The 288,358-nt window shown below is 35.5% G+C and overlaps 2 protein-coding genes and 15 long non-coding RNA genes across 37 annotated transcripts; 8 read left to right on the forward strand and 9 right to left on the reverse strand.

Annotated features, from left to right (window-relative positions):
* Window positions 1-2,357: 2,357 nt before the first annotated feature.
* Window positions 2,358-9,964, reverse strand: LOC126970932 (uncharacterized). Its single transcript, XM_050817069.1, has 2 exons — window positions 9,715-9,964; window positions 2,358-4,515 (listed from the first exon to the last, which is right to left on the reverse strand). Exon 2 carries the CDS (start codon window positions 4,386-4,388, stop codon window positions 3,153-3,155), a length of 1,236 nt encoding a protein of 411 aa, XP_050673026.1. The 5' UTR covers window positions 4,389-4,515; window positions 9,715-9,964; the 3' UTR covers window positions 2,358-3,152.
* Window positions 9,965-18,124: 8,160 nt separating this feature from the next.
* Window positions 18,125-37,989, forward strand: LOC126970931 (facilitated trehalose transporter Tret1-like). Of its 2 annotated transcripts, none has more exons than XM_050817067.1 (9): window positions 18,125-18,322; window positions 23,196-23,425; window positions 24,156-24,476; window positions 27,554-27,659; window positions 30,787-30,858; window positions 32,662-32,879; window positions 33,986-34,168; window positions 35,870-35,963; window positions 37,832-37,989. In XM_050817067.1, the coding sequence occupies exons 1-9, from the start codon at window positions 18,286-18,288 to the stop codon at window positions 37,978-37,980; spliced, it is 1,410 nt and encodes a 469-aa protein (XP_050673024.1). In that variant the 5' UTR covers window positions 18,125-18,285; the 3' UTR covers window positions 37,981-37,989. The 2 variants fall into 2 exon arrangements, with proteins under 2 accessions (XP_050673024.1, XP_050673025.1); XM_050817068.1 differs by having other exon boundaries at window positions 37,865-37,989.
* A 642-nt stretch (window positions 37,990-38,631) lies between these two features.
* On the reverse strand, window positions 38,632-43,069 carry LOC126970762 (uncharacterized). Its single transcript, XR_007730698.1, has 2 exons — window positions 42,863-43,069; window positions 38,632-38,663 (listed from the first exon to the last, which is right to left on the reverse strand). It is a non-coding gene; the product is annotated as an uncharacterized LOC126970762 (long non-coding RNA).
* A 5,522-nt stretch (window positions 43,070-48,591) lies between these two features.
* Window positions 48,592-56,316, reverse strand: LOC126971032 (uncharacterized). Of its 4 annotated transcripts, none has more exons than XR_007730779.1 (3): window positions 56,170-56,316; window positions 49,166-49,295; window positions 48,592-48,753 (listed from the first exon to the last, which is right to left on the reverse strand). It is a non-coding gene; the product is annotated as an uncharacterized LOC126971032 (long non-coding RNA). The 4 variants fall into 4 exon arrangements; XR_007730778.1 differs by lacking the exon at window positions 49,166-49,295 and adding an exon at window positions 55,192-55,321; XR_007730776.1 differs by lacking the exon at window positions 56,170-56,316 and adding an exon at window positions 50,036-50,182.
* A 3,245-nt stretch (window positions 56,317-59,561) lies between these two features.
* LOC126971031 (uncharacterized) lies at window positions 59,562-221,291 on the reverse strand. 7 transcript variants are annotated; one of them, XR_007730772.1, is made up of 4 exons: window positions 221,125-221,291; window positions 220,220-220,349; window positions 218,912-219,807; window positions 59,562-60,065 (listed from the first exon to the last, which is right to left on the reverse strand). It is a non-coding gene; the product is annotated as an uncharacterized LOC126971031 (long non-coding RNA). The 7 variants fall into 7 exon arrangements; XR_007730773.1 differs by lacking the exons at window positions 218,912-219,807; window positions 220,220-220,349; window positions 221,125-221,291 and adding exons at window positions 212,793-213,688; window positions 214,101-214,230; window positions 215,078-215,244; XR_007730774.1 differs by lacking the exons at window positions 218,912-219,807; window positions 220,220-220,349; window positions 221,125-221,291 and adding exons at window positions 136,402-137,297; window positions 137,710-137,839; window positions 138,687-138,853.
* On the reverse strand, window positions 60,800-62,420 carry LOC126971033 (uncharacterized). Its single transcript, XR_007730780.1, has 3 exons — window positions 62,267-62,420; window positions 61,374-61,503; window positions 60,800-60,961 (listed from the first exon to the last, which is right to left on the reverse strand). It is a non-coding gene; the product is annotated as an uncharacterized LOC126971033 (long non-coding RNA).
* Window positions 65,197-72,654, forward strand: LOC126971035 (uncharacterized). The gene is made up of 3 exons (XR_007730782.1): window positions 65,197-65,340; window positions 71,075-71,204; window positions 72,320-72,654. It is a non-coding gene; the product is annotated as an uncharacterized LOC126971035 (long non-coding RNA).
* LOC126971048 (uncharacterized) lies at window positions 78,842-88,103 on the forward strand. Of its 2 annotated transcripts, none has more exons than XR_007730800.1 (3): window positions 78,842-79,052; window positions 84,674-84,758; window positions 87,076-88,103. It is a non-coding gene; the product is annotated as an uncharacterized LOC126971048 (long non-coding RNA). The 2 variants fall into 2 exon arrangements; XR_007730799.1 differs by lacking the exon at window positions 87,076-88,103 and adding an exon at window positions 86,442-87,069.
* LOC126971041 (uncharacterized) lies at window positions 91,861-172,001 on the forward strand. 3 transcript variants are annotated; one of them, XR_007730790.1, is made up of 3 exons: window positions 91,861-91,981; window positions 92,754-92,883; window positions 171,748-172,001. It is a non-coding gene; the product is annotated as an uncharacterized LOC126971041 (long non-coding RNA). The 3 variants fall into 3 exon arrangements; XR_007730789.1 differs by lacking the exon at window positions 171,748-172,001 and adding an exon at window positions 95,361-95,614; XR_007730787.1 differs by lacking the exons at window positions 91,861-91,981; window positions 92,754-92,883 and adding exons at window positions 168,247-168,367; window positions 169,140-169,269.
* Window positions 122,401-130,165, forward strand: LOC126971029 (uncharacterized). 4 transcript variants are annotated; one of them, XR_007730767.1, is made up of 3 exons: window positions 122,401-122,567; window positions 123,343-123,472; window positions 130,004-130,165. It is a non-coding gene; the product is annotated as an uncharacterized LOC126971029 (long non-coding RNA). The 4 variants fall into 4 exon arrangements; XR_007730766.1 differs by lacking the exon at window positions 123,343-123,472 and adding an exon at window positions 129,462-129,591; XR_007730764.1 differs by lacking the exon at window positions 130,004-130,165 and adding an exon at window positions 123,885-124,046.
* On the forward strand, window positions 141,583-149,040 carry LOC126971037 (uncharacterized). The gene is made up of 3 exons (XR_007730783.1): window positions 141,583-141,726; window positions 147,461-147,590; window positions 148,706-149,040. It is a non-coding gene; the product is annotated as an uncharacterized LOC126971037 (long non-coding RNA).
* Window positions 155,228-164,489, forward strand: LOC126971047 (uncharacterized). Of its 2 annotated transcripts, none has more exons than XR_007730797.1 (3): window positions 155,228-155,438; window positions 161,060-161,144; window positions 163,462-164,489. It is a non-coding gene; the product is annotated as an uncharacterized LOC126971047 (long non-coding RNA). The 2 variants fall into 2 exon arrangements; XR_007730798.1 differs by lacking the exon at window positions 163,462-164,489 and adding an exon at window positions 162,828-163,455.
* Window positions 198,793-206,556, forward strand: LOC126971028 (uncharacterized). Of its 4 annotated transcripts, none has more exons than XR_007730762.1 (3): window positions 198,793-198,958; window positions 199,734-199,863; window positions 206,395-206,556. It is a non-coding gene; the product is annotated as an uncharacterized LOC126971028 (long non-coding RNA). The 4 variants fall into 4 exon arrangements; XR_007730763.1 differs by lacking the exon at window positions 199,734-199,863 and adding an exon at window positions 205,853-205,982; XR_007730761.1 differs by lacking the exon at window positions 206,395-206,556 and adding an exon at window positions 200,276-200,437.
* Window positions 221,292-248,053: 26,762 nt separating the features above from the next.
* LOC126971040 (uncharacterized) lies at window positions 248,054-251,825 on the reverse strand. Its single transcript, XR_007730786.1, has 3 exons — window positions 251,687-251,825; window positions 250,785-250,914; window positions 248,054-248,307 (listed from the first exon to the last, which is right to left on the reverse strand). It is a non-coding gene; the product is annotated as an uncharacterized LOC126971040 (long non-coding RNA).
* A 4,394-nt stretch (window positions 251,826-256,219) lies between these two features.
* LOC126971046 (uncharacterized) lies at window positions 256,220-264,826 on the reverse strand. The gene is made up of 3 exons (XR_007730796.1): window positions 264,616-264,826; window positions 258,910-258,994; window positions 256,220-257,226 (listed from the first exon to the last, which is right to left on the reverse strand). It is a non-coding gene; the product is annotated as an uncharacterized LOC126971046 (long non-coding RNA).
* Window positions 264,827-271,454: 6,628 nt separating this feature from the next.
* LOC126971038 (uncharacterized) lies at window positions 271,455-278,912 on the reverse strand. Its single transcript, XR_007730784.1, has 3 exons — window positions 278,769-278,912; window positions 272,905-273,034; window positions 271,455-271,789 (listed from the first exon to the last, which is right to left on the reverse strand). It is a non-coding gene; the product is annotated as an uncharacterized LOC126971038 (long non-coding RNA).
* Window positions 278,913-283,684: 4,772 nt separating this feature from the next.
* On the reverse strand, window positions 283,685-287,544 carry LOC126971039 (uncharacterized). The gene is made up of 3 exons (XR_007730785.1): window positions 287,424-287,544; window positions 284,199-284,328; window positions 283,685-283,919 (listed from the first exon to the last, which is right to left on the reverse strand). It is a non-coding gene; the product is annotated as an uncharacterized LOC126971039 (long non-coding RNA).
* Window positions 287,545-288,358: the final 814 nt, after the last annotated feature.

The following is a 288,358-nucleotide window of genomic DNA, read 5'->3' on the forward strand; positions in this document are numbered from 1 at the left end:
GCCCTGCCCATTACAATGCAGTGCCGCTTAGGATTCTTGAAAAACCCAAAACTGAGCGGCACTACATTTGCGCTCGTCACCTTGAGACAGGATGTCAAGTCTCATTTGCCCAGTAATTTTACTAGGTTCGGCGCCTTTCAACCGCAACACAGTAACTTAACACAGTGCTTACACATTACTACATCACGGCAGAAATAGGCGCCGTTGTGGTACCCATAATCTAGCCGGCATACTGTGCAAAGGAGCCTCCCACTGGTAAAGGCTACATAAAGGTAAGTAGTGAGTTAATAATTTTGAGTATTTCCAAGTTGTTATGCCTGCTGGATGTTAAGCGGTATTTCTCCTTGACAAATGCACTGAAACAGGACGCGGCCGCTGAAAAAATCCTTTTCGTCGCAGGGAGGAGTGTCTTTGCTGTCAACAATTGTCTACAATGTGTTGCGCCGGTCAGTAGACATGATGACTGTGTTATTAAACAAACAATAAATGGTTTACAGAACAATCATACATTATGAAGGATTCTAAAAGAATCCCAGATTTGCTACACATATTGAGTTAAAGAAGATACTCAATAAAATAAGTGGAGGTATTAATGACTACGACAGTCAGAAACAAATGTTAACAGAAACATTGTTATTATATTACGCAGTGCTATGCGCGAGATACTGAGTTAACATAGACAAAAAGCTATCGAAATTAAAAAAAAACATCTAAAATACTACTAAAGACTAGCGCAAACATGGAATCCCGTGGTCCCACTCTGCAGTACAAAATATGCAACAAAAATAACCGAAAGTATAGACGTCATCAGTAGCGTGTGTCGTGAATTAGGGAATCAAAGTCCAAAACGAATTAGACGCCACGTGGACAGATTGATGTACTTAGATTGATGATTAATGTCAATGTGAAAAGAGTTTCTCGCCGTCTTCGCATTCCGCCGTGACGACGATTCATGCAATTGGATCGAAATATCGGCATCAAATTAATAAAATATATTTGGTGAGTACCCGTCATAATAACTACTACGTGATAAGAAATTTAGATTGAGATTCAAATTCTAACATTCATTAGGTTGAATCTTACTGGTGTACATAATAGTGATAGCCACTTTAAGAGAAACTGACAAAATATACAATTTTTAGAGAAGTTTTATGATGAATTAATAAAAACACAATTGATTATTGTGTAGAGCAAATCATAGCCAATGAAGACAATATAAAAATTAAATCCGCAACAGACTTTCCGACGAACATCGCTGCTGTGCACAGTTTTTTTGTTTACTCTGCGTTTTCTACATAATTATAATTTTATCTTATAATATCCGGACGACCGAGCCTTGCTCGGATTTTTAAGAATGTACAAAACTTGAACAAAAAAGAAAAACTAATAGGACATCTGGATTCGAACCGGGGTCTTCTGCTTTCCGGATCACCCAATGTCCCATCTGAGCTATAATAGTCTTGTATATAGTGGCGAAATTTACCTTTGTATTCTAATGTTATTGTAGCTGTTTCTCATTCAAACATGGATAAAACCATTTTTTTTAATTGAAACCTAGCTAGATCGATTTATCACCCCTGAAATCCCCTGCATACTTAATTTTATGAAAATCGTTGGAGCCGTTTCCAAGATTCAGATTATATATATATATACTAGAATTGCTCGTTTAAAGATATTAGATTAAGGATTGGTCGCCGCTGTGCTCCAAGAAGATAGAGCACTACCTAAGAACAATAGCTTTTTTATTACGTCAACTATTAGAAGCTTGTGTACGTGGCATCTTGACACTCAATGGCATCTTTCAAATTTTGTAACATACGCTTCGTGTTATTTTACATTGAAATTAATAAAATACAAAATACTTACTGATGATATGATAAGATCCCAGTGGCTTTCTTATTTCTTGTAGTATTATTATTATAAAGTTTATCTACGTAATCCGGCATTTTAGTTTCAATTATTAGCAAAGTTTAACAGAAAATGTGGTTCGCCGATTGGGCGTAGTATTCGTTGCCGCACTTTGCGATTACGCCTGCGGTATTTAGTTGGAGCATAGCGGAGACCAATCCTTAATCTAAGAATGTTATCTTCAAATGTTTGCGTTTCACACTGATCTCATTATTATGTTTTGGTTTGAAGCGCAGCGTATCTAGTGAAATTACCGGGCTAATGAGACTTATCATCATATGTCTTCAAAGTGACGAGCGTAATTGCAATGCCGCTCAAAATTTTAGGTTTTTAGTATCAATTACCATCAGGTAATTAATTGTTTGTCTCATCACTGTCTCGCATAGTAAAAATATTGCAATACAGTGTAGTCTTAATGTAAAGGAGAAAAGTATAGAATAAAGCTAAAAAAAATTGAAAGTTTTATTTAGTTTTAGTTTTTGCTATAAATTTTACTTATTCTAACAGAAAACATCTGGTAGTATTGTTTTGAATCTTTGTACTGTTTTCTAAATGGATTATAATTTTAACTTACATTTCATAAATATTCTAGTTCTTACATCCATAGTCCATCATTTTTCATCTCAGATTTTATTTCATATCCAGGTTTCCTTTTAATATCTTTCAAATACCATTGACTTTTCACGATTATATACGAGATAGATCCATAAATTGCCAAGTCATCCGTTTTTCCATTCTCTAATGGTGTTTTGCATAGTATAAAGTTCCTATTATGAGTTCGCTTGAGATACTATATTCTCCAGACTCTTTATCTCTTTCTGGCAATTTAACTGCCCCGATAACTTCGACTTTCAATATGTGTGTTATTCTGTTTTCACCTTATTTTTTCGTTGTTTGTGGCTGTAGTGACTTTCCTACGTCCTTTCATTATGGGTACTTCGTGGAAGTCTTCAATTCTATTTAAATTAAATATTAAATTAAATTAATTGTAAGGAAAAAGTTTTTCTCTTTTCAAGTGGAAAGAAAAGAGGAAACTTATCGCTGATTACAAAGGCATCACAGACATCGGTGGCGATCGCAATGCTCAATATTCTATACATTGTGACTTTAAAACATTAAGCATATCACAATGCAGGACAATCGCTGTTCGATCTTCACGTGTCACTCTGAACCCTCCGCCATTCACAAGTTTAATTTGAATTTTTAAAAAACAAAGGGCTTATAATAAAAAATATCTTAATTTCCTAGTAGTAAACATCGGTCTGCTTTAGAGCGTTTTGTCGTAGTTTCGACCGTGTCCCTGATGTTAGACCAATTACTGTAGACGGCGACCTGTGAACTGAAGCCTTTCGGATTTGTAAAGCTGTATAGTCTGGCAATGGCACTGGAGGCAACTCTTCGTCCACATCTATTTGCTTCCTCATTGGGTGAACCTTCGACGGAAGGTACGTCCAGGGCAACTGACCTTGAATTTGCAGTGATTCATCACGGTTGTTCACCTGGTTTGGTAATTCTTCACTGAAAGCATTTGTTACTTGAGAAGTGTCTAATTCATTTGGTATAATAACAGGTACCTCATTAAAGCTTAATACGTGTTTTTCTTCGATTCGGCGCGTCTTACGCGGAGATTCAACTGTAGGCTGGAATTGAGATACTGTCTGTTCAATTTCGGTCGCTTCTATGTTGGCCTGTCTCCGAAGTTGTGGTCGTGGAATGGACGGAAGTGAGAGATCCATACCATCCATTGTCGGGGCACCGACAGAACTCAACGTAGCTTCAGATATAGCTGATTCTATGATAGAATTTCGAGGCGTCAGTTCTTTGTAAGGAGTTTCCACAGTAATAGCGCGATCGATATATTCATTTGGTTTCCATAATGATATTGCAATCACTAAGCCTATATTAAAAAAGATTAAAAACACGAATTTTGAAAAGAGAATAGCCATCAGCCATGCAGCCCAAACTGTTCTAATTTCAGTATTTCCAGCACCGCTTAATGTTGCACCTATGTAATCAATTATGTCTCGCAGCGTCCGGGTGTGAAAGGTGTCGTTCGTAAATAAGATAGAAACCACTATATCTGCGGAACAAACCGCGATCGTCATCATAGTCCAGGGCCATCGTATAGGCGTCCTATGTCGGGCACTCCACATAAGAATTGCACTAGAAATTGCCCACAACACGCCAAGTGTCACATAAATAATGTTAATATAAAATGTTCTCGTCACGGTCAGAGGTTCTCTGGATATAAAAACAATGGCCTGATTGTTCAATTCTTCGACAGACTGTCCTATATTTATTATTTCTCCACATCTTTCTGGATGATGATAATAAAGCATTCGCACGTATAGCAAAATCGGAATGCTTTTCATAAAGTTGATCAAGCAATAGTATTGCGCCAACGCTAGGGCTGCGAAAACAATTTGGAAAACGGCTTGAATCAATGTAAATACAGCACCAAACACTAAAAAGTTAACCATGTTGAATGTTATACGAGTACTGTTTGATTTGAACGTTAGAAATATCCGATACTATTTGGCCGAGATAAGATTCGCGATCTTTGAGATAATATTTGATACAGTTCTCCTCATGTTAACTCTTCGCGTCCTAAATAAAGATAACAAAAATCTATTACAAAATAATGATCGGTCGGTATGTTACACGAAATATGTTATCGGGAAAAGTATTTTTTATGATATGTAGGATTCGCTGCCCAACTACAATGCAGTTCCGCGCTGGACTCTTGAAAAACACAAACTTTTGAGCGACATCGCAATAATTGCGCTTGTTACTGTGCGACATATAAGATATTTATATTACCAATGGGAGGCTCCTTTGCACAGGCTTCCGGCTATATTATGGGTACCACAACGTACCTAGTGTAATTTCTTGGCTAATGATACTTAACATCTTATGTCTCAAGGTGACGAGCACAGTTGTAGTGCCTCTCAGAATGTTCCTCTCAGGTTTATCAATAATCCTGAAGCGGCACTGCATTGTAATGGGTAGGGCGTATGATTTCCCGTCAGCTGAACGTCCTGCTCGGCACGTCACTGATTTTCATAAAAAAATATTAAGATTGGGTTGCTCCAACTAACTTAAGCAAAAAAAAAACATGTTAAAGTACGGTTTACGCAAAAATTTTATGCACCATTTGACAATTTTTAGATATAATAATTACTGTTATCCGGAACCGTCCAATTTTCGCCGGTTAAAGCTATTGTTAATGTTAAATAGCTAAATAGCGACCTGTCAAAAGTTTCAAGATAATTTTCGATATTGCCATGATATTTCACTTTTTAACTTTAACTATGCCAAGGAATACGAAGGTACAACATTCCGAAGAAGGAACCTAATTCGCGCAGTAACTTTCTCTAGCCCTACAAACTGAAACACAATAATGTGCCCACGGCATTGCTTGACACCAAAATTTGGCGCCGCTGTGGTAGGTATTTGTCTAGCCGGAATCGGAAGCCTCCTAGTGGTATAAAAAATGGAATCGAGAAGTAGTACATTATGAAATATAAATGTAATGTAAATGAATCGGTTAAAGACCGCTTGATGCTGTTACCTTTACCCAGTTAACGCAGTGGGAGGCTCCTTTGCACAAGATGATTATGGGTACCACAACGGCGCCTATTTCTGCCGTGAAGCAAATGTGTAAGCATTGTTGTGTTTCGGTCTGAAGGGCGCTGTAGCTAGTGATTTTGACTGGGAAACGAGAAACAAGACAATTAACATCTCCAGGAGACGAGCGCAATTGTAGTGCCGATTAGATTTTTTGGGATTTTCAAGAATCCCGAGCGGCACTACATTGTAATGGGCAGGGCGTCTCAATTACCATCAGCTGAACGGCCTGCTCGTCTCGTCCCTTATTGTCATAAAAAAACCTATCTATAGATATATGGTATACCGTCTTGGGTATTGGATAAATTGGTCACTGCATACAAATTAAGCACTGGATATTTGCCAAAGTTTGTATAATAAAAATATACCTACAAAAATTCCTGCATATATGAAAACAGTGGAATATATTATGGAGTATATGATAAATTACAAGTTTAGATCATTTATATGTATAGACAGACAATGACAGTTGTGAAAACGTCGAAAAAAAATTAGTTTAGAACTAACATCTATTTTGAGCAATTCACGCACACTAACACAATGTGGCATACAAATGGTACGAGTGTCAGACGTAGCTTGTCACGCACACTAAATTAATATTCCTGGCCTGTTTTTATCGGTTGTCTTACAGCAAGAGACTCTATCTAGACGTATAAATTATCTAAGATCACAAGGAATCTACGTTGATATGACGTATTCAAGATAAGTATCTCGGAACATGTGCTCAGTAACTAAATAATTTTAACAGTTCATGTTATAAGACCGTAAGTTTTATAGTAAATATGTGTCTAAAAACGCTCATCAAAAATGGACTCGAAAAGAAAACTTAACCTTTTATTTTGTAATTGTTTTTCTATTTTGATCAAAAGGGAACAAATTATAGTGAGTGGACAGAATAGTAAGTACACTACGATACAAGTGCGCTAAGTAGGTCGTTCCTACGTGCGTATGCTATTTTTCCTATTGAGTTGCGCAAAGTTCGACCACTATAATTATTTTTAAACATTCTCGCACGCTCACCACATTCCCGCACGCTCAGCTACATTCTCGCACGCTCACCACATTCCCGCACGCTCAGCTACATTCTCGCACGCTCTTGTCAACGAGTGGGAAAGTGGTACTTTGCGAACGCAAACGCATGCGCAAAATCGAACTTTACGCACGATAATAAAAAAAATATTCTGAATAATTTTTACTAGATACGCTGTTCTACTATTGTATCGCACAGTGTATAACTGTATAAATCTAAGCAAGGGGGTACTAGACGGTGACATAGCCGCGTAAAACATGTCGCCTTACTGTCACTGATAGACCAACAGCTAGTAGGTAGTGATTTAGTATTACTCGAAACGGCGGACGTGAAACAATGTTTATTTTAGTATATCTGTCTGTCTGCAGAAACTTTTTCACAACCTGCAACTAATACCGATTAAAATATTTTATTAAAAAAATATACAGCGATCATTTTCACCATGGTACTCTTAATTTATTCGAGTTACCGTCATTTTGCATACCATTGCAAGATTCTCATGCCGCAACAATGCCGCATATTGTTTTTTTTTTTTGGAAAAGGAGGACAAACAAGTGTACGGGTCACCCCGCGTTAAGTGATCACCGCCGCCCACATTCTCTTGCAACACCAGAGGAATCACAGGAGCGATGCCCGCCTTTAACGAAATGTACGCGCATTTTTGGAAGGTACACATGTCGTATAGTCACGGAAACATCGCACAAGGAAGCTCATTCCACAGCTTTGTTGTACGTGGAAGAAAGTTCCTTGAAAAACGCACTGTGGAAAAATACCACACATCGACATGGTCAGGATGATAATTTTGTTTTGATTTGTGGCGTGTCGCGCGAATCTGGAATTCGGCGGCAGGAATCAGGTGAAACATCATCGGAACCTCCCCGTGATAAATGCGATTGAAGATACACAATAAAACGAACGTCTCTACGCAATATCAGATGATCGAGCCGTCCACTGGGTCCCCAACAATCAGAGCAGCTCTGCGTTGCACGTGGTCAATTGGATCGAGCTGATACCGGGGTACGCTAGACCAGAAATGACAGCACTACTCCATATGTGGCTAGACCTGCGCTTTGTAGAGCGCTAGAATTTCGTGCTTTTACAATAATAATCCTTTTACCCGAAATAAAAAAAATATAATCGCTACTAAAATGCTCCAGAAATACCTTTATTTATTTACGGTTTTACGGTGTGTGTGGATGATGCATCTGCTGTACTCAATAACTATTTGTATTTTTATTTTTATGAAAAAGGAGGACAAACGAGCGTACGGGTCAATTGGTGTTAAGTCATCACCGCCGCCCACATTCTCGTGCAACACCAGAGGAATCTACATATACTTTTTTGACTGACTATTTGACGTTTGAGTAATTTTGTTGCATCACTTCACAGATATTGTAATTGAAATGATTTGTAAAACGATGAAGGTGTAAATATACATTTAAAAGAGTGGCAATGTGTTTATTGCCACTTCTTCTCATTAAAGCTCAACCTTTTACGAAATGGCGGTAAATGTAAAAAGAAAAGTAAAAATTTCACATTCATAAGTGTCATTTCCGTGTTCTACGTGAATAAAGTGAATGTTGATTTTGGTATTTCAGGCAAATTAGGTACACATAAAATACGAACCTAGAACAATGATATTATAGTATTAAAGGAGGTAGATATGTCACTAGCGCGCCGAAAATCAATCTCCTAAATGGAGTCAATTTGTTCCTTTGGTCGTAGTCGCTCTCTCGATACGAAAACGGTACACACGCGTTTGTTGTTGACAGAATTGCTTACAATTTGATATAGGTACAGGATGGGAAGATGCACTAATTACGAAAGTAAAAAAATCCATAGAATTACATACCACTGTTAAGAAATCATGAATTATAACATTTATTTGATTTTATTATTTATCTAACAAAATAAATATGTCGCCATGACAACGCCGATCGCCGCCAAGCCGATCATAGATTAACGTACAGAAATGACGAAATATTGATGCTGTCTGTTGCGGGATGATCGAGGTAGAATATTTTAGGAAATGATGTAAAAAAGTCGTTGTTGCAGTGAATGTAATACGAAATGTAATAATTATTAATAAACAAGTGCGTATATAGGTAGCTGAACCATAAAACTACAAAAACAAGTTTTAGGGTAGGTAGCGGATGTAGACAGTGAGTGCTGTTTGTTTACGTAGGAGTTTTTTCAGTAACACTGTCCCTTTCAGTATATCCCTTGCTAACTGCAGAAGAATCAATGGATCATTTTCTTCTTCTCCCATTATCTTATTGTAATAAACTCTCAACAAAAAGACATTCATAAATAATATTAGATACAAAAAATAATAATTGTAATCTTAAAACTTTTTGGGAGCCGTCGTTAGAAAAATTGTAAAAATGAGACCCTTACTGTAGATACCTTTCGGTTTTGTTTTGGTGTCTGTATGTTTTGTATTATTTTATGTATAAATAATTGATATCATCAATGTGGCTATATATTATAATCAATATTAAATATTTTTTTTATAAAATCAATGACAAATTATCTAGCTAACTTCAATGCAGTTTTACTACTTTATAGCTTTTACTACATGAACTCATGAATGAATCGTAATTTAGGCATAAATCACGGTGTACGGTGAAAAATCATATCTGATGAATTAACTGTATTTTTTCTATACAAATACGAAGCAATTAGCAAATTAGATTTATCTCTGTTTCGCTTGCGATAATTACATTTACTATCCTTCTTTGACGTGTAATCGTAATGTAGTGTACTATTGCAATGTTAAATTATTCATGTGTGCTTTAGTGTATCATTTTCAAACACCCAATGTTGTCTACGTAACCTATCTATACCTTTAAATATCATTGACCTAGAAAGAATCTTTTGATTAAAATTTATTTAATACGATACATTTCACTTACTTTGATTCAATAATAATGCATATTTTATTAAATTTTACCCTTTTTTATGACTATGTATTGTCACCCTGGGTTATGCTGTCTTAATATACATAGGTAATATCACAGAACAGGTAAAAGACATTCTATGGGTAATATATTGTACATCTAAATTTGTCAGCGTTTCTTTGAAAAATGGGCTGAGGTGACGACGATATTTACTTAACTAGTTTATTTTTTAAGTAAGTATATAAGTACCTGATTTGTTGGTCCGTACATCTAGATTGACCTTCCTTGTCTTCTTTTATCCATATTTTATACATCGTTAAATTACCTTGGCTGGTAAATTCTTAAATAATTTGAATAATGATTGACTTAACCCCACATAAAATATTGATTTATTTGATTGATTTTATTTACACATTTATGTTTTTAAATTGCTTATTGAGGCAAGAAATTTCTCACGAAATCATTCCAAAACTGTTCGAGATAAGTACTTCAATTAAAAAGATCGCACTTCAATTAAAGACTAGACAAGAATTTCAACACTATTTCGATATGATGATGTAGTTTCCGCAAAGATAATATTTTTATGGCATTTTTATCTTTCCACGTACAATTAGGTAATATTCTTAATTATCCTGAATTGTAGTTGCATACAGCATGTTCGCCAGTGCTAGATGAGATATAGAAGCTATCAAAAATATCAACAGAAGTAAAATTCTTCCAACTACTTAAACCATCAATATATTATAATTGGTTGTATTAAAACTGTTTCGCCCACAATCTGTATAAGAAGGTTTCGAAAACAGGAGAAAGCGAAACTGTTGTCCAGAAAGGTAGTTATGAACATCGGCACAATCACTAATGACCCTTTTATACACAATAAAGATTATCAAAATATAACTTTAATAATTGCAATATTTTACAATTCACATAGTCGAGGAAGTCCTGTTCAGTTTTATGTAATATTTTTAGGGGATACCTGCGTTTATTCTTATTTATAATTCTAGCGAAACGCTTGTAAATTAAAGTGGACCTGACTGAAATTTTTTCATTGAAATTGTACACCATGCTAATTTCTACTGCAAATGAGTGGTGTATAGAGTAGAAATCACAGAGTTTTATAGAGTTGCTTATCATATGCACTCTGTTCTAAGCTGGGATATAAGTTAACACCACTACTTAAGTGGATATTAGTAACCACAATGATATCATAACAAATAATTAAATTAGAGTAGTGTATACATTGTGCTCACACGAGTTTAGTATTTGATAGCGTTTATTAAAATAATAAAAAAATTAAAGAGGTACAAATCTGTGGATAGAGATCTATTTATTATTATTATTAAAATATGCAGTACATTGATGAATTTTGATTAAATATAAATTTAATTACATATAAAATACGTAAGTAACCGTCCCTACTCTGTGATATATGTATTTATTTTATTGCGAGAAAAATATACTTTAATAAAAATTTTGATGTATTGACAATACTTGTGAGGCATTTTTCGTAATCTGAATATCATGTTGCTATTGAGTTAAGACGAAAATAGTTTTGGCCTATTATATATAGCCTAGTATGCAAGGCGGCCTTGCTTGTATTTAAATAAATATGCATTATGCAAAACGATCTAGTTTTTTTACTGTATTTCTAGTTTCCATTTGAGGAGGTCATTATCAAGTCATATTCAAATCTCAGAGTTATTTTACGTTTTACGAAAAAAAATTATAGCAGGAAATGAAGATTCCCGTTAGAATTCTTTCGCATAGTATTGACACGGGAGTGGGTCAGGGATTGGAAATAATACTCCGCTTTTAGGAACGAGTCTTTATTTGCGTTCACTTTTTTCTGAACTTGCATTTCGCCGGTCTGCCGCTGTTCCTCTCGTGGGCGGCGGTACCTTCAACGCGTCACACCGCACCGAACACTAAGTCTCTTCTATCTTCTTCCTCTTGGAACACTTCCACTTTTCACTACTTCTTTTCTTCTTCTTCTTCTTTACACTTTCGAGTCAGAACTAGAACTGCCGTAGGCCACGCTTAGTACGGCTTATATACCCCGGGATCCGTTCTATTTTCAAAATGATTCTCCCATTCCATCTTTAAATTTAAATTGTACTAGAAAATTCTTTTAACCATTTTTATCCTGCTTACACATTTTCCATCCCTTTTTTTCTGTTCGATTTGATCCTGAACTTACTAGAAATTTCCTTTAACTTTACAAAACCCAAAAAAATCCATACACTGGTAGGTGTATCGAACCCGGGTCTACAGCGTCTTAAGTAAACACTTTTCCGCTGAGCTACGAGTATTGCTGACGGAGCTGTTGAAATTAACAATGTCTTGAAGTTTGACAACTCTCGTCATATACTTCGAAGGGTTGCTACGTAACACTGCCCCCTCCCAAGACATGATCGTCCCGATCATCGTTGCTTCCGTAGTACTTAGCCACTCGATCGACATGTACGATTTTCGGGGGACTTCGAGGGGTACGCTGGATCCTGAGAGTCACATCATTTATCCTTGTGATTACTTTATATGACTTCCCCTTTCGCCTTACAGGATTGTGTAACCAAATCAGGGTTCCCTCTTCAAAACTAGGAATATTAGCTCTTCGATCGTAGCGGGTTTTCATCCGTTCACTTGCCTTAAGCCCAGTTGTTCTAATTTCCTCGTAGATGTCAACCATCTTTTTCCGTAACTCATCCACATATTCTGTTATACTTTTCGGAGTATCCGGTGGACAGCCTGAGAGTAAATCAGCTGGCAATTTTAATTCCCTTCCAAAATTGGCGTACGCAGGAGTCACCGTTGTTGTCTCGTGTATTGCGCTTCTATACGACATAAGAAACAGTGGAATGTACTCATCCCAGTTATCCTGATGACTGTCCACTACTTTTGCCAGATGTCGCTCCAATGTTTGGTTAAACCTCTCCACCATCCCGTCCGACTGTGGATGATATGGCGTAGTTCTGGTCTTATGGATTCCCAAGATCTTGCAAACTTCTTGAAATACTTGTGACTCGAAGTTCCGCCCTTGGTCACTGTGCAACTCCAAAGGCACACCGAATCTGCAGAAAACTTCATTCACCAGCTTCGTCGCAACGGTAACTGCTTCTTGATTTGGTAGAGCAAATGCTTCCGGCCATTTCGTGAAATAATCTATCACCACCATTATGTAACGGCTTCCAGCTTTGGTGACTGGAAACGGTCCGGCTATATCCAGAGCTACTCTCTCCCACGGAGCCCCAACATTATACAACTTCATAGCTCCTCTGCTCCGGGTTTGAGGTCCTTTGACAGCTGCACAACTCCTGCATTTACGGCACCAGTCTTCCACATCATCACGGCAATGGAACCAGTAAAATCGTTCTTTAATTTTTATGAGAGTTCTTCTTATTCCCAAATGTCCACCTGAAGAACCATCGTGATAAGCTCTCAGGATCTCGTTCACCTTCTCCCTGGGAACGATCAGTTGCAGATGGCAATCCTTTCCTTGCGGGGTCTCCCATTTCCGGCAAAGCAACCCGTCATGCATCACCAAACTATTCCATTGTGCCCAGAGACTCTTGGTAGCCATACTGTGTCTAGCCACTTCAGACTATTTTGGTTTAAGTGATCCACTTGCTAGCCAATGTAAAAGTGGTTGAAGATCCGTATCATTTTCCTGAGCTCTCCTCATTGCATCGTTGCTCCAGTTCCCATCGATTGAATCTGTTCTGATCAATCGGATTATTGGATTTTCTTTCTCCTCCTGACGAATGCAATGTTTGCATTCCGTCGGACAAGGTCTTCTAGATAAAGCATCTGCGTTTCCATGAGTTTTTCCTCCTCGATGTTCGATTTCAAAGTCATACTCTTGAAGTTGCTCAATTCATCTGGCCACTTGTCCTTCCGGATTCTTGAATTCTAGTAACCACTTCAAGGCGGCATGATCAGTCCTTACGAGGAATTTGCGACCCAACAAGTACTTTTTAAAATGTAATGTCTTCACCACGGCAAGTAACTCCCTACGAGTTACACAGTAGTTTCTCTCCGGCTTCGATAAAGATTTGCTAAAGTATGCAATTACAACTTCTTGATCTCCCCTCTTCTGAGATAACACTCCACCAATTCCAGAATTGCTAGCATCAGTATCTACTATGAATCTTCCCTCTGTGTCAGGATATCCGAGGATAGGCGATTCACATAGTCGTTTCTTCAACTCTAAGAAAGCTTGTTCGCAGTCTTCATCCCAGGAAAAGGCTCTTTTCTCCTCCGTTAGTCGAAGTAAGGGCTTAGCAACATCGGAAAACCCTTTCACAAAGCGTCGATAATAAGAGCTCTGAGAGTCCAAGGAATGCTCTCACATGTGTCTTTTCTGTCGGCGTCGGCCAGTCCTTGACAGCACTTATCTTGGCAGGATCCGTCGCAACGCCTTGCTCCGAGATAACGTGCCCCAAGTAATTCACCTGACGTTGAAAGAAGGAACATTTCTTTGGACTCAACTTCAAGTTGGCACCCTGCAGTTTTGCGAAGACTTTTTCGAGCTTCTTGAGATGATCTTCAAAACTTCGTCCCATAATGATTATGTCATCCAAGTAGACAAGGCAGGTTTCTCCCAACATACCTGCCAGCACATACTCCATCAACCTTTCGAAAGTAGCTGGGGCGTTGCATAATCCGAAGGGCATTGTTTTGAACTGCCATAATCCTTTTCCGGTTGAAAAAGCCGTTTTCTCCTTGTCTTTAGGGTCCAGATCAACTTGCCAGTAGCCACTTTTCAAATCCAGAGTAGAGAACCACGTCATGCCACAAAGTGAATCTAAGGTGTCATCGATTCTTGGCAATGGATAACTGTCCTTCTTAGTAACATCATTCAGACGCCGATAGTCCACACAAAATCTAGTTGATCCATCCTTCTTCTTCACCAGAACCACTGGAGAACACCATGGACTCGACGACGGTTCTATCACACCATTTTCTTTCATATCCCGAATCATGTCTTCCACTTCATGTTCGCGTGCAAACGGAATACGTCTTGGTCTTTGCCGTATCGGAACAGTGTCTCCTGTGTCGATCTTGTGTTTCACCAAACCAGTTCTTCCGATGTCCCCGTCGTTCTTTGAGAAAATCCCGGAGTAGCGTAGCAGGAAATTTCTCGCTTTTATTAACTGTAGCTTGGTAAGATTGTCCTTACAGCTATCCAGCAGTTTCTGTATGTTCACATCCTGGTTTGCAGCTACGGTCTTCCTCCCTTCTTCACACTTTCTTAACCAAGCTATCTCCTCACAAGCTCCGATCACTGTTCCCTTCCTAATGATTTGCTTGTCCTCATGAGGATTAAACACGGGAACCATCGCAATCTGGGAGTTACCCACAACAGTCCTGGCTGGGATCCATGTCGTGTCCGATGTCTCCCGTTCTATTATAGCGCATCTACAAGGTCTTCCTCTGTCAGCCCTTGGCAGGACTACCGGGACTAGGGTCTGCGATCTCGGATTTAAAGTAGTGTCTCTTAAACACAACACTTTCCCAACAGTTCCGCCTTTTATTGGAATTTCTTCACCTCCATGCTTCAATACACCATGTTTCATGTCAATGGTACACTGATGATTTCGAAGAAAATCCAACCCAATGATGCAGTCATCTGTGATATCTGCGATTACCACTTTTTGCCAGTACAACGTTTCCCCGATTTTCATGGCCACGATCTTCTCTCCCTGGACTGGTATGCGCTGGCCGGTAACTGTTGTGAGTGTTAAGTTTACATTTTCTCGCATGTGTCGCCTTCCGATGCTCTCTAGTCTTCTTTGGCTAACGACTGTACGTGAGGCTCCCGTATCCAAAGTGAAACGGCAAGATTTTCCATTTATCATTCCATCTATAACTAAAGTGTTGCCGTCACATGTCTGCTTAACGAAGATCCTTGGGGTTTTGCTTCTACCGACCAGCGCCCACCGCACTGCCCTGGCCCTTTCCTGCTGCTCCAGCGGTGATGTTGAGACCGTCGCATCCTTCCTACCTTGCGTTATGCTCTCACGCCTGGGGCAAGTGCTTCTAATGTGTCCTCGCTCCCCACAACCATAGCATGCTGGATTATATGCTTGCCTTCGGCTGGAATCTGCTGGTACAATTTTGCGGAGTCTCAACGCCCGAGAATCGTGGCGAACCGCTTCCACTTCCAACGCATGTGCCACCGCTTTCTTCAAGCTGGTATGATGACTCAATCGTACGGCTGCTCTAACTTCGGCGTCCCATATTCCATCGATGAACACTTGGAGCAACATTTCTTCTATAGCAGTTGGCGACGACTGATATGCTTTACGCACTAGTTTCTCGGCTTCCACGGACCACTGCTGAAGTTGACTGCGGTCCTTAAGTTGCGCCCGGTACACATGTTCGAGGTGTTTATCACCATAGAGTGCCTCCAACCGTAGTAGGTCCGTATAGGTTACTTCCTCCTTCCCAGCGCCGAGTGCTTCCAATACCGAAAGTGCTTCATCACGGAGCGCTAGTGTGAGGGCAGAGTGTGCTTCTAGGTCACTCCAACCACTTGCTCTTCTGACCGTCTCTAATTGTAGCTTGAAGGCGGCCCAGGAAGACTTGCCGTCGTAGGGGGGTACTTTCAAACTTCTGGTCGATGTGATTCCGCAGGTGACTCCTGGGTTGGCTGAAGGATCCCCACACACGACCTTCCTATTGAGCTGATGAATAGTTGCTTTCATCTCCCCCATCTTCCTTTCCACAGTGTCAATCCGGGCGATCTCCTTTTCTACAGTGTCAATCCTGGCGATCTCCTTTTCTACAGCGTCAATCCGGGCGGAGTTTTTCTGCACCACTGATAAAATTTCCTTGGAAAGGCCTTCATGCAGACCTCGCAGCTGCTCCTCCTGTCGACGTGCTTGCTCTTCCTGCAAGGCTCGCAGCTGCTCCTCCTGTCGACGCACTTGCTCCTCCTGTCGGAGCGCTTGTTCCTCTTGCAAGCCCCGCAGCTGCTCCTCCTGTCGGCGCGCTTGCTCCTCCTGTCGGCGCGCTTGCTCCTCCTGTCGGCGCGCTTGCTCCTCCTGTCGGCGCGCTTGCTCTTCCTGTCGGCGCACTTGCTCCTCCTGTCGGCGCGCTTGTTCCTCTTGCAAGCCCCGCAGCTGCTCCTCCTGTCGGCACGCTTGCTCTTCCTGTCGGCGCGCTTGCTCTTGCATCATGGCGGCCATCTGCTGCATGAGCGCGCTGATGTCTACGGCAGGAGCCTGCGGTGCTCACACGGTCGCACTTAGTCCAGAGCCGGATGCTTGTTGTGACTCGTCCTCTGCCGCTGCAGCTGCTCCCGCTCGCGTGGTCACTCCCTTCTCGTTCCTGGGCACTAACAGCATCTTTCCAATCCCACTTCTGACACCAATTGACACGGGAGTGGGTCAGGGATTGGAAATAATACTCCACTTTTAGGAACGAGTCTTTATTTGCGTTCACTTTTTTCTGAACTTGCACTTCGCCGGTCTGCCGCTGTTCCTCTCGTGGGCGGCGGTACCTTCAACGCGTCACACCGCACTGAACACTAAGTCTCTTCTATCTTCTTCCTCTTGGAACACTTTCACTTTTCACTACTTCTTCTTTTCTTCTTCTTCTTCTTTCCACTTTCGAGTCAGAACTAGAACTGCCGTAGGCCACGCTTAGTACGGCTTATATACCCCCGGATCCGTTCTATTTTCAAAATGATTCTCCCATTCCATCTTTAAATTTAAATTGTACTAGAAAATTCTTTTAACCATTTTTATCCTGCTTACACATTTTCCATCCCTTTTTTTCTGTTCGATTTGATCCTGAACTTACTAGAAATTTCCTTTAACTTTACAAAACCCAAAAAAATCCATACACTGGTAGGTGTATCGAACCCGGGTCTACAGCGTCTTAAGTAAACACTTTTCCGCTGAGCTACGAGTATTGCTGACGGAGCTGTTGAAATTAACAATGTCTTGAAGTTTGACAACTCTCGTCATATACTTCGAAGGGTTGCTACGTAACAGTATCATGACAGAAGACCTGAAGCTTTTTCCTTATCGTAGATATATATAGTATATGCAGGACATATCTTAAATCAATCCCTGCAGCTAAAGAGAGTAGCTCAATCAAAATGTTTGCTGCCCCGATATGCCGTTGAAAAGAACAGAATTGTCCATTTTTATAATGAAAAAAATTAGTTGATGAGCACTATATCAACAAAATGTCAAAATGGTCGCTTAAAGCTCTTCACGCAGACACTTCACCAGTGGTCAACATCGTACGTGATGGAGAACACCCGTGAAGTGCTTTGTTGGAGACCGCCTTATCAAGGACTCATAAAGATTTATTTTTGTGAACAAGCTGTGAAGACTTGTGTGCTAGAAGATTAATTACAGACTCAATAGTTAAGCGTGAAGCTACACAATTAGTGTCACAAGTTGACGTCAAGTTGCAGAAAAAGCTCATAAATACTATACTATACATACCGGTACCAGGGATAGTACCAGTAAATACGTAAGTATACATCCCTACTCCGTGGTACCAGATAACACCGCTTATTATCTTGAAGCGATAAATAGCATAGTATCGTATTCTCTGTACTCCCACGCCTTAAAATAATCCCTTTAATGTGTGTATAAGTATATCAAAATACGCAATCTTGAACAATTTTGTTTTATTCGCATTTTACATTGAATAAACGTAACTATTGAAGTGAATCAAAACAAGTTCAAAGTGATGTAAAGCTGAAGTATATATAAAAATAAAATAAAGTGAGCCTGTATTTATAGAGGACAAGAAATACTATTTGATAAATTAATTTCCATTAAAAAGGTTTAGTTAGTTAAAATGTCTGTTATAAATCAAGTCATAGCAACAGGCATCGGTAAGTCATTCTTAAATATGTTAGCATGTTTTTGTTTTTAGTTTTTCTAGCGATCCTAATGTTATTTAGAGATTTCTGTGCAATATTAGTAATAATGATCATTCGTTATTCACGCGTTACCTACCGGTGAGTTTTCACCACGGCCCATGCTGTCATGTAAGTCCAGATTATTCACAAGAATAAACAATCCAAAAACACATTGGTAAGTGGCGGCGAGGATCGTACAGGATGCATCGTGCTGAGACTCAGCGGTTCTACGTTACGCATACAACGGTTTGAAATAAACAAATAAAAAAAACTTAAAATGTCACCTAAAAGTGTATATAAAATTATTGTATTTGTATAATCAAGATAATTTATGAAACACCTATTCAAATGCTTGTTGTCCTACAAATGCCTCCATTTTATTTTACAATTATTTTCGATTAATTACACATGATGTTACTCACTTACAAAACAGAGTTTTCCTAAGAAATACTGGCTATTTATAAGTGTTCAATTTGATATTGACAGACACACACAGTTATGATACAGTCTGTTAATCAACTTAAAGCTTTCTGATAAACTATATTTTTTGTTTTGTTTTGTGGTGCGGTTCGGTTCAGAAATTTTACTTTTCGACAAAACTTAAGATTTATCAATCTACATATAGTTTGTTGTCAAATGTCAAATAATATTGTTTGCGTTCAGAAATTTTATTTGTGACAAAACTTAAGATTTATTAATCTACATATAATTAATCTGATAGATAGTTAACAACTGTAGTTAATCTAACAACAATAGTTACCTAATATTAAGTTTATTTTTTACCTCCTGAGAAAGTTAGAAACATAAAAATTGTAATTAGTTATTTTCATTTTAAACTATTATTTTAAATAGATTTCTGAACGACAGGGGACATCAGAGTAAAGTCAGTAATTGTTGTTTATATTAAATTCCGAGAATTTTCATATTTATTCAACCTTTTAAATCTTCTCTGGACCACAAATAATTCAAGACAAAAATAAGCAAAATCGGTCCAGCCGTTCTCGAGTTGTAGCGAGACTAACGAACTGCAATTCATTTTTATATACATAGATTTATGTGGTTTTTATGGGATTTAGATTTTTTTTAAATAATTGTACTTTTAATTTTACGTATTTTTTATATGAGAAAAAGTGACGAGCAAGCATTCATCTGATTTTAAAGGATACGACCTGCCAATTTCAATGCAGTGGCAATCAGGATTCCTTGATTGGGACTGAACCTAACATGCAACAACATACTTTACTGACTGTACGTCCCGATACTTACCAAGTCTCTGTCGACGCCTCTCTCGGATCGTCTGACCATTGCCTGGTCAGCATTGTAGTGCATATTAGCCAAGTCACAGAGGACCCCCGCGTTTGGCTCTATATACCTAAATCTGTAGTACCGGGGGCAGATCACAGCCCTGGTTCGATACGTCAGTTACAGCAGTTGACGGCAAAAAACAGTTGTGGTTGCGCCGCACGGCACAAATAATCCTAAGTTCTAAAGGGGAAATATAACCGTGCCTCCAGATTCTTTGATCGGCAAATCGGCCTTTCGAAATAAAGCACGTCGGCAAGATCGGCGGGCAGCTTTTTAGTTACCCGACTGGAACCAACTTCTGTAACTTCAACCAGCTGTTCCTGTCGCCGCTGCACATGAGGAATGACACCCTGGCCCATACTACAAAAGAGGAAGGCGATCTCCTGTGCGCTCTTTTTGCCTCTGGCGACAACTGAAAAACATCGCTAACCATCCCGCGGTGTCAGAACTCTATGCCTGAAGTTTAGTTCAGACAGAAAACTGTTCGGCGAAATCTGTTTTCGTTTTTTTTTTTTATATGAGAGGGGGCAAACGGGCAAGAGGTTCACGGGATGGGGAGAGGTGAGGCAACCGCCCATGGACATCCGCAACAACAGGTGTGTCAAGAAATGCGATGCCGGCCTTTAAAGTGGGAGTATGCTTTTTTCTTGAAGGTCCCTAAGTCATATCTGTTCGGAAAGACCGCTGCTGGTAGTTGATTCCACAAAGTGGCTGTGTGAGGCAAGAAATTTCGAACAAAACGCGCGGTTGTGGAATGCCAGACGTCTACGTGATGCGGATGGTACTAAAGTTGAGCGAGCCGGATGGCATTTTTCCAAATCTCCAAATCAGACATAGAGAGCATAATAATAATATCAATAATAAATAATCAGATATATACCTAGAGGTTTTTTCTGATATACGTAACTCATAGATGGGCGGCGGCTATTGGGCGAGTAAGGGAGAAGGTCAAGTAGTCAGCGTATAACGAAGACCTTTGATCATGTATGGCATAAGGCGCTTCTGTCAAAACAGGCATCACTTGGGTTACCCTACAGTTTATGCAAGTGGACCACCAGCTTCCTCGCTGGGTGCAGAATACAGGTCGTGAACGCTGGAGTTCCCCATGGCTGTGTTATCTCCTACACTGTTTCTTCTGCATATCAATGATATGTTGGAGGTCTTCAACATGCATTGCTATACATATATGTATATATATACATAAAAAAACCTTGTCCAACTTAACCCCCAGAATACTCAAGTTTTACCACAAAAAACAGTCCTAGTTGTCGTATCACCGCTCTTCGACAACACCTCCCTTACAGCTTCGCCTAGTATCGGTATACTGGATCTCAAATCTCAAGCGATTGCCTATTCTGCGTTCATCTGGAAAGCAAAGCCACAATGGCTTTGGCAGCCAAGCTGGGCATCAAAAAAAGAGCATGACAATAATACTTCAAGCCAATAATTCTAGCGCTCTACAAAGCGCAGGTTAAGCGAAATACGGAGTATTCCTGTCATCCCTAGTCTGGCGCATCCCAGTATCAGCTCCAACCATTTGACCGCTTGCAACGCAGAGCTGCTCGAATTGTCAGGGATAAAGTGCCCTGTGAACGCCTAGATCACCTGGCGTTTTGTAGAGATTCGCTTCATTATGTGTCTTTTACCGCATCTTTAACGGGGAGTGTTCCGAAGATCTGTTTGCCTGATTCCTGTCGCCGAAATCCACCTACGCACGAAACGCCACAGATTAGATTATCATCCCCACCAGAACTTTCTTCCACGTACAACAAAGCTGTATAATGCGTTTCCTCGTGCAGTGTTGCCGAGACGATATGAAGTTCACTCATCACTTAACATCCCGAGACCCGTACGCTGGTTTGACTTCTTTCGTAATATATCTTAGATTTGATTTGATTTAATAAATGCCGTACCAATCAGGATTATTGACTGCATCCAACATACTGGCACCCAACAAAATACTTTCTTTCCTAATTGTTGTTAGGTATTGTAGTAAAAAAATAAGCCGTTAACATACACAGATAAGCCTGATACGTTTACGTGTTTGTAATTGTATTGTAATGTATGTAATATCTCATATGATAAATAAAAGGAAAAAGTAGAACCATATAATTATTTCTAATAAATTTTTAGTAAAACCAGCTATAAAATTTAATCATTTGGTACATTCTAACTTCTCATTATTTGTATAACTTATCTAAAATCCTCATTATGTTGTGCTGTGTATCCCTAGCAATAAAGTTATTATGTGGCTTCATAACTCAGTTTATCATTTGTGTAATTATTTTTGTTGTAGGTTTATTTTTAAAAACAAACCCACGCCAAAATTATTATTTCCATGTTTCTATTGCATCTGACTTTCAAAAATATACAAAAGGATAGAGTTTTCTTTAAAATAATAGGAATAAATAATTTATTTCAGACGGTGAAAATCTTTAAAAAGTAAATCTGTAAAGAGTAATGAATGTAGAGGAAGCGCGTGAGGTTTGTAAGGATAGAAGCAAATGGCATTCTATTGTCTCTGCCTACCCCGACGGGAACAAGGCGTGAGTGTGTGTATGTATGTATGAAAATCTGTTAAAAACTTCTTTGAGAGAGAGAAATGTACTTCTTCAAAAACATTTCATTTTAACTAGTGTCCTATTTCGACGAAACATCGTATCCCGCTTTATTTGACCCTTTAAAACGAGTCAGACACTAAATTCTCCAATCCAGTCAATCTACAGATATTTCTATTTTCGATTTCTGAAATTCGCTCTGTTATACCGAAAGGAAAATCTCCCTTTTTAAAAAGAAATGTTTATTCACACAAATACAAGTATTAATAAAAACAATGGAAAAGATACAGAGAATATAGATTTGGTAGAATTAGTACTTCAAATATAAAACGTTTGTTCAGATAGAAGACCGGCGATTGACTGACTAGGTACTGCTCTTGCTCCCGTTAGTTCGTGGTGTATATATAGTAATCAAAATATTGACTAATCAATATTAAATGCTTAATCAGCCTTATGCCCTACATTCTAAGGGTATAACAGCTCCATAATATTTCGTATTCTAAGTTTATAATATCATTGCCTACATCGTCTAATACTATTTAAATAATAAAAATAATAAACATAATTCTATTACATAATATACTTCATAAGATTCATGGTCCTATGTACAAGTCACTCGTTCCGTATTACATACGGAACGAGTGACTTGTATTGAACGAAAAACAAAATATTTAATTCAGATAAATAGTTATTCATAATCACTTAGGCGACACAATAAAAACAATCACAAATAAAAGAGTTAACTAAATCACAAAAATAATACTTCTATATTAAAAATCACACCCTTACCCTTCACCCATGATATTTTCAGTAGCCACTTATCAATATTACTACTATAAATCAATCTTCGAATTGGACTCACATGGTTCATTATTTGATAGAGTAAGTAACGGTACAGATATATAAACATAATTTGTAACTAATTCGTTAGAACACATCCTTGCCAAAGTTATTTAAATAAATAAAATGATATCTATTTTCAGTGAGTTACCTGTGCATGATGATGGGAGTCATGTTCACGTGGCCAGCATCAGTCCTGGAACTTTTCGGCTCACAGAACACGACTCTCAATAGAGTAATGACAGAGACAGAGCTCTCACTCCTCAGCAGTTTGGCATCTGTTAGTGGATTGCTATCTGTGCCTTTTTCCGGGCCTGTGCTAGATAGGCTGGGCAGAAAATATACTTGTGTTTTATTTTCGCTACTTCAAGTGGTAAGTAAATATGCTTTTGCATAATAAAACAAAATGGTTATTCAATGCTTTAGAGGCCAGTTTGGCCATCTCTTCCAAGTAATCACGGAACTGAACGTCACTCAATATATCGACGCCGAGTAAGCCGATACAGGCTGTGGTAGTTAGGGGAGTGATCTCGAATCGAGGGGACAAAAGGAGACTTTTTAGGGGTGAACGCACAAACTTGTGTCTTCTTAGTGTTGAATTGGACTTAATTTTGTCGTCGCCATTCCGTGACTTTGTAAAGCATATTTATTGATTTTTGACTCGATTTTAGACTCCAGACGCTATCCCGCGAGATGTTGGCACGGCCGGTGTAGGAAGCATAACCTATGCTGTCATCTGAATAGCAATGAATATTGTTAATTTGCAGCATATCATTAAACATTATTAGCAAGAAACTTTAAAACATAACAAATTGCTTAGATTTGCAAGAGCGACATTTCACGTCAATTTCCTAATATGCAAATATTGGGGTTGATCAACAGTAAAGTAGATCCTATGGATGAAGTCACAACATGCCGATTAAACTGGTGATTACATGTCATTGCGGTGAAAACTGTCAACATTGAATGCATGTGTGTCAAAGTGTCGCTGCCAATAAGTTGCTCGCAATGATTTGTTCGGTATACGAAGATATACCTAGTACTTAGTACATTATTACGACAATATCAATGTTTAATTTATTTCTGTGTCTTTCTTTTTATAGATTGCATGGACCATCATAGCGTCATCCAACAACGTTTATGCAGTACTATCCTCAGTCTTCATCTGTGGGATTACCAGTTGCACACTGCTTGTACTACCATTGTACATCGGGGAGTTCTGCCAGGAGTCTATACGAGGAGCAATGGGTTCAGCTGTTATAATGTTCTTCGGGATTGGCATACTGGTATCATATATGTTGGGAGGGCTTGTGAAATATCAAATAATGAATTACATATGTCTTGCGATGAGTGTTTTGGGTACTGTTATGTTATCTTATTTAAAGGAGTCGCCATTGATTTTGATCAAATGGGGAATGGATGATGTAAGTATTGATTGGTAATTTTATTGTTGGGAAATTCACCTTGGGTGGGAAGCTCCTTTGCACAGGAAGCCGGCTACATTATGGGTACCACAACGGCGCCGATTTCTTCCGTGAAGCAGTAATGTGTAAACATTACAGTGTTTCGGTCTGAAGGGCGCCGTTGGTAGTGAAATTACCGGGCAAATGAGACTTAACATCTTATGTCTTAAGGTGACGAGCGCAATTGTAGTGCCGCTCAGAGTTTTTGGGATTTTCAAGAATCCTGAGCGGCACTTCATTATGATGGGTAGAGCGTATCAATTACCATCAGCTGAACTTCCTGCTCGTCTCGTCCCTTACTTTCATAAAAAAAATGTTAGTATATTCCGGCCCCGCACATGTTTATCTTCGTAGGATAACCAATAGAAACTCTATTACAAACAATCTGCTTCCGTCTATAGTCTGGCTGCCCCGTGATTGATTATCTATAATTACCAGTAGGAGGCTTCTATGCACAGGATGCCTAGGTAGGTACCAGAGCGCCGCCTTTATCTGCTACTGTCAAGCAGTGATTTCCAAGCATTACTGTATTATGGTTTGAAGGGATAATGTTTGTGAATTTACTGGGCTCTCATTAGCCCTTAACATTTTATGTGTCTGAGTAACAAATGCAATTGCAATGCCGTTCAAAATTGTATGGTGAAGGATTGAACGGTGTAAGATTTTATTTACTATAACGCCATCTCACTTACGACACAGTGTAGATATTATCTCCATGGGAAACCCCTTAAACAGGCAAAATTTTAAAGAATTCCATGGAGGCTGTGGTTTTATGAACCGTTATTTTCAATTTACCTGAAAACTGGTTTATTACTGAACATATTTTTGTAAAAGAAAATTTTACAAAATAAACCAAGGCAACCTGACCTCTCGTGCCCACCACATTATATTATTGTTATTTTTAGTGATTGTAAAGCTTCCACCTATGTTCATATCGTACAATCCTCATAAAATATATAATATCGTTACATAGGCTTGAAGCGCCCCGCATATTCAAGGACTAATACTTAATTGTGTGCAAGATGACGGTAATATATACATACATAAATGTCTAAAAATTTCAAAATTAATTATGACGGTCATAATATAATTATATTTAAATAAGCTGCGGTTGGTGGAAAACAGACTCACAGATCAAATGATACTTTTGATTTGTATAGGTGTGTAGGTTGTGATGGATTTTCCGCAGTTATGTATACGAGTACTACAACACTCATCATAATATTTACGTGTAGATTCACGTCCGCTTCTCCAATAATTTCTAAATCATTACTTTTTCGTTGGTGGTCTAAATAGACCACCACTAGAAAAAGTCGTCTATTTAGACGACTTACACTAATAAGACGAAACACAAAAAGGAAAAATCACAAACAAAAAAGGAATATTAATTGAATTAAGGCGACACTAAATACCAGCGACCTTGAGCGATATGAGTTCACACGGCTTCCGGCCCGCTACTATGTAACAAAGCCAATATTTTCAAAATTCTTGCGTGGTAAACAGTTTATATGCTTACAATCCTCGTTATTCACTACAAATCTGAATAAATGAGCCTAAACAAAAAGTACAAGCTATAAGAATAACTTTTCTGAGAGAAGTACCAAAAAAAATGCTTCACGCCATGCCAAAAAACTTGTTTAACTTCAAAGAAAAGTGGTAGTTCAAAAAGGCTCGGCAGTGTTAACTATAACCAACAGCAAGCATTAGCAACCTACAAATAAGACTTAAGGATATGTGTAACATGATTAAGTAGTGTTCATAGCTCGAAATGCTATACTTTCACCACAAAACTTGTCTAAAAACACCATGTTTGCGTGTTTTCTGCTTACTCTTCGCATGACTATACACCTGAGAAATGAAAAGAGTCGCATCTCTTTTCATTTCTCAGGTGTACTACATTAAACAACCAAGACTTTGCTGATCATAAATAGTACTAATAAGGTTTTTAATTGACATTCATTCAGTTTAATATTATATTTTAAGATTTCTGACAAACAATGAGTTCAATTGTCGTTTCTTCGAATAAAAAAATATTCTCATTATTTTTTAGTTGACGAAGAAGATTATTTTATTTGAACCCTTCCCTGAAAGTGCAGGCTATGTTATGTAAGTTTCCTGCATCTCGCCTCTTCTTCTTTTTGACAAGAGAAGAAGTTGCGCAAATAAATTTCATGGAACCAAAGGCAATTTGGCAATCTATTTTGAAACTCTTTACAGACTTTTTTATAATTCTATTGCAATATGCATATACTTTGTTCCACCTGGTCTTTTTACCACTTTAACTGGGTCATCGAAGTGAGACACGACCACATTAAAAGCGATTTACATTTACTTAGTATGATCAATCAGTTTCCTTGATTTACTTAATCCATAAACCAGTCAATATGCAAAACACTGTAGGAGAATTTGGTATAGCAAACATTTTACACAATTAAAGACGAGCTAATTTGACCGAAAAAACGAAAAATATGAACAATCAATTCGTTGAATGAACAAACAACAGTAATTAAGTGCATAATAGAACAGACCCCACAGCAAAACATGAGTCACAATTCTTCAAAAAACTATTATTTCTTCAGTCTATGGAAAGGCCTAAAATTCTATGAAACCTATGCTTTGTATTGCCACATAAAGTATTATATAAAAAAATCCATTGCCATCTCGCAACCCTATTGCGGATCTGTGAATGTAACAGAATAATATAAAAATCGCGATAGGAAAATAGGTGTTTATTGTAGACGGGTGAAAATTTGAAGTTGTATGTATTTTTTAAAGTTGTATCATAAAAAAATAAATAATTTATCTAAAAATTATAAATGAATTTGGGGTGGACTACCCTTAACATTTAGAGGGATGAAAAATAGATGTTGTCCGATTCTCAGACCTACCCAATATGCACACAAAAAATTATCAGACTCGCTCACGCTGTTTCGGAGGAGTTTAACTACAAACACCGTGACACGAGAATTTTATATATTAGATCTTCTCAACATGTTGCCTAAAAATGTTAGAACAAACTTAAACTGGTTATATTTCAGGAGGCGGCAAAGAACATTGCATTCTTTAGAGGAGTAAAGGTTAATTCCGTTGAAGTTCATACAGAAATGGAGAATATTCGACGTGCTCTTAACCCAGAATTAGATGGTAAGATTTTGCCGGGATGTGTGTTAATGTTTTCTAGAGTGGTTGATATTTTGAGGAACAATCGAGAAGATATCGGCCCCAGCTTCTTGGTGGTTTTGGATCTAGACTATATTAACCAGAGTAGTAGTGTAAATTAGCCAGAGTTACCCTTTAAATTTAATTTTAAATAAATTGTATTCTGAGGAGGGCACAGAACCGCGCATGACCAAGAACAAACGAGGCAGTAATACGACGGCACCCCACTCCACACTCCACGTGGACTTTTGCAATATCAGGGGAATTCACTCCAACTTAAACGCCGTCCACCACCACCTTGAGACGGCGCAGCCGGCCTTGTGTTTCCTTACGGAGACGCAGATATCTCGACCCAGCGATACGTCATATTTAACGTACCCCAGGTAGAAACTTGAGCACAATTTTTTGCCTCATGCCGGGGTATGTGTGTACGTTAGGGAGGATATCTGCTGCCATCTCGGCAATTTTGAGGGTAGGGACCAGTCCACTCTCTGGCTCCGCGTAGATTTAGAGGACCGTGTCCGCATCTATGCGTGTGTCTACAGGTCCCATAGTGGTAACGCAGAAACCGATCATCACATGGGCTACGTTCAAGCGGCAATTGACGACGTGCTTGCACAGATCCCCTCCGCTGAAATCGTAGTCTTGGGTGATTTCAACGGGCACAATACCGAATGGCTTGGATCACGTACCACAGACTACGAAGGGCGATCTGTGCATAATTTTGCATTGGTGTATGGTCTGTCCCAATTGGTTGAGTCGCCAACGCGGCTCCCGGATGTCGATAGCTACATGCCATCCTTATTTGATCTTCTGCTGACTACACATCCCGATGGTTACCAGGTCTTTGTCGACGCCCCTCTCGGAACGTCCGACCATTGCCTGGTCAGGAGTGTAGTGCCTATCCGACGCCCACGTCGCAGACCACCAGCGACACGCCGCGTTTGGCACTACAAGTCAACAGATTGGTATAGGATGCGTTCCTTTTTTGCATCCTACCCTTGGGGCAGGGTTTGTTTCCCTTCGGATGATCCTAGTGCCTGCGCCGTTGCAGTAGCCGATGTGATACTACAGGGCATGGATGTTTTTATACCAAGCTCTGTAGTACCGATCCTTGGCAGATCACAGCCTTGGTTCGATGCGTCAGTTAAAGCAGCATCTGACTGCAAAAAACAGGCGTATCGAACTTGGGTCGCGGCGCTGGGCACAAAGGATCCGAACTGCACTGCACTTAAGAGAAAATAAAACCGTGCCTCCAGATTTTTTAAGCGGCAAATCGCCCGTGCAAAGTCAAAACACGTCGTCAAAATCGGCGAGCAGCTATCCAGTTACCCGACCGGAACACGCAAGTTCTGGTCGTTGTCGAAAGCTGCTCTGGGTAACTTCAGCCAGCCGTCCATGTCGCCGTTGCACATGGGGAATGACACCCTGGCCCATACGGCAAAAGAGAAAGCCGATCTTCTGTGCGCTCTTTTCGTCTCCAACTCGACTCTTGACGACCACGGAAAAACACCGCCGACCATCCCGCGGTGTCAGAACTCTCTGCTTGAAGTACAGTTCAGACAGAAAACTGTTAGGCGAGCCCTGTTTTCGTTGGACGTCAGGAAGTCGAGCGGGCCGGATGGCATTTCTCCAATCGTGCTTAGAACGTGTGCCCCTGAGTTGACGCCGGTGCTAACGCGTTTATCCGGCACTCTTATTCCAAAGACGTAGTCCCTGACTCATGGAAGTCAGCCCTTGTCCATCCGATCCACAAAAAAAGGAGGCTCTACAAAGCGCAGGTCCGGCCACACATGTAGTATTGCTGTCATCTCTGGTCTGGCGCACCCCAGTATCAGCTCGATCCATTTGACGGCATGCAACGCAGAGCAGCTTGAATTGTCGGGGACCCAATGCTCTATGAACGGCTGGATCACTTGGCGTTGCGTAGAGACGTCGCTTCATTGTGTGTCTTCTACCGCATTTATCACGGTTTTTTTTTAAATTTGAATCCATAGCTTCTTTTCGGTCATAAGGTGGGGGCTTTGCCTCTTCCTATATGACTAGATCTGGACTATTATGTCACTGGGCGTGAAACAAATGTGCAGGTAATCATCTCGTCTTATCGTTACTATATAATTTTTTTTTAATTGAAAAGACCGAAGTTCCCGCCACATCCCTTATTATCTATATTTTTGGAATATCTGAATCGTTAAAAAAGTTTCTTAGTGTCATTCACTTATTACTAGGTATCTTCATCAATATAGAAGCATTTTATTTTTTGAATTCTTAATTTTTATTAAGTCAAGGCTAGTGTAAAGTAGCCAGGGCAAATAAAAAATTATATTTTTTCATAAATAACTTTTTATCACAGATTTTATAATTAAAAGTATGTAGATTAAAATCTGTACAGAGGTAATTATTAATTATTCTTATAATTAATAATTATAAAAACCCTACGCCATTCCTTCTCCTGTACTCATCCCTCCCCTCTACTCGCCTCACACTTCACACCGCTAAACTAGCGCCTCCTCTCCGACACCCGCTTCTTTTTCACTTTACTCGTTACACTATTATGTGGTTTTCATTTAATGCAAAGTGTATATTAATATATAGGGAAAAGAGAGACCTCTCTACGCATTATGAGTTGGCTATTTGCCATAAAACTAGCGCCACCTGGAGATTAGCCCCGAAAATAACTATATATAAGCTCGAAATTATAAAATTTATTTTTATTGTTGTGACGCAATTAAATAACTAACTCTACTTTTTAATTTAGGTATTGCAATTTTTTACCATGTTGAAATTGCGCGTAGATTATGTTATTTAATTTTGTTACAACATAGAACATAAAGGATATATTTAGTAGTGTAAATATGCAAAATGGAACACGAGAGCTACATACATGCGCAAACGCTAGAAGTAGCCGCCATTTTATGACCAGTGGGCAGTGACACAATTAAAGAAAAGTTGAAAGGTTTCAAAGCGAGTGACAGGTGACAAATATTTCATTATCAGGCCAACTAACAGATGGCACTAAAGTATTCTGAAAACGTCACTTTAAGGCGTCTGTTCCACCCCGATTCCACTGTGATTCCACTGTGATTAAATGATATGATTTTCTTTTAAACAGATGCAACACCTGAAGAAGAGAAATTAAAGCCGCAGTTGGACAGTCCAAAACTATCTATTTGGCAGTTTATGAGTAAGTATATAATGTTAATATACATTTTTATGGTAAAATCAAATCATTTAACATTCACATGACATTTAATATCCCAAATAAACTGTTATAACATATAACATCTTCACTATTTTTATTTTGCAATAACAATGTAACACGCTTTTATTAATAAAAAAATATCAAGACACATCAAACTCTATGCGGTTGTGTTGCTTAATTACTGAGTTCTTTAGGCCATCTTGGAAGATGGCCCTGTGATAAAAAGAACCTAGAATCATAATTATCAGGATTCTGGTTCCATCTAGCTCCAAAGTACTCGTCACCACGAATCAAACGATCCCAAACACGTTGGGGTTGTGTCGTTAAACTACGGAGTTCCTATGCCCACCTTCCAGTTCCATCATCAGATCAGCTCCATGTCATATGTCAGAAAAAATATCCTCTTCTTCTTCCTTACGCTCTTGGCAGAGTGGTCGTGATCATCACGAAGTGACATCTTTTGGGGCAGATGTAATTCACCCCACGAGTATTCGCCAACTTAATTTGGTTGGTCCATCGCATGGGTGCCCTCCACTTTGCCCTGCTCGAAAAGGCGCTCAATGGACTCACTCTGGCGCCGGGAGACGTGTCCAAAGAACTTAAGAATGTGACTCTGTACAAACACCGAAAGGCGTTGTTTTATGCCAAGTTCTTGGCGAATGGAAACATTGGTGCAAAACTCGGTCCATGAAACTATCAGAATTCTCCTCTAGCACCACATCTCCAGAGCATAGATTTTCTTATTCTCGACTTCTCGCAAAGTCCACGTCTCTGCTGCATACAATAAAAATATGCAAAAAACAAGTGTTTGGACAAGACGGATTTTCGTAGCTTTTGTTATGTTTTTGTTCTTCCATACTTTCTTGAATTTGTCTACCGCAGTTCTTGCTATCTCCATACGGTGGCTTACTTCATCTACGTATCTTCCATTGTTTGTGATTAAAGCACCAAGATCTGCGTGAGGTCTGGCGAGTTATTGTTAGTTCGATCTACAATCATCACCCTGGTTTTACTGCGGTTATTAATCTTTAATCGAAACTCTAGACTCACGTGCTACAATTTATTAAGTAGCTCTTCCATATGACTAACACTGGTCGCAAACAAAATAGTATCATTGGCGTAGCACAATTTTTTTTATTTTGTATCCACCAATAGTAACACCATCCAGTCTTCGAGAGTAATGCTTATTATGAGTTCTGTGTAAATATTGAACAGAAGCGGTGATATTATGCATCCCTGGCGAACGCCTGCGCTGGGATGGAAGTTTTTTGACAGAACAATATCCGTCTGCACTGATGCAGTTCCATCTTCATAAAGGCGTCTGAGAAGTTGAACTAAGTAATTTGTAGACGTGGTCTAGCAAAAAATTCCACAGCTTAAGCCATGTTACAGAGTCAAACGCCTTCGAAAATTCAACGAAGTATATGTTAGTTGGCTTGTTGAACTCTCGTGCCTTCTCAATGATCTGGTGAACACTAAGGATGTGCTCACGTGTAGCCTTCCCTTTAACAAAGACAAAATATAGGAACAGAAGAAACGCTAAATAAGTATATATAGGACATATAGACATGTTGGTGGCCCCCCCGCAAGATCTTGTCAAGATTGCCAGAACAAGAGGCATTAGGACAGCGCAGAACCGATCGTCATGGCGATCTTTGGGGGAGGCCTTTATCCAGTAGTGGACATATTTCGGTTGAAATGATGATGATGATGATGATAGATGTAGATATGATGTACTACAGGTACAAACTAAGTAAAAGCTTGTTAAAATCCTTAAATTTTCAGAGAAATCCCGGTCGACTCGGCGTGCTCTGCTTGTTTGCCTTGTTTTGTGTTCAGCCACCGCCTTCCAGGGTGTGATAGCGGTGCAGGTTTATGCAGTTCCGATATTCGCGCTTGCAATGCCAACCATATCACCTACACTGTGCAGCGTTATATTCGGTATTGTTACCGTTATATCAGGAGTCTTTGCTGTTTATCTCGTGGAGTCTCTCGGAAGAAAGGTAACGTAAAACAAGGAAGGGATGACCAGTGGGAGGCTCCTTTGAATAAGATGCCAGCCAGTTTATGGGTACCACAACGGAGCCTATTTCTGCCTTGAAGCACTAATATGTAAGCATTATTGTGTTTTGGTCTGAAGGGCGCCGTGGCTTGTGAAATTACTGGGCAATTGAGACTTAACATCTTATGTCTCAAGGGGATGAGCGCAATTGTATCGTGACTCAGATTTTTTGGGTTTATCAAGAATCCTGAGTGGTACTGCATTGTAATGGGTAGGGCCTATCAATTACCATCAGCTGAACGTCCTGCTCGTCTCGTCCCTTACTGACATAAAAAAAATATTTGACATTGAAAAACATTGTTTTCATTCTTGCAAATTATCGAAATCATTCCATTCTCCGCTAAGGGTCGCTTTACTATGATGCTAATTTAAATTTACATATTTGTTTCTCTAAGCAGGTCCCTACTTGACTATTGATTATTGGACTATGAAAAGACTATTACGCAATCTCGTCGTCTATAAGGTTTTTAACATTGACAAAATTGCTGGCCCATTTCCTGGAACACTAGTTTTCGAAACTAACGGAATGATTTTCGAAATATTCAAATTTCAATTCGTAAAAATTTATAAGTTCAACATAGGATTTTAAATCACATAAATCAAGAGTGGAAGCAAGACACACTGCTGTGTTGTTTTGTTTTGTCATTGTTAAAAAACGTTTGTGTGGTAAAGAACTAATAACATAAAGATTAGGAATAGAGTGACCGCCCTCAGGCTATTAAATAATAAGTTTAATTGTAAGATATTACTTTCTAACCCATCTATTACATATTTTATACTGTGTGTGTACTATGGATCAAGGGTCTGAAATAAAGTATTATTATTATGAAATAAAGAAACCCGCTGAGTTTTTGCGCCAATTCTCCTCAAATCTGAGGGATAATTTTTGGAATGTGTGGTACTTTTTGACTTTCAATAAGTGATATCACATCCTATTTGAAATAAAAAAATATTTGCATGAATTTTTTATGTGACGATGCCCCTTGTATAAATCAAATCAGCCCCACTTCTCAACAATTCTTCAAACTATTCTTCGATTTTTTTCAGTCACTGATGGTGTATATGTCGCTGGGGTCTGCTGTGTTCTGCGTTTTACTGGGGACACAGATTCAACTATCATGGGGGCCCCAGTGGATTTCTGCTGTGTTCATATACCTCTTCACCATAACGTACACCATCGGTGCGGGAACCGTGCCTTATGTATATGTTGCTGAAGTTTTTTTGCCTGAGGTAGGTATTTTAATTAAGTTATATACCTAAAGATTTTAACTCTAAGATAACTCAGTTTTTGATAGAATAATCTCAATAATGATCCGCGTGAGGGACGTCCTTTAACAGCGACTACTGAAGATAACATCAGTGCTGTGCGACGAATAATAGAGGAATATAAGAGAGTGACGGGCAAGCCTAGACATTGGTATGAGTCAAGTACAAGCAATATAACACGAACATTTAGGCGTCAGGAAGCTTTGTACCAGATGGATTCCCCATACTTTACCGATGACCAGAAACACCTTCGCATGGACTGGTGTCGCCAAATGTTAGAAAAGTTCCACGGCGGTGGCTCAAATGCTGTATTTGACATCGTCACAGGTGATGAAAGCTGGATATATTGCTAAGAACCCCAAAACCAAAATATAATCAGCTCAGTGGGTATTTCTTTTAGAGGATCGACGTAGTAAGGTAAAGAAAGGAAGAAGTCAAGCCAAAAAGATGATTGCCTCATTCTTTGGGCGGAAAGGTCATTTCGCAATAGTTGTGCTAGAAGATGGAAGGACAGTTACTGTAGACTGGTATGTCAATCGCTGTTTGCCTGTTGTCATGGAAAAAATTCGACAGCAGCGCCCTCGAAGCAGGATCCTCCTTCACCACGACAGTGCTTCAGCGCGACGGACTGTTGAATATTTGACAATGGCAAGTGTCGAGATAATGAGTCATCCGCCATACAGTCTTGACCTGGCGCTCTGCGACTTTTATTTATTTATTCCCAACAAACTAATTATAAAATTCGAGATATTCGCTTTACGAGCCCTGAAGATACGGTGAAAGCGTACGAAAATGCCATAGAAGAGACCCCTAAGGAAGAATGGGCCCACTGCTTTTCTCAGTGATTTCATCGAATGCCACGATGTGTAGAGAGGAACGGAGATTACTTCGAAAAATAATAAAAGTATTGGCATCTTTCTACGTTAAGCCGTTTTCCATTTTCTAAACATTTTCAGTGTTACCTAGGTATTGAATTTTATTTAGATGTTTAATTATACCGTTAATAACAGATCAAACTTTGACACATCACTTGCAACCTGAGTTTAACTTACTAGAGGTAAGCCAAATCTATCCTTTTAAGCGTAAAAGTAAGCGTACTTACATTTCAATAAACTATCGACATAAAGCATTGGACATAATTATGGATAGATAAGATCTTGTCATTAAATGGTGACAGCAATGTATCCGTAACTAGAGATACGTTATTGAAAACGGCCGTAAGACTGTGTTGCATCATATTAGTCGTTGTAGTTAAAGGTTTAATTTAAATATAACGTTAGCAGTAACGATGACTTTAACATAGACTGCGCAATGTGTTGCATCATAATTATCCAAATGTTTTTTCTTGAGTGTTAATCATTCCAATTTTTGTCTTCAAACAATTAGTCATGTGTTTCGCGTCTACACGAGGCATCCTCAGGAGATGTTGACTATTTTGGCGAGTCAAATCTTTTTTTAATTTCAGTGGATTTAGAAAAATTTATGATTGAAATAGTGGCCGTAGAGTATCTTGTATGTCCTTCTTACGAGCTCTACTTTTCTAAACATAATATAGTAGATTGAATAATTTAAAAGAAATATTGTTAGTGACGATTCCAAGCCTAAGTTTAAGCCTAATTGAATAAAGATCATTTCACTTTGACTTTTAATTTAACTTTGTTTCAGATTAAAGGTTTTACGTCAATGCTGGCCATGGAATGGATGTTTTTGGGAGCTTTCATCATTCTATACATCTACACTCCCTTGGTTAACAGTATAGGTAATTGCATCCTAATGATCTTTTTGTATAAGCGAGCATAGGAATGCTAGAGTATATTCTATTTAACACTTTGTCTTGACAAAAGAAACTTAGGAACATTAGATGATATTTTATTAGTCTAAAATGGCATACTCACCATTTGTCGGAGTTGGTACCGATTAGTTTCAGACTATTCGGAGATCCGTAACTAGTTACGGCTTGACCGCACTCCGCGTCCCCCGCCCTGTCAAGCCGCGCATTGCGAGCGCAAATCCTCAGTACGAGACGGGATATCACCGTGAACTTACTACTAACCCAAATGAAAGTCCTCCGAATGGTCTGAAATATAGCCGGTACCAACTCCGACAAATCGTGAGTAAAGCTGTTTTAGACTAATAAAATCTATAATGTCTCACAAAAGTTTTCATAATTTAAGTATTGCATTTTGTATTTCTTCTTGATACTGTAACAATATTCGTAACAGTAACGATTTATTTATTTAAAGGACAATCAGTAGTTGTTATATTCTAATACGCTTAAATATTTTGAATATTATCAACATATGAGTTGAATATACAACAAATGAAGGACCGTGCATGTTGTGACTACGGACGAGTAAAAAAAGAAGGACTCCGTGTCACCGTACATAACAGTGAGGCACCAAAACAAGCCGATAAACGTGTAAATACCATAGCCCCACGCACACACTTACACGAATACAAGCCGATCGGCCACCATTATGAGATTTGCCATCGTCTGTGACAAATCAGTTTGCGTCGCAGTAAAATATTTTAAAAATGCCGTCGCGCGTTGTCAAAAAGTGTAAAAACAATACCATAAAAGTATTTGTGGCCATATATCATTATTTAAGGGAATAAAAAATGTGTGACTGGTATCACCCGTAACCGCAAGCACACTAGCATAAAGGTGCTTCACTTGCTAATATCACGGCGCGGAATCCTTATTTTTTTACTCATCCGCGGTTGTGACATGCACAGTCTTTACTTTTGTGACACCAAGAACACAATAATAATATAAAATAAAACATAAATTACAAAATCAAGATATATGCGAATTTGATAAAAAAAAGAACATAAGTAATTTGTTGCCTAACAATCGCGTAACATCGTTAGAAATTTTTACAAGTTACGTCTGTATGTGAAAACGCTTCTTGGATTTCAATGACATTTGACACGACATAGATTATTAGCAAGATATATTGTATCAATGGGGACAGTAGCAGCTAGTAACTCAAATAAAACTGAAAACAAAATTTTATTAACGATGCGGGACTCGAACCCGCGACCTCTCGCGTTACGTGCTACCGCTCTTTCCAACTGAGCCAACCAACCGTTCGAGTGACGTATCGTCATAAAATCTTGTATCTTTTGTTCAACTCTCAGGTTCTGAAGAGCTGTTTAACCTTATTCCTGCCGCCGGATTCCACCTTCGCACGACACACCACAAGTTAGGATATCATCCCCACCATCTGGATGTGTGGCGGTCCTCCACAGTGCGGTTTTTGAGGAGCTTTCTTCCACGTACTACAAAGCTGTGGAATGAGCTTCCTTGTGCGGTATTTCCGGGATGATACAACAAGGGTACCTTCAAAAAAAGCGCGTACACCCTCCTTAAAGGCCGGCAACGCTTCTGTGATCCCTCTGGTATTGCAAGAGAATGTGGACGGCATTGATCACTTAACACCAGGTGACCCGTACGCTCGTTTGTCCACCTATTCCATAAAAAAAAGGTTGTAACTTTGTAGCAGCTAGTAAGTTTATATTTTTGAACCACGTAATTAATAGTGATGATCTTTCTCTCAATTTGCACAGATAATAACTATTAAAATCCTCAATCACCCATCAGTTTCTGTTTCATTTAATTTCTAGGGCTGGGTCCAATGTTCTACATTTTTGCTGCAGTGTGTCTAGCAACAACCGTGTTCTGCGCAATCTGGATGCCAGAGACCAAGGGTCTAACCGTTGATGTTATTCAACAGAAGTTCGCCACACCAAAATACATTTCTAGTAAACGATAGATATTATAACTGCTGTTTAATTTGATACTTGTATAGTATAATGCGGTCATATGTAGTATAAAGTGACCCATACACAATAGGTCGGGAAAATGTATTTTGCCATACATAAAGCACAAATTTGTATAGTAATCAAAAGAGTCTGTACAACGATGAAGCTGAAAATGTTAAAATAAAAGAGGTCCACTTCTTCTTATTAAAGCTCAACTTTTTCAAAAGTAGTGGTGAATAGTAAAAAAAACTTTTGACGAAATCGAAGACTGGAACTGCATAATTCCTACAAATATTTTAAATGTGAATGTAAGTTTGCTTGTTACGCTTTTACGCTGCAGCTACTCAAACGATTTTGATGAATTTTGGTACAGCGATAGACTACACCCTGGGAAAGGACATAGGCTACATTTATCTTGAAAAAAATCCATGGTTTCCGCGGGATCTGTGAAAATAGTTATACCAATAGTAGGTTTAGTTTGCAATAGCAATTTTTCTCGGAATAAGATTCATATAATATGTTGGGAATGGGAGCGAAAATGGAACCGAAACTGGAATAGGACTTATTAAGATAATCTGCAATTCCAAATATGCTTATTAATTTTAAAATCAAGATTAGAAAAAAAACTACGTTTAAACAACAGAATTTCAAAAACTGAAAAGTATCAAATAACTAAAAAATTTATTTAATAAACCTTTACCTTTAATATTAATAAAATGCTATCCGACTTATATTATAAATGTGAAAGTTTGTAAGTCTGGTTGTCTGGATGTATGGATGTATGTTTGAACTTCTTTAACGCAAAACTACTTAATAGATTTTGATGAAACACAATTATTTGGTGTGTGAGCTATATTACAATAATATAGCTTACACACCAGAATAACACATAGGCTATAATTTATAAAACTATAGTGTGAATTATACAAAATACAAAAGAAGTGTGAAGTGAGTAGAAAAGAAATCTGCAAGCTAATAATTCATGGTTGTGGAGCCTGTCGGGGTACCGGACCTGCCCGTCTGAACGGATAATGCCGGTTTTAACTTGTAATCTGTTCTAGTTGAGGTTCAACTTGCCTTATATTGCAAAATTTCTAGAAGTACTGGTAAGAGACCGATCAAGTTGCTAATTGGCTGTAATAGGAGTCCACCTACATAAAACTCTTCGCGATAATCATTATATCCAACATGAGCTTACAGTGATCCTACTCACAGCAACTTCGTAAAGATTTGTATCTAAAACTATACGGCGCCTCTATGGTCACCTGGAGAACTCATTTTGGTAGTATGAGTCATAACGTAAAAGACCTATAGAAATCTTATTGCAAGCGAATAATGTTCTGCACCGGTTTATATAGAAAATTGGTACCATGAGTAACTTATTTGTAAGATGCTCTCGAGAAATACTGTTTCAAAATAATATCGGGCCGAAGTTATTTAGCTTGGAATATGTTAACGGTGGAATCAAATGAAGACGAAAAGGAAGGTTCCAAGGTGCGTTTGAGCCTTGGAAATCCACTTGAACATATCAGTAAAAATAATTTTATAAAAGAATACAGAATTTACAATGAAGCTATTGAAGATTTATGCGAAGTATTAAGATGATACACGGGCTCAAATTTTTCACAAAGAGTATTACCTGAATCCAAGTAAGTGAACGCACGATTCGACTGCTAACTCATGGTAGAGTTAGAAGATTTAATAGAAATGAGACGAGAAGCAAAACATAGGATGGACGAGCTAGTAAAAAGAGATAAAGTACGATACGATGCCGATAAGGCCTCAATTCATCCGTTGCGGTAGGCAACTTAGTTTTAGTACAAAGTTATCCTCGCATCAATAATAAATACGGTTTTCTTTATTGATAATTTTGTAGCATTGGAGATTGAAAGCTTCTACGCTTTGTCATATTAGGATTGAAAGCTTCTACGCTTTGTCATATCAGGATTGAAAGCCTGTCGCTTTGTCCAAGTTTACTTCTAAGAGCACCACGCTTGTGGTGGGGTGTAGGATTGAAAGCCTGTCGCTTTGTCCAAGTTTACTTCTAAGAGCACCACGCTTGTGGTGGGGTGTGGGATTGAAAGCCTGTCGCTTTGTCCAAGTTTACTTCTAAGAACACCACGCTTGTGGTGAGGTGTAGGATTGAAAGCCTTATCACTTTGTCCTGATGTCCTGCTGAAAGCCATCACGCTTTGCAGTAAGGTTGGGCTCATCTGTCTTGACCTAAGGTTGATGCTGAAAGCTGCAACGCTTTGCAGCGTGTTTTAAGTGCTGCCTCTGAGCAATTCTGAAAGCCCAAACGCTTTGCTATACGCCAGGGCTGTGACGTGCTGAAAGCTTTAACGCTTTGCTTTGTGGGAGGTTGAAAGCTGTTTGTAAACGCTTTACTTGTGTGCTATGCGCTGTGGCGTCTAGGCTGGACTTGACGTCGATAAATCAACGCAAGAGCGCGTTGGATTGCAGAATGGCCGTGTCGGAGAATTAGAATATAAAAGTAATAAGGCCTGTATGATTATATTCTACTCTGTGTATTGGGCTGAACTGATGGCGAACGTCATCTTTCAAAGTGTGTTTGAAGTTGTCACTGTGTACGTCACTGTCGGTGACGTGATTGAAGTTTTCAGTAGACTGATGGACAATAATTACTAACTTCATTGAGAAGTCGCATTCGTCTTCAAGCTAGCACCCGCGCCGGTTGTGCGCACTGATCGACTTAAAACAACATGGAGGATACCAACACCGTGACACCCGATCATAAATCCAAATAAACCTCCGAGATATTTATTTGATTTCGAGTGTTCATTGAGATGTCGTGTCTTTATGTGTCTTCTACCATATTTAACACGAGTCCGAAAAGCTGTTTGATCAGAATTCTGCGAATTAGCATATTTTCCACATCATCTGGATGTGTGGCGTTGAAACTACATACATAAAGCTGTAGAGGACTACAGTGTGGTTTATAAATAACTTTCTACCAAGTTCAACCAAACTATGTGTACCTTATTGTGCGGTGTTTCCAGGACTAGTAAGACCAGTATCTTCAAAAAAGCGCGTATATCTTTCTAAAAGGCCAGCACAACTCCTGTGATGGACCGCAAGGGAATGTGGGCGGTGGTGCTCACTTAACATCAGGTACCCGTATGCTCCTGTGTCCTCTTCCATAGCAAAACGGCCCAAGATTTGACCCTTGTGGTACCCCTATCATATCGAGAGGAGCCCCAGAAGATCTCTTGCCATTCACATCAGCTTTTTGCATTATATTGTTGAAAATAATATGAAATAAGAACATCGAGCAAAGTTCCATTTTATACCATAGCTTCCTTACCAGCGTTGAATGTCACACACAATCAAAAGTCATAGATAAATCGCAGAAGTTATCAAGTTATCATTGTGTGAATCCTTCCATGCCTCAAAAATATTTCTGAATAGCTCACCACGTGTATCTGTAGTTGAATGTCCCCTAGTAAAACAAATCTGTTTCATATCATGAAGCAGTTTAATTCTATAAGTTCGAAAATCGGTGCTGTAGTTTTTGAGTTTATCGCGAACAGACAGACGCGGTGGAGGATTTTTTTATGATATGTAGTATAGAAAAGTGATAGGGAGTGACAATAACATTCTATATTGCAACAATGATTGATAATCGTCATGAAGCTACATCCGTTTGTAAAGGGGCTTTGATGTAGGGAGAAGAATTCTTTTAAGTCATACAACAACTATGCCTAATTATTATAATATTATACAACTTTAGGTGGCCTACGCAGAACCAGACAATGACCATGCATCATTGTCTTCTCAATAATCTAACACACAATAAGTACTTAGCCTTATGTATTTCATAAAGTCATATTCCGTTTTTTTATTTGAAAATTAATTTTGAGTTCAATAATTGCATCACATCAATTTATCGAATGTGTTGCCTGTAACAACAGGGCAACTCTGGTTAAGAGACACAGGAGTTCATTGGATAACGATCCAAGGGATGAACTTATAAGGTGGGCCTCAGTGATCCAGTTGGCTGGCCCAATGCCACTCTTGCCACTGCCCTTCCTCCAAATACGTGGATGGATACAAGTGTCTCGGTCAAACAGGGCAAGGCTGGCGTCGCTGTCTCCAGATGGAGGTGGACGGCATTTAAATTTGTTCTAAGCCCTCTGATATTTCTGATACTTGACAAAGGTTACAAGTATAAGGTAAAAATTTATTAGATATAAAAAAAGAGTGAAAAAAGTGGAATTTTAAACAATATAAAAGGTATTAACAATGATTTTAATGCTTGTACTATTTGATTTTTACCCGACTTCAAAAAAGGAGGAGGTTCTCAATTCTTTGGTATCTTTTTTATTTTATGTTTGGTTCCTCAAAACTTTCGACTGGGTGAGCCGATTTTGATAATTCTTTTTTTATTTGAAAGCTGGTGCTTCCCGTGTGGTCCCATCAAAAGTAGTGGTGAATAGTAAAAAAAAACTTTTGACGAAATCGAAGACTGGAACTGCATTATTCCTACAAATATTTTAAATGTGAATGTAAGTTTGCTTGTTACGCTTTTACGCCGCAGCTTCTCAAACGATTTTGATGAATTTTGGTACAGCAATAGACTACACCCTGGGAAAGGACATAGGCTACATTAATCCTGAAAAAAATCTGTGAAAATAGTTATACCAATAGTAGGTTTAGTTTGCAATAGCAATTTTTCTCGGAATAAGATTCATATAATATGTTGGGAATGGGAGCGAAAATGGAACCGAAACTGGAATAGGACTTATTAAGATAATCTGCAATTCCAAATATGCTTATTAATTTTAAAATCAAGATTAGAAAAAAACTACGTTTAAACAACAGAATTTCAAAAACTGAAAAGTATCAAATAACTAAAAAAATTATTTAATAAACCTTTACCTTTAATATTAATAAAATGCTATCCTACTTATATTATAAATGTGAAAGTTTATAAGTCTGGATGTCTGGATGTATGGATGTATGTTTGAACTTCTTTAACGCAAAACTACTTAACGACAAAGGTTACAAGTATAAGGTAAAAATTTATTAGATATAAAAAAAGAGTGAAAAAGTGGAATTTTAAACAATATAAAAGGTATCAACAATGATTTTAATGCTTGTACTATTTGATTTTTAGCCGACTTCAAAAAAGGAGGAGGTTCTCAATTCTTTGGTATCTTTTTTTATTTTATGTTTGGTTCCTCAAAACTTTCGACTGCGTGAGCCGATTTTGATAATTCTTTTTTATTTGAAAGCTGGTGCTTCCCGTGTGGTCCCTTTGTAATTTGGTGGTAAATCTGACAATGACATCCATGAGAAAACCATAAAAGTCTTAAATTTGCTATACACACGTATTTGCTATATATATACGTGGATGATAAATTTACGAATAACTCAATATCGCGCCAACCGATTTCGATGTATCTTTTTTTATTGGAAAGAATATACTTGAAAGATAGTTTGGTTAGGTTCTGATAACGGAATCCATGACAAAGTAACGGAAATCTTCAATTATTAGGAGCAAATTAACAATACCATTCCGAATTTTTATGCTATCCGGATATTTAAGTCATCTACCATAACATAGTTATGGTCAAGTAATTGTCGTAGTCGAATATAATGACCAATGAGCCTTAACGACATACAGTATGGGTGTGATCTGTGGCAGAATTTCTAACTGTCTGTAATCAAATTGCAAAGCGCTTACGTTCATTGCTGCATTGAATAATTTTGTATACACATATTTAGACAAACTGTTAGTATACTTCAAATTCACTAAAAATTATAAAATAAAAAGATTTTAACCAAAAAGCAACCGACTTGAAAACATTATTCCAAAACAATAGATATAATATGCACTAAAAATATTAAAAAAATAATTATAATATAAGGTTTAAAAAAAATGTAACAGCACAATAATTGTTCAGACATTCTTAGGTTTACTTTACGAAGATAATATTATTATAGCGACAATACAACACGTCAGAACTTTGCCAGAATGCTGGATACACCCCATAAGTACTAACTTAATTTTATTTCCTGTAATTATAAGTCTATTAATAATTATTATAAAAACGGATAAACAGGCTCTGACAATGTTTTGTTTGTAAGTGATCACCTCCGCCCACACTCTCATGAAACACAACGATATCAGGAGCGCTGCTGGCTGTGTAATTGATGGTATGATTTATATTATGTTACAAATATTTTCAAAATATTAAGCTATTCCTTGTCAGACATCTAATTACATACAAGCATCTGTTGGTATAAGTCTTTCCGTCAGTACCACAGACGGGAAGGTAGTCACTTGCGCATGATGCTTCACAGAAAATTTGTGATTTTGCGCTTGTCCAAGCAACGATTGAGAAAATCACTGCAATAACTAAAATAAAAAAAATGATTTTCTGTAAATATAAGTATGACATTTATGAAAAGACTGTAAGACCACACACTAGTAGTAAAAATTTTAAAATATAAATTTCAACACAGACACACCGATGTATGCATAAAGGACTTGTAAAACAATTGAATTACTAGGACCTGTTTTTCCAAATTTAAACGGTATACCGATGGATCCAAGTTGAGATCTGATGATAGCTATGAAATCTAAGGAGAGTGCCCTAAATTTTCCAAATCTGTCAACTTGGGGAACTTTGCCTTCGTTTTCCAGTTGAAGTTATAATTCATAAATATGGCATATACGCCATAACAGAAAGTGCGACAAGTGTAAATACATCCACACAGGCCGTCAGGCAGCTCTGTCCGCTATAGACTTAAACGGAATAGTAACAACCGTTGAAGATAAAGGCTCCTGAACTCTTTTGGGGTGTCCCAAGGAGTCTTGTTAAATCAACCCTTGATACATCATGTTCACATGAGTGTTATAAACTCTGGAGCTGTGCTCGGGGCTTAACCCATTTCACAACCCTAGCCTTTAACGAACAGGCTGCCCATGAGGCACAGGGGCTAAGACGGAAAACTTACGCAAGCTAACCAGGACACAAACAGGGCACTGCAGATTAAACGAACACCTCTCAATTCAAGGCGTCCGCAATTGCAGAGAGTGAAGAATCTCTAATAGTGCAGATAAAACCCCGTTCCACAATATGTCTGAATGTTGTCCTTTAATGCCTGAACGTAGCGCCTCTTTGGGAAGTCCAATTCTTTTATTATTTGAGAATCTTATTTTAAATTAAGCATAGTATATTTACCGCATGGACTAGCCACGACAATTATATTCTACAACAATTAAAATTGCTAATAAATAATAATAAAGCAATGATTTTAATAAGTTTGCTCAAGGAATAAAATTCAGCAATTCTTACAAAGTAACTGTTTCATGGCTGATGGTTTTATTTTCGCAAATAAAATTTGAAAAACAAAATTTTATGAACGATGCGGGACTTGAACCCACGACTTTCGGCGTTCCGTGCCGGTGCTCTAACCAACTGATCTAACTGTTCGAGTGACGTATCGTTATAAAATCTTGTATACTTTGTTCAACTCTCGGGTTGTGGCTTCATCTACAGGATCTACTTAACAGTTGATAACCTGCTCAACCCCAATATTTTGCATATTAGGAAATTGACTTGAGATGTCGCTCTTGTAAATCTAAACAATTTGTTATGTCTTTAAAGTGATAACCCTCCCTTCTAGGATTAATACACAAATAAAATTTTATGAACGATGCGAGACTCGAACCCACGACCTCCGGCGTTCCGTGCCGTTGCTCTAACCAAATGAGCTAACCGTTTGAGTGATGAATCGTTATAAAATCTTGTATGCTTTGTGCAACTCTCAGGTTGTGGCTTCATCTTCAGGACCTACTTTACAGTGTTACTCCACATAAAAGTATATGGGAACGTTTATTTAGCAAAGTAATCTTGATTTTGAATAAGAAATTTACAAAGGAGTCACTTCTTGACTTATGGTAACTGTTGGAGGACCTATAAGCCGTTACAGTCGAATTCTTACGAGCATATTCAACTTGGTCACGTTTAATGGAGCTGATGACGGAGGGTAGAACTAAAAATATTAGGTGTCATTCTAGTGCCTACTAAACAAACTATAAAATGAGTACAATTTCACATCAAGCTGAGGTAATGGTTCATATAATGGGGTGATTTATAATTCAGAAACACCAACTATAATTGTAAGCTGACGACAACGAAAGAAAGAGAACTTCATAAGGGCCTTAGAGATTCCAAATATAAGGTTATATTATCAACAGATAAGCCTTCTTATTGGATGACTTAATCGTAAAAAAATCCTGGAATTATAGATATATAAAATTAACTACGTATGACATGAAAATCTATATAAATAATAATAAATAAACTTTTGTTCCAATTGTTTTATATTGGAGATATAAAAGATCAAGATAGAAATGTTATCCCTTCCCACAAGCACACAGCCGGTCCGAGGTTCGAGTCTCCTTAGGAGACGCCCCGCGACTGTTGTTGCGTCGTCTTTGCGGCCTCCACGGCCCGCGTCCTATGTTGCTATAAAAGCCTTCTGGGCTAACAGCATAGAGGAGGTTATTAGTCGGAAGGGGGTGTCCGACATATTGGCCCCGTTTCGGGGCGTAAAATTATTTTCCTCCTCTTGAAAAAAAATAAGTTTTCCATCAGGATCCAGTACTCTGTGAACGACTAGAAAACTTGGCGTTGCGTAGGGATATCTTCTACCGTAATTAACATGGGCTGGTTCGAAAAACTATTATTCTTAATTATTTTATTAAAAATTTAAAGAAATAAACATTGTGACATGTATTGAGAACATTTTTGATAATGTTTTGTATGTATTCATAATGTTAACACGAGGAACAAACATAAACTTGTTGTGCCTACTACTCGGTTGGGTCGAGTTAGTAAGTCTTTTGTTGGGCGATGTATATGCTTCTACAATATGATCCCAGAAAATGTACAAAACAAATGTGTTACGAAATTTAAAAGAATTGTTAAAAAACGTTTGTGTGGGAAAGGTTATTATAGCATAAACGATTTTCTTAATGACACCACAGACTGGGAATAAAGCGAACACCCTCAGGCTCTTTAATGATAAATGTTTATTGTACGATATTACATTGTAATCCATATTTTATATTAAAAATAAAAAGCCCGCTGAGTTTCTTGCGCCCATTCTTCTCAGGTCTGAGGCAGTCTCTTTTGAATGGGTGGTAGATTTTGACGTTCAATAAGTGATTTTAAATCCTATTTTGAATAAAAATATTTGAATTTGAATTTGAATATTTGACCCAATTTCTGCGCCGAATTCCACCTGCGCACGACACGCTACAAATAAGGATATTATTCCCACCATCTTCATGTGTAGTTTTAAAACGTCACATATCTGTGGCTGTAGAGGAGTACAGTGTTGTTTTAAGAGACTTTCTACCACGTTCAACCAAGCTATGTGGTCCATTTTGTGCGGTGTTTCCAGGACGATATGTCATTACCTTACCTTAAAATAAGCGGGTACATTTTTTAAAAGGCCGGCAACGCTCCTGTGATGCCTCTGGAGTTGCAAGAGAATGTGGGCTGTGGTGATCACTTAACATCAGGTGACCCATAAGCTCCTGTGTTCTCCTCTTTCATAAAAAATGGCCGAAGACGTGACCCTTGTGGTACCCCCATATTGAGAGGAGTCCCAGAAGATCCGAGAGCTTTACCGCTCGGCCCGGCTCCAAGAGCACTTCCAAATGGCTAGAGATTCCGTGTTGGAACAGATCCCCACTGCGAAGATCGTGTTTCTTGGCGATTTTAACGCCCACCACACTGAATGGCGAGGCTCACGTACCACCGATCATGTAATGTCTGTTCACGACTTCGCCTTAGCACATGGTCAGACACAACTGGGTATTGCGATCATACATCTGCAGTGTTGAACCTTCTGTTGACCTCACTTCCGGGCGGCTACCTAGTTTCCCTGACCCTCCTCTGTGGTCATCTGATCACTCTCTGATCCGGAGCACTGTGCCTATCACGCGCCGGATCAGACAGCTCCATTGTTTAGCTTACTGCTGCGTGTGGCACTATAGGTTAGCAGTGTTTGATGAGATGCGGTTTTATTTGCGTCTTTCTCGTGGAGGCAAACCTGTTTTTCGCTGTATGATTCAGAAGCCGCTGTTTACGCTGTTGCTGATATGATACTGCAACGTATGGAACTCTTCATCCCATCCTCTTCGGTGCCTTTCGGTGACAGTTTGACGGTTAACCAGCAAGCGACAGCCATTTCGCAACGGTTAGTGAAAATCGAGCACAATAACTAATCAATCACTAGACCAATGTTACCAGGGCGCTAGGGTGGTGGGTATCGCTGCATACAGAACGCCTCAAAAAGCTTCTTTTGGATCTATAGGAATATGACGAATTGCTAGGTAAATATATCTGTGTCTGCCGTGTATGCAGTGGTATAACTGCCTCGTTTGTCCTCGGACACGTGTGATTCCGTGACTTCGCCAGAATACGACGGGCAGCTCGGGCGAAAATGCTCATGGGGGGATTCTCTGACTGTACCCTCCTGGAATAAAGTCTTTGAGTACCGATGTCATATTCTGGTGGAGGGTAGGGGATGAATTATTTCAATACCGCCAACAACAGCCCAATTAAATAAAACAAAAATTTAAAATGAATTATTGCTTTAATTTGTTTTGAATAACATTATAAAAATATTATGATCATATTATATTAAATTTGCTTCAAAGTTCTCAGTAGATGAATTATCCATGTTCAGGTTATTAACAAGCGCCATTGTGGGCAACCTTCGCACCGCGACACTCGCAGCTAAAATGTGAAAAGTAAGTATAATTAAAGAAGATTAAACGCTGAAACTAAAGATTAAGAATAGATTGTTGATAGAATAAATAATATTATTATATAGAACTAGGAATAAGTTGAAAATAAATCTACGAGCGCAATAATTCTTCAGACATTCGAAGGTTTACCTAACGAAGATATTATTATAGTGACAATATAACACGTTAAAACTTGTCCAGAATGCTAGAAATACCCCATAAGCAAACCCCCGCTCACACTCTCTTCTAATACAACAATATCAGGAGCGCTGCTAGCTGTGTAATTGGTGGTATGGTTTATAATATGATTCAATATGTTCCAAATAATTTTTGAAATTATTAACGTCTTTCTTGTCAGACATCTATTTACTCAACCATAATAGATTATTAGCAATACATACAAGCATTTGTTGGTATATGTCTTTCCGTCAGTACCACAGACGGGATGGTAGTCACTTGCGCACGCTGCTTGACAGAAGAGTTGTGATTTTGCACTTGCCCAAGCAACGATTGAGAGAATGGCTGAAAAAACTGAAATAAAAAAATTATTTTCTTTAAATGGTAAATAATTAAGATCGCCCACCAGTAGGTGATAAAAAATTTAAAATATAGATATTAACACAGACACACCGATGTATATACAGATATATATAGGACTGGTATGACAATTGAATTACTGGGAAATACGGTATACGGAATCTAGGGAGAGTGCCCGAAATTTGGCAAATCACAGATTAAAAACAAAAAGTGTAGAAGCCATTACGAAAAAAGGCTACGTTGGTAAGTGTATTTACATCCACACAGATAGTCAGTTGGCTCTGGCCGCAATAGACTCAAACGAAACAGGCTCAAGACTTGAAGCCAAAGGCTCCTTAACACATTTGCACCCGAGGAGTCTTGTTAAATCAACCCTTGATTTATCGTCTGCACATGAGTGTAATAATCTCTGGAGCAATGCTCGGGGCCTAATCCATTCCATAACAGTAATCTAAGCCTTTAACAAATAACTAGTGCCAAGTACGGAAAACTTACGCTGGTTAGAATACCAGAAAACCCCATTACACATTCTGTCTGTATGTGGTTCTTTAATGTGTGAACGTAGCGAAGTCCAATTTAAAATTTAAGAATAATATTTTAAATAAATTTACAAGCACGACGCATCGACTATCCTTGACCATTATATTCTAAAAAAATTAAAACTGTAAATAATATAATAATGAAGCAATGATTTTAACAAGTTTGCTCTCCGAATAAAATTAAAGAATACTTACACAGTAACAGTTTCATGGCTGATGGTTTTGTTTTCTTTATATACGTAACAAACAATAAAGAGACTTACAGGTGATTGTTATTGTGAACGTATTTCAATGGTCTTATATAGGTTTAACACCACATTTATAATTATAATAGTTATTAGTTTTTTTTAATGAGGAATGTTGTTTTGATATTTTATCATTTAAATTAATGATTTACATATTATAATTCAGCTTATGGAAAGTTTGATTCTTTTTAATCATGTAGATACTGTATGCACTATACTTAGTAAAGTAATTTAAACTCGGTCACTCAAATCCCTAAAGGGTTTTTCTGGGTAAGCGATTCGAGCGTTGGCGATTTCGTTACATTACTATAATAATTAAATAATGGTATATTTATATTAACATAAGTCTTCACATTAATATGGTTGTTATTTTCCATTAATTTTATATAAATTTTGTAGATTAACTTCAAATCATTAAAAACATTAGGTAATATAATTACTTAGCATTCTTGTGCCATAGATGTTTTTGGTCTTTAGAATGCAAAATCTCTTGGATTTTATTATGTTTCTTAATTGCTGGGCCTTAGAAGTAGGCCTGAGAAGTTAACCATCGTTTTTAATAGTAAGTTAAAAAAATTAAGTATTATTAAAAATGATGGTTCATTAACTTCTCTTAGAATTACATATTTAATTTGATCATATCTTGCAACGTGTAAACAACATACGTTTATCATGTTTATAGTTATTTATTTAATTTAATTATACATAATTTTAACATTTTCATTTGAATTTAATAAATTTCATTAATATGAGTTTTAGAAGTTCTCCCATAACTAATCAGGTCATAGTTAATAATTGAATCTGCTAGAGCTGTGTAAATTAATCTCATAGGAGTGTGTGGCAGCTTTGGTTTTAATATAAATAGTTACCTGAGTATAAGTCGTAGTTTTAAGCACACACATTCAATATTATGCGGTTTCCAGTTGAATCTGTTGTCAATTATAAGGTTGAGATACATATGCTGACTTACAAGATCTATTTTTGGACATCGACAGATCAGACTAATTATGACAGTATTCAAACATTGATGGGTATGAGCAATGATAGTTGGCTAAGTAGAGGATGAGATATGTGAAAATGAATATGTATAATTTTAGTTTTTTGAGTAGTAGAAATACTATGCCGACATCATGAGCCTATTTACACAATAGAGTAATGTTATTTGGCATAGTTATTTTCGCAGCTTCTAAGTCTTTATGAGCTACCATAAGGCATGTGCCATCAGTAAATTGGTAAACGAAGCCTGAAGTTATAATGTTACACATATCATTAACATAAAGTAAATACTCAGTAGGTCCTATGGTCGATCCCTGAGCTGTTCCTTTATTTGTTGTGATCATGTTGCTAAATTTATTGGCTACTTTGACTTTCACGCATCTATCTTCATTGTAACTCTATTAAAACTAGAAGTGGTCCTTGTATGCGATATTGTGCAATAGTATTTTATTATTTAGCATATCAAACGCCCTGCTAAAATCAATAAATAGAGCTAAAACGAGAAGTTTATTATGAAGCGATCTATTTACATCATCTGTTCGCAATAACTGGGTAGTGCTTTTCTTTTTCTGAAAACCGAACTGGTTTTTAATAATTATATCATGTGATATCAAAAATTTGTTAATTTGGTTACATAGAAATCCTTCAATTATTTTATCTAAGCAAATAGTACATTAAAGCAAGTAGTAGTAGGGGTCGGTTATTATTTTAATCATTACGGCTGCCTTTTTTACATATGGGTCTTTAGAATCCTATTTTAAGAGAATTTGGATAACGCGCTTTATAGCGCTTTATAGCCTTTTTAGTACTTATTTAATAATAGTATTATATAGTATTATATATAGATCTTTGAATAACAAATTGAAGGTTTGCTTAGGTGTTTTCGTAAAAATAAACTGATTAAAACAAGTTATGAACGCTCTTCCATTAAAGTCTGATTTGACAGGAGCACAGAGTAGGTACATTTTTGTTAATTCGTTCTTGCGCACATGCCAAGGGCCTTGTCTTTAGTAGTTTCATGTTGGGTATTTATTTTCAGTACTTTGATTTACAAAAAAGTCGAATAAAGTATTGTCATCATATCTTTCATCAATTAAATTTTCCTTTTCTGTATGGTTCACTATTTTTTTAAAGTTATTAAGAACACGATTCACTTTCCGCTAAGAAAGTAGCAACTTTTTAACCGACTTCAAAAAGGAGGAGGTTCTTAATTCGTCGGTATGTTCTTTTTTTATGTTTGTTACCTCAAAACTATCGACTGGGTGAACCGATTTTGATAATTTTTTTTATTTCAAGGCTGGTGCTTCCCGTGTGGTCTCATTGTAATTTTGTCCAGATCTGACAGTGGCATCAATGAGAAAACCATAAAAAGTCTTAAATTTCCTATGCGTACGTATAGAAGTGGATGATAAATTTACGAATAACTCAATATCGCGCTAACCGATTTTGATGATTCTTTTTTTATTGGAAAGGATATACCTAAAGGATAGTTTGGTGAGTTTGGTTAGGCTCTGATTACGGAATCCATGACAAAGTAACGGAACTATTCAATTCTTAGGAGCAAACTAACGATACTCGGCCGAATCTTTTTTATGATATCCGGATATTTAAGTCATCTACCATAATATAGTTATGGTCAAGTTATTATCGTAGTCGAATATGATGATCAATGGGACGCCTTAGCGACTTACGGTAAGGGTGCGATCTGTGGCAGAATTTCTGTCTGTTATCAAATTGCAAAGCACTTACGTTCATTGCTCACCTATAACTATGTATTGGATGACACTGACTCCAAAAATAACCATAATCGCAACAAGAATTAGATTAATCAATTAGATTCTATAAAAATACGCAATAATTTTTATACTTTTTAGTGCACATTATATTTTTTTTTGAAATGTTACTTACACTTTGTACTTCTCCTTTGTAAGTCAATTATATATTTAGGATACATAAAGTTTCTAAGGTGCTGTTCACGCATTTTTACCATATAGTTGCCTTTAAATATACATAAAAATGTAACATTTATAGAAAGTATTGTGTGTGTTAAGAAGTTTGAATGTATCTCGGGCAAAATAAGTATAGGTAATCGCTGTAAGATAGGTTTATGTGCGGAGTACAGACCGCCCGATACTCATAAAAACAGATTTGTATTAGAACTATGTAGTGTTATTGGTAAATATTTAGGTACAAATAGTTACGTGTTAATTTTAGACGTCAACATCGATTTCAAAATATATAGTAACACAGTAAGCAATTATTTAAATTCCTTAAGTAATTTGCGGAGCCGGCCTCTTAAGAGGCTTTCTTCCACGTTCAACCAAGCTATGTGGGCCATTTTGTGCGGTGTTTCCAGGACGATATGACATTACCTTACCTTAAAATAAGCGGGTACATTTTTAAAAAGGCCGGCAACGCTCCTGTTAGCCTCTGGAGTTGCAAGAGAATGTGGGCTGTGGTGATCACTTAACATCAGGTGACCCATAAGCTCCTGTGTTCTCCTCTTTCATAAAAAATGGCCGAAGACGTGACCCTTGTGGTACCCCCATATTGAGAGGAGTCCCAGAAGATCCGAGAGCTTTACCGCTCGGCCCGGCTCCAAGAGCACTTCCAAATGGCTAGAGATTCCGTGTTGGAACAGATCCCCACTGCGAAGATCGTGTTTCTTGGCGATTTTAACGCCCACCACACTGAATGGCGAGGCTCACGTACCACCGATCATGTAATGTCTGTTCACGACTTCGCCTTAGCACATGGTCAGACACAACTGGGTATTGCGATCATACATCTGCAGTGTTGAACCTTCTGTTGACCTCACTTCCGGGCGGCTACCTAGTTTCCCTGACCCTCCTCTGTGGTCATCTGATCACTCTCTGATCCGGAGCACTGTGCCTATCACGCGCCGGATCAGACAGCTCCATTGTTTAGCTTACTGCTGCGTGTGGCACTACAGGTTAGCAGTGTTTGATGAGATGCGGTTTTATTTGCGTCTTTCTCGTGGAGGCAAACCTGTTTTTCGCTGTATGATTCAGAAGCCGCTGTTTACGCTGTTGCTGATATGATACTGCAACGTATGGAACTCTTCATCCCATCCTCTTCGGTGCCTTTCGGTGACAGTTTGACGGTTAACCAGCAAGCGACAGCCATTTCGAAACGGTTAGTGAAAATCGAGCACAATAACTAATCAATCACTAGACCAATGTTACCAGGGCGCTAGGGTGGTGGGTATCGCTGCATACAGAACGCCTCAAAAAGCTTCTTTTGGATCTATAAGAATATGACGTATTGCTAGGTAAATATATCTGTGTCTGCCGTGTATGCAGTGGTATAACTGCCTCGTTTGTCCTCGGACACGTGTGATTCCGTGACTTCGCCAGAATACGACGGGCAGCTCGGGCGAAAATGCTCGTGGGGGGATTCTCTGACTGTACCCTCCTGGAATAAAGTCTTTGAGTACCGATGTCATATTCTGGTGGAGGGTAGGGGATGAATTATTTCAATACCGCCAACAACAGCCCAATTAAATAAAACAAAAATTTTAAATGAATTATTGCTTTAATTTGTTTTGAATAACATTATAAAAATATTATGATCATATTATATTAAATTTGCTTCAAAGTTCTCAGTAGATGAATTATCCATGTTCAGGTTATTAACAAGCGCCATTGTGGGCAACCTTCGCACCGCGACACTCGCAGCTAAAATGTGAAAAGTAAGTATAATTAAAGAAGATTAAACGCTGAAACTAAAGATTAAGAATAGATTGTTGATAGAATAAATAATATTATTATATAGAACTAGGAATAAGTTGAAAATAAATCTACGAGCGCAATAATTCTTCAGACATTCGAAGGTTTACCTAACGAAGATATTATTATAGTGACAATATAACACGTTAAAACTTGTCCAGAATGCTAGAAATACCCCATAAGCAAACCCCCGCTCACACTCTCTTCTAATACAACAATATCAGGAGCGCTGCTAGCTGTGTAATTGGTGGTATGGTTTATAATATGATTCAATATGTTCTAAATAATTTTTGAAATTATTAACGTCTTTCTTGTCAGACATCTATTTACTCCACCATAATAGATTATTAGCAATACATACAAGCATTTGTTGGTATATGTCTTTCCGTCAGTACCACAGACGGGATGGTAGTCACTTGCGCACGCTGCTTGACAGAAGAGTTGTGATTTTGCACTTGCCCAAGCAACGATTGAGAGAATGGCTGAAAAAACTGAAATAAAAAAATTATTTTCTTTAAATGGTAAATAATTAAGATCGCCCAACAGTAGGTGATAAAAAATTTAAAATATAGATATTAACACAGACACACCGATGTATATACAGATATATATAGGACTGGTATGACAATTGAATTACTGGGAAATACGGTATACGGAATCTAGGGAGAGTGCCCGAAATTTGGCAAATCACAGATTAAAAAAAAAAAGTGCAGAAGCCATTACGAAAAAAGGCTACGTTGGTAAGTGTATTTACATCCACACAGATAGTCAGTTGGCTCTGGCCGCAATAGACTCAAACGAAACAGGCTCAAGACTTGAAGACAAAGGCTCTGTAACACATTTGCACCCGGGGAGTCTTGTTAAATCAACCCTTGATTTATCGTGTGCACATGAGTATAATAATCTCTGGAGCAATGCTCGGGGCTTAACCCATTCCATAACCGTAATCTAAGCCTTTAACAAATAGGCCACCCATGAGGAACTAGTGCTAAGTACGGAAAACTTACGCTGGTTAGAATACCAGGACTCTAAACAAACACCTTTCAATCCTAGGCGTCCGTGATTGCAGAGAATGAAGATTCTCTTATAATGCAGATAAAACTCCATTACATATTCTGTCTGTATGTGGTCCTTTAATGTGTGAACTTAGCGTCTCTTTGGGAAGTCTAATTTAAAATTTAAGAATAATATTTTAAATAAATCAAAGTAAATTTACAAGCACGACACATGGACTAGCCTTGACCATTATATTCTAAAAAAATTAAAACTGTAAATAATATAATAATGAAGCAATGATTTTAACAAGTTTGCTCCCCGAATAAAATTAAAGAATACTTACACAGTAACAGTTTCATGGCTGATGGTTTTGTTTTCTTTATATACGTAACAAACAATAAAGAGACTTACAGGTGATTGTTATTGTGAACGTATTTCAATGGTCTTATATAGGTTTAACACCACATTTATAATTATAATATTTATTAGTTTTTTTTTAATGAGGTATGTTGTTTTGATATTTTATCATTTAAATTAATGATTTACATATTATAATTCAGCTTATGGAAAGTTTGATTCTTTTTAATCATGTAGATACTGTATGCACTATATTTAGTAAAGTAATTTAAACTCGGTCACTCAATTCCCTAAAGGGTTTTTCTGGGTAAGCGATTCGAGCGTTGGCGATTTCGTTACATTACTATAATAATTAAATAATGGTATATTTATATTAACATAAGTCTTCACATAAATATGGTTGTTATTTTCCATTCATTTTATATAAATTTTGTAGATTAACTTCAAATCATTAAAAACATCGTTAAAAACATTAGGTAATATAATTACTTAGCATTCTTGTGCCATAGATGTTTTTGGTCTTTAGAATGCAAAATCTCTTGGATTTTATTATGTTTCTTAATTGCTGGGCCTTAGAAGAAGGCCTGAGAAGTTAACCATCATTTTTAATAGTAAGATAAAAAAATTAAGTATTATTAAAAATGATGGTTAATTAACTTCTCTTAGAATTACATATTTAATTTGATCATATCTTGCAACGTGTAAACAACATACGTTTATCATGTTTATAGTTATTTATTTAATTTAATTATATATTATATATATTAATTTTAACATTTTCATTTAAATTTAATAAATTTCATTAATATGAGTTTTAAAAGTTCTCCCATAACTAATCAGGCCATAATTAATAATAGAATCTGCTAGAGCTGTGTAAATTAATCTCATAGTAGTGTGTGGCAGCTTTGGTTTTAATATAAATAGTTAATTGAGTATAGGTCGTAGTTTAAAGCATTCATATTCAATATTATGCAGTTTCCAGTTGAATCTGTTGTCAATTATAAGGCCTAGATACATATGCTGACTTACAAGATCTATTTTTTGGACAACGACAGATCAGACTAATTATTTCAGTATTCAAGCATTGATGGGTGTGAGCAATGATAGTTGGCGAAGTAGAGGTGAGATATGTGAAGATGAATATGTATAATTTTAGATTTTTGAGCATTTTCTACTAGGCCGACATCATGAGCCCATTTACACAATACAGTAAAGTTATTTTGCATAGTTATTTCTGCAGCTTCTAAGTCTTTATGAGCTACCATAAGGCATGTGCCATCAGAAAATTGTACAATGTTACACATGTTGTATAATGTTACACATATCATTAACATAAAGAAAATACTCAGTAGGTCCTATGGTCGATCACTGAGCTGTTCCTTTAATTGTTGTGATTATGTTGCTAAATTTATTGGCTACTTTGACTTTCACGCATCTATCTTCATTGTAACTCTATTAAAACTAGAAGTGTTCCTAGTATGCGATATTGTGCAATAGTATTTTATTATTTAGCATATCAAACGCCCTGCTAAAATCAATAAATAGAGCTAAAACGAGAAGTTTATTATGAAGCGATCTATTTACATCATCTGTTCGCAATAACTGGGTAGTGCTTTTCTTTTTCTGAAAACCGAACTGGTTTTTAATAATTATATCATGTGATATCAAAAATTTGTTAATTTGGTTACATAGAAATCCTTCAATTATTTTATCTAAGCAAATAGTACATTAAAGCAAGTAGTAGTATGGGTCGGTTATTATTTTAATCATTATGGCTGCCTTTTTTATATATGGGTCTTTAGAATCCTATTTTAAGAGAATTTGGATAACGCGCTTTATAGCGTCAAATAATTAAATCATAAAACCCTTTTTAGTACTTATTTAATAAAAGTATTATATATATAGATCTTTGAATAACAAATTGAAGGTTTGCTTAGGTGTTTTCGTAAAAATAAACTGATTGAAACAAGTTATGAACGCTCTTCCATTAAAGTCTGATTTGACAGGAGCACAGAGTAGGTACATTTTTGTTAATTCGTTCTTGCGCACATGCCAAGGGCCTTGTCTTTAGTAGTTTCATGTTGGGTATTTATTTTCAGTACTTTGATTTACAAAAAAGTCGAATAAAGTATTCTCATCATATCTTTCATCAATTAAATTTTCCTTTTCTGTATGGTTCACTATTTTTTTAAAGTTATTAAGAACACGATTCACTTTCCGCTATGAAAGTAGCAACTTTTTAACCGACTTCATTTTTGAAGGAGGAGAAGGAGGAGAAGGAGGAGGTTCTTAATTCGTCGGTATGTTCTTTTTTTATGTTTGTTACCTCAAAACTATCGACTGGGTGAACCAATTTTGATATTTTTTTTTTATTTGAAGGCTGGTGCTTCCCGTGTGATCTCATTGTAATTTTGTCCAGATCTGACAGTGGCATCAATAAGAAAACCATAAAAAGTCTTAAATTTCCTATGCGTACGTATAGAAGTAGATGATAAATTTACGAATAACTCAATATCGCGCTAACCGATTATGATGATACTTTTTTTATTGGAAAGGATACTTCAAAGATAGTTTGGTGAGTTTGGTTAGGCTCTGATTACGGAATCCATGACAAAGTAACGGAACTCTTGAATTCTTAGGAGCAAACTAACGATACTCGGCCGAATCATTTTTATGCTATCCGGATATTTAAGTCATCTACCATAACATAGTTATGGTCAAGTGATTATCGTAGTCGAATAAGATGATCAATGGGACGCCTTAACGACTTACAGTAAGGGTGCGATCTGTGGCAGAATTTCTGTCTGTTATCAAATTGCAAAGCACTTACGTTCATTGCTCACCTATAACTATGTATTGGATGATACCGACTCCAAAAATAACCATAATCACAACTAGAATTAGATTAATCAATTAGATTCTATTAAAATACGATATTATTTTTATACTTTTTAGTGCACATTATATTTTTTTTTGAAATGTTACTTACACTTTGTACTTCTCCTTTGTAAGTCAATTATATATTTTGGATACATAATGTTTCTAATGTGCTGTTCACGCATTTTTACCATATAGTTGCCTTTAAATGTACATAAAAATGTAAAATTTATAGAAAGTATTGTGTGTGTTAAGAAGTTTGAATGTATCTCGGGCAAAATAAGTATAGGTAATCGCTGTAAGATAGGTTTATGTGCGGAGTACAGACCGCCCGATACTCATAAAAACAGATTTGTATTAGAACTATGTAGTGTTATTGGTAAATATTTAGGTACAAATAGTTACGTGTTAATTTTAGACGTCAACATCGATTTCAAAAAATATAGTAACACAGTAAGCAATTATTTAAATTCTTTAAGTAATTTGCGGAGCCGGCCTCTAAAGAGGCTGGCTTCCACGTTCAACAAAGCTATGTGGGCTATTTTGTGCGGTGTTTCCAGGACGATATGACATGGGTACCTTAAAAAAAGCGGGTAAATTTTTAAAAAGGCCGGCAACGCTGCTGTGATGCCTCTGGAGTTGCAAGAGAATATGGGCTGTGGTGATCACTTAACATCAGGTGACCCATAGGCTCCTGTGTTCTCCTCTTTCATAAAAAATGGTCGAAGACTTGACCCTTGTGGTACCCCCATATTAAAAGGAGTCCCAGAAGATCCGAGAGCGTTACCGCTCGGCCCGGCACCAAGAGCACTTCCAAATGGCTGGAGATTCCGTGTAGGAATAGACCCCCAAAGCGGAGATCGTGTTTTTTGGCGATTTTAACGCCCACCACACTGAATGGCGAGGCTCACGTACCACCGATCATGTAATGTCTGTTCACGACTTCGCCTTAGCACATGGTCGGACACAACTGGGTATTGCGATCATACATCTGCAGTGTTGAACCTTCTGTTGACCTCACTTCCGGGCGGCTACCTAGTTTCCCTGACCCTCCTCTGTGGTCATCTGATCACTCTCTGATCCGGAGCACTGTGCCTATTACGCGCCGAATCAGACAGCTCCATTTTTTAGCTTACTGCTGCGTGTGGCACTATAGGTTAGCAGTGTTTGATGAGATGCGGTTTTATTTGCGTCTTTCTCGTGAAGGCAAACCTGTTTTTCGCTGTATGATTCAGAAGCCGCTGTTAACGCTGTTGCTGATATGGTACTGCAAGGTATGGAACTCTTCATCCCATCCTCTTCGGTGCCTATCGGTGACAGTTTGCCGGTTAACCAGCAAGAGACAGCCATTTCGCAACGGTTAGTGAAAATCGAGCACAATAACTAATCAATCACTAGACCAATATTACCAGGGCGCTAGGGTGGTGGGTATCGCTGCGTACAGAACGCCTTAAAAAGGTTCTTTTGGATCTATAGGAATATGACGTATTGCTAGGTAAATATATCTGTGTCTGCCGTGTATGCCGTGGTATAACTGCCTCGTTTGTCCTCGGACATGTGTGATTCCGTGACTTCGCCAGAATACGACAGGCAGCTCGGGCGAGAATGCTCGTGGAGGGATTCTCTGACTGTACCCTCCTGGAATAAAGTCTTTGAGTACCGATATCATATTCTGGTGGAGGGTAGGGGATGAATTATTTCAATACCGACAACAACAGCCCAATTAAATAAAACAAAAATTTTAAATGAATTATTGCTTTAATTTGTTTTGAATAACATTATAAAAATATTATGATCATATTATATTAAATTTGCTTCAAAGTTCTCAGTAGATGAATTATCCATGTTCAGGTTATTAACAAGCGCCATTGTGGGCAACCTTCGCACCGCGACACTGGCAGCTAAAATGTGAAAAGTAAGTATAATTAAAGAAGATTAAACGCTGAAACTAAAGATTAAGAATAGATTGTCGATAGAATAAATAATACTATTATATAGAACTAGGAAAAAGTTGAAAATAAATCTACGAGCGCAATAATTCTTCAGACATTCTAAGGTTTACCTAACGAAGATATTATTATGGTGACAATATAACACGTTAAAACTTGTCCAGAATGCTAGAAATACCCCATAAGTAAACCCCCGCTGACACTCTCTTGTAATACAACAATATCAGGAGCGCTCCTAGCTGTGTAATTGGTGGTATGGTTTATAATATGATTCATTATGTTCCAAATAATTTTTGAAATTATTAACGTCTTTCTTGTCAGACATCTATTTACTCCACCGTAACAGATTATTAGCAATACATACAAGCATTTGTTGGTATATGTCTTTCTGTCAGTACCACAGACGGGATGGTAGTCACTTGCGCACGCTGCTTGACAGAAGAGTTGTGATTTTGCACTTGCCCAAGCAACGATTGAGAGAATGGCTGAAATAACTGAAATAAAAAAAAAAATCTTGAAATGATAAATAATTAAGATCGCCCAACAGTAGTTGATAAAAAATTTAAAATATAGATATTAACACAGACACACCGATGTATATACAGATATATATAGGACTGGTATGACAATTGAATTACTGGGAAATACGGTATACGGAATCTAGGGAGAGTGCCCGAAATTTGGCAAATCACAGATCAAAAACAAAAAGTGCAGAAGCCATTACGAAAAAAGGCTATGTTGGTAAGTGTATTTACATCCACACAGAAAGTCAGTTGGCTCTGGCCGCAATAGACTCAAACGAAACAGGCTCAAGACTTGAAGCCAAAGGCTCCTTAACACATTTGCACCCGAGGAGTCTTGTTAAATCAACCCTTGATTTATCGTGTGCACATGAGTGTAATAATCTCTGGAGCAATGCTCGGGGCCTAATCCATTCCATAACAGTAATCTAAGCCTTTAACAAGTAGGCTACCCATGAGGAACTAGTGCCAAGTACGGAAAACTTACGCTGGTTAGAATACCAGAAAACCCCATTACACATTCTGTCTGTATGTGGTTCTTTAATGTGTGAACGTAGCGTCTCTTTGGGAAGTCCAATTTAAAATTTAAGAATAATATTTTAAATAAATTTACAAGCACGACGCATGGACTATCCTTGACCATTATATTCTAAAAAAATTAAAACTGTAAATAATATAATAATGAAGCAATGATTTTAACAAGTTTGCTCTCCGAATAAAATTGAAGAATACTTACACAGTAACAGTTTCATGGCTGATGGTTTTGTTTTCTTTATATACGTAACAAACAATAAAGAGACTTACAGGTGATTGTTATTGTGAACGTATTTCAATGGTCTTATATAGGTTTAACACCACATTTATAATTATAATAGTTATTAGTTTTTTTCAATGAGGAATGTTGTTTTGATATTTTATCATTTAAATTAATGATTTACATATTATAATTCAGCTTATGGAAAGTTTGATTCTTTTTAATCATGTAGATACTGTATGCACTATACTTAGTAAAGTAATTTAAACTCGGTCACTCAAATCCCTAAAGGGTTTTTCTGGGTAAGCGATTCGAGCGTTGGCGATTTCGTTACATTACTATAATAATTAAATAATGGTATATTTATATTAACATAAGTCTTCACATAAATATGGTTGTTATTTTCCATTCATTTTATATAAATTTTGTAGATTAACTTCAAATCATTAAAAACATCGTTAAAAACATTAGGTAATATAATTACTTAGCATTCTTGTGCCATAGATGTTTTTGGTCTTTAGAATGCAAAATCTCTTGGATTTTATTATGTTTCTTAATTGCTGGGCCTTAGAAGAAGGCCTGAGAAGTTAACCATCATTTTTAATAGTAAGATAAAAAAATTAAGTATTATTAAAAATGATGGTTAATTAACTTCTCTTAGAATTACATATTTAATTTGATCATATCTTGCAACGTGTAAACAACATACGTTTATCATGTTTATAGTTATTTATTTAATTTAATTATATATTATATATATTAATTTTAACATTTTCATTTAAATTTAATAAATTTCATTAATATGAGTTTTAAAAGTTCTCCCATAACTAATCAGGCCATAATTAATAATAGAATCTGCTAGAGCTGTGTAAATTAATCTCATAGTAGTGTGTGGCAGCTTTGGTTTTAATATAAATAGTTAATTGAGTATAGGTCGTAGTTTAAAGCATTCATATTCAATATTATGCAGTTTCCAGTTGAATCTGTTGTCAATTATAAGGCCTAGATACATATGCTGACTTACAAGATCTATTTTTTGGACAACGACAGATCAGACTAATTATTTCAGTATTCAAGCATTGATGGGTGTGAGCAATGATAGTTGGCGAAGTAGAGGTGAGATATGTGAAGATGAATATTATATATTATATAATTTTAGATTTTTGAGCATTTTCTACTAGGCCGACATCATGAGCCCATTTACACAATACAGTAAAGTTATTTTGCATAGTTATTTCTGCAGCTTCTAAGTCTTTATGAGCTACCATAAGGCATGTGCCATCAGAAAATTGTACAATGTTACACATGTTGTATAATGTTACACATATCATTAACATAAAGTAAATACTCAGTAGGTCCTATGGTCGATCACTGAGCTGTTCCTTTAATTGTTGTGATTATGTTGCTAAATTTATTGGCTACTTTGACTTTCACGCATCTATCTTCATTGTAACTCTATTAAAACTAGAAGTGGTCCTAGTATGCGATATTGTGCAATAGTATTTTATTATTTAGCATATCAAACGCCCTGCTAAAATCAATAAATAGAGCTAAAACGAGAAGTTTATTATGAAGCGATCTATTTACATCATCTGTTCGCAATAACTGGGTAGTGCTTTTCTTTTTCTGAAAACCGAACTGGTTTTTAATAATTATATCATGTGATATCAAAAATTTGTTAATTTGGTTACATAGAAATCCTTCAATTATTTTATCTAAGCAAATAGTACATTAAAGCAAGTAGTAGTAGGGGTCGGTTATTATTTTAATCATTACGGCTGCCTTTTTTACATATGGGTCTTAAGAATCCTATTTTAAGAGAATTTGGATAACGCGCTTTATAGCCTTTTTAGTACTTATTTAATAATAGTATTATATAGTATTATATTTAGATCTTTGAATAACAAATTGAAGGTTTGCTTAGGTGTTTTCGTAAAAATAAACTGATTAAAACAAGTTATGAACGCTCTTCCATTAAAGTCTGATTTGACAGGAGCACAGAGTAGGTACATTTTTGTTAATTCGTTCTTGCGCACATGCCAAGGGCCTTGTCTTTAGTAGTTTCATGTTGGGTATTTATTTTCAGTACTTTGATTTACAAAAAAGTCGAATAAAGTATTCTCATCATATCTTTCATCAATTAAATTTTCCTTTTCTGTATGGTTCACTATTTTTTTAAAGTTATTAAGAACACGATTCACTTTCCGCTAAGAAAGTAGCAACTTTTTAACCGACTTCAAAAAGGAGGAGGTTCTTAATTCGTCGGTATGTTCTTTTTTTATGTTTGTTACCTCAAAACTATCGACTGGGTGAACCGATTTTGATAATTTTTTTTACTTGAAGGCTGGTGCTTCCCGTGTGGTCTCATTGTAATTTTGTCCAGATCTGACAGTGGCATCAATGAGAAAACCATAAAAAGTCTTAAATTTCCTATGCGTACGTATAGAAGTGGATGATAAATTTACGAATAACTCAATATCGCGCTAACCGATTTTGATGATCCTTTTTTTATTGGAAAGGATATACCTAAAGGATAGTTTGGTGAGTTTGGTTAGGCTCTGATTACGGAATCCATGACAAAGTAACGGAACTATTCAATTCTTAGGAGCAAACTAACGATACTCGGCCGAATCTTTTTTATGATATCCGGATATTTAAGTCATCTACCATAACATAGTTATGGTCAAGTTATTATCGTAGTCGAATATGATGATCAATGGGACGCCTTAGCGACTTACGGTAAGGGTGCGATCTGTGGCAGAATTTCTGTCTGTTATCAAATTGCAAAGCACTTACGTTCATTGCTCACCTATAACTATGTATTGGATGACACTGACTCCAAAAATAACCATAATCGCAACAAGAATTAGATTAACTAGATGAAAAAATATAATGACTTTCGAAAAACCAATTAAAGATATACTAACTTACTAATGCGGTATCTATATAAGGCAAGCGAAGTAGTTTTCCAAGTCTAATACTCTTCTAGATATTTCTTCATTGTATTTCAAGTCAATAGGAGAAGTTATAACCATTAGCCATGAGGGTATTATTATGTAAGTACCAGTAATTTCTTTTCCGCTGTTGGAGCAATATCTTCAAATTCATTTTCATTCTTTTATTTATACAATTTCCACAATAATTAATGTTATAAATATCGTCGAAGTAAGTGCTGTCTGGTCCAACCGTCATGCTTGTGCCAGTCGAGAACTGTTTTTCGTATCAATAGTTCAAATATTTAGTAAGTGTTGGCATCATAATATCTTTATTAGCTGACCCGACAGACAGAGTTGTTCTGTTCATAATTAAAAAAAACTTTTGCGGGTGGAATTTTCAGCTGACCTCTATCGGCGAAAGGAATATACCAACCAAATTTCAAGTGTTTAGTTAGTGTTATAATATCGTTATTAGCAGACCCGACAGACTATTTTGTATAAAAATATTTGAATTTGAAAAATTGATGTGCATTTACATTTACTTTTATAACTTTTATAATAAATAATTAAAAATTGTTACAATATGTTAGTAGTTTGACGGATCCAACCTTATGCCTGTTTAAGACCAGGTGATGTTAAACTGTTTCCCGTATAGAAGTCTATAAGGTTGAGTAGGAGGGCCGTAAAAAGCGGGTAAGGTCGGACATAAGCTCTGAAGCACTAGTTCTTAGCACGGATGGGCGGTATACCGTCGGTCCAGCTTGATTTATAGATGACCAAGGTGAAAAGCGAATTATTGACATTGGTATGCCTTTCCTTAACATTCAGGTACTACAGGAGATAAAGCGAGCTTGTTTTATGACGGAATTGCAATTAAACGAAGTTTTCTTGGACAGACTTAGTTACATACTAAAACACACGGGTCAAAGGAAGGCGTGCCCGTAGCAAATTCTGCCAATGTGGTTTTCTTTGCCTCAGCCAATGGCGTTCTAAACATATAGACAATGCACCTCATACAAAATGAAAGCCGAAATATGGCACATGCTACCATAATAACATTCGACTGCTATGGCTATACATTTCTGCGTTTACTCCAGTTGTTTAAAATATAATTGGTCAATAGGCCGCAATGTAAACACTATTTCAGTATCAGCTGCATATTTTTTATATAATTTAGAACCCGATTTGGACAGTGATATCAGTGGAGTAGCAGTTTTTAAATTCAGACAAAAACGTGGGTTGCTATAACTTTAACGTTCGTCAGCCTGTCCCATTTTCCGATCAAGATCTGTTCAGTCGGAGGCTTTTTACGTTTTTAATCAAAAATAACACTCATATTGTAAAGGGGAAAGTTTGTATGTTAATTTATTGGCTTGAGTTTATATTTGTTACTTCATTACGTTCTAAAGTGATTTGGATTTAATTAGTTAAGGTAAGGTTTAATGAGATAAACTAATACTCAAATATAATATTTTTATTTACATAAAATAATTAGTTAAAGTGGTTATTTAAATGTTGAGTTCCTTGAATTAAATTTAATTTGTCTTTTAGACTTAGATATCTTTTCCAGGGTATCTTTTTGGTATATGTAGAGTAAGCGGACATCAACATCTGTTTGTATCACAGCTTTTGTCAAATTTGAAATGTAGTTAAATCCAAAAAACTTAAATCGTTTAGTGGTGATATACATATAAATATGCTCATATTGTTTGTAAATTTCTTCAAATCTCTCTTTTGCTACCAAATGGCGCCAATTTTTTTTCATTATCTCGTGTACGGGAAAGCTGAAAAATATTAACTTATACATATTTGCGATGTAAATAAGTATCAATTATCACTAGGTAACGATACTTCCGTGATAACGTGTAAATAGCACTTATATGTAAGCGTTCACATTCTAGTAAGCCGTTCACATTACACAAAATACAATATTGCTAATCATTGTTCACTAGGCCTTTAAAAAAAATTGACAAATAAACAACCGACTTTAAAACACTATTCCAAACCTATAGATATAATAAACACTAAAAAGTATAACAATAATTGCATATTTTTATACAATCTAATTTATAGATCTAATTCTAGTAACATAAAACGTCGAAGCACCAGCTTTCAAATAAAAAATCGAATTGAGAACCTACAACTTTTTTGAAATCGGTTAAAAAGAGCGACTATATTGTTTTCATTTCTGACTGTGTCCTTTCATCTGTCTCATTCTGACAAACGGGTCTTGTCTTGGGACTTGTCAATAATTAATACCATATTAAATGAAAAAATATTCGATTTATTAAATTACTTATGCTTTTTGCATATCAATCTTATATAAATAAAATAACCTTACCGATGATAAGTCACACCATCTTTTTTTGAGTCGTTAATGTATTATTTAAGCAATTTTTATAGCACACTTTGGCTTGTTGATTGACACACAGTTAACACACGACTAAATAGAAAAGTGTGCTTATATTGTCCTTAAGCACAATTTTGCCGTTCCACTGTCAGACTGCGAATGATATGTCTATATGTAAAGAACGTCATTGGCCTCAGCTATTAAAGATTTGCGGCACCTGCCTAAATTTTTATGTTATTAATTTCGCTGGAGTTGATCATGATCCCATTGACCCATGCTTGATGCCTCTCCTGTTTTCGCCTAGATGCCATTTAGCAATCGAAACAAGGTCAAAACTTGCCAACAATTGGCCCCGAAGAGAGAAGAGAGAAAAAGTTTTAATAAAATAATTACCAGGAACAGTTTAAATCTTTTTTATATTATATTTAAGCAAGGAGTTTATCTAGTCATTGCGTCTGTGTGTTAAACTCGTATTGTTAAAATTTCACAATATTTTGATATTTTATTCTAATATATTAGCAATGTATGTATATTCATTTATCTAACCATATATGTCAATTTAAGATAAAGTATCTTCTAAATAAGGGAACTGTATAAGTTTGATGAAAACTAGTTTAGTTATTATTATTATTAATAAATAAAAAAAAAATCCAGATTCTATTCGTTCCCGTAACGCCGTCACATATTGAACTATTGTGTTCGCCACTCAGTGCTGGCTAGCTCAACAGTATTTTTATTTATTCGCTTAATATTAGGGGTTAAAGTATGTAATTGCCGATTTGTACAGAAAAATTGAAAGAAGTTTTTTTTTAATTTAACATATTTATTTAATCAAAATAGTTAACATTAGGTATTATCTATACATTCCTGCCATCTAATAGGAAGCTCATTTATGCCTTTGCGATAGAAATTTGGTGATCTAGATTCGACAAACTGTGTGAAAGCATTTTGTACGGCATCCTGAGAAGAAAACGTTTTATCACGTAGAAAATCGTCCAAATCACGAAAAAATGGTAGTGCGTTGCAGTAAGGTCTGGCGAATACGGAGCTGATGAATGGTTTCTAATTACAGCTCCTGTAGAGTTAAAACGGTTACTCTTGCTGTATGCGGTTTCGCGTTATCATGGAGCAATAATGGTGAAAATCCATTTATGAGTCGGAGCTCTTTCACTGGTAGTTTTGCTATCATTGTTCGGGCTTCGGCACAGTACACATCTGCCGTTATTGCCTGACCACGTCGTAGAATGCTATAATGAATAACACCATATGGAGACCACCAAACAGTTTCCATTACATTTTTATTGGTACGTTTTGCTTTAGTACATTGTTGTGGGATCTGACTTGGGGACAGCCATTGCGTTTTTCACTTACGGTTATCATAAAAAATCAACTTTTCATCACATGTAACATTTCTTTCATTTCTGAATCGATTCAACAAGGCAATACAACCTTTAGAACGTGATTTTTTCTGCATATCAGTAAAATCATGGAGCACCCATTTCTCATATTTCTTATTTCATTGATTTTATGCAAATGAATCAATATTGTTGGTGAGGTAATGTTAAACCATTCTGCTAATTCCTGGTTAGTTTGGCTCGGATCGGATTTCAACATCTCTTTCAATTCATTGTTATTCAACTTGGTCCATCCGTCTTCCATGGGGTTCATTCTTCAAAGTTTCCATTACGAAAGTGTTCAAACCAAAATCGCACGGTGCGTTCACTAGCAGTCACCTCTCCAAACACAACATTGATGTTGGGGGAGCTGTTTCTGCCGCGTTAGTTCTGCGTCGGAACTCGTATTCAAAAATCACTCGAATTTTCGAAGTATCCATCTTTCTTGTCCAAGCTGAAAAAAATAACAAATGAAACTTGATAATCGAATGTTGCACATTTTTTAAACGAAGAACTACACTACATAGATACCATGTGAAAAAAGTTTCATCAAAAAAAAGGTTCTATGTCAATTCGAAGTACCTATTATAATAAAACGGCAATTTCATACTCAAACCCCACGGACGAGTAAAATAATAAGGACTCCATATCACCTACATAACAGTGAAACATCAAAACAATCCAGTCAACGTGAAAATACATAGCCCCACGGACACACTTACACTATTACAAGCCGATCAGCTGCCATTTTGACATTTGCCATCTTCTCTGACGGAGCAGTTTGCGTCGCTTAAAATATTTTTAAAGTACTGCTGTGTATTGAGAAATCGTGTAAAAACAATGCCAGTATACAATAAAAGTATCAATGAATTACCTTTCACAAGAGAGAAAGGTTTTTATTACTCTTTTTTTTGGTCTATATCACTATAAAGCACATAGTTATTTGTTCTCCAAAATGTACTTATAACAAACGAATTGAAGAACGAATTTTGTGTAGGTATTCTTAAAAAAAAGAAATGTAAGTACGTCATTCTTATATCAGTTAAAACAAAGATACTGCAAACAAGGGCACAGGAATCAAACCCCCAATCTTTACTTTCAAGGTGTTACAGTTTTTTTATGTAATTAATGTATGTACTCATACTATGCCTGCGATATTTTTTTAGGAAATAATCTCTATCAGAAATTAAAAAATCGGAATTAAAAGTAATGTGCTTATATATAATACTATGACTAATAACGGGACATAATTTATGTTATCTGGTATCCCCCGTAACTACACACACATTAGTTAAAGGAGCTTCACTTGTTAATATCACAGCGCGGAGTCCTTCTTTTTTTACTAGTCCGTGTTTAGCCCCTTATCTTATCGTGGTGATTGATTACATAACTTGGAACTAAGGTGCATTTTTCAAAGGTGTATAATTTTGTATAAGTGTTAGTTGATGTAGAGGCGATTTATCTGTCTCGAGGCAAAATCTGCCTTAATCAGTGCATTGAAATGGTTGAATGTCAAGTGTGCTTTCAACCCATATTTCTCTCGTTTCACGACATGACCGAGGAAACCTTCAAATCCAATCAGTTATAAATTTTGATTACTTAAAGTCTTAGTATCTTGATATAGGTACTTATTTATTTATTACATCAAGAAAAAATAAATCCCTATTAATATTATGAATGCGTATGTAAGTTTGGTTGTTACGCTTTTACGCCGGAGCTACTGAACCGATTTGAGCTTGATATGAACATAGGCATATATTTTATCCCGGAAAAATAAATTTCCCGTGGGATTTGCGAAAAAACTGAAATTCACGTCGATGATCTATAACTATTGCAATATTACGTTTAGATTGCCATAGCAATCTTCCTTGAAATAAGATTCATTTAATATGTTGAGAACGGGATCGAATACGCGAACCGGAACTGAAATAGGACATGAGATAATCTTCAATACCAAACGTACTTATTTTTTTTAAGAACCCATTTACTACGCGGACGAAGTCGTGGGCATCATCTAGTTAAAAATAAATGAGTTGAGTTATACATAATATATAAATGATTATATATGGCATATAATAAAATATATAATATATAAATATCTTTATTTCAGTTATTGCATCGATTTTAGCAATTGTTGCTTGTGCAAATACACTATCACTGAGGCTGTGTAAATTTCTGTGCCCACCTATAAACCGGCCTGTTTGCAGCAGAGATGGAAGTACTTATCGTAACATATGTGTGTAAGTATTCTTATAAACCTTTCCGTTCCCGGAAATTTTGGCGCGCGCGATGCGTTCTGTCAATGCGTATTATTTTTCGTGAATTAATAGGCTACTTATAAATAAGATAATTAAAGCTATAAGACCATGCGAAATAAATCATCTTGTAAACAAAATAAGAGTCATAACTTATTGAGAGAATAGTGTACCATACGGCATTCGGTTTTGGTGTATCTGAAAAACCTAGTGCCCTGAAATCCTATTACCAAAGAATAGTGCGGACGGATTTCGTATCGGAACCATAGACAACAATATAAAGCGAAGTTGTAGTTACGATAATAATGTCAAGCTAATTCGGAAATAATGTAAACGAAAGACAATATGTCTAATCGCGAATTTCTTATCGATATTCGGTTCTGAAACACTTTCGTAATAGGAAAATGTAAGATCTGTCAACCGAAACTTCGTATTTCGATTTTGATAATAGCGCTCCTGGGGCACTGCCGATTTCGGAATATTAATCTTAATTATGGTAAAGATAATACATATTATCTACATATTTATGTAGAACTTTTAATTTATAACAATTAAATGTAGTTTCTGTATTAGCGTCCGACGTTCTTTGTTGTTTAGAGTCCAGCGTGTGTCTCTATAACCCTCTCTTAAGATTACCACTCCAAGGAAGCCTGAGTTGCCAACCTGAATTACTGTGGATGCAATCGCCAGTCTCAAAGTAGCGTGCACTATTGCGATGCCACCAACACTCCTGACATTGCAGTAGTTGTAACAACTGACTACTTATTATAAGGAGACTCTTAGTATATACACATTTATATATTTAAATCGATCTTTTTACATATGCATTGTTTCAAGTTTATTAAGTTTGGATATGCTGTTATCAGGACAGTTTTTCACTAATACTTTATCATTCCGTGGCGTTGTAACCATTGGTATAAAATACAAATAGACATTTTGCATATTATTGATTTATTCGGAGGTATAACTTCATACCAAGTTAATTTGAAAGGCCGTATTTATTTATTGTACGCCAAAGACCACATACTATTACTTCGTTAACTAAAACTTGGCAGGGCGAAATATTATTTCATGAATAATAATTATTTATAACGTTTTAGCATGAAATGTCGCGGTCGACCACTTTGTCACACAGGACCCTGCGATCTTCGTCGTCCATTTTGTAGTTCGTCTGATGGTAATCAAAGTTCTACCACTACTGTGAAGCAGTAAAAAGCAAGCAGAATCCACCAAGAAGCAATTTGTTTGAAGTATTGAAACGGATCACCTAGTTATTTTATAATGAAATTCAAAACTATTTAAAGCAATAAAGAAATGAAGCATTAATACAATTATTTGTATGTTTAATAAACTTTAATAAAAAAGCTTCGTCGTCCAAATAATCTATAACCATGAAAAAAAATGTATACATGTGAATAAACTACTTAATATGGAACGTTAATTATATTTCTTCATAAGCCCAACATAAACCAAGCTCAAGATCTCGAATCGGTTCAAAAGCTATCAAAACTGTTTCATAAATCTACTCTCTTTCTCCGAAACGAAACTTCGTAAACGAACGAAATTTAAACGATGCTTCGGGAGTGACCCTACTCTATTTTGCTTTCGGACACATCGACGAAGTTCGGGACAAGAGACAATATTCGTGAACGAATGGTGAACGATTGAAATGAACATTATATTAATCCAACTAATTTGAAGAGTTCTATTTCATTCCAACGTTGGGTAGAAACGTATGACAACCAAAAATGACTGTATTACAGACGCAATGTAAACATGTCAAATTAGTACTTCAGTAGGTCTACTCTAATTCATTCGTTTCGAAGTTTCGTCCCGAACGTCATTGCTTGACATTTCGAATTTCTAAACCTACTCTAAATCATTTACGCTCCGAACGAAAATATGAAGATGACGGCTATTTGTTCGGAATTTTAACGTCAATTTGACGAAACCAAAGATGTTACCTTTTGATTTTCGTTTGTGTGTATTTTGTTGCAAAATGGCTTGCTCTACGTGAAAAACATTGAAGAAACCAACGCCGCTTATGCAATCAATTTAATATTATTGAAATTGCCGACTTAGAGTAGGTACAAACTCTAGAGTACAAATTTTGTAATTTCCTACAAAGGAAATGAATCCTCGGTGAACTCGGGAATATTAATACCACCCCTGATACATAACTTATGTAACATTCATTTTTAACCGACTTCAAAAAAGGAGGAGGTTCTCAATTCGTCGGTATGTTTTTTTATTGTTTGTTACCTCAAAACTTTCGACTGGGTGAACCGAATTTGATAATTCTTTTTTTATTTGAAAGCTGGTGCTCCCCGTGTGGTGCCATTATAATTAGGTCCAGATCTGACAATGGCATCCATGAGAAAACCATAAAAGTCTTAAATTTCGTATACATACGTATAGAAAAGTGGATGATAAATTTACGAATAACTCAATATCGCGCCAACCGATTTCGATGATTCTTTTTTTATTGGAAAGGATATACTTCAGATTTCAATGTTTCTTTTTTTTATTGGAAAGGATATACTTCAAACTGGTGAGAGTTAGGTTCTGATTACGGAATCCATGATAAAGTAACGGCCGAATCTTTTTTATGGTATCCGGTTATTTAAGTCATGTACCATAACATAGTTATGGCCAAGTAATTTTCGTAGTCGAATATCAATGGACTCCTTAACGACTTACAGTAAGGGTGCAATCTGTGGCAGAATTTATTACTGTCTGTAATCAAATTACGAAGCGCTTACGTTCATTGCTGCATTGAAAAATTTAGTATATTTAGCCAAATTGTTAGTTAGTGTACTTCGAATTCACTAAAAATCACAAAATAAAAAAATGACACCGACTCCAAAAATGACAACAATCGTAACTAGAATTATATTAATTAATTAGATTTTAAAAAATACGCAATTATTTTATACTTTTTAGTGCATATTATATTGTTTTGATTTCGGTTGTTTTTTGTTAAAAATATTAAAATTGCTGTAAATATCACTTCCACTTACATTCTGTAATTTCCTACAAACTCTTAAGTAGGGAATTTCACTAATATTAAATTAATTGCTTCTTGATGTTCTTCACGTAGAGCAGCCTCGATTATTTGCAACCAAATACACACAAACGAATATCATTCTTGAAAAACATCTTTGGTCTCGTCAAATTGACGTTAAAATTCCGAACAAACAGCTGTCATCTTCATATTCATTCGGAATGTAAATGAATTAGAGTAGGTTTATAAATTCGAAATGTCAAGCAATGACGTTCGGAACGAAACTCCGAAACGAATGGAACCGTAGTAGGAAACATCCGAAACTTCAATCGAAACTTCATTTTTCGTTGAATTAGAGTAGACCTCCTGATTATCTGTCACTACGTCATTACTACATATACTATCTGTATTACATGCATTATTAAAACAATAGAATTCAGAGAGTGGACTTGAATGGACGGAGATCCTTTGGGACTCCTCACAATATGGGGGTACTACCAGGGTCTATTCTTGGACCGTTCTCTCTTGCTTATCTACATAGGAAGCATAAGGAAGTATTGTTTGCGAATAACTCTTCACTGATATTTAAAGTGAACAGATGTACCAGATGATCTAATGTTAAATAGCAAGAAAAAGAAATTTATTAATTGTGGATGCGAGTTTTTTTTTTATACGGAAAGGTGATAAAACCTCTGTAATATTTCTCCGCATTACTATGGATTAGAAATTACAATGGGGCTCCCATGTTGAAGGAATGGCCCACGTTGTTTACCAAATTCTTATGATGTTAAAAATGCTTTAATTAAAGTAGTTCATTGGATTGAAGATAATTACTTATTGCTTAATGGTAATAAAACTAAGTGCATGAAATTTACTTTACCTGATGTTTAACAAGTGTCAATCAATGTACAGAAAACTAAAAATGAGAAATTGAACATTATAGTTGATACCATATATGATCGTTGTTTTTCTTCGAATAACGCTAGATACCAAACACCAATGGGGCCCTCATAAAGACAGCTTATCGAGCAGACTAAGTTCTGCTGCATACGCAGCAAAATATATTTATTCCATAACAGACATTGAAACTACAAGATTATTATTATTTGGAGAAGGTGGCTATTTGTGTAGTCCTAATAAGTCCTAGAAACTCAACTGCAAGATTGGCTTATTTTAGTTAATTTCACCACATTATATTTTTTTTTAAATAAGGGACGTCACGAGGATGACGTTCAGCCGAAACACAGTAATGCTTACACATAACCGCAGAAATAGGCGCCGTTGTGGTACCCATAATCTAGCCGGCATCCAGTGCTAAGAAGCCTCCACGAAATATTGTAACAAGTTCCAAAACTAATATTATTATGGTTATGCTGGTGATATTGCTTCACTTTTTGTGTAGCAGAAAAGAGCTGTTCGGGCAATTTGTAGGAGGGGACCAACAAAGTAGCTTAGATTTAAATTTAAAGATTTTAAAATTATTACTGTTACTTAAAAATATAAATATATAGGTATATCAAAAATTTGTATAAATAGATATAAAATGTTTCTAGTCCACTTTCTACCACCCACTATAATAATTATATAAGTTAGCTTAAAGTGACTGGTGTCATTGATTAATATGACTTTCGAACCAGAGCTTCCTTGGTATCAATTTTAATGGCTTTGTCGCGACGATACTTGCGAGTGGCGTGCTCTATGAACTCTCCCATTCATTCCGAATTCCACCACCCGTATCATATTGATATCTGGCATTCGACAATAAAGGCATAAAAGCATTTATTTTTTCGAAATTGATTCATTTAGAATTCTTTTAGATGTAATTTCTAATAAACTAGACACTACTGCCGCTTCGGAAACAAATGGCGCTCTGAGAGAGAAGAAGTGGCGCAAAAAACTCTCCCAGCATTTTTTTTGCGCGCTTTTCGAGAAAATTCAACAAGCTAAGCGTGCGAGAGAGGAGACTTTCTCTAACAGAGATGCAGCAAGGTAGAAATGTTAAGCGAATCTATTGTCACTGTAACCGATCTTAATTTACAAGTTGTTAACAATCAGCCACGCTTAGCATTAGCGCCTTAGTATTTTGCATATTAAACCACTAACGCACACATTGCCAACTATAAGTGGTCACATTATCAGGCTGTCAGGTCATCTTCACTCTAGTATATTCTGACTCTATGTTGTAAACGAACTTTATCTACAACCTATTGCTTTAAATCCTCTTTTAAAGATTCTAAAACTAAAGCTTATTGCTAACATTAAAACAGCCAATGTCCTAATAACCAAACGAGTGTAGTGATAATGAAATTCAGTACAAAATTATAATACTCGTTTGGATGACGTAGTGGTTAATAGGACTGGCTTTTTTACTGTTAGCAGTGAGCTAACTGTTTCAGAATCTTTTATAGAGGATTCATATTATGGGTGTGGATAAAGTCTTGTATGCAACTGTTGATGATTAGGTATTAAAATACTCATGTAACACTATTATCACCCACATTCGTGTTTTAATACCCCTTATTACACAACAGTTGCATAAATAACTATTACTGATCGCCATAGTCTTTTTAACGTTCGTTCGTCTGTCTATTGCTTTCCCCGACTGCGAGGATGTGTGTATCAATTTATGTATGTATGTTTGCTTTATTGAGGCGCTCTAGAGACACGTGTGGGTTGATTTGAAAATTCTACTTCAATCGAATTGTCTTTAATAATAATCATAATAAAATTTGGCGACATAAAATTTGTAAAAACAGACGAAACTTTGTTAAGTAGGGATTTTTTGTTGAATGATCATAAAGCATTCTCGTGTTTTCAATTTTTTATTGTAAATTAATATTATTATGGTATAAGAGAGTCCGATCTCTTTGTCCAAGAGCGAAAAGAAACTATAGTAGACCTAGTTTGTGTTCTTTGTCTGTGGTTTGTTACAAATCCGACACACGGGTTCTTCTGTAAGGATCATATCATCTTTACGTATATAACAGTGTAAATCGTATGATGCTATAAATGATTCCACGTATTTCAATAATATCCTCTTCGTAACAATTCCTGGTCGAATTGTAATCCTCAGCGGAACATTTGTACTGTGTATTTAAATGCGAATTGTTTCATTGAATTTGTATTCGAGTAAATTGTATTAAAATAAAATAGGAAATATTTTCCTTCTATTTATTTATATATCTCTAAATATGGATAATATTAGACTAAATGAAGCAAAATGGTTCGACGGAATAGCGTCAATACTAATTGCCTGCTCCGTCTAATTACAGTTACTTTTTTATAATTGAGGTAATTACTTTATTATGTTTTAATTTAAAAATGTAACAGAACCTTAACATTGATATGATTATCAAGAGAGTTATATTACAAAATTCTCGTTGAAATCATTAATAATAGAAAAAAATTGGATATAGTAATAAATATAAATAATACTAGATTAATGGCTGGATCACTTGGCGTTGCGTAGAGACGTCGCTTCATTGTGTGTCTTCTACCGCATTTATCACGGGGAGTGTTCCGAAGAGCTCGTTCAACCTGATTCCTGCCGCCGAATTTCACCTTCGCACGACACGCCACAAATTACGATATCATCCCCACCATCTGGATGTGTGGCGGTCCTCCACAGTGCGGTTTTCAAGGAGCTTTCTTCCTCGTACCACGAAGCTGTGGAATGAGCTTCCTTGTGCGGTGTTTCCGGGACGATACGACATGGGTACCTTCAAGAAAAGCGCGTACACCTTCCTTAAAGGCCGGCAACGCTCTTGTGATTCCTCTGGTGTTGCAGGAGAGTGTGGGCGGCGGTGATCACTTAACACCAGGTGACCCGTACGCTCGTTTGTCCTCCTATTCCATAAAAAAAAAAAAAGAATATTTTCCAAGGACAGGTTAATTTTATCTTCATACTGTGAATGCCTATCAATATGATAAACTAAAGAGTAGAGACCGGATTATATGCAAATGTATATTGCATATGATTTTGCATATTTAGTACCTTTTCAGAGGTAGTTGCATATTTCAGAAAAAAAAATTATGCATATTTACGCTTGATCTCGCTCATCGTTCCATGCTTTTCATAGTAAGCCCAAACATTGCACTCAAATTTAAATTCTGCCCAGTAACCTCAGTAGACGTAGAACGCTCCTTAAAAAATTAATTAAGATCTACAGAACATTTAGAACATTACATAGTAGTACATATTTTTAAAGGTAAATCTTAAATTTCATTGTTACCTAAGTAGGTACATCTTGTAAAAGTTTTTTTCACAAATACGATTGTCAGTATAAGCCTTTATAAAATAAAATAAAATATTTAAAAATATCACTTTTATTTTTTCCTGTTTAATTGTATGCATATTTTGGACCTTTTTATGGAATTTCGTGCATATTTGGCATACAGGTCATACAGGCATGACCCTTAATCAAGATATAACTTTCTTTACTAAATATATTGATTTAACGCTTTACGACTACATTTTTTGCTTAAAAAACATATTTTTGAAGCCCGATAAGTTGAATAATAATGTGTTACTGATAAAATATAACAAAATTATAATGACTTTTGAAAAACCAACTGTAGTTATAATTATTTACTAATGCGGTACCTATTTAAGGCTAGTGAAGTTGGTTTACAAGTCTAATACTCATCTGGAAGTTTCGAAGCAAGACCTGATGGGTCGGGGTGAGGATAGGGTGCCCTCTTCTCGATATTGGAAGGAGCTATAAGTAGGCTCGTATGGTGCGCACGAGCCTGTGCCATACCTTGTCGAAGGCCTTCGCGACACGGCTGATGTGGTAGCATGGAATTGACGCCGTATGAGGATGTACTCGGTGAGTCGGTAAGCCTGCTGGGGACACGAGTTAGCGGTTCTGAACCCAAACTGTATGTCAGGTATCAGGTTAAGCTCCGCGATGTAGTGATTAAGACGCGCGAGAATTAGTCTTTCGTACCTGATTGAATTTATTAAGCTTATAGGCCTATAGCTACTCGGATTACCTTTTGGTTTATTGGGTTTTGGGATACCGATAACAATGGACTCCTTCCATTGTTCGGGGAACGCGCTATTAGACAAAATAATATTAATAATGGTAACCAATAAAGTAATAAGAGTCAAGGGCAGGATTTTAAGAACCCTATTGTTTATTGTTATATCTTGAAATAATACCACATAATTTCGTAGATATTATTTATTTATTTCTTAACACACGCGTAACTCGCAAGCCGTCTCAGGCCAAAAGGAACACAGATTATACATTACATAAATCATAGACATGACACTCTCCCACACTATAATAGTGAAACACACAAGATTTATCAAGCTAAACCTTACTTTAAAATTAAACTAAGTATACAAGTTTTAAGCCATCCACATAGTATAACATCATATGACCCTTATAACTAGTAATAATGCAGTTATATAACGCAAACTAAAAATTGTAACAACCAATCCTATCATATTATAAATAACTTAAATACTACCTACTTACTACCACTCGAGCCATCAAAACTAACACAAGTTCTATTGACCAGTTAACAATAATTCATTACAGCATGTCTTGGTATCGTTTAATAATAAACACAAGGAATACTTGTGTTTATTATTACAACATAACTATAAAATATATTATTTAATAATACACCTATTCCCCTAAATTTTCACTACATGCCATTATTTGGTCTATATGTCTTTTCCATGACAGACCCTCCACATCAATAATGTAAGTTAAACCTGGGATAGATTCTGCTAAGATCACTCCGGATATCCAAGGTTTCTTTCCTTTTCTGTAATCCCTAACCATTACTTTTTTGTTTTTCTACTTCAATCTCAACCATTTGTGGTGGTATTCTACTTACTCTAAATGAAAATGTATCATAGTCTACATACAAATCCTTTACAGAGGTTACAATATCATTATCCTCTGAATTGCTTTCTTCCTGCACATCCAGAACTTTAATTTGCTTAATTCCTCGCCGTTTGGAACACATTTTGTAAATATGACCTTGAAGTCCACATTCTGAGCAGTATTTTGTATTCAATGTACAGTCTGCTCTGAAATGATTTATTTTTCCACAGCAATAACACCTTTTGTTGTTGCTAATGTTCCTTGTTTTCTGGCTCAGTTTCTTATTTGTATTTCCTCTGTAGTTCGTTTGTAGTTTTACCAAATATGTGTTTGTAGAAGATTCTTCTTTGTTTGCATGTAAATAAGCTGCTTCCACTGTTTTCGCCACTTCTATTACTTGTATCAAACTTAATATTGCTCCATTTTTTAACAGTTCAAATTTAATTAGTTTTGATGACACTCCTTCTATAAATTTTTCCTTTATCTGATCATCTTCATCTTGAAATTTACATTTCTTTGCTAATTTTCTTAAAACCATCACATAATCTTCAACATTTTCTGACGAAAATTCGTTTCTCCCCGAAATTCCGCTCTCTCTAATATTGTTGATCTTGTACTGTCATAGTGCTTCTTCAACTTCTCACATAGGTCATCATATGATAATTGTGTTGGTTTCTTCAGTGAACATAACAAGGTTAACTTTTCAAAAACCTTTGGCTCACGCCAAAGGTTTAGGATATGAGGAGCGCCATTTTTTTTTTCTGAGGAACATCGTTGAATGTAAGGATGCATTCCAATTGTTGCTCAAATACGAGCCAGCCTTCTCCATCAAAAGATTTTATATCGTAATTCGACGTCAATTTTGGTTTTTTATTTTGGTAAAATTCACTTAGTTTCTTTCTTAATTGGGCAACGGTGTCGTTCTCATCGCATGATATCTTTTCTTCTTTTAATATTTTAATTAAAGTTTCTCTTTTTGTGGTATAAATATACGTTCTTTTCCCTGTTTTTATTTTTTCAGTGATCTTAAGGAACACAGATTATACATTACATAAATCATAGACATGACATTTATAGTATCGGGCCCCGGGGCCTTCTTGGAGTGAAGCTCTTTAAATTCAAATACACTTTATTCATGTAGGTCACGGAAATGACACTTATGAAAGTCAAAATATAAAAATATTTTTTCGTATTGAATTTACCGCTACTTCGTTAAGGGTTGAGCTAATGAGAAGAAGTAGCAAGAAACTCATTGCCACTCTGTCAAGATTTACATTTTAATTGTTTTACAAATCGTTTCAATTACAATATATGCAAAGTGACGCAACAAAAATACTCAAATGTAAAAACTGAAAGGCTTACACGAGTAAGTCAAAAAAGAAAAAAAAAGTAAATTAATACTTATAAACACAAGAGTTATTGAGTATAGTAGATGCATCAATCCACACATACCGTAAACAAATAGAGGCATTATGTGAGCATTTCATAAAATAAAATATATAATAACTTTAACTTTAAAGGAAATAATGATAAAAAAAAACACATCAAGCAGACCTCCCGGTAACAAGATCATCCAGCCACCACGAGTAGCACCCGTACACGAGCATGACGCATGAACCAGCCATCGCCTCACTCGACCATATTTTAGGGAAGGGAACGACCCGCTCCACGTCACCGCCACAAGTAGAGGCATTTAAGCAAGCATGACGATGCCTGTCACGAGAAATCTACCGAATAACAAAACAATGTTCATCTACATATTATGCAATACTTACTAAGTGCCTCTACTTACAATTTTGTTTCAATTTACATATCTCCTAATTATTATTCTTATTAAAATTGATTAAAAAACAGAAAAAATATTAATATTTAAATTATATAATTATAATGACATTTATCAAACTGAGACAGACATGTAACAGCCCAGCAGCTCAGTCCCAAGGGGTCTATCCAATGGAGGCATGACTGTGGGAACAGGAACCCTGTTTGAACGCGCGAGGCAGTTTCCGGAAGGCCACATGTTGCCGAGCAAGCGGTGATTTGTTCCTGTTTCGCGCCACACAAAAAATTCTTTTTTCGACCCAGATTTTATTCCTGTTTCTATTTTATTAAATATTTTAAAAATCTTATTTTTGACGATAAATATTATTAATGAGCTCAACAAGTTAGTACTCAATACAAGCATATGCTTATTTACTTATGTTTAAAATCCTAACTTTTATCTACCGCTTTCTCCACCTTCATCTTGATGCATGGACTTCGGAATCAAGATAAATTTACAATGTACTTGGTCCGTTATATTTTTGTGCCAAGTTTTATCGTTCTACTTTTGAGACAACCTAAGATTGCTGTGCCGCAATCTGCAAGAACATAATATCCTGTAATAGGTTTATGAACTCCTTTTATGCCATCGTTTGTTCTCGTGTAAACTATTGCTCTTATATATATCTCTATATCTATCTAAATAATTGTTGTAATTCATATTTTTTTTGGCTGTACTAAAATAACATTTTTAAAAGTGAGACGAAACAGGAATAAAATTCAACGTGGGACGAAGCAGGAATATGGGACGAAAACCCGCGACGAAACAGGAACAAATCCACGCGGTCTCAACGTTCGCCGCGGAGTTCCGCGATACGTGTCCGTACCTCCCGCTGTAGGTAGCGGAGGTGGCGCCTATTCTCGTCCGATGGATACCTATCGTAAGCTCTAGTGGCTCTGTTTTTCTGTGTACGTAAGGCCCTGACCTCTGGTGGCAGGTTTAGGCGATGCGGTTGCATCTTCGGGGCCGATTTGGTGATCACTTTCCTCTCTTTGACCGAGGCCACGGAACTATTGTCGGAAATTTTTACTATATCCATTCCGGGTTCCGACGAGGAATCCGATGACGAACCGTTATATTTTTTGGATTTCGCTTTAAAAGCGGCATCCACTGCCCTCTCTATCATTTCGGTTATTAACGGAGTCATATCCGTGACTAACCTATCTATGAGTGCGCTGAAAAAACCCTCGTCGAGAACCATTGGAGAATCCATGGTTGACATGACTTAAATAAAATTGAGTGGGCCCTGCCCGAGTCAGGCAGAGGGGGAATATAGTAATAAAGTGGACAACTATAGTTTAGTTGTACACTTGTACATTAATAGTAATATGAAAAATAATAAGAATTGTGGAAATATTAAAATAAATTAATAATAATCATTAAACCTTAAACTTAGCTTTACTGTATGTAGACTGGCTGGGCCGGAACCCCGATGCACGCTGTGCAGACCCCCGAGGAGAAGATACACACGGCACGAACTGGAACACACAACACACGATTAGCGTGCAGAATTACGAATCACAGACACTAATGCTAAATATCTCGATCGCGAAATCGGGTAGCTAACACTGATAATAACAAGCTACGTTCTACGAAGGAACGGAGCAGGTGCGAAATTCTAGGAATCCCGAACAATAGCGCGCGATAACAGTAACTGGCCCAACTACAGGTAGCCTGAGTAGATAGTGCGAAACGCAGGTATTAAAATATTCGAAAAAGGACTGATAACGCGGCACGTGTGCTCGCGTTGCCTGCCTGGATCGAACTGTGCCAACTGTGAACTGTGTCGACGCTAGGGAGACATCGCCTTTTAGAGTCGTTTTCACCCTGTCCACCTATCACTGTCAACAATATATAGTACATTTTCTGGCCTACCCTGGGCACGTGATAAGAGGTGCCTTGTACATCCAGGTACTATAGAATAAAGCGAGCTCGACAGACTTGGTGACAGAGCAAAATACACGAATTTTAAAGGAACGCGTGTCAATATGTAGCTAAATTCTGCTAACGTGCTTTTATTTGCCGCAGCAATTACACTTTTACGGCACCTGCCTAAATTTTTTTGTTATTAAGTTCACTGGATTTTCCATAGATGGGTACCAAACTTTGACCCATGATCGATACCACTCCTCTTTTCGCCTAGATGCCATTTCGCAAGACTTGTGAACGATTGAACTTGTGATTGATTGATTGATAGAGTAGACTGAGAGTTAATAAAATAATAATCAAGAAATTTTAAATCATTTATAAATTACATATAAGTAATAACAATAATAAAATCTAAACGATACGTCTGTATGTTATATTGTTAAAAATACACAATATTCGAATATTTTATTCTAATATATTATATATGTATGTATTTTCATTTATCTAACCATGTATGTCAAAGTAGGATAAAGTATCTTCAAAATAAGGGAACTTTATAAGTTTGATCAAAACTGGTTCAGTTTGGTTAGTATTCCAGTTCCTATTGGTTCTCCTAACACCGCATAACATATTGAACTGTTGTGTTCGCCACTCATTGCTGGCTAGAACAGTATTTTCATTAATTCGCTTAATATCCTGTCATGGTGATTGAAAACATCACTTGGAAGTAAGGTGCATATTTCAAAGGTGCTGCAAACTTTTGCATTAGTGTTAGTTGATGTAAAAGCGTTTTATCTGTCTCGAGGCAAAAATTAATATAAAGCAATAGAGTTATCCTTTTATAATATATAATATTACATAAATGATTTTATAATATGGCCTTTTTATATAATATGGCATTAAATCTTCTTTTCAGTTATTACATCAATTTTAGTAATTGTTGCTTGGGCAAATACACTACCACTGAAATTGTGTAACTTTCTGTGTACACAATAAGTAATGTAAGTACTTATCGCAACTTATGTGTGTAAGTATTCTAATTAATCTTATTTATGGTAAAGTTAATACATATCCTACATATTAATGAAGAGCTTTGAAGTTATGAAAATATTATGAACTATATAAAGAACATAACATTACTTAAAACGCCACCAACACTCCTGATATTGCAGTAGTTATTTCAAATGATTATGGGCGACGGTGACCACTATCATTATCACCACCAATATTATCAGAAGACTCCTTCATAAACAAAAAAAGGTTAAAATAAAATTATTTATATAAATCAATCTTTTACAAGCTTATATGTATTGTGACTACATTGTGATTGTCATTGAATCGCCTCACTAGTCGAAACCTGTATCGTCAAATCAAATTAAGCTTTGATTAAGAATAAACCATTTAACATTTAACCAGTGGGAGGCTCCTTTGCACAGGATGCCGGCTAGATTATGGGTACCACAACGTTGCCTATTCCTGCCATGAAGCGGTAATGTGTAAGCAATGTTGTGTTTCGGTCTGAAGGGCGCCGTAGCTAGTGAAATTACTGTGCAAATGAGACTTGTCATCTTATGTCTCAAGGTTACGAGCGCAGATGTACTGCCACTCAGAATTTTTGTGTTTTTTAATAATCTTGAGCGGCACTGCACTGTAAAAGGCAGGGCGTGTCAATTACCATCAGCTGAATGTCCTGCTCGTCTCGTCACTTATTTTCATAAAAAAAACTTGGCAGTCATCGTTTGACATCTCAATGACAAATTTTGAGGATACTCTAAAAATAACAATTTAATGAAATAACTACATTAATTAAATAAATACTACATTTAAAAGAAAGTAAAAAAAGTAAAACATGTAAGAACTGTATGTTTGAGTGTGTGTGAATGTGTGTGTTGTTTGTAGTACATGTAGGTAGAACAAATTAAATACGAGAAAACAAAATATTTTCAGTTTATTCCTAATCTGTTATTTTCATTTTTAAGTTCATTTCCTTTATATTAGCTCATTTTATTTAGGTCTAATATATCGATATGTTTATTTATAAAATTATATGACTATTTAGATACGTAATATTGCGCCAGTTGTTCCGAAAATTTGTCCCCAAACTTTTATGCAATAAATAATGACTGACTCACATAGCGGAAAGTAAATTGATTTAAGCACTTAGTAATAGATTACAACAACATAATGTTAATACATTTTTATAATCGTTCTTTGAGTAATCATACCACGGATAGTAGTTTTAATGAGAATGAAAGCCTTTATAACCGACTTCAAAATGGAGGAGGTTCTCAATTCGATTGGTAAGTTCTTATGTGTGTACATTGTGATGTAGTATAATTCTACTTTAGTTTAATGGTTATAGGAATAATTAATAGGTGGAGTAGTTACTATTTGGTCCCATAAAAATTCCTCATAATTTTGCCCAGTAGTTTTCATTTTATGAACATTCATGTTTACGTGGATGATGTAATTTTGTCTTGTGTATGGCTTTTTATGTGTATTCTTTTAGGTTGATTATATATTAATATTATTTATAATTAGTAGCCCGTGTCCCGATAAGTGGGTCGTGAGATAAACGTAAAATAGAGTTTTGTAACGTATTACTTATTTTTATTGTATGCTAATGACCACTTACTATTAATTAAATATTATTTAATTAATAATAATTATTTATAACGTTTTAGCATGAAGTGTTCCCGTAGAACACTTTGTCACCTAGGACCCTGCCGCCCTCGTCATCCACCTTCTTGTTCGTCTGATAACAATCAAAGTCTGTGAAACAGCTGTTAATAGAAAGGAGAATCCATCATGAATAAAATAAAAAGACAATCAATTTTTGTATGAAGTATTGAAAGGGATCACCTAGTTATATTATTATTATGAAATTCAAAACTGTTTGTAGCAATAAATAAATGAAGAAGTAATACAATTATTTGTATATTTAAAAAACGCTTTAATAAAATAACTTCGTCGTTCCAATTTCCAATTTATAACCATGAAAAAAATGTAAACTATATTTCTTCATAAGCCCAACATAAACCAAGCTCAAGATCTCGAATCGGTTCAAAAGCTATCAAAACTATTTCATAAATTAAATACTGATTATCTGTCACTATGCCGTCACTGTGACATTAAAGAATCTGCGCTCGATCTTCATATTAAAACAATAGCATTCAGAGAGTGGACTTGAATGGTCGGAGATCTCTTGGGACTCCTTGCAATATGGGGTACCACAAGGGTCTATTCTTGGACCGTTCAACATAATGTTAACAATAATTTTTTGTACCGATAGAATAACCTTAAACCCATTTTTCTTAGGTTCGATTCGCCCCGGGATCTGCCAAACAGGAAATGAGAAGTAAACCAGGGAAAGCGGCAGCCGATATCAACCTGAACCGCACCTGAAAGTATTTTTGGTAGTGCTGAGACAATCAAAAATAAGAGATTACTACAGAGGCAGACAGAGCGGGATTTTATAGCGGGAAAATAATTACAGATCATAGCGTAGTGACACTTGAGTTTTTGACAGCTGCGTGACACAGTGACGTGTTCTTTATTTCAATTAATTCATTCAACACTGCTTACTATATAACTTTAACCTTATAATAATTTGTATAAGGGGTTATGCATTTTGCAAAAGTGAACAATTTTTGAATTAAAATAATTTAAAAATGCAACGGCAAAAAATTATTTAAAAAAGTATCAATTTAAGTCTTTTTTGAGTCGTATAACCGATTAAAACAATAATTACCGATCTAGATTATAAAACGCGAGACGAGAAACTAATTCATTTAAATATTTTCTTGAGATTTTTTTCCACTAAAATGCCTTTTAAACAAAAAAGACGTTATGACACAATTATCATATTTGCAAATCAATAATTGCAGATTATATAAAAAACACAAACGCTTTCCTAACTCTTCAGCAATGCATAGCAACTACGAACATATTTCGGCGGACTTACGTATTCAAACTAAAATTAAAGGGCGTTCTTTAAAATTTCCATGAAATTAATTATAAATAAAACGCAATTTAAATTAAACAAAAAATACAAATTTCAAATAAAATTTAGAACCAGTTACAGTTTTGTAATCATATTAATTAAAAACAAATAATTAGTGACAATAGGGTATATGCATGATTTTTGACAATACTTAAATTTGAGTTTTGACATCCTAAGAGTTACCATGCACATTAAATTATGGATAAGAACTTTCTTATTGGCAAAATATTTCGGCTATTTAAATGCACCAACCCTGAGAAGAGATGAAGTATCCCATTAACTTGTTTATATTGTTGTGGAGACCATTTTCAAGTGAGTTTAATAAATATGTTATTTTATATAATTTGGTTTATTATTTTGTTGTTTTCCACTTTAAAAATGTAACAGAACCTTGATATGATTACAAATGAGAGTTATATTATATAATTCTCGTTGTAATCATTAATAATATAAATTTGATATAATAATTTCCTTTAAATTCAGCATTCAGCAAACTACACTGGCCTTCAAAAGTAAGTATCACACTTTTAAAATTGGGATAACGTTTTAAGTTCACAAGATATACTTTCGAAATAAAAAGGACTCCAAAGAGAATTTAATTTTGTACATAAAAACTTTATAGTCGGTAACCTTCTTTTAAGAATTAGCTGAAAAAAAACTTCAAAAACAAAACCATTCCTTTTTCAAAGTGGACGTTTCCGAATTACAATTTTACCATTCACATTTTTCTTTCTGTTTTAATTTTTTTTCAAGATCGATGGGTCTTGTTTTAAAAATTTATGCTAAAAAGCAATAACGTTTATTTATCATGCCTCTTTCAGTTGAAGAATGTGCTAGGATCATGGCTTCTCTCGAACTAGGCATCAGTATGGGTCGCACTGCAAGAATGGTGGGTGTGACGATACGAACGGTCCAGAAGGTAAAGCGAAGGTACGAAGAAACTGGACACCATCTGAGGAGACCTTGTAATGGCAGACCCAGGTGTACCAGTGCCCGAGAAGATCGTTATATTATTTCCACTGTGTTAAGAAATCGCCACCAAAATGCAGTTGAAGTCCAGCAACAGCTACTTCAGACTCGGAGGGACTACATTAGTGACAGTACAGTGAGAAGAAGACTTTCTGAAGCAAATTTGAAACCCTGAAGACCAGCGAGTGGCCTAAAACTAGAGAGACAGCATAGAGTAGCGAGACTGCGATACGCCCGTGAACACATGCAGTGGGATGAACAAGATTGGTCAAGAATTTTGTTTGCAGATGGGTCTCGATTCTCCCTTTACACTTCTGACGGAAAGCGAAGTGTTTACAGGCGACCTGGTGAGCGATACCTTCAAGCCGGCATCTCAGAAAGAGTCCAATACGGTGGAGGCAGTGTACATGTATGGGCTGGCATATCTTCAGAAGGTGGCACAGAGCTAGTAGTCATAGAAAATGGCACCCTCACTGGGCAAAGATATGCTCAAGAGATTCTCAATGAGTATGCAGGGCCGTATTTAGCAAATATGGGTGATGGATCGATGCTGATGCATGATAATGCCCGGCCACACACGGCTCATATCGTACAAGAGTATATTCAGGAGGTCGGTATCAGCGTGATGGCTTGGCCATCAAGAAGTCCTGATCTCAACCCGATTGAACACGCCTGGGTTGAGCTTGGGAGGCTAGTCAGAAATCGCAAACCACCACCTACTACCCTCAGGGCACTAAAGCAGGCCCTGGTAGAAGAATGGGAGAATATTCCCCAACATCGGCTCCGAAACCTAGTGTTCAGTATGCCAAACTGGCTCGAAGCTGTAATCAGAGCTCGAGGAGGCAATACCAGTTATTAAAAATTAAATAACATGTAATACATTTTAGTTGAATTTTTTTACACTAAACTAAAAATGTCTATTTTCATTGTTTTATCTTTTTTAAGTTAAAAATATTACCAATGTATAATTTTAGTTTCTAAGAATTAAAGCCTATAAAATTTGCAACAAAACGTTTTTAATCTTAGATCTCTACCTTCTATAGTTATAAAAAAAAAATGAAAAGTGTGATACTTACTTTTGCAGGCCAGTGTATATCTATTATAGATATTTTAGGGTTTTTTTGTATACTCTTTACAATACAGATTTATCTGCAAAATTGCAATGGTATAGTTGTATAGCTCTAAAATTTTACAGCTGTATAATACAAAGAGAAACAGACCTAAGATTATTCCCTGTGTTACTCCAGCTTGTACTTCTTTCACTTCTCAGATGTCATTATCATTTCTAATTCAAAATATTCTATGTGTAGGATATGATTCGAGAATTATTATACAAACTAATAGGAAAAGTGATAGTTTCTTTGATATGATACTTCGTTCGCGTCTCACTTTATCAAAAGCTTACGCCTGTTCCATTATGTTTAATGGTGTGCCGATTCGATTAATTTATCTAATCGATTAATCAATAAGCGATCAATAATTAATTGATTAATAATTGATTATTAATCAAAAAAATTAAAAAAAAAATCAAACTCATGAATCAATTTCCAATCAGTGTCCAGTTAGCATTTAAAAAAATTATGTAATCAAGATGCTTTGGCAGCAGGCTGTTCCTCGTTAAATTTGTCAACTGACCAGCTTTAGAGAAAATTCTCTCCGAGGGAACGGAGGCGGCTGGGATGCACGAATATTTCTGATGTAATTTGTACAGATGCGGGTTATTTGTTTTCATGCTCTTCCAATACAATAGAGGATTGCTTGTCCTTCCAAGTAGTGGCAATTCTAAGTATTGTCGTAATGTTATTATATTTTCAGTTGAAGATGCAGTTGTTGCGATAAAATTTGACTTCTTCTGCTCAAAATGATCCCAGATCGATGGTTTTGTAGTAACTTGCTCGAGTTGCTGTGGCTGCGTAATTATTAGCTCACTAGTCCCTGGAGTGCTGTTTCTCAGATAAGTAAGTTCTTCAAGACAACGTTGTTGGGCATACGCTGCATTACTGTCCGTACCGAATGCAAGTTTTTTAAAACGTGGATCCAGCAGACAAGCTATTGCCACATGTTTGTTGCTTTCTAGTGAGCCAAGTCGTCTTTGTAGGACTTCTAATAATGTTCCTTTCACTCGACCTCCAGTTAGTGTTTCGGTATTGGTTGCATTTAAGTTATACTGCAGTCCTCGAATTAATGGAATTACCATTCCCATGGTAGGATATTTTTCTCCGGATAGTTGTTCTGTAATTTCTTCAATATTTTTTAGAAGTGCCACACAGTCGACTAATACTTTCCACTCATTATTATCAAGGGATTCCAGTGTAAGATCAATTACTGCTAAAGCAATCGTAAGTGGGATTTTAACTAAAACATCTGTTTTTTCTCAATCCCTTTATTTACAACCTTTTGAAAACAATACTTATTGCTAAGTACAAAGGTGCAATAAAACAATAAAATAGAAAATTTAAATCTAAAAATGACCATTCCACACTAATACTAAGCAACTACTTAGGAATTAGAAAAAATAGAGAATTAATTTAATAACCAAAATTTAACTAAAAGTCTTTTAGAGTATTTATTAATAACATTGTTATTGTAATTTTCTGGTTAACAGTTAATATTAATTGTTATAACTTTTAGCACCCACCACTACAGCTTACCCCCAATAATCGATTGTAAACGATTATCTGACTGATAATCGATTGCAAACAATCATCTTGATAATCGATTCCGCACACCATTAATTATGTTCAATATCCTACTGACTTGATCGTCGGCTGATTGTATTTCTCTAAAATGAAACTCCACTGCTCCTGCAACTCTCTACGATATCTCTAGTTTGAATACATCTGGCAAGAGCTATGCCCGAGCTGAATACACTCATGTGAATTCGGCTGCTACTGATCATAGATCCAAAATTTGGCATCAACAAAAATAGATCACTTTTGTAAAAGTTGAACTTAATCAACGAATTCTTTACTATACTAAATTTAGTATCAGTACCATTTTAACTTAAAAAATATTGTATTTTCAAGGCCCGATAAGGTGAATGAATAATAATAAGTTACTGATAAATATAAAATTATAATAATGACTTTCGAAAAACCAATTAAAGATATAATTACCTACTAAAGCGGTATCTATATAAGGCTAGTGAAGTAGGTTTATAAGTCTTATACTCATCTAGAAGTTTCTTCATTGTATTTCAAGTCAGGAGGAGAAGTTATATCTATGGCTCATAAGCCATGAGGGTATTATTATGTAAGTATCATTAAATTTTTTTCCGCCGTTGGAGCAATATCTTTAAAACCATTTTCGTTTTTTTATTTCCACAAAAATTAATGTTATAAATATCGTCGAGCATGTGCTGTCTGGTCCAAGCGTCATGCTCGTGCCAGTCGAGAACTGTTTTTTTCGTATTAATTATTCAAATGCTTATAAAATGGTCGCATCATATCTTTATTATCTGACCCGACAGACGTTGTTGTGTTCATAATAATGTGTGTTTTCAGTCCATATTCTCTCATTTCACAATACGGCCGATGAAACTTTGAAATTCAAATAATTATAAATTTTGATGAATTTATCATGATTTTGGTACTTTTTTATATATTACATAATGAAAAAAAAGAAGTAAATGTCTTTGGCTGCGTAAGACAGCAAGTGTCGCAAATATGTCGTTCTCAATGAGTCTCAAGAGTCAGAAACTCTTGGCCCGTGGGGCTCAGAGACGCGAAGAATGTACAAAGTACAATCTTCACGCCTCAATAGAGCTACTGGCAAGCCAAGCGCTGGCAGCTATTTCGGTCAACGGATCAGCCTAGCTATCCAACGCGAAAATGCTGCCAGTATTCCTGTTACGCTTCCCCGTAATAATAATTTTAATTTTATGTAATCATAGTATTGTAAATATAATTATAAGATTTGTTTTATAAAGATATTGAATATGGTAATAATATTAATATGAAGGAATATAAGTATAATAGATAAATGATTACTCATATAATATAACATATAAAAATCTTTATTTCAGTTATTACATCGATTTTAGTAATTGTTCCTTGGGCAAATACACTACCACTGAGGCTCTGTAAATTTATATGCCCACGTGCATACCAGCCTGTTTGCAGCAGAGATGGAAGTACTTATCGCAACTTATGTGTGTAAGTATTCTAATTAATCTTATTTATGGTAAAGATAAAGTTAATACGTATCTATATATTGATAAATATGTAGCACATACAAATAATAGTATAAGTAGTTTTTTACTTTTTAGTGTCAGTTAATAATAATAATGTATAATCAATCTGAATGAAATCTCCTAAAAAAATCGTACACAGAAAACAATTACATCATCCAGATGAACAAAAATTTTCATAAAAGATGTTCATTAAATGAAAACTAATGGGCCAGTCTATATCTTAAATTTTTATGGGACCAAATGGCATCGAACCCTCATCGAACTAAAGAAGAATTACGAAAATCGGAATCGTGTACAAACATAAAAAAAATACCGATCGAATCGAGAACCTCCTCGTTTTTGAAGTCGGTTAATAATACGTATCTACATACTGATGAAGAGCTGTAAACTTATGAAAATATTATGAACATAATACCACTTAAAACCAACCCTCCTGAGATTGCAATAGTTGTTACAAATGATTGTAGGCGGTGGTGACCACTTATAATCAGGAGACCCCTTTATACACAAAAATAGTACATCTTGATACAATTTTATAATCTTTATTTGAATAATCATACTAAGGTTAGTATTTTTAATGAGAATAACAGCCTTTTAGGTATTTCCTTCGTAAAAGGTCCTGGAAGCGTGGGTGTATCACCAATCATGTAGTCAAATTAAAATTCAAATATTTTTATTCAAAATAGGATTAAAATTCACTAATAACACAAAAAACTACAACCCATTCAAAATTGACTACTTATGTTCAAAATAGGTTTCAAAATCACTTATTACACAAAAAGCTACAACCCATTCAAAATAGACCACTTCTGCAGCATTAAGACGGTATTAATATTGGCTGCACTGCCCCCCAATAATATAACTACCATAGGACATAATTCTATGAAAATTACTTAAGTATGCTAGTCATGCCGTATCTATGTCAGTAAACTGTCTACTTTTTTTACTGCATATAGTGCAGAACTGAGCCTATTAATAAAATATAATCATTCAATATCGGCACCCCATTGCAATTTGGTATCAAGAGCAATGCCAAGAAGTATAGCAGATTCCACCAGATTTACCACCTCTCTCTCCGTTTAATAAAATATTCGCATCTACATTTTTGACATCTTGGCAATAAGTTATTGGCATTAAACCAGTGCACGATGTCAGATAGAGCATTAATTGTACATTTGGCTCTTTTTCACTTTGAATATGAGTGAAGAGTCATCCGCCTGTCTTCTTCTACAGCAATCTTGATTGAAACCTTGTGTTTTTTGGTGCACGTCTTCCTCAAATTCAAATTCTTTTTTTTTTTTTTCAAAATAGGATATGATATTACTTATTGAAAATCAAACAAATACCACCCTTTCGATAAAGTTGGTATGCCTCAATGCGCAAGAAAATTACGCTCGTGAACGGGTGCTACTTGTGGTGGCTGGATGATCCTGTCACCGGGAAGTCTGCTTCATGATTTTTTTATTACTTATATTTTTTAATTAAAGTTCTTATATTTTTTTATAAAATAGCTAATAAAATGCTCGCATAATTATTTTTTACGGTATGTGTGGATTTATGCAGCTTACTGTATTGTACTATAATATACACATAAAAAAAGTCTAAGCAACATGCATGATATTACAAATATATGTAAACCGCACGAGAGATAAGATTGAGGCAACAAAATTCAAATGGTGTTGATGTAAGTACCCAAATAGTGCGAAATTGACTGCATGAGTACGGCCTACGAGCTCGACGTCCAATTAGGTGCCCACTGATACGTCACGGAAATCGCGCTCGTCGAAATGTATGGTGTAGAGAACGCAGAACATAGAACTCATCCTGGGGATGAGTCGCAATTCGGGTTTAGGCCTGGTTTGAAGGGTGCGAGTGTACCGTCGGCACGGAAATACTGAAAGGCTCAGGTGTATTCAGGAAGTTCATCCATACAGCGGCTCAACAGTTATGGTATGGGTGGGTATTATGAAGAACAGGCGAACTGAGCTCGTTTTTGTTAATGGAAACATGAGCGCTGAAAATTATCTTGAGAATATTTTGTCCATCTCCATCATCATTCAGTCCATCCATTTGCACAAACCTTTGGCTCCGTTTATTTATTTTTTTACGTTTTATTTTACGTTAATGCATGTCAATGCGCGTTCACATACAGCTCGACGAACCGCTAATACTTATAACGCTTGTGTTGTTGCGTATTAATTTACATTTTGTTAATTACCCGTCTACCGTTCTGAAGATATATTGTCATTATAACTATGATTCGAATAAAAATAATTGTCCTTTAAGGATTGTGCCGGTAACTTATTCTTAACATTGTAATTAATTAACATTAACACAAACATGCGGACATTTTAATAACTAGTAAAAATTTGTTCGTTAACTTAAACTCGACAGGCTAAATATTAATTTTGTGAATATTAATTATTTATTATGTTTTAGCATGAAATGTCGCGGTAGAGAATTTTTTCACCGAGGATTCTGCGATAATCATCATCGCCCTCCTGGTTTGCCTGATAACAATCATAATTCTACTACTACTACTACTGAGAAGCAGTAAACAGCAAGGAGAATTCATCATGAAGCAAATAAGTCAGACACTTTAAGTTAGACATATTGACACGGATGACCATGTTATATTCTAATTAAATTCAAAACTATTAATTCCAATAAATAAATGAGGCATTTAAACATTATTGTCAAATATTATTCAGTGGGAGGCTCCTTTTCACAGGATGCTGGCTAGATTGTGGGTACCACAACGGCGCCTATTTCTGCCGTGAAGGAGTAATGTGTTTCGGTATGAAGGGCGCCGTATCTAGTGAAATTACTGGGCAAATGAGACTTAACATCTTACGTGTCAAGGTGACGAGCGCAGTTGTAGTGCCGCTCAGAATTTTTGGGTTTTTCAAGAATCCTTAGTGGCACTGCACTGTAATGGGCAGGGCGTATCAATTACCATCAGCTGAACGTGCCGCTCGTCTCGTCTCTTATTTTCATAAAAAAAATAAAAAAAACAAGTTTTATGACTATATTTACAATACTATGACTACATGTAATTAAAACTATCATAACGTGGAAGCGTACCAAGAATACTGGCACGTTATCCGTTGAACGAGATAGCTGCCAGCGCTTGGGTTTCTAATAGCCTTATTGAGGTGCGAAGACAGTATTTTGAACATTCTCCGCGCCTCTGGGCACCACGGGCCATGTGTCTCGACACCAAACGACACAAAGATGTATGACTCACTGACAGACCAACATATATGCGACGCTTGCCGTCTTCGGCAATCGAAGCGGCAGCCCCAGCACCAACTGACTTAACTTGGACAAAAGAAGGAGCCAGAGTGTCGACGCAAGTCACGTCCCACACAGGCGCCTTTCCCTGGGCCCAAGGCACCAGCGTCATTCCATCAGGACGCTTGCCATCGCGGCGGGTAGTACCTGGAAAATGCCGTGCCGTGCCGTGTATTCCAATTATTTATTTAATTAAAATACGCTAGTTACTTGGTAATTTTTTTTGAGTGGTAGTGCCATGCTGGGTCCTGAAGGACACAACGGAAGTAGGCCGGCACGCCTGGAGAAATACCACTCTCCCACTTAAAACAGGCGTGATATAGCGGCTTTGCTAGTGTGTTACGTTAGGTCTGTGGGTTATCTGGAGGCCTAACTACCAGTTTTACCAGTGGGAGGGTCCTTTGCACACGATGCCGGCTAAAATATGGTTGCCACAACGGCGCCTATTTCTGCCGTGAAGCAGTAATGTGTAAGCATTATTGTGTTTCGGTCTGAAGGGCGCCGTAGCTAGAGAAATTACGGGGCAAATAAGACTTAACATCTTATGTCTCCAGGTGACGACTGTAATTGTAGTGCCGCTCAGAGTTTTTTGGTTTTTCAAGAATCCTGAGTGGGATTGCAATGTAGAGCAGGGTGTATCAATTACCATCAGTTGAACGTCTCGTTACGTATTGGCATAAAAAAAGAATCAGATACAGATGTTAGCACGGAATAAAATATACTACTCCTGGAGGGTACCAGGCACCAGGCTACCACAATTAGGACCTGTACCTAATAGTGGATGACCTCTCGTACCCGAGGTATAATCCTGAACACTCCTTTATACCACGGGTTAGCGTAAGCTTTTACGTCAGTTAGGATGTCTGTTCTCCATGCCTGCGTGTTCTTGAAGGACAGAACCTATCCATCATCTGGCTGCGTGTAGAGTGCGACGACCCTCCGCGAATCTTCGCTTGCCTGTATAGGTCCCATAGCGGTAACGCAGAGACTGACCGGCTCCTCGAGCACATCCAACTGCAGAGATCGTATTTGTTGGCGATTTTTAACGCCACCACGCCGAATGGCTAAGCTCACGTACCACCGATCATGCAGGGAAATCTGTTCACGACTTCGCCTTAGCATATGGTCTTACACAACTGATTATTGCGCCATCTTGAATGCCAGACTGACTGACTGTGAGCTAACGTTTCGTTCTCATATTAATAATTAATGCTTTAAAGAGCATATCGAAATGTAGGCTTTATACTTCGTACGGTTCGCGGTTTTACTAATATGAAGGCTGTCGTTGCCTTGCACAATGCGCTAGTAAGAAGTCAATTAGTAGGCAATACGGTCTAGCAGGCAAACTACATATTGTCTTATGTTAGAGAGGGTCAGAACAAGTTTGTAAGGTATATATGGTGTTTATGGGGCTCAATGGGGTATATTTATATTATCCTTTAATGCACCCATCATTATATGTTTTAAGTTTTAAAAACTTGTGCTCGATATATATATGTGTGTCAGGCAGCATTTTATCGATAGCCCCATAATAGAAACAGTCGCCGTTAGATGTCGTTATTTAAAGAAATGGCGTTTGAGTGAGGTCTGTGTTCAAAACCACACGATAAAACATGTGTCATATCGTTTGACAGTGAGGTTCAGTTCAAAAGTGACGTTCATAACTGATGACAGAACTAGTCAACACGTTGTGTTCAGTCGCGTTGTGGCCTTCGGCGGAGTCACACGCAGAACTCACCACGCTTTTTATCCGTTTCAATCCGTACCTATTGTGTGCTATTGTTGAGATTAATTTATCACGGGGAGTGTTCCAAAGAGCAGACCTTCACACGAACCACCATAAATTAAGATATCATCCCTACCATCTGGATGTGTGGCGGTACTCCACTGCGCGCTTTTAAAGTAGCTATCTTCCACGTACTACAAAACTGTGGAATGAGCTTCCTTGTGCGGTGTTTCCAGGACGATACGACATGGGTACCTTCCAAAAAAGCGCGAATACCTTCCTTAAAGTAACAAGAAAAAAAATCTCAAAAATTCTACAGACTTGATAATCAGTGGATTTCTTGAGGGTTGATAAATTGCGGTCTTTTTTCCTTCAAACATTCGACTAATTTGACTAAAACAGTTGGTAAGCTCCACAGTTCGAGGCTAATATTTAATATTCTGTTTCATGGTATGATAGTTTTCCAGTTCTATTAAGGTAAGTTGTAAAGCGCCAATGGCGAAAACATGTAAGTAGCTCCTCTAGGAGACTTAGATATAGAAAACGGAACGTTTGTTATACTTTAGATACATTCACAGCATTTACATGTGGTATGTAATTATGAGATGATACTGTTATTAGTGATTCCGGTTTTAATTATTTATTTTATTAGGGTTGACAACAGCTTAATACGAAATAATCACTTATAATTAAATACAAAAACATAGCCACTTATAGTCTACCACGGTTTTTTTTAATTCTAAGTGCATAATTATTATCTTTTGTTTCGGAATAGTTTTTTTTAAGTAGTTTGTTTTTCTTATTTTATTTTAATGAATCTGAATTACACTAACTAATAATTAACTTCATTTGAAGTTTATCCTTTCCGATAAAAAAATAATTATCGTCACTGTCAGATCTGGACCAAATTGCAATGGGATAACACGGAAAGGACCAACTTTCAATAAAAAATACAAAATCTCTTTTTTGATATCGGTTAAAAACCTTACAAAGAAGCCATTGACAATTAATTACTGGGCTTGAACCCTTTGCCTATAATGGACAATGACACAAAAAAAATAACATCGTAAGCTTCACGAAAATTCTGAAAACTTTTAAGACATAAAGACACTAAGCAATTTGCAATTAAATTATAACGGTTAAAAATTATTTCAATTGTCTTTTTCTATGCAAAAATGCATAACGTCAATGTTCAAGTTTTCAGTTCTCCCGGCACTCCCGGAGTGCAACCCTTTCTTTTTTTTATGATGTAATCTTTGACCTTCTTGATGCCCATTTCCAGTATAAGCTTTGATCTTGTTGACGGCGATTTTCAGTATTTAAGTGGCATTACAGAACTCAAATCGTCTTTGTTTGGTGTGAATATGATGTCTTTCATATGCCTTCTTGCATACATTTATATTTTTATGGATATATCATTTAAAATTTTCATAAAATTTACAAATTTATCTTATAATTGAAATATTTAAGTTAATTTAATTGAAAATCTTTACATTTAGAGCTGAGTGATTCTGCTGGTACCATGTAAATATATGTATAACCCCTAACAGCTCTCTTCTGAGGCATCTGTGTTCTCACTCGTTGTACAAATGTATTTAATAAATCCTTCAAAGATATAGATCCATTCTACGGTTCTAGGTTGACCTTTTAATACCACACCATAACCACCACACATATTTAGACAAATTATTAGTTAGTGTACTTCAGATTCATTAAAATAAAATAAGAAAAAAACATACTACTTAAAAAGAACTATCCCGAAAGAATAGATAATATGCACTTAGAAGTAAAGAAAATAGTTGCGAATTTTTATTCAAACTTATTAATCTAACTCTAATTATTGTCATTTTTGGGGTCGGTGTCAGGTTTATTTAAAGATGCCTCCCAAAAAGGTGCGGTAATAAATAAATAATTCCATGATTAAGCCACATATAGAATATTTAGTAGAAATTTGGGGGAAAGCAGGAAAAAACTTACAAATAAGTAAAAATAAAATTAATAAAACTTTGTTTCGATACAATTACCTAACTATTCTTAAAATTTATCGGGAAAAAAAAATGAATTTAAATCAAATATATAAATATAACTCCTGTATTCTCAAAGGAAAACCACAAAGAAACTCGAAATTCGTCGACCAGTGCCTGGAGAAACTTGTGTCTTCTATCGAGTCCTCTCTTGAGAAGGTCGCGGAATGGGGTGAATTGGACCTTGTCCAATTTAACCCCCAGAAGACTCAAGTTTGCGCGTTTACCACTAAAAAAACCCCATTTGTCGCATCACCGCTCTTCGACAACACTTCCCTAAAAGCCTCGCCTAGTATCGGAATACTGGGTCTTGAAATCTCGAGCGATTGCCAATTCCGTGGCCATCTGGACGGCAAAGCCAAATTGGCTTCAAAGAAACTGGGCGTCATTAATAGAGCACGGCAATACTTCAAGCCGGCCCACATTCTAGCGCTGTACAAAGCGCAGGTCCGGCCACACATGGAGTATTGCTGTCATCTCTGGTCTGGCGCACCCCAGTATCAGCTCGATCTATTTGACCGCGTGCAACGCAGAGCAGCTCGAATTGTCGGGGAACCAGTACTCTGTGAACGGCTGGATCACTTGGCGTTGCGTAGAGACGTCGCTTCATTGTGTGTCTTCTACCGCATTTATCACGGGGAGTGTTCCGAAGAGCTGTTTTACCTAATTCCTGCCGCCGAATTCCACCTTCGCACGACACGCCACAAGTTAGGATATCATCCTCACCATCTGGATGTGTGGCGGTCCTCCACAGTGCGGTTTACAAGGAGCTTTCTGCCACGTACTACAAAGCTGTGGAATGAACTTCCTTGTGTGGTGTTTCCGGGACGATACGACATGGGCACCTTCAAAAAAAGCGCGTACACCTTCCTTAAAGGCCGGCAACGCTCCTGTGATTCCTCTGGTGTTGCAAGAGAGTGTGGGCGGCGGTGATCACTTAACAACAGGTGACTCGTACGCTCGTTTGTCCTCCTATTCCATAAAAAAAAAAAAAGGAAAAATTTTAACAATGGACTTATATACACAAAAAGTATAAACATCCAAAAATTCTAACAAGACAAGCCCTCAATATTTGCTTCATAAAACCTGGAACAAAATATGGAACAAGTAACATAAAGTACGAAGGGGCAAAATTATGTAACAACCTACCAAGAGATATTAAAGAATTGCAATCATTTAATGTTTTTTAAGAGACGTTTATATCTACACCCATGCTTTCAATCCTCTATTAAAGATTCTTAAACAGTTAGCTTATTGCCAACATTAAAAAGCCAGTCCTAGTAACCATAATATCATCCAAACGAGTGTTGTAATTAAATTCAGTACAACATTATATCATTCGTTTTCATAATAACACTCCTTTGGATGATATTATGGTTACTAGGACTGGCTTTTTTAATGTTTGCAGTAATAATAATAATAATAATATTGACACACTTTTCACACAAATTATCTTGCCCCAAGTTAAGCATATATATATAAAGTAAGTATATTGTATTAAATATATATATATATATATATATCTATATATATATATATATATATATATATATATTAACATACATAAATACATTTAAACATCCATGACTCGGAAACAAACATCCATATTCATCATATAAATGCTTGCACCTACCGGGATTCGAAACCGGGACCTCTAGCTGAGTAGGTAGGATCGCTAACCACTCGGCTATACAGGTCGTGCAGTAAGCTAACTGTTTAGAATATTTTATAGATGATTCATATTACGGGTGTAGATAAAGTCTTGTATGCAATTGTTGATAATTAGCTATTAAAACACTCATGTGATAATAGTATCGTAAACCCACATTCTTGTTTTAATACCCCTTATTTCACAACAGTTGCATAAGTAACTTTATCTACACCCATGCTTTAAATCCTATATTAAAGACTCGGAACCAGTTAGCTTATTACCAACATTAAAACACCCAATGTCGTAATAACCATTACATCATCCAAACGAGTGTTGTAATGTTGTATTGAATTTTATAACAACACTCCTTGGTTTTTTTTTCGATCCATTCATGCGCAAAGAGTTTCAACATACAGCCTCATTCTTATTGCTCGATGCGTGGTATCTGTATGAATTTCAAAAATAGACGTAATTCTAAAGACGTAAGTCATTTTCGTTTACGCGCGTTCCACACTACCAGAACGTGGCGCGCCGTAAAAAAAAGTAGGTTATTCGAAACCCCGCCATTTTTGCACTATACAAAATGTAAATTACTACCAAAATAAATAATTCTTGAGTTTATTTGTACATAATCAGTAATGGATGATATTAGGTTACTACTAGGACGGCTGGCTGTTTTAATGTTAGCAGTAAGCAACCTGTTTCAGAATCTTTTAAAGGATTCATATTTTGGGTGTAGATAAAGTCTTGTATGCAACTGTTGATAATTAGGTATTAAAACACTCATGTGATACTTTTTTATTGATAAACACACATTCGTGTTTTAATACCCCTTATTACACAACAGTTGCATAAATAACTAATAATGCACCACATTTTGAAGGATTTCTCATAACTTTACTTATTTGATTTCTCGTAACTTTTTTATCATACCGCTTCCGGCTATGACTATGAACACACAGCTCACACACTCACAGCCACAGAGTACATTATATAATATAGGTATGCTCACAGCTGTCATTATAACAAATAATAAAATAGTATAGATATTTCATTCATCACTTAATGTTAACAAATGAACTCATTTATTTTATACGTAACTATTTTGTTATTAAGGCGAAGAGTAAGCAGAAACCACGCAAACATGGTGTTTTTAGACAAGTTTTGTGGTGAAAGTATAGCATTTCGAGCTATGAACACTACTTAATCCTTACACATATCCTTAAGTCTTATTTGTAGGTTGCTAATGCTTGCTGTTGGTTATAGTTAACACTGCCGAGCCTTTTTGAACTTCCACATTTCTTTGAAGTTTAACAAGTTTTTTGGCAAGGCTACACGCCACTACGTAATTAGTATTTATTGTAACTTTGTAAATAGGTAATTAACTTTAAATATAACGACACCAATTATCTATACTATAGACTACAATTTGAGGTTATCATGTTAGTTTAATTATCTCAGTATGTAATTCACTTAAACTTGGTTTTGTTTTCACATAAATTCTGAGGTTATGTCAAAAAATTGTACAACCAAAAGTTGTAAACCTTTTTATTACCTACAACTTTGCTATTTGACTTTTTTCCATAGGACTTGCAGTTTTTGCCGGAAATCGAGATAAACCCTTTTTTACCTTAAGTACCCCCGTAATTTGTTTAGTATTTATAATATTTTTTTTTTCGCTTTTTATTATTTTCAAAGGTACTGGTCTAATAGTTAATAATTTGCTTAAAAGCATTGTAAAATAAAAACTGTGCTCACGAATTTTGTGTCATGAGCTGTTCTTCTCGTTGAAGTGGTATACGTTTACAGCATACATTACACATATGTCATGGATTTCAGCAGAATGAAACCTCAGCATTACGTTACGGAGTAATTAATAGTAATTACAACTATACCAATATTACACCATCGCATTAATACAACAGGCACTCGACTGAGACGCAGCATGTCAGACCATTTTGACTCTTAATTAATACGACCACTTAAAGCAATAACTTGATTGCAACTATCTATAATTTGAAGTAATTTATAGTCATGTGAAATACTTTATAAGCCTTGCGGATTGCAACTAGAATGATATTCTTTATATTATCGCCTCTGTGAAGTTAGTACAGCCGTTGTAATTTTTGAAATGCAGGCCCAGATGTGACGTCACAGTGACGTTAAGAAGATGGCGGCCTAACCCCATACAATGGAGCAGGAGTTTGCTCTAAGATATAAAACTAAGAATACGATTACATAGTGTAGTGTCATATAAAATAGAGTTAATATATTATGTTAAGGGTTTCAAGGGTTAATTGTGCGGCCATTTTACGTGAAGTTCGTCTGTAATGCGAGTAGGCCAATTTTTAATTGACTTCAAAAAGGAGGAGGTTATCAATTTGATCGCATTTTTTTATGTTTGTACACCAATTACTCTGAGATTTATGATCCGATTTACGTAATTTTTGCATTGATAGCTTTGAAGTCGGTGCCAAGCCAAATGTTATAGTAAGTTCCTACACTCGCCACGTGTGACTTTAAGCGGGATAGCTTCGTCTAGAACAAAACAACCAATATTAAGTATTGTTTAGGGTTTGGCAACGATCAATAGATAGCACATATAAATAAAAGTATTTTATTAATATTTACGGTAAAGGTGTATTAAATAGAATTTTTAGTTATTTGATACTTATCAGTTTTTGAAGTCAGTTTTTTAAACGTAGTTTTTTTTTTATACACAATCTTCGCGTGAGGTGTAAGTTGATGATTTAACGATTGAACGTAAGAACGTCAAATCAACGTACATAAGATGATCTCGGAAAACTGAAAACATTTTGGTCGAACGACGCGTCAAGTCTTTGCGACAACGACGCTAAAATATAAGTAGATATCATTTTTAAGTATATGTACTTTATATGTAACTTGATTTTTCAGCCTAATTTTCTCAATCTAAGCCAATGTTTCAAAGGATTTGATTTACAAAATTTTAAAATATTTCACTCAAATAACCGAAAATGCAAGTGTCAACTTGAGATCACCGCTAGTAACAACAACAAGGTGATTATTTCAGGGTCCTTGGGATTAATTGCATAGAATTAAAAAAAGAATTATTACTTAATCGAAATACTCATGTTTTTACTTTATACTGTTAGTGCTAATATATACCTCCAGAGACACATACATTAATAAAACCGCTGAGCTAAATAAAAGCATCCACAATGTCTGCGCGGCATGTTAAAGGTTTCTTTTTACGATCAATCCTTACGGATACATGAGTAACATGCCTAGACCAGGGCTGTCAACTAAAGAACCGGCAAAAATCAGATCGTTAAAAGGTTGATTTCACCGTAACAGTTAAATTATAGTTACAGCTTGAAGGTCTTACAAATAAACTTGGTATAAAGTCATAACTGAGAATAAACCACTTATATGCAATATGTTTACAAATAGACAATTTGCTTACAATTGGTTTATTCGGACGTATAATGTTTCCCGCGTTTGCAAGGTTGCCTAACATTCGGAAAACTTCAGAATTATCATTGTTTTGACAGTGTTGTCTACGATATAGTCAACATTTTGCATATTCTTGGTTTATTCTCAGCCTTAACTTTATACCAAGTTTATTTGTAAGGCCGTAGCTGTGTTTACGGTGATATTTAAAATAATTTTAATAATAATAACATGCATTCATGTTTAATGCAGCAGCAAGTGAATAGCAATTCACTTCACCAACATAAACGGAACTTTAAAAAAATGAAAATGTAAAAACACAAGAGTTATTGAGTACATACATAAAGTACAATACAGTAGATGACATCAATCCACACATACCGTAAATAAAATAAAGGCATAAATATTCATGAATCGTTTTTGAAGGGCCCTGGCGTAGTTACGGGAAATTAAGTAGAGCGGTGATTAACAAGCAAGTGTGACCAATTCCACAGAACACTATACTCTAACAAGACGATGATATGGTGAAGCTTGCCCTAGACATGCCAATTACGAAGCATACGTGTGGAAGACCACCCGTCTCCTGGTTGGCGACGGTCCAAAATGACTTGAAAGAAGCTCATTTAATAGCTGAAATGGCGCAAAACCGTGCCAAATGGGAAAAAAAGGACAAGGAAGGCCGACCCCAAGTAAATGGGAAAAAGGTCGTGGAGGAAGAAGAAGACCATACTCTAACGGTCCATCCATCAATGCTATCTGCGAAACAAAGAAAATGTTTTTTTAATGACATTAAGGGGCGAGACGAGTAGGACATTCAGCTGATGATAATTGATAAGCCCTGCCCATTACAATGCAGCGCCACTCAGGATTTTTGAAAAATCCAAAAATTCTGTACCATTGCGCTCGTCTCCTTAAGGCATAAGATGTTAAGTCTCTTTTGCCAAGTAATTTCAATAGCTACGGCGCCCTTCAGACCGATACACAATAATGCATACACATTACTGCTGTGTGGCAGAAATAGGCGCCTCCCACTGGTAAATGTCCAATAAGTATGGACAATTATGTGAATAGAAAATTAATACTCGAACGTAGACAGACTATATAGTAATTATTTGGAACAGCAGTGCCAGCCCTAGCAAAAAACCCAGATAGGTAATTGATTTTATATTTTTTCGTAACTTATGACTCTGGGATTTCCTTAACTATTTTGCTATACCAAATTGTATTTATAAACTGATATTTGTTTATTTTTTATGAAAAAAAAACGTATGTGACGAAATGAGCAAGACGTTCACCCCCACCGGATTGTAAGTGCCTATTACAATACAGTGCCGCTGGGGATTCTTGATTGAATCGATCATTTTGAGCGGCATCGCAATTGCGCTAGTCACTTTGAGACTGTGGCTATTGCATCTACATTAATTCAGGTTGGCTACTCAAGATTGCTTAGAGTGCCAAACGGTTACATAAGAGAGAAGGAGATAGAGTCAGACGCCGGAACCTCAACAACAAAGAAGAACCACGAGAGTGTTAGGCATTAAACTTTCGAAAAAGCAGTGCCCCAGGGCACTAGATTTTTCAGTTACACCAAAATCGAGAGTGCCGTACGGCACACTATTCCCTCACCAAGTTCTCTCACATTATGTTACGCCTTGCACGGCCGTACAATAAACAACTAAACTCACAATCACAGTCTTTTAGGCAGATTTTCGTTCAGTTGTGTTTTGAATTCTCTTTGAATACAACGCCATGCAATGCAAAAATTTTTCATGAGATATATCCAAAAATTACAAAAATCAAAAACTATCTTTCCTTGCATATTATTTGGGTTAAGGCACAGCTACTTCGACGGCTGTTCTATGCGCTTTTATACTTGCAATACAAACAGAACCTTTACTATTTACTTATGGAACATATAAAGTAATACAGCGAGAACAATAATTGCTAAGCCTCTAATGTAGATGAAAAATCCTGGAGCTTCCATCTTGATTTGGCAAAAGACTTAAAAGACAATGAGGTAACTAAAACGTCATTTTAAATTGTTGGGGGAAGTAGAAAGATCATTGTTTTATGTCATTTATTATTTGCAGAATTTTCGGCAGACTGGTGTATAGTTTACTCTTATTGGGGCTATACGTAGGTTGATTTCTCATTAAAGGTATTGTGTCATTTCTATCTTATATTTCTTTTGTGGTTTCTTGAAGCTTGTGTTTCTTGCTACATATTCATTTTGACTTACAGGAAATTGTGATAAATATCTTGTTTGCCGACATTATGTTGCGTGGCTTGTGTAGGATTATAACTTTATTATAATTGATGTAGGCTCTATATCACTATTTGACGTTTGAATATGTTTGTTGCATCATTTTACATATTATATTGTAATTGAAATGATTTGTAAATCGATGTAAATGTAAATATTGATATAAAAGAGTGGCAATGAGTTTCTTGCTACTTCTTCTCATTAGCTCAAATCAAAGGGTTGACCTTTATAAAGTAGCGGTAGATTTAATAAGAAAAATATTTTTTTCACATTCATAAGTGTCATTTCCGTGACCTACGTGAATAAAATTATTTTGATTTGATATCCTTTATCTATCTGTACTTTCAGCTGACTTTGTAGTTTTTTCCTTTCTTCTATGACTTAGCGGGGGAAATCTTGTTTTTTGGCGGTCGTATTTTGTCTGACTTTTTTCCCGAACGTCTTATGTTTTCTTTATCTTATTTTGGTCAGTTTTCTTTCATGTGCTCATTTATCAAATCGATCATTTTGTTTTGAAGATCAAAATATTTTTTTTCTGTTTCATCCACCCCAAAAAGTACCGCATTTTTCTTCCTCGTAAGCCTTTCAAGATGTTGAATTTTTTGCTCTCTTCTTCTATAATTTTTTCGAATTTTAACTGCAATTCCAAAGATACAAGTTTTTCGATTATATAGATATATAGTAGATATTATTGTAAGTATTTGTAAGTAATGATTTAGAAATGTATTTTGAAAAATTTGCACGTCATAAATGTGGCAAATATGTTCTTTATATTATTTATAAAACATCAATTTTCAATGTTCTTTCGACTAAACTGACATGTTTCGTCGTCGTTGTGTCAAAATTAAAAAACTAGCAAAACCAATGTACCGAGATAATTGCGAATTAGTGTTTTTTTTTTTCAACAAAAATGGCGGTAACTTTTTAATAATATAAGCGACGCACAATTATGGTGCTATTATTATAGAAAACTGCCAATAGAAAATTATTTAGTTCTGCCATAACTCTGTTTAGTATTTTATACGTAATTACTAGCTGACCCAGCAAACGTTGTATTGCCGATATTAAAATCGCGATACAAAAGTAACTGTTGATCGTAGATGGGTGAAAATTTGAAGTTATATGAATTTTTTAATGCCACATTATAAAAAAATAAAAACAAAAAATTTCGTTCAAAAATTAAAAAAAACATTTTAAGGGTGAACAACCCTTATTACTTAGGGGTATGAAAAATAGATGTTGGCCGATTCTCAGACCTATTAAATATGCTCACAAAATTTCATGAGAATCGGTCAAGCCGTTTCGGAGGAGTACGAGAACGAACATTGTGACACGAGAATTTTATATATAAGATTTAGTTCTTACCATTAGTTATTGATTTTATCCACATACTCAATATAATTATGAGAGTATATTGAGATCGATAACTACAGCTTTTGCCTTCTGTCACATTTTTTTCCAAATTTCCACAGACTTATTGAATTAAGTACTTAACTAATCTAATAATTTATGTCAAGCTGAGAGAGGGGGTGACCTCCTTTTCATTTATTTCCTAAATTAACGAGCAGCTTTCCACTTACCCGACTGGAACACGCAAGTTCTGGTCGTTGTCGAAAACTGCTCTTGGTAACTTCAACCAGCCGTTCGTGCTGGCGTTGCACATGAGGAATGACACCCTGGCCCATACATCAAAAGAGAAAGCCTTCTGTGCGCTCTTTTTGCCGCCAACTTGCTTCTTGACGACAACGGAAAAGTACCGCCAACCACCCTGCGGTGTCAGAGCTCTATGGCTGAAGTACTGTTCATACAGAAAACTGTTCGGCGAGCAATGTTTTAGTTGAACGTCAAGAAATCGTGCGGGCTGGATAGTATTTCTCCAATCATGCTCAGAACGTGTACCCCTGATTTGACGCCGGTGCTAAAGCGTTTATTTCGGCACTCATATTCAAAAGGCGTCGTCCCTGATTTATGGAAGCCAGCCCTTGTCCATCCGGACCAAAATAAAACGAAACAGTTCGAATCCGACAAACTAGAGGCCTATAGCTATTACCTCCCTGCTCTCCACAATCATGGAGAGCATAATTAACCACCAGTTCTTGGTATAACTAGAAGGTCAACAGTTGATCAACGACCGACAGTACAGCTTTTGCCACGGTCGGTCGGCAGGCGATCTTCTGGTATACCTAACACATAGATGGGCGGTGACTATCGAAAGCAAGGGGGAAGGCCTGGCAGTTAGCCTGGATATAGCGAAGGAATTTGATTGTGTATCACTCTGGGCACTTCTCTCAAAACTTCCATCATTTGGGCTTTCCGAGCGCTTATGCAAGTGGACCTCTAGCTTCCTCACTGAGGTCGTTGTCAACGGTTATTGCTCGACACCGAAGCCCATAAACGCTGGAGTGTCCCAAGGCTGTATGCTATCTCCTACACTGTTTCTTCTGCATATCAATGATATTATTTTGGACACCTCCAATATACATTGCTATGCATGCGACAGTACTGGTGATACCTTATACATGGGACATGCAGGTCTCTCTCGGGATATTGTTGACCAGTGCCGGGAGAAACTTGTGTCGTCTATCGAGTCCTCTTTTGAGAAGGTCGCGGAATGGGGTAAATTGAACATTATCCGATTTAACCCCAAGAAGACTCAAGTTTGCGCGTTTACCTTTAAAAGAACCCCATTTGTAGTATCACCGCTTTTTGACAACACTTCTCTTACAGCCTCGCCTAGCATCAGAATTCTGGGTCTCGAAATCTCGAGCGATTGCCAATTGCCGCGGTCATCTTAGAGCAAAGCCAAATTGGCTTCGAAAAAACTGAGCTTCATAAATACAGCATGGCAATACTTCAAGCCGGCCAACATTCAAGCGCTCTACAAAGCGCAAGTCCGGCCACATACATTTACAAACTCGTACATACACTGTAGCCATTCCATTTATTTTCCCGGTGGTAATTTTTTTAAGCTACTTTTTATTTCTTTAAAAATAAAACGTCTGCGTAAGAATTCTTTTTGTTGTTTAAGATCTTCTTCTCCCCAGTATTCATTGCAAATTTTAATGCGGTTGGTGTGGGAGAATGATTCTGAACATTTAAAACTGCAATTAGTGTAACGTGAATGTTCGTAAGACTCTTAAGTATTTTAGCCAGATTAATTTTTCGTTCTCGGTCTTCATAACATCTTCTCTTTACTTACATTTCTTTATTTCTTTTCCACTTTTTAGAGTCTGATTTCTTCTATCTCACATTTTTCATTTCAGTTTCTGATAAAATATCTTTATTTTTCCCTTTTGATAAAATATCTTGTATTGACTCAGCATCAGTAGTTTCTTCTATAATAAAATTTTGTTTACTTGATAAGAATTATTTTTAACTCTTGAAGGCAGCTGTTGCACCAATTTTTCACTTTTTGTTGTGTTAGTATTTATTTTGACTTGATATTTAGTCATTAATTCTATTCGTAAACAACGACACAACGATTTTGTGTGAAATATTTTTTGTTCTTTTTCTGTTTTAAAATTGTTGTACTATCAGAATTTTAAATTTTCGTCTTCATATAAGTTCTTCGTCTGTCTGTGCCAAAATATTAACACCTTAAATATTACTTGGAGGTCGGACTGGCAGATCATTCATGAATATAGAAAAAAAGTTATATATTATATTATTATAAACTTATATTTATTTATATATATCACATAATAGAACTTATTTAGTAACGGTCATACATATTGATGATAAACTCAAACATTTACCAATAAGTGAAATTATTTAGTTTTGACATGTTATAAATGTCACAGGACCATAAGAGATAATTGTGGCAGAACTAAATAAAAGAACTTATTGATTTTATTAAAAGTTTTTTAGTGAATTTGCTACAGATATTTATTTATTTCCTACGTTATTAAGTTTTGCCACGCAAATGATGTAGTATCATAGTGTTACTATTTATTTATGTCACAAATATTGTAAAACGTGATTATTTTTGTGAATTTCGAAACGATTGCAACTTCAACTAACCAAAAAATCGAGCGTAATTTCGACTTTAGGAATAACCAATAAAGTGATTTTTGCAAAAAGTACTACTTATTTAGTTTTGACACAACGGCGACGGTTTAAGCGAATAAAAACTTTGTCTTCATATAATTTTTAAGTCATTGGTAATACTTTTTTCATTTCTTTAAATCATATGATTGTGCTTCAAAATTCGAATTAAAGTTTTCAACCATTTGTTCATTGTACCTAATCAGCGAGTCATTTGTTATCGGTTGAAATTCGCCACCTAGCGGACCTGTCTAGCACTAACACTAACACCCTTTTACACCAACGTGTCGGCGTAAAGAATCCACGCAGGAAGTTCAGCGTCGTTCGCTAGATGGCAAAGCATGTAATAACGCTGTGATTATGCAGAATATTAATGTACAATAATAATTATTATGTATATTTCACTTTTACTAATATTCAAATTGACGACTGTCACACTCTTATTTAAATATAATTTGCAAAAACTGATAGGTCATACACTGTTCTTACTTCGAATTTTTGCTCTTTTCTATGTTATAATGTTACACTTTTTTGTTTCCTTGAAGTTTGGATCACTTTTTTATAAATATTTGTTTACGGTTACGGAGGTTACGGTACAATTTTTAAATATTTTTTTGCTACACATACTTACTACATATATACTATGTAAAAACGGTAACTGTCTCATTCATAATCACTTAGCGGAGATTTGAAACATCGCTAATACTATACGCCTTTAATCAAAAAAAACCTTTGTTTTTCACATTATAACGTATTTTATTTTTAAAATAATATTTTTAGGGTCCTATGGAGTAAAAATAACAGCTGTTGTCTTTATAAATTCTTTTAATAACAGAATTCAACAATTTTAGAATATACCTACTGCAGAAACTAAGGTACATAAGCAATTAATTTTTTTTTAACAAAATGAAATTTCTAATAAAAATGAATTTATTCTGAAAGAATAGGATAATTTAATACAAAGTATGGCCCCCTCTGCTATTCAGAACTTGTCGGCAACGATTATTCATTGAATTAATGAGACTGTTTATGTCATCTTGCGGTATTCGCTCCCAATGGATTTGTAGCAAATCCTTCAGCTGTTGGGTTGTTGTCACTCCGTCCAAGGCCTTCAAAACACGTCTCTGGAGCATGTCCCATGCGTGCTTGATGGGGTTGAGGTCTGGTGATTGTGCAGGCCAGGGCAATACCCGGACGTTCTCCGTTGCCAAGTATTGACTGGTTCGCCGAGCTGTATCTGAACGCGCATTGTCATGCATTAACGTAAAATCGGAGCCAAATGTTTGTGCAAATGGATGGATATAGGGTCTGAGAATATCCTCAATGTAATTTTCAGCGTTCATGTGATGGCGTCATTTGAGCTCAGTTCGCCTGTTCTTTATAATACCCGCCCATACCATAAATGTTGAGCCGCTGTATGGATAAACTTCCTGAATAAACCTGAGCCTTTCAGTATTTCCAAGCCGACGGTACACTCGCACCCTTCTTGTATCTGGCTTAAACCCGAATCGCGACTCATCGGAAAACATAATTTTATCCCATTGTTCCTGGGTCCATGTTCTGCGTTCTCTTCACCATTCATTTCGACGAGCGCGATGCCCTAATGTACTAATTTAAATTTAAGTATGGTTTTTCACATTATAACGTTGTATTTTATTTTTAAAATAATATTTTTAGGCTCCTATGATGTAAAAATAACAGCTGTTGTCTTTTTAAGTTCTTTTAATAACAGAAATTAGCAATATTAGAATATACTGCACAAACTAAGGTACATAAGCAACTAAACATAATTTAAATAAAATGAAATTTGTAAAGAAAATTAATTTATTGTGAAAGAAGAGGATAATTTAATACAAGGTATGGCCTCCTCTGCAATTCAGAACTTGTCGGCAACGATTATTCATTGAATTAATGAGACTGTTTAAGTCATCTTGCGGTATTCGCTCCCAATGGAATTGTAGCAAATCCTCCAGCCGTTGGGTTGTTGTCACGTCTCTGGAGCATGTCCCATGCGTGATCTATGAAGTTGAGGTCTGACGATTGTGCAGGCCAGGGAAATACCCGGACGTTCTCCGTTGCCAAGAATTGACTGGTTCGTCGAGCTGTATGTGAACGCGCATTGACATGCATTAACGTAAAATAAAACGTAAAAAAATAAATAAACGGAGCCAAAGGTTTGTGCAAATGGATGGACTGAATGATGATGGAGATGGACAAAATATTCTCAAGATAATTTTCAGCGCTCATGTTTCCATTAACAAAAACGAGCTCAGTTCGCCTGTTCTTCATAATACCCACCCATACCATAACTGTTGAGCCGCTGTATGGATGAACTTCCTGAATACACCTGAGCCTTTCAGTATTTCCGTGCCGACGGTACACTCGCACCCTTCAAACCAGGCCTAAACCCGAATTGCGACTCATCCCCAGGATGAGTTCTATGTTCTGCGTTCTCTACACCATACATTTCGACGAGCGCGATTTCCGTGACGTATCAGTGGGCACCTAATTGGACGTCGAGTTCGTAGGCCGTACTCATGCAGTCGATTTCGCACAGTTTGGGGACTTACATCAACACCACTTGAATTTTGTAGCCTCAAACTTATCTCTCGAGCGGGTAACATCGGCTGGCGTCTTGCAGTCACTTGTATGTACCGGTCATGCCGAGTGGTTGTACTCCTTTTACGGCCTGAATGCTGTTCAGCGGGTTCCCTTGTATTATTGTCGCGCTGCCAAAGATGACAAATAACACTTCTATGAAAGCCAAAATGCCGAGATACCTGAGATTTATTACTTCCCGCTTGCAACATCCCTGCAGCTCTTTGCATTTCATTTGTCGATCAAGACTTAACGTAGCAATAAAAACGCACTTAAATTCTAACAAATTTCCTTTCATTTCATTTTATGAAAAACACAAAACATAATGGAATTTTTTTATACAACCAGCCAGTATGTCATCAATAACAAAAAATTTTACATACCTATGCACTTTGAGTGAATAAAGACTTAGAAATTAACTAATATAAATGGTAAATTTGTAATATCATGCATGTTGCTTTGACTTTTTTGATGTGTGTATATATAATTATAATATACATAATAACTTTTAAGAATCTGAAGCCGAGTCTCCGGCAACAGGATCATCCTGCCACCACAAGCAGCGCCCGTTCACGAGCATGACGCATGAGCCTGCCATCGCCTCTCTCAACCAAATTTTAGGGAAGGGGACGATCCGTTCCATGGCGCCGCCACAAGCAGTGACATTAAAGCGAGCATGACGAAGGCTGTTACGAGAACTCAAGCAAACATCAAAAAAATAATCTTAATTATGCAATACTCACCAAATACCTCTACTTAAAATTTGACAATTCTGCTTAAACTTATAATTAATATTATATATAATTTATAATTAATAATATTATATTTTTACAAACAGTAATCAAAAGCTCAATCCTGTAGGGGAATCAAACCAAAAATAACGACCTATGTCATCTCTAGATCAACGGGGTGAGTATATTCAATTATGCAGATGACACAGCCATTATTTTCTCTGGTATCTCGTAGGAAACCGAACAGAGGAAGACTAAGATGGGCCTTGAAAGAGTCTCAAATTGGTTAAACCAAAATCTATCACATGACAGATACCAGCCCGTTCAAGACTTCTATATCAATTCATCCATTCATGCTTCTACCCACACGATTTGACTTCTAATTGTCCCTCAATAGAAAAGGATGACTGTACCAAATATCTCGGCATCCTGATTGACCAAAGGTTAAGTTCGCATCCCCAAATCGAACTGGTCATAACCAGGATGAGAAAACGTCTCTGGAGTTTTAAATCGCTTATTACAATATACATCGCTTTGGCTCAATCAGTGATCACCTACTGCATCCCAATATGGGCGGCGCAACAAAAATAAACCTCTTAGAATTGGAAAGAGCTCAAAGATCACTTCTGAAAGTCATGTAGGTACTTCAATCCTTTAAGATTTCCAACTGATTCACTTTATTTGAATTTTAATCTTTTGACAATTAGGAAAGTTAATGTACCATCGTTTTGGTCGTCCACAAGTCACTTTCGCTAGATCACGCACAGTAGAAGAAATGATAAAGTAGCTCCCACCATTACCAGACTCGTACTGTCCGCACTACTTTTGCTGAACGACAGTTTGGCTGTCAATCAGCGTACTTCCCTACTAATATTATAATGTGAATGTAAGTTTGTTTGTTACGCTTTCACGCCTAAACCACTCAACCGATTTCGATGAAATTTAATACACATATAAAATAAAGCTTTGAAAAGGACATAGGCTACCTTTTGTGGTAAAAAATAAATTATGGGGTTGAAGTAGGGGACGAAAGTTTGTATGGAAATTGGTCACTATCGAAGATGTCTCCATAAAACTTTGTATCTAGGCAGTTCGTGTGTGTATTTTTTGCAACGATTCCTAAGAAATAAAAAATGCTGCCAATAGTAATTATCCCACGCGGACGAAGTCGCGGGCAAAAGCTAGTGTGTAATAAAATAAATCGTGACCTAAATATATATCCAATGACATTACATCTATACAGAAAATCTTTATATCAATGACTAAATTGTCTTGCTTATGATGAAGTGGAAAATCTTCTGATCAGACTGACATGACAAACACACGCAGTCTATAGATGGAACCCAATTAAAGGTCCAAACTAAAACGCACATGCACACACTCACACTCACACATACACACTTTCCAGAGTTGTTCTAATTGTGCGATAATTGTAAAATTTGGTTATTTATCATTTTTGCGGATACATAATATTTGTTTATCAAATAGCATGAATCCGCTAAGGAAGTTGCGAGATATTTCCAACACAAGTGTCTGGGAAGACAACTAACTGGGAAGTCCCAACCACTAAAATGTATAATTATGTATGCTTTGAAATAAACGAAATTTATTTATTTACTTCGGTCAAGACGGCGAAGCCGGCACTGCTCTTTTTGACCGCGATACAGATATATCCTCTCTGGCTGATATATCTTATCTCTCATACCCAGGGTATTATTTGGAAAACTCCTTCATATCACGGGCTGGCGTGTGCTTTTACGTTAGGAAGGATATTTGTTCTCGATGCCTGAGTATTCAGTATCAGTAATTTAACATCCACCACGACGATTGGCTATGCTCACGGACCACCGATCATGCAGGGAGATCTGTTCACGACTTCGCCTTAGCATTTCTTCTGATACAACTGGTTATTGCACCAACGCGAATCTCACACATCGAAGATCATACACCTTCAACGACCGATATAATACGACCTCACAGGGTCAACGAAAACTAGGTAGCCGTCCAACCGTATGATATGCTACAATCAGCAGTATAAAATCGGCGAGTACCCTTTTTAGCTGACAATACTCGAGACATCATTATAAATTTTTTTGTTACATGTTGCTTGATAAACAAACTTGGTTATTGTATACAAACAACGTGATTTACGTTAGATTCGTGTTGTAAAAGACGCCGATCTTTCAGAGTTTTAGACTTTTTAATTTATTCATCAGTAAATTACTAAAAAGTAAATCCAAAAAAACAGCCTGAAATACGTGGAAATCGATTAACATAGCCAAATAAATAATATTCAAATTAACCACAAAAACTATTACTACATAATATTATGTTCTCACTGTGTTATTCACTTTTTATATACGTTTCATACAAAAAAAAGTTGCGTGTGTACAAAGTAAACATGTCAGAAGTGAAACCTGCATTGTGCATGAACCTCTAAACTGCATATGAAGTGCTGGTACATGTTGCTAGGATGACACATGATTTCAACCGCTATGAAAGACATTACTAACAGCGCTACCATATTTATGTTCTCTTGGTGTCTATGCAGTTATAAGTCGTGCGTATGACATAAGAATATATTAAGGTATACCTACTAGCGTCATACATAAAAATAAAATAGTATGCATATTTCTGTCTCATTCTTTGCCGGCTTCATCCTACACATTTTTGTATTTGTGTCTCTTACCTGTAGTTTTATTCGGTTGCATCCGGTTTGAAACCACAACTTCAAAAATTAGGAAAATAACTTCTAATAGTCCATTATTTTGGGCCACTGCGATTGATTTTTACTGTGTAATACATACTATTTCGCCGTATTTTCAATGTAATTAGTAAACAGATATGTAATTTCGTAATAAAAATAATTATCATATCTTTAATAACAAAAAAAACGTGTCCAAGAAATGAAACCTTCAAAAATTTTGGCTTCAAGATAACGAGACGAATGCAAATTTCGGGAAGAGAGTAATTGTAGTTCTTAGTAATGGTCGTAAATATTACATAGATTTATTCAGACTCGGAGCATACATTTTCGATATATGATACAGGAGGAAAGTAACTAAACTATGAAATAAATACTTTGGTTTTAATTTGGTCAATATATTATCTTTGGAATACTCTGTCAATTACTGTTTTTGATCTTCTTGTTGATACATTGCGACTGCTGCACATTTTCAAATTAAATTTGGCGTCCAAAAACTCAACCAACAGACTCGCTGTATCCGATGAAAGATTTACATTAAAATCCCAACTCAGAATCATCGGAATTTTATCTTTATCTTTTTTGAGCTTGCGTGATACTTCTGGTGTGCATTTACTTAAATTTTCGTGAATGAATTCAAAAATCGCATTTATTGATTGGATGGGGGAAATGTAGGTAGCTACAATGAATACTGAAATACTATTATCTAATTTGGTTTTACATGCACATATTCCTCCTAATTTAGAAAGTTGAACTGATAGTGATTCCAGTTGTTGTGTATTGAGTTCCATTTGTGGAGTAACACGGACTCCGTCATTTGAATTAGAGTTGATTGCAACTCCACAGGCCCTCGTATAAGGCAAAGAAAAAAAACCAGCACAAAGAGAACCGCGAACATAAGAAACATTGTATAATGTCTCCTATCTCATTTTCTCCCCCGTTAAATCTTATGAATTTATGTGTATAACGATGATAAAGAAGTTTCACTTCAAAAATACTATTTATTTTCGAAAAGAAATTGGAATATAATACTCTAAAGTAAAGTAGTTAGGTATGTATTGGAAGGCTAAGTACTTATAGTATAGTAGATTATATAGAAGACAATGATGCATGGTTCTTGTCTGACACTGTTCTTGACATGGTACCTTTAAATTTATTCCAAATTTCTTAGACTTAAGAAAACTACACTATCCTGTTTTAGTATTACCAAACCTTAATAAGATTTAAAAAAATATAAGCTAAGGTAAGCCACTTCATGATATGAAACAGTTTTGCTTTACTGGGGGACATTCAACTATAGATGCAGGTGTTGAGCTATTCAGAAATATTTTTCAAGGATGCAAGGCATCAAACAATGATATTTTGATGACTTCTAAGATTTATCCATGGCTTGTGATTGTGTTCAACATTCAACGCTGGCTAGGTAGCTATAACACTATGGTATAAAATGGATCTTTGCTCGATGTTCGTATTTCATATTGTTTCCAACAATATAAAACAGAAAGCTGATGCGAATGGCAAGAGATTGTCTGGCTCCTATCAATATGGGGTTACCACAAGTTATACTCGCTCTTTTGAACGTACCCATGTCATATCGTTCTCGAAAACCGCACAAAAAGGCACACGTAGCTTGGTTGAACGTGGGAGAAACTTTAAAAACCACACTGTAGTCCTCTACAACTACAGATATGAGGTCTGATCTGGTGAAACAGCTCCTCGAACCAGTCGGTATCAGCTGGCGCGCTGTTAATTACTGCGCTCAGCCCAGTATGGCTATAAGCATTTCGAATAAATACATGATCGATATAGGACACTAGCGGCCCGCTCCGGCCGGCTCCGCAAATTACAGAATTTAAGTAATTGCTTACTGTGTTACTATATTTTCTGAAATCGAAGTTGACGTCTAAAATTAACACGTAACTATTTGTACCTAAATATTTACCAATAACACTACATAGTTCTAATACAAATCTGTTTTTATGAGTATCGGGCGGTCTGTACTCCGCACATAAACCTATCTTACAGCGATTACCTATACTTCTTTTGCCCGTGATACATTCAAACTTCTTAACACACACAATACTTTCTATAAATGTTACATTTTTATGTACATTTAAAGGCAACTATATTGTAAAAATGCGTGAACAGCACCTTAGAAACTTTATGTATCCTAAATATATAATTGACTTACAAAGGAGAAGTACAAAGTGTAAGTAACATTTCAAAAAAAAAATATAATGTGCACTAAAAAGTATAAAAATTATTGCGTATTTTTATAGAATCTAATTGATTAATCTAATTCTTGTTGCGATTATGGTTATTTTTGGAGTCGGTGTCATCCAATACATAGTTGTAGGTGAGCAATGAACGTAAGTGCTTTGCAATTTGATAACAGACAAAAATTCTGCCACAGATCGCACCCTTACTGTAAGTCGTTAAGGCGTCCCATTGATCATCATTTCGACTATTATAATTACTTGACCATAACTATGTTATGGTAGATGACTTAAATATCCGGATATCATAAAAAAGATTCGGCCGAGTATCGTTACTTTGCTCCTAAGAATTGAATAGTTCCGTAACTTTGTCATGGATTCCGTAATCAGAGCCTAACCAAACTCACCAAACTATCCTTTAAGTATATCCTTTCCAATAAAAAAAGAATCATCAAAATCGGTTAGCGCGATATTGAGTTATTCGTAAATATATCATCTACTTCTATACGTACGCATAGGAAATTTAAGACTTTTTATGGTTTTCTCATTGATGCCTCTGTCAGATCTGGACAAAATTACAATGAGACCACACGGGAAGCACCAGCCTTCAAATAAAAAAAATTATCAAAATCGGTTCACCCAGTCGATAGTTTTGAGGTAACAAACATAAAAAAAAGAACATACCGACGAATTAAGAACCTCCTCCTTTTTGAAGTCGGTTAAAAAGTTGCTACTTTCTTAGCGGAAAGTGAATCGTGTTCTTAATAACTTTAAAAAAATAGTGAACCATACAGAAAAGGAAAATTTAATTGATGAAAGATATGATGAGAATACTTTATTCGACTTTTTTGTAAATCAAAGTACTGAAAATAAATACCCAACATGAAACTACTAAAGACAAGGCCCTTGGCATGTGCGCAAGAACGAATTAAAAAAATGTACCTACTCTGTGCTCCTGTCAAATCAGACTTTAATGGAAGAGCGTTCATAACTTGTTTTAATCAGTTTATTTTTACGAAAACACCTAAGCAAACCTTCAATTTGTTATTCAAAGATCTATATATATATAATACTTTTATTAAATAAGTACTAAAAAGGGTTTTATGATTTAATTATTTGACGCTATAAAGCGCGTTATCCAAATTCTCTTAAAATAGGATTCTAAAGACCCATATGTAAAAAAGGCAGCCGTAATGATTAAAATAATAACCGACCCCTACTACTACTTGCTTTAATGTACTATTTGCTTAGATAAAATAATTGAAGGATTTCTATGTAACCAAATTAACAAATTTTTGATATCACATGATATAATTATTAAAAACCAGTTCGGTTTTCAGAAAAAGAAAAGCACTACCCAGTTATTGCGAACAGATGATGTAAATAGAACGCTTTATAATAAACTTCTCGTTTTAGCTCTATTTATTGATTTTAGCAGGGCGTTTGATATGCTTAATAATAAAATACTATTGCACAATATCGCATACTAGGACCACTTCTAGTTTTAATAGAGTTACAATGAAGATAGATGCGTGAAAGTCAAAGTAGCCAATAAATTTAGCAACATGATCACAACAAATAAAGGAAACGCTCAGGGATCGACCATAGGACCTACGGAGTATTAACTTTATGTTAATGATATGTGTAACATTATACAACATGTGTAACATTGTACAATTTTCTGATGGCACATGCCTTATGGTAGCTCATAAAGACTTAGAAGCTGCAGAAATAACTATGCAAAATAACATTACTCTATTGTGTAAATAGGCTCATGATGTCGGCATAGTATTTCTACTACTCAAAAAACTAAAATTATACATATTCATTTTCACATATCTCACCTCTACTTCGCCAACTATCATTGCTCACACCCATCAATGCTTGAATGCTGAAATAATTAGTCTGATCTGTCGTTGTCCAAAAAATAGATCTTGTAAGTCAGCATATGTATCTAGGCCTTATAATTGACAACAGATTCAACTGGAAACTGCATAATATTGAATGTGTGTGCTTTAAACTACGACCTATACTCAATTAACTATTTATATTAAAACCAAAGCTGCCACACACTACTATGAGATTAATTAACACAGCTCTAGCAGATTCAATTATTAACTATGACCTGATTAGTTATGGGAGAACTTCTAAAACTCATATTAATGAAATTTATTAAATTCAAATGAAAATGTTAAAATTATGTATAATTAAATAAAATAAATAACTATAAACATGATAAACGTATGTTGTTTACACATTGCAAGATATGATCAAATTAAATATGTAATTCTAAGAGAAGTTAATTAACCATCATTTTTAATAATACTTAATTTATCTTACTATTAAAAATGATGGTTAACTTCTCAGGCCTTCTTCTAAGGCCCAGCAATTAAGAAACATAATAAAATCCAAGAGATTTTGCATTCTAAAGACCAAAAACATCTATGGCACAAGAATGCTAAGTAATTATATTACCTAATGTTTTTAACGATGTTTTTAATGATTTGAAGTTAATCTACAAAATTTATATAAAATGAATGGAAAATAACAACCATATTTATGTGAAGACTTATGTTAATATAAATATACCATTATTTAATTATTATAGTAATGTAACGAAATCGCCAACGCTCGAATCGCTTACCCAGAAAAACCCTTTAGGGAATTGAGTGACCGAGTTTAAATTACTTTACTAAATATAGTGCAAGAGTATCTACATGATTAAAAAGTATCAAACTTTCCATAAGCTGAATTATAATATGTAAATCATTAATTTAAATGATAAAATATCAAAACAACATACCTCATTAAAAAAAACTAATAAATATTATAATTATAAATGTGGTGTTAAACCTATATAAGACCATTGAAATACGTTCACAATAACAATCACCTGTAAGTCTCTTTATTGTTTGTTACGTATATAAAGAAAACAAAACCATCAGCCATGAAACTGTTACTGTGTAAGTATTCTTTAATTTTATTCGGGGAGCAAACTTGTTAAAATCATTGCTTCATTATTATATTATTTACAGTTTTAATTTTTTTAGAATATAATGGTCAAGGCTAGTCCATGCGTCGTGCTTGTAAATTTACTTTGATTTATTTAAAATATTATTCTTAAATTTTAAATTGGACTTCCCAAAGAGACGCTACGTTCACACATTAAAGAACCACATACAGACAGAATGTGTAATGGGGTTTTCTGGTATTCTAACCAGCGTAAGTTTTCCGTACTTGTCACTAGTTCCTCATGGGTAGCCTACTTGTTAAAGGCTTAGATTACTGTTATGGAATGGATTAGGCCCCGAGCATTGCTCCAGAGATTATTACACTCATGTGCACACGATAAATCAAGGGTTGATTTAACAAGACTCCTCGGGTGCAAATGTGTTAAGGAGCCTTTGTCTTCAAGTCTTGAGCCTGTTTCTTTTGAGTCTATTGCGGCCAGAGCCAACTGACTATCTGTGTGGATGTAAATACACTTACCAACGTAGCCTTTTTTCGTAATGGCTTCTGCACTTTTTGTTTTTAATCTGTGATTTGCCAAATTTCGGGCACTCTCCCTAGATTCCTTATACCGTATTTCCCAGTAATTCAATTGTCATACCAGTCCTATATATATCTGTATATACATCGGTGTGTCTGTGTTAATATCTATATTTTAAATTTTTTATCACCTACTGTTGGGCGATCTTAATTATTTACCATTTAAAGAAAATAATTTTTTTATTTCAGTTTTTTCAGCCATTCTCTCAATCGTTGCTTGGGCAAGTGCAAAATCACAACTCTTCTGTGAAGCAGCGTGCGCAAGTGACAACCATCCCGTCTGTGGTACTGACGGAAAGACATATACCAACAAATGCTTGTATGTATTGCTAATAATCTATTATGGTGGAGTAAATAGATGTCTGACAAGAAAGACGTTAATAATTTCAAAAATTATTTGGAACATATTGAATCATATTATAAACCATACCACCAATTACACAGCTAGCAGCGCTCCTGATATTGTTGTATTAGAAGAGAGTGTGAGCGGGGGTTTGCTTATGGGGTATTTCTAGCATTCTGGACAAGTTTTAACGTGTTATATTGTCACTATAATAATATCTTCGTTAGGTAAACCTTAGAATGTCTGAAGAATTATTGCGCTCGTAGATTTATTTTCAACTTATTCCTAGTTCTATATAATAATATTATTTATTCTATCAACAATCTATTCTTAATCTTTAGTTTCAGCGTTTAATCTTCTTTAATTATACTTACTTTTCACATTTTAGCTGCGAGTGTCGCGGTGCGAAGGTTGCCCACAATGGCGCTTGTTAATAACCTGAACATGGATAATTCATCTATTGAGAACTTTGAAGCAAATTTAATATAATATGATCATAATATTTTTATAATGTTATTCAAAACAAATTAAAGCAATAATTCATTTAAAATTTTTGTTTTATTTAATTGGGCTGTTGTTGGCGGTATTGAAATAATTCATCCCCTACCCTCCACCAGAATATGACATCGGTACTCAAAGACTTTATTCCAGGAGGGTACAGTCAGAGAATCCCCCCACGAGCATTTTCGCCCGAGCTGCCCGTCGTATTCTGGCGAAGTCACGGAATCACACGTGTCCGAGGACAAACGAGGCAGTTATACCACTGCATACACGACAGACACAGATATATTTACCTAGCAATACGTCATATTCCTATAGATCCAAAAGAAGCTTTTTGAGGCGTTCTGTATGCAGCGATACCCACCACCCTAGCGCCCTGGTAACATTGGTCTAGTGATTGATTAGTTATTGTGCTCGATTTTCACTAACCGTTGCGAAATGGCTGTCGCTTGCTGGTTAACCGTCAAACTGTCACCGAAAGGCACCGAAGAGGATGGGATGAAGAGTTCCATACCTTGCAGTATCATATCAGCAACAGCGTAAACAGCGGCTTCTGAATCATACAGCGAAAAACAGGTTTGCCTCCACGAGAAAGACGCAAATAATACCGCATCTCATCAAACACTGCTAACCTATAGTGCCACACGCAGCAGTAAGCTAAACAATGGAGCTGTCTGATCCGGCGCGTGATAGGCACAGTGCTCCGGATCAGAGAGTGATCAGATGACCACAGAGGAGGGTCAGGGAAACTAGGTAGCCGCCCGGAAGTGAGGTCAACAGAAGGTTCAACACTGCAGATGTATGATCGCAATACCCAGTTGTGTCTGACCATGTGCTAAGGCGAAGTCGTGAACAGACATTACATGATCGGTGGTACGTGAGCCTCGCCATTCAGTGTGGTGGGCGTTAAAATCGCCAAGAAACACGATCTTCGCAGTGGGGATCTGTTCCAACACGGAATCTCTAGCCATTTGGAAGTGCTCTTGGAGCCGGGCCGAGCGGTAAAGCTCTCGGATCTTCTGGGACTCCTCTCAATATGGGGGTACCACAAGGGTCACGTCTTCGGCCATTTTTTATGAAAGAGGAGAACACAGGAGCTTATGGGTCACCTGATGTTAAGTGATCACCACAGCCCACATTCTCTTGCAACTCCAGAGGCATCACAGCAGCGTTGCCGGCCTTTTTAAAAATGTACCCGCTTATTTTAAGGTAAGGTAATGTCATATCGTCCTGGAAACACCGCACAAAATGGCCCACATAGCTTGGTTGAACGTGGAAGAAAGCCTCTTAAGAGGCCGGCTCCGCAAATTACTTAAGGAATTTAAATAATTGCTTACTGTGTTACTATATATTTTGAAATCGATGTTGACGTCTAAAATTAACACGTAACTATTTGTACCTAAATATTTACCAATAACACTACATAGTTCTAATACAAATCTGTTTTTATGAGTATCGGGCGGTCTGTACTCCGCACATAAACCTATCTTACAGCGATTACCTACACTTATTTTGCCCGTGATACATTCAAACTTCTTAACACACACAATACTTTCTATAAATGTTACATTTTTATGTATATTTAAAGGCAACTATATGGTAAAAATGCGTGAACAGCACCTTAGAAACTTTATGTATCCTAAATATATAATTGACTTACAAAGGAGAAGTACAAAGTGTAAGTAACATTTCAAAAAAAAATATAATGTGCACTAAAAAGTATAAAAATTATTGCGTATTTTTATAGAATCTAATTGATTAATGTAATTCTTGTTGCGATTATGGTTATTTTTGGAGTCAGTGTCATCTAATACATAGTTATAGGTGAGGAATGAACGTAAGTGCTTTGCAATTTGATAACAGACAGAAATTCTGCCACAGATCGCACCCTTACCGTAAGTCGCTAAGGCGTCCCATTGATCATCATATTCGACTACGATAATAACTTGACCATAACTATGTTATGGTAGATGACTTAAATATCCGGATATCATAAAAAAGATTCGGCCGAGTATCGTTAGTTTGCTCCTAAGAATTGAATAGTTCCGTTACTTTGTCATGGATTCCGTAATCAGAGCCTAACCAAACTCACCAAACTATCCTTTAGGTATATCCTTTCCAATAAAAAAAGAATCATCAAAATCGGTTAGCGCGATATTGAGTTATTCGTAAATTTATCATCCACTTCTATACGTACGCATAGGAAATTTAAGACTTTTTATGGTTTTCTCATTGATGCCACTGTCAGATCTGGACAAAATTACAATGAGACCACACGGGAAGCACCAGCCTTCAAGTAAAAAAAATTATCAAAATCGGTTCACCCAGTCGATAGTTTTGAGGTAACAAACATAAAAAAAGAACATACCGACGAATTAAGAACCTCCTCCTTTTTGAAGTCGGTTAAAAAGTTGCTACTTTCTTAGCGGAAAGTGAATCGTGTTCTTAATAACTTTAAAAAAATAGTGAACCATACAGAAAAGGAAAATTTAATTGATGAAAGATATGATGAGAATACTTTATTCGACTTTTTTGTAAATCAAAGTACTGAAAATAAATACCCAACATGAAACTACTAAAGACAAGGCCCTTGGCATGTGCGCAAGAACGAATTAACAAAAATGTACCTACTCTGTGCTCCTGTCAAATCAGACTTTAATGGAAGAGCGTTCATAACTTGTTTTAATCAGTTTATTTTTACGAAAACACCTAAGCAAACCTTCAATTTGTTATTCAAAGATCTATATATAATACTATATAATACTATTATTAAATAAGTACTAAAAAGGCTATAAAGCGCTATAAAGCGCGTTATCCAAATTCTCTTAAAATAGGATTCTTAAGACCCATATGTAAAAAAGGCAGCCGTAATGATTAAAATAATAACCGACCCCTACTACTACTTGCTTTAATGTACTATTTGCTTAGATAAAATAATTGAAGGATTTCTATGTAACCAAATTAACAAATTTTTGTTAATTTGGTAACATAGAAATCCTTCTTATCCAAAATCCTTCAAATCCAAATTATTAAAAACCAGTTCGGTTTTCAGAAAAAGAAAAGCACTACCCAGTTATTGCGAACAGATGATGTAAATAGATCGCTTCATAATAAACTTCTCGTTTTAGCTCTATTTATTGATTTTAGCAGGGCGTTTGATATGCTAAATAATAAAATACTATTGCACAATATCGCATACTAGGACCACTTCTAGTTTTAATAGAGTTACAATGAAGATAGATGCGTGAAAGTCAAAGTAGCCAATAAATTTAGCAACATAATCACAACAATTAAAGGAACAGCTCAGTGATCGACCATAGGACCTACTGAGCATTTACTTTATGTTAATGATATGTGTAACATTATACAACATGTGTAACATTGTACAATTTTCTGATGGCACATGCCTTATGGTAGCTCATAAAGACTTAGAAGCTGCAGAAATAACTATGCAAAATAACTTTACTGTATTGTGTAAATGGGCTCATGATGTCGGCCTAGTAGAAAATGCTCAAAAATCTAAAATTATACATATTCATTTTCACATATCTCACCTCTACTTCGCCAACTATCATTGCTCACACCCATCAATGCTTGAATACTGAAATAATTAGTCTGATCTGTCGTTGTCCAAAAAATAGAAACTGCATAATATTGAATGTGTGTGCTTTAAACTACGACCTATACTCAATTAACTATTTATATTAAAACCAAAGCTGCCACACACTACTATGAGATTAATTTACACAGCTCTAGCAGATTCAATTATTAACTATGACCTGATTAGTTATGGGAGAACTTCTAAAACTCATATTAATGAAATTTATTAAATTCAAATGAAAATGTTAAAATTATGTATAATTAAATAAAATAAATAACTATAAACATGATAAACGTATGTTGTTTACACATTGCAAGATATGATCAAATTAAATATGTAATTCTAAGAGAAGTTAATTAACCATCATTTTTAATAATACTTAATTTATCTTACTATTAAAAATGATGGTTAACTTCTCAGGCCTTCTTCTAAGGCCCAGCAATTAAGAAACATAATAAAATCCAAGAGATTTTGCATTCTAAAGACCAAAAACATCTATGGCACAAGAATGCTAAGTAATTATATTACCTAATGTTTTTAACGATGTTTTTAATGATTTGAAGTTAATCTACAAAATTTATATAAAATGAATGGAAAATAACAACCATATTTATGTGAAGACTTATGTTAATATAAATATACCATTATTTAATTATTATAGTAATGTAACGAAATCGCCAACGCTCGAATCGCTTACCCAGAAAAACCCTTTAGGGAATTGAGTGACCGAGTTTAAATTACTTTACTAAATATAGTGCAAGAGTATCTACATGATTAAAAAGTATCAAACTTTCCATAAGCTGAATTATAATATGTAAATCATTAATTTAAATGATAAAATATCAAAACAACATACCTCATTAAAAAAAACTAATAAATATTATAATTATAAATGTGGTGTTAAACCTATATAAGACCATTGAAATACGTTCACAATAACAATCACCTGTAAGTCTCTTTATTGTTTGTTACGTATATAAAGAAAACAAAACCATCAGCCATGAAACTGTTACTGTGTAAGTATTCTTTAATTTTATTCGGGGAGCAAACTTGTTAAAATCATTGCTTCATTATTATATTATTTACAGTTTTAATTTTTTAGAATATAATGGTCAAGGCTAGTCCATGCGTCGTGCTTGTAAATTTACTTTGATTTATTTAAAATATTATTCTTAAATTTTAAATTAGACTTCCCAAAGAGACGCTAAGTTCACACATTAAAGGACCACATACAGACAGAATATGTAATGGAGTTTTATCAGCATTATAAGAGAATCTTCATTCTCTGCAATCACGGACGCCTAGAATTGAAAGGTGTTTGTTTAGAGTCCTGGTATTCTAACCAGCGTAAGTTTTCCGTACTTAGCACTAGTTCCTCATGGGTAGCCTATTTGTTAAAGGCTAAGATTACGGTTATGGAATGGGTTAAGCCCCGAGCATTGCTCCAGAGATTATTATACTCATGTGCACACGATAAATCAAGGGTTGATTTAACAAGACTCCCCGGGTGCAAATGTGTTAAAGAGCCTTTGTCTTCAAGTCTTGAGCCTGTTTCGTTTGAGTCTATTGCGGCCAGAGCCAACTGACTATCTGTGTGGATGTAAATACACTTACCAACGTAGCCTTTTTTCGTAATGGCTTCTGCACTTTTTTTTTTTAATCTGTGATTTGCCAAATTTCGGGCACTCTCCCTAGATTCCGTATACCGTATTTCCCAGTAATTCAATTGTCATACCAGTCCTATATATATCTGTATATACATCGGTGTGTCTGTGCTAATATCTATATTTTAAATTTTTTATCACCTACTGTTGGGCGATCTTAATTATTTACCATTTAAAGAAAATAATTTTTTTATTTCAGTTTTTTCAGCCATTCTCTCAATCGTTGCTTGGGCAAGTGCAAAATCACAACTCTTCTGTGAAGCAGCGTGCGCAAGTGACAACCATCCCGTCTGTGGTACTGACGGAAAGACATATACCAACAAATGCTTGTATGTATTGCTAATAATCTATTATGGTGGAGTAAATAGATGTCTGACAAGAAAGACGTTAATAATTTCAAAAATTATTTGGAACATATTGAATCATATTATAAACCATACCACCAATTACACAGCTAGCAGCGCTCCTGATATTGTTGTATTAGAAGAGAGTGTGAGCGGGGGTTTGCTTATGGGGTATTTCTAGCATTCTGGACAAGTTTTAACGTGTTATATTGTCACTATAATAATATCTTCGTTAGGTAAACCTTAGAATGTCTGAAGAATTATTGCGCTCGTAGATTTATTTTCAACTTATTCCTAGTTCTATATAATAATATTATTTATTCTATCAACAATCTATTCTTAATCTTTAGTTTCAGCGTTTAATCTTCTTTAATTATACTTACTTTTCACATTTTAGCTGCGAGTGTCGCGGTGCGAAGGTTGCCCACAATGGCGCTTGTTAATAACCTGAACATGGATAATTCATCTATTGAGAACTTTGAAGCAAATTTAATATAATATGATCATAATATTTTTATAATGTTATTCAAAACAAATTAAAGCAATAATTCATTTTAAATTTTTGTTTTATTTAATTGGGCTGTTGTTGGCGGTATTGAAATAATTCATCCCCTACCCTCCACCAGAATATGACATCGGTACTCAAAGACTTTATTCCAGGAGGGTACAGTCAGAGAATCCCCCCACGAGCATTTTCGCCCGAGCTGCCCGTCGTATTCTGGCGAAGTCACGGAATCACACGTGTCCGAGGACAAACGAGGCAGTTATACCACTGCATACACGACAGACACAGATATATTTACCTAGCAATACGTCATATTCCTATAGATCCAAAAGAAGCTTTTTGAGGCGTTCTGTATGCAGCGATACCCACCACCCTAGCGCCCTGGTAACATTGGTCTAGTGATTGATTAGTTATTGTGCTCGATTTTCACTAACCGTTGCGAAATGGCTGTCGCTTGCTGGTTAACCGTCAAACTGTCACCGAAAGGCACCGAAGAGGATGGGATGAAGAGTTCCATACCTTGCAGTATCATATCAGCAACAGCGTAAACAGCGGCTTCTGAATCATACAGCGAAAAACAGGTTTGCCTCCACGAGAAAGACGCAAATAAAACCGCATCTCATCAAACACTGCTAACCTATAGTGCCACACGCAGCAGTAAGCTAAACAATGGAGCTGTCTGATCCGGCGCGTGATAGGCACAGTGCTCCGGATCAGAGAGTGATCAGATGACCACAGAGGAGGGTCAGGGAAACTAGGTAGCCGCCCGGAAGTGAGGTCAACAGAAGGTTCAACACTGCAGATGTATGATCGCAATACCCAGTTGTGTCTGACCATGTGCTAAGGCGAAGTCGTGAACAGACATTACATGATCGGTGGTACGTGAGCCTCGCCATTCAGTGTGGTGGGCGTTAAAATCGCCAAGAAACACGATCTTCGCAGTGGGGATCTGTTCCAACACGGAATCTCTAGCCATTTGGAAGTGCTCTTGGAGCCGGGCCGAGCGGTAAAGCTCTCGGATCTTCTGGGACTCCTCTCAATATGGGGGTACCACAAGGGTCACGTCTTCGGCCATTTTTTATGAAAGAGGAGAACACAGGAGCTTATGGGTCACCTGATGTTAAGTGATCACCACAGCCCACATTCTCTTGCAACTCCAGAGGCATCACAGCAGCGTTGCCGGCCTTTTTAAAAATGTACCCGCTTATTTTAAGGTAAGGTAATGTCATATCGTCCTGGAAACACCGCACAAAATGGCCCACATAGCTTGGTTGAACGTGGAAGAAAGCCTCTTAAGAGGCCGGCTCCGCAAATTACTTAAGGAATTTAAATAATTGCTTACTGTGTTACTATATATTTTGAAATCGATGTTGACGTCTAAAATTAACACGTAACTATTTGTACCTAAATATTTACCAATAACACTACATAGTTCTAATACAAATCTGTTTTTATGAGTATCGGGCGGTCTGTACTCCGCACATAAACCTATCTTACAGCGATTACCTACACTTATTTTGCCCGTGATACATTCAAACTTCTTAACACACACAATACTTTCTATAAATGTTACATTTTTATGTATATTTAAAGGCAACTATATGGTAAAAATGCGTGAACAGCACCTTAGAAACTTTATGTATCCTAAATATATAATTGACTTACAAAGGAGAAGTACAAAGTGTAAGTAACATTTCAAAAAAAAATATAATGTGCACTAAAAAGTATAAAAATTATTGCGTATTTTTATAGAATCTAATTGATTAATCTAATTCTTGTTGCGATTATGGTTATTTTTGGAGTCAGTGTCATCTAATACATAGTTATAGGTGAGGAATGAACGTAAGTGCTTTGCAATTTGATAACAGACAGAAATTCTGCCACAGATCGCACCCTTACCGTAAGTCGCTAAGGCGTCCCATTGATCATCATATTCGACTACGATAATAACTTGACCATAACTATGTTATGGTAGATGACTTAAATATCCGGATATCATAAAAAAGATTCGGCCGAGTATCGTTAGTTTGCTCCTAAGAATTGAATAGTTCCGTTACTTTGTCATGGATTCCGTAATCAGAGCCTAACCAAACTCACCAAACTATCCTTTAGGTATATCCTTTCCAATAAAAAAAGAATCATCAAAATCGGTTAGCGCGATATTGAGTTATTCGTAAATTTATCATCCACTTCTATACGTACGCATAGGAAATTTAAGACTTTTTATGGTTTTCTCATTGATGCCACTGTCAGATCTGGACAAAATTACAATGAGACCACACGGGAAGCACCAGCCTTCAAGTAAAAAAAATTATCAAAATCGGTTCACCCAGTCGATAGTTTTGAGGTAACAAACATAAAAAAAGAACATACCGACGAATTAAGAACCTCCTCCTTTTTGAAGTCGGTTAAAAAGTTGCTACTTTCTTAGCGGAAAGTGAATCGTGTTCTTAATAACTTTAAAAAAATAGTGAACCATACAGAAAAGGAAAATTTAATTGATGAAAGATATGATGAGAATACTTTATTCGACTTTTTTGTAAATCAAAGTACTGAAAATAAATACCCAACATGAAACTACTAAAGACAAGGCCCTTGGCATGTGCGCAAGAACGAATTAACAAAAATGTACCTACTCTGTGCTCCTGTCAAATCAGACTTTAATGGAAGAGCGTTCATAACTTGTTTTAATCAGTTTATTTTTACGAAAACACCTAAGCAAACCTTCAATTTGTTATTCAAAGATCTATATATAATACTATATAATACTATTATTAAATAAGTACTAAAAAGGCTATAAAGCGCTATAAAGCGCGTTATCCAAATTCTCTTAAAATAGGATTCTTAAGACCCATATGTAAAAAAGGCAGCCGTAATGATTAAAATAATAACCGACCCCTACTACTACTTGCTTTAATGTACTATTTGCTTAGATAAAATAATTGAAGGATTTCTATGTAACCAAATTAACAAATTTTTGTTAATTTGGTTACATAGAAATCCTTCTTATCCAAAATCCTTCAAATCCAAATTATTAAAAACCAGTTCGGTTTTCAGAAAAAGAAAAGCACTACCCAGTTATTGCGAACAGATGATGTAAATAGATCGCTTCATAATAAACTTCTCGTTTTAGCTCTATTTATTGATTTTAGCAGGGCGTTTGATATGCTAAATAATAAAATACTATTGCACAATATCGCATACTAGGACCACTTCTAGTTTTAATAGAGTTACAATGAAGATAGATGCGTGAAAGTCAAAGTAGCCAATAAATTTCAGTAGATAACTAATCAGGTCATAGTTAATAATTGAATCTGCTAGAGCTGTGTAAATTAATCTCATAGTAGTGTGTGGCAGCTTTGGTTTTAATATAAATAGTTAATTGAGTATAGGTCGTAGTTTAAAGCACACACATTCAATATTATGCAGTTTCTATTTTTTGGACAACGACAGATCAGACTAATTATTTCAGTATTCAAGCATTGATGGGTGTGAGCAATGATAGTTGGCGAAGTAGAGGTGAGATATGTGAAAATGAATATGTATAATTTTAGATTTTTGAGCATTTTCTACTAGGCCGACATCATGAGCCCATTTACACAATACAGTAAAGTTATTTTGCATAGTTATTTCTGCAGCTTCTAAGTCTTTATGAGCTACCATAAGGCATGTGCCATCAGAAAATTGTACAATGTTACACATGTTGTATAATGTTACACATATCATTAACATAAAGTAAATGCTCAGTAGGTCCTATGGTCGATCACTGAGCTGTTCCTTTAATTGTTGTGATTATGTTGCTAAATTTATTGGCTACTTTGACTTTCACGCATCTATCTTCATTGTAACTCTATTAAAACTAGAAGTGGTCCTAGTATGCGATATTGTGCAATAGTATTTTATTATTTAGCATATCAAACGCCCTGCTAAAATCAATAAATAGAGCTAAAACGAGAAGTTTATTATGAAGCGATCTATTTACATCATCTGTTCGCAATAACTGGGTAGTGCTTTTCTTTTTCTGAAAACCGAACTGGTTTTTAATAATTTGGATTTGAAGGATTTTGGATAAGAAGGATTTCTATGTTACCAAATTAACAAAAATTTGTTAATTTGGTTACATAGAAATCCTTCAATTATTTTATCTAAGCAAATAGTACATTAAAGCAAGTAGTAGTAGGGGTCGGTTATTATTTTAATCATTACGGCTGCCTTTTTTACATATGGGTCTTAAGAATCCTATTTTAAGAGAATTTGGATAACGCGCTTTATAGCGCTTTATAGCCTTTTTAGTACTTATTTAATAATAGTATTATATAGTATTATATATAGATCTTTGAATAACAAATTGAAGGTTTGCTTAGGTGTTTTCGTAAAAATAAACTGATTAAAACAAGTTATGAACGCTCTTCCATTAAAGTCTGATTTGACAGGAGCACAGAGTAGGTACATTTTTGTTAATTCGTTCTTGCGCACATGCCAAGGGCCTTGTCTTTAGTAGTTTCATGTTGGGTATTTATTTTCAGTACTTTGATTTACAAAAAAGTCGAATAAAGTATTCTCATCATATCTTTCATCAATTAAATTTTCCTTTTCTGTATGGTTCACTATTTTTTTAAAGTTATTAAGAACACGATTCACTTTCCGCTAAGAAAGTAGCAACTTTTTAACCGACTTCAAAAAGGAGGAGGTTCTTAATTCGTCGGTATGTTCTTTTTTTATGTTTGTTACCTCAAAACTATCGACTGGGTGAACCGATTTTGATAATTTTTTTTACTTGAAGGCTGGTGCTTCCCGTGTGGTCTCATTGTAATTTTGTCCAGATCTGACAGTGGCATCAATGAGAAAACCATAAAAAGTCTTAAATTTCCTATGCGTACGTATAGAAGTGGATGATAAATTTACGAATAACTCAATATCGCGCTAACCGATTTTGATGATTCTTTTTTTATTGGAAAGGATATACCTAAAGGATAGTTTGGTGAGTTTGGTTAGGCTCTGATTACGGAATCCATGACAAAGTAACGGAACTATTCAATTCTTAGGAGCAAACTAACGATACTCGGCCGAATCTTTTTTATGATATCCGGATATTTAAGTCATCTACCATAACATAGTTATGGTCAAGTTATTATCGTAGTCGAATATGATGATCAATGGGACGCCTTAGCGACTTACGGTAAGGGTGCGATCTGTGGCAGAATTTCTGTCTGTTATCAAATTGCAAAGCACTTACGTTCATTCCTCACCTATAACTATGTATTAGATGACACTGACTCCAAAAATAACCATAATCGCAACAAGAATTAGATTAATCAATTAGATTCTATAAAAATACGCAATAATTTTTATACTTTTTAGTGCACATTATATTTTTTTTTGAAATGTTACTTACACTTTGTACTTCTCCTTTGTAAGTCAATTATATATTTAGGATACATAAAGTTTCTAAGGTGCTGTTCACGCATTTTTACCATATAGTTGCCTTTAAATATACATAAAAATGTAACATTTATAGAAAGTATTGTGTGTGTTAAGAAGTTTGAATGTATCACGGGCAAAATAAGTGTAGGTAATCGCTGTAAGATAGGTTTATGTGCGGAGTACAGACCGCCCGATACTCATAAAAACAGATTTGTATTAGAACTATGTAGTGTTATTGGTAAATATTTAGGTACAAATAGTTACGTGTTAATTTTAGACGTCAACATCGATTTCAAAATATATAGTAACACAGTAAGCAATTATTTAAATTCCTTAAGTAATTTGCGGAGCCGGCCTCTTAAGAGGCTTTCTTCCACGTTCAACCAAGCTATGTGGGCCATTTTGTGCGGTGTTTCCAGGACGATATGACATTACCTTACCTTAAAATAAGCGGGTACATTTTTAAAAAGGCCGGCAACGCTGCTGTGATGCCTCTGGAGTTGCAAGAGAATGTGGGCTGTGGTGATCACTTAACATCAGGTGACCCATAAGCTCCTGTGTTCTCCTCTTTCATAAAAAATGGCCGAAGACGTGACCCTTGTGGTACCCCCATATTGAGAGGAGTCCCAGAAGATCCGAGAGCTTTACCGCTCGGCCCGGCTCCAAGAGCACTTCCAAATGGCTAGAGATTCCGTGTTGGAACAGATCCCCACTGCGAAGATCGTGTTTCTTGGCGATTTTAACGCCCACCACACTGAATGGCGAGGCTCACGTACCACCGATCATGTAATGTCTGTTCACGACTTCGCCTTAGCACATGGTCAGACACAACTGGGTATTGCGATCATACATCTGCAGTGTTGAACCTTCTGTTGACCTCACTTCCGGGCGGCTACCTAGTTTCCCTGACCCTCCTCTGTGGTCATCTGATCACTCTCTGATCCGGAGCACTGTGCCTATCACGCGCCGGATCAGACAGCTCCATTGTTTAGCTTACTGCTGCGTGTGGCACTATAGGTTAGCAGTGTTTGATGAGATGCGGTTTTATTTGCGTCTTTCTCGTGGAGGCAAACCTGTTTTTCGCTGTATGATTCAGAAGCCGCTGTTTACGCTGTTGCTGATATGATACTGCAAGGTATGGAACTCTTCATCCCATCCTCTTCGGTGCCTTTCGGTGACAGTTTGACGGTTAACCAGCAAGCGACAGCCATTTCGCAACGGTTAGTGAAAATCGAGCACAATAACTAATCAATCACTAGACCAATGTTACCAGGGCGCTAGGGTGGTGGGTATCGCTGCATACAGAACGCCTCAAAAAGCTTCTTTTGGATCTATAGGAATATGACGTATTGCTAGGTAAATATATCTGTGTCTGTCGTGTATGCAGTGGTATAACTGCCTCGTTTGTCCTCGGACACGTGTGATTCCGTGACTTCGCCAGAATACGACGGGCAGCTCGGGCGAAAATGCTCGTGGGGGGATTCTCTGACTGTACCCTCCTGGAATAAAGTCTTTGAGTACCGATGTCATATTCTGGTGGAGGGTAGGGGATGAATTATTTCAATACCGCCAACAACAGCCCAATTAAATAAAACAAAAATTTAAAATGAATTATTGCTTTAATTTGTTTTGAATAACATTATAAAAATATTATGATCATATTATATTAAATTTGCTTCAAAGTTCTCAATAGATGAATTATCCATGTTCAGGTTATTAACAAGCGCCATTGTGGGCAACCTTCGCACCGCGACACTCGCAGCTAAAATGTGAAAAGTAAGTATAATTAAAGAAGATTAAACGCTGAAACTAAAGATTAAGAATAGATTGTTGATAGAATAAATAATATTATTATATAGAACTAGGAATAAGTTGAAAATAAATCTACGAGCGCAATAATTCTTCAGACATTCTAAGGTTTACCTAACGAAGATATTATTATAGTGACAATATAACACGTTAAAACTTGTCCAGAATGCTAGAAATACCCCATAAGCAAACCCCCGCTCACACTCTCTTCTAATACAACAATATCAGGAGCGCTGCTAGCTGTGTAATTGGTGGTATGGTTTATAATATGATTCAATATGTTCCAAATAATTTTTGAAATTATTAACGTCTTTCTTGTCAGACATCTATTTACTCCACCATAATAGATTATTAGCAATACATACAAGCATTTGTTGGTATATGTCTTTCCGTCAGTACCACAGACGGGATGGTTGTCACTTGCGCACGCTGCTTCACAGAAGAGTTGTGATTTTGCACTTGCCCAAGCAACGATTGAGAGAATGGCTGAAAAAACTGAAATAAAAAAATTATTTTCTTTAAATGGTAAATAATTAAGATCGCCCAACAGTAGGTGATAAAAAATTTAAAATATAGATATTAGCACAGACACACCGATGTATATACAGATATATATAGGACTGGTATGACAATTGAATTACTGGGAAATACGGTATACGGAATCTAGGGAGAGTGCCCGAAATTTGGCAAATCACAGATTAAAAAAAAAAAGTGCAGAAGCCATTACGAAAAAAGGCTACGTTGGTAAGTGTATTTACATCCACACAGATAGTCAGTTGGCTCTGGCCGCAATAGACTCAAACGAAACAAGTTTAAGACTTGAAGACAAAGGCTCTTTAACACATTTGCACCCGGGGAGTCTTGTTAAATCAACCCTTGATTTATCGTGTGCACATGAGTATAATAATCTCTGGAGCAATGCTCGGGGCTTAACCCATTCCATAACCGTAATCTTAGCCTTTAACAAATAGGCTACCCATGAGGAACTAGTGCTAAGTACGGAAAACTTACGCTGGTTAGAATACCAGGACTCTAAACAAACACCTTTCAATTCTAGGCGTCCGTGATTGCAGAGAATGAAGATTCTCTTATAATGCTGATAAAACTCCATTACATATTCTGTCTGTATGTGGTCCTTTAATGTGTGAACTTAGCGTCTCTTTGGGAAGTCTAATTTAAAATTTAAGAATAATATTTTAAATAAATCAAAGTAAATTTACAAGCACGACGCATGGACTAGCCTTGACCATTATATTCTAAAAAATTAAAACTGTAAATAATATAATAATGAAGCAATGATTTTAACAAGTTTGCTCCCCGAATAAAATTAAAGAATACTTACACAGTAACAGTTTCATGGCTGATGGTTTTGTTTTCTTTATATACGTAACAAACAATAAAGAGACTTACAGGTGATTGTTATTGTGAACGTATTTCAATGGTCTTATATAGGTTTAACACCACATTTATAATTATAATATTTATTAGTTTTTTTTAATGAGGTATGTTGTTTTGATATTTTATCATTTAAATTAATGATTTACATATTATAATTCAGCTTATGGAAAGTTTGATACTTTTTAATCATGTAGATACTCTTGCACTATATTTAGTAAAGTAATTTAAACTCGGTCACTCAATTCCCTAAAGGGTTTTTCTGGGTAAGCGATTCGAGCGTTGGCGATTTCGTTACATTACTATAATAATTAAATAATGGTATATTTATATTAACATAAGTCTTCACATAAATATGGTTGTTATTTTCCATTCATTTTATATAAATTTTGTAGATTAACTTCAAATCATTAAAAACATCGTTAAAAACATTAGGTAATATAATTACTTAGCATTCTTGTGCCATAGATGTTTTTGGTCTTTAGAATGCAAAATCTCTTGGATTTTATTATGTTTCTTAATTGCTGGGCCTTAGAAGAAGGCCTGAGAAGTTAACCATCATTTTTAATAGTAAGATAAATTAAGTATTATTAAAAATGATGGTTAATTAACTTCTCTTAGAATTACATATTTAATTTGATCATATCTTGCAATGTGTAAACAACATACGTTTATCATGTTTATAGTTATTTATTTTATTTAATTATACATAATTTTAACATTTTCATTTGAATTTAATAAATTTCATTAATATGAGTTTTAGAAGTTCTCCCATAACTAATCAGGTCATAGTTAATAATTGAATCTGCTAGAGCTGTGTAAATTAATCTCATAGTAGTGTGTGGCAGCTTTGGTTTTAATATAAATAGTTAATTGAGTATAGGTCGTAGTTTAAAGCACACACATTCAATATTATGCAGTTTCTATTTTTTGGACAACGACAGATCAGACTAATTATTTCAGTATTCAAGCATTGATGGGTGTGAGCAATGATAGTTGGCGAAGTAGAGGTGAGATATGTGAAAATGAATATGTATAATTTTAGATTTTTGAGCATTTTCTACTAGGCCGACATCATGAGCCCATTTACACAATACAGTAAAGTTATTTTGCATAGTTATTTCTGCAGCTTCTAAGTCTTTATGAGCTACCATAAGGCATGTGCCATCAGAAAATTGTACAATGTTACACATGTTGTATAATGTTACACATATCATTAACATAAAGTAAATGCTCAGTAGGTCCTATGGTCGATCACTGAGCTGTTCCTTTAATTGTTGTGATTATGTTGCTAAATTTATTGGCTACTTTGACTTTCACGCATCTATCTTCATTGTAACTCTATTAAAACTAGAAGTGGTCCTAGTATGCGATATTGTGCAATAGTATTTTATTATTTAGCATATCAAACGCCCTGCTAAAATCAATAAATAGAGCTAAAACGAGAAGTTTATTATGAAGCGATCTATTTACATCATCTGTTCGCAATAACTGGGTAGTGCTTTTCTTTTTCTGAAAACCGAACTGGTTTTTAATAATTTGGATTTGAAGGATTTTGGATAAGAAGGATTTCTATGTTACCAAATTAACAAAAATTTGTTAATTTGGTTACATAGAAATCCTTCAATTATTTTATCTAAGCAAATAGTACATTAAAGCAAGTAGTAGTAGGGGTCGGTTATTATTTTAATCATTACGGCTGCCTTTTTTACATATGGGTCTTAAGAATCCTATTTTAAGAGAATTTGGATAACGCGCTTTATAGCGCTTTATAGCCTTTTTAGTACTTATTTAATAATAGTATTATATAGTATTATATATAGATCTTTGAATAACAAATTGAAGGTTTGCTTAGGTGTTTTCGTAAAAATAAACTGATTAAAACAAGTTATGAACGCTCTTCCATTAAAGTCTGATTTGACAGGAGCACAGAGTAGGTACATTTTTGTTAATTCGTTCTTGCGCACATGCCAAGGGCCTTGTCTTTAGTAGTTTCATGTTGGGTATTTATTTTCAGTACTTTGATTTACAAAAAAGTCGAATAAAGTATTCTCATCATATCTTTCATCAATTAAATTTTCCTTTTCTGTATGGTTCACTATTTTTTTAAAGTTATTAAGAACACGATTCACTTTCCGCTAAGAAAGTAGCAACTTTTTAACCGACTTCAAAAAGGAGGAGGTTCTTAATTCGTCGGTATGTTCTTTTTTTATGTTTGTTACCTCAAAACTATCGACTGGGTGAACCGATTTTGATAATTTTTTTTACTTGAAGGCTGGTGCTTCCCGTGTGGTCTCATTGTAATTTTGTCCAGATCTGACAGTGGCATCAATGAGAAAACCATAAAAAGTCTTAAATTTCCTATGCGTACGTATAGAAGTGGATGATAAATTTACGAATAACTCAATATCGCGCTAACCGATTTTGATGATCCTTTTTTTATTGGAAAGGATATACCTAAAGGATAGTTTGGTGAGTTTGGTTAGGCTCTGATTACGGAATCCATGACAAAGTAACGGAACTATTCAATTCTTAGGAGCAAACTAACGATACTCGGCCGAATCTTTTTTATGATATCCGGATATTTAAGTCATCTACCATAACATAGTTATGGTCAAGTTATTATCGTAGTCGAATATGATGATCAATGGGACGCCTTAGCGACTTACGGTAAGGGTGCGATCTGTGGCAGAATTTCTGTCTGTTATCAAATTGCAAAGCACTTACGTTCATTGCTCACCTATAACTATGTATTGGATGACACTGACTCCAAAAATAACCATAATCGCAACAAGAATTAGATTAACTAGATGAAAAAATATAATGACTTTCGAAAAACCAATTAAAGATATACTAACTTACTAATGCGGTATCTATATAAGGCAAGCGAAGTAGTTTTCCAAGTCTAATACTCTTCTAGATATTTCTTCATTGTATTTCAAGTCAATAGGAGAAGTTATAACCATTAGCCATGAGGGTATTATTATGTAAGTACCAGTAATTTCTTTTCCGCTGTTGGAGCAATATCTTCAAATTCATTTTCATTCTTTTATTTATACAATTTCCACAATAATTAATGTTATAAATATCGTCGAAGTAAGTGCTGTCTGGTCCAACCGTCATGCTTGTGCCAGTCGAGAACTGTTTTTCGTATCAATAGTTCAAATATTTAGTAAGTGTTGGCATCATAATATCTTTATTAGCTGACCCGACAGACAGAGTTGTTCTGTTCATAATTAAAAAAAACTTTTGCGGGTGGAATTTTCAGCTGACCTCTATCGGCGAAAGGAATATACCAACCAAATTTCAAGTGTTTAGTTAGTGTTATAATATCGTTATTAGCAGACCCGACAGACTATTTTGTATAAAAATATTTGAATTTGAAAAATTGATGTGCATTTACATTTACTTTTATAACTTTTATAATAAATAATTAAAAATTGTTACAATATGTTAGTAGTTTGACGGATCCAACCTTATGCCTGTTTAAGACCAGGTGATGTTAAACTGTTTCCCGTATAGAAGTCTATAAGGTTGAGTAGGAGGGCCGTAAAAAGCGGGTAAGGTCGGACATAAGCTCTGAAGCACTAGTTCTTAGCACGGATGGGCGGTATACCGTCGGTCCAGCTTGATTTATAGATGACCAAGGTGAAAAGCGAATTATTGACATTGGTATGCCTTTCCTTAACATTCAGGTACTACAGGAGATAAAGCGAGCTTGTTTTATGACGGAATTGCAATTAAACGAAGTTTTCTTGGACAGACTTAGTTACATACTAAAACACACGGGTCAAAGGAAGGCGTGCCCGTAGCAAATTCTGCCAATGTGGTTTTCTTTGCCTCAGCCAATGGCGTTCTAAACATATAGACAATGCACCTCATACAAAATGAAAGCCGAAATATGGCACATGCTACCATAATAACATTCGACTGCTATGGCTATACATTTCTGCGTTTACTCCAGTTGTTTAAAATATAATTGGTCAATAGGCCGCAATGTAAACACTATTTCAGTATCAGCTGCATATTTTTTATATAATTTAGAACCCGATTTGGACAGTGATATCAGTGGAGTAGCAGTTTTTAAATTCAGACAAAAACGTGGGTTGCTATAACTTTAACGTTCGTCAGCCTGTCCCATTTTCCGATCAAGATCTGTTCAGTCGGAGGCTTTTTACGTTTTTAATCAAAAATAACACTCATATTGTAAAGGGGAAAGTTTGTATGTTAATTTATTGGCTTGAGTTTATATTTGTTACTTCATTACGTTCTAAAGTGATTTGGATTTAATTAGTTAAGGTAAGGTTTAATGAGATAAACTAATACTCAAATATAATATTTTTATTTACATAAAATAATTAGTTAAAGTGGTTATTTAAATGTTGAGTTCCTTGAATTAAATTTAATTTGTCTTTTAGACTTAGATATCTTTTCCAGGGTATCTTTTTGGTATATGTAGAGTAAGCGGACATCAACATCTGTTTGTATCACAGCTTTTGTCAAATTTGAAATGTAGTTAAATCCAAAAAACTTAAATCGTTTAGTGGTGATATACATATAAATATGCTCATATTGTTTGTAAATTTCTTCAAATCTCTCTTTTGCTACCAAATGGCGCCAATTTTTTTTCATTATCTCGTGTACGGGAAAGCTGAAAAATATTAACTTATACATATTTGCGATGTAAATAAGTATCAATTATCACTAGGTAACGATACTTCCGTGATAACGTGTAAATAGCACTTATATGTAAGCGTTCACATTCTAGTAAGCCGTTCACATTACACAAAATACAATATTGCTAATCATTGTTCACTAGGCCTTTAAAAAAAATTGACAAATAAACAACCGACTTTAAAACACTATTCCAAACCTATAGATATAATAAACACTAAAAAGTATAACAATAATTGCATATTTTTATACAATCTAATTTATAGATCTAATTCTAGTAACATAAAACGTCGAAGCACCAGCTTTCAAATAAAAAATCGAATTGAGAACCTACAACTTTTTTGAAATCGGTTAAAAAGAGCGACTATATTGTTTTCATTTCTGACTGTGTCCTTTCATCTGTCTCATTCTGACAAACGGGTCTTGTCTTGGGACTTGTCAATAATTAATACCATATTAAATGAAAAAATATTCGATTTATTAAATTACTTATGCTTTTTGCATATCAATCTTATATAAATAAAATAACCTTACCGATGATAAGTCACACCATCTTTTTTTGAGTCGTTAATGTATTATTTAAGCAATTTTTATAGCACACTTTGGCTTGTTGATTGACACACAGTTAACACACGACTAAATAGAAAAGTGTGCTTATATTGTCCTTAAGCACAATTTTGCCGTTCCACTGTCAGACTGCGAATGATATGTCTATATGTAAAGAACGTCATTGGCCTCAGCTATTAAAGATTTGCGGCACCTGCCTAAATTTTTATGTTATTAATTTCGCTGGAGTTGATCATGATCCCATTGACCCATGCTTGATGCCTCTCCTGTTTTCGCCTAGATGCCATTTAGCAATCGAAACAAGGTCAAAACTTGCCAACAATTGGCCCCGAAGAGAGAAGAGAGAAAAAGTTTTAATAAAATAATTACCAGGAACAGTTTAAATCTTTTTTATATTATATTTAAGCAAGGAGTTTATCTAGTCATTGCGTCTGTGTGTTAAACTCGTATTGTTAAAATTTCACAATATTTTGATATTTTATTCTAATATATTAGCAATGTATGTATATTCATTTATCTAACCATATATGTCAATTTAAGATAAAGTATCTTCTAAATAAGGGAACTGTATAAGTTTGATGAAAACTAGTTTAGTTATTATTATTATTAATAAATAAAAAAAAAATCCAGATTCTATTCGTTCCCGTAACGCCGTCACATATTGAACTATTGTGTTCGCCACTCAGTGCTGGCTAGCTCAACAGTATTTTTATTTATTCGCTTAATATTAGGGGTTAAAGTATGTAATTGCCGATTTGTACAGAAAAATTGAAAGAAGTTTTTTTTTAATTTAACATATTTATTTAATCAAAATAGTTAACATTAGGTATTATCTATACATTCCTGCCATCTAATAGGAAGCTCATTTATGCCTTTGCGATAGAAATTTGGTGATCTAGATTCGACAAACTGTGTGAAAGCATTTTGTACGGCATCCTGAGAAGAAAACGTTTTATCACGTAGAAAATCGTCCAAATCACGAAAAAATGGTAGTGCGTTGCAGTAAGGTCTGGCGAATACGGAGCTGATGAATGGTTTCTAATTACAGCTCCTGTAGAGTTAAAACGGTTACTCTTGCTGTATGCGGTTTCGCGTTATCATGGAGCAATAATGGTGAAAATCCATTTATGAGTCGGAGCTCTTTCACTGGTAGTTTTGCTATCATTGTTCGGGCTTCGGCACAGTACACATCTGCCGTTATTGCCTGACCACGTCGTAGAATGCTATAATGAATAACACCATATGGAGACCACCAAACAGTTTCCATTACATTTTTATTGGTACGTTTTGCTTTAGTACATTGTTGTGGGATCTGACTTGGGGACAGCCATTGCGTTTTTCACTTACGGTTATCATAAAAAATCAACTTTTCATCACATGTAACATTTCTTTCATTTCTGAATCGATTCAACAAGGCAATACAACCTTTAGAACGTGATTTTTTCTGCATATCAGTAAAATCATGGAGCACCCATTTCTCATATTTCTTATTTCATTGATTTTATGCAAATGAATCAATATTGTTGGTGAGGTAATGTTAAACCATTCTGCTAATTCCTGGTTAGTTTGGCTCGGATCGGATTTCAACATCTCTTTCAATTCATTGTTATTCAACTTGGTCCATCCGTCTTCCATGGGGTTCATTCTTCAAAGTTTCCATTACGAAAGTGTTCAAACCAAAATCGCACGGTGCGTTCACTAGCAGTCACCTCTCCAAACACAACATTGATGTTGGGGGAGCTGTTTCTGCCGCGTTAGTTCTGCGTCGGAACTCGTATTCAAAAATCACTCGAATTTTCGAAGTATCCATCTTTCTTGTCCAAGCTGAAAAAAATAACAAATGAAACTTGATAATCGAATGTTGCACATTTTTTAAACGAAGAACTACACTACATAGATACCATGTGAAAAAAGTTTCATCAAAAAAAAGGTTCTATGTCAATTCGAAGTACCTATTATAATAAAACGGCAATTTCATACTCAAACCCCACGGACGAGTAAAATAATAAGGACTCCATATCACCTACATAACAGTGAAACATCAAAACAATCCAGTCAACGTGAAAATACATAGCCCCACGGACACACTTACACTATTACAAGCCGATCAGCTGCCATTTTGACATTTGCCATCTTCTCTGACGGAGCAGTTTGCGTCGCTTAAAATATTTTTAAAGTACTGCTGTGTATTGAGAAATCGTGTAAAAACAATGCCAGTATACAATAAAAGTATCAATGAATTACCTTTCACAAGAGAGAAAGGTTTTTATTACTCTTTTTTTTGGTCTATATCACTATAAAGCACATAGTTATTTGTTCTCCAAAATGTACTTATAACAAACGAATTGAAGAACGAATTTTGTGTAGGTATTCTTAAAAAAAAGAAATGTAAGTACGTCATTCTTATATCAGTTAAAACAAAGATACTGCAAACAAGGGCACAGGAATCAAACCCCCAATCTTTACTTTCAAGGTGTTACAGTTTTTTTATGTAATTAATGTATGTACTCATACTATGCCTGCGATATTTTTTTAGGAAATAATCTCTATCAGAAATTAAAAAATCGGAATTAAAAGTAATGTGCTTATATATAATACTATGACTAATAACGGGACATAATTTATGTTATCTGGTATCCCCCGTAACTACACACACATTAGTTAAAGGAGCTTCACTTGTTAATATCACAGCGCGGAGTCCTTCTTTTTTTACTAGTCCGTGTTTAGCCCCTTATCTTATCGTGGTGATTGATTACATAACTTGGAACTAAGGTGCATTTTTCAAAGGTGTATAATTTTGTATAAGTGTTAGTTGATGTAGAGGCGATTTATCTGTCTCGAGGCAAAATCTGCCTTAATCAGTGCATTGAAATGGTTGAATGTCAAGTGTGCTTTCAACCCATATTTCTCTCGTTTCACGACATGACCGAGGAAACCTTCAAATCCAATCAGTTATAAATTTTGATTACTTAAAGTCTTAGTATCTTGATATAGGTACTTATTTATTTATTACATCAAGAAAAAATAAATCCCTATTAATATTATGAATGCGTATGTAAGTTTGGTTGTTACGCTTTTACGCCGGAGCTACTGAACCGATTTGAGCTTGATATGAACATAGGCATATATTTTATCCCGGAAAAATAAATTTCCCGTGGGATTTGCGAAAAAACTGAAATTCACGTCGATGATCTATAACTATTGCAATATTACGTTTAGATTGCCATAGCAATCTTCCTTGAAATAAGATTCATTTAATATGTTGAGAACGGGATCGAATACGCGAACCGGAACTGAAATAGGACATGAGATAATCTTCAATACCAAACGTACTTATTTTTTTTAAGAACCCATTTACTACGCGGACGAAGTCGTGGGCATCATCTAGTTAAAAATAAATGAGTTGAGTTATACATAATATATAAATGATTATATATGGCATATAATAAAATATATAATATATAAATATCTTTATTTCAGTTATTGCATCGATTTTAGCAATTGTTGCTTGTGCAAATACACTATCACTGAGGCTGTGTAAATTTCTGTGCCCACCTATAAACCGGCCTGTTTGCAGCAGAGATGGAAGTACTTATCGTAACATATGTGTGTAAGTATTCTTATAAACCTTTCCGTTCCCGGAAATTTTGGCGCGCGCGATGCGTTCTGTCAATGCGTATTATTTTTCGTGAATTAATAGGCTACTTATAAATAAGATAATTAAAGCTATAAGACCATGCGAAATAAATCATCTTGTAAACAAAATAAGAGTCATAACTTATTGAGAGAATAGTGTACCATACGGCATTCGGTTTTGGTGTATCTGAAAAACCTAGTGCCCTGAAATCCTATTACCAAAGAATAGTGCGGACGGATTTCGTATCGGAACCATAGACAACAATATAAAGCGAAGTTGTAGTTACGATAATAATGTCAAGCTAATTCGGAAATAATGTAAACGAAAGACAATATGTCTAATCGCGAATTTCTTATCGATATTCGGTTCTGAAACACTTTCGTAATAGGAAAATGTAAGATCTGTCAACCGAAACTTCGTATTTCGATTTTGATAATAGCGCTCCTGGGGCACTGCCGATTTCGGAATATTAATCTTAATTATGGTAAAGATAATACATATTATCTACATATTTATGTAGAACTTTTAATTTATAACAATTAAATGTAGTTTCTGTATTAGCGTCCGACGTTCTTTGTTGTTTAGAGTCCAGCGTGTGTCTCTATAACCCTCTCTTAAGATTACCACTCCAAGGAAGCCTGAGTTGCCAACCTGAATTACTGTGGATGCAATCGCCAGTCTCAAAGTAGCGTGCACTATTGCGATGCCACCAACACTCCTGACATTGCAGTAGTTGTAACAACTGACTACTTATTATAAGGAGACTCTTAGTATATACACATTTATATATTTAAATCGATCTTTTTACATATGCATTGTTTCAAGTTTATTAAGTTTGGATATGCTGTTATCAGGACAGTTTTTCACTAATACTTTATCATTCCGTGGCGTTGTAACCATTGGTATAAAATACAAATAGACATTTTGCATATTATTGATTTATTCGGAGGTATAACTTCATACCAAGTTAATTTGAAAGGCCGTATTTATTTATTGTACGCCAAAGACCACATACTATTACTTCGTTAACTAAAACTTGGCAGGGCGAAATATTATTTCATGAATAATAATTATTTATAACGTTTTAGCATGAAATGTCGCGGTCGACCACTTTGTCACACAGGACCCTGCGATCTTCGTCGTCCATTTTGTAGTTCGTCTGATGGTAATCAAAGTTCTACCACTACTGTGAAGCAGTAAAAAGCAAGCAGAATCCACCAAGAAGCAATTTGTTTGAAGTATTGAAACGGATCACCTAGTTATTTTATAATGAAATTCAAAACTATTTAAAGCAATAAAGAAATGAAGCATTAATACAATTATTTGTATGTTTAATAAACTTTAATAAAAAAGCTTCGTCGTCCAAATAATCTATAACCATGAAAAAAAATGTATACATGTGAATAAACTACTTAATATGGAACGTTAATTATATTTCTTCATAAGCCCAACATAAACCAAGCTCAAGATCTCGAATCGGTTCAAAAGCTATCAAAACTGTTTCATAAATCTACTCTCTTTCTCCGAAACGAAACTTCGTAAACGAACGAAATTTAAACGATGCTTCGGGAGTGACCCTACTCTATTTTGCTTTCGGACACATCGACGAAGTTCGGGACAAGAGACAATATTCGTGAACGAATGGTGAACGATTGAAATGAACATTATATTAATCCAACTAATTTGAAGAGTTCTATTTCATTCCAACGTTGGGTAGAAACGTATGACAACCAAAAATGACTGTATTACAGACGCAATGTAAACATGTCAAATTAGTACTTCAGTAGGTCTACTCTAATTCATTCGTTTCGAAGTTTCGTCCCGAACGTCATTGCTTGACATTTCGAATTTCTAAACCTACTCTAAATCATTTACGCTCCGAACGAAAATATGAAGATGACGGCTATTTGTTCGGAATTTTAACGTCAATTTGACGAAACCAAAGATGTTACCTTTTGATTTTCGTTTGTGTGTATTTTGTTGCAAAATGGCTTGCTCTACGTGAAAAACATTGAAGAAACCAACGCCGCTTATGCAATCAATTTAATATTATTGAAATTGCCGACTTAGAGTAGGTACAAACTCTAGAGTACAAATTTTGTAATTTCCTACAAAGGAAATGAATCCTCGGTGAACTCGGGAATATTAATACCACCCCTGATACATAACTTATGTAACATTCATTTTTAACCGACTTCAAAAAAGGAGGAGGTTCTCAATTCGTCGGTATGTTTTTTTATTGTTTGTTACCTCAAAACTTTCGACTGGGTGAACCGAATTTGATAATTCTTTTTTTATTTGAAAGCTGGTGCTCCCCGTGTGGTGCCATTATAATTAGGTCCAGATCTGACAATGGCATCCATGAGAAAACCATAAAAGTCTTAAATTTCGTATACATACGTATAGAAAAGTGGATGATAAATTTACGAATAACTCAATATCGCGCCAACCGATTTCGATGATTCTTTTTTTATTGGAAAGGATATACTTCAGATTTCAATGTTTCTTTTTTTTATTGGAAAGGATATACTTCAAACTGGTGAGAGTTAGGTTCTGATTACGGAATCCATGATAAAGTAACGGCCGAATCTTTTTTATGGTATCCGGTTATTTAAGTCATGTACCATAACATAGTTATGGCCAAGTAATTTTCGTAGTCGAATATCAATGGACTCCTTAACGACTTACAGTAAGGGTGCAATCTGTGGCAGAATTTATTACTGTCTGTAATCAAATTACGAAGCGCTTACGTTCATTGCTGCATTGAAAAATTTAGTATATTTAGCCAAATTGTTAGTTAGTGTACTTCGAATTCACTAAAAATCACAAAATAAAAAAATGACACCGACTCCAAAAATGACAACAATCGTAACTAGAATTATATTAATTAATTAGATTTTAAAAAATACGCAATTATTTTATACTTTTTAGTGCATATTATATTGTTTTGATTTCGGTTGTTTTTTGTTAAAAATATTAAAATTGCTGTAAATATCACTTCCACTTACATTCTGTAATTTCCTACAAACTCTTAAGTAGGGAATTTCACTAATATTAAATTAATTGCTTCTTGATGTTCTTCACGTAGAGCAGCCTCGATTATTTGCAACCAAATACACACAAACGAATATCATTCTTGAAAAACATCTTTGGTCTCGTCAAATTGACGTTAAAATTCCGAACAAACAGCTGTCATCTTCATATTCATTCGGAATGTAAATGAATTAGAGTAGGTTTATAAATTCGAAATGTCAAGCAATGACGTTCGGAACGAAACTCCGAAACGAATGGAACCGTAGTAGGAAACATCCGAAACTTCAATCGAAACTTCATTTTTCGTTGAATTAGAGTAGACCTCCTGATTATCTGTCACTACGTCATTACTACATATACTATCTGTATTACATGCATTATTAAAACAATAGAATTCAGAGAGTGGACTTGAATGGACGGAGATCCTTTGGGACTCCTCACAATATGGGGGTACTACCAGGGTCTATTCTTGGACCGTTCTCTCTTGCTTATCTACATAGGAAGCATAAGGAAGTATTGTTTGCGAATAACTCTTCACTGATATTTAAAGTGAACAGATGTACCAGATGATCTAATGTTAAATAGCAAGAAAAAGAAATTTATTAATTGTGGATGCGAGTTTTTTTTTTATACGGAAAGGTGATAAAACCTCTGTAATATTTCTCCGCATTACTATGGATTAGAAATTACAATGGGGCTCCCATGTTGAAGGAATGGCCCACGTTGTTTACCAAATTCTTATGATGTTAAAAATGCTTTAATTAAAGTAGTTCATTGGATTGAAGATAATTACTTATTGCTTAATGGTAATAAAACTAAGTGCATGAAATTTACTTTACCTGATGTTTAACAAGTGTCAATCAATGTACAGAAAACTAAAAATGAGAAATTGAACATTATAGTTGATACCATATATGATCGTTGTTTTTCTTCGAATAACGCTAGATACCAAACACCAATGGGGCCCTCATAAAGACAGCTTATCGAGCAGACTAAGTTCTGCTGCATACGCAGCAAAATATATTTATTCCATAACAGACATTGAAACTACAAGATTATTATTATTTGGAGAAGGTGGCTATTTGTGTAGTCCTAATAAGTCCTAGAAACTCAACTGCAAGATTGGCTTATTTTAGTTAATTTCACCACATTATATTTTTTTTTAAATAAGGGACGTCACGAGGATGACGTTCAGCCGAAACACAGTAATGCTTACACATAACCGCAGAAATAGGCGCCGTTGTGGTACCCATAATCTAGCCGGCATCCAGTGCTAAGAAGCCTCCACGAAATATTGTAACAAGTTCCAAAACTAATATTATTATGGTTATGCTGGTGATATTGCTTCACTTTTTGTGTAGCAGAAAAGAGCTGTTCGGGCAATTTGTAGGAGGGGACCAACAAAGTAGCTTAGATTTAAATTTAAAGATTTTAAAATTATTACTGTTACTTAAAAATATAAATATATAGGTATATCAAAAATTTGTATAAATAGATATAAAATGTTTCTAGTCCACTTTCTACCACCCACTATAATAATTATATAAGTTAGCTTAAAGTGACTGGTGTCATTGATTAATATGACTTTCGAACCAGAGCTTCCTTGGTATCAATTTTAATGGCTTTGTCGCGACGATACTTGCGAGTGGCGTGCTCTATGAACTCTCCCATTCATTCCGAATTCCACCACCCGTATCATATTGATATCTGGCATTCGACAATAAAGGCATAAAAGCATTTATTTTTTCGAAATTGATTCATTTAGAATTCTTTTAGATGTAATTTCTAATAAACTAGACACTACTGCCGCTTCGGAAACAAATGGCGCTCTGAGAGAGAAGAAGTGGCGCAAAAAACTCTCCCAGCATTTTTTTTGCGCGCTTTTCGAGAAAATTCAACAAGCTAAGCGTGCGAGAGAGGAGACTTTCTCTAACAGAGATGCAGCAAGGTAGAAATGTTAAGCGAATCTATTGTCACTGTAACCGATCTTAATTTACAAGTTGTTAACAATCAGCCACGCTTAGCATTAGCGCCTTAGTATTTTGCATATTAAACCACTAACGCACACATTGCCAACTATAAGTGGTCACATTATCAGGCTGTCAGGTCATCTTCACTCTAGTATATTCTGACTCTATGTTGTAAACGAACTTTATCTACAACCTATTGCTTTAAATCCTCTTTTAGAGATTCTAAAACTAAAGCTTATTGCTAACATTAAAACAGCCAATGTCCTAATAACCAAACGAGTGTAGTGATAATGAAATTCAGTACAAAATTATAATACTCGTTTGGATGACGTAGTGGTTAATAGGACTGGCTTTTTTACTGTTAGCAGTGAGCTAACTGTTTCAGAATCTTTTATAGAGGATTCATATTATGGGTGTGGATAAAGTCTTGTATGCAACTGTTGATGATTAGGTATTAAAATACTCATGTAACACTATTATCACCCACATTCGTGTTTTAATACCCCTTATTACACAACAGTTGCATAAATAACTATTACTGATCGCCATAGTCTTTTTAACGTTCGTTCGTCTGTCTATTGCTTTCCCCGACTGCGAGGATGTGTGTATCAATTTATGTATGTATGTTTGCTTTATTGAGGCGCTCTAGAGACACGTGTGGGTTGATTTGAAAATTCTACTTCAATCGAATTGTCTTTAATAATAATCATAATAAAATTTGGCGACATAAAATTTGTAAAAACAGACGAAACTTTGTTAAGTAGGGATTTTTTGTTGAATGATCATAAAGCATTCTCGTGTTTTCAATTTTTTATTGTAAATTAATATTATTATGGTATAAGAGAGTCCGATCTCTTTGTCCAAGAGCGAAAAGAAACTATAGTAGACCTAGTTTGTGTTCTTTGTCTGTGGTTTGTTACAAATCCGACACACGGGTTCTTCTGTAAGGATCATATCATCTTTACGTATATAACAGTGTAAATCGTATGATGCTATAAATGATTCCACGTATTTCAATAATATCCTCTTCGTAACAATTCCTGGTCGAATTGTAATCCTCAGCGGAACATTTGTACTGTGTATTTAAATGCGAATTGTTTCATTGAATTTGTATTCGAGTAAATTGTATTAAAATAAAATAGGAAATATTTTCCTTCTATTTATTTATATATCTCTAAATATGGATAATATTAGACTAAATGAAGCAAAATGGTTCGACGGAATAGCGTCAATACTAATTGCCTGCTCCGTCTAATTACAGTTACTTTTTTATAATTGAGGTAATTACTTTATTATGTTTTAATTTAAAAATGTAACAGAACCTTAACATTGATATGATTATCAAGAGAGTTATATTACAAAATTCTCGTTGAAATCATTAATAATAGAAAAAAATTGGATATAGTAATAAATATAAATAATACTAGATTAATGGCTGGATCACTTGGCGTTGCGTAGAGACGTCGCTTCATTGTGTGTCTTCTACCGCATTTATCACGGGGAGTGTTCCGAAGAGCTCGTTCAACCTGATTCCTGCCGCCGAATTTCACCTTCGCACGACACGCCACAAATTACGATATCATCCCCACCATCTGGATGTGTGGCGGTCCTCCACAGTGCGGTTTTCAAGGAGCTTTCTTCCTCGTACCACGAAGCTGTGGAATGAGCTTCCTTGTGCGGTGTTTCCGGGACGATACGACATGGGTACCTTCAAGAAAAGCGCGTACACCTTCCTTAAAGGCCGGCAACGCTCTTGTGATTCCTCTGGTGTTGCAGGAGAGTGTGGGCGGCGGTGATCACTTAACACCAGGTGACCCGTACGCTCGTTTGTCCTCCTATTCCATAAAAAAAAAAAAAGAATATTTTCCAAGGACAGGTTAATTTTATCTTCATACTGTGAATGCCTATCAATATGATAAACTAAAGAGTAGAGACCGGATTATATGCAAATGTATATTGCATATGATTTTGCATATTTAGTACCTTTTCAGAGGTAGTTGCATATTTCAGAAAAAAAAATTATGCATATTTACGCTTGATCTCGCTCATCGTTCCATGCTTTTCATAGTAAGCCCAAACATTGCACTCAAATTTAAATTCTGCCCAGTAACCTCAGTAGACGTAGAACGCTCCTTAAAAAATTAATTAAGATCTACAGAACATTTAGAACATTACATAGTAGTACATATTTTTAAAGGTAAATCTTAAATTTCATTGTTACCTAAGTAGGTACATCTTGTAAAAGTTTTTTTCACAAATACGATTGTCAGTATAAGCCTTTATAAAATAAAATAAAATATTTAAAAATATCACTTTTATTTTTTCCTGTTTAATTGTATGCATATTTTGGACCTTTTTATGGAATTTCGTGCATATTTGGCATACAGGTCATACAGGCATGACCCTTAATCAAGATATAACTTTCTTTACTAAATATATTGATTTAACGCTTTACGACTACATTTTTTGCTTAAAAAACATATTTTTGAAGCCCGATAAGTTGAATAATAATGTGTTACTGATAAAATATAACAAAATTATAATGACTTTTGAAAAACCAACTGTAGTTATAATTATTTACTAATGCGGTACCTATTTAAGGCTAGTGAAGTTGGTTTACAAGTCTAATACTCATCTGGAAGTTTCGAAGCAAGACCTGATGGGTCGGGGTGAGGATAGGGTGCCCTCTTCTCGATATTGGAAGGAGCTATAAGTAGGCTCGTATGGTGCGCACGAGCCTGTGCCATACCTTGTCGAAGGCCTTCGCGACACGGCTGATGTGGTAGCATGGAATTGACGCCGTATGAGGATGTACTCGGTGAGTCGGTAAGCCTGCTGGGGACACGAGTTAGCGGTTCTGAACCCAAACTGTATGTCAGGTATCAGGTTAAGCTCCGCGATGTAGTGATTAAGACGCGCGAGAATTAGTCTTTCGTACCTGATTGAATTTATTAAGCTTATAGGCCTATAGCTACTCGGATTACCTTTTGGTTTATTGGGTTTTGGGATACCGATAACAATGGACTCCTTCCATTGTTCGGGGAACGCGCTATTAGACAAAATAATATTAATAATGGTAACCAATAAAGTAATAAGAGTCAAGGGCAGGATTTTAAGAACCCTATTGTTTATTGTTATATCTTGAAATAATACCACATAATTTCGTAGATATTATTTATTTATTTCTTAACACACGCGTAACTCGCAAGCCGTCTCAGGCCAAAAGGAACACAGATTATACATTACATAAATCATAGACATGACACTCTCCCACACTATAATAGTGAAACACACAAGATTTATCAAGCTAAACCTTACTTTAAAATTAAACTAAGTATACAAGTTTTAAGCCATCCACATAGTATAACATCATATGACCCTTATAACTAGTAATAATGCAGTTATATAACGCAAACTAAAAATTGTAACAACCAATCCTATCATATTATAAATAACTTAAATACTACCTACTTACTACCACTCGAGCCATCAAAACTAACACAAGTTCTATTGACCAGTTAACAATAATTCATTACAGCATGTCTTGGTATCGTTTAATAATAAACACAAGGAATACTTGTGTTTATTATTACAACATAACTATAAAATATATTATTTAATAATACACCTATTCCCCTAAATTTTCACTACATGCCATTATTTGGTCTATATGTCTTTTCCATGACAGACCCTCCACATCAATAATGTAAGTTAAACCTGGGATAGATTCTGCTAAGATCACTCCGGATATCCAAGGTTTCTTTCCTTTTCTGTAATCCCTAACCATTACTTTTTTGTTTTTCTACTTCAATCTCAACCATTTGTGGTGGTATTCTACTTACTCTAAATGAAAATGTATCATAGTCTACATACAAATCCTTTACAGAGGTTACAATATCATTATCCTCTGAATTGCTTTCTTCCTGCACATCCAGAACTTTAATTTGCTTAATTCCTCGCCGTTTGGAACACATTTTGTAAATATGACCTTGAAGTCCACATTCTGAGCAGTATTTTGTATTCAATGTACAGTCTGCTCTGAAATGATTTATTTTTCCACAGCAATAACACCTTTTGTTGTTGCTAATGTTCCTTGTTTTCTGGCTCAGTTTCTTATTTGTATTTCCTCTGTAGTTCGTTTGTAGTTTTACCAAATATGTGTTTGTAGAAGATTCTTCTTTGTTTGCATGTAAATAAGCTGCTTCCACTGTTTTCGCCACTTCTATTACTTGTATCAAACTTAATATTGCTCCATTTTTTAACAGTTCAAATTTAATTAGTTTTGATGACACTCCTTCTATAAATTTTTCCTTTATCTGATCATCTTCATCTTGAAATTTACATTTCTTTGCTAATTTTCTTAAAACCATCACATAATCTTCAACATTTTCTGACGAAAATTCGTTTCTCCCCGAAATTCCGCTCTCTCTAATATTGTTGATCTTGTACTGTCATAGTGCTTCTTCAACTTCTCACATAGGTCATCATATGATAATTGTGTTGGTTTCTTCAGTGAACATAACAAGGTTAACTTTTCAAAAACCTTTGGCTCACGCCAAAGGTTTAGGATATGAGGAGCGCCATTTTTTTTTTCTGAGGAACATCGTTGAATGTAAGGATGCATTCCAATTGTTGCTCAAATACGAGCCAGCCTTCTCCATCAAAAGATTTTATATCGTAATTCGACGTCAATTTTGGTTTTTTATTTTGTTAAAATTCACTTAGTTTCTTTCTTAATTGGGCAACGGTGTCGTTCTCATCGCATGATATCTTTTCTTCTTTTAATATTTTAATTAAAGTTTCTCTTTTTGTGGTATAAATATACGTTCTTTTCCCTGTTTTTATTTTTTCAGTGATCTTAAGGAACACAGATTATACATTACATAAATCATAGACATGACATTTATAGTATCGGGCCCCGGGGCCTTCTTGGAGTGAAGCTCTTTAAATTCAAATACACTTTATTCATGTAGGTCACGGAAATGACACTTATGAAAGTCAAAATATAAAAATATTTTTTCGTATTGAATTTACCGCTACTTCGTTAAGGGTTGAGCTAATGAGAAGAAGTAGCAAGAAACTCATTGCCACTCTGTCAAGATTTACATTTTAATTGTTTTACAAATCGTTTCAATTACAATATATGCAAAGTGACGCAACAAAAATACTCAAATGTAAAAACTGAAAGGCTTACACGAGTAAGTCAAAAAAGAAAAAAAAAGTAAATTAATACTTATAAACACAAGAGTTATTGAGTATAGTAGATGCATCAATCCACACATACCGTAAACAAATAGAGGCATTATGTGAGCATTTCATAAAATAAAATATATAATAACTTTAACTTTAAAGGAAATAATGATAAAAAAAAACACATCAAGCAGACCTCCCGGTAACAAGATCATCCAGCCACCACGAGTAGCACCCGTACACGAGCATGACGCATGAACCAGCCATCGCCTCACTCGACCATATTTTAGGGAAGGGAACGACCCGCTCCACGTCACCGCCACAAGTAGAGGCATTTAAGCAAGCATGACGATGCCTGTCACGAGAAATCTACCGAATAACAAAACAATGTTCATCTACATATTATGCAATACTTACTAAGTGCCTCTACTTACAATTTTGTTTCAATTTACATATCTCCTAATTATTATTCTTATTAAAATTGATTAAAAAACAGAAAAAATATTAATATTTAAATTATATAATTATAATGACATTTATCAAACTGAGACAGACATGTAACAGCCCAGCAGCTCAGTCCCAAGGGGTCTATCCAATGGAGGCATGACTGTGGGAACAGGAACCCTGTTTGAACGCGCGAGGCAGTTTCCGGAAGGCCACATGTTGCCGAGCAAGCGGTGATTTGTTCCTGTTTCGCGCCACACAAAAAATTCTTTTTTCGACCCAGATTTTATTCCTGTTTCTATTTTATTAAATATTTTAAAAATCTTATTTTTGACGATAAATATTATTAATGAGCTCAACAAGTTAGTACTCAATACAAGCATATGCTTATTTACTTATGTTTAAAATCCTAACTTTTATCTACCGCTTTCTCCACCTTCATCTTGATGCATGGACTTCGGAATCAAGATAAATTTACAATGTACTTGGTCCGTTATATTTTTGTGCCAAGTTTTATCGTTCTACTTTTGAGACAACCTAAGATTGCTGTGCCGCAATCTGCAAGAACATAATATCCTGTAATAGGTTTATGAACTCCTTTTATGCCATCGTTTGTTCTCGTGTAAACTATTGCTCTTATATATATCTCTATATCTATCTAAATAATTGTTGTAATTCATATTTTTTTTGGCTGTACTAAAATAACATTTTTAAAAGTGAGACGAAACAGGAATAAAATTCAACGTGGGACGAAGCAGGAATATGGGACGAAAACCCGCGACGAAACAGGAACAAATCCACGCGGTCTCAACGTTCGCCGCGGAGTTCCGCGATACGTGTCCGTACCTCCCGCTGTAGGTAGCGGAGGTGGCGCCTATTCTCGTCCGATGGATACCTATCGTAAGCTCTAGTGGCTCTGTTTTTCTGTGTACGTAAGGCCCTGACCTCTGGTGGCAGGTTTAGGCGATGCGGTTGCATCTTCGGGGCCGATTTGGTGATCACTTTCCTCTCTTTGACCGAGGCCACGGAACTATTGTCGGAAATTTTTACTATATCCATTCCGGGTTCCGACGAGGAATCCGATGACGAACCGTTATATTTTTTGGATTTCGCTTTAAAAGCGGCATCCACTGCCCTCTCTATCATTTCGGTTATTAACGGAGTCATATCCGTGACTAACCTATCTATGAGTGCGCTGAAAAAACCCTCGTCGAGAACCATTGGAGAATCCATGGTTGACATGACTTAAATAAAATTGAGTGGGCCCTGCCCGAGTCAGGCAGAGGGGGAATATAGTAATAAAGTGGACAACTATAGTTTAGTTGTACACTTGTACATTAATAGTAATATGAAAAATAATAAGAATTGTGGAAATATTAAAATAAATTAATAATAATCATTAAACCTTAAACTTAGCTTTACTGTATGTAGACTGGCTGGGCCGGAACCCCGATGCACGCTGTGCAGACCCCCGAGGAGAAGATACACACGGCACGAACTGGAACACACAACACACGATTAGCGTGCAGAATTACGAATCACAGACACTAATGCTAAATATCTCGATCGCGAAATCGGGTAGCTAACACTGATAATAACAAGCTACGTTCTACGAAGGAACGGAGCAGGTGCGAAATTCTAGGAATCCCGAACAATAGCGCGCGATAACAGTAACTGGCCCAACTACAGGTAGCCTGAGTAGATAGTGCGAAACGCAGGTATTAAAATATTCGAAAAAGGACTGATAACGCGGCACGTGTGCTCGCGTTGCCTGCCTGGATCGAACTGTGCCAACTGTGAACTGTGTCGACGCTAGGGAGACATCGCCTTTTAGAGTCGTTTTCACCCTGTCCACCTATCACTGTCAACAATATATAGTACATTTTCTGGCCTACCCTGGGCACGTGATAAGAGGTGCCTTGTACATCCAGGTACTATAGAATAAAGCGAGCTCGACAGACTTGGTGACAGAGCAAAATACACGAATTTTAAAGGAACGCGTGTCAATATGTAGCTAAATTCTGCTAACGTGCTTTTATTTGCCGCAGCAATTACACTTTTACGGCACCTGCCTAAATTTTTTTGTTATTAAGTTCACTGGATTTTCCATAGATGGGTACCAAACTTTGACCCATGATCGATACCACTCCTCTTTTCGCCTAGATGCCATTTCGCAAGACTTGTGAACGATTGAACTTGTGATTGATTGATTGATAGAGTAGACTGAGAGTTAATAAAATAATAATCAAGAAATTTTAAATCATTTATAAATTACATATAAGTAATAACAATAATAAAATCTAAACGATACGTCTGTATGTTATATTGTTAAAAATACACAATATTCGAATATTTTATTCTAATATATTATATATGTATGTATTTTCATTTATCTAACCATGTATGTCAAAGTAGGATAAAGTATCTTCAAAATAAGGGAACTTTATAAGTTTGATCAAAACTGGTTCAGTTTGGTTAGTATTCCAGTTCCTATTGGTTCTCCTAACACCGCATAACATATTGAACTGTTGTGTTCGCCACTCATTGCTGGCTAGAACAGTATTTTCATTAATTCGCTTAATATCCTGTCATGGTGATTGAAAACATCACTTGGAAGTAAGGTGCATATTTCAAAGGTGCTGCAAACTTTTGCATTAGTGTTAGTTGATGTAAAAGCGTTTTATCTGTCTCGAGGCAAAAATTAATATAAAGCAATAGAGTTATCCTTTTATAATATATAATATTACATAAATGATTTTATAATATGGCCTTTTTATATAATATGGCATTAAATCTTCTTTTCAGTTATTACATCAATTTTAGTAATTGTTGCTTGGGCAAATACACTACCACTGAAATTGTGTAACTTTCTGTGTACACAATAAGTAATGTAAGTACTTATCGCAACTTATGTGTGTAAGTATTCTAATTAATCTTATTTATGGTAAAGTTAATACATATCCTACATATTAATGAAGAGCTTTGAAGTTATGAAAATATTATGAACTATATAAAGAACATAACATTACTTAAAACGCCACCAACACTCCTGATATTGCAGTAGTTATTTCAAATGATTATGGGCGACGGTGACCACTATCATTATCACCACCAATATTATCAGAAGACTCCTTCATAAACAAAAAAAGGTTAAAATAAAATTATTTATATAAATCAATCTTTTACAAGCTTATATGTATTGTGACTACATTGTGATTGTCATTGAATCGCCTCACTAGTCGAAACCTGTATCGTCAAATCAAATTAAGCTTTGATTAAGAATAAACCATTTAACATTTAACCAGTGGGAGGCTCCTTTGCACAGGATGCCGGCTAGATTATGGGTACCACAACGTTGCCTATTCCTGCCATGAAGCGGTAATGTGTAAGCAATGTTGTGTTTCGGTCTGAAGGGCGCCGTAGCTAGTGAAATTACTGTGCAAATGAGACTTGACATCTTATGTCTCAAGGTTACGAGCGCAGATGTACTGCCACTCAGAATTTTTGTGTTTTTTAATAATCTTGAGCGGCACTGCACTGTAAAAGGCAGGGCGTGTCAATTACCATCAGCTGAATGTCCTGCTCGTCTCGTCACTTATTTTCATAAAAAAAACTTGGCAGTCATCGTTTGACATCTCAATGACAAATTTTGAGGATACTCTAAAAATAACAATTTAATGAAATAACTACATTAATTAAATAAATACTACATTTAAAAGAAAGTAAAAAAAGTAAAACATGTAAGAACTGTATGTTTGAGTGTGTGTGAATGTGTGTGTTGTTTGTAGTACATGTAGGTAGAACAAATTAAATACGAGAAAACAAAATATTTTCAGTTTATTCCTAATCTGTTATTTTCATTTTTAAGTTCATTTCCTTTATATTAGCTCATTTTATTTAGGTCTAATATATCGATATGTTTATTTATAAAATTATATGACTATTTAGATACGTAATATTGCGCCAGTTGTTCCGAAAATTTGTCCCCAAACTTTTATGCAATAAATAATGACTGACTCACATAGCGGAAAGTAAATTGATTTAAGCACTTAGTAATAGATTACAACAACATAATGTTAATACATTTTTATAATCGTTCTTTGAGTAATCATACCACGGATAGTAGTTTTAATGAGAATGAAAGCCTTTATAACCGACTTCAAAATGGAGGAGGTTCTCAATTCGATTGGTAAGTTCTTATGTGTGTACATTGTGATGTAGTATAATTCTACTTTAGTTTAATGGTTATAGGAATAATTAATAGGTGGAGTAGTTACTATTTGGTCCCATAAAAATTCCTCATAATTTTGCCCAGTAGTTTTCATTTTATGAACATTCATGTTTACGTGGATGATGTAATTTTGTCTTGTGTATGGCTTTTTATGTGTATTCTTTTAGGTTGATTATATATTAATATTATTTATAATTAGTAGCCCGTGTCCCGATAAGTGGGTCGTGAGATAAACGTAAAATAGAGTTTTGTAACGTATTACTTATTTTTATTGTATGCTAATGACCACTTACTATTAATTAAATATTATTTAATTAATAATAATTATTTATAACGTTTTAGCATGAAGTGTTCCCGTAGAACACTTTGTCACCTAGGACCCTGCCGCCCTCGTCATCCACCTTCTTGTTCGTCTGATAACAATCAAAGTCTGTGAAACAGCTGTTAATAGAAAGGAGAATCCATCATGAATAAAATAAAAAGACAATCAATTTTTGTATGAAGTATTGAAAGGGATCACCTAGTTATATTATTATTATGAAATTCAAAACTGTTTGTAGCAATAAATAAATGAAGAAGTAATACAATTATTTGTATATTTAAAAAACGCTTTAATAAAATAACTTCGTCGTTCCAATTTCCAATTTATAACCATGAAAAAAATGTAAACTATATTTCTTCATAAGCCCAACATAAACCAAGCTCAAGATCTCGAATCGGTTCAAAAGCTATCAAAACTATTTCATAAATTAAATACTGATTATCTGTCACTATGCCGTCACTGTGACATTAAAGAATCTGCGCTCGATCTTCATATTAAAACAATAGCATTCAGAGAGTGGACTTGAATGGTCGGAGATCTCTTGGGACTCCTTGCAATATGGGGTACCACAAGGGTCTATTCTTGGACCGTTCAACATAATGTTAACAATAATTTTTTGTACCGATAGAATAACCTTAAACCCATTTTTCTTAGGTTCGATTCGCCCCGGGATCTGCCAAACAGGAAATGAGAAGTAAACCAGGGAAAGCGGCAGCCGATATCAACCTGAACCGCACCTGAAAGTATTTTTGGTAGTGCTGAGACAATCAAAAATAAGAGATTACTACAGAGGCAGACAGAGCGGGATTTTATAGCGGGAAAATAATTACAGATCATAGCGTAGTGACACTTGAGTTTTTGACAGCTGCGTGACACAGTGACGTGTTCTTTATTTCAATTAATTCATTCAACACTGCTTACTATATAACTTTAACCTTATAATAATTTGTATAAGGGGTTATGCATTTTGCAAAAGTGAACAATTTTTGAATTAAAATAATTTAAAAATGCAACGGCAAAAAATTATTTAAAAAAGTATCAATTTAAGTCTTTTTTGAGTCGTATAACCGATTAAAACAATAATTACCGATCTAGATTATAAAACGCGAGACGAGAAACTAATTCATTTAAATATTTTCTTGAGATTTTTTTCCACTAAAATGCCTTTTAAACAAAAAAGACGTTATGACACAATTATCATATTTGCAAATCAATAATTGCAGATTATATAAAAAACACAAACGCTTTCCTAACTCTTCAGCAATGCATAGCAACTACGAACATATTTCGGCGGACTTACGTATTCAAACTAAAATTAAAGGGCGTTCTTTAAAATTTCCATGAAATTAATTATAAATAAAACGCAATTTAAATTAAACAAAAAATACAAATTTCAAATAAAATTTAGAACCAGTTACAGTTTTGTAATCATATTAATTAAAAACAAATAATTAGTGACAATAGGGTATATGCATGATTTTTGACAATACTTAAATTTGAGTTTTGACATCCTAAGAGTTACCATGCACATTAAATTATGGATAAGAACTTTCTTATTGGCAAAATATTTCGGCTATTTAAATGCACCAACCCTGAGAAGAGATGAAGTATCCCATTAACTTGTTTATATTGTTGTGGAGACCATTTTCAAGTGAGTTTAATAAATATGTTATTTTATATAATTTGGTTTATTATTTTGTTGTTTTCCACTTTAAAAATGTAACAGAACCTTGATATGATTACAAATGAGAGTTATATTATATAATTCTCGTTGTAATCATTAATAATATAAATTTGATATAATAATTTCCTTTAAATTCAGCATTCAGCAAACTACACTGGCCTTCAAAAGTAAGTATCACACTTTTAAAATTGGGATAACGTTTTAAGTTCACAAGATATACTTTCGAAATAAAAAGGACTCCAAAGAGAATTTAATTTTGTACATAAAAACTTTATAGTCGGTAACCTTCTTTTAAGAATTAGCTGAAAAAAAACTTCAAAAACAAAACCATTCCTTTTTCAAAGTGGACGTTTCCGAATTACAATTTTACCATTCACATTTTTCTTTCTGTTTTAATTTTTTTTCAAGATCGATGGGTCTTGTTTTAAAAATTTATGCTAAAAAGCAATAACGTTTATTTATCATGCCTCTTTCAGTTGAAGAATGTGCTAGGATCATGGCTTCTCTCGAACTAGGCATCAGTATGGGTCGCACTGCAAGAATGGTGGGTGTGACGATACGAACGGTCCAGAAGGTAAAGCGAAGGTACGAAGAAACTGGACACCATCTGAGGAGACCTTGTAATGGCAGACCCAGGTGTACCAGTGCCCGAGAAGATCGTTATATTATTTCCACTGTGTTAAGAAATCGCCACCAAAATGCAGTTGAAGTCCAGCAACAGCTACTTCAGACTCGGAGGGACTACATTAGTGACAGTACAGTGAGAAGAAGACTTTCTGAAGCAAATTTGAAACCCTGAAGACCAGCGAGTGGCCTAAAACTAGAGAGACAGCATAGAGTAGCGAGACTGCGATACGCCCGTGAACACATGCAGTGGGATGAACAAGATTGGTCAAGAATTTTGTTTGCAGATGGGTCTCGATTCTCCCTTTACACTTCTGACGGAAAGCGAAGTGTTTACAGGCGACCTGGTGAGCGATACCTTCAAGCCGGCATCTCAGAAAGAGTCCAATACGGTGGAGGCAGTGTACATGTATGGGCTGGCATATCTTCAGAAGGTGGCACAGAGCTAGTAGTCATAGAAAATGGCACCCTCACTGGGCAAAGATATGCTCAAGAGATTCTCAATGAGTATGCAGGGCCGTATTTAGCAAATATGGGTGATGGATCGATGCTGATGCATGATAATGCCCGGCCACACACGGCTCATATCGTACAAGAGTATATTCAGGAGGTCGGTATCAGCGTGATGGCTTGGCCATCAAGAAGTCCTGATCTCAACCCGATTGAACACGCCTGGGTTGAGCTTGGGAGGCTAGTCAGAAATCGCAAACCACCACCTACTACCCTCAGGGCACTAAAGCAGGCCCTGGTAGAAGAATGGGAGAATATTCCCCAACATCGGCTCCGAAACCTAGTGTTCAGTATGCCAAACTGGCTCGAAGCTGTAATCAGAGCTCGAGGAGGCAATACCAGTTATTAAAAATTAAATAACATGTAATACATTTTAGTTGAATTTTTTTACACTAAACTAAAAATGTCTATTTTCATTGTTTTATCTTTTTTAAGTTAAAAATATTACCAATGTATAATTTTAGTTTCTAAGAATTAAAGCCTATAAAATTTGCAACAAAACGTTTTTAATCTTAGATCTCTACCTTCTATAGTTATAAAAAAAAAATGAAAAGTGTGATACTTACTTTTGCAGGCCAGTGTATATCTATTATAGATATTTTAGGGTTTTTTTGTATACTCTTTACAATACAGATTTATCTGCAAAATTGCAATGGTATAGTTGTATAGCTCTAAAATTTTACAGCTGTATAATACAAAGAGAAACAGACCTAAGATTATTCCCTGTGTTACTCCAGCTTGTACTTCTTTCACTTCTCAGATGTCATTATCATTTCTAATTCAAAATATTCTATGTGTAGGATATGATTCGAGAATTATTATACAAACTAATAGGAAAAGTGATAGTTTCTTTGATATGATACTTCGTTCGCGTCTCACTTTATCAAAAGCTTACGCCTGTTCCATTATGTTTAATGGTGTGCCGATTCGATTAATTTATCTAATCGATTAATCAATAAGCGATCAATAATTAATTGATTAATAATTGATTATTAATCAAAAAAATTAAAAAAAAAATCAAACTCATGAATCAATTTCCAATCAGTGTCCAGTTAGCATTTAAAAAAATTATGTAATCAAGATGCTTTGGCAGCAGGCTGTTCCTCGTTAAATTTGTCAACTGACCAGCTTTAGAGAAAATTCTCTCCGAGGGAACGGAGGCGGCTGGGATGCACGAATATTTCTGATGTAATTTGTACAGATGCGGGTTATTTGTTTTCATGCTCTTCCAATACAATAGAGGATTGCTTGTCCTTCCAAGTAGTGGCAATTCTAAGTATTGTCGTAATGTTATTATATTTTCAGTTGAAGATGCAGTTGTTGCGATAAAATTTGACTTCTTCTGCTCAAAATGATCCCAGATCGATGGTTTTGTAGTAACTTGCTCGAGTTGCTGTGGCTGCGTAATTATTAGCTCACTAGTCCCTGGAGTGCTGTTTCTCAGATAAGTAAGTTCTTCAAGACAACGTTGTTGGGCATACGCTGCATTACTGTCCGTACCGAATGCAAGTTTTTTAAAACGTGGATCCAGCAGACAAGCTATTGCCACATGTTTGTTGCTTTCTAGTGAGCCAAGTCGTCTTTGTAGGACTTCTAATAATGTTCCTTTCACTCGACCTCCAGTTAGTGTTTCGGTATTGGTTGCATTTAAGTTATACTGCAGTCCTCGAATTAATGGAATTACCATTCCCATGGTAGGATATTTTTCTCCGGATAGTTGTTCTGTAATTTCTTCAATATTTTTTAGAAGTGCCACACAGTCGACTAATACTTTCCACTCATTATTATCAAGGGATTCCAGTGTAAGATCAATTACTGCTAAAGCAATCGTAAGTGGGATTTTAACTAAAACATCTGTTTTTTCTCAATCCCTTTATTTACAACCTTTTGAAAACAATACTTATTGCTAAGTACAAAGGTGCAATAAAACAATAAAATAGAAAATTTAAATCTAAAAATGACCATTCCACACTAATACTAAGCAACTACTTAGGAATTAGAAAAAATAGAGAATTAATTTAATAACCAAAATTTAACTAAAAGTCTTTTAGAGTATTTATTAATAACATTGTTATTGTAATTTTCTGGTTAACAGTTAATATTAATTGTTATAACTTTTAGCACCCACCACTACAGCTTACCCCCAATAATCGATTGTAAACGATTATCTGACTGATAATCGATTGCAAACAATCATCTTGATAATCGATTCCGCACACCATTAATTATGTTCAATATCCTACTGACTTGATCGTCGGCTGATTGTATTTCTCTAAAATGAAACTCCACTGCTCCTGCAACTCTCTACGATATCTCTAGTTTGAATACATCTGGCAAGAGCTATGCCCGAGCTGAATACACTCATGTGAATTCGGCTGCTACTGATCATAGATCCAAAATTTGGCATCAACAAAAATAGATCACTTTTGTAAAAGTTGAACTTAATCAACGAATTCTTTACTATACTAAATTTAGTATCAGTACCATTTTAACTTAAAAAATATTGTATTTTCAAGGCCCGATAAGGTGAATGAATAATAATAAGTTACTGATAAATATAAAATTATAATAATGACTTTCGAAAAACCAATTAAAGATATAATTACCTACTAAAGCGGTATCTATATAAGGCTAGTGAAGTAGGTTTATAAGTCTTATACTCATCTAGAAGTTTCTTCATTGTATTTCAAGTCAGGAGGAGAAGTTATATCTATGGCTCATAAGCCATGAGGGTATTATTATGTAAGTATCATTAAATTTTTTTCCGCCGTTGGAGCAATATCTTTAAAACCATTTTCGTTTTTTTATTTCCACAAAAATTAATGTTATAAATATCGTCGAGCATGTGCTGTCTGGTCCAAGCGTCATGCTCGTGCCAGTCGAGAACTGTTTTTTTCGTATTAATTATTCAAATGCTTATAAAATGGTCGCATCATATCTTTATTATCTGACCCGACAGACGTTGTTGTGTTCATAATAATGTGTGTTTTCAGTCCATATTCTCTCATTTCACAATACGGCCGATGAAACTTTGAAATTCAAATAATTATAAATTTTGATGAATTTATCATGATTTTGGTACTTTTTTATATATTACATAATGAAAAAAAAGAAGTAAATGTCTTTGGCTGCGTAAGACAGCAAGTGTCGCAAATATGTCGTTCTCAATGAGTCTCAAGAGTCAGAAACTCTTGGCCCGTGGGGCTCAGAGACGCGAAGAATGTACAAAGTACAATCTTCACGCCTCAATAGAGCTACTGGCAAGCCAAGCGCTGGCAGCTATTTCGGTCAACGGATCAGCCTAGCTATCCAACGCGAAAATGCTGCCAGTATTCCTGTTACGCTTCCCCGTAATAATAATTTTAATTTTATGTAATCATAGTATTGTAAATATAATTATAAGATTTGTTTTATAAAGATATTGAATATGGTAATAATATTAATATGAAGGAATATAAGTATAATAGATAAATGATTACTCATATAATATAACATATAAAAATCTTTATTTCAGTTATTACATCGATTTTAGTAATTGTTCCTTGGGCAAATACACTACCACTGAGGCTCTGTAAATTTATATGCCCACGTGCATACCAGCCTGTTTGCAGCAGAGATGGAAGTACTTATCGCAACTTATGTGTGTAAGTATTCTAATTAATCTTATTTATGGTAAAGATAAAGTTAATACGTATCTATATATTGATAAATATGTAGCACATACAAATAATAGTATAAGTAGTTTTTTACTTTTTAGTGTCAGTTAATAATAATAATGTATAATCAATCTGAATGAAATCTCCTAAAAAAAATCGTACACAGAAAACAATTACATCATCCAGATGAACAAAAATTTTCATAAAAGATGTTCATTAAATGAAAACTAATGGGCCAGTCTATATCTTAAATTTTTATGGGACCAAATGGCATCGAACCCTCATCGAACTAAAGAAGAATTACGAAAATCGGAATCGTGTACAAACATAAAAAAAATACCGATCGAATCGAGAACCTCCTCGTTTTTGAAGTCGGTTAATAATACGTATCTACATACTGATGAAGAGCTGTAAACTTATGAAAATATTATGAACATAATACCACTTAAAACCAACCCTCCTGAGATTGCAATAGTTGTTACAAATGATTGTAGGCGGTGGTGACCACTTATAATCAGGAGACCCCTTTATACACAAAAATAGTACATCTTGATACAATTTTATAATCTTTATTTGAATAATCATACTAAGGTTAGTATTTTTAATGAGAATAACAGCCTTTTAGGTATTTCCTTCGTAAAAGGTCCTGGAAGCGTGGGTGTATCACCAATCATGTAGTCAAATTAAAATTCAAATATTTTTATTCAAAATAGGATTAAAATTCACTAATAACACAAAAAACTACAACCCATTCAAAATTGACTACTTATGTTCAAAATAGGTTTCAAAATCACTTATTACACAAAAAGCTACAACCCATTCAAAATAGACCACTTCTGCAGCATTAAGACGGTATTAATATTGGCTGCACTGCCCCCCAATAATATAACTACCATAGGACATAATTCTATGAAAATTACTTAAGTATGCTAGTCATGCCGTATCTATGTCAGTAAACTGTCTACTTTTTTTACTGCATATAGTGCAGAACTGAGCCTATTAATAAAATATAATCATTCAATATCGGCACCCCATTGCAATTTGGTATCAAGAGCAATGCCAAGAAGTATAGCAGATTCCACCAGATTTACCACCTCTCTCTCCGTTTAATAAAATATTCGCATCTACATTTTTGACATCTTGGCAATAAGTTATTGGCATTAAACCAGTGCACGATGTCAGATAGAGCATTAATTGTACATTTGGCTCTTTTTCACTTTGAATATGAGTGAAGAGTCATCCGCCTGTCTTCTTCTACAGCAATCTTGATTGAAACCTTGTGTTTTTTGGTGCACGTCTTCCTCAAATTCAAATTCTTTTTTTTTTTTTTCAAAATAGGATATGATATTACTTATTGAAAATCAAACAAATACCACCCTTTCGATAAAGTTGGTATGCCTCAATGCGCAAGAAAATTACGCTCGTGAACGGGTGCTACTTGTGGTGGCTGGATGATCCTGTCACCGGGAAGTCTGCTTCATGATTTTTTTATTACTTATATTTTTTAATTAAAGTTCTTATATTTTTTTATAAAATAGCTAATAAAATGCTCGCATAATTATTTTTTACGGTATGTGTGGATTTATGCAGCTTACTGTATTGTACTATAATATACACATAAAAAAAGTCTAAGCAACATGCATGATATTACAAATATATGTAAACCGCACGAGAGATAAGATTGAGGCAACAAAATTCAAATGGTGTTGATGTAAGTACCCAAATAGTGCGAAATTGACTGCATGAGTACGGCCTACGAGCTCGACGTCCAATTAGGTGCCCACTGATACGTCACGGAAATCGCGCTCGTCGAAATGTATGGTGTAGAGAACGCAGAACATAGAACTCATCCTGGGGATGAGTCGCAATTCGGGTTTAGGCCTGGTTTGAAGGGTGCGAGTGTACCGTCGGCACGGAAATACTGAAAGGCTCAGGTGTATTCAGGAAGTTCATCCATACAGCGGCTCAACAGTTATGGTATGGGTGGGTATTATGAAGAACAGGCGAACTGAGCTCGTTTTTGTTAATGGAAACATGAGCGCTGAAAATTATCTTGAGAATATTTTGTCCATCTCCATCATCATTCAGTCCATCCATTTGCACAAACCTTTGGCTCCGTTTATTTATTTTTTTACGTTTTATTTTACGTTAATGCATGTCAATGCGCGTTCACATACAGCTCGACGAACCGCTAATACTTATAACGCTTGTGTTGTTGCGTATTAATTTACATTTTGTTAATTACCCGTCTACCGTTCTGAAGATATTTTGTCATTATAACTATGATTCGAATAAAAATAATTGTCCTTTAAGGATTGTGCCGGTAACTTATTCTTAACATTGTAATTAATTAACATTAACACAAACATGCGGACATTTTAATAACTAGTAAAAATTTGTTCGTTAACTTAAACTCGACAGGCTAAATATTAATTTTGTGAATATTAATTATTTATTATGTTTTAGCATGAAATGTCGCGGTAGAGAATTTTTTCACCGAGGATTCTGCGATAATCATCATCGCCCTCCTGGTTTGCCTGATAACAATCATAATTCTACTACTACTACTACTGAGAAGCAGTAAACAGCAAGGAGAATTCATCATGAAGCAAATAAGTCAGACACTTTAAGTTAGACATATTGACACGGATGACCATGTTATATTCTAATTAAATTCAAAACTATTAATTCCAATAAATAAATGAGGCATTTAAACATTATTGTCAAATATTATTCAGTGGGAGGCTCCTTTTCACAGGATGCTGGCTAGATTGTGGGTACCACAACGGCGCCTATTTCTGCCGTGAAGGAGTAATGTGTTTCGGTATGAAGGGCGCCGTATCTAGTGAAATTACTGGGCAAATGAGACTTAACATCTTACGTGTCAAGGTGACGAGCGCAGTTGTAGTGCCGCTCAGAATTTTTGGGTTTTTCAAGAATCCTTAGTGGCACTGCACTGTAATGGGCAGGGCGTATCAATTACCATCAGCTGAACGTGCCGCTCGTCTCGTCTCTTATTTTCATAAAAAAAATAAAAAAAACAAGTTTTATGACTATATTTACAATACTATGACTACATGTAATTAAAACTATCATAACGTGGAAGCGTACCAAGAATACTGGCACGTTATCCGTTGAACGAGATAGCTGCCAGCGCTTGGGTTTCTAATAGCCTTATTGAGGTGCGAAGACAGTATTTTGAACATTCTCCGCGCCTCTGGGCACCACGGGCCATGTGTCTCGACACCAAACGACACAAAGATGTATGACTCACTGACAGACCAACATATATGCGACGCTTGCCGTCTTCGGCAATCGAAGCGGCAGCCCCAGCACCAACTGACTTAACTTGGACAAAAGAAGGAGCCAGAGTGTCGACGCAAGTCACGTCCCACACAGGCGCCTTTCCCTGGGCCCAAGGCACCAGCGTCATTCCATCAGGACGCTTGCCATCGCGGCGGGTAGTACCTGGAAAATGCCGTGCCGTGCCGTGTATTCCAATTATTTATTTAATTAAAATACGCTAGTTACTTGGTAATTTTTTTTGAGTGGTAGTGCCATGCTGGGTCCTGAAGGACACAACGGAAGTAGGCCGGCACGCCTGGAGAAATACCACTCTCCCACTTAAAACAGGCGTGATATAGCGGCTTTGCTAGTGTGTTACGTTAGGTCTGTGGGTTATCTGGAGGCCTAACTACCAGTTTTACCAGTGGGAGGGTCCTTTGCACACGATGCCGGCTAAAATATGGTTGCCACAACGGCGCCTATTTCTGCCGTGAAGCAGTAATGTGTAAGCATTATTGTGTTTCGGTCTGAAGGGCGCCGTAGCTAGAGAAATTACGGGGCAAATAAGACTTAACATCTTATGTCTCCAGGTGACGACTGTAATTGTAGTGCCGCTCAGAGTTTTTTGGTTTTTCAAGAATCCTGAGTGGGATTGCAATGTAGAGCAGGGTGTATCAATTACCATCAGTTGAACGTCTCGTTACGTATTGGCATAAAAAAAGAATCAGATACAGATGTTAGCACGGAATAAAATATACTACTCCTGGAGGGTACCAGGCACCAGGCTACCACAATTAGGACCTGTACCTAATAGTGGATGACCTCTCGTACCCGAGGTATAATCCTGAACACTCCTTTATACCACGGGTTAGCGTAAGCTTTTACGTCAGTTAGGATGTCTGTTCTCCATGCCTGCGTGTTCTTGAAGGACAGAACCTATCCATCATCTGGCTGCGTGTAGAGTGCGACGACCCTCCGCGAATCTTCGCTTGCCTGTATAGGTCCCATAGCGGTAACGCAGAGACTGACCGGCTCCTCGAGCACATCCAACTGCAGAGATCGTATTTGTTGGCGATTTTTAACGCCACCACGCCGAATGGCTAAGCTCACGTACCACCGATCATGCAGGGAAATCTGTTCACGACTTCGCCTTAGCATATGGTCTTACACAACTGATTATTGCGCCATCTTGAATGCCAGACTGACTGACTGTGAGCTAACGTTTCGTTCTCATATTAATAATTAATGCTTTAAAGAGCATATCGAAATGTAGGCTTTATACTTCGTACGGTTCGCGGTTTTACTAATATGAAGGCTGTCGTTGCCTTGCACAATGCGCTAGTAAGAAGTCAATTAGTAGGCAATACGGTCTAGCAGGCAAACTACATATTGTCTTATGTTAGAGAGGGTCAGAACAAGTTTGTAAGGTATATATGGTGTTTATGGGGCTCAATGGGGTATATTTATATTATCCTTTAATGCACCCATCATTATATGTTTTAAGTTTTAAAAACTTGTGCTCGATATATATATGTGTGTCAGGCAGCATTTTATCGATAGCCCCATAATAGAAACAGTCGCCGTTAGATGTCGTTATTTAAAGAAATGGCGTTTGAGTGAGGTCTGTGTTCAAAACCACACGATAAAACATGTGTCATATCGTTTGACAGTGAGATTCAGTTCAAAAGTGACGTTCATAACTGATGACAGAACTAGTCAACACGTTGTGTTCAGTCGCGTTGTGGCCTTCGGCGGAGTCACACGCAGAACTCACCACGCTTTTTATCCGTTTCAATCCGTACCTATTGTGTGCTATTGTTGAGATTAATTTATCACGGGGAGTGTTCCAAAGAGCAGACCTTCACACGAACCACCATAAATTAAGATATCATCCCTACCATCTGGATGTGTGGCGGTACTCCACTGCGCGCTTTTAAAGTAGCTATCTTCCACGTACTACAAAACTGTGGAATGAGCTTCCTTGTGCGGTGTTTCCAGGACGATACGACATGGGTACCTTCCAAAAAAGCGCGAATACCTTCCTTAAAGTAACAAGAAAAAAAATCTCAAAAATTCTACAGACTTGATAATCAGTGGATTTCTTGAGGGTTGATAAATTGCGGTCTTTTTTCCTTCAAACATTCGACTAATTTGACTAAAACAGTTGGTAAGCTCCACAGTTCGAGGCTAATATTTAATATTCTGTTTCATGGTATGATAGTTTTCCAGTTCTATTAAGGTAAGTTGTAAAGCGCCAATGGCGAAAACATGTAAGTAGCTCCTCTAGGAGACTTAGATATAGAAAACGGAACGTTTGTTATACTTTAGATACATTCACAGCATTTACATGTGGTATGTAATTATGAGATGATACTGTTATTAGTGATTCCGGTTTTAATTATTTATTTTATTAGGGTTGACAACAGCTTAATACGAAATAATCACTTATAATTAAATACAAAAACATAGCCACTTATAGTCTACCACGGTTTTTTTTAATTCTAAGTGCATAATTATTATCTTTTGTTTCGGAATAGTTTTTTTTAAGTAGTTTGTTTTTCTTATTTTATTTTAATGAATCTGAATTACACTAACTAATAATTAACTTCATTTGAAGTTTATCCTTTCCGATAAAAAAATAATTATCGTCACTGTCAGATCTGGACCAAATTGCAATGGGATAACACGGAAAGGACCAACTTTCAATAAAAAATACAAAATCTCTTTTTTGATATCGGTTAAAAACCTTACAAAGAAGCCATTGACAATTAATTACTGGGCTTGAACCCTTTGCCTATAATGGACAATGACACAAAAAAAATAACGAACATCGTAAGCTTCACGAAAATTCTGAAAACTTTTAAGACATAAAGACACTAAGCAATTTGCAATTAAATTATAACGGTTAAAAATTATTTCAATTGTCTTTTTCTATGCAAAAATGCATAACGTCAATGTTCAAGTTTTCAGTTCTCCCGGCACTCCCGGAGTGCAACCCTTTCTTTTTTTTATGATGTAATCTTTGACCTTCTTGATGCCCATTTCCAGTATAAGCTTTGATCTTGTTGACGGCGATTTTCAGTATTTAAGTGGCATTACAGAACTCAAATCGTCTTTGTTTGGTGTGAATATGATGTCTTTCATATGCCTTCTTGCATACATTTATATTTTTATGGATATATCATTTAAAATTTTCATAAAATTTACAAATTTATCTTATAATTGAAATATTTAAGTTAATTTAATTGAAAATCTTTACATTTAGAGCTGAGTGATTCTGCTGGTACCATGTAAATATATGTATAACCCCTAACAGCTCTCTTCTGAGGCATCTGTGTTCTCACTCGTTGTACAAATGTATTTAATAAATCCTTCAAAGATATAGATCCATTCTACGGTTCTAGGTTGACCTTTTAATACCACACCATAACCACCACACATATTTAGACAAATTATTAGTTAGTGTACTTCAGATTCATTAAAATAAAATAAGAAAAAAACATACTACTTAAAAAGAACTATCCCGAAAGAATAGATAATATGCACTTAGAAGTAAAGAAAATAGTTGCGAATTTTTATTCAAACTTATTAATCTAACTCTAATTATTGTCATTTTTGGGGTCGGTGTCAGGTTTATTTAAAGATGCCTCCCAAAAAGGTGCGGTAATAAATAAATAATTCCATGATTAAGCCACATATAGAATATTTAGTAGAAATTTGGGGGAAAGCAGGAAAAAACTTACAAATAAGTAAAAATAAAATTAATAAAACTTTGTTTCGATACAATTACCTAACTATTCTTAAAATTTATCGGGAAAAAAAAATGAATTTAAATCAAATATATAAATATAACTCCTGTATTCTCAAAGGAAAACCACAAAGAAACTCGAAATTCGTCGACCAGTGCCTGGAGAAACTTGTGTCTTCTATCGAGTCCTCTCTTGAGAAGGTCGCGGAATGGGGTGAATTGGACCTTGTCCAATTTAACCCCCAGAAGACTCAAGTTTGCGCGTTTACCACTAAAAAAACCCCATTTGTCGCATCACCGCTCTTCGACAACACTTCCCTAAAAGCCTCGCCTAGTATCGGAATACTGGGTCTTGAAATCTCGAGCGATTGCCAATTCCGTGGCCATCTGGACGGCAAAGCCAAATTGGCTTCAAAGAAACTGGGCGTCATTAATAGAGCACGGCAATACTTCAAGCCGGCCCACATTCTAGCGCTGTACAAAGCGCAGGTCCGGCCACACATGGAGTATTGCTGTCATCTCTGGTCTGGCGCACCCCAGTATCAGCTCGATCTATTTGACCGCGTGCAACGCAGAGCAGCTCGAATTGTCGGGGAACCAGTACTCTGTGAACGGCTGGATCACTTGGCGTTGCGTAGAGACGTCGCTTCATTGTGTGTCTTCTACCGCATTTATCACGGGGAGTGTTCCGAAGAGCTGTTTTACCTAATTCCTGCCGCCGAATTCCACCTTCGCACGACACGCCACAAGTTAGGATATCATCCTCACCATCTGGATGTGTGGCGGTCCTCCACAGTGCGGTTTACAAGGAGCTTTCTGCCACGTACTACAAAGCTGTGGAATGAACTTCCTTGTGTGGTGTTTCCGGGACGATACGACATGGGCACCTTCAAAAAAAGCGCGTACACCTTCCTTAAAGGCCGGCAACGCTCCTGTGATTCCTCTGGTGTTGCAAGAGAGTGTGGGCGGCGGTGATCACTTAACAACAGGAGACTCGTACGCTCGTTTGTCCTCCTATTCCATAAAAAAAAAAAAAGGAAAAATTTTAACAATGGACTTATATACACAAAAAGTATAAACATCCAAAAATTCTAACAAGACAAGCCCTCAATATTTGCTTCATAAAACCTGGAACAAAATATGGAACAAGTAACATAAAGTACGAAGGGGCAAAATTATGTAACAACCTACCAAGAGATATTAAAGAATTGCAATCATTTAATGTTTTTTAAGAGACGTTTATATCTACACCCATGCTTTCAATCCTCTATTAAAGATTCTTAAACAGTTAGCTTATTGCCAACATTAAAAAGCCAGTCCTAGTAACCATAATATCATCCAAACGAGTGTTGTAATTAAATTCAGTACAACATTATATCATTCGTTTTCATAATAACACTCCTTTGGATGATATTATGGTTACTAGGACTGGCTTTTTTAATGTTTGCAGTAATAATAATAATAATAATATTGACACACTTTTCACACAAATTATCTTGCCCCAAGTTAAGCATATATATATAAAGTAAGTATATTGTATTAAATATATATATATATATATATATCTATATATATATATATATATATATATATATATTAACATACATAAATACATTTAAACATCCATGACTCGGAAACAAACATCCATATTCATCATATAAATGCTTGCACCTACCGGGATTCGAAACCGGGACCTCTAGCTGAGTAGGTAGGATCGCTAACCACTCGGCTATACAGGTCGTGCAGTAAGCTAACTGTTTAGAATATTTTATAGATGATTCATATTACGGGTGTAGATAAAGTCTTGTATGCAATTGTTGATAATTAGCTATTAAAACACTCATGTGATAATAGTATCGTAAACCCACATTCTTGTTTTAATACCCCTTATTTCACAACAGTTGCATAAGTAACTTTATCTACACCCATGCTTTAAATCCTATATTAAAGACTCGGAACCAGTTAGCTTATTACCAACATTAAAACACCCAATGTCGTAATAACCATTACATCATCCAAACGAGTGTTGTAATGTTGTATTGAATTTTATAACAACACTCCTTGGTTTTTTTTTCGATCCATTCATGCGCAAAGAGTTTCAACATACAGCCTCATTCTTATTGCTCGATGCGTGGTATCTGTATGAATTTCAAAAATAGACGTAATTCTAAAGACGTAAGTCATTTTCGTTTACGCGCGTTCCACACTACCAGAACGTGGCGCGCCGTAAAAAAAAGTAGGTTATTCGAAACCCCGCCATTTTTGCACTATACAAAATGTAAATTACTACCAAAATAAATAATTCTTGAGTTTATTTGTACATAATCAGTAATGGATGATATTAGGTTACTACTAGGACGGCTGGCTGTTTTAATGTTAGCAGTAAGCAACCTGTTTCAGAATCTTTTAAAGGATTCATATTCTGGGTGTAGATAAAGTCTTGTATGCAACTGTTGATAATTAGGTATTAAAACACTCATGTGATACTTTTTTATTGATAAACACACATTCGTGTTTTAATACCCCTTATTACACAACAGTTGCATAAATAACTAATAATGCACCACATTTTGAAGTATTTCTCATAACTTTACTTATTTGATTTCTCGTAACTTTTTTATCATACCGCTTCCGGCTATGACTATGAACACACAGCTCACACACTCACAGCCACAGAGTACATTATATAATATAGGTATGCTCACAGCTGTCATTATAACAAATAATAAAATAGTATAGATATTTCATTCATCACTTAATGTTAACAAATGAACTCATTTATTTTATACGTAACTATTTTGTTATTAAGGCGAAGAGTAAGCAGAAACCACGCAAACATGGTGTTTTTAGACAAGTTTTGTGGTGAAAGTATAGCATTTCGAGCTATGAACACTACTTAATCCTTACACATATCCTTAAGTCTTATTTGTAGGTTGCTAATGCTTGCTGTTGGTTATAGTTAACACTGCCGAGCCTTTTTGAACTTCCACATTTCTTTGAAGTTTAACAAGTTTTTTGGCAAGGCTACACGCCACTACGTAATTAGTATTTATTGTAACTTTGTAAATAGGTAATTAACTTTAAATATAACGACACCAATTATCTATACTATAGACTACAATTTGAGGTTATCATGTTAGTTTAATTATCTCAGTATGTAATTCACTTAAACTTGGTTTTGTTTTCACATAAATTCTGAGGTTATGTCAAAAAATTGTACAACCAAAAGTTGTAAACCTTTTTATTACCTACAACTTTGCTATTTGACTTTTTTCCATAGGACTTGCAGTTTTTGCCGGAAATCGAGATAAACCCTTTTTTACCTTAAGTACCCCCGTAATTTGTTTAGTATTTATAATATTTTTTTTTTCGCTTTTTATTATTTTCAAAGGTACTGGTCTAATAGTTAATAATTTGCTTAAAAGCATTGTAAAATAAAAACTGTGCTCACGAATTTTGTGTCATGAGCTGTTCTTCTCGTTGAAGTGGTATACGTTTACAGCATACATTACACATATGTCATGGATTTCAGCAGAATGAAACCTCAGCATTACGTTACGGAGTAATTAATAGTAATTACAACTATACCAATATTACACCATCGCATTAATACAACAGGCACTCGACTGAGACGCAGCATGTCAGACCATTTTGACTCTTAATTAATACGACCACTTAAAGCAATAACTTGATTGCAACTATCTATAATTTGAAGTAATTTATAGTCATGTGAAATACTTTATAAGCCTTGCGGATTGCAACTAGAATGATATTCTTTATATTATCGCCTCTGTGAAGTTAGTACAGCCGTTGTAATTTTTGAAATGCAGGCCCAGATGTGACGTCACAGTGACGTTAAGAAGATGGCGGCCTAACCCCATACAATGGAGCAGGAGTTTGCTCTAAGATATAAAACTAAGAATACGATTACATAGTGTAGTGTCATATAAAATAGAGTTAATATATTATGTTAAGGGTTTCAAGGGTTAATTGTGCGGCCATTTTACGTGAAGTTCGTCTGTAATGCGAGTAGGCCAATTTTTAATTGACTTCAAAAAGGAGGAGGTTATCAATTTGATCGCATTTTTTTATGTTTGTACACCAATTACTCTGAGATTTATGATCCGATTTACGTAATTTTTGCATTGATAGCTTTGAAGTCGGTGCCAAGCCAAATGTTATAGTAAGTTCCTACACTCGCCACGTGTGACTTTAAGCGGGATAGCTTCGTCTAGAACAAAACAACCAATATTAAGTATTGTTTAGGGTTTGGCAACGATCAATAGATAGCACATATAAATAAAAGTATTTTATTAATATTTACGGTAAAGGTGTATTAAATAGAATTTTTAGTTATTTGATACTTATCAGTTTTTGAAGTCAGTTTTTTAAACGTAGTTTTTTTTTTATACACAATCTTCGCGTGAGGTGTAAGTTGATGATTTAACGATTGAACGTAAGAACGTCAAATCAACGTACATAAGATGATCTCGGAAAACTGAAAACATTTTGGTCGAACGACGCGTCAAGTCTTTGCGACAACGACGCTAAAATATAAGTAGATATCATTTTTAAGTATATGTACTTTATATGTAACTTGATTTTTCAGCCTAATTTTCTCAATCTAAGCCAATGTTTCAAAGGATTTGATTTACAAAATTTTAAAATATTTCACTCAAATAACCGAAAATGCAAGTGTCAACTTGAGATCACCGCTAGTAACAACAACAAGGTGATTATTTCAGGGTCCTTGGGATTAATTGCATAGAATTAAAAAAAGAATTATTACTTAATCGAAATACTCATGTTTTTACTTTATACTGTTAGTGCTAATATATACCTCCAGAGACACATACATTAATAAAACCGCTGAGCTAAATAAAAGCATCCACAATGTCTGCGCGGCATGTTAAAGGTTTCTTTTTACGATCAATCCTTACGGATACATGAGTAACATGCCTAGACCAGGGCTGTCAACTAAAGAACCGGCAAAAATCAGATCGTTAAAAGGTTGATTTCACCGTAACAGTTAAATTATAGTTACAGCTTGAAGGTCTTACAAATAAACTTGGTATAAAGTCATAACTGAGAATAAACCACTTATATGCAATATGTTTACAAATAGACAATTTGCTTACAATTGGTTTATTCGGACGTATAATGTTTCCCGCGTTTGCAAGGTTGCCTAACATTCGGAAAACTTCAGAATTATCATTGTTTTGACAGTGTTGTCTACGATATAGTCAACATTTTGCATATTCTTGGTTTATTCTCAGCCTTAACTTTATACCAAGTTTATTTGTAAGGCCGTAGCTGTGTTTACGGTGATATTTAAAATAATTTTAATAATAATAACATGCATTCATGTTTAATGCAGCAGCAAGTGAATAGCAATTCACTTCACCAACATAAACGGAACTTTAAAAAAATGAAAATGTAAAAACACAAGAGTTATTGAGTACATACATAAAGTACAATACAGTAGATGACATCAATCCACACATACCGTAAATAAAATAAAGGCATAAATATTCATGAATCGTTTTTGAAGGGCCCTGGCGTAGTTACGGGAAATTAAGTAGAGCGGTGATTAACAAGCAAGTGTGACCAATTCCACAGAACACTATACTCTAACAAGACGATGATATGGTGAAGCTTGCCCTAGACATGCCAATTACGAAGCATACGTGTGGAAGACCACCCGTCTCCTGGTTGGCGACGGTCCAAAATGACTTGAAAGAAGCTCATTTAATAGCTGAAATGGCGCAAAACCGTGCCAAATGGGAAAAAAAGGACAAGGAAGGCCGACCCCAAGTAAATGGGAAAAAGGTCGTGGAGGAAGAAGAAGACCATACTCTAACGGTCCATCCATCAATGCTATCTGCGAAACAAAGAAAATGTTTTTTTAATGACATTAAGGGGCGAGACGAGTAGGACATTCAGCTGATGATAATTGATAAGCCCTGCCCATTACAATGCAGCGCCACTCAGGATTTTTGAAAAATCCAAAAATTCTGTACCATTGCGCTCGTCTCCTTAAGGCATAAGATGTTAAGTCTCTTTTGCCAAGTAATTTCAATAGCTACGGCGCCCTTCAGACCGATACACAATAATGCATACACATTACTGCTGTGTGGCAGAAATAGGCGCCTCCCACTGGTAAATGTCCAATAAGTATGGACAATTATGTGAATAGAAAATTAATACTCGAACGTAGACAGACTATATAGTAATTATTTGGAACAGCAGTGCCAGCCCTAGCAAAAAACCCAGATAGGTAATTGATTTTATATTTTTTCGTAACTTATGACTCTGGGATTTCCTTAACTATTTTGCTATACCAAATTGTATTTATAAACTGATATTTGTTTATTTTTTATGAAAAAAAAACGTATGTGACGAAATGAGCAAGACGTTCACCCCCACCGGATTGTAAGTGCCTATTACAATACAGTGCCGCTGGGGATTCTTGATTGAATCGATCATTTTGAGCGGCATCGCAATTGCGCTAGTCACTTTGAGACTGTGGCTATTGCATCTACATTAATTCAGGTTGGCTACTCAAGATTGCTTAGAGTGCCAAACGGTTACATAAGAGAGAAGGAGATAGAGTCAGACGCCGGAACCTCAACAACAAAGAAGAACCACGAGAGTGTTAGGCATTAAACTTTCGAAAAAGCAGTGCCCCAGGGCACTAGATTTTTCAGTTACACCAAAATCGAGAGTGCCGTACGGCACACTATTCCCTCACCAAGTTCTCTCACATTATGTTACGCCTTGCACGGCCGTACAATAAACAACTAAACTCACAATCACAGTCTTTTAGGCAGATTTTCGTTCAGTTGTGTTTTGAATTCTCTTTGAATACAACGCCATGCAATGCAAAAATTTTTCATGAGATATATCCAAAAATTACAAAAATCAAAAACTATCTTTCCTTGCATATTATTTGGGTTAAGGCACAGCTACTTCGACGGCTGTTCTATGCGCTTTTATACTTGCAATACAAACAGAACCTTTACTATTTACTTATGGAACATATAAAGTAATACAGCGAGAACAATAATTGCTAAGCCTCTAATGTAGATGAAAAATCCTGGAGCTTCCATCTTGATTTGGCAAAAGACTTAAAAGACAATGAGGTAACTAAAACGTCATTTTAAATTGTTGGGGGAAGTAGAAAGATCATTGTTTTATGTCATTTATTATTTGCAGAATTTTCGGCAGACTGGTGTATAGTTTACTCTTATTGGGGCTATACGTAGGTTGATTTCTCATTAAAGGTATTGTGTCATTTCTATCTTATATTTCTTTTGTGGTTTCTTGAAGCTTGTGTTTCTTGCTACATATTCATTTTGACTTACAGGAAATTGTGATAAATATCTTGTTTGCCGACATTATGTTGCGTGGCTTGTGTAGGATTATAACTTTATTATAATTGATGTAGGCTCTATATCACTATTTGACGTTTGAATATGTTTGTTGCATCATTTTACATATTATATTGTAATTCAAATGATTTGTAAATCGATGTAAATGTAAATATTGATATAAAAGAGTGGCAATGAGTTTCTTGCTACTTCTTCTCATTAGCTCAAATCAAAGGGTTGACCTTTATAAAGTAGCGGTAGATTTAATAAGAAAAATATTTTTTTCACATTCATAAGTGTCATTTCCGTGACCTACGTGAATAAAATTATTTTGATTTGATATCCTTTATCTATCTGTACTTTCAGCTGACTTTGTAGTTTTTTCCTTTCTTCTATGACTTAGCGGGGGAAATCTTGTTTTTTGGCGGTCGTATTTTGTCTGACTTTTTTCCCGAACGTCTTATGTTTTCTTTATCTTATTTTGGTCAGTTTTCTTTCATGTGCTCATTTATCAAATCGATCATTTTGTTTTGAAGATCAAAATATTTTTTTTCTGTTTCATCCACCCCAAAAAGTACCGCATTTTTCTTCCTCGTAAGCCTTTCAAGATGTTGAATTCTTTGCTCTCTTCTTCTATAATTTTTTCGAATTTTAACTGCAATTCCAAAGATACAAGTTTTTCGATTATATAGATATATAGTAGATATTATTGTAAGTATTTGTAAGTAATGATTTAGAAATGTATTTTGAAAAATTTGCACGTCATAAATGTGGCAAATATGTTCTTTATATTATTTATAAAACATCAATTTTCAATGTTCTTTCGACTAAACTGACATGTTTCGTCGTCGTTGTGTCAAAATTAAAAAACTAGCAAAACCAATGTACCGAGATAATTGCGAATTAGTGTTTTTTTTTTTCAACAAAAATGGCGGTAACTTTTTAATAATATAAGCGACGCACAATTATGGTGCTATTATTATAGAAAACTGCCAATAGAAAATTATTTAGTTCTGCCATAACTCTGTTTAGTATTTTATACGTAATTACTAGCTGACCCAGCAAACGTTGTATTGCCGATATTAAAATCGCGATACAAAAGTAACTGTTGATCGTAGATGGGTGAAAATTTGAAGTTATATGAATTTTTTAATGCCACATTATAAAAAAATAAAAACAAAAAATTTCGTTCAAAAATTAAAAAAAACATTTTAAGGGTGAACAACCCTTATTACTTAGGGGTATGAAAAATAGATGTTGGCCGATTCTCAGACCTATTAAATATGCTCACAAAATTTCATGAGAATCGGTCAAGCCGTTTCGGAGGAGTACGAGAACGAACATTGTGACACGAGAATTTTATATATAAGATTTAGTTCTTACCATTAGTTATTGATTTTATCCACATACTCAATATAATTATGAGAGTATATTGAGATCGATAACTACAGCTTTTGCCTTCTGTCACATTTTTTTCCAAATTTCCACAGACTTATTGAATTAAGTACTTAACTAATCTAATAATTTATGTCAAGCTGAGAGAGGGGGTGACCTCCTTTTCATTTATTTCCTAAATTAACGAGCAGCTTTCCACTTACCCGACTGGAACACGCAAGTTCTGGTCGTTGTCGAAAACTGCTCTTGGTAACTTCAACCAGCCGTTCGTGCTGGCGTTGCACATGAGGAATGACACCCTGGCCCATACATCAAAAGAGAAAGCCTTCTGTGCGCTCTTTTTGCCGCCAACTTGCTTCTTGACGACAACGGAAAAGTACCGCCAACCACCCTGCGGTGTCAGAGCTCTATGGCTGAAGTACTGTTCATACAGAAAACTGTTCGGCGAGCAATGTTTTAGTTGAACGTCAAGAAATCGTGCGGGCTGGATAGTATTTCTCCAATCATGCTCAGAACGTGTACCCCTGATTTGACGCCGGTGCTAAAGCGTTTATTTCGGCACTCATATTCAAAAGGCGTCGTCCCTGATTTATGGAAGCCAGCCCTTGTCCATCCGGACCAAAATAAAACGAAACAGTTCGAATCCGACAAACTAGAGGCCTATAGCTATTACCTCCCTGCTCTCCACAATCATGGAGAGCATAATTAACCACCAGTTCTTGGTATAACTAGAAGGTCAACAGTTGATCAACGACCGACAGTACAGCTTTTGCCACGGTCGGTCGGCAGGCGATCTTCTGGTATACCTAACACATAGATGGGCGGTGACTATCGAAAGCAAGGGGGAAGGCCTGGCAGTTAGCCTGGATATAGCGAAGGAATTTGATTGTGTATCACTCTGGGCACTTCTCTCAAAACTTCCATCATTTGGGCTTTCCGAGCGCTTATGCAAGTGGACCTCTAGCTTCCTCACTGAGGTCGTTGTCAACGGTTATTGCTCGACACCGAAGCCCATAAACGCTGGAGTGTCCCAAGGCTGTATGCTATCTCCTACACTGTTTCTTCTGCATATCAATGATATTATTTTGGACACCTCCAATATACATTGCTATGCATGCGACAGTACTGGTGATACCTTATACATGGGACATGCAGGTCTCTCTCGGGATATTGTTGACCAGTGCCGGGAGAAACTTGTGTCGTCTATCGAGTCCTCTTTTGAGAAGGTCGCGGAATGGGGTAAATTGAACCTTATCCAATTTAACCCCAAGAAGACTCAAGTTTGCGCGTTTACCTTTAAAAGAACCCCATTTGTAGTATCACCGCTTTTTGACAACACTTCTCTTACAGCCTCGCCTAGCATCAGAATTCTGGGTCTCGAAATCTCGAGCGATTGCCAATTGCCGCGGTCATCTTAGAGCAAAGCCAAATTGGCTTCGAAAAAACTGAGCTTCATAAATACAGCATGGCAATACTTCAAGCCGGCCAACATTCAAGCGCTCTACAAAGCGCAAGTCCGGCCACATACATTTACAAACTCGTACATACACTGTAGCCATTCCATTTATTTTCCCGGTGGTAATTTTTTTAAGCTACTTTTTATTTCTTTAAAAATAAAACGTCTGCGTAAGAATTCTTTTTGTTGTTTAAGATCTTCTTCTCCCCAGTATTCATTGCAAATTTTAATGCGGTTGGTGTGGGAGAATGATTCTGAACATTTAAAACTGCAATTAGTGTAACGTGAATGTTCGTAAGACTCTTAAGTATTTTAGCCAGATTAATTTTTCGTTCTCGGTCTTCATAACATCTTCTCTTTACTTACATTTCTTTATTTCTTTTCCACTTTTTAGAGTCTGATTTCTTCTATCTCACATTTTTCATTTCAGTTTCTGATAAAATATCTTTATTTTTCCCTTTTGATAAAATATCTTGTATTGACTCAGCATCAGTAGTTTCTTCTATAATAAAATTTTGTTTACTTGATAAGAATTATTTTTAACTCTTGAAGGCAGCTGTTGCACCAATTTTTCACTTTTTGTTGTGTTAGTATTTATTTTGACTTGATATTTAGTCATTAATTCTATTCGTAAACAACGACACAACGATTTTGTGTGAAATATTTTTTGTTCTTTTTCTGTTTTAAAATTGTTGTACTATCAGAATTTTAAATTTTCGTCTTCATATAAGTTCTTCGTCTGTCTGTGCCAAAATATTAACACCTTAAATATTACTTGGAGGTCGGACTGGCAGATCATTCATGAATATAGAAAAAAAGTTATATATTATATTATTATAAACTTATATTTATTTATATATATCACATAATAGAACTTATTTAGTAACGGTCATACATATTGATGATAAACTCAAACATTTACCAATAAGTGAAATTATTTAGTTTTGACATGTTATAAATGTCACAGGACCATAAGAGATAATTGTGGCAGAACTAAATAAAAGAACTTATTGATTTTATTAAAAGTTTTTTAGTGAATTTGCTACAGATATTTATTTATTTCCTACGTTATTAAGTTTTGCCACGCAAATGATGTAGTATCATAGTGTTACTATTTATTTATGTCACAAATATTGTAAAACGTGATTATTTTTGTGAATTTCGAAACGATTGCAACTTCAACTAACCAAAAAATCGAGCGTAATTTCGACTTTAGGAATAACCAATAAAGTGATTTTTGCAAAAAGTACTACTTATTTAGTTTTGACACAACGGCGACGGTTTAAGCGAATAAAAACTTTGTCTTCATATAATTTTTAAGTCATTGGTAATACTTTTTTCATTTCTTTAAATCATATGATTGTGCTTCAAAATTCGAATTAAAGTTTTCAACCATTTGTTCATTGTACCTAATCAGCGAGTCATTTGTTATCGGTTGAAATTCGCCACCTAGCGGACCTGTCTAGCACTAACACTAACACCCTTTTACACCAACGTGTCGGCGTAAAGAATCCACGCAGGAAGTTCAGCGTCGTTCGCTAGATGGCAAAGCATGTAATAACGCTGTGATTATGCAGAATATTAATGTACAATAATAATTATTATGTATATTTCACTTTTACTAATATTCAAATTGACGACTGTCACACTCTTATTTAAATATAATTTGCAAAAACTGATAGGTCATACACTGTTCTTACTTCGAATTTTTGCTCTTTTCTATGTTATAATGTTACACTTTTTTGTTTCCTTGAAGTTTGGATCACTTTTTTATAAATATTTGTTTACGGTTACGGAGGTTACGGTACAATTTTTAAATATTTTTTTGCTACACATACTTACTACATATATACTATGTAAAAACGGTAACTGTCTCATTCATAATCACTTAGCGGAGATTTGAAACATCGCTAATACTATACGCCTTTAATCAAAAAAAACCTTTGTTTTTCACATTATAACGTATTTTATTTTTAAAATAATATTTTTAGGGTCCTATGGAGTAAAAATAACAGCTGTTGTCTTTATAAATTCTTTTAATAACAGAATTCAACAATTTTAGAATATACCTACTGCAGAAACTAAGGTACATAAGCAATTAATTTTTTTTTAACAAAATGAAATTTCTAATAAAAATGAATTTATTCTGAAAGAATAGGATAATTTAATACAAAGTATGGCCCCCTCTGCTATTCAGAACTTGTCGGCAACGATTATTCATTGAATTAATGAGACTGTTTATGTCATCTTGCGGTATTCGCTCCCAATGGATTTGTAGCAAATCCTTCAGCTGTTGGGTTGTTGTCACTCCGTCCAAGGCCTTCAAAACACGTCTCTGGAGCATGTCCCATGCGTGCTTGATGGGGTTGAGGTCTGGTGATTGTGCAGGCCAGGGCAATACCCGGACGTTCTCCGTTGCCAAGTATTGACTGGTTCGCCGAGCTGTATCTGAACGCGCATTGTCATGCATTAACGTAAAATCGGAGCCAAATGTTTGTGCAAATGGATGGATATAGGGTCTGAGAATATCCTCAATGTAATTTTCAGCGTTCATGTGATGGCGTCATTTGAGCTCAGTTCGCCTGTTCTTTATAATACCCGCCCATACCATAAATGTTGAGCCGCTGTATGGATAAACTTCCTGAATAAACCTGAGCCTTTCAGTATTTCCAAGCCGACGGTACACTCGCACCCTTCTTGTATCTGGCTTAAACCCGAATCGCGACTCATCGGAAAACATAATTTTATCCCATTGTTCCTGGGTCCATGTTCTGCGTTCTCTTCACCATTCATTTCGACGAGCGCGATGCCCTAATGTACTAATTTAAATTTAAGTATGGTTTTTCACATTATAACGTTGTATTTTATTTTTAAAATAATATTTTTAGGCTCCTATGATGTAAAAATAACAGCTGTTGTCTTTTTAAGTTCTTTTAATAACAGAAATTAGCAATATTAGAATATACTGCACAAACTAAGGTACATAAGCAACTAAACATAATTTAAATAAAATGAAATTTGTAAAGAAAATTAATTTATTGTGAAAGAAGAGGATAATTTAATACAAGGTATGGCCTCCTCTGCAATTCAGAACTTGTCGGCAACGATTATTCATTGAATTAATGAGACTGTTTAAGTCATCTTGCGGTATTCGCTCCCAATGGAATTGTAGCAAATCCTCCAGCCGTTGGGTTGTTGTCACGTCTCTGGAGCATGTCCCATGCGTGATCTATGAAGTTGAGGTCTGACGATTGTGCAGGCCAGGGAAATACCCGGACGTTCTCCGTTGCCAAGAATTGACTGGTTCGTCGAGCTGTATGTGAACGCGCATTGACATGCATTAACGTAAAATAAAACGTAAAAAAATAAATAAACGGAGCCAAAGGTTTGTGCAAATGGATGGACTGAATGATGATGGAGATGGACAAAATATTCTCAAGATAATTTTCAGCGCTCATGTTTCCATTAACAAAAACGAGCTCAGTTCGCCTGTTCTTCATAATACCCACCCATACCATAACTGTTGAGCCGCTGTATGGATGAACTTCCTGAATACACCTGAGCCTTTCAGTATTTCCGTGCCGACGGTACACTCGCACCCTTCAAACCAGGCCTAAACCCGAATTGCGACTCATCCCCAGGATGAGTTCTATGTTCTGCGTTCTCTACACCATACATTTCGACGAGCGCGATTTCCGTGACGTATCAGTGGGCACCTAATTGGACGTCGAGTTCGTAGGCCGTACTCATGCAGTCGATTTCGCACAGTTTGGGGACTTACATCAACACCACTTGAATTTTGTAGCCTCAAACTTATCTCTCGAGCGGGTAACATCGGCTGGCGTCTTGCAGTCACTTGTATGTACCGGTCATGCCGAGTGGTTGTACTCCTTTTACGGCCTGAATGCTGTTCAGCGGGTTCCCTTGTATTATTGTCGCGCTGCCAAAGATGACAAATAACACTTCTATGAAAGCCAAAATGCCGAGATACCTGAGATTTATTACTTCCCGCTTGCAACATCCCTGCAGCTCTTTGCATTTCATTTGTCGATCAAGACTTAACGTAGCAATAAAAACGCACTTAAATTCTAACAAATTTCCTTTCATTTCATTTTATGAAAAACACAAAACATAATGGAATTTTTTTATACAACCAGCCAGTATGTCATCAATAACAAAAAATTTTACATACCTATGCACTTTGAGTGAATAAAGACTTAGAAATTAACTAATATAAATGGTAAATTTGTAATATCATGCATGTTGCTTTGACTTTTTTGATGTGTGTATATATAATTATAATATACATAATAACTTTTAAGAATCTGAAGCCGAGTCTCCGGCAACAGGATCATCCTGCCACCACAAGCAGCGCCCGTTCACGAGCATGACGCATGAGCCTGCCATCGCCTCTCTCAACCAAATTTTAGGGAAGGGGACGATCCGTTCCATGGCGCCGCCACAAGCAGTGACATTAAAGCGAGCATGACGAAGGCTGTTACGAGAACTCAAGCAAACATCAAAAAAATAATCTTAATTATGCAATACTCACCAAATACCTCTACTTAAAATTTGACAATTCTGCTTAAACTTATAATTAATATTATATATAATTTATAATTAATAATATTATATTTTTACAAACAGTAATCAAAAGCTCAATCCTGTAGGGGAATCAAACCAAAAATAACGACCTATGTCATCTCTAGATCAACGGGGTGAGTATATTCAATTATGCAGATGACACAGCCATTATTTTCTCTGGTATCTCGTAGGAAACCGAACAGAGGAAGACTAAGATGGGCCTTGAAAGAGTCTCAAATTGGTTAAACCAAAATCTATCACATGACAGATACCAGCCCGTTCAAGACTTCTATATCAATTCATCCATTCATGCTTCTACCCACACGATTTGACTTCTAATTGTCCCTCAATAGAAAAGGATGACTGTACCAAATATCTCGGCATCCTGATTGACCAAAGGTTAAGTTCGCATCCCCAAATCGAACTGGTCATAACCAGGATGAGAAAACGTCTCTGGAGTTTTAAATCGCTTATTACAATATACATCGCTTTGGCTCAATCAGTGATCACCTACTGCATCCCAATATGGGCGGCGCAACAAAAATAAACCTCTTAGAATTGGAAAGAGCTCAAAGATCACTTCTGAAAGTCATGTAGGTACTTCAATCCTTTAAGATTTCCAACTGATTCACTTTATTTGAATTTTAATCTTTTGACAATTAGGAAAGTTAATGTACCATCGTTTTGGTCGTCCACAAGTCACTTTCGCTAGATCACGCACAGTAGAAGAAATGATAAAGTAGCTCCCACCATTACCAGACTCGTACTGTCCGCACTACTTTTGCTGAACGACAGTTTGGCTGTCAATCAGCGTACTTCCCTACTAATATTATAATGTGAATGTAAGTTTGTTTGTTACGCTTTCACGCCTAAACCACTCAACCGATTTCGATGAAATTTAATACACATATAAAATAAAGCTTTGAAAAGGACATAGGCTACCTTTTGTGGTAAAAAATAAATTATGGGGTTGAAGTAGGGGACGAAAGTTTGTATGGAAATTGGTCACTATCGAAGATGTCTCCATAAAACTTTGTATCTAGGCAGTTCGTGTGTGTATTTTTTGCAACGATTCCTAAGAAATAAAAAATGCTGCCAATAGTAATTATCCCACGCGGACGAAGTCGCGGGCAAAAGCTAGTGTGTAATAAAATAAATCGTGACCTAAATATATATCCAATGACATTACATCTATACAGAAAATCTTTATATCAATGACTAAATTGTCTTGCTTATGATGAAGTGGAAAATCTTCTGATCAGACTGACATGACAAACACACGCAGTCTATAGATGGAACCCAATTAAAGGTCCAAACTAAAACGCACATGCACACACTCACACTCACACATACACACTTTCCAGAGTTGTTCTAATTGTGCGATAATTGTAAAATTTGGTTATTTATCATTTTTGCGGATACATAATATTTGTTTATCAAATAGCATGAATCCGCTAAGGAAGTTGCGAGATATTTCCAACACAAGTGTCTGGGAAGACAACTAACTGGGAAGTCCCAACCACTAAAATGTATAATTATGTATGCTTTGAAATAAACGAAATTTATTTATTTACTTCGGTCAAGACGGCGAAGCCGGCACTGCTCTTTTTGACCGCGATACAGATATATCCTCTCTGGCTGATATATCTTATCTCTCATACCCAGGGTATTATTTGGAAAACTCCTTCATATCACGGGCTGGCGTGTGCTTTTACGTTAGGAAGGATATTTGTTCTCGATGCCTGAGTATTCAGTATCAGTAATTTAACATCCACCACGACGATTGGCTATGCTCACGGACCACCGATCATGCAGGGAGATCTGTTCACGACTTCGCCTTAGCATTTCTTCTGATACAACTGGTTATTGCACCAACGCGAATCTCACACATCGAAGATCATACACCTTCAACGACCGATATAATACGACCTCACAGGGTCAACGAAAACTAGGTAGCCGTCCAACCGTATGATATGCTACAATCAGCAGTATAAAATCGGCGAGTACCCTTTTTAGCTGACAATACTCGAGACATCATTATAAATTTTTTTGTTACATGTTGCTTGATAAACAAACTTGGTTATTGTATACAAACAACGTGATTTACGTTAGATTCGTGTTGTAAAAGACGCCGATCTTTCAGAGTTTTAGACTTTTTAATTTATTCATCAGTAAATTACTAAAAAGTAAATCCAAAAAAACAGCCTGAAATACGTGGAAATCGATTAACATAGCCAAATAAATAATATTCAAATTAACCACAAAAACTATTACTACATAATATTATGTTCTCACTGTGTTATTCACTTTTTATATACGTTTCATACAAAAAAAAGTTGCGTGTGTACAAAGTAAACATGTCAGAAGTGAAACCTGCATTGTGCATGAACCTCTAAACTGCATATGAAGTGCTGGTACATGTTGCTAGGATGACACATGATTTCAACCGCTATGAAAGACATTACTAACAGCGCTACCATATTTATGTTCTCTTGGTGTCTATGCAGTTATAAGTCGTGCGTATGACATAAGAATATATTAAGGTATACCTACTAGCGTCATACATAAAAATAAAATAGTATGCATATTTCTGTCTCATTCTTTGCCGGCTTCATCCTACACATTTTTGTATTTGTGTCTCTTACCTGTAGTTTTATTCGGTTGCATCCGGTTTGAAACCACAACTTCAAAAATTAGGAAAATAACTTCTAATAGTCCATTATTTTGGGCCACTGCGATTGATTTTTACTGTGTAATACATACTATTTCGCCGTATTTTCAATGTAATTAGTAAACAGATATGTAATTTCGTAATAAAAATAATTATCATATCTTTAATAACAAAAAAAACGTGTCCAAGAAATGAAACCTTCAAAAATTTTGGCTTCAAGATAACGAGACGAATGCAAATTTCGGGAAGAGAGTAATTGTAGTTCTTAGTAATGGTCGTAAATATTACATAGATTTATTCAGACTCGGAGCATACATTTTCGATATATGATACAGGAGGAAAGTAACTAAACTATGAAATAAATACTTTGGTTTTAATTTGGTCAATATATTATCTTTGGAATACTCTGTCAATTACTGTTTTTGATCTTCTTGTTGATACATTGCGACTGCTGCACATTTTCAAATTAAATTTGGCGTCCAAAAACTCAACCAACAGACTCGCTGTATCCGATGAAAGATTTACATTAAAATCCCAACTCAGAATCATCGGAATTTTATCTTTATCTTTTTTGAGCTTGCGTGATACTTCTGGTGTGCATTTACTTAAATTTTCGTGAATGAATTCAAAAATCGCATTTATTGATTGGATGGGGGAAATGTAGGTAGCTACAATGAATACTGAAATACTATTATCTAATTTGGTTTTACATGCACATATTCCTCCTAATTTAGAAAGTTGAACTGATAGTGATTCCAGTTGTTGTGTATTGAGTTCCATTTGTGGAGTAACACGGACTCCGTCATTTGAATTAGAGTTGATTGCAACTCCACAGGCCCTCGTATAAGGCAAAGAAAAAAAACCAGCACAAAGAGAACCGCGAACATAAGAAACATTGTATAATGTCTCCTATCTCATTTTCTCCCCCGTTAAATCTTATGAATTTATGTGTATAACGATGATAAAGAAGTTTCACTTCAAAAATACTATTTATTTTCGAAAAGAAATTGGAATATAATACTCTAAAGTAAAGTAGTTAGGTATGTATTGGAAGGCTAAGTACTTATAGTATAGTAGATTATATAGAAGACAATGATGCATGGTTCTTGTCTGACACTGTTCTTGACATGGTACCTTTAAATTTATTCCAAATTTCTTAGACTTAAGAAAACTACACTATCCTGTTTTAGTATTACCAAACCTTAATAAGATTTAAAAAAATATAAGCTAAGGTAAGCCACTTCATGATATGAAACAGTTTTGCTTTACTGGGGGACATTCAACTATAGATGCAGGTGTTGAGCTATTCAGAAATATTTTTCAAGGATGCAAGGCATCAAACAATGATATTTTGATGACTTCTAAGATTTATCCATGGCTTGTGATTGTGTTCAACATTCAACGCTGGCTAGGTAGCTATAACACTATGGTATAAAATGGATCTTTGCTCGATGTTCGTATTTCATATTGTTTCCAACAATATAAAACAGAAAGCTGATGCGAATGGCAAGAGATTGTCTGGCTCCTATCAATATGGGGTTACCACAAGTTATACTCGCTCTTTTGAACGTACCCATGTCATATCGTTCTCGAAAACCGCACAAAAAGGCACACGTAGCTTGGTTGAACGTGGGAGAAACTTTAAAAACCACACTGTAGTCCTCTACAACTACAGATATGAGGTCTGATCTGGTGAAACAGCTCCTCGAACCAGTCGGTATCAGCTGGCGCGCTGTTAATTACTGCGCTCAGCCCAGTATGGCTATAAGCATTTCGAATAAATACATGATCGATATAGGACACTAGCGGCCCGCTCCGGCCGGCTCCGCAAATTACAGAATTTAAGTAATTGCTTACTGTGTTACTATATTTTCTGAAATCGAAGTTGACGTCTAAAATTAACACGTAACTATTTGTACCTAAATATTTACCAATAACACTACATAGTTCTAATACAAATCTGTTTTTATGAGTATCGGGCGGTCTGTACTCCGCACATAAACCTATCTTACAGCGATTACCTATACTTCTTTTGCCCGTGATACATTCAAACTTCTTAACACACACAATACTTTCTATAAATGTTACATTTTTATGTACATTTAAAGGCAACTATATTGTAAAAATGCGTGAACAGCACCTTAGAAACTTTATGTATCCTAAATATATAATTGACTTACAAAGGAGAAGTACAAAGTGTAAGTAACATTTCAAAAAAAAAATATAATGTGCACTAAAAAGTATAAAAATTATTGCGTATTTTTATAGAATCTAATTGATTAATCTAATTCTTGTTGCGATTATGGTTATTTTTGGAGTCGGTGTCATCCAATACATAGTTGTAGGTGAGCAATGAACGTAAGTGCTTTGCAATTTGATAACAGACAAAAATTCTGCCACAGATCGCACCCTTACTGTAAGTCGTTAAGGCGTCCCATTGATCATCATTTCGACTATTATAATTACTTGACCATAACTATGTTATGGTAGATGACTTAAATATCCGGATATCATAAAAAAGATTCGGCCGAGTATCGTTACTTTGCTCCTAAGAATTGAATAGTTCCGTAACTTTGTCATGGATTCCGTAATCAGAGCCTAACCAAACTCACCAAACTATCCTTTAAGTATATCCTTTCCAATAAAAAAAGAATCATCAAAATCGGTTAGCGCGATATTGAGTTATTCGTAAATATATCATCTACTTCTATACGTACGCATAGGAAATTTAAGACTTTTTATGGTTTTCTCATTGATGCCTCTGTCAGATCTGGACAAAATTACAATGAGACCACACGGGAAGCACCAGCCTTCAAATAAAAAAAATTATCAAAATCGGTTCACCCAGTCGATAGTTTTGAGGTAACAAACATAAAAAAAAGAACATACCGACGAATTAAGAACCTCCTCCTTTTTGAAGTCGGTTAAAAAGTTGCTACTTTCTTAGCGGAAAGTGAATCGTGTTCTTAATAACTTTAAAAAAATAGTGAACCATACAGAAAAGGAAAATTTAATTGATGAAAGATATGATGAGAATACTTTATTCGACTTTTTTGTAAATCAAAGTACTGAAAATAAATACCCAACATGAAACTACTAAAGACAAGGCCCTTGGCATGTGCGCAAGAACGAATTAAAAAAATGTACCTACTCTGTGCTCCTGTCAAATCAGACTTTAATGGAAGAGCGTTCATAACTTGTTTTAATCAGTTTATTTTTACGAAAACACCTAAGCAAACCTTCAATTTGTTATTCAAAGATCTATATATATATAATACTTTTATTAAATAAGTACTAAAAAGGGTTTTATGATTTAATTATTTGACGCTATAAAGCGCGTTATCCAAATTCTCTTAAAATAGGATTCTAAAGACCCATATGTAAAAAAGGCAGCCGTAATGATTAAAATAATAACCGACCCCTACTACTACTTGCTTTAATGTACTATTTGCTTAGATAAAATAATTGAAGGATTTCTATGTAACCAAATTAACAAATTTTTGATATCACATGATATAATTATTAAAAACCAGTTCGGTTTTCAGAAAAAGAAAAGCACTACCCAGTTATTGCGAACAGATGATGTAAATAGAACGCTTTATAATAAACTTCTCGTTTTAGCTCTATTTATTGATTTTAGCAGGGCGTTTGATATGCTTAATAATAAAATACTATTGCACAATATCGCATACTAGGACCACTTCTAGTTTTAATAGAGTTACAATGAAGATAGATGCGTGAAAGTCAAAGTAGCCAATAAATTTAGCAACATGATCACAACAAATAAAGGAAACGCTCAGGGATCGACCATAGGACCTACGGAGTATTAACTTTATGTTAATGATATGTGTAACATTATACAACATGTGTAACATTGTACAATTTTCTGATGGCACATGCCTTATGGTAGCTCATAAAGACTTAGAAGCTGCAGAAATAACTATGCAAAATAACATTACTCTATTGTGTAAATAGGCTCATGATGTCGGCATAGTATTTCTACTACTCAAAAAACTAAAATTATACATATTCATTTTCACATATCTCACCTCTACTTCGCCAACTATCATTGCTCACACCCATCAATGCTTGAATGCTGAAATAATTAGTCTGATCTGTCGTTGTCCAAAAAATAGATCTTGTAAGTCAGCATATGTATCTAGGCCTTATAATTGACAACAGATTCAACTGGAAACTGCATAATATTGAATGTGTGTGCTTTAAACTACGACCTATACTCAATTAACTATTTATATTAAAACCAAAGCTGCCACACACTACTATGAGATTAATTAACACAGCTCTAGCAGATTCAATTATTAACTATGACCTGATTAGTTATGGGAGAACTTCTAAAACTCATATTAATGAAATTTATTAAATTCAAATGAAAATGTTAAAATTATGTATAATTAAATAAAATAAATAACTATAAACATGATAAACGTATGTTGTTTACACATTGCAAGATATGATCAAATTAAATATGTAATTCTAAGAGAAGTTAATTAACCATCATTTTTAATAATACTTAATTTATCTTACTATTAAAAATGATGGTTAACTTCTCAGGCCTTCTTCTAAGGCCCAGCAATTAAGAAACATAATAAAATCCAAGAGATTTTGCATTCTAAAGACCAAAAACATCTATGGCACAAGAATGCTAAGTAATTATATTACCTAATGTTTTTAACGATGTTTTTAATGATTTGAAGTTAATCTACAAAATTTATATAAAATGAATGGAAAATAACAACCATATTTATGTGAAGACTTATGTTAATATAAATATACCATTATTTAATTATTATAGTAATGTAACGAAATCGCCAACGCTCGAATCGCTTACCCAGAAAAACCCTTTAGGGAATTGAGTGACCGAGTTTAAATTACTTTACTAAATATAGTGCAAGAGTATCTACATGATTAAAAAGTATCAAACTTTCCATAAGCTGAATTATAATATGTAAATCATTAATTTAAATGATAAAATATCAAAACAACATACCTCATTAAAAAAAACTAATAAATATTATAATTATAAATGTGGTGTTAAACCTATATAAGACCATTGAAATACGTTCACAATAACAATCACCTGTAAGTCTCTTTATTGTTTGTTACGTATATAAAGAAAACAAAACCATCAGCCATGAAACTGTTACTGTGTAAGTATTCTTTAATTTTATTCGGGGAGCAAACTTGTTAAAATCATTGCTTCATTATTATATTATTTACAGTTTTAATTTTTTTAGAATATAATGGTCAAGGCTAGTCCATGCGTCGTGCTTGTAAATTTACTTTGATTTATTTAAAATATTATTCTTAAATTTTAAATTGGACTTCCCAAAGAGACGCTACGTTCACACATTAAAGAACCACATACAGACAGAATGTGTAATGGGGTTTTCTGGTATTCTAACCAGCGTAAGTTTTCCGTACTTGTCACTAGTTCCTCATGGGTAGCCTACTTGTTAAAGGCTTAGATTACTGTTATGGAATGGATTAGGCCCCGAGCATTGCTCCAGAGATTATTACACTCATGTGCACACGATAAATCAAGGGTTGATTTAACAAGACTCCTCGGGTGCAAATGTGTTAAGGAGCCTTTGTCTTCAAGTCTTGAGCCTGTTTCTTTTGAGTCTATTGCGGCCAGAGCCAACTGACTATCTGTGTGGATGTAAATACACTTACCAACGTAGCCTTTTTTCGTAATGGCTTCTGCACTTTTTTTTTTTAATCTGTGATTTGCCAAATTTCGGGCACTCTCCCTAGATTCCTTATACCGTATTTCCCAGTAATTCAATTGTCATACCAGTCCTATATATATCTGTATATACATCGGTGTGTCTGTGTTAATATCTATATTTTAAATTTTTTATCACCTACTGTTGGGCGATCTTAATTATTTACCATTTAAAGAAAATAATTTTTTTATTTCAGTTTTTTCAGCCATTCTCTCAATCGTTGCTTGGGCAAGTGCAAAATCACAACTCTTCTGTGAAGCAGCGTGCGCAAGTGACAACCATCCCGTCTGTGGTACTGACGGAAAGACATATACCAACAAATGCTTGTATGTATTGCTAATAATCTATTATGGTGGAGTAAATAGATGTCTGACAAGAAAGACGTTAATAATTTCAAAAATTATTTGGAACATATTGAATCATATTATAAACCATACCACCAATTACACAGCTAGCAGCGCTCCTGATATTGTTGTATTAGAAGAGAGTGTGAGCGGGGGTTTGCTTATGGGGTATTTCTAGCATTCTGGACAAGTTTTAACGTGTTATATTGTCACTATAATAATATCTTCGTTAGGTAAACCTTAGAATGTCTGAAGAATTATTGCGCTCGTAGATTTATTTTCAACTTATTCCTAGTTCTATATAATAATATTATTTATTCTATCAACAATCTATTCTTAATCTTTAGTTTCAGCGTTTAATCTTCTTTAATTATACTTACTTTTCACATTTTAGCTGCGAGTGTCGCGGTGCGAAGGTTGCCCACAATGGCGCTTGTTAATAACCTGAACATGGATAATTCATCTATTGAGAACTTTGAAGCAAATTTAATATAATATGATCATAATATTTTTATAATGTTATTCAAAACAAATTAAAGCAATAATTCATTTAAAATTTTTGTTTTATTTAATTGGGCTGTTGTTGGCGGTATTGAAATAATTCATCCCCTACCCTCCACCAGAATATGACATCGGTACTCAAAGACTTTATTCCAGGAGGGTACAGTCAGAGAATCCCCCCACGAGCATTTTCGCCCGAGCTGCCCGTCGTATTCTGGCGAAGTCACGGAATCACACGTGTCCGAGGACAAACGAGGCAGTTATACCACTGCATACACGACAGACACAGATATATTTACCTAGCAATACGTCATATTCCTATAGATCCAAAAGAAGCTTTTTGAGGCGTTCTGTATGCAGCGATACCCACCACCCTAGCGCCCTGGTAACATTGGTCTAGTGATTGATTAGTTATTGTGCTCGATTTTCACTAACCGTTGCGAAATGGCTGTCGCTTGCTGGTTAACCGTCAAACTGTCACCGAAAGGCACCGAAGAGGATGGGATGAAGAGTTCCATACCTTGCAGTATCATATCAGCAACAGCGTAAACAGCGGCTTCTGAATCATACAGCGAAAAACAGGTTTGCCTCCACGAGAAAGACGCAAATAATACCGCATCTCATCAAACACTGCTAACCTATAGTGCCACACGCAGCAGTAAGCTAAACAATGGAGCTGTCTGATCCGGCGCGTGATAGGCACAGTGCTCCGGATCAGAGAGTGATCAGATGACCACAGAGGAGGGTCAGGGAAACTAGGTAGCCGCCCGGAAGTGAGGTCAACAGAAGGTTCAACACTGCAGATGTATGATCGCAATACCCAGTTGTGTCTGACCATGTGCTAAGGCGAAGTCGTGAACAGACATTACATGATCGGTGGTACGTGAGCCTCGCCATTCAGTGTGGTGGGCGTTAAAATCGCCAAGAAACACGATCTTCGCAGTGGGGATCTGTTCCAACACGGAATCTCTAGCCATTTGGAAGTGCTCTTGGAGCCGGGCCGAGCGGTAAAGCTCTCGGATCTTCTGGGACTCCTCTCAATATGGGGGTACCACAAGGGTCACGTCTTCGGCCATTTTTTATGAAAGAGGAGAACACAGGAGCTTATGGGTCACCTGATGTTAAGTGATCACCACAGCCCACATTCTCTTGCAACTCCAGAGGCATCACAGCAGCGTTGCCGGCCTTTTTAAAAATGTACCCGCTTATTTTAAGGTAAGGTAATGTCATATCGTCCTGGAAACACCGCACAAAATGGCCCACATAGCTTGGTTGAACGTGGAAGAAAGCCTCTTAAGAGGCCGGCTCCGCAAATTACTTAAGGAATTTAAATAATTGCTTACTGTGTTACTATATATTTTGAAATCGATGTTGACGTCTAAAATTAACACGTAACTATTTGTACCTAAATATTTACCAATAACACTACATAGTTCTAATACAAATCTGTTTTTATGAGTATCGGGCGGTCTGTACTCCGCACATAAACCTATCTTACAGCGATTACCTACACTTATTTTGCCCGTGATACATTCAAACTTCTTAACACACACAATACTTTCTATAAATGTTACATTTTTATGTATATTTAAAGGCAACTATATGGTAAAAATGCGTGAACAGCACCTTAGAAACTTTATGTATCCTAAATATATAATTGACTTACAAAGGAGAAGTACAAAGTGTAAGTAACATTTCAAAAAAAAATATAATGTGCACTAAAAAGTATAAAAATTATTGCGTATTTTTATAGAATCTAATTGATTAATGTAATTCTTGTTGCGATTATGGTTATTTTTGGAGTCAGTGTCATCTAATACATAGTTATAGGTGAGGAATGAACGTAAGTGCTTTGCAATTTGATAACAGACAGAAATTCTGCCACAGATCGCACCCTTACCGTAAGTCGCTAAGGCGTCCCATTGATCATCATATTCGACTACGATAATAACTTGACCATAACTATGTTATGGTAGATGACTTAAATATCCGGATATCATAAAAAAGATTCGGCCGAGTATCGTTAGTTTGCTCCTAAGAATTGAATAGTTCCGTTACTTTGTCATGGATTCCGTAATCAGAGCCTAACCAAACTCACCAAACTATCCTTTAGGTATATCCTTTCCAATAAAAAAAGAATCATCAAAATCGGTTAGCGCGATATTGAGTTATTCGTAAATTTATCATCCACTTCTATACGTACGCATAGGAAATTTAAGACTTTTTATGGTTTTCTCATTGATGCCACTGTCAGATCTGGACAAAATTACAATGAGACCACACGGGAAGCACCAGCCTTCAAGTAAAAAAAATTATCAAAATCGGTTCACCCAGTCGATAGTTTTGAGGTAACAAACATAAAAAAAGAACATACCGACGAATTAAGAACCTCCTCCTTTTTGAAGTCGGTTAAAAAGTTGCTACTTTCTTAGCGGAAAGTGAATCGTGTTCTTAATAACTTTAAAAAAATAGTGAACCATACAGAAAAGGAAAATTTAATTGATGAAAGATATGATGAGAATACTTTATTCGACTTTTTTGTAAATCAAAGTACTGAAAATAAATACCCAACATGAAACTACTAAAGACAAGGCCCTTGGCATGTGCGCAAGAACGAATTAACAAAAATGTACCTACTCTGTGCTCCTGTCAAATCAGACTTTAATGGAAGAGCGTTCATAACTTGTTTTAATCAGTTTATTTTTACGAAAACACCTAAGCAAACCTTCAATTTGTTATTCAAAGATCTATATATAATACTATATAATACTATTATTAAATAAGTACTAAAAAGGCTATAAAGCGCTATAAAGCGCGTTATCCAAATTCTCTTAAAATAGGATTCTTAAGACCCATATGTAAAAAAGGCAGCCGTAATGATTAAAATAATAACCGACCCCTACTACTACTTGCTTTAATGTACTATTTGCTTAGATAAAATAATTGAAGGATTTCTATGTAACCAAATTAACAAATTTTTGTTAATTTGGTAACATAGAAATCCTTCTTATCCAAAATCCTTCAAATCCAAATTATTAAAAACCAGTTCGGTTTTCAGAAAAAGAAAAGCACTACCCAGTTATTGCGAACAGATGATGTAAATAGATCGCTTCATAATAAACTTCTCGTTTTAGCTCTATTTATTGATTTTAGCAGGGCGTTTGATATGCTAAATAATAAAATACTATTGCACAATATCGCATACTAGGACCACTTCTAGTTTTAATAGAGTTACAATGAAGATAGATGCGTGAAAGTCAAAGTAGCCAATAAATTTAGCAACATAATCACAACAATTAAAGGAACAGCTCAGTGATCGACCATAGGACCTACTGAGCATTTACTTTATGTTAATGATATGTGTAACATTATACAACATGTGTAACATTGTACAATTTTCTGATGGCACATGCCTTATGGTAGCTCATAAAGACTTAGAAGCTGCAGAAATAACTATGCAAAATAACTTTACTGTATTGTGTAAATGGGCTCATGATGTCGGCCTAGTAGAAAATGCTCAAAAATCTAAAATTATACATATTCATTTTCACATATCTCACCTCTACTTCGCCAACTATCATTGCTCACACCCATCAATGCTTGAATACTGAAATAATTAGTCTGATCTGTCGTTGTCCAAAAAATAGAAACTGCATAATATTGAATGTGTGTGCTTTAAACTACGACCTATACTCAATTAACTATTTATATTAAAACCAAAGCTGCCACACACTACTATGAGATTAATTTACACAGCTCTAGCAGATTCAATTATTAACTATGACCTGATTAGTTATGGGAGAACTTCTAAAACTCATATTAATGAAATTTATTAAATTCAAATGAAAATGTTAAAATTATGTATAATTAAATAAAATAAATAACTATAAACATGATAAACGTATGTTGTTTACACATTGCAAGATATGATCAAATTAAATATGTAATTCTAAGAGAAGTTAATTAACCATCATTTTTAATAATACTTAATTTATCTTACTATTAAAAATGATGGTTAACTTCTCAGGCCTTCTTCTAAGGCCCAGCAATTAAGAAACATAATAAAATCCAAGAGATTTTGCATTCTAAAGACCAAAAACATCTATGGCACAAGAATGCTAAGTAATTATATTACCTAATGTTTTTAACGATGTTTTTAATGATTTGAAGTTAATCTACAAAATTTATATAAAATGAATGGAAAATAACAACCATATTTATGTGAAGACTTATGTTAATATAAATATACCATTATTTAATTATTATAGTAATGTAACGAAATCGCCAACGCTCGAATCGCTTACCCAGAAAAACCCTTTAGGGAATTGAGTGACCGAGTTTAAATTACTTTACTAAATATAGTGCAAAAGTATCTACATGATTAAAAAGTATCAAACTTTCCATAAGCTGAATTATAATATGTAAATCATTAATTTAAATGATAAAATATCAAAACAACATACCTCATTAAAAAAAACTAATAAATATTATAATTATAAATGTGGTGTTAAACCTATATAAGACCATTGAAATACGTTCACAATAACAATCACCTGTAAGTCTCTTTATTGTTTGTTACGTATATAAAGAAAACAAAACCATCAGCCATGAAACTGTTACTGTGTAAGTATTCTTTAATTTTATTCGGGGAGCAAACTTGTTAAAATCATTGCTTCATTATTATATTATTTACAGTTTTAATTTTTTAGAATATAATGGTCAAGGCTAGTCCATGCGTCGTGCTTGTAAATTTACTTTGATTTATTTAAAATATTATTCTTAAATTTTAAATTAGACTTCCCAAAGAGACGCTAAGTTCACACATTAAAGGACCACATACAGACAGAATATGTAATGGAGTTTTATCAGCATTATAAGAGAATCTTCATTCTCTGCAATCACGGACGCCTAGAATTGAAAGGTGTTTGTTTAGAGTCCTGGTATTCTAACCAGCGTAAGTTTTCCGTACTTAGCACTAGTTCCTCATGGGTAGCCTATTTGTTAAAGGCTAAGATTACGGTTATGGAATGGGTTAAGCCCCGAGCATTGCTCCAGAGATTATTATACTCATGTGCACACGATAAATCAAGGGTTGATTTAACAAGACTCCCCGGGTGCAAATGTGTTAAAGAGCCTTTGTCTTCAAGTCTTGAGCCTGTTTCGTTTGAGTCTATTGCGGCCAGAGCCAACTGACTATCTGTGTGGATGTAAATACACTTACCAACGTAGCCTTTTTTCGTAATGGCTTCTGCACTTTTTTTTTTTAATCTGTGATTTGCCAAATTTCGGGCACTCTCCCTAGATTCCGTATACCGTATTTCCCAGTAATTCAATTGTCATACCAGTCCTATATATATCTGTATATACATCGGTGTGTCTGTGCTAATATCTATATTTTAAATTTTTTATCACCTACTGTTGGGCGATCTTAATTATTTACCATTTAAAGAAAATAATTTTTTTATTTCAGTTTTTTCAGCCATTCTCTCAATCGTTGCTTGGGCAAGTGCAAAATCACAACTCTTCTGTGAAGCAGCGTGCGCAAGTGACAACCATCCCGTCTGTGGTACTGACGGAAAGACATATACCAACAAATGCTTGTATGTATTGCTAATAATCTATTATGGTGGAGTAAATAGATGTCTGACAAGAAAGACGTTAATAATTTCAAAAATTATTTGGAACATATTGAATCATATTATAAACCATACCACCAATTACACAGCTAGCAGCGCTCCTGATATTGTTGTATTAGAAGAGAGTGTGAGCGGGGGTTTGCTTATGGGGTATTTCTAGCATTCTGGACAAGTTTTAACGTGTTATATTGTCACTATAATAATATCTTCGTTAGGTAAACCTTAGAATGTCTGAAGAATTATTGCGCTCGTAGATTTATTTTCAACTTATTCCTAGTTCTATATAATAATATTATTTATTCTATCAACAATCTATTCTTAATCTTTAGTTTCAGCGTTTAATCTTCTTTAATTATACTTACTTTTCACATTTTAGCTGCGAGTGTCGCGGTGCGAAGGTTGCCCACAATGGCGCTTGTTAATAACCTGAACATGGATAATTCATCTATTGAGAACTTTGAAGCAAATTTAATATAATATGATCATAATATTTTTATAATGTTATTCAAAACAAATTAAAGCAATAATTCATTTTAAATTTTTGTTTTATTTAATTGGGCTGTTGTTGGCGGTATTGAAATAATTCATCCCCTACCCTCCACCAGAATATGACATCGGTACTCAAAGACTTTATTCCAGGAGGGTACAGTCAGAGAATCCCCCCACGAGCATTTTCGCCCGAGCTGCCCGTCGTATTCTGGCGAAGTCACGGAATCACACGTGTCCGAGGACAAACGAGGCAGTTATACCACTGCATACACGACAGACACAGATATATTTACCTAGCAATACGTCATATTCCTATAGATCCAAAAGAAGCTTTTTGAGGCGTTCTGTATGCAGCGATACCCACCACCCTAGCGCCCTGGTAACATTGGTCTAGTGATTGATTAGTTATTGTGCTCGATTTTCACTAACCGTTGCGAAATGGCTGTCGCTTGCTGGTTAACCGTCAAACTGTCACCGAAAGGCACCGAAGAGGATGGGATGAAGAGTTCCATACCTTGCAGTATCATATCAGCAACAGCGTAAACAGCGGCTTCTGAATCATACAGCGAAAAACAGGTTTGCCTCCACGAGAAAGACGCAAATAAAACCGCATCTCATCAAACACTGCTAACCTATAGTGCCACACGCAGCAGTAAGCTAAACAATGGAGCTGTCTGATCCGGCGCGTGATAGGCACAGTGCTCCGGATCAGAGAGTGATCAGATGACCACAGAGGAGGGTCAGGGAAACTAGGTAGCCGCCCGGAAGTGAGGTCAACAGAAGGTTCAACACTGCAGATGTATGATCGCAATACCCAGTTGTGTCTGACCATGTGCTAAGGCGAAGTCGTGAACAGACATTACATGATCGGTGGTACGTGAGCCTCGCCATTCAGTGTGGTGGGCGTTAAAATCGCCAAGAAACACGATCTTCGCAGTGGGGATCTGTTCCAACACGGAATCTCTAGCCATTTGGAAGTGCTCTTGGAGCCGGGCCGAGCGGTAAAGCTCTCGGATCTTCTGGGACTCCTCTCAATATGGGGGTACCACAAGGGTCACGTCTTCGGCCATTTTTTATGAAAGAGGAGAACACAGGAGCTTATGGGTCACCTGATGTTAAGTGATCACCACAGCCCACATTCTCTTGCAACTCCAGAGGCATCACAGCAGCGTTGCCGGCCTTTTTAAAAATGTACCCGCTTATTTTAAGGTAAGGTAATGTCATATCGTCCTGGAAACACCGCACAAAATGGCCCACATAGCTTGGTTGAACGTGGAAGAAAGCCTCTTAAGAGGCCGGCTCCGCAAATTACTTAAGGAATTTAAATAATTGCTTACTGTGTTACTATATATTTTGAAATCGATGTTGACGTCTAAAATTAACACGTAACTATTTGTACCTAAATATTTACCAATAACACTACATAGTTCTAATACAAATCTGTTTTTATGAGTATCGAGCGGTCTGTACTCCGCACATAAACCTATCTTACAGCGATTACCTACACTTATTTTGCCCGTGATACATTCAAACTTCTTAACACACACAATACTTTCTATAAATGTTACATTTTTATGTATATTTAAAGGCAACTATATGGTAAAAATGCGTGAACAGCACCTTAGAAACTTTATGTATCCTAAATATATAATTGACTTACAAAGGAGAAGTACAAAGTGTAAGTAACATTTCAAAAAAAAATATAATGTGCACTAAAAAGTATAAAAATTATTGCGTATTTTTATAGAATCTAATTGATTAATCTAATTCTTGTTGCGATTATGGTTATTTTTGGAGTCAGTGTCATCTAATACATAGTTATAGGTGAGGAATGAACGTAAGTGCTTTGCAATTTGATAACAGACAGAAATTCTGCCACAGATCGCACCCTTACCGTAAGTCGCTAAGGCGTCCCATTGATCATCATATTCGACTACGATAATAACTTGACCATAACTATGTTATGGTAGATGACTTAAATATCCGGATATCATAAAAAAGATTCGGCCGAGTATCGTTAGTTTGCTCCTAAGAATTGAATAGTTCCGTTACTTTGTCATGGATTCCGTAATCAGAGCCTAACCAAACTCACCAAACTATCCTTTAGGTATATCCTTTCCAATAAAAAAAGAATCATCAAAATCGGTTAGCGCGATATTGAGTTATTCGTAAATTTATCATCCACTTCTATACGTACGCATAGGAAATTTAAGACTTTTTATGGTTTTCTCATTGATGCCACTGTCAGATCTGGACAAAATTACAATGAGACCACACGGGAAGCACCAGCCTTCAAGTAAAAAAAATTATCAAAATCGGTTCACCCAGTCGATAGTTTTGAGGTAACAAACATAAAAAAAGAACATACCGACGAATTAAGAACCTCCTCCTTTTTGAAGTCGGTTAAAAAGTTGCTACTTTCTTAGCGGAAAGTGAATCGTGTTCTTAATAACTTTAAAAAAATAGTGAACCATACAGAAAAGGAAAATTTAATTGATGAAAGATATGATGAGAATACTTTATTCGACTTTTTTGTAAATCAAAGTACTGAAAATAAATACCCAACATGAAACTACTAAAGACAAGGCCCTTGGCATGTGCGCAAGAACGAATTAACAAAAATGTACCTACTCTGTGCTCCTGTCAAATCAGACTTTAATGGAAGAGCGTTCATAACTTGTTTTAATCAGTTTATTTTTACGAAAACACCTAAGCAAACCTTCAATTTGTTATTCAAAGATCTATATATAATACTATATAATACTATTATTAAATAAGTACTAAAAAGGCTATAAAGCGCTATAAAGCGCGTTATCCAAATTCTCTTAAAATAGGATTCTAAAGACCCATATGTAAAAAAGGCAGCCGTAATGATTAAAATAATAACCGACCCCTACTACTACTTGCTTTAATGTACTATTTGCTTAGATAAAATAATTGAAGGATTTCTATGTAACCAAATTAACAAATTTTTGTTAATTTGGTTACATAGAAATCCTTCTTATCCAAAATCCTTCAAATCCAAATTATTAAAAACCAGTTCGGTTTTCAGAAAAAGAAAAGCACTACCCAGTTATTGCGAACAGATGATGTAAATAGATCGCTTCATAATAAACTTCTCGTTTTAGCTCTATTTATTGATTTTAGCAGGGCGTTTGATATGCTAAATAATAAAATACTATTGCACAATATCGCATACTAGGACCACTTCTAGTTTTAATAGAGTTACAATGAAGATAGATGCGTGAAAGTCAAAGTAGCCAATAAATTTCAGTAGATAACTAATCAGGTCATAGTTAATAATTGAATCTGCTAGAGCTGTGTAAATTAATCTCATAGTAGTGTGTGGCAGCTTTGGTTTTAATATAAATAGTTAATTGAGTATAGGTCGTAGTTTAAAGCACACACATTCAATATTATGCAGTTTCTATTTTTTGGACAACGACAGATCAGACTAATTATTTCAGTATTCAAGCATTGATGGGTGTGAGCAATGATAGTTGGCGAAGTAGAGGTGAGATATGTGAAAATGAATATGTATAATTTTAGATTTTTGAGCATTTTCTACTAGGCCGACATCATGAGCCCATTTACACAATACAGTAAAGTTATTTTGCATAGTTATTTCTGCAGCTTCTAAGTCTTTATGAGCTACCATAAGGCATGTGCCATCAGAAAATTGTACAATGTTACACATGTTGTATAATGTTACACATATCATTAACATAAAGTAAATGCTCAGTAGGTCCTATGGTCGATCACTGAGCTGTTCCTTTAATTGTTGTGATTATGTTGCTAAATTTATTGGCTACTTTGACTTTCACGCATCTATCTTCATTGTAACTCTATTAAAACTAGAAGTGGTCCTAGTATGCGATATTGTGCAATAGTATTTTATTATTTAGCATATCAAACGCCCTGCTAAAATCAATAAATAGAGCTAAAACGAGAAGTTTATTATGAAGCGATCTATTTACATCATCTGTTCGCAATAACTGGGTAGTGCTTTTCTTTTTCTGAAAACCGAACTGGTTTTTAATAATTTGGATTTGAAGGATTTTGGATAAGAAGGATTTCTATGTTACCAAATTAACAAAAATTTGTTAATTTGGTTACATAGAAATCCTTCAATTATTTTATCTAAGCAAATAGTACATTAAAGCAAGTAGTAGTAGGGGTCGGTTATTATTTTAATCATTACGGCTGCCTTTTTTACATATGGGTCTTAAGAATCCTATTTTAAGAGAATTTGGATAACGCGCTTTATAGCGCTTTATAGCCTTTTTAGTACTTATTTAATAATAGTATTATATAGTATTATATATAGATCTTTGAATAACAAATTGAAGGTTTGCTTAGGTGTTTTCGTAAAAATAAACTGATTAAAACAAGTTATGAACGCTCTTCCATTAAAGTCTGATTTGACAGGAGCACAGAGTAGGTACATTTTTGTTAATTCGTTCTTGCGCACATGCCAAGGGCCTTGTCTTTAGTAGTTTCATGTTGGGTATTTATTTTCAGTACTTTGATTTACAAAAAAGTCGAATAAAGTATTCTCATCATATCTTTCATCAATTAAATTTTCCTTTTCTGTATGGTTCACTATTTTTTTAAAGTTATTAAGAACACGATTCACTTTCCGCTAAGAAAGTAGCAACTTTTTAACCGACTTCAAAAAGGAGGAGGTTCTTAATTCGTCGGTATGTTCTTTTTTTATGTTTGTTACCTCAAAACTATCGACTGGGTGAACCGATTTTGATAATTTTTTTTACTTGAAGGCTGGTGCTTCCCGTGTGGTCTCATTGTAATTTTGTCCAGATCTGACAGTGGCATCAATGAGAAAACCATAAAAAGTCTTAAATTTCCTATGCGTACGTATAGAAGTGGATGATAAATTTACGAATAACTCAATATCGCGCTAACCGATTTTGATGATTCTTTTTTTATTGGAAAGGATATACCTAAAGGATAGTTTGGTGAGTTTGGTTAGGCTCTGATTACGGAATCCATGACAAAGTAACGGAACTATTCAATTCTTAGGAGCAAACTAACGATACTCGGCCGAATCTTTTTTATGATATCCGGATATTTAAGTCATCTACCATAACATAGTTATGGTCAAGTTATTATCGTAGTCGAATATGATGATCAATGGGACGCCTTAGCGACTTACGGTAAGGGTGCGATCTGTGGCAGAATTTCTGTCTGTTATCAAATTGCAAAGCACTTACGTTCATTCCTCACCTATAACTATGTATTAGATGACACTGACTCCAAAAATAACCATAATCGCAACAAGAATTAGATTAATCAATTAGATTCTATAAAAATACGCAATAATTTTTATACTTTTTAGTGCACATTATATTTTTTTTTGAAATGTTACTTACACTTTGTACTTCTCCTTTGTAAGTCAATTATATATTTAGGATACATAAAGTTTCTAAGGTGCTGTTCACGCATTTTTACCATATAGTTGCCTTTAAATATACATAAAAATGTAACATTTATAGAAAGTATTGTGTGTGTTAAGAAGTTTGAATGTATCACGGGCAAAATAAGTGTAGGTAATCGCTGTAAGATAGGTTTATGTGCGGAGTACAGACCGCCCGATACTCATAAAAACAGATTTGTATTAGAACTATGTAGTGTTATTGGTAAATATTTAGGTACAAATAGTTACGTGTTAATTTTAGACGTCAACATCGATTTCAAAATATATAGTAACACAGTAAGCAATTATTTAAATTCCTTAAGTAATTTGCGGAGCCGGCCTCTTAAGAGGCTTTCTTCCACGTTCAACCAAGCTATGTGGGCCATTTTGTGCGGTGTTTCCAGGACGATATGACATTACCTTACCTTAAAATAAGCGGGTACATTTTTAAAAAGGCCGGCAACGCTGCTGTGATGCCTCTGGAGTTGCAAGAGAATGTGGGCTGTGGTGATCACTTAACATCAGGTGACCCATAAGCTCCTGTGTTCTCCTCTTTCATAAAAAATGGCCGAAGACGTGACCCTTGTGGTACCCCCATATTGAGAGGAGTCCCAGAAGATCCGAGAGCTTTACCGCTCGGCCCGGCTCCAAGAGCACTTCCAAATGGCTAGAGATTCCGTGTTGGAACAGATCCCCACTGCGAAGATCGTGTTTCTTGGCGATTTTAACGCCCACCACACTGAATGGCGAGGCTCACGTACCACCGATCATGTAATGTCTGTTCACGACTTCGCCTTAGCACATGGTCAGACACAACTGGGTATTGCGATCATACATCTGCAGTGTTGAACCTTCTGTTGACCTCACTTCCGGGCGGCTACCTAGTTTCCCTGACCCTCCTCTGTGGTCATCTGATCACTCTCTGATCCGGAGCACTGTGCCTATCACGCGCCGGATCAGACAGCTCCATTGTTTAGCTTACTGCTGCGTGTGGCACTATAGGTTAGCAGTGTTTGATGAGATGCGGTTTTATTTGCGTCTTTCTCGTGGAGGCAAACCTGTTTTTCGCTGTATGATTCAGAAGCCGCTGTTTACGCTGTTGCTGATATGATACTGCAAGGTATGGAACTCTTCATCCCATCCTCTTCGGTGCCTTTCGGTGACAGTTTGACGGTTAACCAGCAAGCGACAGCCATTTCGCAACGGTTAGTGAAAATCGAGCACAATAACTAATCAATCACTAGACCAATGTTACCAGGGCGCTAGGGTGGTGGGTATCGCTGCATACAGAACGCCTCAAAAAGCTTCTTTTGGATCTATAGGAATATGACGTATTGCTAGGTAAATATATCTGTGTCTGTCGTGTATGCAGTGGTATAACTGCCTCGTTTGTCCTCGGACACGTGTGATTCCGTGACTTCGCCAGAATACGACGGGCAGCTCGGGCGAAAATGCTCGTGGGGGGATTCTCTGACTGTACCCTCCTGGAATAAAGTCTTTGAGTACCGATGTCATATTCTGGTGGAGGGTAGGGGATGAATTATTTCAATACCGCCAACAACAGCCCAATTAAATAAAACAAAAATTTTAAATGAATTATTGCTTTAATTTGTTTTGAATAACATTATAAAAATATTATGATCATATTATATTAAATTTGCTTCAAAGTTCTCAATAGATGAATTATCCATGTTCAGGTTATTAACAAGCGCCATTGTGGGCAACCTTCGCACCGCGACACTCGCAGCTAAAATGTGAAAAGTAAGTATAATTAAAGAAGATTAAACGCTGAAACTAAAGATTAAGAATAGATTGTTGATAGAATAAATAATATTATTATATAGAACTAGGAATAAGTTGAAAATAAATCTACGAGCGCAATAATTCTTCAGACATTCTAAGGTTTACCTAACGAAGATATTATTATAGTGACAATATAACACGTTAAAACTTGTCCAGAATGCTAGAAATACCCCATAAGCAAACCCCCGCTCACACTCTCTTCTAATACAACAATATCAGGAGCGCTGCTAGCTGTGTAATTGGTGGTATGGTTTATAATATGATTCAATATGTTCCAAATAATTTTTGAAATTATTAACGTCTTTCTTGTCAGACATCTATTTACTCCACCATAATAGATTATTAGCAATACATACAAGCATTTGTTGGTATATGTCTTTCCGTCAGTACCACAGACGGGATGGTTGTCACTTGCGCACGCTGCTTCACAGAAGAGTTGTGATTTTGCACTTGCCCAAGCAACGATTGAGAGAATGGCTGAAAAAACTGAAATAAAAAAATTATTTTCTTTAAATGGTAAATAATTAAGATCGCCCAACAGTAGGTGATAAAAAATTTAAAATATAGATATTAGCACAGACACACCGATGTATATACAGATATATATAGGACTGGTATGACAATTGAATTACTGGGAAATACGGTATACGGAATCTAGGGAGAGTGCCCGAAATTTGGCAAATCACAGATTAAAAAAAAAAAGTGCAGAAGCCATTACGAAAAAAGGCTACGTTGGTAAGTGTATTTACATCCACACAGATAGTCAGTTGGCTCTGGCCGCAATAGACTCAAACGAAACAAGTTTAAGACTTGAAGACAAAGGCTCTTTAACACATTTGCACCCGGGGAGTCTTGTTAAATCAACCCTTGATTTATCGTGTGCACATGAGTATAATAATCTCTGGAGCAATGCTCGGGGCTTAACCCATTCCATAACCGTAATCTTAGCCTTTAACAAATAGGCTACCCATGAGGAACTAGTGCTAAGTACGGAAAACTTACGCTGGTTAGAATACCAGGACTCTAAACAAACACCTTTCAATTCTAGGCGTCCGTGATTGCAGAGAATGAAGATTCTCTTATAATGCTGATAAAACTCCATTACATATTCTGTCTGTATGTGGTCCTTTAATGTGTGAACTTAGCGTCTCTTTGGGAAGTCTAATTTAAAATTTAAGAATAATATTTTAAATAAATCAAAGTAAATTTACAAGCACGACGCATGGACTAGCCTTGACCATTATATTCTAAAAAATTAAAACTGTAAATAATATAATAATGAAGCAATGATTTTAACAAGTTTGCTCCCCGAATAAAATTAAAGAATACTTACACAGTAACAGTTTCATGGCTGATGGTTTTGTTTTCTTTATATACGTAACAAACAATAAAGAGACTTACAGGTGATTGTTATTGTGAACGTATTTCAATGGTCTTATATAGGTTTAACACCACATTTATAATTATAATATTTATTAGTTTTTTTTAATGAGGTATGTTGTTTTGATATTTTATCATTTAAATTAATGATTTACATATTATAATTCAGCTTATGGAAAGTTTGATACTTTTTAATCATGTAGATACTCTTGCACTATATTTAGTAAAGTAATTTAAACTCGGTCACTCAATTCCCTAAAGGGTTTTTCTGGGTAAGCGATTCGAGCGTTGGCGATTTCGTTACATTACTATAATAATTAAATAATGGTATATTTATATTAACATAAGTCTTCACATAAATATGGTTGTTATTTTCCATTCATTTTATATAAATTTTGTAGATTAACTTCAAATCATTAAAAACATCGTTAAAAACATTAGGTAATATAATTACTTAGCATTCTTGTGCCATAGATGTTTTTGGTCTTTAGAATGCAAAATCTCTTGGATTTTATTATGTTTCTTAATTGCTGGGCCTTAGAAGAAGGCCTGAGAAGTTAACCATCATTTTTAATAGTAAGATAAATTAAGTATTATTAAAAATGATGGTTAATTAACTTCTCTTAGAATTACATATTTAATTTGATCATATCTTGCAATGTGTAAACAACATACGTTTATCATGTTTATAGTTATTTATTTTATTTAATTATACATAATTTTAACATTTTCATTTGAATTTAATAAATTTCATTAATATGAGTTTTAGAAGTTCTCCCATAACTAATCAGGTCATAGTTAATAATTGAATCTGCTAGAGCTGTGTAAATTAATCTCATAGTAGTGTGTGGCAGCTTTGGTTTTAATATAAATAGTTAATTGAGTATAGGTCGTAGTTTAAAGCACACACATTCAATATTATGCAGTTTCTATTTTTTGGACAACGACAGATCAGACTAATTATTTCAGTATTCAAGCATTGATGGGTGTGAGCAATGATAGTTGGCGAAGTAGAGGTGAGATATGTGAAAATGAATATGTATAATTTTAGATTTTTGAGCATTTTCTACTAGGCCGACATCATGAGCCCATTTACACAATACAGTAAAGTTATTTTGCATAGTTATTTCTGCAGCTTCTAAGTCTTTATGAGCTACCATAAGGCATGTGCCATCAGAAAATTGTACAATGTTACACATGTTGTATAATGTTACACATATCATTAACATAAAGTAAATGCTCAGTAGGTCCTATGGTCGATCACTGAGCTGTTCCTTTAATTGTTGTGATTATGTTGCTAAATTTATTGGCTACTTTGACTTTCACGCATCTATCTTCATTGTAACTCTATTAAAACTAGAAGTGGTCCTAGTATGCGATATTGTGCAATAGTATTTTATTATTTAGCATATCAAACGCCCTGCTAAAATCAATAAATAGAGCTAAAACGAGAAGTTTATTATGAAGCGATCTATTTACATCATCTGTTCGCAATAACTGGGTAGTGCTTTTCTTTTTCTGAAAACCGAACTGGTTTTTAATAATTTGGATTTGAAGGATTTTGGATAAGAAGGATTTCTATGTTACCAAATTAACAAAAATTTGTTAATTTGGTTACATAGAAATCCTTCAATTATTTTATCTAAGCAAATAGTACATTAAAGCAAGTAGTAGTAGGGGTCGGTTATTATTTTAATCATTACGGCTGCCTTTTTTACATATGGGTCTTAAGAATCCTATTTTAAGAGAATTTGGATAACGCGCTTTATAGCGCTTTATAGCCTTTTTAGTACTTATTTAATAATAGTATTATATAGTATTATATATAGATCTTTGAATAACAAATTGAAGGTTTGCTTAGGTGTTTTCGTAAAAATAAACTGATTAAAACAAGTTATGAACGCTCTTCCATTAAAGTCTGATTTGACAGGAGCACAGAGTAGGTACATTTTTGTTAATTCGTTCTTGCGCACATGCCAAGGGCCTTGTCTTTAGTAGTTTCATGTTGGGTATTTATTTTCAGTACTTTGATTTACAAAAAAGTCGAATAAAGTATTCTCATCATATCTTTCATCAATTAAATTTTCCTTTTCTGTATGGTTCACTATTTTTTTAAAGTTATTAAGAACACGATTCACTTTCCGCTAAGAAAGTAGCAACTTTTTAACCGACTTCAAAAAGGAGGAGGTTCTTAATTCGTCGGTATGTTCTTTTTTTATGTTTGTTACCTCAAAACTATCGACTGGGTGAACCGATTTTGATAATTTTTTTTACTTGAAGGCTGGTGCTTCCCGTGTGGTCTCATTGTAATTTTGTCCAGATCTGACAGTGGCATCAATGAGAAAACCATAAAAAGTCTTAAATTTCCTATGCGTACGTATAGAAGTGGATGATAAATTTACGAATAACTCAATATCGCGCTAACCGATTTTGATGATCCTTTTTTTATTGGAAAGGATATACCTAAAGGATAGTTTGGTGAGTTTGGTTAGGCTCTGATTACGGAATCCATGACAAAGTAACGGAACTATTCAATTCTTAGGAGCAAACTAACGATACTCGGCCGAATCTTTTTTATGATATCCGGATATTTAAGTCATCTACCATAACATAGTTATGGTCAAGTTATTATCGTAGTCGAATATGATGATCAATGGGACGCCTTAGCGACTTACGGTAAGGGTGCGATCTGTGGCAGAATTTCTGTCTGTTATCAAATTGCAAAGCACTTACGTTCATTCCTCACCTATAACTATGTATTAGATGACACTGACTCCAAAAATAACCATAATCGCAACAAGAATTACATTAATCAATTAGATTCTATAAAAATACGCAATAATTTTTATACTTTTTAGTGCACATTATATTTTTTTTTGAAATGTTACTTACACTTTGTACTTCTCCTTTGTAAGTCAATTATATATTTAGGATACATAAAGTTTCTAAGGTGCTGTTCACGCATTTTTACCATATAGTTGCCTTTAAATATACATAAAAATGTAACATTTATAGAAAGTATTGTGTGTGTTAAGAAGTTTGAATGTATCACGGGCAAAATAAGTGTAGGTAATCGCTGTAAGATAGGTTTATGTGCGGAGTACAGACCGCCCGATACTCATAAAAACAGATTTGTATTAGAACTATGTAGTGTTATTGGTAAATATTTAGGTACAAATAGTTACGTGTTAATTTTAGACGTCAACATCGATTTCAAAATATATAGTAACACAGTAAGCAATTATTTAAATTCCTTAAGTAATTTGCGGAGCCGGCCTCTTAAGAGGCTTTCTTCCACGTTCAACCAAGCTATGTGGGCCATTTTGTGCGGTGTTTCCAGGACGATATGACATTACCTTACCTTAAAATAAGCGGGTACATTTTTAAAAAGGCCGGCAACGCTGCTGTGATGCCTCTGGAGTTGCAAGAGAATGTGGGCTGTGGTGATCACTTAACATCAGGTGACCCATAAGCTCCTGTGTTCTCCTCTTTCATAAAAAATGGCCGAAGACGTGACCCTTGTGGTACCCCCATATTGAGAGGAGTCCCAGAAGATCCGAGAGCTTTACCGCTCGGCCCGGCTCCAAGAGCACTTCCAAATGGCTAGAGATTCCGTGTTGGAACAGATCCCCACTGCGAAGATCGTGTTTCTTGGCGATTTTAACGCCCACCACACTGAATGGCGAGGCTCACGTACCACCGATCATGTAATGTCTGTTCACGACTTCGCCTTAGCACATGGTCAGACACAACTGGGTATTGCGATCATACATCTGCAGTGTTGAACCTTCTGTTGACCTCACTTCCGGGCGGCTACCTAGTTTCCCTGACCCTCCTCTGTGGTCATCTGATCACTCTCTGATCCGGAGCACTGTGCCTATCACGCGCCGGATCAGACAGCTCCATTGTTTAGCTTACTGCTGCGTGTGGCACTATAGGTTAGCAGTGTTTGATGAGATGCGGTTTTATTTGCGTCTTTCTCGTGGAGGCAAACCTGTTTTTCGCTGTATGATTCAGAAGCCGCTGTTTACGCTGTTGCTGATATGATACTGCAAGGTATGGAACTCTTCATCCCATCCTCTTCGGTGCCTTTCGGTGACAGTTTGACGGTTAACCAGCAAGCGACAGCCATTTCGCAACGGTTAGTGAAAATCGAGCACAATAACTAATCAATCACTAGACCAATGTTACCAGGGCGCTAGGGTGGTGGGTATCGCTGCATACAGAACGCCTCAAAAAGCTTCTTTTGGATCTATAGGAATATGACGTATTGCTAGGTAAATATATCTGTGTCTGTCGTGTATGCAGTGGTATAACTGCCTCGTTTGTCCTCGGACACGTGTGATTCCGTGACTTCGCCAGAATACGACGGGCAGCTCGGGCGAAAATGCTCGTGGGGGGATTCTCTGACTGTACCCTCCTGGAATAAAGTCTTTGAGTACCGATGTCATATTCTGGTGGAGGGTAGGGGATGAATTATTTCAATACCGCCAACAACAGCCCAATTAAATAAAACAAAAATTTAAAATGAATTATTGCTTTAATTTGTTTTGAATAACATTATAAAAATATTATGATCATATTATATTAAATTTGCTTCAAAGTTCTCAATAGATGAATTATCCATGTTCAGGTTATTAACAAGCGCCATTGTGGGCAACCTTCGCACCGCGACACTCGCAGCTAAAATGTGAAAAGTAAGTATAATTAAAGAAGATTAAACGCTGAAACTAAAGATTAAGAATAGATTGTTGATAGAATAAATAATATTATTATATAGAACTAGGAATAAGTTGAAAATAAATCTACGAGCGCAATAATTCTTCAGACATTCTAAGGTTTACCTAACGAAGATATTATTATAGTGACAATATAACACGTTAAAACTTGTCCAGAATGCTAGAAATACCCCATAAGCAAACCCCCGCTCACACTCTCTTCTAATACAACAATATCAGGAGCGCTGCTAGCTGTGTAATTGGTGGTATGGTTTATAATATGATTCAATATGTTCCAAATAATTTTTGAAATTATTAACGTCTTTCTTGTCAGACATCTATTTACTCCACCATAATAGATTATTAGCAATACATACAAGCATTTGTTGGTATATGTCTTTCCGTCAGTACCACAGACGGGATGGTTGTCACTTGCGCACGCTGCTTCACAGAAGAGTTGTGATTTTGCACTTGCCCAAGCAACGATTGAGAGAATGGCTGAAAAAACTGAAATAAAAAAATTATTTTCTTTAAATGGTAAATAATTAAGATCGCCCAACAGTAGGTGATAAAAAATTTAAAATATAGATATTAACACAGACACACCGATGTATATACAGATATATATAGGACTGGTATGACAATTGAATTACTGGGAAATACGGTATAAGGAATCTAGGGAGAGTGCCCGAAATTTGGCAAATCACAGATTAAAAAAAAAAAGTGCAGAAGCCATTACGAAAAAAGGCTACGTTGGTAAGTGTATTTACATCCACACAGATAGTCAGTTGGCTCTGGCCGCAATAGACTCAAAAGAAACAGGCTCAAGACTTGAAGACAAAGGCTCCTTAACACATTTGCACCCGAGGAGTCTTGTTAAATCAACCCTTGATTTATCGTGTGCACATGAGTGTAATAATCTCTGGAGCAATGCTCGGGGCCTAATCCATTCCATAACAGTAATCTAAGCCTTTAACAAGTAGGCTACCCATGAGGAACTAGTGACAAGTACGGAAAACTTACGCTGGTTAGAATACCAGAAAACCCCATTACACATTCTGTCTGTATGTGGTTCTTTAATGTGTGAACGTAGCGTCTCTTTGGGAAGTCCAATTTAAAATTTAAGAATAATATTTTAAATAAATCAAAGTAAATTTACAAGCACGACGCATGGACTAGCCTTGACCATTATATTCTAAAAAAATTAAAACTGTAAATAATATAATAATGAAGCAATGATTTTAACAAGTTTGCTCCCCGAATAAAATTAAAGAATACTTACACAGTAACAGTTTCATGGCTGATGGTTTTGTTTTCTTTATATACGTAACAAACAATAAAGAGACTTACAGGTGATTGTTATTGTGAACGTATTTCAATGGTCTTATATAGGTTTAACACCACATTTATAATTATAATATTTATTAGTTTTTTTTAATGAGGTATGTTGTTTTGATATTTTATCATTTAAATTAATGATTTACATATTATAATTCAGCTTATGGAAAGTTTGATACTTTTTAATCATGTAGATACTCTTGCACTATATTTAGTAAAGTAATTTAAACTCGGTCACTCAATTCCCTAAAGGGTTTTTCTGGGTAAGCGATTCGAGCGTTGGCGATTTCGTTACATTACTATAATAATTAAATAATGGTATATTTATATTAACATAAGTCTTCACATAAATATGGTTGTTATTTTCCATTCATTTTATATAAATTTTGTAGATTAACTTCAAATCATTAAAAACATCGTTAAAAACATTAGGTAATATAATTACTTAGCATTCTTGTGCCATAGATGTTTTTGGTCTTTAGAATGCAAAATCTCTTGGATTTTATTATGTTTCTTAATTGCTGGGCCTTAGAAGAAGGCCTGAGAAGTTAACCATCATTTTTAATAGTAAGATAAATTAAGTATTATTAAAAATGATGGTTAATTAACTTCTCTTAGAATTACATATTTAATTTGATCATATCTTGCAATGTGTAAACAACATACGTTTATCATGTTTATAGTTATTTATTTTATTTAATTATACATAATTTTAACATTTTCATTTGAATTTAATAAATTTCATTAATATGAGTTTTAGAAGTTCTCCCATAACTAATCAGGTCATAGTTAATAATTGAATCTGCTAGAGCTGTGTTAATTAATCTCATAGTAGTGTGTGGCAGCTTTGGTTTTAATATAAATAGTTAATTGAGTATAGGTCGTAGTTTAAAGCACACACATTCAATATTATGCAGTTTCCAGTTGAATCTGTTGTCAATTATAAGGCCTAGATACATATGCTGACTTACAAGATCTATTTTTTGGACAACGACAGATCAGACTAATTATTTCAGTATTCAAGCATTGATGGGTGTGAGCAATGATAGTTGGCGAAGTAGAGGTGAGATATGTGAAAATGAATATGTATAATTTTAGTTTTTTGAGTAGTAGAAATACTATGCCGACATCATGAGCCTATTTACACAATAGAGTAATGTTATTTTGCATAGTTATTTCTGCAGCTTCTAAGTCTTTATGAGCTACCATAAGGCATGTGCCATCAGAAAATTGTACAATGTTACACATGTTGTATAATGTTACACATATCATTAACATAAAGTTAATACTCCGTAGGTCCTATGGTCGATCCCTGAGCGTTTCCTTTATTTGTTGTGATCATGTTGCTAAATTTATTGGCTACTTTGACTTTCACGCATCTATCTTCATTGTAACTCTATTAAAACTAGAAGTGGTCCTAGTATGCGATATTGTGCAATAGTATTTTATTATTAAGCATATCAAACGCCCTGCTAAAATCAATAAATAGAGCTAAAACGAGAAGTTTATTATAAAGCGTTCTATTTACATCATCTGTTCGCAATAACTGGGTAGTGCTTTTCTTTTTCTGAAAACCGAACTGGTTTTTAATAATTATATCATGTGATATCAAAAATTTGTTAATTTGGTTACATAGAAATCCTTCAATTATTTTATCTAAGCAAATAGTACATTAAAGCAAGTAGTAGTAGGGGTCGGTTATTATTTTAATCATTACGGCTGCCTTTTTTACATATGGGTCTTTAGAATCCTATTTTAAGAGAATTTGGATAACGCGCTTTATAGCGTCAAATAATTAAATCATAAAACCCTTTTTAGTACTTATTTAATAAAAGTATTATATATATATAGATCTTTGAATAACAAATTGAAGGTTTGCTTAGGTGTTTTCGTAAAAATAAACTGATTAAAACAAGTTATGAACGCTCTTCCATTAAAGTCTGATTTGACAGGAGCACAGAGTAGGTACATTTTTGTTAATTCGTTCTTGCGCACATGCCAAGGGCCTTGTCTTTAGTAGTTTCATGTTGGGTATTTATTTTCAGTACTTTGATTTACAAAAAAGTCGAATAAAGTATTCTCATCATATCTTTCATCAATTAAATTTTCCTTTTCTGTATGGTTCACTATTTTTTTAAAGTTATTAAGAACACGATTCACTTTCCGCTAAGAAAGTAGCAACTTTTTAACCGACTTCAAAAAGGAGGAGGTTCTTAATTCGTCGGTATGTTCTTTTTTTTATGTTTGTTACCTCAAAACTATCGACTGGGTGAACCGATTTTGATAATTTTTTTTATTTGAAGGCTGGTGCTTCCCGTGTGGTCTCATTGTAATTTTGTCCAGATCTGACAGAGGCATCAATGAGAAAACCATAAAAAGTCTTAAATTTCCTATGCGTACGTATAGAAGTAGATGATATATTTACGAATAACTCAATATCGCGCTAACCGATTTTGATGATTCTTTTTTTATTGGAAAGGATATACTTAAAGGATAGTTTGGTGAGTTTGGTTAGGCTCTGATTACGGAATCCATGACAAAGTTACGGAACTATTCAATTCTTAGGAGCAAAGTAACGATACTCGGCCGAATCTTTTTTATGATATCCGGATATTTAAGTCATCTACCATAACATAGTTATGGTCAAGTAATTATAATAGTCGAAATGATGATCAATGGGACGCCTTAACGACTTACAGTAAGGGTGCGATCTGTGGCAGAATTTTTGTCTGTTATCAAATTGCAAAGCACTTACGTTCATTGCTCACCTACAACTATGTATTGGATGACACCGACTCCAAAAATAACCATAATCGCAACAAGAATTAGATTAATCAATTAGATTCTATAAAAATACGCAATAATTTTTATACTTTTTAGTGCACATTATATTTTTTTTTTGAAATGTTACTTACACTTTGTACTTCTCCTTTGTAAGTCAATTATATATTTAGGATACATAAAGTTTCTAAGGTGCTGTTCACGCATTTTTACAATATAGTTGCCTTTAAATGTACATAAAAATGTAACATTTATAGAAAGTATTGTGTGTGTTAAGAAGTTTGAATGTATCACGGGCAAAAGAAGTATAGGTAATCGCTGTAAGATAGGTTTATGTGCGGAGTACAGACCGCCCGATACTCATAAAAACAGATTTGTATTATAACTATGTAGTGTTATTGGTAAATATTTAGGTACAAATAGTTACGTGTTAATTTTAGACGTCAACTTCGATTTCAGAAAATATAGTAACACAGTAAGCAATTACTTAAATTCTGTAATTTGCGGAGCCGGCCGGAGCGGGCCGCTAGTGTCCTATATCGATCATGTATTTATTCGAAATGCTTATAGCCATACTGGGCTGAGCGCAGTAATTAACAGCGCGCCAGCTGATACCGACTGGTTCGAGGAGCTGTTTCACCAGATCAGACCTCATATCTGTAGTTGTAGAGGACTACAGTGTGGTTTTTAAAGTTTCTCCCACGTTCAACCAAGCTACGTGTGCCTTTTTGTGCGGTTTTCGAGAACGATATGACATGGGTACGTTCAAAAGAGCGAGTATAACTTGTGGTAACCCCATATTGATAGGAGCCAGACAATCTCTTGCCATTCGCATCAGCTTTCTGTTTTATATTGTTGGAAACAATATGAAATACGAACATCGAGCAAAGATCCATTTTATACCATAGTGTTATAGCTACCTAGCCAGCGTTGAATGTTGAACACAATCACAAGCCATGGATAAATCTTAGAAGTCATCAAAATATCATTGTTTGATGCCTTGCATCCTTGAAAAATATTTCTGAATAGCTCAACACCTGCATCTATAATTGAATGTCCCCCAGTAAAGCAAAACTGTTTCATATCATGAAGTGGCTTACCTTAGCTTATATTTTTTTAAATCTTATTAAGGTTTGGTAATACTAAAACAGGATAGTGTAGTTTTCTTAAGTCTAAGAAATTTGGAATAAATTTAAAGGTACCATGTCAAGAACAGTGTCAGACAAGAACCATGCATCATTGTCTTCTATATAATCTACTATACTATAAGTACTTAGCCTTCCAATACATACCTAACTACTTTACTTTAGAGTATTATATTCCAATTTCTTTTCGAAAATAAATAGTATTTTTGAAGTGAAACTTCTTTATCATCGTTATACACATAAATTCATAAGATTTAACGGGGGAGAAAATGAGATAGGAGACATTATACAATGTTTCTTATGTTCGCGGTTCTCTTTGTGCTGGTTTTTTTTCTTTGCCTTATACGAGGGCCTGTGGAGTTGCAATCAACTCTAATTCAAATGACGGAGTCCGTGTTACTCCACAAATGGAACTCAATACACAACAACTGGAATCACTATCAGTTCAACTTTCTAAATTAGGAGGAATATGTGCATGTAAAACCAAATTAGATAATAGTATTTCAGTATTCATTGTAGCTACCTACATTTCCCCCATCCAATCAATAAATGCGATTTTTGAATTCATTCACGAAAATTTAAGTAAATGCACACCAGAAGTATCACGCAAGCTCAAAAAAGATAAAGATAAAATTCCGATGATTCTGAGTTGGGATTTTAATGTAAATCTTTCATCGGATACAGCGAGTCTGTTGGTTGAGTTTTTGGACGCCAAATTTAATTTGAAAATGTGCAGCAGTCGCAATGTATCAACAAGAAGATCAAAAACAGTAATTGACAGAGTATTCCAAAGATAATATATTGACCAAATTAAAACCAAAGTATTTATTTCATAGTTTAGTTACTTTCCTCCTGTATCATATATCGAAAATGTATGCTCCGAGTCTGAATAAATCTATGTAATATTTACGACCATTACTAAGAACTACAATTACTCTCTTCCCGAAATTTGCATTCGTCTCGTTATCTTGAAGCCAAAATTTTTGAAGGTTTCATTTCTTGGACACGTTTTTTTTGTTATTAAAGATATGATAATTATTTTTATTACGAAATTACATATCTGTTTACTAATTACATTGAAAATACGGCGAAATAGTATGTATTACACAGTAAAAATCAATCGCAGTGGCCCAAAATAATGGACTATTAGAAGTTATTTTCCTAATTTTTGAAGTTGTGGTTTCAAACCGGATGCAACCGAATAAAACTACAGGTAAGAGACACAAATACAAAAATGTGTAGGATGAAGCCGGCAAAGAATGAGACAGAAATATGCATACTATTTTATTTTTATGTATGACGCTAGTAGGTATACCTTAATATATTCTTATGTCATACGCACGACTTATAACTGCATAGACACCAAGAGAACATAAATATGGTAGCGCTGTTAGTAATGTCTTTCATAGCGGTTGAAATCATGTGTCATCCTAGCAACATGTACCAGCACTTCATATGCAGTTTAGAGGTTCATGCACAATGCAGGTTTCACTTCTGACATGTTTACTTTGTACACACGCAACTTTTTTTTGTATGAAACGTATATAAAAAGTGAATAACACAGTGAGAACATAATATTATGTAGTAATAGTTTTTGTGGTTAATTTGAATATTATTTATTTGGCTATGTTAATCGATTTCCACGTATTTCAGGCTGTTTTTTTGGATTTACTTTTTAGTAATTTACTGATGAATAAATTAAAAAGTCTAAAACTCTGAAAGATCGGCGTCTTTTACAACACGAATCTAACGTAAATCACGTTGTTTGTATACAATAACCAAGTTTGTTTATCAAGCAACATGTAACAAAAAAATTTATAATGATGTCTCGAGTATTGTCAGCTAAAAAGGGTACTCGCCGATTTTATACTGCTGATTGTAGCATATCATACGGTTGGACGGCTACCTAGTTTTCGTTGACCCTGTGAGGTCGTATTATATCGGTCGTTGAAGGTGTATGATCTTCGATGTGTGAGATTCGCGTTGGTGCAATAACCAGTTGTATCAGAAGAAATGCTAAGGCGAAGTCGTGAACAGATCTCCCTGCATGATCGGTGGTCCGTGAGCATAGCCAATCGTCGTGGTGGATGTTAAATTACTGATACTGAATACTCAGGCATCGAGAACAAATATCCTTCCTAACGTAAAAGCACACGCCAGCCCGTGATATGAAGGAGTTTTCCAAATAATACCCTGGGTATGAGAGATAAGATATATCAGCCAGAGAGGATATATCTGTATCGCGGTCAAAAAGAGCAGTGCCGGCTTCGCCGTCTTGACCGAAGTAAATAAATAAATTTCGTTTATTTCAAAGCATACATAATTATACATTTTAGTGGTTGGGACTTCCCAGTTAGTTGTCTTCCCAGACACTTGTGTTGGAAATATCTCGCAACTTCCTTAGCGGATTCATGCTATTTGATAAACAAATATTATGTATCCGCAAAAATGATAAATAACCAAATTTTACAATTATCGCACAATTAGAACAACTCTGGAAAGTGTGTATGTGTGAGTGTGAGTGTGTGCATGTGCGTTTTAGTTTGGACCTTTAATTGGGTTCCATCTATAGACTGCGTGTGTTTGTCATGTCAGTCTGATCAGAAGATTTTCCACTTCATCATAAGCAAGACAATTTAGTCATTGATATAAAGATTTTCTGTATAGATGTAATGTCATTGGATATATATTTAGGTCACGATTTATTTTATTACACACTAGCTTTTGCCCGCGACTTCGTCCGCGTGGGATAATTACTATTGGCAGCATTTTTTATTTCTTAGGAATCGTTGCAAAAAATACACACACGAACTGCCTAGATACAAAGTTTTATGGAGACATCTTCGATAGTGACCAATTTCCATACAAACTTTCGTCCCCTACTTCAACCCCATAATTTATTTTTTACCACAAAAGGTAGCCTATGTCCTTTTCAAAGCTTTATTTTATATGTGTATTAAATTTCATCGAAATCGGTTGAGTGGTTTAGGCGTGAAAGCGTAACAAACAAACTTACATTCACATTATAATATTAGTAGGGAAGTACGCTGATTGACAGCCAAACTGTCGTTCAGCAAAAGTAGTGCGGACAGTACGAGTCTGGTAATGGTGGGAGCTACTTTATCATTTCTTCTACTGTGCGTGATCTAGCGAAAGTGACTTGTGGACGACCAAAACGATGGTACATTAACTTTCCTAATTGTCAAAAGATTAAAATTCAAATAAAGTGAATCAGTTGGAAATCTTAAAGGATTGAAGTACCTACATGACTTTCAGAAGTGATCTTTGAGCTCTTTCCAATTCTAAGAGGTTTATTTTTGTTGCGCCGCCCATATTGGGATGCAGTAGGTGATCACTGATTGAGCCAAAGCGATGTATATTGTAATAAGCGATTTAAAACTCCAGAGACGTTTTCTCATCCTGGTTATGACCAGTTCGATTTGGGGATGCGAACTTAACCTTTGGTCAATCAGGATGCCGAGATATTTGGTACAGTCATCCTTTTCTATTGAGGGACAATTAGAAGTCAAATCGTGTGGGTAGAAGCATGAATGGATGAATTGATATAGAAGTCTTGAACGGGCTGGTATCTGTCATGTGATAGATTTTGGTTTAACCAATTTGAGACTCTTTCAAGGCCCATCTTAGTCTTCCTCTGTTCGGTTTCCTACGAGATACCAGAGAAAATAATGGCTGTGTCATCTGCATAATTGAATATACTCACCCCGTTGATCTAGAGATGACATAGGTCGTTATTTTTGGTTTGATTCCCCTACAGGATTGAGCTTTTGATTACTGTTTGTAAAAATATAATATTATTAATTATAAATTATATATAATATTAATTATAAGTTTAAGCAGAATTGTCAAATTTTAAGTAGAGGTATTTGGTGAGTATTGCATAATTAAGATTATTTTTTTGATGTTTGCTTGAGTTCTCGTAACAGCCTTCGTCATGCTCGCTTTAATGTCACTGCTTGTGGCGGCGCCATGGAACGGATCGTCCCCTTCCCTAAAATTTGGTTGAGAGAGGCGATGGCAGGCTCATGCGTCATGCTCGTGAACGGGCGCTGCTTGTGGTGGCAGGATGATCCTGTTGCCGGAGACTCGGCTTCAGATTCTTAAAAGTTATTATGTATATTATAATTATATATACACACATCAAAAAAGTCAAAGCAACATGCATGATATTACAAATTTACCATTTATATTAGTTAATTTCTAAGTCTTTATTCACTCAAAGTGCATAGGTATGTAAAATTTTTTGTTATTGATGACATACTGGCTGGTTGTATAAAAAAATTCCATTATGTTTTGTGTTTTTCATAAAATGAAATGAAAGGAAATTTGTTAGAATTTAAGTGCGTTTTTATTGCTACGTTAAGTCTTGATCGACAAATGAAATGCAAAGAGCTGCAGGGATGTTGCAAGCGGGAAGTAATAAATCTCAGGTATCTCGGCATTTTGGCTTTCATAGAAGTGTTATTTGTCATCTTTGGCAGCGCGACAATAATACAAGGGAACCCGCTGAACAGCATTCAGGCCGTAAAAGGAGTACAACCACTCGGCATGACCGGTACATACAAGTGACTGCAAGACGCCAGCCGATGTTACCCGCTCGAGAGATAAGTTTGAGGCTACAAAATTCAAGTGGTGTTGATGTAAGTCCCCAAACTGTGCGAAATCGACTGCATGAGTACGGCCTACGAACTCGACGTCCAATTAGGTGCCCACTGATACGTCACGGAAATCGCGCTCGTCGAAATGTATGGTGTAGAGAACGCAGAACATAGAACTCATCCTGGGGATGAGTCGCAATTCGGGTTTAGGCCTGGTTTGAAGGGTGCGAGTGTACCGTCGGCACGGAAATACTGAAAGGCTCAGGTGTATTCAGGAAGTTCATCCATACAGCGGCTCAACAGTTATGGTATGGGTGGGTATTATGAAGAACAGGCGAACTGAGCTCGTTTTTGTTAATGGAAACATGAGCGCTGAAAATTATCTTGAGAATATTTTGTCCATCTCCATCATCATTCAGTCCATCCATTTGCACAAACCTTTGGCTCCGTTTATTTATTTTTTTACGTTTTATTTTACGTTAATGCATGTCAATGCGCGTTCACATACAGCTCGACGAACCAGTCAATTCTTGGCAACGGAGAACGTCCGGGTATTTCCCTGGCCTGCACAATCGTCAGACCTCAACTTCATAGATCACGCATGGGACATGCTCCAGAGACGTGACAACAACCCAACGGCTGGAGGATTTGCTACAATTCCATTGGGAGCGAATACCGCAAGATGACTTAAACAGTCTCATTAATTCAATGAATAATCGTTGCCGACAAGTTCTGAATTGCAGAGGAGGCCATACCTTGTATTAAATTATCCTCTTCTTTCACAATAAATTAATTTTCTTTACAAATTTCATTTTATTTAAATTATGTTTAGTTGCTTATGTACCTTAGTTTGTGCAGTATATTCTAATATTGCTAATTTCTGTTATTAAAAGAACTTAAAAAGACAACAGCTGTTATTTTTACATCATAGGAGCCTAAAAATATTATTTTAAAAATAAAATACAACGTTATAATGTGAAAAACCATACTTAAATTTAAATTAGTACATTAGGGCATCGCGCTCGTCGAAATGAATGGTGAAGAGAACGCAGAACATGGACCCAGGAACAATGGGATAAAATTATGTTTTCCGATGAGTCGCGATTCGGGTTTAAGCCAGATACAAGAAGGGTGCGAGTGTACCGTCGGCTTGGAAATACTGAAAGGCTCAGGTTTATTCAGGAAGTTTATCCATACAGCGGCTCAACATTTATGGTATGGGCGGGTATTATAAAGAACAGGCGAACTGAGCTCAAATGACGCCATCACATGAACGCTGAAAATTACATTGAGGATATTCTCAGACCCTATATCCATCCATTTGCACAAACATTTGGCTCCGATTTTACGTTAATGCATGACAATGCGCGTTCAGATACAGCTCGGCGAACCAGTCAATACTTGGCAACGGAGAACGTCCGGGTATTGCCCTGGCCTGCACAATCACCAGACCTCAACCCCATCAAGCACGCATGGGACATGCTCCAGAGACGTGTTTTGAAGGCCTTGGACGGAGTGACAACAACCCAACAGCTGAAGGATTTGCTACAAATCCATTGGGAGCGAATACCGCAAGATGACATAAACAGTCTCATTAATTCAATGAATAATCGTTGCCGACAAGTTCTGAATAGCAGAGGGGGCCATACTTTGTATTAAATTATCCTATTCTTTCAGAATAAATTCATTTTTATTAGAAATTTCATTTTGTTAAAAAAAAATTAATTGCTTATGTACCTTAGTTTCTGCAGTAGGTATATTCTAAAATTGTTGAATTCTGTTATTAAAAGAATTTATAAAGACAACAGCTGTTATTTTTACTCCATAGGACCCTAAAAATATTATTTTAAAAATAAAATACGTTATAATGTGAAAAACAAAGGTTTTTTTTGATTAAAGGCGTATAGTATTAGCGATGTTTCAAATCTCCGCTAAGTGATTATGAATGAGACAGTTACCGTTTTTACATAGTATATATGTAGTAAGTATGTGTAGCAAAAAAATATTTAAAAATTGTACCGTAACCTCCGTAACCGTAAACAAATATTTATAAAAAAGTGATCCAAACTTCAAGGAAACAAAAAAGTGTAACATTATAACATAGAAAAGAGCAAAAATTCGAAGTAAGAACAGTGTATGACCTATCAGTTTTTGCAAATTATATTTAAATAAGAGTGTGACAGTCGTCAATTTGAATATTAGTAAAAGTGAAATATACATAATAATTATTATTGTACATTAATATTCTGCATAATCACAGCGTTATTACATGCTTTGCCATCTAGCGAACGACGCTGAACTTCCTGCGTGGATTCTTTACGCCGACACGTTGGTGTAAAAGGGTGTTAGTGTTAGTGCTAGACAGGTCCGCTAGGTGGCGAATTTCAACCGATAACAAATGACTCGCTGATTAGGTACAATGAACAAATGGTTGAAAACTTTAATTCGAATTTTGAAGCACAATCATATGATTTAAAGAAATGAAAAAAGTATTACCAATGACTTAAAAATTATATGAAGACAAAGTTTTTATTCGCTTAAACCGTCGCCGTTGTGTCAAAACTAAATAAGTAGTACTTTTTGCAAAAATCACTTTATTGGTTATTCCTAAAGTCGAAATTACGCTCGATTTTTTGGTTAGTTGAAGTTGCAATCGTTTCGAAATTCACAAAAATAATCACGTTTTACAATATTTGTGACATAAATAAATAGTAACACTATGATACTACATCATTTGCGTGGCAAAACTTAATAACGTAGGAAATAAATAAATATCTGTAGCAAATTCACTAAAAAACTTTTAATAAAATCAATAAGTTCTTTTATTTAGTTCTGCCACAATTATCTCTTATGGTCCTGTGACATTTATAACATGTCAAAACTAAATAATTTCACTTATTGGTAAATGTTTGAGTTTATCATCAATATGTATGACCGTTACTAAATAAGTTCTATTATGTGATATATATAAATAAATATAAGTTTATAATAATATAATATATAACTTTTTTTCTATATTCATGAATGATCTGCCAGTCCGACCTCCAAGTAATATTTAAGGTGTTAATATTTTGGCACAGACAGACGAAGAACTTATATGAAGACGAAAATTTAAAATTCTGATAGTACAACAATTTTAAAACAGAAAAAGAACAAAAAATATTTCACACAAAATCGTTGTGTCGTTGTTTACGAATAGAATTAATGACTAAATATCAAGTCAAAATAAATACTAACACAACAAAAAGTGAAAAATTGGTGCAACAGCTGCCTTCAAGAGTTAAAAATAATTCTTATCAAGTAAACAAAATTTTATTATAGAAGAAACTACTGATGCTGAGTCAATACAAGATATTTTATCAAAAGGGAAAAATAAAGATATTTTATCAGAAACTGAAATGAAAAATGTGAGATAGAAGAAATCAGACTCTAAAAAGTGGAAAAGAAATAAAGAAATGTAAGTAAAGAGAAGATGTTATGAAGACCGAGAACGAAAAATTAATCTGGCTAAAATACTTAAGAGTCTTACGAACATTCACGTTACACTAATTGCAGTTTTAAATGTTCAGAATCATTCTCCCACACCAACCGCATTAAAATTTGCAATGAATACTGGGGAGAAGAAGATCTTAAACAACAAAAAGAATTCTTACGCAGACGTTTTATTTTTAAAGAAATAAAAAGTAGCTTAAAAAAATTACCACCGGGAAAATAAATGGAATGGCTACAGTGTATGTACGAGTTTGTAAATGTATGTGGCCGGACTTGCGCTTTGTAGAGCGCTTGAATGTTGGCCGGCTTGAAGTATTGCCATGCTGTATTTATGAAGCTCAGTTTTTTCGAAGCCAATTTGGCTTTGCTCTAAGATGACCGCGGCAATTGGCAATCGCTCGAGATTTCGAGACCCAGAATTCTGATGCTAGGCGAGGCTGTAAGAGAAGTGTTGTCAAAAAGCGGTGATACTACAAATGGGGTTCTTTTAAAGGTAAACGCGCAAACTTGAGTCTTCTTGGGGTTAAATTGGATAAGGTTCAATTTACCCCATTCCGCGACCTTCTCAAAAGAGGACTCGATAGACGACACAAGTTTCTCCCGGCACTGGTCAACAATATCCCGAGAGAGACCTGCATGTCCCATGTATAAGGTATCACCAGTACTGTCGCATGCATAGCAATGTATATTGGAGGTGTCCAAAATAATATCATTGATATGCAGAAGAAACAGTGTAGGAGATAGCATACAGCCTTGGGACACTCCAGCGTTTATGGGCTTCGGTGTCGAGCAATAACCGTTGACAACGACCTCAGTGAGGAAGCTAGAGGTCCACTTGCATAAGCGCTCGGAAAGCCCAAATGATGGAAGTTTTGAGAGAAGTGCCCAGAGTGATACACAATCAAATTCCTTCGCTATATCCAGGCTAACTGCCAGGCCTTCCCCCTTGCTTTCGATAGTCACCGCCCATCTATGTGTTAGGTATACCAGAAGATCGCCTGCCGACCGACCGTGGCAAAAGCTGTACTGTCGGTCGTTGATCAACTGTTGACCTTCTAGTTATACCAAGAACTGGTGGTTAATTATGCTCTCCATGATTGTGGAGAGCAGGGAGGTAATAGCTATAGGCCTCTAGTTTGTCGGATTCGAACTGTTTCGTTTTATTTTGGTCCGGATGGACAAGGGCTGGCTTCCATAAATCAGGGACGACGCCTTTTGAATATGAGTGCCGAAATAAACGCTTTAGCACCGGCGTCAAATCAGGGGTACACGTTCTGAGCATGATTGGAGAAATACTATCCAGCCCGCACGATTTCTTGACGTTCAACTAAAACATTGCTCGCCGAACAGTTTTCTGTATGAACAGTACTTCAGCCATAGAGCTCTGACACCGCAGGGTGGTTGGCGGTACTTTTCCGTTGTCGTCAAGAAGCAAGTTGGCGGCAAAAAGAGCGCACAGAAGGCTTTCTCTTTTGATGTATGGGCCAGGGTGTCATTCCTCATGTGCAACGCCAGCACGAACGGCTGGTTGAAGTTACCAAGAGCAGTTTTCGACAACGACCAGAACTTGCGTGTTCCAGTCGGGTAAGTGGAAAGCTGCTCGTTAATTTAGGAAATAAATGAAAAGGAGGTCACCCCCTCTCTCAGCTTGACATAAATTATTAGATTAGTTAAGTACTTAATTCAATAAGTCTGTGGAAATTTGGAAAAAAATGTGACAGAAGGCAAAAGCTGTAGTTATCGATCTCAATATACTCTCATAATTATATTGAGTATGTGGATAAAATCAATAACTAATGGTAAGAACTAAATCTTATATATAAAATTCTCGTGTCACAATGTTCGTTCTCGTACTCCTCCGAAACGGCTTGACCGATTCTCATGAAATTTTGTGAGCATATTTAATAGGTCTGAGAATCGGCCAACATCTATTTTTCATACCCCTAAGTAATAAGGGTTGTTCACCCTTAAAATGTTTTTTTTAATTTTTGAACGAAATTTTTTGTTTTTATTTTTTTATAATGTGGCATTAAAAAATTCATATAACTTCAAATTTTCACCCATCTACGATCAACAGTTACTTTTGTATCGCGATTTTAATATCGGCAATACAACGTTTGCTGGGTCAGCTAGTAATTACGTATAAAATACTAAACAGAGTTATGGCAGAACTAAATAATTTTCTATTGGCAGTTTTCTATAATAATAGCACCATAATTGTGCGTCGCTTATATTATTAAAAAGTTACCGCCATTTTTGTTGAAAAAAAAAAAACACTAATTCGCAATTATCTCGGTACATTGGTTTTGCTAGTTTTTTAATTTTGACACAACGACGACGAAACATGTCAGTTTAGTCGAAAGAACATTGAAAATTGATGTTTTATAAATAATATAAAGAACATATTTGCCACATTTATGACGTGCAAATTTTTCAAAATACATTTCTAAATCATTACTTACAAATACTTACAATAATATCTACTATATATCTATATAATCGAAAAACTTGTATCTTTGGAATTGCAGTTAAAATTCGAAAAAATTATAGAAGAAGAGAGCAAAAAATTCAACATCTTGAAAGGCTTACGAGGAAGAAAAATGCGGTACTTTTTGGGGTGGATGAAACAGAAAAAAAATATTTTGATCTTCAAAACAAAATGATCGATTTGATAAATGAGCACATGAAAGAAAACTGACCAAAATAAGATAAAGAAAACATAAGACGTTCGGGAAAAAAGTCAGACAAAATACGACCGCCAAAAAACAAGATTTCCCCCGCTAAGTCATAGAAGAAAGGAAAAAACTACAAAGTCAGCTGAAAGTACAGATAGATAAAGGATATCAAATCAAAATAATTTTATTCACGTAGGTCACGGAAATGACACTTATGAATGTGAAAAAAATATTTTTCTTATTAAATCTACCGCTACTTTATAAAGGTCAACCCTTTGATTTGAGCTAATGAGAAGAAGTAGCAAGAAACTCATTGCCACTCTTTTATATCAATATTTACATTTACATCGATTTACAAATCATTTCAATTACAATATAATATGTAAAATGATGCAACAAACATATTCAAACGTCAAATAGTGATATAGAGCCTACATCAATTATAATAAAGTTATAATCCTACACAAGCCACGCAACATAATGTCGGCAAACAAGATATTTATCACAATTTCCTGTAAGTCAAAATGAATATGTAGCAAGAAACACAAGCTTCAAGAAACCACAAAAGAAATATAAGATAGAAATGACACAATACCTTTAATGAGAAATCAACCTACGTATAGCCCCAATAAGAGTAAACTATACACCAGTCTGCCGAAAATTCTGCAAATAATAAATGACATAAAACAATGATCTTTCTACTTCCCCCAACAATTTAAAATGACGTTTTAGTTACCTCATTGTCTTTTAAGTCTTTTGCCAAATCAAGATGGAAGCTCCAGGATTTTTCATCTACATTAGAGGCTTAGCAATTATTGTTCTCGCTGTATTACTTTATATGTTCCATAAGTAAATAGTAAAGGTTCTGTTTGTATTGCAAGTATAAAAGCGCATAGAACAGCCGTCGAAGTAGCTGTGCCTTAACCCAAATAATATGCAAGGAAAGATAGTTTTTGATTTTTGTAATTTTTGGATATATCTCATGAAAAATTTTTGCATTGCATGGCGTTGTATTCAAAGAGAATTCAAAACACAACTGAACGAAAATCTGCCTAAAAGACTGTGATTGTGAGTTTAGTTGTTTATTGTACGGCCGTGCAAGGCGTAACATAATGTGAGAGAACTTGGTGAGGGAATAGTGTGCCGTACGGCACTCTCGAATTTGGTGTAACTGAAAAATCTAGTGCCCTGGGGCACTGCTTTTTCGAAAGTTTAATGCCTAACACTCTCGTGGTTCTTCTTTGTTGTTGAGGTTCCGGCGTCTGACTCTATCTCCTTCTCTCTTATGTAACCGTTTGGCACTCCAAGCAATCTTGAGTAGCCAACCTGAATTAATGTAGATGCAATAGCCACAGTCTCAAAGTGACTAGCGCAATTGCGATGCCGCTCAAAATGATCGATTCAATCAAGAATCCCCAGCGGCACTGTATTGTAATAGGCACTTACAATCCGGTGGGGGTGAACGTCTTGCTCATTTCGTCACATACGTTTTTTTTTCATAAAAAATAAACAAATATCAGTTTATAAATACAATTTGGTATAGCAAAATAGTTAAGGAAATCCCAGAGTCATAAGTTACGAAAAAATATAAAATCAATTACCTATCTGGGTTTTTTGCTAGGGCTGGCACTGCTGTTCCAAATAATTACTATATAGTCTGTCTACGTTCGAGTATTAATTTTCTATTCACATAATTGTCCATACTTATTGGACATTTACCAGTGGGAGGCGCCTATTTCTGCCACACAGCAGTAATGTGTATGCATTATTGTGTATCGGTCTGAAGGGCGCCGTAGCTATTGAAATTACTTGGCAAAAGAGACTTAACATCTTATGCCTTAAGGAGACGAGCGCAATGGTACAGAATTTTTGGATTTTTCAAAAATCCTGAGTGGCGCTGCATTGTAATGGGCAGGGCTTATCAATTATCATCAGCTGAATGTCCTACTCGTCTCGCCCCTTAATGTCATTAAAAAAACATTTTCTTTGTTTCGCAGATAGCATTGATGGATGGACCGTTAGAGTATGGTCTTCTTCTTCCTCCACGACCTTTTTCCCATTTACTTGGGGTCGGCCTTCCTTGTCCTTTTTTTCCCATTTGGCACGGTTTTGCGCCATTTCAGCTATTAAATGAGCTTCTTTCAAGTCATTTTGGACCGTCGCCAACCAGGAGACGGGTGGTCTTCCACACGTATGCTTCGTAATTGGCATGTCTAGGGCAAGCTTCACCATATCATCGTCTTGTTAGAGTATAGTGTTCTGTGGAATTGGTCACACTTGCTTGTTAATCACCGCTCTACTTAATTTCCCGTAACTACGCCAGGGCCCTTCAAAAACGATTCATGAATATTTATGCCTTTATTTTATTTACGGTATGTGTGGATTGATGTCATCTACTGTATTGTACTTTATGTATGTACTCAATAACTCTTGTGTTTTTACATTTTCATTTTTTTAAAGTTCCGTTTATGTTGGTGAAGTGAATTGCTATTCACTTGCTGCTGCATTAAACATGAATGCATGTTATTATTATTAAAATTATTTTAAATATCACCGTAAACACAGCTACGGCCTTACAAATAAACTTGGTATAAAGTTAAGGCTGAGAATAAACCAAGAATATGCAAAATGTTGACTATATCGTAGACAACACTGTCAAAACAATGATAATTCTGAAGTTTTCCGAATGTTAGGCAACCTTGCAAACGCGGGAAACATTATACGTCCGAATAAACCAATTGTAAGCAAATTGTCTATTTGTAAACATATTGCATATAAGTGGTTTATTCTCAGTTATGACTTTATACCAAGTTTATTTGTAAGACCTTCAAGCTGTAACTATAATTTAACTGTTACGGTGAAATCAACCTTTTAACGATCTGATTTTTGCCGGTTCTTTAGTTGACAGCCCTGGTCTAGGCATGTTACTCATGTATCCGTAAGGATTGATCGTAAAAAGAAACCTTTAACATGCCGCGCAGACATTGTGGATGCTTTTATTTAGCTCAGCGGTTTTATTAATGTATGTGTCTCTGGAGGTATATATTAGCACTAACAGTATAAAGTAAAAACATGAGTATTTCGATTAAGTAATAATTCTTTTTTTAATTCTATGCAATTAATCCCAAGGACCCTGAAATAATCACCTTGTTGTTGTTACTAGCGGTGATCTCAAGTTGACACTTGCATTTTCGGTTATTTGAGTGAAATATTTTAAAATTTTGTAAATCAAATCCTTTGAAACATTGGCTTAGATTGAGAAAATTAGGCTGAAAAATCAAGTTACATATAAAGTACATATACTTAAAAATGATATCTACTTATATTTTAGCGTCGTTGTCGTAAAGACTTGACGCGTCGTTCGACCAAAATGTTTTCAGTTTTCCGAGATCATCTTATGTACGTTGATTTGACGTTCTTACGTTCAATCGTTAAATCATCAACTTACACCTCACGCGAAGATTGTGTATAAAAAAAAAACTACGTTTAAAAAACTGACTTCAAAAACTGATAAGTATCAAATAACTAAAAATTCTATTTAATACACCTTTACCGTAAATATTAATAAAATACTTTTATTTATATGTGCTATCTATTGATCGTTGCCAAACCCTAAACAATACTTAATATTGGTTGTTTTGTTCTAGACGAAGCTATCCCGCTTAAAGTCACACGTGGCGAGTGTAGGAACTTACTATAACATTTGGCTTGGCACCGACTTCAAAGCTATCAATGCAAAAATTACGTAAATCGGATCATAAATCTCAGAGTAATTGGTGTACAAACATAAAAAAATGCGATCAAATTGATAACCTCCTCCTTTTTGAAGTCAATTAAAAATTGGCCTACTCGCATTACAGACGAACTTCACGTAAAATGGCCGCACAATTAACCCTTGAAACCCTTAACATAATATATTAACTCTATTTTATATGACACTACACTATGTAATCGTATTCTTAGTTTTATATCTTAGAGCAAACTCCTGCTCCATTGTATGGGGTTAGGCCGCCATCTTCTTAACGTCACTGTGACGTCACATCTGGGCCTGCATTTCAAAAATTACAACGGCTGTACTAACTTCACAGAGGCGATAATATAAAGAATATCATTCTAGTTGCAATCCGCAAGGCTTATAAAGTATTTCACATGACTATAAATTACTTCAAATTATAGATAGTTGCAATCAAGTTATTGCTTTAAGTGGTCGTATTAATTAAGAGTCAAAATGGTCTGACATGCTGCGTCTCAGTCGAGTGCCTGTTGTATTAATGCGATGGTGTAATATTGGTATAGTTGTAATTACTATTAATTACTCCGTAACGTAATGCTGAGGTTTCATTCTGCTGAAATCCATGACATATGTGTAATGTATGCTGTAAACGTATACCACTTCAACGAGAAGAACAGCTCATGACACAAAATTCGTGAGCACAGTTTTTATTTTACAATGCTTTTAAGCAAATTATTAACTATTAGACCAGTACCTTTGAAAATAATAAAAAGCGAAAAAAAAAATATTATAAATACTAAACAAATTACGGGGGTACTTAAGGTAAAAAAGGGTTTATCTCGATTTCCGGCAAAAACTGCAAGTCCTATGGAAAAAAGTCAAATAGCAAAGTTGTAGGTAATAAAAAGGTTTACAACTTTTGGTTGTACAATTTTTTGACATAACCTCAGAATTTATGTGAAAACAAAACCAAGTTTAAGTGAATTACATACTGAGATAATTAAACTAACATGATAACCTCAAATTGTAGTCTATAGTATAGATAATTGGTGTCGTTATATTTAAAGTTAATTACCTATTTACAAAGTTACAATAAATACTAATTACGTAGTGGCGTGTAGCCTTGCCAAAAAACTTGTTAAACTTCAAAGAAATGTGGAAGTTCAAAAAGGCTCGGCAGTGTTAACTATAACCAACAGCAAGCATTAGCAACCTACAAATAAGACTTAAGGATATGTGTAAGGATTAAGTAGTGTTCATAGCTCGAAATGCTATACTTTCACCACAAAACTTGTCTAAAAACACCATGTTTGCGTGGTTTCTGCTTACTCTTCGCCTTAATAACAAAATAGTTACGTATAAAATAAATGAGTTCATTTGTTAACATTAAGTGATGAATGAAATATCTATACTATTTTATTATTTGTTATAATGACAGCTGTGAGCATACCTATATTATATAATGTACTCTGTGGCTGTGAGTGTGTGAGCTGTGTGTTCATAGTCATAGCCGGAAGCGGTATGATAAAAAAGTTACGAGAAATCAAATAAGTAAAGTTATGAGAAATCCTTCAAAATGTGGTGCATTATTAGTTATTTATGCAACTGTTGTGTAATAAGGGGTATTAAAACACGAATGTGTGTTTATCAATAAAAAAGTATCACATGAGTGTTTTAATACCTAATTATCAACAGTTGCATACAAGACTTTATCTACACCCAGAATATGAATCCTTTAAAAGATTCTGAAACAGGTTGCTTACTGCTAACATTAAAACAGCCAGCCGTCCTAGTAGTAACCTAATATCATCCATTACTGATTATGTACAAATAAACTCAAGAATTATTTATTTTGGTAGTAATTTACATTTTGTATAGTGCAAAAATGGCGGGGTTTCGAATAACCTACTTTTTTTTACGGCGCGCCACGTTCTGGTAGTGTGGAACGCGCGTAAACGAAAATGACTTACGTCTTTAGAATTACGTCTATTTTTGAAATTCATACAGATACCACGCATCGAGCAATAAGAATGAGGCTGTATGTTGAAACTCTTTGCGCATGAATGGATCGAAAAAAAAACCAAGGAGTGTTGTTATAAAATTCAATACAACATTACAACACTCGTTTGGATGATGTAATGGTTATTACGACATTGGGTGTTTTAATGTTGGTAATAAGCTAACTGGTTCCGAGTCTTTAATATAGGATTTAAAGCATGGGTGTAGATAAAGTTACTTATGCAACTGTTGTGAAATAAGGGGTATTAAAACAAGAATGTGGGTTTACGATACTATTATCACATGAGTGTTTTAATAGCTAATTATCAACAATTGCATACAAGACTTTATCTACACCCGTAATATGAATCATCTATAAAATATTCTAAACAGTTAGCTTACTGCACGACCTGTATAGCCGAGTGGTTAGCGATCCTACCTACTCAGCTAGAGGTCCCGGTTTCGAATCCCGGTAGGTGCAAGCATTTATATGATGAATATGGATGTTTGTTTCCGAGTCATGGATGTTTAAATGTATTTATGTATGTTAATATATATATATATATATATATATTTAATACAATATACTTACTTTATATATATATGCTTAACTTGGGGCAAGATAATTTGTGTGAAAAGTGTGTCAATATTATTATTATTATTATTACTGCAAACATTAAAAAAGCCAGTCCTAGTAACCATAATATCATCCAAAGGAGTGTTATTATGAAAACGAATGATATAATGTTGTACTGAATTTAATTACAACACTCGTTTGGATGATATTATGGTTACTAGGACTGGCTTTTTAATGTTGGCAATAAGCTAACTGTTTAAGAATCTTTAATAGAGGATTGAAAGCATGGGTGTAGATATAAACGTCTCTTAAAAAACATTAAATGATTGCAATTCTTTAATATCTCTTGGTAGGTTGTTACATAATTTTGCCCCTTCGTACTTTATGTTACTTGTTCCATATTTTGTTCCAGGTTTTATGAAGCAAATATTGAGGGCTTGTCTTGTTAGAATTTTTGGATGTTTATACTTTTTGTGTATATAAGTCCATTGTTAAAATTTTTCCTTTTTTTTTTTTTATGGAATAGGAGGACAAACGAGCGTACGAGTCACCTGTTGTTAAGTGATCACCGCCGCCCACACTCTCTTGCAACACCAGAGGAATCACAGGAGCGTTGCCGGCCTTTAAGGAAGGTGTACGCGCTTTTTTTGAAGGTGCCCATGTCGTATCGTCCCGGAAACACCACACAAGGAAGTTCATTCCACAGCTTTGTAGTACGTGGCAGAAAGCTCCTTGTAAACCGCACTGTGGAGGACCGCCACACATCCAGATGGTGAGGATGATATCCTAACTTGTGGCGTGTCGTGCGAAGGTGGAATTCGGCGGCAGGAATTAGGTAAAACAGCTCTTCGGAACACTCCCCGTGATAAATGCGGTAGAAGACACACAATGAAGCGACGTCTCTACGCAACGCCAAGTGATCCAGCCGTTCACAGAGTACTGGTTCCCCGACAATTCGAGCTGCTCTGCGTTGCACGCGGTCAAATAGATCGAGCTGATACTGGGGTGCGCCAGACCAGAGATGACAGCAATACTCCATGTGTGGCCGGACCTGCGCTTTGTACAGCGCTAGAATGTGGGCCGGCTTGAAGTATTGCCGTGCTCTATTAATGACGCCCAGTTTCTTCGAAGCCAATTTGGCTTTGCCGTCCAGATGGCCACGGAATTGGCAATCGCTCGAGATTTCAAGACCCAGTATTCCGATACTAGGCGAGGCTTTTAGGGAAGTGTTGTCGAAGAGCGGTGATGCGACAAATGGGGTTTTTTTAGTGGTAAACGCGCAAACTTGAGTCTTCTGGGGGTTAAATTGGACAAGGTCCAATTCACCCCATTCCGCGACCTTCTCAAGAGAGGACTCGATAGAAGACACAAGTTTCTCCAGGCACTGGTCGACGAATTTCGAGTTTCTTTGTGGTTTTCCTTTGAGAATACAGGAGTTATATTTATATATTTGATTTAAATTCATTTTTTTTTCCCGATAAATTTTAAGAATAGTTAGGTAATTGTATCGAAACAAAGTTTTATTAATTTTATTTTTACTTATTTGTAAGTTTTTTCCTGCTTTCCCCCAAATTTCTACTAAATATTCTATATGTGGCTTAATCATGGAATTATTTATTTATTACCGCACCTTTTTGGGAGGCATCTTTAAATAAACCTGACACCGACCCCAAAAATGACAATAATTAGAGTTAGATTAATAAGTTTGAATAAAAATTCGCAACTATTTTCTTTACTTCTAAGTGCATATTATCTATTCTTTCGGGATAGTTCTTTTTAAGTAGTATGTTTTTTTCTTATTTTATTTTAATGAATCTGAAGTACACTAACTAATAATTTGTCTAAATATGTGTGGTGGTTATGGTGTGGTATTAAAAGGTCAACCTAGAACCGTAGAATGGATCTATATCTTTGAAGGATTTATTAAATACATTTGTACAACGAGTGAGAACACAGATGCCTCAGAAGAGAGCTGTTAGGGGTTATACATATATTTACATGGTACCAGCAGAATCACTCAGCTCTAAATGTAAAGATTTTCAATTAAATTAACTTAAATATTTCAATTATAAGATAAATTTGTAAATTTTATGAAAATTTTAAATGATATATCCATAAAAATATAAATGTATGCAAGAAGGCATATGAAAGACATCATATTCACACCAAACAAAGACGATTTGAGTTCTGTAATGCCACTTAAATACTGAAAATCGCCGTCAACAAGATCAAAGCTTATACTGGAAATGGGCATCAAGAAGGTCAAAGATTACATCATAAAAAAAAGAAAGGGTTGCACTCCGGGAGTGCCGGGAGAACTGAAAACTTGAACATTGACGTTATGCATTTTTGCATAGAAAAAGACAATTGAAATAATTTTTAACCGTTATAATTTAATTGCAAATTGCTTAGTGTCTTTATGTCTTAAAAGTTTTCAGAATTTTCGTGAAGCTTACGATGTTCGTTATTTTTTTTGTGTCATTGTCCATTATAGGCAAAGGGTTCAAGCCCAGTAATTAATTGTCAATGGCTTCTTTGTAAGGTTTTTAACCGATATCAAAAAAGAGATTTTGTATTTTTTTTTGAAAGTTGGTCCTTTCCGTGTTATCCCATTGCAATTTGGTCCAGATCTGACAGTGACGATAATTATTTTTTTATCGGAAAGGATAAACTTCAAATGAAGTTAATTATTAGTTAGTGTAATTCAGATTCATTAAAATAAAATAAGAAAAACAAACTACTTAAAAAAAACTATTCCGAAACAAAAGATAATAATTATGCACTTAGAATTAAAAAAAACCGTGGTAGACTATAAGTGGCTATGTTTTTGTATTTAATTATAAGTGATTATTTCGTATTAAGCTGTTGTCAACCCTAATAAAATAAATAATTAAAACCGGAATCACTAATAACAGTATCATCTCATAATTACATACCACATGTAAATGCTGTGAATGTATCTAAAGTATAACAAACGTTCCGTTTTCTATATCTAAGTCTCCTAGAGGAGCTACTTACATGTTTTCGCCATTGGCGCTTTACAACTTACCTTAATAGAACTGGAAAACTATCATACCATGAAACAGAATATTAAATATTAGCCTCGAACTGTGGAGCTTACCAACTGTTTTAGTCAAATTAGTCGAATGTTTGAAGGAAAAAAGACCGCAATTTATCAACCCTCAAGAAATCCACTGATTATCAAGTCTGTAGAATTTTTGAGATTTTTTTTCTTGTTACTTTAAGGAAGGTATTCGCGCTTTTTTGGAAGGTACCCATGTCGTATCGTCCTGGAAACACCGCACAAGGAAGCTCATTCCACAGTTTTGTAGTACGTGGAAGATAGCTACTTTAAAAGCGCGCAGTGGAGTACCGCCACACATCCAGATGGTAGGGATGATATCTTAATTTATGGTGGTTCGTGTGAAGGTCTGCTCTTTGGAACACTCCCCGTGATAAATTAATCTCAACAATAGCACACAATAGGTACGGATTGAAACGGATAAAAAGCGTGGTGAGTTCTGCGTGTGACTCCGCCGAAGGCCACAACGCGACTGAACACAACGTGTTGACTAGTTCTGTCATCAGTTATGAACGTCACTTTTGAACTGAACCTCACTGTCAAACGATATGACACATGTTTTATCGTGTGGTTTTGAACACAGACCTCACTCAAACGCCATTTCTTTAAATAACGACATCTAACGGCGACTGTTTCTATTATGGGGCTATCGATAAAATGCTGCCTGACACACATATATATATCGAGCACAAGTTTTTAAAACTTAAAACATATAATGATGGGTGCATTAAAGGATAATATAAATATACCCCATTGAGCCCCATAAACACCATATATACCTTACAAACTTGTTCTGACCCTCTCTAACATAAGACAATATGTAGTTTGCCTGCTAGACCGTATTGCCTACTAATTGACTTCTTACTAGCGCATTGTGCAAGGCAACGACAGCCTTCATATTAGTAAAACCGCGAACCGTACGAAGTATAAAGCCTACATTTCGATATGCTCTTTAAAGCATTAATTATTAATATGAGAACGAAACGTTAGCTCACAGTCAGTCAGTCTGGCATTCAAGATGGCGCAATAATCAGTTGTGTAAGACCATATGCTAAGGCGAAGTCGTGAACAGATTTCCCTGCATGATCGGTGGTACGTGAGCTTAGCCATTCGGCGTGGTGGCGTTAAAAATCGCCAACAAATACGATCTCTGCAGTTGGATGTGCTCGAGGAGCCGGTCAGTCTCTGCGTTACCGCTATGGGACCTATACAGGCAAGCGAAGATTCGCGGAGGGTCGTCGCACTCTACACGCAGCCAGATGATGGATAGGTTCTGTCCTTCAAGAACACGCAGGCATGGAGAACAGACATCCTAACTGACGTAAAAGCTTACGCTAACCCGTGGTATAAAGGAGTGTTCAGGATTATACCTCGGGTACGAGAGGTCATCCACTATTAGGTACAGGTCCTAATTGTGGTAGCCTGGTGCCTGGTACCCTCCAGGAGTAGTATATTTTATTCCGTGCTAACATCTGTATCTGATTCTTTTTTTATGCCAATACGTAACGAGACGTTCAACTGATGGTAATTGATACACCCTGCTCTACATTGCAATCCCACTCAGGATTCTTGAAAAACCAAAAAACTCTGAGCGGCACTACAATTACAGTCGTCACCTTGAGACATAAGATGTTAAGTCTTATTTGCCCCGTAATTTCTCTAGCTACGGCGCCCTTCAGACCGAAACACAATAATGCTTACACATTACTGCTTCACGGCAGAAATAGGCGCCGTTGTGGCAACCATATTTTAGCCGGCATCGTGTGCAAAGGACCCTCCCACTGGTAAAACTGGTAGTTAGGCCTCCAGATAACCCACAGACCTAACGTAACACACTAGCAAAGCCGCTATATCACGCCTGTTTTAAGTGGGAGAGTGGTATTTCTCCAGGCGTGCCGGCCTACTTCCGTTGTGTCCTTCAGGACCCAGCATGGCACTACCACTCAAAAAAAATTAACAAGTAACTAGCGTATTTTAATTAAATAAATAATTGGAATACACGGCACGGCACGGCATTTTCCAGGTACTACCCGCCGCGATGGCAAGCGTCCTGATGGAATGACGCTGGTGCCTTGGGCCCAGGGAAAGGCGCCTGTGTGGGACGTGACTTGCGTCGACACTCTGGCTCCTTCTTTTGTCCAAGTTAAGTCAGTTGGTGCTGGGGCTGCCGCTTCGATTGCCGAAGACGGCAAGCGTCGCATATATGTTGGTCTGTCAGTGAGTCATACATCTTTGTGTCGTTTGGTGTCGAGACACATGGCCCGTGGTGCCCAGAGGCGCGGAGAATGTTCAAAATACTGTCTTCGCACCTCAATAAGGCTATTAGAAACCCAAGCGCTGGCAGCTATCTCGTTCAACGGATAACGTGCCAGTATTCTTGGTACGCTTCCACGTTATGATAGTTTTAATTACATGTAGTCATAGTATTGTAAATATAGTCATAAAACTTGTTTTTTTTATTTTTTTTATGAAAATAAGAGACGAGACGAGCGGCACGTTCAGCTGATGGTAATTGATACGCCCTGCCCATTACAGTGCAGTGCCACTAAGGATTCTTGAAAAACCCAAAAATTCTGAGCGGCACTACAACTGCGCTCGTCACCTTGACACGTAAGATGTTAAGTCTCATTTGCCCAGTAATTTCACTAGATACGGCGCCCTTCATACCGAAACACATTACTCCTTCACGGCAGAAATAGGCGCCGTTGTGGTACCCACAATCTAGCCAGCATCCTGTGAAAAGGAGCCTCCCACTGAATAATATTTGACAATAATGTTTAAATGCCTCATTTATTTATTGGAATTAATAGTTTTGAATTTAATTAGAATATAACATGGTCATCCGTGTCAATATGTCTAACTTAAAGTGTCTGACTTATTTGCTTCATGATGAATTCTCCTTGCTGTTTACTGCTTCTCAGTAGTAGTAGTAGTAGAATTATGATTGTTATCAGGCAAACCAGGAGGGCGATGATGATTATCGCAGAATCCTCGGTGAAAAAATTCTCTACCGCGACATTTCATGCTAAAACATAATAAATAATTAATATTCACAAAATTAATATTTAGCCTGTCGAGTTTAAGTTAACGAACAAATTTTTACTAGTTATTAAAATGTCCGCATGTTTGTGTTAATGTTAATTAATTACAATGTTAAGAATAAGTTACCGGCACAATCCTTAAAGGACAATTATTTTTATTCGAATCATAGTTATAATGACAATATATCTTCAGAACGGTAGACGGGTAATTAACAAAATGTAAATTAATACGCAACAACACAAGCGTTATAAGTATTAGCGGTTCGTCGAGCTGTATGTGAACGCGCATTGACATGCATTAACGTAAAATAAAACGTAAAAAAATAAATAAACGGAGCCAAAGGTTTGTGCAAATGGATGGACTGAATGATGATGGAGATGGACAAAATATTCTCAAGATAATTTTCAGCGCTCATGTTTCCATTAACAAAAACGAGCTCAGTTCGCCTGTTCTTCATAATACCCACCCATACCATAACTGTTGAGCCGCTGTATGGATGAACTTCCTGAATACACCTGAGCCTTTCAGTATTTCCGTGCCGACGGTACACTCGCACCCTTCAAACCAGGCCTAAACCCGAATTGCGACTCATCCCCAGGATGAGTTCTATGTTCTGCGTTCTCTACACCATACATTTCGACGAGCGCGATTTCCGTGACGTATCAGTGGGCACCTAATTGGACGTCGAGCTCGTAGGCCGTACTCATGCAGTCAATTTCGCACTATTTGGGTACTTACATCAACACCATTTGAATTTTGTTGCCTCAATCTTATCTCTCGAGCGGTTTACATATATTTGTAATATCATGCATGTTGCTTAGACTTTTTTTATGTGTATATTATAGTACAATACAGTAAGCTGCATAAATCCACACATACCGTAAAAAATAATTATGCGAGCATTTTATTAGCTATTTTATAAAAAAATATAAGAACTTTAATTAAAAAATATAAGTAATAAAAAAATCATGAAGCAGACTTCCCGGTGACAGGATCATCCAGCCACCACAAGTAGCACCCGTTCACGAGCGTAATTTTCTTGCGCATTGAGGCATACCAACTTTATCGAAAGGGTGGTATTTGTTTGATTTTCAATAAGTAATATCATATCCTATTTTGAAAAAAAAAAAAAAGAATTTGAATTTGAGGAAGACGTGCACCAAAAAACACAAGGTTTCAATCAAGATTGCTGTAGAAGAAGACAGGCGGATGACTCTTCACTCATATTCAAAGTGAAAAAGAGCCAAATGTACAATTAATGCTCTATCTGACATCGTGCACTGGTTTAATGCCAATAACTTATTGCCAAGATGTCAAAAATGTAGATGCGAATATTTTATTAAACGGAGAGAGAGGTGGTAAATCTGGTGGAATCTGCTATACTTCTTGGCATTGCTCTTGATACCAAATTGCAATGGGGTGCCGATATTGAATGATTATATTTTATTAATAGGCTCAGTTCTGCACTATATGCAGTAAAAAAAGTAGACAGTTTACTGACATAGATACGGCATGACTAGCATACTTAAGTAATTTTCATAGAATTATGTCCTATGGTAGTTATATTATTGGGGGGCAGTGCAGCCAATATTAATACCGTCTTAATGCTGCAGAAGTGGTCTATTTTGAATGGGTTGTAGCTTTTTGTGTAATAAGTGATTTTGAAACCTATTTTGAACATAAGTAGTCAATTTTGAATGGGTTGTAGTTTTTTGTGTTATTAGTGAATTTTAATCCTATTTTGAATAAAAATATTTGAATTTTAATTTGACTACATGATTGGTGATACACCCACGCTTCCAGGACCTTTTACGAAGGAAATACCTAAAAGGCTGTTATTCTCATTAAAAATACTAACCTTAGTATGATTATTCAAATAAAGATTATAAAATTGTATCAAGATGTACTATTTTTGTGTATAAAGGGGTCTCCTGATTATAAGTGGTCACCACCGCCTACAATCATTTGTAACAACTATTGCAATCTCAGGAGGGTTGGTTTTAAGTGGTATTATGTTCATAATATTTTCATAAGTTTACAGCTCTTCATCAGTATGTAGATACGTATTATTAACCGACTTCAAAAACGAGGAGGTTCTCGATTCGATCGGTATTTTTTTTATGTTTGTACACGATTCCGATTTTCGTAATTCTTCTTTAGTTCGATGAGGGTTCGATGCCATTTGGTCCCATAAAAATTTAAGATATAGACTGGCCCATTAGTTTTCATTTAATGAACATCTTTTATGAAAATTTTTGTTCATCTGGATGATGTAATTGTTTTCTGTGTACGATTTTTTTAGGAGATTTCATTCAGATTGATTATACATTATTATTATTAACTGACACTAAAAAGTAAAAAACTACTTATACTATTATTTGTATGTGCTACATATTTATCAATATATAGATACGTATTAACTTTATCTTTACCATAAATAAGATTAATTAGAATACTTACACACATAAGTTGCGATAAGTACTTCCATCTCTGCTGCAAACAGGCTGGTATGCACGTGGGCATATAAATTTACAGAGCCTCAGTGGTAGTGTATTTGCCCAAGGAACAATTACTAAAATCGATGTAATAACTGAAATAAAGATTTTTATATGTTATATTATATGAGTAATCATTTATCTATTATACTTATATTCCTTCATATTAATATTATTACCATATTCAATATCTTTATAAAACAAATCTTATAATTATATTTACAATACTATGATTACATAAAATTAAAATTATTATTACGGGGAAGCGTAACAGGAATACTGGCAGCATTTTCGCGTTGGATAGCTAGGCTGATCCGTTGACCGAAATAGCTGCCAGCGCTTGGCTTGCCAGTAGCTCTATTGAGGCGTGAAGATTGTACTTTGTACATTCTTCGCGTCTCTGAGCCCCACGGGCCAAGAGTTTCTGACTCTTGAGACTCATTGAGAACGACATATTTGCGACACTTGCTGTCTTACGCAGCCAAAGACATTTACTTCTTTTTTTTCATTATGTAATATATAAAAAAGTACCAAAATCATGATAAATTCATCAAAATTTATAATTATTTGAATTTCAAAGTTTCATCGGCCGTATTGTGAAATGAGAGAATATGGACTGAAAACACACATTATTATGAACACAACAACGTCTGTCGGGTCAGATAATAAAGATATGATGCGACCATTTTATAAGCATTTGAATAATTAATACGAAAAAAACAGTTCTCGACTGGCACGAGCATGACGCTTGGACCAGACAGCACATGCTCGACGATATTTATAACATTAATTTTTGTGGAAATAAAAAAACGAAAATGGTTTTAAAGATATTGCTCCAACGGCGGAAAAAAATTTAATGATACTTACATAATAATACCCTCATGGCTTATGAGCCATAGATATAACTTCTCCTCCTGACTTGAAATACAATGAAGAAACTTCTAGATGAGTATAAGACTTATAAACCTACTTCACTAGCCTTATATAGATACCGCTTTAGTAGGTAATTATATCTTTAATTGGTTTTTCGAAAGTCATTATTATATTTTTATATTTATCAGTAACTTATTATTATTCATTCACCTTATCGGGCCTTGAAAATACAATATTTTTTAAGTTAAAATGGTACTGATACTAAATTTAGTATAGTAAAGAATTCGTTGATTAAGTTCAACTTTTACAAAAGTGATCTATTTTTGTTGATGCCAAATTTTGGATCTATGATCAGTAGCAGCCGAATTCACATGAGTGTATTCAGCTCGGGCATAGCTCTTGCCAGATGTATTCAAACTAGAGATATCGTAGAGAGTTGCAGGAGCAGTGGAGTTTCATTTTAGAGAAATACAATCAGCCGACGATCAAGTCAGTAGGATATTGAACATAATTAATGGTGTGCGGAATCGATTATCAAGATGATTGTTTGCAATCGATTATCAGTCAGATAATCGTTTACAATCGATTATTGGGGGTAAGCTGTAGTGGTGGGTGCTAAAAGTTATAACAATTAATATTAACTGTTAACCAGAAAATTACAATAACAATGTTATTAATAAATACTCTAAAAGACTTTTAGTTAAATTTTGGTTATTAAATTAATTCTCTATTTTTTCTAATTCCTAAGTAGTTGCTTAGTATTAGTGTGGAATGGTCATTTTTAGATTTAAATTTTCTATTTTATTGTTTTATTGCACCTTTGTACTTAGCAATAAGTATTGTTTTCAAAAGGTTGTAAATAAAGGGATTGAGAAAAAACAGATGTTTTAGTTAAAATCCCACTTACGATTGCTTTAGCAGTAATTGATCTTACACTGGAATCCCTTGATAATAATGAGTGGAAAGTATTAGTCGACTGTGTGGCACTTCTAAAAAATATTGAAGAAATTACAGAACAACTATCCGGAGAAAAATATCCTACCATGGGAATGGTAATTCCATTAATTCGAGGACTGCAGTATAACTTAAATGCAACCAATACCGAAACACTAACTGGAGGTCGAGTGAAAGGAACATTATTAGAAGTCCTACAAAGACGACTTGGCTCACTAGAAAGCAACAAACATGTGGCAATAGCTTGTCTGCTGGATCCACGTTTTAAAAAACTTGCATTCGGTACGGACAGTAATGCAGCGTATGCCCAACAACGTTGTCTTGAAGAACTTACTTATCTGAGAAACAGCACTCCAGGGACTAGTGAGCTAATAATTACGCAGCCACAGCAACTCGAGCAAGTTACTACAAAACCATCGATCTGGGATCATTTTGAGCAGAAGAAGTCAAATTTTATCGCAACAACTGCATCTTCAACTGAAAATATAATAACATTACGACAATACTTAGAATTGCCACTACTTGGAAGGACAAGCAATCCTCTATTGTATTGGAAGAGCATGAAAACAAATAACCCGCATCTGTACAAATTACATCAGAAATATTCGTGCATCCCAGCCGCCTCCGTTCCCTCGGAGAGAATTTTCTCTAAAGCTGGTCAGTTGACAAATTTAACGAGGAACAGCCTGCTGCCAAAGCATCTTGATTACATAATTTTTTTAAATGCTAACTGGACACTGATTGGAAATTGATTCATGAGTTTGATTTTTTTTTTAATTTTTTTGATTAATAATCAATTATTAATCAATTAATTATTGATCGCTTATTGATTAATCGATTAGATAAATTAATCGAATCGGCACACCATTAAACATAATGGAACAGGCGTAAGCTTTTGATAAAGTGAGACGCGAACGAAGTATCATATCAAAGAAACTATCACTTTTCCTATTAGTTTGTATAATAATTCTCGAATCATATCCTACACATAGAATATTTTGAATTAGAAATGATAATGACATCTGAGAAGTGAAAGAAGTACAAGCTGGAGTAACACAGGGAATAATCTTAGGTCTGTTTCTCTTTGTATTATACAGCTGTAAAATTTTAGAGCTATACAACTATACCATTGCAATTTTGCAGATAAATCTGTATTGTAAAGAGTATACAAAAAAACCCTAAAATATCTATAATAGATATACACTGGCCTGCAAAAGTAAGTATCACACTTTTCATTTTTTTTTTATAACTATAGAAGGTAGAGATCTAAGATTAAAAACGTTTTGTTGCAAATTTTATAGGCTTTAATTCTTAGAAACTAAAATTATACATTGGTAATATTTTTAACTTAAAAAAGATAAAACAATGAAAATAGACATTTTTAGTTTAGTGTAAAAAAATTCAACTAAAATGTATTACATGTTATTTAATTTTTAATAACTGGTATTGCCTCCTCGAGCTCTGATTACAGCTTCGAGCCAGTTTGGCATACTGAACACTAGGTTTCGGAGCCGATGTTGGGGAATATTCTCCCATTCTTCTACCAGGGCCTGCTTTAGTGCCCTGAGGGTAGTAGGTGGTGGTTTGCGATTTCTGACTAGCCTCCCAAGCTCAACCCAGGCGTGTTCAATCGGGTTGAGATCAGGACTTCTTGATGGCCAAGCCATCACGCTGATACCGACCTCCTGAATATACTCTTGTACGATATGAGCCGTGTGTGGCCGGGCATTATCATGCATCAGCATCGATCCATCACCCATATTTGCTAAATACGGCCCTGCATACTCATTGAGAATCTCTTGAGCATATCTTTGCCCAGTGAGGGTGCCATTTTCTATGACTACTAGCTCTGTGCCACCTTCTGAAGATATGCCAGCCCATACATGTACACTGCCTCCACCGTATTGGACTCTTTCTGAGATGCCGGCTTGAAGGTATCGCTCACCAGGTCGCCTGTAAACACTTCGCTTTCCGTCAGAAGTGTAAAGGGAGAATCGAGACCCATCTGCAAACAAAATTCTTGACCAATCTTGTTCATCCCACTGCATGTGTTCACGGGCGTATCGCAGTCTCGCTACTCTATGCTGTCTCTCTAGTTTTAGGCCACTCGCTGGTCTTCAGGGTTTCAAATTTGCTTCAGAAAGTCTTCTTCTCACTGTACTGTCACTAATGTAGTCCCTCCGAGTCTGAAGTAGCTGTTGCTGGACTTCAACTGCATTTTGGTGGCGATTTCTTAACACAGTGGAAATAATATAACGATCTTCTCGGGCACTGGTACACCTGGGTCTGCCATTACAAGGTCTCCTCAGATGGTGTCCAGTTTCTTCGTACCTTCGCTTTACCTTCTGGACCGTTCGTATCGTCACACCCACCATTCTTGCAGTGCGACCCATACTGATGCCTAGTTCGAGAGAAGCCATGATCCTAGCACATTCTTCAACTGAAAGAGGCATGATAAATAAACGTTATTGCTTTTTAGCATAAAATTTTAAAACAAGACCCATCGATCTTGAAAAAAAATTAAAACAGAAAGAAAAATGTGAATGGTAAAATTGTAATTCGGAAACGTCCACTTTGAAAAAGGAATGGTTTTGTTTTTGAAGTTTTTTTTCAGCTAATTCTTAAAAGAAGGTTACCGACTATAAAGTTTTTATGTACAAAATTAAATTCTCTTTGGAGTCCTTTTTATTTCGAAAGTATATCTTGTGAACTTAAAACGTTATCCCAATTTTAAAAGTGTGATACTTACTTTTGAAGGCCAGTGTAGTTTGCTGAATGCTGAATTTAAAGGAAATTATTATATCAAATTTATATTATTAATGATTACAACGAGAATTATATAATATAACTCTCATTTGTAATCATATCAAGGTTCTGTTACATTTTTAAAGTGGAAAACAACAAAATAATAAACCAAATTATATAAAATAACATATTTATTAAACTCACTTGAAAATGGTCTCCACAACAATATAAACAAGTTAATGGGATACTTCATCTCTTCTCAGGGTTGGTGCATTTAAATAGCCGAAATGTTTTGCCAATAAGAAAGTTCTTATCCATAATTTAATGTGCATGGTAACTCTTAGGATGTCAAAACTCAAATTTAAGTATTGTCAAAAATCATGCATATACCCTATTGTCACTAATTATTTGTTTTTAATTAATATGATTACAAAACTGTAACTGGTTCTAAATTTTATTTGAAATTTGTATTTTTTGTTTAATTTAAATTGCGTTTTATTTATAATTAATTTCATGGAAATTTTAAAGAACGCCCTTTAATTTTAGTTTGAATACGTAAGTCCGCCGAAATATGTTCGTAGTTGCTATGCATTGCTGAAGAGTTAGGAAAGCGTTTGTGTTTTTTATATAATCTGCAATTATTGATTTGCAAATATGATAATTGTGTCATAACGTCTTTTTTGTTTAAAAGGCATTTTAGTGGAAAAAAATCTCAAGAAAATATTTAAATGAATTAGTTTCTCGTCTCGCGTTTTATAATCTAGATCGGTAATTATTGTTTTAATCGGTTATACGACTAAAAAAAGACTTAAATTGATACTTTTTTAAATAATTTTTTGCCGTTGCATTTTTAAATTATTTTAATTCAAAAATTGTTCACTTTTGCAAAATGCATAACCCCTTATACAAATTATTATAAGGTTAAAGTTATATAGTAAGCAGTGTTGAATGAATTAATTGAAATAAAGAACACGTCACTGTGTCACGCAGCTGTCAAAAACTCAAGTGTCACTACGCTATGATCTGTAATTATTTTCCCGCTATAAAATCCCGCTCTGTCTGCCTCTGTAGTAATCTCTTATTTTTGATTGTCTCAGCACTACCAAAAATACTTTCAGGTGCGGTTCAGGTTGATATCGGCTGCCGCTTTCCCTGGTTTACTTCTCATTTCCTGTTTGGCAGATCCCGGGGCGAATCGAACCTAAGAAAAATGGGTTTAAGGTTATTCTATCGGTACAAAAAATTATTGTTAACATTATGTTGAACGGTCCAAGAATAGACCCTTGTGGTACCCCATATTGCAAGGAGTCCCAAGAGATCTCCGACCATTCAAGTCCACTCTCTGAATGCTATTGTTTTAATATGAAGATCGAGCGCAGATTCTTTAATGTCACAGTGACGGCATAGTGACAGATAATCAGTATTTAATTTATGAAATAGTTTTGATAGCTTTTGAACCGATTCGAGATCTTGAGCTTGGTTTATGTTGGGCTTATGAAGAAATATAGTTTACATTTTTTTCATGGTTATAAATTGGAAATTGGAACGACGAAGTTATTTTATTAAAGCGTTTTTTAAATATACAAATAATTGTATTACTTCTTCATTTATTTATTGCTACAAACAGTTTTGAATTTCATAATAATAATATAACTAGGTGATCCCTTTCAATACTTCATACAAAAATTGATTGTCTTTTTATTTTATTCATGATGGATTCTCCTTTCTATTAACAGCTGTTTCACAGACTTTGATTGTTATCAGACGAACAAGAAGGTGGATGACGAGGGCGGCAGGGTCCTAGGTGACAAAGTGTTCTACGGGAACACTTCATGCTAAAACGTTATAAATAATTATTATTAATTAAATAATATTTAATTAATAGTAAGTGGTCATTAGCATACAATAAAAATAAGTAATACGTTACAAAACTCTATTTTACGTTTATCTCACGACCCACTTATCGGGACACGGGCTACTAATTATAAATAATATTAATATATAATCAACCTAAAAGAATACACATAAAAAGCCATACACAAGACAAAATTACATCATCCACGTAAACATGAATGTTCATAAAATGAAAACTACTGGGCAAAATTATGAGGAATTTTTATGGGACCAAATAGTAACTACTCCACCTATTAATTATTCCTATAACCATTAAACTAAAGTAGAATTATACTACATCACAATGTACACACATAAGAACTTACCAATCGAATTGAGAACCTCCTCCATTTTGAAGTCGGTTATAAAGGCTTTCATTCTCATTAAAACTACTATCCGTGGTATGATTACTCAAAGAACGATTATAAAAATGTATTAACATTATGTTGTTGTAATCTATTACTAAGTGCTTAAATCAATTTACTTTCCGCTATGTGAGTCAGTCATTATTTATTGCATAAAAGTTTGGGGACAAATTTTCGGAACAACTGGCGCAATATTACGTATCTAAATAGTCATATAATTTTATAAATAAACATATCGATATATTAGACCTAAATAAAATGAGCTAATATAAAGGAAATGAACTTAAAAATGAAAATAACAGATTAGGAATAAACTGAAAATATTTTGTTTTCTCGTATTTAATTTGTTCTACCTACATGTACTACAAACAACACACACATTCACACACACTCAAACATACAGTTCTTACATGTTTTACTTTTTTTACTTTCTTTTAAATGTAGTATTTATTTAATTAATGTAGTTATTTCATTAAATTGTTATTTTTAGAGTATCCTCAAAATTTGTCATTGAGATGTCAAACGATGACTGCCAAGTTTTTTTTATGAAAATAAGTGACGAGACGAGCAGGACATTCAGCTGATGGTAATTGACACGCCCTGCCTTTTACAGTGCAGTGCCGCTCAAGATTATTAAAAAACACAAAAATTCTGAGTGGCAGTACATCTGCGCTCGTAACCTTGAGACATAAGATGTCAAGTCTCATTTGCACAGTAATTTCACTAGCTACGGCGCCCTTCAGACCGAAACACAACATTGCTTACACATTACCGCTTCATGGCAGGAATAGGCAACGTTGTGGTACCCATAATCTAGCCGGCATCCTGTGCAAAGGAGCCTCCCACTGGTTAAATGTTAAATGGTTTATTCTTAATCAAAGCTTAATTTGATTTGACGATACAGGTTTCGACTAGTGAGGCGATTCAATGACAATCACAATGTAGTCACAATACATATAAGCTTGTAAAAGATTGATTTATATAAATAATTTTATTTTAACCTTTTTTTGTTTATGAAGGAGTCTTCTGATAATATTGGTGGTGATAATGATAGTGGTCACCGTCGCCCATAATCATTTGAAATAACTACTGCAATATCAGGAGTGTTGGTGGCGTTTTAAGTAATGTTATGTTCTTTATATAGTTCATAATATTTTCATAACTTCAAAGCTCTTCATTAATATGTAGGATATGTATTAACTTTACCATAAATAAGATTAATTAGAATACTTACACACATAAGTTGCGATAAGTACTTACATTACTTATTGTGTACACAGAAAGTTACACAATTTCAGTGGTAGTGTATTTGCCCAAGCAACAATTACTAAAATTGATGTAATAACTGAAAAGAAGATTTAATGCCATATTATATAAAAAGGCCATATTATAAAATCATTTATGTAATATTATATATTATAAAAGGATAACTCTATTGCTTTATATTAATTTTTGCCTCGAGACAGATAAAACGCTTTTACATCAACTAACACTAATGCAAAAGTTTGCAGCACCTTTGAAATATGCACCTTACTTCCAAGTGATGTTTTCAATCACCATGACAGGATATTAAGCGAATTAATGAAAATACTGTTCTAGCCAGCAATGAGTGGCGAACACAACAGTTCAATATGTTATGCGGTGTTAGGAGAACCAATAGGAACTGGAATACTAACCAAACTGAACCAGTTTTGATCAAACTTATAAAGTTCCCTTATTTTGAAGATACTTTATCCTACTTTGACATACATGGTTAGATAAATGAAAATACATACATATATAATATATTAGAATAAAATATTCGAATATTGTGTATTTTTAACAATATAACATACAGACGTATCGTTTAGATTTTATTATTGTTATTACTTATATGTAATTTATAAATGATTTAAAATTTCTTGATTATTATTTTATTAACTCTCAGTCTACTCTATCAATCAATCAATCACAAGTTCAATCGTTCACAAGTCTTGCGAAATGGCATCTAGGCGAAAAGAGGAGTGGTATCGATCATGGGTCAAAGTTTGGTACCCATCTATGGAAAATCCAGTGAACTTAATAACAAAAAAATTTAGGCAGGTGCCGTAAAAGTGTAATTGCTGCGGCAAATAAAAGCACGTTAGCAGAATTTAGCTACATATTGACACGCGTTCCTTTAAAATTCGTGTATTTTGCTCTGTCACCAAGTCTGTCGAGCTCGCTTTATTCTATAGTACCTGGATGTACAAGGCACCTCTTATCACGTGCCCAGGGTAGGCCAGAAAATGTACTATATATTGTTGACAGTGATAGGTGGACAGGGTGAAAACGACTCTAAAAGGCGATGTCTCCCTAGCGTCGACACAGTTCACAGTTGGCACAGTTCGATCCAGGCAGGCAACGCGAGCACACGTGCCGCGTTATCAGTCCTTTTTCGAATATTTTAATACCTGCGTTTCGCACTATCTACTCAGGCTACCTGTAGTTGGGCCAGTTACTGTTATCGCGCGCTATTGTTCGGGATTCCTAGAATTTCGCACCTGCTCCGTTCCTTCGTAGAACGTAGCTTGTTATTATCAGTGTTAGCTACCCGATTTCGCGATCGAGATATTTAGCATTAGTGTCTGTGATTCGTAATTCTGCACGCTAATCGTGTGTTGTGTGTTCCAGTTCGTGCCGTGTGTATCTTCTCCTCGGGGGTCTGCACAGCGTGCATCGGGGTTCCGGCCCAGCCAGTCTACATACAGTAAAGCTAAGTTTAAGGTTTAATGATTATTATTAATTTATTTTAATATTTCCACAATTCTTATTATTTTTCATATTACTATTAATGTACAAGTGTACAACTAAACTATAGTTGTCCACTTTATTACTATATTCCCCCTCTGCCTGACTCGGGCAGGGCCCACTCAATTTTATTTAAGTCATGTCAACCATGGATTCTCCAATGGTTCTCGACGAGGGTTTTTTCAGCGCACTCATAGATAGGTTAGTCACGGATATGACTCCGTTAATAACCGAAATGATAGAGAGGGCAGTGGATGCCGCTTTTAAAGCGAAATCCAAAAAATATAACGGTTCGTCATCGGATTCCTCGTCGGAACCCGGAATGGATATAGTAAAAATTTCCGACAATAGTTCCGTGGCCTCGGTCAAAGAGAGGAAAGTGATCACCAAATCGGCCCCGAAGATGCAACCGCATCGCCTAAACCTGCCACCAGAGGTCAGGGCCTTACGTACACAGAAAAACAGAGCCACTAGAGCTTACGATAGGTATCCATCGGACGAGAATAGGCGCCACCTCCGCTACCTACAGCGGGAGGTACGGACACGTATCGCGGAACTCCGCGGCGAACGTTGAGACCGCGTGGATTTGTTCCTGTTTCGTCGCGGGTTTTCGTCCCATATTCCTGCTTCGTCCCACGTTGAATTTTATTCCTGTTTCGTCTCACTTTTAAAAATGTTATTTTAGTACAGCCAAAAAAAATATGAATTACAACAATTATTTAGATAGATATAGAGATATATATAAGAGCAATAGTTTACACGAGAACAAACGATGGCATAAAAGGAGTTCATAAACCTATTACAGGATATTATGTTCTTGCAGATTGCGGCACAGCAATCTTAGGTTGTCTCAAAAGTAGAACGATAAAACTTGGCACAAAAATATAACGGACCAAGTACATTGTAAATTTATCTTGATTCCGAAGTCCATGCATCAAGATGAAGGTGGAGAAAGCGGTAGATAAAAGTTAGGATTTTAAACATAAGTAAATAAGCATATGCTTGTATTGAGTACTAACTTGTTGAGCTCATTAATAATATTTATCGTCAAAAATAAGATTTTTAAAATATTTAATAAAATAGAAACAGGAATAAAATCTGGGTCGAAAAAAGAATTTTTTGTGTGGCGCGAAACAGGAACAAATCACCGCTTGCTCGGCAACATGTGGCCTTCCGGAAACTGCCTCGCGCGTTCAAACAGGGTTCCTGTTCCCACAGTCATGCCTCCATTGGATAGACCCCTTGGGACTGAGCTGCTGGGCTGTTACATGTCTGTCTCAGTTTGATAAATGTCATTATAATTATATAATTTAAATATTAATATTTTTTCTGTTTTTTAATCAATTTTAATAAGAATAATAATTAGGAGATATGTAAATTGAAACAAAATTGTAAGTAGAGGCACTTAGTAAGTATTGCATAATATGTAGATGAACATTGTTTTGTTATTCGGTAGATTTCTCGTGACAGGCATCGTCATGCTTGCTTAAATGCCTCTACTTGTGGCGGTGACGTGGAGCGGGTCGTTCCCTTCCCTAAAATATGGTCGAGTGAGGCGATGGCTGGTTCATGCGTCATGCTCGTGTACGGGTGCTACTCGTGGTGGCTGGATGATCTTGTTACCGGGAGGTCTGCTTGATGTGTTTTTTTTTATCATTATTTCCTTTAAAGTTAAAGTTATTATATATTTTATTTTATGAAATGCTCACATAATGCCTCTATTTGTTTACGGTATGTGTGGATTGATGCATCTACTATACTCAATAACTCTTGTGTTTATAAGTATTAATTTACTTTTTTTTTCTTTTTTGACTTACTCGTGTAAGCCTTTCAGTTTTTACATTTGAGTATTTTTGTTGCGTCACTTTGCATATATTGTAATTGAAACGATTTGTAAAACAATTAAAATGTAAATCTTGACAGAGTGGCAATGAGTTTCTTGCTACTTCTTCTCATTAGCTCAACCCTTAACGAAGTAGCGGTAAATTCAATACGAAAAAATATTTTTATATTTTGACTTTCATAAGTGTCATTTCCGTGACCTACATGAATAAAGTGTATTTGAATTTAAAGAGCTTCACTCCAAGAAGGCCCCGGGGCCCGATACTATAAATGTCATGTCTATGATTTATGTAATGTATAATCTGTGTTCCTTAAGATCACTGAAAAAATAAAAACAGGGAAAAGAACGTATATTTATACCACAAAAAGAGAAACTTTAATTAAAATATTAAAAGAAGAAAAGATATCATGCGATGAGAACGACACCGTTGCCCAATTAAGAAAGAAACTAAGTGAATTTTACCAAAATAAAAAACCAAAATTGACGTCGAATTACGATATAAAATCTTTTGATGGAGAAGGCTGGCTCGTATTTGAGCAACAATTGGAATGCATCCTTACATTCAACGATGTTCCTCAGAAAAAAAAAATGGCGCTCCTCATATCCTAAACCTTTGGCGTGAGCCAAAGGTTTTTGAAAAGTTAACCTTGTTATGTTCACTGAAGAAACCAACACAATTATCATATGATGACCTATGTGAGAAGTTGAAGAAGCACTATGACAGTACAAGATCAACAATATTAGAGAGAGCGGAATTTCGGGGAGAAACGAATTTTCGTCAGAAAATGTTGAAGATTATGTGATGGTTTTAAGAAAATTAGCAAAGAAATGTAAATTTCAAGATGAAGATGATCAGATAAAGGAAAAATTTATAGAAGGAGTGTCATCAAAACTAATTAAATTTGAACTGTTAAAAAATGGAGCAATATTAAGTTTGATACAAGTAATAGAAGTGGCGAAAACAGTGGAAGCAGCTTATTTACATGCAAACAAAGAAGAATCTTCTACAAACACATATTTGGTAAAACTACAAACGAACTACAGAGGAAATACAAATAAGAAACTGAGCCAGAAAACAAGGAACATTAGCAACAACAAAAGGTGTTATTGCTGTGGAAAAATAAATCATTTCAGAGCAGACTGTACATTGAATACAAAATACTGCTCAGAATGTGGACTTCAAGGTCATATTTACAAAATGTGTTCCAAACGGCGAGGAATTAAGCAAATTAAAGTTCTGGATGTGCAGGAAGAAAGCAATTCAGAGGATAATGATATTGTAACCTCTGTAAAGGATTTGTATGTAGACTATGATACATTTTCATTTAGAGTAAGTAGAATACCACCACAAATGGTTGAGATTGAAGTAGAAAAACAAAAAAGTAATGGTTAGGGATTACAGAAAAGGAAAGAAACCTTGGATATCCGGAGTGATCTTAGCAGAATCTATCCCAGGTTTAACTTACATTATTGATGTGGAGGGTCTGTCATGGAAAAGACATATAGACCAAATAATGGCATGTAGTGAAAATTTAGGGGAATAGGTGTATTATTAAATAATATATTTTATAGTTATGTTGTAATAATAAACACAAGTATTCCTTGTGTTTATTATTAAACGATACCAAGACATGCTGTAATGAATTATTGTTAACTGGTCAATAGAACTTGTGTTAGTTTTGATGGCTCGAGTGGTAGTAAGTAGGTAGTATTTAAGTTATTTATAATATGATAGGATTGGTTGTTACAATTTTTAGTTTGCGTTATATAACTGCATTATTACTAGTTATAAGGGTCATATGATGTTATACTATGTGGATGGCTTAAAACTTGTATACTTAGTTTAATTTTAAAGTAAGGTTTAGCTTGATAAATCTTGTGTGTTTCACTATTATAGTGTGGGAGAGTGTCATGTCTATGATTTATGTAATGTATAATCTGTGTTCCTTTTGGCCTGAGACGGCTTGCGAGTTACGCGTGTGTTAAGAAATAAATAAATAATATCTACGAAATTATGTGGTATTATTTCAAGATATAACAATAAACAATAGGGTTCTTAAAATCCTGCCCTTGACTCTTATTACTTTATTGGTTACCATTATTAATATTATTTTGTCTAATAGCGCGTTCCCCGAACAATGGAAGGAGTCCATTGTTATCGGTATCCCAAAACCCAATAAACCAAAAGGTAATCCGAGTAGCTATAGGCCTATAAGCTTAATAAATTCAATCAGGTACGAAAGACTAATTCTCGCGCGTCTTAATCACTACATCGCGGAGCTTAACCTGATACCTGACATACAGTTTGGGTTCAGAACCGCTAACTCGTGTCCCCAGCAGGCTTACCGACTCACCGAGTACATCCTCATACGGCGTCAATTCCATGCTACCACATCAGCCGTGTCGCGAAGGCCTTCGACAAGGTATGGCACAGGCTCGTGCGCACCATACGAGCCTACTTATAGCTCCTTCCAATATCGAGAAGAGGGCACCCTATCCTCACCCCGACCCATCAGGTCTTGCTTCGAAACTTCCAGATGAGTATTAGACTTGTAAACCAACTTCACTAGCCTTAAATAGGTACCGCATTAGTAAATAATTATAACTACAGTTGGTTTTTCAAAAGTCATTATAATTTTGTTATATTTTATCAGTAACACATTATTATTCAACTTATCGGGCTTCAAAAATATGTTTTTTAAGCAAAAAATGTAGTCGTAAAGCGTTAAATCAATATATTTAGTAAAGAAAGTTATATCTTGATTAAGGGTCATGCCTGTGGCTATTATAGCAAATATAATCAAAAAATATTGCTTCGTAATTATGTTTAATCTTCAATAAATGTTGCGATATTGGTTATCCAGTTTATCTAAAGTACAGTAAAGTTATACCACTTTTTAAGTCAGGGGATAAGGAAGATACTAACATTTATAGACCAGTTTTTGTTCCACCTACACAAAATAAAATTTTTGAGAAAATAATATTAAATCAACTGTTAATCCATTTCTCTGGCAATAAAATCTTATATTACAGAAAGTTGTAATTAATAATGAACATTCATCAGGAGCTGTAAGGTGGATGAGCTTGCCTCAGGGTTCATTCCTAGGACCTATCTTATTCCTTATCTACATTAATGATTTGATATTTGTAGCCTGTAAATTGTTATTTTCGCAGACGATACTTCATTAGTAGAGACCGGATTATATGCTACAAAATATGCAAGTAAAACAGCTAAAATATGCACGAAATTCCATAAAAAGGTCCAAAATATGCATACAATTAAACAGGAAAAAATAAAAGTGATATTTTTAAATATTTTATTTTATTTTATAAAGGCTTATACTGACAATCGTATTTGTGAAAAAAACTTTTACAAGATGTACCTACTTAGGTAACAATGAAATTTAAGATTTACCTTTAAAAATATGTACTACTATGTAATGTTCTAAATGTTCTGTAGATCTTAATTAATTTTTTAAGGAGCGTTCTACGTCTACTGAGGTTACTGGGCAGAATTTAAATTTGAGTGCAATGTTTGGGCTTACTATGAAAAGCATGGAACGATGAGCGAGATCAAGCGTAAATATGCATAATTTTTTTTTCTGAAATATGCAACTACCTCTGAAAAGGTACTAAATATGCAAAATCATATGCAATATACATTTGCATATAATCCGGTCTCTACTCTTTAGTTTATCATATTGATAGGCATTCACAGTATGAAGATAAAATTAACCTGTCCTTGGAAAATATTCTTTTTTTTTTTTTTATGGAATAGGAGGACAAACGAGCGTACGGGTCACCTGGTGTTAAGTGATCACCGCCGCCCACACTCTCCTGCAACACCAGAGGAATCACAAGAGCGTTGCCGGCCTTTAAGGAAGGTGTACGCGCTTTTCTTGAAGGTACCCATGTCGTATCGTCCCGGAAACACCGCACAAGGAAGCTCATTCCACAGCTTCGTGGTACGAGGAAGAAAGCTCCTTGAAAACCGCACTGTGGAGGACCGCCACACATCCAGATGGTGGGGATGATATCGTAATTTGTGGCGTGTCGTGCGAAGGTGAAATTCGGCGGCAGGAATCAGGTTGAACGAGCTCTTCGGAACACTCCCCGTGATAAATGCGGTAGAAGACACACAATGAAGCGACGTCTCTACGCAACGCCAAGTGATACAGCCATTAATCTAGTATTATTTATATTTATTACTATATCCAATTTTTTTCTATTATTAATGATTTCAACGAGAATTTTGTAATATAACTCTCTTGATAATCATATCAATGTTAAGGTTCTGTTACATTTTTAAATTAAAACATAATAAAGTAATTACCTCAATTATAAAAAAGTAACTGTAATTAGACGGAGCAGGCAATTAGTATTGACGCTATTCCGTCGAACCATTTTGCTTCATTTAGTCTAATATTATCCATATTTAGAGATATATAAATAAATAGAAGGAAAATATTTCCTATTTTATTTTAATACAATTTACTCGAATACAAATTCAATGAAACAATTCGCATTTAAATACACAGTACAAATGTTCCGCTGAGGATTACAATTCGACCAGGAATTGTTACGAAGAGGATATTATTGAAATACGTGGAATCATTTATAGCATCATACGATTTACACTGTTATATACGTAAAGATGATATGATCCTTACAGAAGAACCCGTGTGTCGGATTTGTAACAAACCACAGACAAAGAACACAAACTAGGTCTACTATAGTTTCTTTTCGCTCTTGGACAAAGAGATCGGACTCTCTTATACCATAATAATATTAATTTACAATAAAAAATTGAAAACACGAGAATGCTTTATGATCATTCAACAAAAAATCCCTACTTAACAAAGTTTCGTCTGTTTTTACAAATTTTATGTCGCCAAATTTTATTATGATTATTATTAAAGACAATTCGATTGAAGTAGAATTTTCAAATCAACCCACACGTGTCTCTAGAGCGCCTCAATAAAGCAAACATACATACATAAATTGATACACACATCCTCGCAGTCGGGGAAAGCAATAGACAGACGAACGAACGTTAAAAAGACTATGGCGATCAGTAATAGTTATTTATGCAACTGTTGTGTAATAAGGGGTATTAAAACACGAATGTGGGTGATAATAGTGTTACATGAGTATTTTAATACCTAATCATCAACAGTTGCATACAAGACTTTATCCACACCCATAATATGAATCCTCTATAAAAGATTCTGAAACAGTTAGCTCACTGCTAACAGTAAAAAAGCCAGTCCTATTAACCACTACGTCATCCAAACGAGTATTATAATTTTGTACTGAATTTCATTATCACTACACTCGTTTGGTTATTAGGACATTGGCTGTTTTAATGTTAGCAATAAGCTTTAGTTTTAGAATCTTTAAAAGAGGATTTAAAGCAATAGGTTGTAGATAAAGTTCGTTTACAACATAGAGTCAGAATATACTAGAGTGAAGATGACCTGACAGCCTGATAATGTGACCACTTATAGTTGGCAATGTGTGCGTTAGTGGTTTAATATGCAAAATACTAAGGCGCTAATGCTAAGCGTGGCTGATTGTTAACAACTTGTAAATTAAGATCGGTTACAGTGACAATAGATTCGCTTAACATTTCTACCTTGCTGCATCTCTGTTAGAGAAAGTCTCCTCTCTCGCACGCTTAGCTTGTTGAATTTTCTCGAAAAGCGCGCAAAAAAAATGCTGGGAGAGTTTTTTGCGCCACTTCTTCTCTCTCAGAGCGCCATTTGTTTCCGAAGCGGCAGTAGTGTCTTGTTTATTAGAAATTACATCTAAAAGAATTCTAAATGAATCAATTTCGAAAAAATAAATGCTTTTATGCCTTTATTGTCGAATGCCAGATATCAATATGATACGGGTGGTGGAATTCGGAATGAATGGGAGAGTTCATAGAGCACGCCACTCGCAAGTATCGTCGCGACAAAGCCATTAAAATTGATACCAAGGAAGCTCTGGTTCGAAAGTCATATTAATCAATGACACCAGTCACTTTAAGCTAACTTATATAATTATTATAGTGGGTGGTAGAAAGTGGACTAGAAACATTTTATATCTATTTATACAAATTTTTGATATACCTATATATTTATATTTTTAAGTAACAGTAATAATTTTAAAATCTTTAAATTTAAATCTAAGCTACTTTGTTGGTCCCCTCCTACAAATTGCCCGAACAGCTCTTTTCTGCTACACAAAAAGTGAAGCAATATCACCAGCATAACCATAATAATATTAGTTTTGGAACTTGTTACAATATTTCGTGGAGGCTTCTTAGCACTGGATGCCGGCTAGATTATGGGTACCACAACGGCGCCTATTTCTGCGGTTATGTGTAAGCATTACTGTGTTTCGGCTGAACGTCATCCTCGTGACGTCCCTTATTTAAAAAAAAATATAATGTGGTGAAATTAACTAAAATAAGCCAATCTTGCAGTTGAGTTTCTAGGACTTATTAGGACTACACAAATAGCCACCTTCTCCAAATAATAATAATCTTGTAGTTTCAATGTCTGTTATGGAATAAATATATTTTGCTGCGTATGCAGCAGAACTTAGTCTGCTCGATAAGCTGTCTTTATGAGGGCCCCATTGGTGTTTGGTATCTAGCGTTATTCGAAGAAAAACAACGATCATATATGGTATCAACTATAATGTTCAATTTCTCATTTTTAGTTTTCTGTACATTGATTGACACTTGTTAAACATCAGGTAAAGTAAATTTCATGCACTTAGTTTTATTACCATTAAGCAATAAGTAATTATCTTCAATCCAATGAACTACTTTAATTAAAGCATTTTTAACATCATAAGAATTTGGTAAACAACGTGGGCCATTCCTTCAACATGGGAGCCCCATTGTAATTTCTAATCCATAGTAATGCGGAGAAATATTACAGAGGTTTTATCACCTTTCCGTATAAAAAAAAAACTCGCATCCACAATTAATAAATTTCTTTTTCTTGCTATTTAACATTAGATCATCTGGTACATCTGTTCACTTTAAATATCAGTGAAGAGTTATTCGCAAACAATACTTCCTTATGCTTCCTATGTAGATAAGCAAGAGAGAACGGTCCAAGAATAGACCCTGGTAGTACCCCCATATTGTGAGGAGTCCCAAAGGATCTCCGTCCATTCAAGTCCACTCTCTGAATTCTATTGTTTTAATAATGCATGTAATACAGATAGTATATGTAGTAATGACGTAGTGACAGATAATCAGGAGGTCTACTCTAATTCAACGAAAAATGAAGTTTCGATTGAAGTTTCGGATGTTTCCTACTACGGTTCCATTCGTTTCGGAGTTTCGTTCCGAACGTCATTGCTTGACATTTCGAATTTATAAACCTACTCTAATTCATTTACATTCCGAATGAATATGAAGATGACAGCTGTTTGTTCGGAATTTTAACGTCAATTTGACGAGACCAAAGATGTTTTTCAAGAATGATATTCGTTTGTGTGTATTTGGTTGCAAATAATCGAGGCTGCTCTACGTGAAGAACATCAAGAAGCAATTAATTTAATATTAGTGAAATTCCCTACTTAAGAGTTTGTAGGAAATTACAGAATGTAAGTGGAAGTGATATTTACAGCAATTTTAATATTTTTAACAAAAAACAACCGAAATCAAAACAATATAATATGCACTAAAAAGTATAAAATAATTGCGTATTTTTTAAAATCTAATTAATTAATATAATTCTAGTTACGATTGTTGTCATTTTTGGAGTCGGTGTCATTTTTTTATTTTGTGATTTTTAGTGAATTCGAAGTACACTAACTAACAATTTGGCTAAATATACTAAATTTTTCAATGCAGCAATGAACGTAAGCGCTTCGTAATTTGATTACAGACAGTAATAAATTCTGCCACAGATTGCACCCTTACTGTAAGTCGTTAAGGAGTCCATTGATATTCGACTACGAAAATTACTTGGCCATAACTATGTTATGGTACATGACTTAAATAACCGGATACCATAAAAAAGATTCGGCCGTTACTTTATCATGGATTCCGTAATCAGAACCTAACTCTCACCAGTTTGAAGTATATCCTTTCCAATAAAAAAAAGAAACATTGAAATCTGAAGTATATCCTTTCCAATAAAAAAAGAATCATCGAAATCGGTTGGCGCGATATTGAGTTATTCGTAAATTTATCATCCACTTTTCTATACGTATGTATACGAAATTTAAGACTTTTATGGTTTTCTCATGGATGCCATTGTCAGATCTGGACCTAATTATAATGGCACCACACGGGGAGCACCAGCTTTCAAATAAAAAAAGAATTATCAAATTCGGTTCACCCAGTCGAAAGTTTTGAGGTAACAAACAATAAAAAAACATACCGACGAATTGAGAACCTCCTCCTTTTTTGAAGTCGGTTAAAAATGAATGTTACATAAGTTATGTATCAGGGGTGGTATTAATATTCCCGAGTTCACCGAGGATTCATTTCCTTTGTAGGAAATTACAAAATTTGTACTCTAGAGTTTGTACCTACTCTAAGTCGGCAATTTCAATAATATTAAATTGATTGCATAAGCGGCGTTGGTTTCTTCAATGTTTTTCACGTAGAGCAAGCCATTTTGCAACAAAATACACACAAACGAAAATCAAAAGGTAACATCTTTGGTTTCGTCAAATTGACGTTAAAATTCCGAACAAATAGCCGTCATCTTCATATTTTCGTTCGGAGCGTAAATGATTTAGAGTAGGTTTAGAAATTCGAAATGTCAAGCAATGACGTTCGGGACGAAACTTCGAAACGAATGAATTAGAGTAGACCTACTGAAGTACTAATTTGACATGTTTACATTGCGTCTGTAATACAGTCATTTTTGGTTGTCATACGTTTCTACCCAACGTTGGAATGAAATAGAACTCTTCAAATTAGTTGGATTAATATAATGTTCATTTCAATCGTTCACCATTCGTTCACGAATATTGTCTCTTGTCCCGAACTTCGTCGATGTGTCCGAAAGCAAAATAGAGTAGGGTCACTCCCGAAGCATCGTTTAAATTTCGTTCGTTTACGAAGTTTCGTTTCGGAGAAAGAGAGTAGATTTATGAAACAGTTTTGATAGCTTTTGAACCGATTCGAGATCTTGAGCTTGGTTTATGTTGGGCTTATGAAGAAATATAATTAACGTTCCATATTAAGTAGTTTATTCACATGTATACATTTTTTTTCATGGTTATAGATTATTTGGACGACGAAGCTTTTTTATTAAAGTTTATTAAACATACAAATAATTGTATTAATGCTTCATTTCTTTATTGCTTTAAATAGTTTTGAATTTCATTATAAAATAACTAGGTGATCCGTTTCAATACTTCAAACAAATTGCTTCTTGGTGGATTCTGCTTGCTTTTTACTGCTTCACAGTAGTGGTAGAACTTTGATTACCATCAGACGAACTACAAAATGGACGACGAAGATCGCAGGGTCCTGTGTGACAAAGTGGTCGACCGCGACATTTCATGCTAAAACGTTATAAATAATTATTATTCATGAAATAATATTTCGCCCTGCCAAGTTTTAGTTAACGAAGTAATAGTATGTGGTCTTTGGCGTACAATAAATAAATACGGCCTTTCAAATTAACTTGGTATGAAGTTATACCTCCGAATAAATCAATAATATGCAAAATGTCTATTTGTATTTTATACCAATGGTTACAACGCCACGGAATGATAAAGTATTAGTGAAAAACTGTCCTGATAACAGCATATCCAAACTTAATAAACTTGAAACAATGCATATGTAAAAAGATCGATTTAAATATATAAATGTGTATATACTAAGAGTCTCCTTATAATAAGTAGTCAGTTGTTACAACTACTGCAATGTCAGGAGTGTTGGTGGCATCGCAATAGTGCACGCTACTTTGAGACTGGCGATTGCATCCACAGTAATTCAGGTTGGCAACTCAGGCTTCCTTGGAGTGGTAATCTTAAGAGAGGGTTATAGAGACACACGCTGGACTCTAAACAACAAAGAACGTCGGACGCTAATACAGAAACTACATTTAATTGTTATAAATTAAAAGTTCTACATAAATATGTAGATAATATGTATTATCTTTACCATAATTAAGATTAATATTCCGAAATCGGCAGTGCCCCAGGAGCGCTATTATCAAAATCGAAATACGAAGTTTCGGTTGACAGATCTTACATTTTCCTATTACGAAAGTGTTTCAGAACCGAATATCGATAAGAAATTCGCGATTAGACATATTGTCTTTCGTTTACATTATTTCCGAATTAGCTTGACATTATTATCGTAACTACAACTTCGCTTTATATTGTTGTCTATGGTTCCGATACGAAATCCGTCCGCACTATTCTTTGGTAATAGGATTTCAGGGCACTAGGTTTTTCAGATACACCAAAACCGTATGCCGTATGGTACACTATTCTCTCAATAAGTTATGACTCTTATTTTGTTTACAAGATGATTTATTTCGCATGGTCTTATAGCTTTAATTATCTTATTTATAAGTAGCCTATTAATTCACGAAAAATAATACGCATTGACAGAACGCATCGCGCGCGCCAAAATTTCCGGGAACGGAAAGGTTTATAAGAATACTTACACACATATGTTACGATAAGTACTTCCATCTCTGCTGCAAACAGGCCGGTTTATAGGTGGGCACAGAAATTTACACAGCCTCAGTGATAGTGTATTTGCACAAGCAACAATTGCTAAAATCGATGCAATAACTGAAATAAAGATATTTATATATTATATATTTTATTATATGCCATATATAATCATTTATATATTATGTATAACTCAACTCATTTATTTTTAACTAGATGATGCCCACGACTTCGTCCGCGTAGTAAATGGGTTCTTAAAAAAAATAAGTACGTTTGGTATTGAAGATTATCTCATGTCCTATTTCAGTTCCGGTTCGCGTATTCGATCCCGTTCTCAACATATTAAATGAATCTTATTTCAAGGAAGATTGCTATGGCAATCTAAACGTAATATTGCAATAGTTATAGATCATCGACGTGAATTTCAGTTTTTTCGCAAATCCCACGGGAAATTTATTTTTCCGGGATAAAATATATGCCTATGTTCATATCAAGCTCAAATCGGTTCAGTAGCTCCGGCGTAAAAGCGTAACAACCAAACTTACATACGCATTCATAATATTAATAGGGATTTATTTTTTCTTGATGTAATAAATAAATAAGTACCTATATCAAGATACTAAGACTTTAAGTAATCAAAATTTATAACTGATTGGATTTGAAGGTTTCCTCGGTCATGTCGTGAAACGAGAGAAATATGGGTTGAAAGCACACTTGACATTCAACCATTTCAATGCACTGATTAAGGCAGATTTTGCCTCGAGACAGATAAATCGCCTCTACATCAACTAACACTTATACAAAATTATACACCTTTGAAAAATGCACCTTAGTTCCAAGTTATGTAATCAATCACCACGATAAGATAAGGGGCTAAACACGGACTAGTAAAAAAAGAAGGACTCCGCGCTGTGATATTAACAAGTGAAGCTCCTTTAACTAATGTGTGTGTAGTTACGGGGGATACCAGATAACATAAATTATGTCCCGTTATTAGTCATAGTATTATATATAAGCACATTACTTTTAATTCCGATTTTTTAATTTCTGATAGAGATTATTTCCTAAAAAAATATCGCAGGCATAGTATGAGTACATACATTAATTACATAAAAAAACTGTAACACCTTGAAAGTAAAGATTGGGGGTTTGATTCCTGTGCCCTTGTTTGCAGTATCTTTGTTTTAACTGATATAAGAATGACGTACTTACATTTCTTTTTTTTAAGAATACCTACACAAAATTCGTTCTTCAATTCGTTTGTTATAAGTACATTTTGGAGAACAAATAACTATGTGCTTTATAGTGATATAGACCAAAAAAAAGAGTAATAAAAACCTTTCTCTCTTGTGAAAGGTAATTCATTGATACTTTTATTGTATACTGGCATTGTTTTTACACGATTTCTCAATACACAGCAGTACTTTAAAAATATTTTAAGCGACGCAAACTGCTCCGTCAGAGAAGATGGCAAATGTCAAAATGGCAGCTGATCGGCTTGTAATAGTGTAAGTGTGTCCGTGGGGCTATGTATTTTCACGTTGACTGGATTGTTTTGATGTTTCACTGTTATGTAGGTGATATGGAGTCCTTATTATTTTACTCGTCCGTGGGGTTTGAGTATGAAATTGCCGTTTTATTATAATAGGTACTTCGAATTGACATAGAACCTTTTTTTTGATGAAACTTTTTTCACATGGTATCTATGTAGTGTAGTTCTTCGTTTAAAAAATGTGCAACATTCGATTATCAAGTTTCATTTGTTATTTTTTTCAGCTTGGACAAGAAAGATGGATACTTCGAAAATTCGAGTGATTTTTGAATACGAGTTCCGACGCAGAACTAACGCGGCAGAAACAGCTCCCCCAACATCAATGTTGTGTTTGGAGAGGTGACTGCTAGTGAACGCACCGTGCGATTTTGGTTTGAACACTTTCGTAATGGAAACTTTGAAGAATGAACCCCATGGAAGACGGATGGACCAAGTTGAATAACAATGAATTGAAAGAGATGTTGAAATCCGATCCGAGCCAAACTAACCAGGAATTAGCAGAATGGTTTAACATTACCTCACCAACAATATTGATTCATTTGCATAAAATCAATGAAATAAGAAATATGAGAAATGGGTGCTCCATGATTTTACTGATATGCAGAAAAAATCACGTTCTAAAGGTTGTATTGCCTTGTTGAATCGATTCAGAAATGAAAGAAATGTTACATGTGATGAAAAGTTGATTTTTTATGATAACCGTAAGTGAAAAACGCAATGGCTGTCCCCAAGTCAGATCCCACAACAATGTACTAAAGCAAAACGTACCAATAAAAATGTAATGGAAACTGTTTGGTGGTCTCCATATGGTGTTATTCATTATAGCATTCTACGACGTGGTCAGGCAATAACGGCAGATGTGTACTGTGCCGAAGCCCGAACAATGATAGCAAAACTACCAGTGAAAGAGCTCCGACTCATAAATGGATTTTCACCATTATTGCTCCATGATAACGCGAAACCGCATGCAGCAAGAGTAACCGTTTTAACTCTACAGGAGCTGTAATTAGAAACCATTCATCAGCTCCGTATTCGCCAGACCTTACTGCAACGCACTACCATTTTTTCGTGATTTGGACGATTTTCTACGTGATAAAACGTTTTCTTCTCAGGATGCCGTACAAAATGCTTTCACACAGTTTGTCGAATCTAGATCACCAAATTTCTATCGCAAAGGCATAAATGAGCTTCCTATTAGATGGCAGGAATGTATAGATAATACCTAATGTTAACTATTTTGATTAAATAAATATGTTAAATTAAAAAAAAACTTCTTTCAATTTTTCTGTACAAATCGGCAATTACATACTTTAACCCCTAATATTAAGCGAATAAATAAAAATACTGTTGAGCTAGCCAGCACTGAGTGGCGAACACAATAGTTCAATATGTGACGGCGTTACGGGAACGAATAGAATCTGGATTTTTTTTTTATTTATTAATAATAATAATAACTAAACTAGTTTTCATCAAACTTATACAGTTCCCTTATTTAGAAGATACTTTATCTTAAATTGACATATATGGTTAGATAAATGAATATACATACATTGGTAATATATTAGAATAAAATATCAAAATATTGTGAAATTTTAACAATACGAGTTTAACACACAGACGCAATGACTAGATAAACTCCTTGCTTAAATATAATATAAAAAAGATTTAAACTGTTCCTGGTAATTATTTTATTAAAACTTTTTCTCTCTTCTCTCTTCGGGGCCAATTGTTGGCAAGTTTTGACCTTGTTTCGATTGCTAAATGGCATCTAGGCGAAAACAGGAGAGGCATCAAGCATGGGTCAATGGGATCATGATCAACTCCAGCGAAATTAATAACATAAAAATTTAGGCAGGTGCCGCAAATCTTTAATAGCTGAGGCCAATGACGTTCTTTACATATAGACATATCATTCGCAGTCTGACAGTGGAACGGCAAAATTGTGCTTAAGGACAATATAAGCACACTTTTCTATTTAGTCGTGTGTTAACTGTGTGTCAATCAACAAGCCAAAGTGTGCTATAAAAATTGCTTAAATAATACATTAACGACTCAAAAAAAGATGGTGTGACTTATCATCGGTAAGGTTATTTTATTTATATAAGATTGATATGCAAAAAGCATAAGTAATTTAATAAATCGAATATTTTTTCATTTAATATGGTATTAATTATTGACAAGTCCCAAGACAAGACCCGTTTGTCAGAATGAGACAGATGAAAGGACACAGTCAGAAATGAAAACAATATAGTCGCTCTTTTTAACCGATTTCAAAAAAGTTGTAGGTTCTCAATTCGATTTTTTATTTGAAAGCTGGTGCTTCGACGTTTTATGTTACTAGAATTAGATCTATAAATTAGATTGTATAAAAATATGCAATTATTGTTATACTTTTTAGTGTTTATTATATCTATAGGTTTGGAATAGTGTTTTAAAGTCGGTTGTTTATTTGTCAATTTTTTTTAAAGGCCTAGTGAACAATGATTAGCAATATTGTATTTTGTGTAATGTGAACGGCTTACTAGAATGTGAACGCTTACATATAAGTGCTATTTACACGTTATCACGGAAGTATCGTTACCTAGTGATAATTGATACTTATTTACATCGCAAATATGTATAAGTTAATATTTTTCAGCTTTCCCGTACACGAGATAATGAAAAAAAATTGGCGCCATTTGGTAGCAAAAGAGAGATTTGAAGAAATTTACAAACAATATGAGCATATTTATATGTATATCACCACTAAACGATTTAAGTTTTTTGGATTTAACTACATTTCAAATTTGACAAAAGCTGTGATACAAACAGATGTTGATGTCCGCTTACTCTACATATACCAAAAAGATACCCTGGAAAAGATATCTAAGTCTAAAAGACAAATTAAATTTAATTCAAGGAACTCAACATTTAAATAACCACTTTAACTAATTATTTTATGTAAATAAAAATATTATATTTGAGTATTAGTTTATCTCATTAAACCTTACCTTAACTAATTAAATCCAAATCACTTTAGAACGTAATGAAGTAACAAATATAAACTCAAGCCAATAAATTAACATACAAACTTTCCCCTTTACAATATGAGTGTTATTTTTGATTAAAAACGTAAAAAGCCTCCGACTGAACAGATCTTGATCGGAAAATGGGACAGGCTGACGAACGTTAAAGTTATAGCAACCCACGTTTTTGTCTGAATTTAAAAACTGCTACTCCACTGATATCACTGTCCAAATCGGGTTCTAAATTATATAAAAAATATGCAGCTGATACTGAAATAGTGTTTACATTGCGGCCTATTGACCAATTATATTTTAAACAACTGGAGTAAACGCAGAAATGTATAGCCATAGCAGTCGAATGTTATTATGGTAGCATGTGCCATATTTCGGCTTTCATTTTGTATGAGGTGCATTGTCTATATGTTTAGAACGCCATTGGCTGAGGCAAAGAAAACCACATTGGCAGAATTTGCTACGGGCACGCCTTCCTTTGACCCGTGTGTTTTAGTATGTAACTAAGTCTGTCCAAGAAAACTTCGTTTAATTGCAATTCCGTCATAAAACAAGCTCGCTTTATCTCCTGTAGTACCTGAATGTTAAGGAAAGGCATACCAATGTCAATAATTCGCTTTTCACCTTGGTCATCTATAAATCAAGCTGGACCGACGGTATACCGCCCATCCGTGCTAAGAACTAGTGCTTCAGAGCTTATGTCCGACCTTACCCGCTTTTTACGGCCCTCCTACTCAACCTTATAGACTTCTATACGGGAAACAGTTTAACATCACCTGGTCTTAAACAGGCATAAGGTTGGATCCGTCAAACTACTAACATATTGTAACAATTTTTAATTATTTATTATAAAAGTTATAAAAGTAAATGTAAATGCACATCAATTTTTCAAATTCAAATATTTTTATACAAAATAGTCTGTCGGGTCTGCTAATAACGATATTATAACACTAACTAAACACTTGAAATTTGGTTGGTATATTCCTTTCGCCGATAGAGGTCAGCTGAAAATTCCACCCGCAAAAGTTTTTTTTAATTATGAACAGAACAACTCTGTCTGTCGGGTCAGCTAATAAAGATATTATGATGCCAACACTTACTAAATATTTGAACTATTGATACGAAAAACAGTTCTCGACTGGCACAAGCATGACGGTTGGACCAGACAGCACTTACTTCGACGATATTTATAACATTAATTATTGTGGAAATTGTATAAATAAAAGAATGAAAATGAATTTGAAGATATTGCTCCAACAGCGGAAAAGAAATTACTGGTACTTACATAATAATACCCTCATGGCTAATGGTTATAACTTCTCCTATTGACTTGAAATACAATGAAGAAATATCTAGAAGAGTATTAGACTTGGAAAACTACTTCGCTTGCCTTATATAGATACCGCATTAGTAAGTTAGTATATCTTTAATTGGTTTTTCGAAAGTCATTATATTTTTATATTTTATCAGTAGATAACATATTATTATTCAGCTTATCGGGCTTCCACATTAGAATATGTTAAAGTAAAAAAATTACTAATAATATTTTAGTAAAGAAAAGTATATCTTGATTAAGGGCAACATTTTAAAATAGTGAGTTCTTTTTGGTTGATGCCGAATTTTGGACCATCTATGAGCAGTCGCAGCCGAACTTACATGAGTGTATTCAACTTGATCATAGTTAACAGCGCTTAGGTCTTGCTAGGTGCATTCGAACTAGGGATATCTTAGAGAGTTGCAGTGGCAGTAGAGTTTCGTTTTAGAGAAACATCATCAGCCATCGGTGAAGTCAAAAGAATATTGAACATAATGGAGCAGGCGCTAGAAGAAAATAAATATTTTACAACAGTATTTAGATATGGCGCAAGCTTTCGATAAAGTGTGACGTGAAGGAAGTGTCATATAGAAAGTAAGTAACACTTTTACTATCAGGTAGTATATAATCTTGAATCATATCCTATACATTGAGTATTTAGATCCAGAAAAGATATTGCATTCTCAGATGTGAAAGAAATACTAGCTGGAATAACACAGGGTACAGTCATAGGTCTGGTTCTCTTTTTATTATATAGCATATTTCAGATCTAAACAACTATAGCATTGCAACTTTTGCAGATGAAATTGCTGTGATGGCCAGGCCAGGGCATACGTACGAAGATATAATTTTAAAACACAATCAGTCATTAACAGCATTTATAATTGTAAAAAAGAAGCGTATCCAACTTAATGGAAAATGACGTCGAGCGATTAATTACATAATCGCTCGACGCACGACCTAAGTCTCTAAGAATGGAAGAGGATATTATAAAAAATAAACCTCGTGACCAATATAAGTCGATTGGAAACACTGCATAAACAAAAAGATATCCAAACTTTTTACAATAAACTAGTCTAGTAATGATATACGCTCTTTTCTGGGCCCAGATTATACTATTCTGGTCCATTCTTTGACCGGCTAGGAGTCTTTTTTTTATGGAATAGGAGGACAAACGAGCGTACGGATTAAGTGATCATCGCCGCCCACATTCCTTTGCGACACCAAAGGTATCACAATCCACAGAGGAAAAACATAAACTAGTTACATAATAATTTTTAAAAAGATTTTTATAAATAAATGAATTACTCAGTGTTCGAAAAAAAAAACAATGGAAAGTATTGAAAAAAGAGTACATTGCACAAGCTTTAATTACCTAGACAGAATTCCATAGTTTTTTTTCTATTTTTATAGAAAATTTGGTTGCAGTTCAATTAGGCAAGACTAAATTATTTTATTTTTATTATACCCGCTCATTGTATGAATTTTCATATTATGTTATGAAAAGTAATTATAATTATATAGGTATTCCTTATTAAAAAAATATAGGTTCCGGATTTAGTAATTACCAACGTATCATATACTAAAACCACAGAAGAGGGATGGATACCTACGTCTTGTACCACAACAGCGCCTATTTCTGCCGTGAAGCAGTAATGTGTAAGCATTATTGTGTTTCGGTCTGAATGGCGCCGTAGCTAGTGAAATTACTGGGCAAATGAGACATAACACCTTACGTCTCAAGGTGACAAGCGCAGTTGTAGTGCCGCTCAGAATTTTTGGGTTTTTCAATAATCCTGAGCGGTACTGCTTTGAAATGGGCAGGGCGTATCAATTACCATCAGCTGAACGTCCTACTCGTATTCATAAAAATGTCTAAAACATTCTCCAAAACACTTTGCATTTTATGGTTTAAGTATTATTCCGATCGGTTCAGTAGTTTTGCAGTATAACCGAAGCAAAAAACTATTTATTACTATAATAATAGCTGATAGTTGACATAGACTCTGACGTCACAGAAATCCCGCCCAAAATGGCGCGTCTGAATAGCTGAAATATTTTGCCCGTAAAGAATGTTTATTTTTTATTTCAGAATGTTCTTATCAATAATTTAATGTGCATGATAAGTTTTAGGATCTAAAAAATATAAATATAAATATTAAGTATTTTCAATAATCATGCATAAACCCTGTATTTACTAATTAAAGATCCAAATTCAAACCCACACAGTTTTCAGACTTGTTTTCATTGTGCGATAATTGTAAAATTTGGTTTTTAATCAATTCTTTTAATTTCTATATTGTTTATTAAATAAAATGTATCTGCTAAGGAAGTTGCGAGATATTCCCAATACAAGTGTCCTAAGACAATTTACTGGGAAGTCTCAACCACTAAAAGTGTATATTCGTAATCTTTAAAATAAACGAAATTTATTATCATTATTAAAAAAGTATGACATTTTTATAGATATTATTACAAAACTGTTACTGGCTCTGAATTTTATTTTAAATTCGTATATTTTGTTTTATGTAAATTGGGTATTGCTTATAATTAATTTTATGGAAATTTTAAAGTACTACCTATAATTGTTTGATTACAAAATTCCGCCTAAATATATTCGTAGTTGCTATGCAATATTGAATAGTTAGGAAAACGATTGTGTTTTTAATATAATTTGCAAACCAAGTGTCTTAACGTCTTTATAGGGTTCCGTAGCCAAATGGCAAAAAACCAAACCCTTATAGATTCGTCATGTCTGTCTGCCTGTCCGTCCGTATGTCAAAGCCACTTTTTTCCGAAACTATACGAACTATACTGTTGAAACTTGGTAGGTAGATGTATTCTATGAACCGCATTAAGATTTTCACACAATAAAAGAAAAAAACAATTAATTTTGGGGGCTCCCCATTATTGGAACTGATTTTTTTTATCAAATCTATATAATGTATCTATCTCTATAGTATCTATGGATAGGTTTTCAAAAATGATATTGAGGTTTCAAATATCATTTTTTTCTAAACTGTATATAATTGGAAGTGTCTCTCGCGTTCTAAGAATAGCTTAGAACGCGAGAGACACTTCCAAATTGGTAAAAATGTGTCCCCCCCCTTGAAACTTCTGAAATAAGTGAAGCGAAGATGAACTGCGAGACTTCTCGGAGAACCAGTAGAATGGTGGAGGCAGGCAGATAAGGAAGTACTCTGCGCGTGCAATGGAATCTACATGCCCTCTCGCTCGCACCTGCAGGTACCAACTATAAAAATAGTGATTTCGACCGTAAAACAGAGAAAAAACCCCGTAGAGGCTGCTTTTTGTAATCAGATATCTCTTGAACCCCAGCACTAACAGCGGTGTTTTCTAAGAACGAAATTAGGTACCTAAAATAAGCTTTTCATGGATATAGGTATCATTAGTGTTGAGTAACTTTGCCCATTCTCCTTTAAATTTCATTCATATTCCCTATTTCCTTTAAAATGACGCAAAATTTATTCAAACAAACATAAATGTTCACTAGTACGCTGCATACTCCCTCATTTATAATAAGTTTTATCAAAAAAACCTGCAGATACCTGCAGAATTGAGCAGTGGGATCTTGTACTATTAGGGGTTTTATAGATGTGATGGTTTCGGAAGTTTATCCAACTTAGATTTCATTTCCTCAACACTTTCCAAGGGACCTAGAGACGATGTAACTCCCATGGAATATAGTCATCATAACTTCCTTTTTACCCTGTCGGCATGGTCCAAGCATCGTCCTCTTGCGGGGACATACTGAATCTTGTCTGTGGAATTCTTAGCGAGCCTTTAGCAAGGAATCTAATGTTATCGAGTGAAGTGCACTTTACGAGTAGTATTTACTAAATAACCTAACCGCACAAAATTAACATCCAGTTAGTGAACGACTTTCTATTGATTAGCCCATAGGATTACCTATGTAACACTTACAGAATGGTTAAGCCACACATATTTTGACTGAGACATAGCGTTTGTAGAGAATTTAAGACTAGGATTCACCCAGAACGGTATACACTATGTTGAGAATTAGAGTCTTGGCTCTAAATAATCTGATCTTATGGCTGATATTCTCGTTGAATACCAGATGAATCACAGGAGCGTTGTCGACATTTAAGGAAGATGTACGCCCTTTTTGAAGGTACCCATGTCATATTGTCTCGAAAACACCGTACAAGGAAGCTCATTCCACAGCTTTGTTGTACGTGGAAGAAAGTGGAGGAACATCCACTCACCCAGATGGTAAATATAAAATTTCATTCTAATTTGTGGTATGTCGTGCGAAAGCTCTTCGGATTACTTTCCGTGATAGGTGCGACAAGTGATCGAGCCGTTCACAGAGCTCTGGATCACCGACAATTCAAATAACTGTGCGTTGCGCGCGCTCAAATGCTTCGAGCTGATACTGTGGTGCGCCAGACCAGAGATGCAAGCAATACTCCATGTGTAGTTCTTAATGACGCCCAGGTTCTGTGAAGCCACTTTGGCTTTGCCTTTCGGCCGATGACCGCGGAATTGGCAATCGCTCGAGATTACGAAGCCCAAATCAAATCAAATCGTTCGAAAAATGGTTCGTTTTACCCCGTTGATTGAGAAACTTTGTGTCTTTTATCGAATACAAGTGTCTTCCGGCTCTGGTCAAGGATTTCCCGAGCGAGACCTGCATGCATGGCCCGTTTATAACGCATCACAAGTGATATCGTCTGCATAGAAAGGTATATTACAGGTGACTATTGTGCTATCGCACACAGCCTCTGGGAACTCAAGCGTTCAAGGCTTCTAGTTGGAGCAATAACCGTCGACATTAACCTTTATGCTGCGCCCAATTAGTGTTAGCGTGAGAGTGAGCATTTAGAGTTTAATAACTAAACAAATTATTGTTGCTTGATTTATTTATTGTTATACATAGTTTAGAAATTCATTTAAATATAATACGTAAAATACTTCAAACACAAAGTGATTGACTTTTTATTGGCTTCATGATGGTTTCTCTGTGCTGCTTACTGCTTCACAGTAGTAGTAGTAGTAGTAGAACTTTGATTGTGATCAGAGGAACCAGGAGGTCGACAGTATCCTGGGTAATTAAATGCTCTACCGCGACACTTCATGCTAAAAATAATAAATAATTATAATTCATTAAATAATATTCAATGCTATTTGCTATAATAGCCTGTTAAGTTTCAGTCAACGAACTAATGATAGTTGTCATCGACGTACAATAAGCAAGTAGACTCACAATCATGCTCAAAAATTGCCCGAAGCAAAACTCTGCCTCGATAGATAGGCAGAGTATTAGTGAAAAACAAACATGATAACAACATATCCAAGCCTAAGTGTTGGTGGCGTTTTAAGTGGTGTTATTCTTTACATAATATGTTCAATACTTACATACATATATTGCGGTACGTACTTCCATCTTTGCTGCAAACAGGCTTAAATTTAGGTGGGCATATATGTGTACACAACCCCAGTGGTAGTGTATTTACCCATGCAATAATTACTAAAATCGATGTAATAACTGAAATAAACATTACTTTTTTTATAATATTCATATTATATTTATGTCATTTCTATACCTATATTTAATTTACTTTATTTCATGCAGAAATCTTCGAATACTTAAATTGTAAGTCATGGAACACTCTAATTATTTGAATTTGAGTGTTCCATCGGACGCGTCGTGACATGACGAGCAGGACGTTCAGCTGATGGTAATTGATACTCCCTGCCTATTACAATGCAGTGCCGCTCAGGATTCTTGAAAAACCCAAAAATACTTAGCTGCACTACAATTGCGCTCGTCTCCTTGAAACATAAGATGTTAAGTCGCGTTTTCAAATTTAAATTCGAATATTTTTATTCAAAATTGGATGTGATATCACCCATTCCAAAACGAATGCCTCAGACCTGAGAAGAATGGGCGCAACAAACTCAGCGGGCTTCTTTTTTATCTAAAAAATATGTTTAGAAAGTAAAATTTTACATTTAAACTTACTATTTAATAGCCCTAGGGCGGTCGCTCCATTCCCAATCTGTGGTATTATTGAGAAAGGCATTTATCTTATACTAAACTTTACCACACAAACTTTTTATAAAAATTCTTTTGAATAACGTAATACTTTTGTTTTGAACATTTTCAGGGATCTTGTTGTAAAAGCATATACATCGCCCCACAAAAGACTTACTAACTCGACTTAGCTGAGTAGTAGGCATTATAAGTTTATGTCTGTTCTTGGTATTACCATTATGGTTATGACAGTTTTTTATCAAATTCACTTATGTGACTATGAACATAAATTACATTATCTAGAATATATTGAGTAGCAACAGTCACGAGGTTAATGTTTGCCCAGTAATTTCACTAGCCACGGTGCCCTTCCGACCGAAATACAATGCTTACACATTACTGCTTCACGACAGAAATAGACGCAAGAAGTAGAACGCAAAAAATCCCTATCACTAAACAGGAAAACCTATGTATCTTCATTAGAATGCTGTCTGGGCACTATCGGCTAATCGAGTACCTGTCGAAATTAAAACGATATAGTTTGCAGATTTTGCCTTCAGACCGATAAAATTTCAATTCGAATCCTATGTAATTACACCCCACTAATTCATAAGCTTACAGCACTTTTGATAAGTGCACCTTAAGAAAATTTATTGAATTAGGCGTTACTTTGCGGAAATCCATAATTATACAAATGTTTTAAGTTTTCTTTAGTGTTAATTCCGCCAATATTTGTTTTTAAAACAATTCGATACGTGTTTCGCCTCTACACGAGGCATCCTCAGGACGTGTTGTCTCGCCAAAATCTGGCACGAGACTGCGCCAAAATCTGGCACGAGACTGCGCCAAATTCTGGCACGAGACTGCACCAAAATCTGGCATGAGACTGCGCCAAAATCTGGCACGAGACTGCGCCAAAATCTGGCACGAGACTGCGCCAAAATCTGGCACGAGACTGCGCCAAAATCTGGCACGAGACTGCGCCAAATTCTGGCATGAGACTGCACCAAAATTTGGCATGAGACTGCGCCAAAATCTGGCACGAGACTGCGCCAAAATCTGGCACGAGACTGCGCCAAAATCTGGCACGAGACTGCGCCAAATTCTGGCATGAGACTGCGCCAAAATCTGGCACGAGACTGCGCCAAAATCTGGCACGAGAATGCGCCAAATTCTGCCACGAGACTGCACCAAAATCTGGCATGAGACTGCACCAAAATCTGGCACGAGACTGCGCTAAAATCTGGCACGAGACTGAGCCAAAATCTGCAGCAGACTCGTGCCAGATTTTGGCGAGACAACACGTCCTGAGGATGCCTCGTGTAGAGGCGATACGCGTGTCGAATTGTTTTAAAAACAAATATTGGCGGAATTAACACTAAAGAAAACTTAAATCATTTGTATAAGTGCACCTTAATTCCAATTGATATTTTCAATCACATCGACAAGATATTAAGCGATCAATTAAAAATGCTGCAGAGCTGGATGATCAGCAATGAGTGGCGTGACATAATAGTTCAATATGTGACGCAGCAGTACTAGAATTAATAGGAACTAGTCACCCAATTAAATTAGTTTTAATCAAACTTATACAGTTTCCTTACTTAGAAGATATTTAATCTAAATGTAATGTGAATGAAATATACAAATATATCAAAAGATAAATTAGTTCTTCCTTAAACAGTTAAGTGTGATCATTACTCCGTAACTATTACAGATATCAAAAAAACTTTAAACTGATATCGAAAGCACGTTATGTTATCAGTTAAATAACGTCAATGATTTTTTAAAAACCAAACGAGAAGTATCCAAATTTTTGATATTAAAAACTCCCATACATTTAGTATAAGATAAACAGAAAGGTCATTCTATCGTGCAACAAGGATGTCACTTCACATTAAATGTTATTCAATAAAAAGGTAGATTTATTTCTTAAACTTTAATAAACAGCTTCCTTTATTATCAGTAGTAAGCTTAATTAATGTTTTAAAATAAGGAAACTAAAAACTTTTTACTAATCCCGTACTAAAGGGAGTGCTTACTATCAAAATTTTGTATACTTCTCTTTAGATTTTTAAAAAGTTTTTCATGTCATTTTACTGATTAGGAACGTACTTTCGATGTCTGTCTAAAGTTTTTTGATATCTGTAATAGTTACGGAATGGTCAACTGGTTACATTAAACTTTTACATCCTGTATATATACATACGAGATTTCCAACTATGTATTGACTCAACACGATATTATCTCTGGAACCATATGGCGTATTGACTTTAAATTTGGTAGGAATATTCTTTTCGCCGAGTAGAGGTCAGCAAAGAAGTGATTTAACGAAATTCCACCCGCAAGAGTTATTTTTATTATGAACAGTGTCGGGTCAGCTAATAAAGATATAATTCGAACATTAAATAAACATTTGATTAATAATTAATGCAAAAAAGCAGTGTTCTAAATGACTGCCACGAGTATTAGGCTTGGACCAGACTGCAATTACTTGTCAGAATATATTTATAATATTTATTATTGTAGAATTTGTAGAAATAAAAGAACGAAAATCATTTTGAAGATATTATTCCAACGGCGGAAAAGAAATTAATGGTACTTACATAATAATACCCTCATGGCTAATGTTTGTAACTTCTCCTATTGACTTGGAATACAATGAAGAAATTTCTAGATGAGTATAAGACTTGTAAACCTACTTCACTTGCCTTATATAGATACTGCATTAGTAGGTTATTATATCTATAATTGGTTTTTTGAGTAACACATCATTATTCAGCTTATCGGGCTTCGAAATTAGAATGTTTTTTAAGTAAAAAAGGCACGGATAATAAATTTTGTAAAGAAAAGTATATCTTGACTAAGGGCAACGTTTTACATTAGTGAGTTCTTTTTGGATGATGCTAAATGTTCGACGTAGAGAGTTGCAGGAGCAATAGAGTTTCGTTTTAGAGAAATACAATCAGTCATCGATATAGTCCATAGAATATTTAACATAATGGAATGGGCGCTAGAAGAAAAGAATAATTGTACAACAGTCTTTAGACATCACGCAAGCTTTCGATAAAGTGTAAAAGGAAGTATCATAAAAAACTAAATAACACTTTTCCTATCAGTTTGTATATAGTTTTGAATCATATCCTACACATAGAGTATTTTAAAGAAAAGATAATGACATCATCTCAGAAGTGAAAGAAATACAAGCTGGAATTACACAGGGCACAGTCTTAGGTTTGATTCTCTTTTTATTATACAGCTGTAAAAATTTTAGAGCTAGACAATGACCATTGCAACTTTTACAGATGAAAAATCTGTGATGGCCGGAGGAAATACGTAAAAAGATATAGTCTTAAAGTACAATCAGTCATTAACACCATTTTTATTGTAAAAAAGTAGTGCACGCAAATAAATGGAAATGTGTATTTAATCGCTCAAAGCACAACCTTAGTTACTAAGAATGGATAAAACAAGTGATAGAGAAATATAATGATTTCAACAAGTCACTATAATCTATAACAAAAAAAGACGTGTGGCACTC

This window comes from Leptidea sinapis, chromosome 22, assembly GCF_905404315.1.
Source record: "Leptidea sinapis chromosome 22, ilLepSina1.1, whole genome shotgun sequence".
NCBI classification, from domain to species: domain Eukaryota; kingdom Metazoa; phylum Arthropoda; class Insecta; order Lepidoptera; family Pieridae; genus Leptidea; species Leptidea sinapis.

Coding starts and splice junctions, on each gene's coding strand:
- LOC126970932 (XM_050817069.1), bottom strand. CDS start 4,388: ATGGTTAACTTTTTAGTGTTTGGTGCTGTATTTACATTGATTCAAGCC.
- LOC126970931 (XM_050817067.1), top strand. CDS start 18,286: ATGTCTGTTATAAATCAAGTCATAGCAACAGGCATCG. Junction 27,660..30,786: donor TCTTAACCCAGAATTAGATG/GTAAGATTTTGC, acceptor TCTTTTAAACAG/ATGCAACACCTGAAGAAGAG. Junction 35,964..37,831: donor TCCCTTGGTTAACAGTATAG/GTAATTGCATCC, acceptor TTTAATTTCTAG/GGCTGGGTCCAATGTTCTAC.